This window comes from Podarcis melisellensis, assembly GCF_964234715.1.
Source record: "Podarcis melisellensis genome assembly, chromosome: 16".
Taxonomy (NCBI): domain Eukaryota; kingdom Metazoa; phylum Chordata; class Lepidosauria; order Squamata; family Lacertidae; genus Podarcis; species Podarcis melisellensis.
In genome coordinates, this window is record NC_138533.1 from 28,494,731 (window position 1) to 28,738,987 (window position 244,257).

General features: G+C 46.3%; 1 protein-coding gene and 1 long non-coding RNA gene across 4 annotated transcripts; one reads left to right on the plus strand and one right to left on the minus strand.

Annotated features, from left to right (window-relative positions):
* Positions 1–13,962: 13,962 nt before the first annotated feature.
* HIC2 (HIC ZBTB transcriptional repressor 2) lies at positions 13,963–166,387 on the minus strand. 3 transcript variants are annotated; one of them, XR_014163854.1, is made up of 5 exons: positions 166,180–166,387; positions 71,041–71,089; positions 46,897–47,044; positions 32,129–35,050; positions 13,963–14,321 (listed from the first exon to the last, which is right to left on the minus strand). XR_014163854.1 is itself a non-coding variant. In XM_081893371.1 (4 exons), exon 4 carries the CDS (start codon positions 35,011–35,013, stop codon positions 33,292–33,294), a length of 1,722 nt encoding a protein of 573 aa, XP_081749497.1. In that variant the 5' UTR covers positions 35,014–35,050; positions 46,897–47,044; positions 71,041–71,089; positions 166,180–166,319; the 3' UTR covers positions 32,106–33,291. The 3 variants fall into 3 exon arrangements, 2 of the variants coding, with proteins under 2 accessions (XP_081749497.1, XP_081749498.1); XM_081893371.1 differs by lacking the exon at positions 13,963–14,321 and having other exon boundaries at positions 32,106–35,050; positions 166,180–166,319; XM_081893372.1 differs by lacking the exons at positions 13,963–14,321; positions 46,897–47,044 and having other exon boundaries at positions 32,106–35,050; positions 166,180–166,320.
* LOC309359640 lies at positions 22,824–28,384 on the plus strand. The gene is made up of 2 exons (XR_014163884.1): positions 22,824–27,929; positions 28,285–28,384. It is a non-coding gene; the product is annotated as an uncharacterized lncRNA (long non-coding RNA).
* Positions 166,388–244,257: the final 77,870 nt, after the last annotated feature.

Genomic DNA, 244,257 nt, shown 5'->3' on the forward strand with positions numbered 1-244,257 from the left:
GGCACCCTGACTGGTAAATGCTGTCCAGGGTCTCAGGTAGAGAGGCTTCTCACCTGACCTTTTTCAGATGGAGATACCTGGGACTTTCTGTATGTAAAGCATGTGCTCTACCAGTGAAAGCATACCCTCCAGCATTCCTCAGATGAAAACAGGGACATTTTGTACCCTCCCCCCAACTGACTGACCTCAACCCCTAATATTTTGAGGGGATCCCCTGCCACCTCAGAACATTTCCTATCAGGTGTTACTACCACTGCACCTGTGGGACACAGCACACACGGCCTCCCCCTGTCCTGAGAAAACCCCTTCTCTTAACACTGATTTTATTTTATTTTATTTTGGAATTTTTACAAATAGAAAAGCACATGCCCTCAGAACCAGCACGTGACAAGAGGCTGGGCCTCAGCGCTGGCAGCCTCTATTTCAGGCTTCCTCAACCTCGGCCCTCCAGATGTTTTTGGCCTACAACTCCCATGATCCCTAGCTAGCAGGACCAGTGGCCAGGGATGATGGGAATTGTAGTCTCAAAACATCTGGAGGGCCGAGGTTGAGGAAGCCTGCTCTACTCCTTCTGGCCCACTTTCAGCAGCTGCTATGAGCTCCCCGAGGGAGGCAGCCGGCAGCGGCAGCCACGGATAGGCAACAAAATGCTCCCTCACAGCCAAAGTTGTGGCCACCATTGTTGTCACTCAGGACAAGTGCCGGCTCCCCAAGCTTGGCACTGGTATAATAATAATAATAATAATAATAATAATAATAATAATAATAATAATTTATTATTTGTACTCCGCCCATCTGGCTGGGTTTCCCCAGCCACTCTGGGCGGCTTCCAACAGAAATTAAAAATACATTAAAATGTCACACATTAAAAACTTCCCTGAACAGGGCTGCCTTCAGATGTCTTCTAAATTTCAGGTAGTTGTTTATCTCTTTGACATTTGATGGGAGGGCGTTCCACAAGGTGGGTGCCACTACCAAGAAGGCCCTCTGCCTGGTTTCCTGTAGTTTTGCTTATCGCAATGAGGGAACCGCCAGAAGGCCCTCGGTGCTGGACCTCAGCATCCGGGCAGAACGATGGGGGTGGAGACGCTCCTTCAGGTATACTGGACCGAGGCCACCACCAACTTTGAATTGTGCTCAGAAACGTACTGGGAGCCAATGTAGGTCTTTCAAGACCGGTGTTATGTGGTCTCGGCGGCCGCCCCCAGTCACCAGTCTACCTGCCGCATTCTGGATTAGTTGTAGTTTCCGGGTCACCTTCAAAGGTAGCCCCACATAGAGTGCAGTGCAGCAGTCCAAGCGGGAGATAACCAGAGCAGTGGCGAGATAGTCTGCGGGCAGGCAGGGTCTCATCCTGCGTACCAGGTGGTAGCACCATTGGCGGAAATAGGGACATTCCAGGATCAAACCAGAAGCTGGTTTGCCTTTCATAATTCTGGGACCGTCCCTGGAAAATCAGGACACTTGGAGGGTATGAGATATTTCTTGATCTTGGCATAAGTTTGGACCTTGAAGTGGGGGGGGGGGAGGGAATGGCACGACACTTCTCTTTCTGGAGTGAAATTAACTCTGCCCATGCTCAGAAGAGCACAAGCCCAGGATGCTCAGTTAAAAAAAGTGGGCAGGGATCAGTGCTGGATTTATGTATAAGCTAAACAAGCTATAGCTTAGGGCCCCACTCTCTTGGGGCCCCCAAAAAAATTTAAAGGAAAAAACCACAGGATGTACATTTCCACAATATAAGATAAAAAAATGAATAAAATAAAATCTACATACAGCAACAGTGTTTTGTGTTGTGTAGGCTCCTATGATGTAAGTATTGGGCCCCGCCTGCTAGCCTGCTCCCTAAAATACCACTGGTTTGCTCATTTCTATATATAGGGTAACTCCATTCTCCATGTGCAAATGGCTTTAGATACCTATTAGCTCCATAAATGACCATATAGCATATATTCAACACAAAAAACAGCAACCATTTGTTGCTGACAAAGGACAGCTGGACATATAAAGGGCCCCATTACCTTCAGTAGCTTAGGGCTTCCTCAAACCTAAACTGGCCCTGGCAGGGGCAATACAGTGGTACCTCAGGTTACATACGCTTCAGGTTACAGACTCTGCTAACCCAGAAATAGTGCTTTAGGTTAAGAACTTTGCTTCAGGATGAGAACAGAAATCGTGCTCCAGTGGCATGGTGGCAGCAGGAGGCCCCATTAGCTAAAGTGGTGCTTCAGATTAAGAACCGTTTCAGGTTTAAAAATGGACCTCCGGAACGAATTAAGTACTTAACCCGAGGTACCACTGTAAATAGGATGTGGGTGGCGCTGTGGGTTAAACCACAGACCCTAGGGACTTGCCGATCAGAAGGTCGGTGGTTTGAATCCCCGCGGCGGGGTGCGCTCCCATTGCTCTGTCTCTGCTCCTGCCCACCTAGCAGTTCGAAAGCATGTCAAAGTGCAAGTAGATAAATAGGTACCAATCTGGCTGGAAGGTAAACAGCATTTCCGTGCACTGCTCTGGTTCGCCAGAAGCGGCTTAGTCATGCTGACCACATGACCCGGAAGCTGTACGCTGGCTCCCTCGGCCAATAAACCGAGATGAGCGCCGCAACCCCAGAGTCGTCCACGACTGGACCTAATGGTCAGGGGTCCCTTTACCTTTACCTTTTACTACTGTAAACAGCAATCCTATCTTTCCTGCTGCCTGCCGGCTGAAATGCCCAGCTCTGCATGGACTACTAAGGGTTAAGAAGCTTGAGACGGGTGGGGAAAGGTTTCGGAGAAACCCCTACACCCACCCCTCCCCAAAACGCTATTTGGTCTCCTTGGCTCAGCACCGATTTCCCACCCCACCCTGCTGAGAGCTATGGTGGGGGTACCTAACCAAGGTGTGTATACCTGGGAAAGGTTGTGTGAACAGGTGTGAAGCCTGCAGCAGGGAGAGGCCCCGGGAGCTGGGCAGGGGGGTGGGTGGAGCGGCAGTGCCAAGCGCTCGCTTTTTCTCTCACGCAAGCACAGCTCTGTGATCTGCAACTGCCATCCCTCCCTCTTGACAAGGGAACGAGTGGGGAAAGGCCCTCTGGGATTAACGCTTCCCAAGCCCTGATATATTAAAAAAAGAAAAAGGGAAAGAAAGAAAAAAAAAACCCTTGCCAATTGCTGAGAGATGAGCTGAGAGAGACGAGTTCTCGCAATTCTGCAAGCAGTTAAAAAAACAAAAAACAAAAGCCTTTTCTTGCTTACTAGCAGTTAAGAGCCTGTCCTCCCAGCAGGAAAAGTTCTTAACCTGAGGTACTATTTCTGGGTTAGTGGAGTCTGTAACCTGAAGCATCTGTAACCTGAAGCGTATGTAACCCGAGGTACCACTGTATTGTTTGCAAGACAGGGTAGGAATTCAACTGAGTTTGCAACGAAAGGCAAACCTGCCTCATTCACACCTTCTAAAACATTACGAGGAAGGAAACAGAGCCAACTGGAAAAATCCAAACATTCTTTAAATTTAGGCAATGCATCATGCCAGTCAAGTAATGTGTCCAAAAGTGCATATTCCAGGGTAAAAAATATGCATATATTAGTGAAACTAACACAAAAGGCAATATTACTCTGCAAAGATGTGTATTTTAGGCAAAATACAAGACAAATAAGTATATATTAGGATACATCCGATGAATTTTCATGAGGACTCTTCCCCCACCCCAAAAAATGTAATTTGCAGAGAACTGAACTTAGAGTTGGAAAAACGAGAAACCAAAGAGAAACTGAAATTAACAGATTTGCCCAGTTCAGTCCCTCACCTGGTTTTCTACCCTGCCTGCAACAGCCAGTGAGCATTCTGTGGTCACTGAGCATGCACAGTCCTCACTGGACTGGTTTTGGGCTTTTCTCTCCCTGTTTCGCCCCCACCTCTACCCCCCACACTGCTCAAACTTTGTACTTCTGCAAAGCTTGGGGTCCCTTCGATGACTACCAATATGTATGCATGGATGCGGTTATTTTGGCTGCCCACGATTCTTCCAGAACACCTATTTCTTGAGCATCATTCATCTTGATCTGCTTACACAAACCGCACCCAGAAGATACACACCTCTCTAGTCTTTATTTCGGTCCGATTTGTTTGGTTACACCCTCCATGAACCCCGATTCTATTGTGTGCCATTATACGTCTTCCCATTAATTAAGCCATTGATGCCCTATGCTGTCTTTGACATCTCCAGTTAAAGGACCTCAAGCAGTCGGTTTTGGGAGAGTCTCCCCTTTAAACCATTTCATGGATGATTGATGCCAGGGACTGGTATAAAGAGAAGAGACTTCCTGGACCAGACCAAGGGACCTTCCAGATGCTAGGAGCATAGGAAACTGTCTTCTAAAGAGGCGGACAATTGCTCCATCTAGCTCGGTATTGTCTACATGTAAAAAAGAAGAAGAAGAAGAAGGTAAAGGAGCCTTGACGGTTAAGTCCAGTTGCAGACGACTCTGGGGTTGTGGTGCTCATCTTGCTTTATGGGCCAAGGGAGCCGGTGTTTGTCTGCAGACAGTTTTTCCAGGTCATGTGGCCAGTATAACTAAGCCGCTTCAGGTACAACGGAAAACCGAAACCAGAGCAGTGCACAGAAACCCCATTTACCTTCCCGCCGGAGTGGTACCTATTTATCTACTTGCACTTTGATGTGCTTTCAAACTGCTAGGTTGGCAGGAGCAGGGACCGAGCAACGGGAGCTCATCCCATCGCGGGGATTCGAACCGCCAACCTTCTGATCGGCAAGCCCAAGAGGCTCCATGGTTTAGACCACAGCGCCACCCGCGTCTACACGGACTGGCAGCAACTCCCCAAGGTTTCAAGAATTGAGTCTTTGCCTAGCTCTAATGCCAGGACTTGAACCTGGGGCCTCCTGAATACAGATAAGATGCCCTGCCATTGAGCAACATCCTTTCCCCATGCTGTTGTGCTCCAACTCCCATCAGCACCAGCAAGCGTGGATAATAGTCAGGGATGATGGGAATTGTAGTCCAAGAGGTTCTGCAGGGCCACTCTGGTTCCCCATCTCTGGGTTGCTGTATTGGCCCTCAGATCCTGGCAGGCTTCCCCCATCCAACAAGGAATAACTAATTGCCTCCTTAAAGGTTTACAATCCGCTTTTCTTCTGTTCTGGTTTCTTTTGACTCTTCTACATTTCTCCTTCTTTTCTTTTTAATTAACGTCAGTCGTGCCCCAACACATCATCTTGGCTGAGCCGGAGCGTTTGCCCTGCCAGATTTTTGCATTCCTGAAATACACAGCCCGCCAGCGCTGCAGCGATCCAGCTTCGAGGCAGAGACACCGCAGAAACTGGGCAGCTCTCCCGGAACCCGAGAGACTTCCAGGAAACTGTTGTCAAAGAGGGTCTGCTCTGGCTTCTCTCTCGTCCGCTCTGCAATCTGCCGGAGTTGCAGAAATGCCCGGTGCATTTAAAATAATAGTAATAATAAAGCATTTGCCATGAGATTTGATAGCTGGCATGAAGTGTCCCCTGCAGTATTTTGCAAGCAAGGCCTTGTCTTCAGTCAGCACCGGGGCCAAAATTGACAGCTAAAGATGCCTTAAAAGTGCTGATTTTCAAAAATGAAGAGCATCAGCTGGGGAGTCGGGGGTGTGCGTGTGTTTGCAGAGAAATTCAGTTTGGATTTTAATGTGAGCTGCATAATTCACAATTTTTGAAATGATATGCAAACCGAAACGTAGGTTTGATTCCAAATTTACCTTCCGTCGAATTTTGCGATGTAGTTCTCCAAACAATTACCGTATTTTTCGCTCTATAAGACTCACTTTCCCCCCTCCTAAAAAGTAAGGGGAAATAAGTGTGCGTCTTATGGAGCAAATACAGGCTGCGCAGCTATCCCAGAAGCCAGGACAGCAAGAGGGATTGCTGCTTTCACTACACAGCGATCCCTCTTGCTGTTCTGGATTCTGAGATTCAGAATTATTATTTTTTCTTGTCTTCCTCCTCCAAAAACTTGGTGCGTCTTGTGGTCTGGTGTGAAAAATACGATAAGTGTATCAGAATGTGCATATTTGAGGAAGGAATGAATCAAAATGCACCATGTTCATGAAAATAAGCACGTGAAAATGCTATTATGGGATGGGATGTCACTTTGCAAAAACAGGTCTCTCGGGCAAAATCAAATGCAAAATATATAAAATGCACTAGAATGCCAAAAAAATTTCACAAGGGCTTTTGCATACATTTTCATATACATTGCTTGGCTGGAGAAGTGCATTACAAAAAAAGGGTGGAGGAGGATACTGGTGCGGTTCATGTATGGCTTCAGAAAGTGTGGATTAGGCAAGCTTGCCTTTAAATGCAAACAGAATCAAGTTCCCACCCACCATCTCTACCAAAGACATGAAGCCCCTCTGTCACCCATCCTTATTTTGTTTGACTCCCCCAATCTGTCCATTGCAGGCAGGTGTCAAAACAAGGGGGTATCTGGAACCAGTCAATGCAGATCCAGGTGCAGCCATTCCAATTGGCCAGCTAGGTAAAGATAACTCCATGAGACAATCTGTACCAGGGATGGGGAACTGGTGGCCCTCCAGATTCTGTTGCACTACGATTCCCATCATCCTTCCCTATTGGCCTTGCTTGCTGGGAGCAATGGGACCAGTCAGCAGTGGCTGCTGCCCATTGGGACTGGAAGTGCCGAAGGCAGGAGGCCAACAGTAGATGGAGCCAGAGTCAATGACCATGGGAGATGGTCTACATGGAGCTACCTTTGAAGGTGACCCGGAAACTGCAACTAATCCAGAATGTGACAGGTAGACTGGTGACTGGGAGTGGCTGCTGAGACCATATAACACCTGTCCTGAAAGACCTACATTGGTTTCCAGTACGTTTCCGAGCACAATTCAAAGTGTTGTATGTTTACATTGCTCTGATTTAACATTACAATTTTGTGGAAAGACATCAGCATCACTGTGCTATTGGACAGGCATCCAGTGGGATGCTTTTCTGAACATTTACAATATTCTTCAACAGAATCTTTAACAAAAAATATGTTTTTAAAAGAAATTGACGGATTTGTTATTTACTTTACAATATTATAATGACAGCACGTTGTTATGAATAACAGAAAAGAATGAGTATGTTTCTGAGCACAATTCAAAATGTTGGTGCTGACCTTTCAAGCCCTAAACGGCCTTGGCCCAGTATACCTGAAGGAGCGTCTCCCCCCAATCATTCAGCTCAGACATTGAGGTCCAGCTCCAAGGGCCTTCTGGTGGTTCCCTCACTGCAAGAAGCCAAGTTACAGGGAACCAGGCAGATGGCCTTCTCGGTAGTGGCACCCGCCCTGTGGAATGCCCTCCCATCAGATGTCAAGGAAATAAACGACTACCAGACTTTTAGAAGAATCTGAAGGCAGCCCTGTTTAGGGATATTTGATGGATTACTGTATTTTAATATTTTGTTGGAAGCCGCCCAGAGTGGCTGGGGAAACCCAGCCACATGGCCAGGGTATGAATAAATAATAATAATAATAATAATAATAATAATAATAATAATAATAATAATTATATAAGAAAGGAGTAGTAGGGCAAAAGCCCAAGAGTTCTCCAGTAACAGAAGGCGCATGAGATGTGTTGATATAGACAGTTGTGTTTCCTTAAAGCTTTGATTAGACTTGTGTGTAAAAAAAATTCAGCTGTATGCTTGCTGTTCATTAATCAAACCTTTGGTCCTCACTCCTAAGTGTGCTTATTGCCTCCAAATCTATAACAGAACCACACCCCTGGGCAAAACAACTAGCATTGGTGGATGAGAGTGTCAACAAACAAAGTTTATAGTCTCTGGTTTAAATAAAGGCTGTGTACACATGCCCATGTACTCTGAATCCAGGGCTCTCCACAACTAGTTTGGGAAGTGATGTATGCATGGCATTAGCTCCCATCTGAATCGGTCCTTTATCTATCCTGTCGTTTCTTATGAAATGTCGCATTTGGATGTGTGTTTTCTCCAAACCATCTTGGATCCGAAATGCGGTTTTAAGCTTAGCCAAAGTTAGCTTTGAGTCCCAAATGGCGAAAGATGAAGATGGCATTGCACTGTATTGCAATAACCTGCAGTGTTATAAGAGTATATATTTAAAGAAGACGAATAAATGAGCAAATTAAGTTAATTTGGATATGCAGAAAATATTAAAAATAAATTTAAGGAACTGCAGAAAGAAGGGAAAGGAAGTCAGGTTTTGAAATGTTCAAATGATTGTAAAATTAGTGAAATGCATAAACCTGAAAAGCATTAATAATAATAATAATAATAATAATAATAATAATAATAATAATAATAATAAAAGACTTTCTGGTCCAGTTGCTCAGTTTTCAGGTACATTTTTATTGTCCCACTCTCTTTGGGTTTTCTTGCTTTAGAAATGCAAATTATTAAGCTGTATAGAAATGCCACAAATATACGTATGAATAATGGAGAGAGATCTGCAGTTGCCACAGTCAACCATCACGTCATCTTTCCTTCTTCCCTCCCTAGAAATAGGTCCGTCTGGGAGAGCAGTAAAGCCAGAAAAACGAGTGGAAAGGCGGGGTAAGCAAGCCTTTCAGTTTGACAGCAAAAGAAAAAAAGAAGAGGAGAGAATTCACCTCCGGGCTGGAGGCTTGGCAAAGAAAAGATGTGCTCAGGTGCGGATTGAAAAGAATAGTCAGTTCCACCTGAGAGACATGATGGGATTGCACAGCTGCAAAGATCTGGTGACCCACAAATGTCTCCTTGTGGCCACGCTCCACAGACACTTCTCCCTCCCCCCAAAAGCGAGGCAGGGATGTTTTCTTCCCCCTTGCCCAATGAATTGCACACCTGCTTGCGCAGCAGACAATTTTGTCCACACAGCTGCCTTTTAAAGGCTTTGCTTGCAGTTGGGGTTGTGCCGAAAGGTTTTGCTTTGCGGCAAAATTCTGCATCTCAGCATGCATCCGGATCAGGCCCACTGTTGGTCAACCAGATGCCTGTTTGGAAGCAATAATAATAATAATAATAATAATAATAATAATAATAATAATAATAATAATAATAATAATTTATTATTTATACCCTGCCCATCTGGCTGGGCTTCCCCAGCCACTCTGGGCGGCTTCCAAAAATTTTTTAAAATATTGCAATACATCAAACATTAAAAGATTCCCTAAACAGGGCTGCCTTCAGATGTCTTCTAAAAGTCTGGTAGTTATTGTTCTCTTTGACATCCGTGGGAGGGCGTTCCACAGGGTGGGTACCATTACCGAGAAGGCCCTCTGCCTGGTTCCCTGTAACTTGGCTTCTCGCAGTGAGGGAACCGCCAGAAGGCCCTCAGCGCTGGACCTCAGTGTCCGGGTAGAACAATGGGGGTGGAGACGCTCCTTCAGATATACTGGACCAAGGCCATTTAGGTCTTTAAAGGTCAGCACCAACACTTTGAATTGTGCTCGGAAACGTACTTGGAGCCAAAGCAGATCTCCCAGGACTGGTGTTATATGGTCTCGGCGGCCACTCCCAGTCCCCAGTCTAGCTGCCGCATTCTGGATTAGTTGTAGTTTCCGGGTCACCTTCAAAGGTAGCCCCACGTAGATCGCATTGCAGTAGTCCAAGCGGGAGATAACCAGAGCATGCACCACTCTGGCGAGGCAGTCCGCAGGCAGGTAGGGTCTCAGCCTGCGTACCAGATGGAGCTGGTAAACAGCTGCCCTGGGCACAGATTTGACCTGTGCCTCCATGGACAGCTGTGAGTCCAAAATGACTCCCAGGCTGCGCACCTGGTCCTTCAGGGGCACAGTTACCCCATTCAGGACCAGGGAATCCTCCACACCTGCCCGCCTCCTGTCCCCCCAAAACAGCACTCTGATAATTGCGGGAGGGCAGGGGCTGGAATAGAGTTTCCTGGGAAAGGGAAGAATTGGTTAGAATCCCAGAACAGAAGCAGTCTGCACTACAACATTTGCTTGCAGGTCCAGCTGGTTTGAGCACTGTTTGCTAAAACGGCTTGCAGCCCAGTCCAATGGGTATTTCTAAACGCATTGAAATGAAAAACCCAAACAAAACACAGGTGCGCAAATGAGCAATGCTTGCATTTATTTCCCTCCGGGTTAGGTGAGATCCCCCCGGAGGGTGCATTAGGAAACGTCTCTCCTTCCATCAAAGCATGAAACAAGAATTAAGTAATCTGTCATGTTTCCACCCTGGCTGGTTTTCCGGAGGCGAGGGAGCCCGCGTTTCATCCAGCATAATGCTCCAGGAGGAAGCATCCTGTTTTTGCTACCCCTTCACGGCCTCCCAAAAGCCACATCCACTCCGGTGAAGAAACGAGCCTTGGGTCTTGCTCAAACGTTCAAAAGCTCTTCTCCGTCAATGGAGAGGTTTAGCAACAATGCCCGACTTCCTTCGAGGGAAGGGAAGAGGCGAGGGTATCGACTGAGGTTGCATCCACATCGTATATTTGAAGAACATTTCCTTGCACTTCCCAAAGAATCGTGAGAACTGGAGCCGCAGTTCCCAGAGCCCTTAACAAACGACAGCTCCCAGGATCCTTTGCGAGGGAAGGGAGAAGACATGTGCTTTAAATGCACATCAAAACTCTCTTGAGTGTATTGTGTGGACATAGCCTCTTCCTTCATCATTTTTCAAGGCAAAGAAACTGCAGAGAAGTCAGACCTGGTGCCAGGTTTGAGGGACAGATTGATGATTTTCTCAGTTTCCTGGGGACATTATGGCAATACCGGTCAGCCTTACCCAACCTGGTACCCTCCAGCTGCTTTGGAATACAACTCCCATCAGGCTCAGCCTGTACAGCCAACAGCCAGGGATTCTGGGAGTTGTAGTCCAGCATCAGCTGAAGTCACAAGTTCTCAGTTCCTAGTTTAGAAGGCCCAAAGGCATAAACATGGAAGCAAGTAGGTTGTGGTGAACAATTGCGGTTAGGTAATTTTAAACTCCCCCTTCATGGATGGAGGCAGTGAGAGATTTTATTTTCTTGGGCTTGGATCACTGCAGATGGTGACAGCAGTCACGAAATTAAAAGACACCTGCTTCTTGGGAGAAAAGCAATGACAAACCTAGACAGCATCTTAAAAAGCAGAGACATCACCTTGCCAACAAAGGTCCGTATAGTTAAAGCTATACAGTACATCACAGTAGTGATGTATGGAAGTGAGAGCTGAACCATAAAGAAGGCTGATCACCGAAGAATTGATGCTTTTGAATTCTGGTGCTGGAGGAGACTCTTGAGAGTCCCATGGACTGCAAGAAGATCAAATTCTTAAGGAAATCAGCCCTGAGTGCTCACTGGAAGGACAGATCGTGAAGCTGAGGCTCCAATACTTTGGCCACCTCATGAGAAGAGAAGACTCCCTGGAAAAGACCCTGACGTTGGGGAAGATGGAGGGCACAAGGAGAAGGGGACGACAGAGGACGAGATGGCTGGACAGTGTTCTTGAAGCTACCAGCATGAATCTGACCAAACTGCGGGAGGCAGTGGAAGACAGGAGTGCCTGGCATGCTCTGGTCCATGGGCTCACGAATAGTCGGACACGACTAAACAACAATAAATTTTAAACTCTGGACGAAGGGTGGGGGAAGAAATTAAATTCTGTTCATGTTTGATGACGAATCTACCACATTGGCACCATACGGGGTGGGGGCGGGATACACAAATCAGAAAGTACCCATCCTTTGAAAATTGTCCTCCAAATTTTTCAGTGCTGTTCCCCAGCCACGTAATGGGTACAAAAATGCATCTAATAAGGTAAAATATGCAGATACATCCATGAAGATAACATACAAAGACCCATTGCATTTCTGAAAGCTGTTTTTGCATAAATGTGTATATTGGGCAAAACTGCATATAAAATGTGTACAGAGAATGGACATTGCACAAAAATACTCCTGGGTTTTCAGAAGCAGCCTTTTCTTTTTAAGGCTGCAAACTGACATGGAAATGTGGAGAGTTGAACCAGACGAGAAAAGTGAGAAACTGAAAGAAACTAACATGGATATATTTGCCCATCCCTTAACAGACTTTGGGGGCCATGGGTGTGTGTTCAGATTACAATCTGTATTACTTCATTTACCATGTTTTGAAGTAAGCTATCCCTACTGTCTTATCTCGATGGCACCACCGACTTGTGGTGTGTCTAGTAAGCAGACATCTCCGTTTACCATGCACCTCATTGCTCAAGACCATTTCTTCACCACTTCCCTAGATCACAAAGGCTTGGAGGAATCGCTAGCCACACCAAAGTATGCACAGAAGCAATACTAGGACTCCCACGAAAGGTTGATCCAGCTTTGGAAATCGCCTTGTTTGTACAAAATGGGTGTGTGGATAGTGCCATCCTAGGGTATAGTCACTAGGTGGCGCTGTACTTTGTTGTAGCTGGGTGGAGTGTCCAGTGTCTGTTTTGATCTTATTGGAAACAGACAATAAAACTATTCAAAAAGTAAACAGCAGTTGTGTTGTCCAACAAGAAAAGAATAGGCAAAATCCACCTTAAGCCAACCAAAATGTCACAACATTGTGTGTGAGCTTTAAATCTATAACAGAACATGGGCTTGGAAAAGACCCAATATGGAAGCCTACTGGCCAAAATATTGGGAACTGTTAGAAAAAGACGGTGATAATTGGAAATTGCAGAGTATGGAGAAAATGAAGGATAAAGTGCGAGACTGGTTACACTACGCTCAGATTAAGGAAATTTTTAAAAGTGACAAAAAGTTAGGATTCCAGGTGGAGAAATCGAAGTTGGAAACAGAACTGTTAGAACCTAAGACTAAGGTACTTTCAAGAATGTATAATTTGCTGCTGAAATGGAATACACAAGACGAAATGGTTAAGTCGGCTATGATAAAATGGGCACAGGACATTGGGCATAACATTATGTTTGAGGACTGGGAAAGGTTGTGGACCACTGGGTTGAATTTTACTGCATGTAATGCTTTGAAAGAAAATGTAATGAAAATGATATACAGATGGTACATGACCCCAGTTAAACTTGCCAAAATATACCATTCGTCTGATAATAAATGTTGGAAATGTAAAGAAAATGAAGGAACATTCTTCCACCTCTGGTGGACTTGCCCCAAAGTGAAGGCCTTCTGGGAAATGATATATAACGAGCTGAAAAAGGTATTTAAGTATACCTTTACTAAGAAACCAGAGGCCTTTCTTCTGGGCATTGTCGACCAGAAGGTGTTAAAGAAAGATAGAACATTTTTCATGTATGCAACAACAGCAGCAAGGATACTACTTGCTAAGAACTGGAAAATTCAAGATCTACCCACACTGGAAGAATGGCAGATGCAACTGATGGACTATATGCAACTGGCGGAGATGACTGGCAGAATCCGAGACCTGGGAGAAGAAAGGATTGAAGAAGATTGGAAGAAATTCAAGATTTACCTGCAGAAATATTGTGATTTAGTGGAATGTTAAGAAGGATGCTTGGTTACAAATAATTGGCCATCACTAAAATAGATCAAGAATTGATGATAAGAGAGATTAAGAGAAACAAATTTGCAGGAGAATTATTTTATTGTATTTAAGTAAGTGGTTATAGATTTGGAAATAAGATGATAATTTGCTTGACAAAAATTTATTAATGATGTAAATGGGAGCGGGAGACATGAGGAAGTTCAAGGATATTATGAAATTTTGTTAAAACAAAGCAATAATGTTTATTACCATTGTATTCTTTTTTCTAAAAACTCTAATAAATATTTATAAAAATAAATAAATAAATCTATAACAGAACATGGTATACAAAGCAAGCTGGATTGCAGTGGGCTGGGAGGTGTAGGGGTGCAATGTCTGATCATGAAACTATGAAGTCTGCATGTGGGCAGAGTACCAAGATAGGGAATAGGGGATATGGGAAGGGAGAAATAGGTATTGAAATTCACTTGCAAAAGTGTGCGGATCAGTCAAAACCACATGCAAAAAAATGTGTTTATTTGAAAAAAAGCCACACTAAAATACTGGCAAACGTTCTTGAGTATTTTAAGAATATAATTGATTGGAGAACTCAAGTTAATATTAGAAAATTGAGAAATTGAATTCAGAAAAGTATTGTGGAGCAGGCCAATGGCCCGTCTCATTCAGGATCTTATTCTTGCAGGGGCCAGGCAGATGACTGTGGGAAACCAGCAAGCAGGATTTAACCCCAGATTTGTGTGGTTTTCAGCAACTGGGATCCAGAAGCATTGCTGCGTCCAGCTGTGCATCATGGTTAGTAGCCTTTGACAGACATCTCCTCCATGAATTTGTCATGGCCATCTCTGCCTCCTGTGGGAGTCAGTTCCGTGGTTTAACTATGCTCTGAAATAAATGTACCAACCAAGCACGTACATAGATATGTGGACCACATGTCTGGAGCAGCACAGGAAGACCGCCCTGAAACCATTTTGAATCCCAAACTGACCAAATGTTTTCTCTGCAAGGAGGGAGGGGGTGAGGGAACCTTCCCATTGTCTCAGGAGTTGGGAAATCACCATCTCAAAGGAATGGCCAGACTACCAGGACAGGCAATCAGATAAGGCATTATCAGATAACCTGACCGATAGGAAAAACAACAGCATTCAAATTTCTGTTGTAGACCACCTTTTCTGTGATGTAGGTATGATGTTTGTGGGGGGTGGTCTTGAGCTCCAGGGAAGGCAATTTAAAATGTCTATGTAAGGGCAGGCAAAGCATAAAGAAGGCTGATCACCGAAGAATTGATGCTTTTGAATTCTGGTGCTGCAGGAGACTCTTGAGAGTCCCATGGACTACAAGAAGATCAAACCTCTCCATTCTGAAGGAAATCAGCCCTGAGTGCTCACTGGAAGGAAGATCGTGAAGCTGAGACTCCAATACTTTGGCCACCTCATAAGAGAAGACTCCCTGGAAAAGACCCTGATGTTGGGAAAGATGGAGGGCACAAGGAGAAGGAGACGACAGAGGACGAGATGGCTGGATACTGTTCTCGAAGCTACCAGCATGAGCTTGACTAAACTGCGGGAGGCAGTGGAAGACAGACGTGCCTGGTGTGCTCTGGTCCATGGGGTCACGAAGAGTCGGACACGACTAAACAACAACAACAAGGGCAGGCATACCTTGGTTCTGGGTCCTCCTCCTTTTCCTGCATGTGAAGGAGGCACCCTGTTGCAACAGTTCAATAAAGATCAGGCTTACTAGATGCTTTGCTTCTCAATATTCTCTGGTTGGCCTCTGCTATTTTCTCCTACCGATGGAGAACCTACAACGGCATCTATAAGGGCTCTTGTGTCCCCCATAAGGGAATAAGGGCAGATTTTGTTTATTACAGCTCTGTGTGAATAAGTCCTTTAAAAAAATCTCTCCTGAATCTTCTGACCTTCCATTGACAGACTCTCTCACACATACACACCCTACACAGCCTAGACCCAGCTTGACAACCTCTCTGGAGGAAGAAGTCCAGATGGGCAAGGCCTTTGCAGATAGCGCAAGTGCTTACGTCTTGCCTTGAGTTCTTGTCCTTCCCACAGAGTTTTACAGCTTGGGAAAGTTTGGGGGAAGAGGGGAAGGAGAGAGAAAACGCACACCATTTGCTCGACTCGAGATGGGATGCTGTCGAAAGATAGCTTGGAGGGGAAACAGCAGGGAGAAGGTGGACGCCTGCATGCCATCGGCCTTCCAGCATCCTAACAGACCGCTGCTCTGCACCAGAGCTTTTGTGACCTCTGGCTCACCTGCCTCTATCCGCAGAGGCAGCCCCTTGGCATCATCGCCTCCAGGAACCTAAAGTTATTTCGCAGCTACTTCCTTGTGGCATAGACTGGCCCCGCTGCACCCCGCCAATCTCCCCACCCCCCAACATCCTGGATGAGATTTTTCTCATAAAGCGGGACCCAAGAGGCACAAAACAGAGGGAGAGAGGGGTTTTATTTTTAAAAAAGGAAAGAAAAAAGATGTATGTTTCCTGAACATAGATGGAAAACAGCTGTACGGAGGAGAAAAGGGGGAAAGGGGAGGGGGAGGAGGAAGACTGTTTTGCCAGGCAAAAAACAGTGGAAAATACAGATCAAGTTTGTGTTGTGCAATTCCTCCGTGTTGGCCTCTGGCTGCGGGGGTGGAGAAGGGGAGCAGCTGCCTCTGGCCACCAGCCACTGCCAGTCAAACAAAACAATTGGATTCGGCACAGAGCCTCCGGTGACCACAAACGTCTCGGGAAACGGTTCCTAATTTCCAAAACAAGAGGCGATGGTGATGGGGGCAAGAAATGTGTGCATACCTGGAAAAGCGCTCTCTGACCTGAAAGCCTCTTCCGCTGCTCACCGACCTAACCCTCTCCCATGGCCAACTCGAGATGCGGTGAGGGAATGCAACCTCCTTGCTGTGTTTTAAATTATCTATCATGATGTCTGTTAGAGCGGAGCGATGTATGGCCTTCAACACTGGGATATACCCACAACTAAACATCATGATATATCAATGTATCACGATGTCTGAAATAAGGGTGTAACTATGTAGAAGTGAATGGGGTAATGCCCCGGAACCTGCTACTTAGGGGTCTAAAACTGATACGATTTTACTTACCTATAACATTTTGTTACAGATGTTATTTTATAGTACAGAGGCAGAAGGAATAATGAGAGGAGAGGTAACTGGCTTCATGGTTTCCCCCATATCACAAATTTTTTACACATGCATACATCATGATTCGTGATATATTGCCATGTTCAAAGTGCTGGTTTTCCTCTATAAAGCCTTAAACCACTCAGGACCATATGAACCTACCCGGACCCTGAGATCATCTTCTGAGCCCCTTCTTCATGTGCCTCCTCCTTGAAAGGTCGGGGGGGTGTCGCAACATGAAAACAGGGCCTTCTCTGCAGTGGCTCCCTGTCTGTGGAATGCTCTCCCCAGGGAAGTTTGCCTGGCAGCTTCATTATACACCTTTAGGTGCCAAGCAAAAATGTTCCTTTTTAACCAGGCCTTTGGTTGACCTGATTTACATCCTATGCCCTTTAAAATGTGCCTCCTTTTTGTGTGTGTGTGTGTGTGTGGGGTGTTATTGGATTGTTGCTTTTATTTTGATTATCTATATTGTAGTGTTTTATGTTGATCTTGTTCTGTGAAACACCCCAAGACCTCCAGGTATAAGGCGGTATAATAATAATGTTGAATATTATGAAACCTTTACCATGATGGGGACTTCCTGCAGCCAATCAGAAGCCGCATTTTGGAAGTCAAACGTTCTGGAAGTTGAACGGATTTCTGGAACGGATTCTGATCGACTTCCAAGGTACGACTGTATTGCCCAGGCTTGAAAACCTGAGGAGCTGCTGCTGATCTGTGTAGACAATTCTGAGGCAGATGGCCCCATCACCTGACTCTGTAAGGAAGCTTGCACCCACACGAGGAGTTGCAGAATTGTAGCTTGGGGTATTATTGGGCTCTGGGTTGGCAGAGTTCTCTTTGGCAGATCCCTGAAACACTTCTAGACAGGAAGCGCGAGAAAAGGCTTTCTGTTTGGGATGGGACATCACCGGAAAACAGCACCCTTCCGGGCTCTGACGCATTTCTTGCCTCTGTCCCACTGGCACAACTCTTGGCTCCATTCTGACACTCATTTAAACCACCAGCTCAGCCAAATTCCATATTATCTCCCTTTGGATGTTCTCTGCCACGCCCAAGACCCATCACAGGGGCCTATTGCTCTTCCTGTCCCCCTCCTGCCGATTCGAACAGTGGAATGTCGATAAGGCTCCATCTGCGGCCTTAATCCCCAAAGAGGAACCCGTTCCAAAAAGCATCTTTGAAGACATCGTGTGACACCCGCGAGCCAACCGTGACCTCATGCCGATGCCGGGAACTGGCGGGCGGGCAAGTGGGACGCAGAAGCATATACCAAAGAGGATTGTAAAATGTGGATTGTAAAAAGATGTGACTGTGAGGAGGAGGAGGAGGAGAAGTCACTGGACGTTGCTCAACAGGAAAGGAAAAATACCAGCAAGGCCAAGCCCAGGAGCCTTGGGGGAAGAGAGATTTATCTGATATGGGCTGGTGGAGGGGAGGGGGTCCATCAAAGGATGGAGGGCAAGAATGCCACACTTCATACGCACACAGGCTAGACACATTGAAACTAAACAGGTCTAGGAAGAAAGCAAGCCCCGGTGTGCTATAGATCACAGGAAAAACGGGGCTGGGGAAGAGAGAAAAAAGGTCTGGGATGAAATGGCAAGGGTAGTAAATAGGCTCTCTTTAAAACAGCTGACATTCCAATGCCAAGTGACTGGCGCGCTTTAGCCCTTTGTGAAATGCTTACGCAGTAAAAGACAATGAAAAAAAGAAAAACCAGGAACAGAGGCGTAAGGAGAAGAAGGTTCTGCAAACGACAGCGCCATTCTAACGTCTAGAAAAGGGGGGCGGGAATTGCCGTGTTACGTGGCCTTTGAGGCTGGAACCACGTACCAGGGTGCAGAGAGCTTTTGAAGAAGCCTCCAGACTGTCTGTATTTTGCAAGAGTGATCCACACACATGCTGAGAAGTCTAGGTCTGCAGATAGGAAAGGGATGGGGGGAAATGCACTGAAAATTGCAGAATGTGTGAGTGATTATCGCGAAGGCATATAAACACCCCACAAGTAAACCAAGCAGAATGTTCATTCTCATATAACCTCCCCACAAACAATTTCGAATGAGTGTTCAATAGGGACCAGGTGCAATCTAACCAATAAATAGTAGGTCTGGAGGCGCCTGTAGTAAGGATTTGTTCCCTTGACTAGGTCAGAGTAAAACCTCCCCAAGTAATAAAGGACCCGGTGCATCTTAGGGAACCTACCCACTCCTATTGATCTTCAGCATATTTATTTCTGATTTTCATAAGAATTCAATTTTCAAGAACATAAGAAGAGCCTGCTGCCCATCTAGTCTAGCATCCTGTTCTCACAGCGGCCAACCAGATGTCTGTGGGAAGCATGCAAGCAGGATCTGAGCATCAGAGCACTCTCCCCTCGCAGTGGCATAGCATGGGACACATGCCCTGGACACAAAATTCTTAGGGGCACACAATTTCTACACCTGGTGCTGCCTCAGTACAGCTGTGCGATTCCATTGCCGGACTCTGTCGAAAACGGCTTTTCCATGCGAACCAGGAAGTGACAAATGGAACGACTCTTCTTTTCATATCTCTGCAGCTGCGATCGCTTGGGTGACGTGGACGCCATTAGGCAGTTGAATGCGCATGCGTACTCCATCCGTTTCCCTCCCTCTCATCCCCACTGGATACAGCCCCCATTGAAGCAATGCCAAAGTGAAGGCAAAAGATGCAGGTAAATGCACAGGAAGGAGAAAGGGTGGTCGTGTGAGCGCACCGCAGTTTGTGAGAGCAGCGGCTGTGAGGTCTATTAGGCAGAGCAGCCCTGCCTGTGAGGCAGTTTCTCGGGGGGTGGAGAGGCGGCCCCTGGCCGCTCCTATTAGCTCCTTCCATGGGGCAAGCGCAGAACACAGTTCACAGGTCAGGGGGTGCAATACCCGCCTTGCCCCGGTCACTGTCAACCCATGCTATGCCACTGCCCCCTGTTGGGGTTTCCAGCAACTGGCATTCAGGAGCATTGTGGCCTCTGACCATGGATGCAGAGCACAGCCATCAAGGCTAGCAGCACACAGTGGAAGGTTTGCAGCCTTCTTATTTTTTTGATGGTTATCATTTGTGTGAGAAGAGTGCCTTGCCTGCAAGGACGCTCCGAGGTCTAGAAAGGCGGGGGGGAGGGGCAAGCCATGGGTGACCTCCATTGCCATTCATAATCAGAGCAGTCCCATTGAAAGAAACCTGAGTAGATGAAGTGAATAGATAGAAAAATCCCGAGTAGATGAAGTGCATAGATTTCCATGGGTCTACTCATAGCAGGATTCAATCAATACAGCACCCTAGGTATCCCAGTGAAACAGTCAGGTAATTTTAGACCGGGGGTGTATGTGTTAGCGGATTTCTGTTTTCATTGTGTGGCTTTGTGTATAGTAGTTGTATAAGAACATAAGGCCAGTGGCCCATTTTGTCCAGCATCCTGTTCTCACAGTGCCCAACCAGACGCCTGTGGGAATATGCTTAGCTTCAGGGAGCTGAACAAAAGAGGAATCTTCTTTCCCCTGTGGATTCCAGCAACTGGTACTTTGGAAGCATTGCCATTTCAGGCCATAAACCACTCTGGTATCTTTTATGAATACAGTGGTACCTCTGGTTATGTACTTAATTCGTTCCAGAGGTCCATTCTTAACCTGAAACTGTTCTTAACCTGAAGCACCACTTTAGCTAATGGGGCCTCCCGCCGCCGCACGATTTCTGTTCTCATCCTGAAGCAAAGTTCTTAACCCGAGGTACTATTTCTGGGTTAGCGGAGTCTGTAACCTGAAGCGTATGTAACCCGAGGTACCACTATAGTGGTATATGACTATTATTATAAATCAAAACAAAACAAAACAAACGAATACATGCAGAGACACCTACGGAGGGGGAACCAGGGTGCCTGTCCTCAGCCAAACACCTTCCTTCTCCCTTCCCCAACAGCTTTTCATCCCTCTCCCCTCTCTGCCCCATTCCTCACTGTCCTTCTCTTTAACCTTGTTGGGTGAAGCACATCTCCAAGGACATATAAAGTTGATTTTCTAAACCAGGGCTGCTGACTTTGCAACCTGCCAGGAAGGGGGGTGGGCAGCGGCGACGGCGAAACGGACTAAATTCAAAGCTCCTGCAGTCGGTCACTTTAAAATATAGTCAGCCTTGCAGATGCTTTGGAGGGAGCAGATGGGGGAGGGGGGAGGAAGGGAAGCGGATGAATTTAAAGAGGCAGGGGGATGCATGGCAGCATGTCAAGGATTGTTACACACAGCTGGGCTGGAAGTGAAGCGGGGAGGGGGGGGGAATGCATCTAACCAGCATTACAACACAGGAAACCATCTCTAAATATTAGGCTTGGATCTTATGCCCTTTTAGGGAATGTAAGTGGGGAATATATGACGGGAGCTGCTCTGGTTTGGAAAGCAGCAAACCCAGTGGAGATAGTTGGTTGGTTGGGGGGGGGGCATTATCCCTGGAAACAGTGAAGCAAGGTGTAGTTAGATGCTCAGTAGACACAGAAACCCACAGCAGAATGGGCAGGAGGGCTCTGACAAGCTCCAAGGCTGACCTGCCACATTTTAAAGGAAGAGTCCTCCCCGCCACTGTAAGACCATTAAGTGGGATCATCCAAGTGTCCCTATTTTCCAGGGATAGTCTCAGATTTAAAGAAGCTGTCCCGGTTTCTGATTTGATCCTAGAATGTTGTGCTTTTCCTTAGGACGTTCCTGTTTTCATGAGCAAATGTGGGAGGCATGGTTAAAGGTAAAGGTAAAGGTACCCCTGACCATTAGGTCCAGTTGTGGCTGACTCTCAGGTTGCGGCGATCATCTCGCTTTATTGGCCGAGGGAGCCGGCGTACAGCTTCCAGGTCATGTGGCCAGCATGACTAAGCCGCTTCTGGCAAACCAGAGCAGCGCATGGAAACGCCGTTTACCTTCCCGCCAGAGCGGTACCTATTTATCTACTTGCACTTTAACGTGCTTTCGAGCTGCTAGGTTGGCAGGAGCAGGGACCGAGCAACGGGAGCTCACCCCATCGCGGGGATTCTGATCGGTAAGTCCTAGGCTCTGTGGTTTAACCCACAGCGCCATCCGCTTCCCTTTTAGGGTACGGTTAGGACATCCCTATTTTAATCAGAGAAATGTTGGAGAGTATGAGCAGTGGTAAGCAAAGCTTCGGGAACAATTTATTGATTTGGAGTGTTTCTACCCCACCTACAAACTGAAGTTCTTGAGGCAGCTGGCGATGTCTTTTAAATACAGTACTAGGGGAAATGGGGAAAAGGGGTATATAAAGTGTGTCCCCATCTCCAGTTCTTCGATGATCCAGACTGGGGTTGGATCACCATGGGCCTGACTTGACCTGATTTAGGCCCTAAATCAGGGATGTTGCACAGACCTAGGGTCCAACAGTGGTGGGAAGACAATGCAGGAAAGACTCTTTGCCTCCATCTTCCCCCATAATGGACGTCACATTTAATGTCTCCAGGTCACTTTAGTGAAAAGGAATCCAGAGCTGCCTTGACCTGCTCAGTATACAACCTGGGGTGGAACTACACACATTGGAAAAAACACTAAGTCAGAAATTGGATCGTTGTAACAAAAGATTGGGGGGGAACCCCTATGGAAAATCACATACAAAAATATTCTGCTCTCTGGCGCCACCTAGTGTTGCATGTTTATAACACATTCAATTTGTTGTTTTTTGACTAATGTAGCAGAGTCCCTGAATTGTTCCAATTAAGTTTGGGATCTTTACTTTGTCCAGACAGGATGATCAACATATTACATAATCTACTATGTTCCCTCTTAGCTACCTTCCCCCCTCCCCCCCAAAAAGCTTTGAATCACTTTAGCCTTCCATTGAATTGTGGTATCTCATCTCTGCATTTGGGGGGGGTATCTGGATTTGAAATACATTCCAGAATGTGGCTTCCCACCAGCTTTTTCATCGGAAGGAAAAGTCTAAACACTTTTATAAGTGTTCACATGTTAGCATTCAGTGAGCCTACAATCCGCGTACCTGTGTACAGTGGTACCTCGGGTTAAATACTTAATTCATTCCGGAGGTCCATTCTTAACCTGAAACTGTTCTTAACCTGAAGCACCACTTTAGCTAAAGGGGCCTCCTGCCGCTGGAGCAGGATTTCTGTTCTTATCCTGAAGCAAAGTTCTTAACCTGAAGCACTATTTCTGGGTTGGTGGAGTCTGTAACCTGAAGCGTATGTAACCCAAGGTACCACTGTACACAAATGTGTCGTACACTTGGGGCTACTTTCACGTAACATTCAACGAGTGCAGAGTCTGCGTACACAATACTTGATCTGTACAAAGTGTGTGTTCTTTCACACAAGATCATCTCCTTCCCTACAGACCCTTCTCAGGTGTAAGATTAGGAGGTGGGGGCCTCTTGGTAGTTTCTCCACTCTGAGAAGTTCGGGGTGGTCCAGGTTGATGGCATTCTCTGTGGCAGCCGTAAGTTGTGGAATTCCCTTCTCACAAAAGTACATCTTGCACCCTTCTTGTTTTTGCCGTTTGCTGAGCAAACACTTCACCCAAGTCTGTGACACACACAAACGCACAAAATTTAGAAAACCCCCGATTCTTGTGACTGCATTTGGCTTTAAAATGTTTTTTAATGTTGCATTTTACATTGTTGAGACCCACCCGGTGACTTCATGCTGGAATTAACAGAACTAATAACAAAATAAATAACAACAATATAAATGCAAACATGCCGAGACTAAAAGAGGAATGAGATTATAATTTTCAATCAACCTTTTAATGAAAAGTTCATAAAATAACAGTTTCTCATCACTGTACATTAAGACTGCAAATTTCTGAATGCTGAGATCATATTATAATTTCTGTTTTTTTTATTTTTATTTTCCCCAATATGACACTTGAGTTGGAGCCACAGCACCCTGCAACTCTGACCTGAATTCAAGCTCTTGAAGGAAATCAACAGAACATTGCAAGAGGAACATCAGCCGTGCTGAGGGAAACATCTGGGTTTTTTGGTCTGGCAGAGAGTTAAGGCTTAAACAAGGCAGGGGAGGGGGACGCACCACTGCTTTTCCCAGCTGAACTTTAAATAATAATAATTAAAAAACAACCCACTAAAGCTTGGCTCTTCCTCTCCCCCTCCCCAAGGGAAGGGAAAAATCTGAATAATCCAAAACTTGGTTTATTAATTTACGACCATTATCTTGCAACTGATAAAAAGTTGTGTGTACATCCAGAATGCAAGACATATATTCCCGTTTGCTGGTAAGAGCAAAACCTATGAACTGTCTCGTTCATGCCTTGCGCTAACCTAAGCACCTTACATTATCCTGTTTGTGATATAAGACATGGCAGTCAGTGCACCCAAACCACATGTTCAACACAGGTAGCAGAGAGAGTATGGGGCGGGGCAGAGAGAATGAGTGGGACACTTTAAAAAAAAGAAGTTCCCATCTTCCAAATCCTTTCCGAGATTTCTAAAAGACAGTTAAGAGAAAAGAAAAGAAAAGTATTGCAACATCCACTGGAGGTATGAGTGAGGTAGAAAAACGGGGAAACCATTCCCCATTAACACATGAAGCTCGGAAAGGAAGTCCGGCACAGCACGGAAATCTCACTCCGGATCCTAGGAGCGTCTCCCATTGAAAGGAAAATAATCCGTTTGGAAAGCATTTCAGGAGTTGTGCGTGAGAAGCCAGCCCCCACCCACTCACCCGAACTGAACGCTTACAAGTACATGGGAGTGAAGGCCAGCAGGAGGGACTGAAGGACTGGGACAAAAACTCAGCGTTGCATCGAGCGAGAGGTTTAGCTAGTAGTAGTTAGGCAGCCTTCCCCATCTAGGTGCCCTCCCAAGTGCTTGGGCCTGCAGATGGGAGTTGGTAGTCCGAAAAACCTGGAAGGCCGCAGGTTGGAAAAGCAGCTTGTTCAATGAGTCAGTGGCTGTAAGGTTTTTGTGGCCTTCATTTTAATGTCACTGCGTATTGAATATATCTAGTTGATAGGGTTTTATTTCCTAGATGCCTGTGCAACGTATGCCTGTAAGGGTGGAAAACAGCACCCAAGGCAGTGAAATGCCGAGAGCCCGATTTCTTGGGGGGGGGGGGTTTGCAATCTTACTGCCTTAAGATCCCGCAAAAAGGTTTGCTTTTTAAGACTCCAGGTTCAAAAGGAGTTTTACATGGCGGTGGTAGCTGGCACGTAACATTATCTCAACAGCCACGTGGGTGGACAGGCCCTCGGAAGAAAGAGGGGGTGCTTAATGCTTCACCCCACCAGCTGTTTCTTCCTCAGCAGGTACACATCTGGAACACTGCACAGGACGGAGGGGAATTTGGAGTAGGAAAAAAGCAGGCAGGCAAAGACTAGACAGTCCTTGTACATTTCTAATGCTGGGCACCCATCGGGATGAAACACAGCGCACTTGTATGATCCAAGTTGGCCCTCCAGATGTGCCTTCCCTGCCCTTTTAATTAAGGGGCATCCCAGTAATGGGCGGTATCCAATGCCCTTGTTCTGGCGCTACTTTGGACACATGCCATGTTATCTGTGCACTGCGTCTCTGATGTCTTCATAGGTCTTTAGACCTAGCAGCACTTGACTGAAAAGGTCCATCTTGGCCCTTAAACTGCCACTTCCCCATTTCACTGAGACCCTACTTGTCCTACTTAGAACGGCAGGGCTCTCAGAGGCGGTTTGTGATCATTTCTCAGGCTCAGCATCCTTGCGCTGCCTAATGCTTTTGCCCTGCGGAAGGAATGACAACTCTCGTCTTGAAGGCATGATGCAAGCAGGAAAAGACTGGTTGCAACTGGAATTTGTTGGGACGTGGCAGGAGACTCCCCAGTGCCTGAGCTTTAATGCAATAGCTGTGGTCCCTTTTGGCGAAAGGTTGGGCAGGTGCTATGAAATGATGGGAACGGTCCCAGTTAACAAGAAATGTTTGAGCATGTGGTAGTATGGGAACACTGCGGCCGCATCACGTCAAAACCATCCACAAGCATGGTGCATAATCAATTTTCCCCCTTTGTTAACCTATTCCCCCCACCCTTTTGCTAACCTCATCTCTATGCCAAAATATTTGACCATTATTGCTTGCACTGTAAACACTGAGGAAAAGGGAAAGACATTGGAATGGGCTGGGACATTTTCCTATCCAAGCACCAGCATGGAACATGGCTCACACTGCCTGCACCTATCTCTTTTTCTTTCTTGCCATGATAATCAAACCCTGACCATGTCCCACACCACTGCTCCACTTCAGATCATAGGTTTTGTCAGCTATCACCAAATGCCCCAGGTGTTTCCTTTTCAGGCCTGACGTTCCTGCGTTTTAGAACAGAAGTGACATGGTAAAAAATAAAAATACTGCTAACCCAGACTTTGACCTGCACTGTTCAAAATCAGTGCTTGACATCCTTGCTCACACACACACGCACGTGTATACATCTGCACACGCACACATGCGCACACGCACACACACAAACATGAGAGAGAAAAAAAAGAGGACAGGAAATCGTATAAGAATGACATTGTAACTGGAAACATTTAAATACAGCAAAACAAATCCGTCTTCTATGCAAAAAAGCTACAAAAGTCCAGTCTTTGTATTGTCTTCACAGGCTATGGTTTATGGCTATGCTGAGAGTCTCTGAGATTCTTTTTTGTTTTTTTAAGTTTTAAAACTTTTTAATACATTTTTTATTTTATTTTTACTCTTTGAAATCCTGTAGCAAAGACCCTGCGGACACATCTTTTCATCTTTTGCAAATGCTCTGAGTTTCTTTTTTTCCTTGCAAAACTGTGCATACAGAATTTTGAGAAATAAATACATTCATTACTGCACATACATATTGATACAAAAAACAACACTGTCAAATAGTGTTTGCACCATCTTTGTTAGATATTCAAGACCAGGCAAAATTAATTTGTTTGTTTTCCATCAGGCTTCTCCTGCCTCTTCTCACCCCAAAGTAGGTTTTTCTTCCCTCTCTCCGAAAAATAATAATAATGAGGTGGCTTTGGCGTTAAGTGGAAAAACAGCACTAAATTAAACAAAAAATGCCAAGTGGAGAAGTGTGTAAAATTTTGGAAGGTGGGAGCTTCATAATTATAAATGTTCTTCAGTGATCATTCTCATTCTTATCTAAGATGCAAAACTAAGCATGCCCTTTTTAAAACATGGAAATACTTTTGTATGTCTTGCATTGCCTTTCTCTTTCCTCCTTTGGAAAAAACAAGAATATACAAAGAGCACTTCCAATCGTGAGCACTACAACTTGGGATCTAGCCTACCCAGGTCACAGTCTGGCCAAACCACCAGAGAGGGAATGGAAACACAAGGTCCGTAAACAGGACAAGAAATGGCTTCTCTTCTATGTTGTACATTGGGTAGCCCAGAGGCCCATGGCATTTAACACACCCCGCTGAGATTAAAAAGTGGTGTGCTTCCTCTACAGTGCCCACCAGACTGCGAACTGGGTCAGGCAGACTTGCTGATTTGGAGACTTGCATGTCAACTCCCCATCCCTGCCCAAGCCTCATTGGAGTGAATTAATCCAAATCGTCAAAAGAAGGAAGAAAAAAACCAGAAAGTGGTAGGAATCTAAGCAATTTTGGCATATGCACCCATGCATCTGAACCCAGGGAGGGCACATACCAGATAAGACTACCTCTCAAAGGTTGCCCAAGGCTGGTCTTTTAATACCTGTGGACATTTCGGTACAGGACCAGCTAAGGCCCTTTCTGAGGCTAATCCCCTAAGATAAAGCTACTTGTCAGAAGCTCTTTGGTGTCTTCTGAAAACATTGTGGCTCTTCAGAGTAGCCCACGGCTGGAATAAAGATATACATATATATAAATATTATATTTGGCAATTTCCCATTAGCAGGGGCTAAAAAGAACAGCAGCCCAGCTTCTCGGCTAACGTTAGGCGTCTGTTTGCCCTCATCCAAAAGGCAGTGTCTCCCTGGTTTTCTCCACCATCTGCTGCTCCCACCATCCCCACTCAGATATGTGATTGCTGGAGGACATATCCATCCACATCCTTTATCTCCCTCTTTCCCTTTCTTACAAAACCCTTCAAATCCAGCACCATATGTATTAACCACCAATGGATGCCATTGCTTCCTATGCAATGCAGATTTAACAGGTGGAAGCCCGCCTCTCTGAAATTCCCTGCTTCCTCGACGTGATCCTGTCTGTCCCTGAATTGCTTTGAATGGAAATCTCTTTCCTGTTTTCAGGGTATCAGCTAGTGAGGCCTATGTGACTCTTTCCCCCTCCGACACCTGATGCATCCGAAATATGTGGTGGAATGCAGATTACTTCCTAAACAGAGTTGGTGAGAAATACGTATATATTTAATTTAATGCCCCCCCATTAAACAAAATTGTGTTAAGCCATTTGACAGCTAAACCAATGGAAAAAGCAAAAATTAATTTTGACTGGCCCCTAGATCTGTTGAGGTCTGTAACTGTAGAAGTTTATGTAAACAATGAGATAAATATATTAATTTTTTTTTCTGAGCCAAGCGAGGTTCCATACTCATTTCAAAATGTGCTTTGGTTTAAAAAATAGTTTTGTGGATTTGGGTATGAGCTATCTTTTCTTTTATTTTTAATACAACTTCTTCTACTTTATTCTTTATTTTCCTCTCCTGTTATTCCGAAAACATTCTGGATCTAAACTGACTAAAGCATATCATCAAGCTGCCAGGCCCCTGCACTTCAAAAGAAAGAAAGAAAATCCTCAGGAGGCTCGTTCTGTATCTCCAAAAAAACAAAACAAAAAACAGAACCAAAAAAATGTAGTTCCTTCCCCACCCCACCCAACAAACTCTTAAAATCTTAAATATGAAACTAGTGTTTTGCTTTTTCATTAAAATACAGAAAATGCTTGATACAATACTATGTCGTACAAATGCAGTTGAGTGTTCAGACCCTCTAAATGAGCCCTGAACAGTCCCTGAAGTTTTGAGTATTATTCGGTTTTCTTTTTTCATTATTATTGTCACAATTTGGAAAGAAGTCATCATTCGGTATTATATGGAACACAACTCTATACAACTACTTTCGAAAAAAAGGGGGGATGAAGGGGGGGGGAAGAAAAAGGAGAAACTCCCCCTCCCCATTTTTGTACAATACTCACGCTGTACACAGACTTTTTGTCATGTTAAGTGCTGAGGGGAAGAAATAAAAAATAAAATAAAAAGGAGGCTCTTTTAACAATAATTAATGAACAAGAGGAGGGGACACACACCCAACAACAAATGGGTCCTGAAACTTCCAAGATTCCAAAATTTCAAACCATTACCAAAAGGAAACCCAAATCAAGCCTAACACCTCTACCCTCGCCCACCCCCAACTACTACTGGATGAAATAATTTTTTTTGAGGGATATCATAGGATAGTTTGCTCTCCACAACTCTTGAGCTCCTCTTTGGATAACTACAGGAGGACATTTAATAACCAAAGAGCAACTTGCTATGTATACAACCAGACAAAAGATGCAATTCCCTGCAGCACCTGCCTCCCAGAAAGAATACTTTTAAGCGCACATCTTGGCTGTCGGAAAGGGGGGGGGAAGGAGTGGTAAAAAATGTCACAAAGTGGGAATGGGTGCTACAAAGGACTTGGTTAAGGAGCCGCTCGTAATTCACTTGCTCCTTTGGCTCAGCAAAAAAGTCTGTCGCGCCTCGGACGGGTCTTGACCACCAGGGCGATGCCTTGGCCGCACTAATGCAATTTTTAATCGTGGTCACTGCCAGTTGAAAGGAAAGTGCGCTGGGCGGGGAAGAGGAAAACCTTCGCACAAACTGCGGCATGGAATGGAGAGAACCGCTGTTGCTTTGTAACTGCAACAGGAAAAGCAGGGTGTGTGTGGCGAGAAAGAGTTAGGCATTCTGCTTTCTTTTCTTTTTTTTTTGGAGGGTGAGGTAGGAATAAAAAGCAGAGTGAATCTCAACTCTTGGCTTCAGATACCAGATTACTGGCTCAGGACTTGGTTCCAAAGGCATCTCAAGAGTAGAAAGGATGGGGAAAGGGGTCTGGATAATGTGAGAAGGAAGCTGACGGGGAAGACCCGAGCCTTGTTGGTTTGCACTGTTCAAAAATAAAATAAAATAAAAATCAACACCTGTGCCCTTTGGCTCCTGGGTGGGGGGACAACCCCGGCAATCGAGGCCTTACGTCCTTCAAAGTATGAATTCACAGGTGCTGGTTTAGTTTTTATCTGACTTTGGCAAGGCATGTGCACCAAATCCACCATGGATATCTCTACGTGAACGTCTAAGGTGGCTGTGCAGTACAGATCTCATATAATCTAACACCTGCAATACAACTGGGTCTGGTCTATTACATAGGAGCACTGCAATCCATTAACCTCTAGCGGGTCTTTATTATGGAGCTCCACAGTCAGCAAGGACCTTCCTTTTAATTTCATGTTATGTGTGTGAGCAGCTTGGAGCACACAAAAGGATGTAAAAAAAAAGAGTGGGAAAGCCTCTCCCCGCTCTGAACTCCCAAGTTGCCTACAGGGTTGAAGGTGAAGATTTACAGGCTACATTATTTTATTTTTTTCATCGCCTCCCACAAAGCAGACTGCAGATTGAATCCAGACTTAGTCCTACTGAGGTCAGTAGGCCCATATGACTTAAGTCTGTATCCAACTCAACGGTAGTGTTTTGTTTTTTAATAGAAAAAAAAGGAAAAGAAATGCATCTTATGATTTTTTGGGGGGTGGTGGTCTTAAACGAATCATTCCACATCAGTGCTCTGTTAGCATCTCACAAAACCTACATGAAAATCAAAATGGCGACACTAGAACAAGGGAATTAGAAAGTAGCCCGACATTGCGTGAGGCAAAGTTATACGGAATGGGGAAGGAACCTTTTCTTGTAACGCGACAAGACAAAATATGGTTGCGTTTAATCTGTGGCCCTCCAAATTATTTCCAGACTACACCTCCCATCACCCAATATTATTGACCTTGCTGGCTGGGAGTTGAGAGTTTAGGGATATCTGGAAGCCTTTCCTGCATGGAGGTCTGAGTGACCCAAAACACTGTTTACGGTCTATTTCTTAAGAGGAAAAAAAGTGTTTTCTTTTGGGGGGGGAGAGGAGGGAGAAAAATAATAATGAAAGCTTATCTTTGTTTTTTATTTGAATACGCTCAACTTTTTTTCTTTTTTTTTGGTCTAAACTTAAAAAGACACAAGATTTTTTTCCTTTTCTGAAGAAAAAAAAAGACATAGGGCTTTGGTGAACCCTACCAATAATAATATTAATAATATTAATAATAATAATTATAATAATAATAATAAAGAGAACAATGGTTTTGAGCAAGAAAGTTAAAGCGGAAAAAAAATGTAAACCTTACTCAATTTTAGACAGGATGATTCTAAAGGGACTGCAAAAAATGTTTTACCACCGCACTCCCCACCCCAACACACTGGGGAGCAATGGTGGTGGTGGTGGGGAAGCCATCGCTTTTCACAAAAAGTCACGCCAACAAAGTCAAGGGGCCACAAAATGGCGGGCGATATACTTGTCCGCTCCTCTAAAACCTATAGCAGCTGTTGGCTGTGAAGTCTTCTACAGAGGCTGTTGGAAACGTTTGCTCTTCCGAACTTTCCAACTCGTGTGTGGCGTGCGTTTTAAGATTTCCTTGACGACTGCCATCGCCGCCATCATGAAAGGAGCAGGGGGAAAAATACCACACACCCCGCCATCTCCCTCACCACCACCCCCTCAACAAAAAGGGAGGATATGAAACACTTTGGTTGGGCTTCCCACACACTCTTATTGCACTCTGGATCCTAGGAAAACGCCGCCTGCTACAACGCCGTTCCCTTATCCTGTCAGATGGTCACCTTTTTTGCTAATCCAGATGTGTTAAGGAAAGCAACGGACAGTAGACATTCTTTCCCCCACGAAAAAACAGCATCCAGGTGCAATAAAAACAAAGCTGGAAAGAGCCCAGAAGCTCTTAAAGAAAAGAAAAAAAGTTTCCTCACGGACAGAAAAATCAGTAATTTTGGTGAAAAGCCAGGGGCCCCCTACAGCACTATTCACTCGGGCTTCTGGCTTGCAATCTACCTATTGTCTTTGGCCAAGGTTTGCTTCAAAATGCTCATTTTAAATGGACTTCTTGAGGGTAGGATGAGGTGGCAAAAAAAATCCCTTAAACGTTTTAATTTAGTTTCTACTTTGTACACTTACTTACAGGGGGCGGGGAGAGGAAGAGGGGCAGGGGGACAAAAACGCCACACCTAATATTTCACTAACCATCTTATTGTTCTCATGAATTCAAGAGGTAGCAAAGGGAACGGGCCGAACCCGTTCTTTAGTGAGGGAGAAAAAAGCTAAACACACACACACACACACACAAAATAAAGATGTACCTAAAGGAACTTGTAGCAATTCCAGCCTATTATCAAACCCACTCCCTGCGCCCGCTCTTATGTTAAGAGTTACCTCAAAACCTTCCAGTTCCAACAATTACATAAACGTTTTAACAATTTTCTCTTAATAAAACAAGTACCTCTAAGCAAAGAATATCCATACGAACTATTGGGGCTTTTTGGGGTGGGGGGAGAAACATAAAAGACGACCCCTGCTCAGCTGAAGTAAATTCCCCAGGGGCACCCGACTCCCATTCAGTCATGGATAAGGTTGAAGTAAATTTAAGTAAGGTATAGGACAAAAACATGGAGGTGAAGAGGTACATGTTTGGTGTGCAACGGCTAAGTAGGCCGAACTCCATCGCTGAAAAATAATGGTGGGGTGGGGAAAAGAAAAATATGCCACCTTTCATAGACTGAAAGCATGCAAAAACTATTGAGGATTCATTAAGACTCTCCCCCATGTGAGAGACGGTCAACTGACTGGGCCACCAACAAAATTTTCCCAATAAAAGAAATTCTGAGGCGTTTTCTGAGAAAAGAAAAAATAACGATAATAACAACAAAATGAATTGGATTCTGTGGCAAGAAATGCTCCCACCGGTAGCTTTTAGGGGCAACAACCAATGTCAATGGTTAGGAGAGCAAGGGGTGGGAGGAAATTAAGGCCCATGGCTAGGAAAAACAGCCACAGGAACCGGAAAAGTCTGTGCGCAACATCCATCTCCATTGGTGGGGGGGGGGGGAGAGGAATAATACTTGGGTCAAGTTTTAGAAACGGAAATCCAAAGTGCTAAGAAAGGAAAGTGAGGGATGTGAAGCAGCTTACGGCCTGTCTTTCCTCCCCACCCCAATCGCAAGGATCGGCCCCTTAGGGCCGCCATTTCCAATTAGCATCAACTGGGAAGGAATTTCTTCCACCTCACCCCCCCTTTTCTCTCCACACCTGGGCTTATAGTTAAGCTAGATGTCCCCACAACCTTAAGCAGAGTAGTGGCATTTCTTGACCTAAACGGCAAAGAAAAAAAAGAGGGGTTGGTGGGTGGCATGGGGGAGAAAAACGCAAATGGGAGACAGCAGCTTCATTGTGGGCTGGCTTTTCTTTGTATATTTGGAGTTTGGGGGACGGGGAAGAGAAAGAAATAAAGCTCTGCTTGTTTGAGGCCCCCCCCATGACTGAACAGGGACGGGAACGGCCCTTATTTGTTTCTTTCTTTTTCTTTCTTTTTTTAAAGCAGCAAGTCTAGGGAAAGGTATATGTTTATGGCGGGTGGGCTCAGAGCTCATTGCAGAGTCTTTGGCTTTATGTAGGAGAGGTATGCATTCGCAGGTGGCTGATGAGATTGCGCTGCTGGGTGAACTTCCCGCCACACAGCTGACATTCGTAGGGCTTTTCCCCTGAGTGGACGCGCATATGCTCTGTCAGTCGGTACTGCCGGGTAAAGCGCATCCCGCACTCCTCGCAAGCAAAGGGCTTGAGGCCCAAGTGGCTGCGCATGTGACGCGTCATGGTGCCCCGCTGCGTGAACATCTTGCCGCAGATATTGCATGGGAAAGGCCGCGTCAGCCAGTGAGTCTTCTCGTGCTGCCGGAGAGTGGCCGGGTCTTTGTAGCTCTTCTCGCACACAGAGCATTTGAAGGGCCGCGACTCCGTGGTGTAGGGCTGGTTGGGGTTGGACAGATCCTCCGCTTCCTCCTCTTTGTCGTCGTACGTCCCTTCTTCCTTGATGTACAGGTCTTCCTCGGTGTGTTTCTCCACGTGGGCGTTCAGCTGCTCGGAACTGGGGAAGCCCTTCCCGCACGGGATGCAGACGTAAAGGTTGTCCCCAAAGGCCACCGGCTCGTAGCCTTCCTGCCGGTAGACGTAGTTGGCGCTAGTGTGCCCGCCACTCTCGCTCTCGCTCTGCCCGCTGTCGTCGCTGTTCTCCTTCCCGTTCTCGACATCCTCTTTGCAGGTGAACGGCAGCTCCGACCCGTAGGCGCCCAGGCCGAGGCTCCGCTCCGCCGACTTGCTCAAGGGGCCCATCAGGATCCCGTTGGGCAGTCCCTCGCTCTCCTCGCCGCCTTTGCCGCCCTCTTTCCTGTCGAAGGCGCTCTCTTTCTTGAGCCACTCCTTCTTGCGCGACGAATGGCGCAGGCTTTTCCTCTGGCTGCCTTCCGGGAGGGACTGGCGGTCTTCGCTCAAGTCCATTTCCATCGGTTCGCAGTTGTCGGGGAGGTTGGGCGCGGCTCCGGCGGCGGACTCGTCAAACGATGAGGCACTGTTGGCTGCAGGGGCTGAGGCAGGTCGGGGGGAGCCACGCTGGCTTTCGCCGTGCGGCGTGTCGTCCTGGGAGGGTGCCGGGGGAAGGGAGGGACTTTTCTTGGACAGGTCGAGGCCCAGCTCCTGGTCCCCGCTGCTCCCGTTCGCACTGCTGCTGCTCCCGTCTCCGCCGTTCTTGCCGATCCCCCTACTCAAGGCATGCGAGTTCTCTTGGTTGGAGCTGCTGATGAAGACCTCGTCGTCCGAGATCTTCCCCTTTGGCATCTCCTTCAAGTGAGAGCCCTTCGGCCCCTCGGCTGACCCTGAATAACGAGTGATGACTGAAGCAGTGGAAAGTCTCTGACTCCGAGGGGGTCTCCCGACGCTGGGGGCGCCGCCGGCCCTGCCAGCGAAGGACCTCCCGTTGCGTTTCAGCTTCTTCCTGCAGAGGGCAGCTAGGTCGGGTAGCTGGAGGTAGCTTGCGGCCGTGAGGAGAGCATTGAAGTTCTGTTCACCAGGCTGGTCGGTCATTAAGAGCTTCCCAGTATAAATAAAGTCCAAGATTTGCCGGAACACTGTGGGGTTGACCATGTCGGTATCTAGGTTGATCAGGTTGTCGTGCAGGACGAGGGATTTGAAGTACATGCTGCTGGCTGCGAGGATATTCTTGTGGGCACGGAAGAGGGCATTTTCCACGACAATGATCACATCACAGAGGAAACCTTTGGCTCGTTGCTGGTTTAGTTGCAGCAGCAGTTGTTTGGCATGATTTGGCAGTTCCATCTCCACCTTCTCTTCCTTTCCACGTTTACTTTATTACCTGCAAAGAAGAGAGAAGCAAACAGAACGAAACAGTGAGCCCATTGGCCACTTGCACCAGCATCTCTTACCTCAAGGAACCTGTGGCCCTCCAGATGTTGCTGGATTAAAACTGCTCTCATCCCTGGCCACAGTGGCTGGTAGGGATGATGGAAACATCTGGAAGGCCACAGGTTTCCCATCCCTGTGCTACATGCATTTCAAACACTGCCCAGATTTTATTTATCTATTTAAATACATAATTAGGTGATTTTAGGGTCCCAGTATAGAACACTGCATGTCTTGAGGGTCTCCCATCCCTGTAAGTAGTTCTCTTGCTAGTGTATTTATTTCATTTCTACCCCTCCTCTCCTCTAAGGAGCTCAAAAGAGCATACATGGTAGGCCTGGGTGATACACTGCCCAGAGCCAGAGCATGGTGGTGCTTTCACCTGGCATTATATCGCGGGCAGGACTTGTCTGCGCCCAACTCCCTCTTCTAATGCACAGACCTATGGTCTTCTGCATGTCTAGAGGACTCAGAATGTATAAACTGCAACTATTTCAGAAAGGTTCCATTTTGCTTCCTGTGTGACAGGAAGTCAACCAGCTGAGTTTGCTATTAGAAGGCATAGCTGCTGCAACTGAAAACACATTTATCAGCGTTTACTACCTGAAGAGACAGTGATGCCAGGTGGAAGGAAAGCAGTGGGCAGCCATTTTACATCCATATGAATGAATCTAAGTGAGTGCATGTTACCATCAAGATGCAGTTGGTCCACAGCTCAGAGATTTATCCTTAACAGACATAACAATATCCCCTGTGCAAGACCAAACACCGACAGTGATTTACTAGAGAAAGTTACCAGAACATAGCGGGAAATTGGCCTGCTTATAAATGCTGAGGCTAATGAACACTAACAAACAAATCCAACCCTAATGAACCGGTTTAATTCTGAACCATCTTTGGGGCCCTGGAAAGGCAGCATCATAAAATGTAATCAAAACCAAACCATCCAAGAATGAAACCAAACCAAGCCTTGGAGAGCCAGAATTAAGGTGCTGCAGAGAGAGGGAACTGCATTTTGCAAGACCTTTACGATGGGTTATAAAAGGTGCTTCCCAGCCCACTGAAACAAAGCAGGATGAAACCTCTTGTGAAACATACACAGTACTTCTGTATCTTCAAGTCTGCCAGCCCCCTCCCCAAGGAACGCCGCCAGGACTGCAGTATGGCAGAGTCCTGATATTAAAAATTGAAAAGATCTGCATTGATACCTAGTCAAAACCTGGGAGTTGCATATCAGAACAGCGCTCTGCAATGAACCAAAGTGAATCGTCATTACATGAACAGCATGGAAGTGTTGTGGGAGCTGGACTTCCGATCATTTCTGTCTTAGAAAAATGCCTGGGTATCATTACCAAGAGTGCTGTAGAACGACAGACCCTGCCTTTGTTCTTCCTTTACTCGCTGGAAGAAAAGGTGGGACAAACCGCCCACCCCACTCCCAAGTGAGGTGCAGAGAGAAACACATGAAAAGGGAGAATATTAACGGGGATAGCCCTCCCACAAAGGATGCTCAAGGAATTTCTCATGGGGGTGAATGCAACATTTGTGGCAGGGAAGGCAGAACAGAGGTGTGCATTTTTTTGCTGAAAGAAAGAGAAAAATGAAATGAATCAGCCCCATCTGTTTCAGTCTCTGTGGTGAACTGGGGTGGGGGGCACCCAGAAATCCCCCACCCCACAATGCCTCAACTGTGGAATTCTCCCCCTGAAGAGGCCCATCTGGCACATATGCTAGTACATTTTAGGCACCAGCATTTAAAAATAATGTACACTCTTTCATTGTAACATTAATAATTTGCTTGTTTTTCTCTCTCCCGCCTCCCTTTTTCCTGTTGTGCTGTGGCTGGCAGTGGGGCCTATGCAGCTTTTTATTGCTCTATAAGCTGAAGAGAAGGGCAGAAATGCTTTAAAACAAGCCTGTTGCCGGTTGTTCTTAAAAGCATTTGATGCTGCCATGATTACTTAGTTCTGTTGATTTATTCTGCAACTGTACTTTTACTGACATTTTGTGAAGGGAGGGCCGACTTTGTGGTGGCTCCACATTTCTGGATCTGCCTTTTAACACCCATTTGTCCAGGCCTTGGGGGAAGGGCAAGATGCACTGTGATTTGTTTTAACCTTGCTGTGCTTTTCTCTGGCTGTTGCTGATGAGAATTTAGGATTGTTTTGCTTTGCTCTTGTATAATTATTGTGATTTCAAAACATTTGGTTGCACCTTGCCTCAAGACTGCTCAGGTGAAGAGCGGCCCATAAATATGTGAGATGAATTAACATGTGAAATACATTGATGTAAAATTTTAGAAATTAAAGGACAGAATAGAGCAGAGTAAAAACAAAACAAAAATAGATTTGCCACAAAACTCCAAAGGCTCTGGGGCCTGGTTTACACAACACAGTACACCCAACTACTGGAACAGCACAAACATGTGAACTCCTAAAGAGGAGTTTGCAGATTTTTTCTTCCTTCACGGTCCTGTTTTTCCATCGCCAAGCCAAGCCAAGCCAAGCCAAAGTTTGACTTATTCTGTCATCCAGACTGGGATTCCTGGTTAACATTCTTTCCTAACTAGCCACAAGCTGTATCCACGGGGAGTGAGGGAAGGAGAGAACACAATGGCAAGTTATAATCAACTGGATAGCTCAGTTGGTAGAGCACGAGACTCTTACTCTTAGGGTTGTGAGTTCTAGGCCCATGTTGGGCAAACTATTCCTGCATTGCAGGGTTTTGGACTAGATGACACTTGTGGTCCCTTCTCCATTCTATGATTCTAAAACACCACTCAGTCCATGCTGTGCAGCAGTAAAAAAGAAAAAAGGCACAGGTAAGAAGAAACCAACAGCAAGCTCCTTTCCAGGAGCCCATGTCTTTGTGCTGTCCCAGTAAGGCAGGCGTAGAGAACCTTCAGCCCTCCAGCTGCTCATGAACTGCAACTCCCATCATCCTTAGCTACTGGCCATGTTTGCTGGGGCTGATGGGAGATGTAGTTCAGCCACAACTGGAAGGCCAAAGGTTCCCCACTCTTGCAGTCAGTCAGTTTGGCGTACTATGTTGTCCAAAGCAGGCTCTAGAAAGCACCTGAGTGCCGGAAGGACGGCAGTGAATGAGCAATGCAGCTCTACTGAAGAAGGGAGTTCCATAGTTTGGTCCACACTGCCGCAAAGGCCTTAACCCAAGGAGTTGCCCAAGCATGGCACATGGGGTGGGGCCTCTGAGGAAGACCGTAATAAGCGGGCTGGTCCTTGCTCCATACAGTGCTAGTTTGCAACAACCCTTCAACGTAGGGTTAAAAGAGAGAGAGGTGCAAAAAAATATGTAAAGACAATACAAGAGAATCAACCTGCAGTAGGAGTATACAGGTTATAAACGGCGCTATTCAATCAGATAGGTTGGAAACAGGGAGCTAATATATACAGTTGGGCTGCCCACTGCATTACTGGTCCTACAGGAATTGCTGCATTCGCATTAGACACATGCCAAAGCATTGGCCGCTGGCCAAAATTTCAACGCACAATTAAAGGATGAAAAGAAGCAGATAGAGGTCTTAGCATAAGCTGCCCAGCCCCGAAAGGAAATGCCATTGCCAAATAGAAAAAAGGACGGCAAAGCCAGATCTTTTTTTTAATTTTAAAACCAGAATTGTACTTCCATCAGCCGGCAGGAGAGCTTCCACGGATGTGAAACTTGAAGGCAAACCTGCAAATTCAGGGCCTCCAAAGCAAAGATGGAAGGCACATAACACAGAAACGCTGCTGGAGGATGGGCCTGGACAGGAGAACCCCATGGGAACCCCATGCAAGCACTTCTTAAGCTCCAAAATGGAAGGAGGGCAGGTTGCACCTTTCACCAACCAAACCAACAACGCAGAGGAAGTGTAACCATGACTCTTAAGGCTACATCCACACCATCTACTTAAAGCACTACTGTGCCACTTTAAGTAGTCATGGCTTCTCCCAAAGACTCCCGGGAACTGTAGTTCATGAAGAGTGTTGAGAGTTGTTGTTAAGAGACCATCATTCCCATAGGTAGGCAAACTAAGGCCTGGGGGCTGGATCCGGCTCAATCGCCTTCTAAATCTGGCCTGCGGACGGTCCGGGAATCAGGGTGTTTTTACATGCGTAGAATGTATCCTTTTATTTAAAATGCATCTCTGGGTTATTTGTGGGGCCTGCCTGGTGTTTTTACATGAGTAGAATGTGTGCTTTTATTTAAAATGCGTCTGGCTGTTAACCGTAAGGCTGGTAGTTAGGGAGCCCACCCAGTGATGGCTGTAGGCAGAGTTCCTGCATTGCAGGGGGTTGAACCAGATTCCTTCCAAGTCTACAATTCTATGAAAGATGAGCATTCTGTTTACAGGTACAGTTACCAGAGTAACCTGGGAAGAGGATCTGATTGTTAAAGCACTCTGGGAATTGTACCTCTTGGAGGAGAATAGGGGTCATGTGTGCTGACATTTATTTATTTATTCACTTTTCTTCCTGTTATATTTGCAATTTAAAAAACCAGTAAGAAAAGAAGAAGCGGAGATGCAGAATATCACACATAATCCTGGCCATATTCCTTCAACTTAAACCCACATTGTATTCGTCTCAAGAGTTCCCCCAACCCCTGTCCTTTCCTGTTCCAAACTCCTTAAAAGGTTTTTTTAATACCTAATGTCTAATAAGGGACGCGGGTGGCACTGTGGGTAAAACCTCAGTGCCTAGGACTTGCCGATCGTATGGTCGGCGGTTCGAATCCCCGCAGCGGGGTGAGCTCCCGTCTTTCGGTCCCAGCTCCTGCCCACCTAGCAGTTTGAAAGCACCCCTAAGTGCAAGTAGATAAATAGGTACCGCTTTATAGTGGGAAGGTAAACGGCGTTTCTGTGTGCTGTGCTGGTGTTGGCTTGCCAGAGCAGCTTCGTCACGCTGGCCACGTGACCCGGAAGTGTCTCCGGACAGCGGTGGCCCCCAGCCTCTTAAGTGAGATGGGCGCACAACCCTAGAGTCGGACAAGACTGGCCGACTCTACAGGTACAGGCAGGGGTACCTTTACCTTTAATGTCTAATAAACCATAGAAAACAATGCCCCAAAGATCAGCATGTTTCCACACCTGCTACTTACATTCAAAGCACTGGGTATTTCCCCAACATATGCACGTTTTTAGGGTTTGGGGGGAAAGATGGGCTCTGCATGTCCCATTAGGTGCCAGAGATATACGCTTTGGACGTTTTCTTGGGCAGGGTGGGAGATTAAGTCTAGGCGTTGCGTCAAGAGGCGCTTGAGTGAAGCAAGCTGACATAGGGCAGTGGAGCAGAGCTGCCAGTTTCACTTAGGAAAGCCTGACTGTGGGTGGGAGAAATGGATACAGATGCTGAGAAACTCCATCCCAAGCTGGCTCCGCTCAAGATAAATATCTTAACATGCAAAGAGAGAAAGCTACATCAACAACCCAGAGGAGAGGCGATTAAGCTCCACGCAAACAGGAAGCGAGGGGAAAGAGTGGCACGTTGCTTACAGAAACCTTCACAATCCCACGTTCAGCCTCCGGTTTAGATGGGTCAGCCAGAGGTAAGGGATGGGCAAATCTGTTAAACTTCAGTGTCTCCTTTTTCCCAGTCCAAAATTCAGTTTTCCACATTTCCACACCAGTTTAAGGTTTTTCTTTTTTAAAAAAATCAGAAGGGAAGACACACCTCCTTACCCTGGCTTTTGACACGTCAGATGTCAAAAACCCACCTTATTTTTGTAATTGCAAGCTGTTTAAAACTTTTTAATAGTGTGCTTTAAAGTTGTAACCTGCCCTGGGATCTTAAGGTGAAGGACAGGTAATTGATAATAATTTTGCCTTTTTTATACATTTTCATAACAGCCTACTTAACAGCCACTAATAAATGCAGGGTTGTCTCCAATTAAGTTCTACTAATATAAAACCATCTGAATAAACCTAAGTTCCACACTCACCTTTGCTTTCAGCTCTCTAGGCACAGGTTTGGGCTTTCCAGGTTCATGTCCTAACGGTCCCCCCGTACCCCACCCAGTGCATTTCCTGGGAAAGCCCCCGTTTTACTGCTGAATTGGAGCAAAAAACAATCTGTGGAAAATGCTGTCTGCTCCAATTTATTGCTAAAATGTGGGTTTCCCCAGGGAAAAAGCACTGGGACAATAACAAAGGACAAACAAACAAAACACACTTGGACACAGGCCTGGGAAGCCCAGACCTGTGGCACATAAGGAAGGGAGGATAACGCCTTAGTCATGTCCATTAACGTCCATGGGCCTAATTCTGAGAAGAGCTGGTTGCAGCTCAGAGACTCTAATTTACAATGCTAGGGGGCAGTGGCAGACACGGTGGGCTATTCTCCTTAGGCCCTGCTTGGGGGCTTCCCAGAGGATTCTGCTTCCACCGTGGGGAAGATGGGCCTTTTCTTCTGATCCAGCAAGGCGGCACTGTGTGATCTTGGCACTCTTCAAAAGGTTCCTGGTGCCTCCTCTCCCAGGGCCCTGATCTGACAGCAAAGGCGAAGTAATTAACAGAACAGAGAAGCCAGCAGAAGCATCCATAGCCTTGCTGCTGACGTTGCTATAGCAAAGCAGAGTTTCTTCTGCAAGCACAGGCAAAATGCTGGACCTCAAGGCAGAGTCGGAGAATGCTCGTCTATTAAGATTACAGCAGAGCAGATAGAAGCCAGAGTTTGCGTAGAGTTAGAGACTGCGAGTTGGGAGGGGGCGCACATCAGCCAGGTGTTTTCAGTGCTGGGGCTGCACTCCAAAAAGGGCTTTCTTCTTTTCAGAAAGTTATCTCATGCTTCTCTATCGCAGCACACAACCCTACTGCTGCACAACAAATCATGCAACACTCATAAAATCACCACCCACGCACTTGCATGTACTCAAAAACAATCCCCCTCTCTAATGGTGAGTGCCAAAATAGGGCCACCGAGGCGACTTCCAAGGTTTGAAGAAGTGCAAGAAAATAAAACAATCCCCAAAATTCAATCCAACGAGAACTTGACAGGTTGGAATGCTGAGTGTCAGAACAGAAAGTTGAAACTAGGAGAGATGGAATGAATTCTCTTGGGAGAGGTCCAAGACTGGTTGGCTGCAACTCCCAACTGAACCATTCCTGCTGGGAGGTGAGGACACACTGCAAAATTTTGTTGCAGAACACATCTGACAATCCCCTCTGCAAGCATTTCACAGAGCTAAAATTTTAGTGTTCGTTTACACTGGGGATGGGGAAACTTTGGCCAGAACTGGGGAAGGTGCAATAGCTCTGTGTTAGTGTCTGCTTTTCATGCAGAAGGTCCCAGCATCTGCATGGAGGGCTGGGAGAGTGCCCTGCCTGAAATCCTGGAGAGTGGCTGTCAATCAGTGTAGACAACACTGAGCTAGATGGAGTCAGATCTAACTTGGAATAAGGCAGAGAAGAGTGACCAAGTTGACCCAGAGTGAAACCAAATCTTATGAGGAACGGTTGAGGTATGTTTTAACTTGGGGGAGGAGAGGTGATATGACAGCCATCTTCAAATATCTGAAGGGGTGCCACAGGGACAATGCAGCAAGCTTGTGTTCTGCTGCTCCAGAGGCAAGGACCTGAACCAATGGATTCAAATGACAAGAAAGGTGATTCTGCCTAAACATCAGGAACAGCTTTCTGACAAAAAAAATTCCTTCCAGTAGCACCTTAAAGACCAACTAAGTTAGTTCTTGGTATGAGCTTTCGTGTGCATGCACACTTCTTCTTATCTGAAGAAGTGTGCATGCACACGAAAGCTCATACCAAGAAAGCTCATACCAAGAACTAACGTAGTTGGTCTTTAAGGTGCTACTGGAAGGATTTTGTTTTGTTTTGACTATGGCAGACCACATTGAGCCGCATGAAATGGAAGTCCATCAACCTCACCAAGAAACTTGCACATGTACAGACTGATATCTTCTTTCTTGGTATCTGAAGAAGTGTGCATGCACATGAAAGCTCATACCAAGAACTAACTTAGTTGGTCTTTAAGGTGCTACTGGAAGGAATTTTTTTTGTTTTGACTATGGCAGACCAACACGGCTACCTATCTGTAACTGGAACTTTCTGACAGGAAGAGCTCTTTGACACTGGAACAGACTACCTGTGAAGGCGATGGACTCTCCCTCATTGGAGGTTTTTAGACAGAAGTTGGGTGGCCACCTGTCAGGGTTTTTCCAGCTGTGATTCCTGCATTGCAGGAGGTTGGGGTTGTTGACCCGTAAGAGTCCCTTTCCAAAGCTACAATTCCATGATTCTGCATTCCAGGCACAAAAGTCGTCCCTCAATCTTTGCACAGCAAAACACCAAACAGCGACGCCGAAGCAACGCCACGCAGCATGCCCAGGGTGAGCGAAGCCCGGCAGCAACCCTCATTTTCAGAAGCAGGGGAAGGCTGAAGTGGCCGCCTGCCATGCAATTTGCTGACTAAAGAAAAAAAGACTGTGCCCACTATTTCTCTGCCAAATTCTTTTGGCTCCGCTTCCCATTCCCTGCATCCTCTTCTCCCTCCTGGAAAAGGAGAGTCACGTTGCGCTTACAGTGGTGCCCAGAACATTACAAAGATCAAGGCAAGGAATATGTGCCCAGAAGAAGGAGGGAGTGGAATAGAAAGAGATTCTGGTGCTTTGATGCCTGCAATGTTAAGCTGCATGCCTGTGCCCAGCAACTGAAGCAAACCCTCCAAAATGTGTCTGTTGTGCAGTCCCGTAGGGGAAAGGGGTGCAGCTCAGCGGCAGAGCATCTGCTGTGCATGCAGAAGGTGCTATGCTCAATCTTCAATGGCATGTCCAGCTGATGGAAGACCTCTGTCAGAAACCTTGGAGAGCCACTGCTGGTCAATGTAGACTATTCTGAGATGGATGGACCAGTGATCTGACCTGGTATAAGGCAGACTCTAGATGAAGATAAAGAAGAGTCTGCTGGATCAGGCCAATGGCCCTTCTAGTCCAGCATCCTGTTCTCACAGTGGCCACCAGATGCCTGTGGGAAACCTCCAAGCAGGATCCTAGCACTCTCCCTTTCTGTGGTCTCCAGCCACTGGGATTCAGAAGCACAACTGCCTCCGACCATGGAGGCAGAGTATAACCATCATGGCTAAAGGTAAAGGGACCCCAGACCATTAGGTCCAGTCGTGGCCGACTCTGGGGTTGCGGCGCTCATCTCGTTTTACTGGCCGAGGGAGCTGGCGTACAGCTTCTGGGTCATGTGGCCAGCATGACTAAGCCGCTTCTGGCAAACCAGAGCAGCGCACGGAAACACCATTTACCTTCCCGCTGGAGCAGTACCTATTTATCTACTTGCACTTTGATGTGCTTTTGAACTGCTAGGTTGGCAGGAGCAGGGACCGAGCAATGGGAGCTCACCTGTTGCGGGGATTCGAACCGCCGACCTTATGATCAGGAAGACCTAGGCTCTGTGGTTTAACCCACAGCGCCACCCGCGTCCCTACTATCATGGCTAGTGTCCATCAATAGCCCTCTCCTCCTCAAGCCAGTGGGTCCACCTAGCCTGGCATCCTGTTCTCACCCTGGCCAACCAGATGCCCCCCTTCGAAGCCTGAAAGTAGGACATGAGCATAACAGCGCTCTCCCCACTTGCATTTCCCAGAAAATGACGTTCAGAGGCATAATGTGTAAATCTTAAGAGCTGAAGTATACGTCAGGCATATTTTAAAAACAACAACAACAGTCATTTATGCTTTTCTCTTTTTTTCAGAAAAAGCAGCTGTGTAAGGACTTGGATGAGGGCTTGCAAGGAGGGCATTTTGCTTCTTAGCTCTTTTCTTCCTGCACCATTTCCCCGTCAACAATCCTCTATCCTCCTCGAAGCTGCTATTCCTGCCACCACCACCACCACTCCCCAGTTGCTGCCAAGAGGACCTTCAGAGTGTGAGTCTCAGCGGGAAGAGATAACTTTCTCTGTGCGTTATGAATCCAACCCAGACTAGGACCTCTATACCAATCTCCTTTTCTGCCAAAACAATTTTGGGAAAGATCGTTGCCCGTGTGCTTTCAAAAATGCACGCTGAAAATTGACATGCAGTTTGGCCCTCTTGAATGATTAGGTCAGCTATCATTGTTAAGCAGCCAGGAGGTCAACAGCTCCTTTCTTCTCGTGGAAGGAATTGCAACAGATTCTCTTCCATTGAGGACCCTTTTTGTGTGTGCTAAAAATGCAATGGGATTAAGAGACATGCTGGCCCAGTTTGCACATTGCAAAGCCTAGTTAATGGTTTAGCCTGAACATGCTGATCTGGGCTGCTTTATTCTGAGTAGACCCATTGAAAATAATGAACATGGCTAAGGCCCACATCCAGATTTAAGACCTTTAGAGCCCCTATGCACTGAAAGGATTATAATGCCCCCTCAAATAATTTGAAATAACAACAATACTAACCCATAAAATAAAATTGTGTAGTGGAAGTCTAAAAATACTTCTGATTTTCCCCATGAAGACTATTTTGATTTCTGAAACAACAAATGTCAAATCCTTAAAAATATGTATTAAAAAACCTTTCTTTTGTGCCCGTGCTTTGCTGGTGTCCTGAGCACTTGCTTAATCTTGCTCATTGGGTAATCCAGTGCCGCTAAGGGCCTTTTTCATACCACTTTGCACAGTCGCGGCTTCCTGCAAAAATTCTGGGAGCTGTAGTTTGCTAAGGGTGCCGAGAGTTGCTAGGAGATCCCTATTCCCCTCACAAAAGCTACAATTCTCACGAGTGGATTAATAATCCCCTTCAATGGGAACTCTGTGAATTGTAGCTCTGTGAGGGAAATAGGGGTCTCCTAGCAACTCTCAGCATGTTTAACAAACTACAGCTCCCAGAATTCTTCCCTCACTAGCTCTGCTTCACAGCCCCCTTGAGCTTTTGTGGGGTGACTGGAGTGTGCTCTTGGAACTGTGGCATTTTTTGCTTGTCTGGATGGGGGTTTTGAGCTCTAAGGCCAACTCTACGGCAAGTTTCTTCTCTATAACCAACCCTTAGCATTTGTTTTTAGCCTCTCTTCCATTTTATTTCTTAACTCCTTTTAGTGCTTCGTTTTGTTGTTTTAATTTATTGTTTTATCTCATTGTTTTATTGTTCTAACTCCCCTAAACTGTGAGACTGCATGAAGCTAGGCTGCTCTGAGCACTCTGGATGTGGGATAGAGAGGGGTGTGTTAGAGGGTGCAGAACAGTGTTTCTCAAACTTGGGATCCCCGGCTCCTGGTGGACTACAACTTCCATCATCCCTGACCACAGGTCCTGCTAGCTAGGGATGATGGGCGTTGTAGTCCAACAATAGCCGGGGACCCAGGTTTGAGAAACACTGGTGTAGAAACTATCCTCCTGCACAGAGGTAAAACAGATGCTCACTTTTGCCCTGGCCCCGTTCACCACAGGCAATGTGGGCCTTGGAAGGCTGCTCAGAAGGGAACGCGCCCCCCTCGGGCTGGAAAAAAAAAGGTTTCCCCATCCCACTCTGAACAGACGAACAGCAAGCCAACGAGACATGGAAGCGCTATGCAAATGGAACAAAGGAACATCTCAATGGAAGGAGGCCCTGCGACACATGGGGAGCTCAGGGAGGGCAGACAGAAGCTCCACAAAGCCTTGAGACCTTTGCTCAGGTGAAGCAAGGGCATGCCAAGGGGAAAGAGAGGAAGAAGCAGGGCTAATTGGTGCAAAAGCTGCGTCAAAGAAGCGGGGTGTGGGGTGGAGGGAGAGAGAGAGAGGAAGAAGGAAGGCGGCCCCCTTGCTGCGTGAGTCGAGCCCCCGAGCATTTAAGAATAGCAGGCAAACCCTGCTTTGTTGCCGCTTACCATGCCAGGTACATTGGGCTAAAAGGCACCTCCTTCCAATGGTGCCCGTCGTGCCAGGTCCCTCCCAGGATGTTCCATTGAAATCACAACAGGCCATCAATAGAACGTAGCTGGTAGAGATGCTGAAGGAAGAACCAGCGGGGGATCACTGTTAAATGCAATTAAAAAATTGCAATCAAAATCGAAACGTCCATTAAAAAAAAAAGTAAGAGAAGAAAAGAGAGAGACAGAGAGAAATAAAAGAAGACTGTCTAAGAAACCAGTCCAATATTGCTATAAAATCAGCAAAATAACCCATATTGAGTCTCAGGGAAGGAAAAAGATCTGGGAGGTGGAGCAAGGGGCAATTATCTCCCTTACCAAACCTATTTCAATGTGGTCCTCGATGCAGCATATTCTCCAAGGCCTGCATTTTGAGGGGATTATAGGAATGTGCTGCTGAGGGAGAAGCTGTAGGCATGTGCTACCTTGACGTATCACTGAAGGGGCTGTGGAACTTGGGTTTGTATGCACAAATCAGGATTTTGTGCCGCTGACGTTATGGTTCTCTCATACACTAAACAAGGCCTTGGATCGGCCATCATCCCCCAAAATCTTCTGCTTCAACTCCTCTGCCTCTCCCCTCTCCCCTACCCCAACACCAATTTATCTCCCCTTAGCCCTAATTCTGCAGACTCTTCAGGATTTTTCAGTTATAAGAGCAACATCCACCGTTTCAAGAGTTCCTTGCAAACATTTGCCATTTCTTGAGTTAACAAGGACTGAACTTAGGGCCCAGAAAACTGGCACAGCCATCTTTACCAGCCTGGGCCCCCTTCCAGATGTTTGGGACCACAGCTGGCCATTATATTTAAAACATCTGAAGGACATCGATTTTGCAAAAGCTCCCCTGTGTTATTTTTAAATGAACCAAAGTGTGCGACCCCCCCCCCCCCGCTTCTCACTCTCACACACATTCTGAACTCTCTCTGCCTAGTGATTTTGTACCGAATAATAATTCCGGGAGCAAAAGTCTCTTAAGGGTGCTGAAAGTTGTCAGCAGACCCCTATTCCACACACAGAGCTGCAATTTCCAGAATTCCCGGTGAAGAGGGATTGATTGCTAAAAGAACTCTGGAAAATCTATCTCTGTGATGGGAGGAATGGTCTTCTAGCAACCCTTAACAGACTACATCTCCCAGCATTCATTGGGAGACGCCATGACTGTTTAAAGTGATACTGCTTTAAATGCATGGTGTCCCTAAGGCATTTTGCTACCCGAGACAAAGGATTTCCCATCACTTACATGGAAGCTGACCTTACTGGTCCTTGTGAGTTTATAGGCCCAGCCACACTTACCTTATGCCCCACTTTTTCTAGGCATGGGTCCATGTTTTAAAACTCTGAGGTGTTCCCCACCCCACTTTCCTCAGGAAAACCTGCTCTTTAACGCTGAATTGGAACTAGGGCTTGGCAATATCTAGTTTTCAACATCGGTATATACCACCAGGTAAACATCACAATATACTGATATATCACGATGTCTGAAATAAGGATGGAGCTATGTAGAGGCATTGTCTGGCTTCATGGTTTTTCCCACATTGCGATTTTTTGCACAGCACAGCATGGTGCGCGCGCGCACACAAACACACACACACCATGATTGGTGATAAATTGCCAGGTCAAAAATTATGAAACCGGTATCACAATATGAACTTCAAACTGGTTTTAGGATGATACACTGGAACAAATGGCAATTCGGGTTTTCTGGGGACTGCTATTTGCTCTGATTTAGCAGTAAAGAGCAGTTTTAGCAGTAAAGAGCGTCTAATAAATTATACATATCCCGTTTATCCATCTACTACTATCTTTCAGAAAGTTATTTATTTCTTTGCTATGCATTTGGACACCTCTTAAGATTTCAGAAATTTAGCACAATGTTCCCTGGGAACAAGTCTATGTTTGGATGCAGCCGGATGCCATTTTGAATAAAGATTGTGAATCTTTCAGAACTGTACTGATTTTAACCGCTGGTTTCAAAGCTGGGTTTTTTTGTTTTTTGTGGCTTCTTAGAATTCCCAAGCAACCCCAGGGACAAAGCTGCTAGTAATAGTTAGTGTGAATTATTAAATCCCAAGGAACAATACTCCCCATCCCCCTTTTATGGCTCCCTGTCCCAGCTTCCAAAAATCTCATTAGCCACTGAAGACAGCACTAGAGAGAGGTTATAATGAACACCTTTGTAGCTAGCAAGGCACTGGATTAAGTGGGTGAAAAGCAGTGCTAATGTAAACGTGCCACAAGTCTCTCCAGACTTGGGTAACTTGCTAGACTCATAAAACCTGTACAGAGTCAACGGACGGTGTTTTTATTGGACTGTTTGTGAAACCATCACCCACTTGCCAAAACCAAACACCAGCAACGTGCTCTCAGTAGGTGAGAGATTAAGAGAAATCCTGCTTGAAGACCTTCCTTCCCTTCCCAAAGAGAGTCTGGCAAGAGAGAACCCCGAAAGCTGAAAAAAAGACCATCAGTTAAAAATGGGTACCAGATTTAGGGCAGGAGACATATACTGGCTCGAGGGTTGGGGAAGATGTGTGCATTGCATAGTTCCCCACTAAGTTAAGCCATCCTTTGTTTTCAGTCTGCAGGCCACAACAGCATCATGTTTAACATCTAGGTATATATGCATGACATCACCTTGCCAACAAAGGTCCCTATAGTTAAAGCTATGGTTTTCCCAGTAGTGATGTATGGAAATGAGAGCTGGACCTTAAAGAAGGCTGATCACTGAAGAATGGATGCTTTTGAATTCTGGTGCTGGAGGAGACTCTTGAGAGTCCCATGGACTGCAAGAAGATCAAACCTATCCATTCTGAAGGAAATCAGCCCTGAGTGCTCACTGGAAGGACAGATCCTGAAGCTGAGGCTCCAATACTTTGGCCACCTCATGAGAAGAGAAGACTCCCTGGAAAAGACTCTGATGTTGGGAAAGATGGAGGGCACAAGGAGAAGGGGACGACAGAGGACGAGATGGTTGGACAGTGTTCTTGAAGCTACCAGCATGAGTTTGACCAAACTGGGGGAGGCAGTGGAAGACAGGAGTGCCTGGTGTGCTCTGGTCCAGGGGGTCATGAAGAGTCGGACACGACTAAACAACAACATATATGCATGAATGGGCAGCATTTGCTGAAAGTATCCAGATATTATGGGGAAAGGGCTGTAGCTCAATGGAAAAGGCAGCTGCTTTACAAGTAGAGCTCTGTTCCCAGGTTCAATCCCCAGCAACTCCAGATACGGCTGGGAGAGACCCTTGTTTGAAACCGTGGAACGGTCTGATTCCATATAAGCCAGCATCCTATATGATCTCTCTGCCACTGGAAGGATTTGGGTTTTCAAAAACAGCTGCATATTAAAAATGACGAGGTTAGTGCCAGGATTCCTAATTATGCTTCTTAAAATTCTGGAGGAAGCAAAAGCATGATTAGCGTAAATACTCCTAAGGACAGAGTGTGTCTTCCTGGTAAGAGGGAATGGATTAGAAATGCGCTTCTGTTTAATGGCAATTAAACGCTTCTGTTTTGCAACCCAAGGAGAATCTAATCAGTAAATGAGATTTCCACCATGGTGCCTCCCTCCTTGAAATCCATGCTTGGTTTTCCAAGCTTTTCTGAGTTGCTTTTTAATATATCTGCAGTCCCAAAAGTGCATGCCAACCTTGTTGTGACTACCCCTTTCTTTATCTGCTGCAAAAGCTGAACTACTTATGAAGCAGCCTGGAGATGATCTACTAGAGCAGTGTTTCCCAACCGGTGTTCCGCGGCACAGTAGTGTGCCGCGAGATGTTGCCTAGTGTGCCGCTCCGGCGGCTCCTCTGCGGCGGCGGCTACAGCGGCAACCTCGGGCGGCTCCTGAGGCGGCGAAGGCGGCCCAGCGGCCGGAGGCGAAGACGGTTGCGGCTGCTCCCGACGCTCACCAGCGGCCTCCTCTTCCTCGCCACTGCTGCTTCGCGGCTTCTCCTCCTCCGCCTCCTCCTTCTCCTCGCCGCCGCCTTTTTCGGGCTCCGGCTCCTTCTTCCCCTCAGGCTCCTCCGCGGAAGGCCCGTCCGGCAGCTCGGCCTCCGAGTCGCCGCTGCTGCTGCCGCCGCCGCCTCTTTCTCCTCCGCTACCGCCGCCGGGCTCTCCTCCTCCTCCTCCGGGCCCCTCGTCCTGGGCGGGCAGAGCGGCGGGGGTCTTGGCGGCCGCTGGGCTCTCCTGGGTCTCCTGCATGGGGGGCTACGCGGCCTTCCCGCTCGCCTCACACGCGCGGCGCACGAACAGGCAAGGCGGCGCGCTGGGCCGAAAAGGGGGAGGGAGGGGGCACAGTGCGCGCAGGCGCGCGCTCAGGCGCGCGCGCAGAGGAGGCGCCCTCTCGCCGGGCTATGTGCGCGAGAGCGGACCCGGCGGCGAGTCTCACAAGAGGGGCAGGGACCAACTTGGCAGACGAGAGGGGGAAGGAACGGATTCCAAAACCGGTGTCTTGCCGCGTTGTATATGTTAATTTCCTATGTTAATGGGCTAGGACAGGGTTTGCGATCGGTTAACGCCCAGTTATGCTTTCCCCCTAGGAATTAGGCGTTTCGGTCTTGAGGTACGCTCGCTTCACACCCCACTTGGAGGTTCCCCGGCAAGGGGGAGGGAAAAAAATTGAAAGTTACACTTTCGTGCGTCCCTCCCGGCGTGACGCTGCGCGCTGACGTCACGGGGCTGTAATGGTGGTGTGCCTCCAGATTTTTTTCATCAAACAAGTGTGCCTTTGCCAAAAAAAGGTTGGGAAACACTGTACTAGAGAGACTCCTGCACTGCAGGGTCTTGGCCTAGATGACCATCAGGGTCTCTTTCAGACCCTGAAAGCAAAACTACATTTCCTTGCAGCTTCATTCTACAAGGAAGGACTTGAGCATCTCTGACAACATAATCTCCTCCTCGTCCTCCTCTCTATCTGGGACCTTCAGCATAAGAACATAAGATGAGCGCTGCTGGATGAGGCAAATGGCCCATCTAAATCCAGCCTTCTGTTCTCACAGTGACCAACCATATGCTTATGGGAAGCCCACAACAGGATATGAGCGCAGCAACACTCTTGCCCCTGCTGTTTTCCAGCAACTGGAATTCAGAAGCACTCCTGTCCGGATAGAGGAGGTAGGACAAACCCACTGGTGAGCAACTATTGATGGGCTTATCTCCAATGAGGTTGTCTCGCCCTCTTGGCTAATTGGTTAAGGAGTACAACAAGGCTGTTCAGTGGTACCTCGGGTTACAGACGCTTCAGGTTACAGACTCCGCTAACCCAGAAATAGTACTCGGGTTAAGAACTTGCTTCAGGATGAGAACAGAAATCGCGCAGCAGTGGTGCGGCGGCAATGGGAGGCCCCATTAGCTAAAGTGGTGCTTCAGGTTAAGAACAGTTTCAGGTTAAGAACTGACTTCCGGAACGAATTAAGTTCTTAACCCAAGGTACCACTGTATATTGTCTCCCTGCTTATTTAACTTACATGCAGAATTCATCATGTGAAAGGCTGGACTGGATAAATCCCAATCCGGAATTAAGATTGCCAGAAGAAATATCAACAACCTCAGATATGCAGATGACACAACTTTGATGGCAGAAAGTGAGGAGGAATTAAAGAACCTCTTAATGAGGGTGAAAGAGGAGAGCGTAAAATATGATCTGAAGCTCAACATCAAAAAAACTAAGATCATGGTGACTGCTTCCATCACCTTCTGGCAAATAGAAGGGGAAGAAATGGAGGCAGTGAGAGATTTTACTTTTTTCTTGGGCTTGGATCACTGCGGATGGTGACAGAAATTACAAAATTGAAAGAAACCTGTTTCTTGGGAGAAAAGCAATGACAAACCTAGAGAGCATCTTAAAAAGCAGATATATCACCTTGCTGACAAAGGTCCATATAGTGAAAGCTATGGTTCTCCCAGTAGTGATGTATGGAAGTGAGAGCTGGACCATAAAGAAGGCTGATCGCCAAAGAATTGTTGCTTTTGAATTATGGTGCTGGAGGAGACTCTTGAGAGTCCCATGGACTTCAAGAAGATCAAACCTATCCATTCTGAAGGAAATCAGCCCTGAGTGCTCACTGGAAGGACAGATCCTGAAGCTGAGGCTCCAATACTTTGGCCACCTCATGAGAAGAGAAGACTCCCTGGAAAAGACCCTGATGTTGGGAAAGATGGAGGGCACAAGGAGAAGGGGACGACAGAGGACAAGATAGTTGGACAGTGTTCTCAAAGCTACCAACATGAGTTTGACCAAACTGTGGGAGGCAGTGGAAGACAGGAGTGCCTGGCGTGCTCTGGTCCATGGGGTCACAAAGAGTTGGACACGACTAAACAACAACAACCCTCTTGGTATAGCCATCGAAGTTGATGTCTCTTTTGGTTGCAGATTCCATATTTTAACTGTGCACCAAGAAACACTTTCTTTATCCGCATCTCCAAAAAAGATACCTTTGACACGATCTGGTCTTCCTTTTTCTCTTTGTTGACAAGCCAACAAATCACCAAAAAGCAAACAAAGAGAAAAGGGGGTTGATGTGGTATATGCTGTGCCAGGACAATTAAGATTTACGTACTTGTGGAAACATTCTCAAACACACAAACACATATATGAAAACATGAAATATAAATGTAACTTTATAATGTCATGTATCCATATACAAAAGTCAACTATGTCTTAAAGAACATTATATACACAGTAGGTGCCCATGGTTACTATTATAATTTAAGCAGAATGTCAAATTGTATGAGTGAAGATAAAATGTAAGGTTGAAGATCGTCTCGGAATCTTACATTCCAATAATTAACCTCATTTTGCAATCAATCTGTTTGGTCCGCAGCGTTCAATATCTGTTATAATATGAAGGCTTTGTCAACAGTGCTATGGGTTTTCATTTCTTTTTTCTTGCTATGACTGGTCTGGTTGCAGACCAGCCTATTGCAAATTCCAAATCTTCCCCTGTTTACTATGCCTGTCAGGTATTTCTCTCTCTCTCTCTCTCTCTCTCTCTCTCTCTCTCTCTCTCTCTCTCTCACACACACACACACACACACACACACACAGTGCCTTCAGCTGCCTGGTGGTAGTTGTTGTTTTTAGAAACCAAGTCAAATTGTGTTTCTTAAATGGGTAGCATAATTTGTGAGTTTGGACAACATCATGCCAAAAATTGGGTGAAGTCAAATTGTCACATTTCAGTCTTCCATCTTGATTCAATGAAGAGCGTTGCTCCTACCTCAGGGATTCTCGTGCCAGGTTTGGCAACAATAATCCATAAGGTGTTCAAATGTACAGATAACCAACGGCCAGAATGACAGAAAAACCACTTTCCAAAATATATATCCATCATTATGGATTCAAGGACCGTTTTCAACCATTAAAACACCAATTAAATTTGGATAAAATTGGGAGGAGTTCAGCGGTTGTAGATTTCGTTAAGCGTCACCCCAAAACTTCCCCACCCTCCCAATTCGAGCTCTGGTGACTTGGAAAGTCAAAGACGCAAGCTTCATCAAAAGCCATGTTCTCTTTAAGTCATTTTCTGGATCTATTTTTACATGCATTTTCAAAACCCAAGGAGAGAAATGGAATATCCAAAGAGGAACTTCAGGTTCTCTCTTCAGACCATTGAAAAACAACAATATTCAAAACACCCAGTGGGTCTTATTTCAACATTCACACCATTGCTCAACTGAGCAATGCATTTCAGAAAAGGGTGGTAGCAGTTTCTGGTTGGTAAAAAGAACACACAAAAAACTACCTTGGAGGACACAATCTTTTTTTAAAAAAAAAAGTTATGTCATGGCATTTTGCGAACTCTTGTCTTAAAACATGTCAGGACGCTTCCTTATTTAATTCTCCTGCTAAGACCCAAACACAAACTAAAAACTAAGAAAACCAGCTGCTTCAGTATGGCTCCATGCAGCTACTGTGACTTCACATAAGCAAGCCACAAATGTGTACAGTGGTAACTCCGAAGTCGAACAGAATCTACTCCGGAAGTCCGTATGACTTCCAAAACGTTTGGAAACCAAGATGCGGCTTCCGATTGGCTGCAGGAAGCCCCTGCAGCCAATCGGAAGCCGGAGAAGTCGTGTCGGACGTTCGGGTTCCAAAGAACGTTCGCAAACTGGGACAACCACTTCCGGTTTCTGATCGTCGGGGAGCCTAAATGTACGACTCCCAAGGCGTTTGACAAACCAAGGTACAACTGAAATGGCTAAAAATATTTGGCTTCAGATCTTTGCCAAACGGGCAGAGGTTGGGGAGGAGGATTAAGTACTTAACCCGAGGTACCACTGTACTGCCTTGAGTTCCTAAGCAGAAGTGGCTGTTGAGGGTCTGGACTGCAGGCCCTGATGGTTGGGGAGGTTTCTCTGAGCCGTCCTGGTCCAACAAGCTCTGACACAATGGTCTCACTTATCTTTCACAGCCTGCTCCCAGCCCTGAACCCTCAACCGGCTGACCCTGTAGCCTCCGGTTTGGGCCTGCTAGATTCAGGGGGTCATGACTAGGGATAATGAGAGAATTCGGTTCTTTCGCAGGCCAAAAGATGTAAAAAGCATACTTGGTATTCAAAGATCAGACCACAAAAGAAAGAAAGAAAACAACTGTTAGAATAAACTCTCGTTTTCCATCGCAAGGAGGGAAGAGGTATTGCCGAAATATAGGCGGCTTTTTAGATAAGAGGTCGCAGGTTTTGATAAAAAGCCCCAGCCCCAGTTGGGATGGTATCAGATCCAGCTATTTAATTAACCTCTCTTAAAAACAGGAGCATATTTTGCTACAGGAAGCAGAGGAAAGCAAATAAGGAGAGGGAAATAAAAGAACTCAAGGGAGACCTTTCATTATACCACAAAGTTTTCCCTGCTCTGATATGTATTATTCACTGATTCCATCCTGCCGCTTTGTTTAAACAAAGTGCAATCTCAGGAAACCCAGCTTAAAAAGGCTTAGCAAACATTGTGCCCCCCTCAAAAAAGAAGTAGTTATAATTACACTGAAATAATTAGAATATTCACAAAAACCTCTCACTGAATACAACTCAGCATGTGGCAGTTGAGGATTAAGTATTCACAAAGTTTTCAATCTTGCGCAGAGATATCAAAGCACCTTTGCTACGAAATCGCTAAATGTTTCTTACAGGACTTGCGCAACAGGAGGCAATGTATGGATCTGAATACACAAGACGCCGCTTTGAAAAGCGTTTTGGAGCAAGTGAGTTTGCTCTGCAGCAAGTGCCATGTCCGTGAAAATGGAGGGCTTGCAGTGGAAGCAGGCCACCGGCATCTGCTGCCATTATTCAAAACCCTATTGAAGGCTCCTAGAACCCCAGCTTCCGTAAAGTCGACATATGCAAGCTTGTAGTCCTCATGGTTTGTATAGTTAAAGCTATGGTTTTCCCAGTAGTGATGTATGGAAGTGAGAGCTGGACCATAAAGAAGGCTGATCGCCGAAGAATTGATGCTTTTGAATTCTGGTGCTGGAGGAGACTCTTGAGAGTCCCATGGACTGCAAGAAGATCAAACCTCTCTATTCTGAAGGAAATCAGCCCCGAGTGCTCACTGGAAGGACAGATTGTGAAGCTGAGGCTCCAGTACTTTGGCCACCTCATGAGAAGAGAAGACTCCCTGGAGAAGACCCTGATGTTGGGAAAGATGGAGGGCACAAGCAGAAGGGGGCGACAGAGGACGAGATGGTTGGATAGTGTTTTCGAGGTTACCAGCATGAGTTTGACCAAACTGTGGGAGGCAGTGGAGGACAGAGGTGCCTGGCGTTCTCTGGTCCATGGGGTCACAAAGAGTCGGACACGACTAAACGACTAAACAACAACAACAACAGTCCTCATGGTGGCATCAGACTTTTTTAAACACACACACACACACACACACACACACACACACAGAGAGAGAGAGAGAGAGAGAGAGAGAGAGAGAGAGAGAGACTCAAAAATACTTTAAGAAGTGGGAAAATAGAGCTTCTTTTTTTAAGCACAACTGAATCCTGTTTCTCAACTTGTCAAGAGTTTGTAAATTCAGAAATTAAGAAGTTCCACAAGTTAGCACACCCCTTAAGAGAGGGCAACATAAGGTTCTTATAAAAAGCGCCAAATCATGTGTAACACACAATTCAGTCTTTTCTTTTAAAAGCTAAGCAATTGCAGGAATATGAAGAATCGGCTCAAGGCAGGAGCCTTATGGGAAAGCTGTTTTAAGGTATCTATTTTGTGCTTGTTCTCCCCGCACCAAGCCCCAATGCAATTAGTGACCTGGAAGAGGGATCGTTTTGATAGAGACAATAACACAGGAGGAAAGGATTAAAAACACCCACCACCCTAATCCCCATCCCACAGCTGTTTCTAAGCTTACACACATACACCCTTCATGGATCTTATAGGTCAGGCATTATCCGACTCCAAGTGAACATTTTCATCAATTAGAGCTTGGCATCTGCCGCAAGGTAAAGAGAATATGCAAGTTAGTTACCCACACCTAAGATAAAAGGCTACGTAAATGAGCCTCGTTAACCATGGTCAATCTTAACCACGGTTTAGGGCAGGGATAGCCAAAGTGCTGCCTTCTGAGTATTGTGCACTACGACTCCCAAGAAATCTGAAGTCAATGGACAGGGATGATGTGAGTTGTAGTTCCAACAGCATCTGGGGAGCACCAGGTTGACTACCCCTGGTTTCTGGAAACAGGCCAGCTTCAGAATATCATGGTTTTCTGAACCATGGCTTTCTCATTTCGCTAAACCAGGGTGAGAAACCTGTGGCCTTCCAGATGCAATTCGTGAGGTCCTTGGGAAACATCTCTGGACCCAGGAGATGGGATGACTTGGTGCGGACGCAACGCTGTAAGGTCTTACGAGACTTGGGACCCCAAAACCTCGTAGCCTGCCTCTGCCCATATAAGCTGCCCCCGGACCTTGCAAGCAACACCTGAGGACTTTCTTCATGTGTCCCTTCCTCCAGGGGTCTGGAGGGTGGAAACACAAGACGGGTCCTTTTGTGTGGTGGCTCCCCACTTGTGGAATGCTCTCCCGTACGGAGGCTCGCCTCGCACCATCATTACATAGCGTTAGGCATGAGGCAAAAACATTTCTTTTTCATTGGGTTTTGGGCTTTTGAGTGGGTGGGACGTTTTAGCCCTGCCCATCAAAAATAGGAATGTGTTTTTAGATTTTTCTATGCTTTGTTCTGTGCTAGTTTTAATGTATGTGTTCACTTCTTCTGAGTTAACCTTGGTCTTAAAAATAAACGACTGATAAATTTGACGAACAAACTAGGGTTTTAGTGTTACATCTGGTGTGCAACTCCCATCAAGGGGACATGGTGCCTGGGGAAGTTGATAATAGAAGACCACTGGGCCCACAGAATCACCTACAAAACGCAGCTCAGATTGACCTCAGCAAAGCACAAGGTACCGTATTTTTCGCCCTATAGGGCGCACTTTTTTTGGGGGGGAAATAAAGAAAAAAAAATTTCCCCCCCCTGAGCTTGCCGGGCTGGGGGCGGGGGAGGCCCGAGCTTCCCCCAACCCCAACCCCAAGAACGGGTCCGGGAATGATGGCGAGGGTTCAAAGGGGGGTTCACAGAAAAGATCAACATAAAAACAACAATATATATAATCAAAATTTTAAAAACCCAGTAACACCCCCCCAAAAGAGAGCCACATTTTTAAAAGGGCACAGGACAGTTTTACTGATTTTTATCTCCCATTTCCCCAACATTTATTGTCTTCGTGCTGCATTTTTGCACGTTGCTTAGCTATCTTGAAATATTAAGCAGTTTAAAAGCATTTCTAGATAAAATAAATATTCAGTCATGCACGGAAGCGCTCTGCAACCTAGACAGATACGGTTGGACTACAACTCCCATCATCCCTGACCACTGGGAATAGCTGGCTATGGATGATGGGAGTTGTAGTCCAACACTATCTGGGTACTCAAGATGGACGAATGTTGCTGTAACACGGTGACTTGAAATGGCATTGAGGGCAAGATTTGAGGCTGGAGCAGCTACAGAATTTTGTCAAAAGGGGACTTACCCCCCCCCCCGACGGTTGTGCCATTTTCAGGGTTGCTGCTGGCAGGCCAAACTGGTTTGGCCGCTGTGACAAAGTAGGAACGAGCTTACAGATGGCATTTAAGTTTCTATGAAGGTATTTAGGAGTTGACTTTGGGGGGCTTTTCAGTCCCGTGATCACAGTAAACACACCAGTTAAGCTGATTACATCAAAACTGATTCGTTAGCCCATTGTAGGCTTAGAAAAATAAAATAAAATAAACCCAACAGCTCTAGACTCTCAAGAATGTGCCAAAAGTTGACAACACTATTAAAGCAAATAGAAACTGTGACTGATCTCCATTACGTCTGGGTAGGGTAGGGCAGGAGTGTTGGCAAAACACAATAAAAATCAAAGGGTAGTAAGAATATAAAGAAGGTTGTAATTGCACGAGGAGTGGTATGCTAAAAATGAAATGTTAGTGCTTACAGGAAATAAAAGTGTATGCGATATACTTGGTGTGATACTACTTTGTTGTATATTATAGGACATTACTATCAAGTTCTGTGTAGGATTGGTGTGTACATGTGTGTATATATAGAGGACCCCTGGACGGTTAAGTTCAGTCAAAGGCGACTATGGGGTTGTGGCGCTCATCTCGCTTTCAGGCCAAGGGAGCCGGCGTTTGTCCACAGACAGATTTCCAGGTCATGTGGCCAGCAGGACTAAACAGCTTCTGGTGCAACAGAACACCATGACGGAAACCAGAGCGCATGGAAACGCTGTTTACCTTCCCGCTGCAGTGGTACCTATTTATCTACTTGTACTGGCATGTTTTCGAACTGCTAGGTTGGCAGGAGCTGAGTCAGAGCAACAGGAGCTCACTCCGTCACGGGGATTCGAACCACCAACCTTCTGATCAGCAAGCCCAAGAGGTTCAGTGGTTTAGACCACGGTGCCACCTGTGTCTCCATATATACAGAATCACAGAGTATATGCAGAATCATGGAGTTGGAAGGGACCACAAGGCCCAGCCACTGCAAGGCAGGAATCACACCTAAAGAATCCCTGACAGGTGCCATTCAACCAAAAACCTCCAATGAAGGAAATAAATGTGTGTGTGTGCATATGCGCGTGTACAGTGGTACCTCGGGTTAAGAACTTAATTTGTTCCGGAGGTCCGTTCTTAACCTGAAACTGCCGTCGTGCCGCCAGAGCACGATATCTGTTCTCATCCTGAAGCAAAGTTCTTAACCCGAAGCACTATTTCTGGGTTAGCAGAGTCTGTAACCTGAAGTGTCTGTAACCTGAAGCATATGTAACCTGAGGTACCACTGTATATATATACACAGAAGCACATGCACTTATCTATCAGATTTCTCCCCAACCTTTCCCATAATGATCCAGAGCAGATCACAACAATTTAGCATACAGTTATAAAATAAGCAAAACAGCAGCAACCATAAAAAAAGGTTATCACCACAGCAGGTGCGCAACAAAGCATTTCCTGGAGCTGAAGTCATAGCTGCCTGATATCGTTTTCCACTAAAAAGTGGAGAATAAATCTGACAAGTGGCATTAATGTACAATAACATGAGAACAGCATATTGGATTAGGCCAATGGTCCGTTTAGTCCAGCATCCTGTTCTCACAGTGGCAACCAGATATGCTCCGGAAGCCTGAAAGCAGGACCTAAATACTTATCTAGTCCTGCAGTTTCCAGTAAATGCGATTCAGAAGAATCTAGTCCAATTTCCTGTTCCTGCAGGGGCCAACCAGATGTTTAGGGAGCCTCCGAAAGCAGAATCCGAACGCAACTGCACTGCCCCCACTTCCAGTTCCCATCAACTGGCCTTCAGAGGCATACTGCCTCCAGCAGTGAAAGCAGAACGTTATAATCTGAACCTGTTTTAACGCCAGAGATGTTCTACGGCTACAGGAGAGACACCAAATTATTTCCTGACCGCGCCACGCCCTGCTGGGAATTGCAGTTTGGAGTTGTCTTGAAGGAAGGAAGCAGCTCTGCGCTGGGTCAAACACCATTTTGAGAATTTCTGGTGTCGAAATTCACGGCACGGATAAATCAGAGGTGCCCAACTTTTCCACTGAGGAACCAGAGCTGGGCTATAACCACACGGGAGGGGGGGGAATGGCCAAGAAACTCTCTGGGAACCTTTCATCCCTTCTTGAGGCGCTCCCCAAACTATTACCACTGCTGCTATTATTCTCAATAAAGTGGTTTGGTAGCTACAAGCCAACCCTCACCTCCAAAACTCCCAAGCTCAGCTTCTTCACCTGGCAAATGGGAAAACCGGGGGGGGGGGCTGCTTTTTTGTCAGCCCTATGAGAAGCAGAAATATCAACAACCTCAGATATGCAGACGACACAACCTTGATGGCAGAAAGTGAGGAGGAATTAAAGAACCTTATATTGAGGGTGAAAGAGGAGAGCGCAAAATATGGTCTGAAGCGCAACATCAAAAAAACTAAGATCATGGCCACTGGTCCCATCACCTCCTGGCAAATAGAAGGAGAAGAAATGAAGGCAGTGAGAGACTTTACTTTCTTGGGCTCCATGATCACTGCAGATGGTGACAGCAGCCACGAAATTAAGAGATGCCTGCTTCTTGGGAGAAAAGCAATGACAAACCTAGACAGCATCTTAAAAAGTAGAGACATCACCTTGCCAACAAAGGTCCGTATAGTAAAAGCTATGGTTTTCCCGGTAGTGATGTATGGAAGTGAGAGCTGGACCATAAAGAAGGCTGATTGACGAAGAATTGATGCTTTTGAATTGAGAGTCCCATGGACTGCAAGAAGATCAAACCTATCCATTCTGAAGGAAATCAGCCCTGATTGCTCACTGGAAGGACAGATCCTGAAGCTGAGGCTCCAATACTTTGGCCACCTCATGAGAAGAGAAGACTTCCTGGAAAAGACCCTGATGTTGGGAAAGATGGAGGGCACAAGGAGAAGGGGACAACAGAGGACGAGATGGTTGGACAGTGTTCTCGAAGCTACCAGCATGAGTCTGACCAAACTGCGGGAGGCAGTGGAAGACAGGAGTGCCTGGCGTGCTCCGGTCCATGGGGTCACAATGAGTCAGACACGACTAAACGACTAAACAACAACAAGAAGCAGAAAGGAAGGGCAGGAGAAACACATAAGGGGCGAAAGGGAGCAACTCCTTTATGCTTCCCCGAATCAAATTCCTTGGTTCCCAAGGCATCCAGCAGCCACAACCCAACAGGTGCTGCTCCATGAAATATATCGAGGCACAATTGCATCCTGTGGACTCCGTAGGAAGGATTAGGTTAGGACCCTGGCACACCAGCTGTAGGCTCACCCCACAGGGGTATCTGATAACTGCCCTCAAAAGGGAAGTTATTTTCAAAAGCCTACACTGGCCTGAGGCTTTGGAAATGTTTCAGGCAGAGAACATTTGTGCTCCAGCAGCCTCTCTCTTTCTCTCTCACACACCAACACAGCCATGAAGAAGCAAATGTTTGTCTCTGTGGGAGCCAACTGTGGGGTGTGATAAGAAAAGAAAGGATTTAATGCAGAAAGCTATCTAAGGCCATTGCTTGCAATGCACCAGCCTGGTTTAATAAAGTTCCCTGAATTAGTTTTTTTGAAAATATCTGAACTACCCCTTGGAAGCAGTTCCCGTAATTGCTGAGTGAACGACATGTGAATTAAGTTCATTCCGGGGTATTTTTCAGTTCATCTTCTAACTTCTTACATTTTTTTAAAAATTAAACTCTTTGGGTCTTGAAGCTTAGCCATCTTAATTGCAGGGGGGTCAAAACCATTCACAACCCCCTGTGTTTGCGTGTTTTGATGTCTTCTTTATGTGTATTTTATACTTCAGCACAGTGTGCATGTAACGTTTGGAAAAGTGCTGGGAAAAGGATTGCTGAGCGTCATTTGGATAAACGTGAACTGAACGTAAACCAAGCGTGTCTGTTGAACTGGAATCAGATCCCAATTTTGGGACATACTGAACTGGAATGAGATTCTTTTTAAAAACGAACTTTCTAAGCCCTGCCAAAGACAAAACAAGAGTTCTTTACAAGAGTTCACTAGGACAAAAAGGAGGGGGCCTGCATTCACACAACCATTTATTCCATTTCCCCCAACATTTCCTTAATGGTTAATTTCCACATTACATTTGAGCTCTCACACGACGTAGAAGCCACTTCTGGAAAACTAATGAAACATAGCCCATGTTTGATGCTCAATGTTATTTGATTCCAGGAAAAAAATCTGTTCCCCCTCAACCCAGAAAATGGTGAAAGTAACTGACAAACATTGGGGTGGTACAGTTCTTTCCTGTGGTTTTCAATGGGGGGGGGGAGAATCATGTGTGGAAATAGGGGGCGAGAAGCAACATCGCCCAGTGACTTTCGTTGTTGTGTTATGCCGCGTCCACCGGTGTGCAAGAAATTTAGAATGACATGCCAGTATAGCGGTCAAAAAGCCTTTGCCATCACAACAACAGGAACCGCACTGCGTAGGCGTCATTAGAAAAAGAGACATAAGCACTAGAATCACGATAAAAAAAACCTAGTGCAATATTCCCCACCTCTGAAGGTACCCAAGAGAGAAATGAAAACCTTGGGAGTTGAGTAGCAGCTTTCCCAGAACGTTTCCGAGCACAATTCAAAGTGTTGGTGCTGACCTTTAAAGCCCTAAACGGCCTCGGTCCAGTATACCTGAAGGAGCGTCTCCACCCCCATCGTTCTGCCCGGACAATGGGGTCCAGCGCCGAGGGCCTTCTGGCGGTTCCCTCGCTGCGAGAAGTGAGGTTACAGGGAACCAGGCAGAGGACCTTCTCGGTAGTGGCACCCGCTCTTCAGTTGTCAAGGAAATAAACAACTATCTGACTTTTAGAAGACATCTGAAAGCAGCCCTATTTAGGGTAGCTTTTAATGTTTGATATTTTGTTGCTTTATTATTATTGTTATTCTGTTGGGAGCTGCCCAGATAGGTGGGGTATAAATAATAAATTATTATTATTATTATTATTATTATTATTATTATTATTATTATTATTATTATTTATTAATGTGCTGTGCTAGATGCTGTGAGGGCCTTCTTAGTAGTGGCGCCTGCCCTGTGGAACGCCCTCCCTTCAGATGTGAAGGAAATAAGCTGCTATCTTCTCTTTAAAAGACATCTGAAGGCAGCCCTGTTCAGGGAAGTGTTTAATATTTAATGCTGTGTTGTTTTTAACACTTTGTTGTTTTTAACACTTAATTGGAAGCCGCCCAGAGTGGCTGGGGAACCTCAGCCAGATGGGTTGGGTATAAATAATAATTTATTATTATTATTATTATTATTATTATTATTATTATTATTATTATTACAAGAAAGCAGATTCCGACTAAACCTCAGGAAGAACTTTCTGGCGGTAAGAGCTGTTTAATAGTAGAATGCTGTGTTGTTTTTAACACTTAATTGGAAGCCGCTCAGAGTGGCTGGGGAAACTCAGCCAGATGGGTGTAAATATTATTATCATCATCATCATCATCATCATCATCACCACCACCATCATCATCATCATTATCCCTCCGTGCCGAACAAGAATGAGCAGCTGAGAAACGGTGCTGCTTTGGTCCGCGGTGCCCATTTCCAGACGGAAATGCTGATTGCGTTGGAAGGCCAATAGGGTGCACTGCATGAAGCATCCAAGGGAGAAGGGGGGTGGGGTCTGGGGGTCTGGAAAGCAGGACACGAAGTCGATGAAGCCAAGGGTCTGGCTCCACACAGAGCCTCTTTGGAAGAGATTGCGGGGCGTGACGTGAGAAGGAAACCTCAGCATCTAGAGCGCCGATGCCAAAACGAATATTTTCGAAAGGAAGAGGAGCAAACCTAGCACGGCACCAATCGGAGGAATGTTATGGATAAACAGAAAAACGGTTTGGAAATGCTGGACGCCAAGAGGTGTTTATGCTGCCCAGAGCTCTAAAGTTTCGGGAACAGGTGCTCAACGGGAAACAAAGTAATAAAAAGGAAGCAGGTACAGTGGTACCTCGGGTTACATACGCTTCAGGTTACAGACTCCACTAACCCAGAAATATTACCTCAGGTTAAGAACTTTGCTTCAGGATGAGAACAGAAATCTTGCTCCGCCGGCACGGCAGCAGAGGGAAGTCCCATTAGCTAAAGTGGTGCTTCAGGTTAAGAACGGTTTCAGGTTAAGAACAGACCTCTGGAACGAATTAAGTACCGGTACATAACCCGAGGTACCACTGTAAATGTTCACATTTTCTGTGGCTGAAGGTTTGCCAAGTCTACTCACGGCTCATTATAATGGCTTTATTGCAGAGATGGGGGAGGGGAGGAAGTGTTCCAGAAGATAATGGACACCAGCTCCCTTCAGTCCCAGCGAACATAGAATCATAGAAATGTAGAGCTGGGAGGGACTGAGAAGGTCATCGAAGCCAAACTCCTGCAATGCAGGAATCCTTGCCACAGCCGTCCCTGGGTGGGAAGACACTTATTTCTGGAGGTAACTTACATGGTCCTGCCAAGAATATAATTTAAGAATGCCAAGGCTGGGAACCCTTTTTTGCAGCCAGAAGACCACATTTGTGGCATTTTCACTTTATAGTGACAGGCGTGGCTAGAGGGCGGAGAAACAAATTTGATTCTCTCTCTCACTTTTGCAGGGACGCGGGTGGCGCTGTGGGTTAAACCACAGAGCCTAGGACTTGCCGATCAGAAGGTTGGTGGTTTGAATCCCCACGATGGGGTGAGCTCCCGTTCCTCGGTCCCTGCTCCTGCCAACCTAGCAGTTCGAAAGCACCTCAAAGTGCAAGTAGATAAATAGGTACCACTCTGGTGGGAAGGTAAACAGCGTTTCCGTGCGCTGCTCTGGTTCGCCAGAAGCGGCTTAGTCATGCTGGCCACATGAACCGGAAGCTGTACGCCGGCTCCCTCGGCCAGTAAAGCGAGATGAGTGCTGCAACCCCAGAGTCGGCCATGACTGGACCTAATGGTCAGGGGTCCCTTTACCTTTTTACCTCACCTTTGCACATAGCCTGCATTGCAGCCAGGCGGTCCTATACGCACGTTAATATATGCTCACCTCTCCATCCTGCCATCCCAATAAGCAAGAGCATTATCATACTTCCAAGGCGCATTTCCACTTGAGGATGTGGCGCAGAGTTGGCAAAGGGCGTGGTCTGGGGGAGGGAGGAGCCTACGGAGAGTCCCAAGGGTCAAACAGGAACGCCACACTTGCTCCCCAGCCCTGTGACACCCCTCCGCCCTTTTTCTACAGTCACACACCATTGTGGTTCTTAAAGGTAAAGGTAAAGGGACCCCTGACCTTTACCTTTGGGGTTGTGGTGCTCATCTCGCTTTATTGGCCGAGGGAGCTGGCGTACAGCTTCCGGGTCATGTGGCCAGCAGGACTAAGCCGCTTCTGGCGAACCAGAGCAGCGCACGGAAACGCTGTTTACCTTCCCGCCGGAGCGGTACCTATTTATCTACTTGCACTTTGACGTGCTTTCGAACTGCTAGGTTGGCAGGAGCAGGGACTCAGCAATGGGAGCTCACCCCGTAGCGGGGATTCGAACCGCCGACCTTCTGATCAGCAAGTCCTGGGCTCTGTGGTTTAACCCACAGCGCCACCCGCATCCCACTGTGGTTCTTAAAGGTAAAGGGACCCTTGACCATTAGGTTCAGTCGTGACCAACTCTGGGGTTGCGGCACTCATCTCGCTTTATTGGTTGAGGGAGCCGGCGTACAGCGCCACCCGCATCCCTATTGTGGTTCTTACTGGGGTCTAAAACTGAACTGGTTCCCCACTCTTGGTTCCAAATACAGTCGTACCTCGAAAGTCGAACAGAATCCGTTCCGGAAGTCCATTCGACTTTCAAAACATCCGGAAACCAAAGTGCGGCTTCTGACTGGCTGCAGGAAGCTCCTTCAGCCAATCGGAAGCCGCGTCGGACGTTTGGCTTTCAAAAAAAAAGTTCGGAAACCGGAACACTCACTTCTGGTTTTCGATCTTTGGGGAGCTGAAATGTTCGCCAAATAAGCCATTCGAGATCCAAGGTACGACTGTACGAAGAACATAGGAGTTTGACGACCGTGTTGATGGGTGATAAGAGAACCACCCTCTGAGAATCACAGGAAATGTTTGTCTCCAATCTCTCCCGGAAGCCCAAATCTGGAAATCACCCTACCCATTTTCTGGACACTTTGGCGCAGATCAGATGGAAGATGCTACAAGCGGGTTTTTGCTTTGCATTCCCCTCAAGCCGCCGACAGCAGCTGTCAAAACTGAAATGCAGAAGTCCTTTGGGGGTAGGCGCTCCTAACCTTTGCGAGGGGGCCATCGTAATTTCCCTCCCCTTTACCCAGAGTCATCCGCTAATGAAGTCTGTCGTGTTAAAAGCTCGAGAGGAGGGAAACCGCCCAAACGGTCGACGCAACCATCTCGCGAGCCTGGTAGGAAACTTCCTTGGAACCCGGCTTTCCCCTCCAACAATAGTTTATGGTTCCAAGGAATACTGCACATATGTGTGTGCAAACACACACACACACACGCACAGCCCAGAGAGCATGGGGGAAGGGGAGAGGGCAGAGCCACACAGAATTTTTTCCGTTTTGTGTAAGTAATCGCAATCAAGGGAGAAGACGCAGTCCCATCTTGCATTTCCTTCCCTCAGCCAAAAGGGTCAGGAAGAGGTTATGGGAAAATATGAAACATGTGTCTCTTGGATAGAAAGATCTAACACATGCTCCCTTGCAGGAAATGTACAGGAAAGAACCCAAGAGGACGGGTGCGCGCTCGCCAAAGCATTCCCATAGAAACAAACGCTAAATAACATCTCGGTTATGGATTTCGCATGTGTGTTCATCACCTGAACTGCTGGCCCCGGAATCAACTCCAAGGTTCTCTCTCCCCATCACCGCCCCACCTTCTTAAATATTTTTCTTCTCCAATGTTCTCACTGGCTGTAAATGCTTTCTGTCTAAAACAGTAACACAGAAAGGCTGATCACCTTCCATTCCTTCCTCTCTTTGGGGCGTCTGGTAAAAACATTTCTGTTCAGACAAGCCTACCCAGATACCTAGGATGTTGTTTTGCGTTTTAATTCATTTACTGTATAGTTTGTTGTTGATTTCAACTTTTTAAAATGTTTTCAATCAGTGGTTCCCTAAATTTTCAGGCCACCCCCCCACTTGGTTCCAGAAACTCATCCCCATTGTCCCCTGCCCAATTCGGAACAGTACGAATGACGCATCTGTTCAAAAGTTAATTGAAATTATTGAGTTTAATGAATTCAACAAAGCTAATGAACTTGATACAGTGATACTAAAGATAAAGATAAAGGGGACCCCTGACCATTAGGTCCAGTCGTGGCCGACTCTGGGGTTGTGGTGCTCATCTTGCTTTATTGGCCGAGGGAGCTGGCGTACAGCTTCCGGGTCATGTGGCCAGCATGACTAAGCCACTTCTGGCGAACCAGAGCAGCGCACGGAAACACCGTTTACCTTCCCACCGGGGCGGTACCTATTTATCTACTTGCACTTTGATGTGCTTTCGAACTGCTAGGCTGGCAGGAGCAGGGACCGAGCAACGGGAGCTGGATACCACCCACTTTAGGAACCACTGCTTTAAATTATGGCTGTTGATTGTTTTATCAATAATTTGATTGTTTTATCTTTTTGTAAACCACACTTGGGGGAGGGGTTGCATATATATATTTTTACACAATCAAGTGGTGCATAACTCTCATGAAATAAATAAGAGTGTGTGTATTTGGTAGGATGTGCCACTTAATTAAATCTTCAGCTGATTAATCACGTAGGTGCATTAAGCTGGTGAAACTGGCATGTGGATAAACCAATTGTTTATCCTATACCCTTTCTAAAAATGCTGGCTCTTTGGGGGTTTTTTATTGGGTTGTTGGCTTTGTTTTGGTTTTATGTATTTGATATTTTATGTGAACCGCCCTGAGACCTTCAGGTGTAGGGCGGCAAAGAAATTAAATAATAATAATAATATCAGCGGAAGAAGATTGGAAAAAATTTAAGGACTATTTAAAGAACTATTGCAAAATTAATGAGTGCTAAAATGATGTTGGATTAGAAAATACGTAAGCAGTTATTAGCGGTAAAGGATAAGTTAAAGAGAATAAGTAAAGATTAAATTTAAGATTAAAATAAGGGAAGGATTTGTTGAATAATTGATTAGAAATTGGAATACAGAAAGGGAAAGTATGAGGAAGTCGGGGAAGTAAATTACAAGAAAATAAGATTTTGAAATTGTACTTGTTTTTTGTTTGTTGTGTCTAATGTATTGTTTTATTTTGTCTTTGTTGTTATAAAAATTATGGAAACCTTAATAAAAAAATTATATATATAAAAAAAGAAATTAAATTAATAATAATAATAATAATAATAATAATAATAATAATTGTTCAAAAGGGGCACAGGACACTCTCCTTTTATATATCAGGGTTGCAGAATCTGAAGCGCCCTGGCCCAATGTTGTAGGCTCTACAACTCCCCCTTGTCCAGTTATCAGGGCATGATTCAGCAATACTGGGGTGTGTGTATGTGTCCCACGGAGAGCGCAAAATATGGTTTGAAGCTCAACATCAAAAAAACAAAAATCATGGCCACTGGTCCCATCACCTCCTGGCAGATAGAAGGGGAAGAAATGGAGGCAGCGAGAGACTTTACTTTCTTGGGCTCCATGATCACTGCAGATGGTGACAGCAGGCACGAAATTAAAAGACGCCTGCTTCTTGGGAGAAAAGCAGTGACAAACCTAGACAGCATCTTAAAAAGCAGAGACATCACCTTGCCAACAAAGGTCTGTATAGTTAAAGCTATGGTTCTCCCAGTAGTAATGTATGGAAGTGAGAGCTGGACCATAAAGAAGGCTGATTGCCAAAGAATGGATGCTTTTGAATTATGGTGCTGGAGGAGACTCTTGAGAGTCCCATGGACTGCAAGAAGATCAAACCTATCCATTCTGAAGGAAATCAGTCCTGAGTGCTCACTAGAAGGACAGATCGTGAAGCTGAGGCTCCAATAATTTGGCCACTTCATTAGAAGAGAAGACTCCCTGGAAAAGACCCTGATGTTGGGAAAGATGGAGGGCACAAGGAGAAGGGGACGACAGAGGACGAGATGGTTGGACAGTGTTCTTGAAGCTACCAGCATGAGTTTGACCAAACTGCGGGAGGCAGTGGGAGACAGAAGTGCCTGGCGTGCTCTGGTCCATGGGGTCACGAAGAGTCGGACATGACTAAACGACTAAACAACATGTGTCCCACCGGTCTCTTCTATCCCTGGTGCATGCACTTCTTTTATTAACAACCTAGCATTTCCCATCACTAGGGACTCTCAGAGCAAAGGCCCTCAACTATACATTTCGGCAGATTCTAATGGGTGCCTAATGCAGAACCGCAACACCTTTTTTTCGGATAAACCCCTCTGGAATAACCACCAGACCAGTCCCCCTCTTCACAGGGTGCGCAGGCCTGCACTGAAAAGCGATGATGCGACCCCTCTTCTTTCCCAACTACCCTGATCTGAGTAGTACAAGCAGCCATGGATGGACAAATCTGTCAGTTTTGGGTTCTCCCAGTTTCTCAATTTACCGCTCTTAAATTCAGTTCGCCATCATTTCTGCATCACCTGTAAGATTTAACGCTCACATTTTTGAGTGGACTTTTACCCTGAACGCACACTTCCTGGAATCACTTTCCTGCATTTTTTTTTAACGTCACTCTTACACATTCATGCGTTCTCAGGCACATTTCCCCCTAATATATGCATTTTATGGTTTTAAGAGAACCGCCCTGCAAAACGTGGAGAGCTTCGGCTCTCATATGAGTCGAAGGAGGTGCATTTAAGCTCTGTGTGTTGTTTCAGGAAGGGCAAATCAGGTAGATTAACTTTGAAATGAGAAACAAACCACATTTCTCCTCTATCCCTGGTGGGAAAGCACAATGAGACTTAACTAATCAGTGTAACTCTTGGATACAACACAGCACTTCCATTTCTGGACAGCATAAGAAGCTAAGAGCATTTTAAATATATATTTGTGTTTGTGTGGGTGTGGGTGTTTTTCTTACCTCAGCTACCAACAGGGGGAGTTCGCCCTGGGGCAACAGGCAACATTACCTGTGGGAAAGAGAGAGAAAGAGGTCAGTGGTCAATTGGTTTTGATCAGGGGTAAATAGCATGAATAAGTAAACCCTTCCTCTCCATCATTTACCCCTCTACCCTGCTCTGCTAAAATGGGGGAGGGGGGGAGAGACTTGGGAACCCAGGGCCACAAATGGCCCTCAGTTTAATTTCATGCAGGTGAAGTGGGGGGGAGGGGGTCGAATTCTGAAAGGAAGGAAGTTTTTTTGGGGGGGATGCTGAAAAAGTAATGGAGGGGGAGAGAGAAACAGAGAGGGGGTTGAAAGAGAGAAAAGGGTGGAGAGACAGGGAGTTGCCGAAGAGAAAGGTGGGGTCCCATCTCCTCATTCTTGGTTCTGGCTCTCTACTGTACAGTGGTACCTCGGGTTAAGTACTTAATTCGTTCTGGAGGTCCGTTCTTAACCTGAAACTGTTCTTAACCTGAAGCACCACTTTAGTTAATGGGGCCTCCTGCTGCCGCCGCGCCGCCCGAGCACAATTTCTGTTCTCATCCTGAAGCAAAGTTCTTAACCCAAGGTAATATTTCTGCGTTAGCAGAGTCTGTAACCTGAAGCGTATATAACCCGAGGTACCACTGTGTAGTGGTACCTTGGTTCTCAAACTTAATCCGTTCCAGAAGTCCGTTCCAAAACCAAAGCGTTCCAAAACCAAGGCGCGCTTTCCCATAGAAAGCAATGCAAAATGGATTAATCCATGCCAGACTTTTAAAAACAACCCCTAAAACAGCAATTTAGCATGAGTTTTACTATCCAACAAGACCATTAACTGAAAGCAATAAAGAATGTACTGCAGTCACACAATCAATCGGTAGCTGAACTGGGGTTCCACACAGTCACGAAAACAAAACAAAACTGCAAAATAAATAGCAAAAACAGACAGACCTCAATGTAACACTCAAATCGAAAGCATAACACTCATAACGGAGCATGTTCGGTTTCTGAAAAAAGTTCGCAAACCGGAACAATTACTTCTGGGTTTGCCGTGTTTGGGTGCCAAGGTGTTTGATTACCAAGGCGTTTGAGAACCAAGGTACCACTCTATTGGCTTCTGCTGAAAGCATGAGCGCCCCACTCACCACCAACAGATTATGCCTGGGGCAATGCAACCAACATTAAAAAAGATCCCCTTCCTCTATCCTAAAAGAAACGCCTATGGAGAAAACCAGCCCCCTTTTGCCTTCCATAGGGGCAACCCAGACAACAGGAGGACAGTATGCAGAGGGATATGGATAGAGGCATACACACAGGATGGGCACTAAATCACAGTCCATCCCTCGTCCATCAATTTGCTCAACTAGTGCGGTAACTGGGAATGTAAAAAGGTGAAACGCTTCTGGGAGATGATTTATAATGAGTTGAAAAAATGTTGAAATATGCATTTATAAAGAAACCAGACGCATTTCTCTTGGGTATTGTTGGAAATGATATAAATAGAAAGGAATGTAAGCTTTTTTCGTATGCGGTAACAGCCGCAAGAATATTATTGGCCCAAAAATGGAAGCAAGAAGAATTACCAACGATGGAAGAATGGAGGATCAAACTAATGGACTATGCAGAACAGGACAAACTAACAGGAAGGACCCGAAACCAGCAGGACCAGAAGTTTACCGAAGACTGGAGTAAATTTACAGATTATTTGAAAAGTATTTGTGATGATCAGACGACGTCTGTAGGTTTGCAAGAAGTTATTTGAGGAGTATTGGAAATATTGTGAAAGAGATGATATGTTAAAAGATGTAAAGGAAATATTAAGTTAAGAAATGCATAAGAAGTGATTAAGACGGAGGATTATCAGAGGTGCTGATGGAAGTCCAATAAGATTGTATTTGTGATAAATTGTGTGGTACGTTTTATAATTTTGTATGCTAAAAATTAATAAAAATATTTATTAAAACACACACACACACAGCGCGGCAACATATCTCCCTGCTTCCCCAACCTCTGATAGAGAGATCTGACTCAGAGCTTGTTGTGGCTGTTTCGTTTGCTAGCTTTGTCAGGTAATGGTGGTCATCCCTATCCAACCACAGTTCTAGAATAACAGGTTCTCAATATGCCTTGCCAGGTGTTTTTTTAAAAAAATGAGTTGGGTAGGCTGGAAAGTTTTCCACTCCTGAATGCTTTTAGACCCAACCCAAGGCAAATTAAGGCCCAGAGATTTTGATATATATATTTTTAAGCACCTAAAAACCTTTGACAAACAGCAGAGTTGTCTGCTAAGCAAGCATGTTGAAATTCAATTTCGCTAACGTGTCACTGGGACGTGGGTGGCGCTGTGGGTTAAACAGAGCCTAGGACTTGCCGATCAGAAAGTCGACGGTTCAAATCCCCGCGACGGGGTGAGCTCCCGTTGCTCGGTCCCAGCTCCTGCCCACCTAGCAGTTCGAAAGCACATCAAAGTGCAAGTAGATAAATAGGTACCACTCCGGCGGGAAGGTAAACAGTGTTTCCGTGCGCTGCTCTGGTTCGCCAGAAGTGGCTTAGCCATGCTGGCCACATGACCCGGAAGCTGTATACCAGCTCCCTCGGCCAGTAAAGTGAGATGAGCGCCGCAACCCCAGAGTTGGTCATGACTGGACCTAATGGTCAGGGGTCCCTTTATCTTTACCATGTCACTAACCAACGCAACCCCTGCCCTTCTGCAAACCATTTCAGGCATCAAATGCAACTCTTCCCAGACACACACAAAACCCAACAACCGCAGTTTCAGGACCACACCATTCATTCTATTTTGCAAGCTGGAACAGATACTCTAAGTGTGAATGGCTCAGGCATCCAGCGAATGACATTCATTAAAGCCACCGCTTTCGACTACAGATACGCAGGCATGATAACCAGGTTAAGGTTCGGGGCCTTGCCAGTGTGCGTTCTGCAGATGGCAGCTGTGATTTACACAAAGGTTTGGCACAAAACCAAACCACATTTATTTCCTGACCGTCCTCAGGGGAGTTTGGAGTGGCACAAATAGGGGTCATATCCTTGCTGTGCTTCCGCTGGCAAGCCGAAGACCATTTTCCTCCAACAGGCTTTCGGGAACTGATTGTTTTCAAGGAAACGGCTTTTAATAGTGCTGCTGTTTTTACTATCTATATATTAACATACAGTGGTACCTTGGTTCTCAAACGCCTTGGTACTCAAACAACTTAGAACCCAAATACTGCAAACCGGGAAGTAAGGGTTCCGGTTTGCGAAGATTTTTCGGAAGCCAAACGTGCTTCATTTTGAGTGCCACACTTCCATTTTGAGTGTTATGCTGAGGTCTGTCTGTTTTTGCTATTTATTTTGCGTTTTTGTTTTTGCGGCTAAATTGTTTTTGTAACTATGTGGACCCAGTTCAGCTACTGATTGACAGAAGTACATTGTTTAGTGCTTTCATTTTATGGATCAATGGTCTCTTTAAATAGTAAAATTCATGTTGAATCGCTGTTTTAGGGGTTGTTTTTAAAAGTCCGGAACGGATTAATCCATTTTGCATTACTTTCTATGGGAAAGCGTGCCTTGGTTTTGGAACGCTTTGGTTTTGGAACAGACTTCCGGAATGGATTAAGTTTGAAAACCAAGGTACGCTGTACATGTTCTCTTACTGTTTTAATTCTATTATAGTTTTATTACTTTTTTTTACTATTATCTTTTATTTGTTTTTCCGTGTACTACTTTTTGTAAGTTGCCTTGAGTCCCCAAGTAGGGGAAAGGTGGGATATTAATCATAATAATAAAAATAATCCCACAAAAGATGTTTTAACTATCTACGTACGCAACAACAGCAGCCAGAATCCTGTACGTGCAGAAATGGAAAGAAGGAGAAGTACCAACTAAGGAGGAATGGCTTTGAAAGTTAATGGACTATGCGGAAATGGCGAAATTGACAGCAAATGTAAGAGATAAAAGGGACTAACTGTTTATGGAAGAGTGGAGACTCTTTCCGGACTATTTGAAGAACTGTTAAACGAAAACGTGGGCAGGGTACAAATTATGAGCTGCGGAATGAAAACGGTGATAAGTGACATAGAGGATAATTGTATTAGATTTAAGTATGCTGTATAAAGCAGTAGGTATAAAGTGGGAATAAAAACATCATGGAAGTAAGGGTGGGAAATAAAAATATCAAGAAAAATATATATTGAAAAGCATATAGAGTCGTACCTCGGATCCCGAACGCCCTGGAACGTGGACGTTTTGGTTCCTGAACGGAACCAAACCCGGCAAGTGTGAATTGGTTTTTGAATGTTTTGGAAGCCGAACGGATTTCCGGAATGGATTCCATTTGACTTCCAAGGTATGACTGTACTGTGCAAATAAAAATATGTAGTAGTAGTAGTAGTAATAATAATAATAATAATAATAATAATAATAATAATAATAAATATTCTAGTAATGATGTGGAAGGAAGATTAAGCAGAGAGGCTGCCCTGAGTTTAACAGTCCAAGCTGTCTGCACTGCACTGTGATAACTTAAGAGGTTTGTGGTCAGTTATCAACGAAAAACAAGCATGTCGATGCCTTAGGACCTTAACTGGTTCATTTCAATCAATCAAATCATCATAACCAACAGAGCAAAATTAAAAAGCACACAGTACCCAAGAATCTAAGAGGAAAACAGATTGCAGGGTACAACATATGAAAAATCATACAGTTGGTCCCTGAAGAGAAGTCCTTTCAGTTTCAGGTGGTGAGCTGTTCTCTTGCTTACACTGCTACTGAGAGAAATTTAACATGGATAGTGGTGAGTTTTTATCTTCCATTAGATGTTCAACATAAAACTTAACTGACTGTTCTGGTAGTTTGGTCAGCTAAGCATGCGCCGTATGCTGCTGAACTCCCAACGCCAAAATTTCAGAACAGAAGGACGTGATCCATAGAACTAGAAAAGCAACATCTAAATCCGGCAACGGTATAATTCGAATTTTGAACTTTTCCAAATGTCATTACTGAAATCCAACTGTGAGATACTTCAGAATGAATAACAAAACCACTCAAAATTAATCCAAAAGACTAGAGAGATTCAACCAAACCATGATTCACCAGAAATTTACCAATTTCTAATTCAACAATTAAACTCTGCCATGATGAAAAAGGAAACCAAGTCCCCTTCTTTTCTACCCCTTCCACAGACAGTCCACCAATTGAAATTGAAATACTTTATTGTCACTTGTACAACTTTAATACATTGAAATAGTATGAATATGAAATAATATGAAACACATTTAGGTAGACAGACCAGAAGAATATGAACATCTAAATATATTTTGCCAGACCAATGCATATTTTTGATGGGACCACAATTCCCCCTCACATCCCTTTCAGCTCTAATTAATCTCTGGTCATGGTGATATACTGAAAAGCAATGGTTTTATGGTTCAGACACCTGTTGCGCCAATGATAAATGGTATTCCTTCATTAACAGCAGCAACACATATATAAAAGGCACCAGTAATAACTGGGGCATAATAAATGGAGCTCTGTAGCTCCAGAGATGGTAACTTCCATTAATAAAAATAAAGCTGCAAGGAGCTTTAAGTGCTCACTCAACAATAGGAAACATAAGAACATATCAGAGGAGCCTTGCTGGATGAAGCTAGTGGCCCAACTATGAGGAGGATGAATTACCGTATTTTTTGCTCTATAAGACTCACTTTTTCCCTCCTAAAAAGTAAGGGGAAATGTGTGTGCGTCTTATGGAGCAAATGCCGGCTGCGCAGCTATCCCAGAAGCCAGAACAGCAAGAGGGATTGCTGCTTTCACTGTGCAGCGATCCCTCTTGCTGTTCTGGCTTCTGAGATTCAGAATATTTTCCCCCCTTGTTTCCTCCTCCAAAAACTAGGTGCGTCTTGTGGTCTGGTGCATCTTATAGAGCGAATACGGTAAATTTGTATACCACTCTTCATCCGCAGATCTCAGGGCAGTCCAAACCATAAAATTACAATATAAAAAACACAAATTCTAATGCAGCGTCCTCTTCTCATAGTGGCCAACCAGTTAACTATGGGAAGCCTCGCATTCTGCGGCCACAGAGGCGGAATATAGCTTTATCCTCCAATTGCTCCTACTCTCTTACAACAGAAAAATCTGTGACGGGCTCAACGTAAAATAAATGAGTGTGAGTGAGCGAGCACGTTTGTGTGCATACATATGTGTGTGTGCATGTGAGAGAGAACAGAATCCTTAATAACTGCTCCCAACCCCCAGGCTCCTTGCCTATTGGTTTCAATGGGTACCCCAAAGTACTGCTGCTATTATTATTATTATTATTATTATTATTATTATTATTATTATTATCCACTCATCTGACTGGGTTGCCCCAGCCACTCTGGGTGGCTCCCAACAAAATATAAAAAGATACTAGTATCAAAATGATTGTAACCTTGTAAATAAGCGCCCCTCCTACCCCCTGCAAATTGGCAAGCCTTCTGGGAGGGGCGCTGGCAGAGAAGTACAATGGTACTTCGGAAGTTGAACGGAATCCGTTCTGGACATCTGTTCGACTTCCAAAATGTTCAGAAACCAAGGCGTGGCTTCTGATTGGCTGCAGGAAGCTCCTGCAGCCAATGGGAAGCTGCGTCGGATGTTCAGGTTCCAAAGAACGTTCACAAACCAGAACACTCACGTCCAGGTTTGTGGCATTTGGAAGCCAAAACGTCCGGGTCACAAGGCATTCGTCAACCAAGGTAGGACTGTAACTCCATGTTGTATTTCTACACTGGGACAGGAAGAGAAACTGCTGTCTGAAATCCTGAAGGGCTGCTGCCAGTCAGTGTAGACAACACTGAGCTGCATTGATCTGACTGGGCATAAGGCAGTTTTCTATATCTGTCTTTGTCTCTCAGTCATTATCTGTACCAGACGAAGGACTATTTTTCTAGAAAAAGAGGTGGCAGAATTTGCCATAAATGGTGCCCACCTGAGAGGTGCTGCAACTGAGTTCCGGCTGAAAAAAAAGTTCTGGCCAGACAGGAAATGGTTTCTATATAAGATTGGGGTTTTCTTAACACCATTACAAAAATAAAATAATACAGGAAGTTTTTAGCTGTTACATCGCCCTGAAAGTTTTCACAGGAAATGAATCAGAAATGAATAGGTACCTGGGATAGCTCAGTCGGTAAAGCACGACTCTTAAGCTTAGCGTTGTGGGTTCGAATCACACACGGGGGAAAAGATTGCTGCCTTGCAGGGAGCTCGACTAGATGACCCTCGTGGGCCCTTCTCAACTCTACAATTTTGCTATGATTCCATGAAAGAAAAAACATGTTTCGCAATGTTCCCCCCCCACAATCACCCACTGTGCACAAACTCACATTCAGTGGGCTGGGAGGAAAATGCCTACACACACAAACAAACACACCCCGTTATCTGGGACTGCGCAGAGACCAAGAGAAAGATAATCCCATAAGAACAAAATAAAGCCAAGAATGTAGGACAGTAAAAAAAGAAAAATGCAGCGGATATATACAGCAGTTGCAGTAATATTAAAGCAAATGAGCAACTATCAGCCGAAACGGACTTAGTACAGTCGTACCTTCCATCCCGAAAGCCCTGTGAGTTGAACGTTTTGACTCCTGAACGCCGCAAACCGGGAAGTGTCTGTTCCGGTTTGCGAACGTTCTTTGGAACTTGAACGTCCAACGTGGGTCTCGTGGCTTCCGATTGGCTGCAGGAGCTACCTGCAGCCAATCGGAAGCTGCGCCTTGGTTTCCGAATGTTTTGGAAGTCGAACGTTTTGGAAGTCGGACTGTACAATACAAGCCCCAGTTTGATTTTGTGTGTGTTTTAGTTAGGGATAAAGGCTCCCTTATACAGTCATACCTCGGGTTACAGCCACTTCAGGTTGTGTTTTTTCGGGTTGCGGACCACCGAAACCCAGAAGTACCGGAACAGGTTACTCCCGGGTTTCAGCAGTCACACATGTAGAGAAGGGGACGACAGAGGACAAGATGGTTGGACAGTGTTATCAAAGCTACCAACATGAGTTTGACCAAACTGTGGGAGGCAGTGGAAGACAGGAGTGCCTGGCGTGCTCTGGTCCAGGGGGTCAAGAAGAGTCGGACACAACTAAACGACTAAACAACAACAATAAATTTAATTAACAGCAGCAACAACAGCCCAATACTGCGTTCCTTGACTGGCAGCATGGCTCTCCATGGTTTCAGGGAAGAACCTTTCCCAGTCGTGCCTGGGGGTGCCCTTAGGGACTGAACGCAGAGTATGCAAAGCGGTGCTCCCACCACTGAGCAACACAGCCCTTCCCCTCCACTCAAGACCACAAGACATTTTGCAGAACAGGAAAAGGGGCAGAGACATCCTGTTGCGTTGAACCCTCATCACCTGTTGCCAAATGCCGATTCAGCTCAAGAACCAGAGAGGTAGAGAAAGAGGAGGGGGGGTTAAGTGTGTGTGAAGGGGGTGTAAAGAGAGAAAAAGGAAAGGAAAAAAAAATTCCAGGATTGAGGACTCAGGATGGGGTGAGAGCAGGGCAGGAAGAACCCGAGTGAGCATCTAAGATCACAGTGTACAATTTCTTGGCTCCTCTCCAGCAGCTGGAAAGCATTCTATGGACTCAGGCCAAAATGTTAAGTTATTATATTCAAAAGACCATCTGAATCTCCCCCCCACCCCCCAGAGCTCAAGTGAGGCTGGCTTGCGGCTCTCGTTTATGCTGTATATCAACTGAATATCAAACCACATTTTCCGCCTCCTGAATAATAAAAGCTTGGTAGTTTAGGCCTCCCATATGGTCTATTGTTAACATTATTTCCAAACACCCGGGCTGGTGCTCTGTTTCTGAGGGCTCCACACGGCATTCCAGGAGTATTGCTTAAATCTCTTTCTTAAGGGCACAAAACACGCAAACACACACAGAAACCGGCATTACGAAAACCAAGACAAAGAGTTAAAAGCAAAAGCAGAAACAAACTGAATTACACCCCAACACTGATGGTGTTTTGAGTGCTCGTTGAAGTCAAGATACCTCAGATGGAACTGAAAGTGATTTGATACACGCAATTGCTGTCTTTTCAAAATGATTTTATGTGCAACTGCTTCAAAACCGAAATTCATATATGCAATTGTTTCAACTGCTTTTTTTTTTTACATGTGCACATTACTGCGCAGCACGTTTCTTTGAGGTGCCTAATGAGAAGGGATTAATAAATGAAGAACAGGTAGATCTATATGTAACTGTTATAACATTACAGTGTTTGTTTGCGTGCGTAAAATCTATATGCAATTGATATTTACAGTATTTGCAAAAGCTTTGAGAGGTCCCATTGAAATGAATAACCAGAGGTGGATATCTAATCTTTTAGAGCCCCTTACCCTCTTCTCTCTGCTCTGATTTGGGTCTTCTTAAGCCCATTGTAACATGCAAACTGTTTTCTGCAAGAGGCAGGCAGGGGCAGCTGGCAACACCATCCTTTGCCTCCCTAATCAGGAGGTGAGCGACGCCATAAAACCAACCTAACAAAAGGAGACCACACAGAATCAAGCCCAGCTCACAAAGAGGAGCCCGGCTGATTATGCTGCTATTATGGGGTGGGGGGAGAGAGAGAAGGCCTGTGAATTTAAACCAGGAATTCAAACCGCACCCATACAGAGACATCACCTTGCTTAGCCAGGGCAGGGAGGATCCCTTCATAAAAATGGGGGGGAAACCCAGGGTGTTTGCATCGATATGCAAACCATGCAAATATCCAATTATTTGCAACAAGCAAATACGAAAGCCACGCGTCAATATCTGCACTTGAGGATCACGAAACATCATAGCCGGAATCAGAACTCAAGGAAAACTTGGGGAGGGGGAAAAAACAACCCAGAGGTCTGTGAAACTTTCCCGAACCTAATTCAGAGCCTGTGCGTGTAAAATAGGCATTTTAAACCCATTCATTCCGTATTTTAAATCTCCGAGCAGAGCTATAATTATAAAGGTTTATCCTGCTGTCAAATTTGCTTGCATTTTTTTAAACGGTTGTTTTGATTTGGTCTATTTTCGGAGTTTGTTTTGAGCTCCGCGTATTGTGGCGCTTGCTTCCTCGGGAAGGTATCTGCTCTGAAAGCCAGCCTAAGAATAATACATCAATGAATGGGTGAACGGATGAATGAATGAATGACAGCTCAGTTGGTTAGAGCACAGTGCTGATCATGTCAAGGTTGCAAGTTCGATCCCTGTATGGAACAGATGCGTGTTCCTGCACTGCGGGGGGCTGGACCAGATGATCCTAAGGGTCCCAACTCTCCAGTTCTATGAATGAATAACTACCGATACCATGCACATACATGGCTGAGCAATATGAGCAAAAGCAAATTTACAGGATCCATGGGGTGCACAGACCTGTCTAACTGGGACTTTGTGCTTTGCTTGCAGATTTGTTGTTGTTTAGTCGTTTAGTCGTGTCCGACTCTTCGTGACCCCATGGACCAGAGAACGGCAGGCACCTCTGTCCTCCACTGCCTCCCGCAGTTTGGTCAAACTCATGCTGGTAACCTCGAAAACACTATCCAACCATCTCGTCCTCTGCCGTCCCCTTCTCCTTGTACCCTCCATCTTTCCCAACATCAGGGTCTTCTCCAGGGAGTCTTCTCTTCTCATGAGGTGGCCAAAGTACTGGAGCCTCAGCTTCACAATCTGTCCTTCCAGTGAGCACTCAGGGTTGATTTCCTTCAGTATGGAGAGGTTTGATCTTCTTGCAGTCCATGGGACTCTCAAGAGTCTCCTCCAGCACCATAATTCAAAAGCATCAATTCTTCGGCGATCAGCCTTCTTTATGGTCCAGCTCTCACTTCCTTGCAGAAGGTCCCTGCAAATCCCTGACACCTCCAGTTTAACTGATCAGGTAGTTAGTAGGTGATGGAAAGGACTCCCTCTCTCCATGAGCCACCGGAGGACGGCTGCCAACCACAGCTGACAATACTGGGGTCTATGGCCAAGCCTTTTCAGACAAGGGGGGAAACAGCTGGTGAAAACAGGACTCTTGATCCCAAGAAGACAACACAGGAAGGTGCAACACCGAAAGCTGACTTTACGCACGGGTTAACGCAAGAAGCTGCCGTATACATAGTCAGACCATTGGGTCCATTTAGATCAGTACCCTCTGCACTGACTGGCAGCAGCTCTCCAGGGGTCTCCCTATGTGGTGACGCCGGGGATTGAACATGGGACCTTCTGCACGGAAACGGGGCGCTCAGCCTTATTTAGTCCAAATTTAGTACTAAATGTGTAAATTATTTGAAGGACAATTGTAGTCAAACAAACGTGTTGGTAGGATTGCAAGAAGCTTTGTAAGGAAAGGTATAAAAATCACTGCAGAGAAGAATAAGAAAATAGGATGCTTTGATGTTCTTGATTTGAAAGCAATGGTGAAGTAGTGAAAATGCAGAAATTTGAAATGAAAGATAGAAAATCATAAGGAAGGTTTGAAGGAAGTCATGGCCCTAAAAAGCCAAATTGTATCATATAAGAGGAGAGATTGTAATGGAAAGCATTGTTGTAAAATTAATAAAAATGATTGTGGCAAAGAAAGAAACTTCAACTGGCATCTCAAACAGAGGAAAACTGCAGGCTGGCAGTGAGGGAGCAGAAGGGCAAGAACTTCTGCCACCCATCAGCTGCGCTTCGGTGCCAAACATGCAAGTGGCAGGCCACTTCCTGCCCACGCTGCGAGAGGCAAAGTGGAGCTGGTGGGAGAGGCAGGAGGTGCTCCATTCAACCTCTGCCTGGCTGCTAAGTTTCCACCCCATGGGTAGGCAAACTAAGACCCAGGGGCCAGATGCGGCCCAATCACCTTCTCAATCCGGCCCGCAGATGGTCCGGGAATCAGCGTGTTTTTACATGAGTAGAATGTGTGCTTTTATTTAAAATGCATCTCTGGGTTATTTGCGGGGCATAGGAATTCCTTCATATATATTTTTCCAAAATACAGTGGTACCTCTGGATGCGAACAGGATCCGTTCCAGAGCCCCGTTCGCATCCAGAAGTGAACGCAACCCGTGTCTGCGCATGTCTGACCTCACCTGGAGTACTGTGTCCAGTTCTGGGCACCACAGTTCAAGAGGGACACTGACAAACTGGAACGTGTCCAGAGGAGGGCAACCAAAATGAACGTGTCCAGAGGAGGGCAACCAAAATGGTCAAAGGCCTGGAAATGATGCCTTATGAGGAACGGCTAAGGGAGCTGGGCATGTTTAGCCTGGAGAAGAGGAGGTTAAGGGGTGATATGATAGCCATGTTCAAATATATAAAAGGATGTCACATAGAGGAGGGAGAAAGGTTGTTTTCTGCTGCTCCAGAGAAGCGGACACGGAGCAATGGATCCAAACTACAAGAAAGAAGATTCCACCTAAACATTAGGAAGAACTTCCTGACAGTAAGAGCTGTTGGACAGTGGAATTTGCTGCCAAGGAGTGTGGTGGAGTCTCCTTCTTTGGAGGTCTTTAAGCAGAGGCTTGACAACCATATGTCAGGAGTGCTCTGATGGTGTTTCCTGCTTGGCAGGGGGTTGGACTCGATGGCCCTTGTGGTCTCTTCCAACTCTATGATTCTATGTCGTGATTCGCCGCTTCCGCGCATGACCTCATTTTGACCGTCTGCGCATGCACGAGCGGCGAAACCCGGAAGTAACGCGCTCTGTTACTTCCGGGTTGCCTCAGCACGCAACCCGAAAATACTTATCCCGAAGCTACTTCAACCTGAGGTATGACTATATAGTCTGCCCCCCCCCACAAGGTCTGAGGGACAGTGGACTGCCCCCCTGCTGAAAAGGTTTGCTGACCCCTGTGAATCCAGCCTGTAAAGATTTTAGCAGAAAAAGGGGTGAAGTATCCCAGCTACCCTCTACCAGCCCCTGCTATGAGTTAAAAAGCAGGCAAGTAAAAAGTTTTTGGGATTTTTTTAAGTTATTAAAATTTGGGTGGGTAATTTACAAGACAAACCCTCCTCTTCCGACACGCCTTCTGAGTGGAGAACGCTATCCATATTGAGTATATCCATATACAGGATTTGAAATTGATTATTTCACTTTGAGCCAGCCTCAGATTTTTCGGTTGTAAGGGAGCAGGAGCAATTGGAGAATAAAGCTATACAGTTGATGAATGGAATCTGTTCGACTTGCAAAACATTCGAAAACCAAAGCGCGGCTTCTGTGGGAGTCTCCCACAGCCAATCAGAAGCCCCGTTGGACGTTCAGCTTCCAAAAATAGTTCGCAAACCAGAACAGTCACTTCCAGGTTTGTGGTGTTCAGGAGCCAAAACGTTCGGGAACTAAGCTGTTAAAAAACCAAGGTACGACTGTGTTTTATATCTAAGCATTGTTGTCTTCACTGCTGTATACTGCAGCTTTCCCCCCAGATTTTGTTTTTACATTGTTTTCGTATGTGCAATTGTTTCCACTGTTTTTATGAAGCTAATGGAGCCTCCCGCTGCTGCCGCCGCGCGATTTCTGTTCTCATCCTGAAGCAAATTTCTTAGCCCGAGGTATTATTTCTGGATTAGCAGAGTCTGTAACCTGAAGCGTATGTAACCCGAGGTACCACTGTATATGAATCTGAAGGTGGAAGGGGCAGGTTCAAAGACATGCTTTTAGACACCGGGGCCTCCAAACCCACAGCCAATCCCGACCGACAGAGGAAGGAGGCACAATGCACCTAGTGTTGGATTGCTAAGCCTTCTGAAGCTGACTGAATGCCACTTAAAAGACCTCACCCAAAATTCCTGAAAAAGCATAACCATCTCACACCTCACCTCCCCAGGGATCCTCGCGCATTCTGGACACTGTGTCTGCTCAAAACGTTTATTAGAAGGGAAGTTTCCGCCAGGTTCGAATCACAGGCCGGTTCACCTGAACACCTGAGCCGCCGCCACCCACCCAGTAATTATTGACAAGGAAATTTGTTGGCGTTTCGTGTAGAGGCAGAAACACTGGATGAACCTGCTCTTGTGTGTGGGGGGGTGTAACTCAGGCCCATCTTCTCCACATACCGATCTCTTTAATCAGCGACCTAGCCCCCTGGCCCTGCCCCTGAGGAGGGCCTGACGGATTGGGGCAAAGCACCAGGTTTGGTATATAAATAGAAAATCTCAGGAAACATTAAAACAAGAGAGGCAGTGTGTAATTGTCAACAACAAAGATGACAGGCAGGCATGCAGAGAATAGTCGCACCCTGGAAGTCGGACGGAATCCGTTCCGCAAGTCCGTCCGACTTCCAAAACGTTCGGAAACCAAAGCGCGGCTTCTGATTGGCTGCAGGAAACTCCTGCAGCCAAATGGGAGCTGCGGAAGCTGTGGTGGGACGTTTGGGTTCCAAAAATAGTTTGCAAACCGGAACACTCATTTCTGGGTTTGCAGCATCTGGGAGCCAAAACGTCTGAGAACTAACCTGTTCTAAAACCAAGGTGTGACTGTATCATGTAAAAATAAATGAATACTAGGCATCGCCATCTACATGAATGATACAGAGTGCCATGGAAGGTGAGGTATAGGGCGGTATATAAATTAAATATATAACAATAAATTTGATTGCGCGAAGTGCAGGCATATAACATTCTTAGGTGAAAATCCTACAGGGAATACCAACTACGTCCTACTCAGAGTAGACCCACTGCAATTAATGCACCTAAGCTAGTCGTGCCTTAACTTCACTGGGTGAACTCAGGAGTAGGATTCACCTTGGTTACAAGCCCCCTAAGGATCCAGGACTGGCGAGATGGGGAAACTGAGACCCTCCAGGTGTGGTTGAATTTCCTTCTCCTGTATGAAGAGCCCTGCTGGCAGTGTTTGAAATTCCCTGCTTTTCACTACTGGCATGGGTCCAATTGCAAACTTTGTGGCGATTTCTGGGCACTGGGTTGGCAGCTGACATCTCCATCGAGCCGGTTTAAAAACCTGTGCCTGAGTCCGTAGTTAATTCCGTTCCTATTTCCAGTGTGTGTGTGTGTGTGTGTTTCTCCTTCTTGTGTCCTGGGAATTGTTGTGAGCACAAGCTACCGTCAAGCAATGAGATCATGGAATCGTAACACCGGAAGGGACCCTCGAGGGTCATCTAGCCCAACCCCCTGGCGAATATAGACATCCCATTGTGGTGACCCAAATTCAGGTCTAAGGTGCAATTGGCGCCTAGCTTATATATGTGAGTTGCTAACCCTAAAGGTAAAGGACCCCTGAAAGTCATGTCCAGTCGCAAACGACTCTGGGGTTGCGGCGCTCATCTTGCTTTACTGGCCGAGGGAGCTGATGTTTGTCCGTAGACAGTTTTTCCATGTCATGTCGCCAGCATGACTAAGCAGCTTCTGGCAAAACCAGAGCAGCGCAAGGAAACACCATTTACTTTCCTGCCGCAGCGGTACCTATTTATCTACTTGCGCTGGTGTGCTTTCGAATGAACGAATTCCTATGCCCCACAAATAACCCAGAGATGCATTTAAATACAGTGGTACCTTGGGTTACAGATGCTTCAGGTTACAGACGCTTCAGCTTACAGACTCCACTAACCCAGAAGTAGTACCTCGGGTTAACAACTTTGCTTCAGGATGAAAATAGAAATCGTACTGCGGCAACAGTGGGAGACCCCATTAGGTAAAGTGGTACCTCAGGTTAAGAACAGTTTCAGGTTAAGAACGGACCTCCAGAACGAATTAAGTTCTTAACCTGAGGTACCATTGTAAAAGCACACATTCTACTCCTGTAAAAACACCAGGCAGGCCCCACAAATAACCCAGAGATGCATTTTAAATAAAAAGGCACATTCTACTCATGTAAAAACATGCAGGCCGGATTTAGAAGGCGATTGGGCCGGATTCGGCCCCCGGGCCTTAGTTTGCCTACCCATGGTCTATCTCACTGTCAAAACAGCTCTTACCGCCGTGCTAAAAGTAGTTAGTAGTTCCCTATTACACTCTTGGTCCATAAGCTTTCAGAGACTGGAAACCATCATAAACCTCCCTTCTTAAACCTCACCACCTTTTGACTGCTTTATAGGTTTAAAGAGAATAGTAACTAGGAAAAGGCTTACCCTCCACCACCAGCCTGCCCTCGCAACATAAAAATCCCTGAAATCTAGCAATCAAAAGCTAAGGAATAAAGTCTCTGCAGAAAGGGGATTATCTCGCTCTAAGGCGTGCAACTAAGGCGTGTTCAAAAAGTCAGAGTAGCCCAGGAGAAATTTTATTTTTTCAAAAAAGAAAAGTAAGTTATTTTCTCACCAAGGAAGCACCTTTGCGTTGCTCAATTACAACATGCGAAAAAGTAGGTGTGAATAAGTCAGATGTAGGCCATCATAGAGGAGGGCTAGAAAAAGCACTTGCCCCCTCTTAAATTATATTCCTGAAGTGTGCAGACGAACAGATGGACAACAAAAGCGGGTTCTGGGAGCACTTACGATGGCTAAGCGACTTTTACTGCCAGGCTAGAAGAACAAACATCTTGTTGCCCAGTGGACTGAAGATCTCACTGCTTTGCTGGTGTTTGAAATGAATGGATTACAGTCCTCAATTTCATTTAGATTGTCTCTATTACTGTTTACGTTTTAAATCAGGATTGACAGAATATTCTTTACTGTTGATGTCAGACGGCAATGGGTTTTGTTGTTTCATTACTACTTTTAAATTATATTCATAAACAAGAAAAATTAGGAGGCGGGGAAGCGTTGGCAAGAAAGTACAGTGGTACCTTGGGTTACATACGCTTCAGGTTACATACGCTTCAGGTTACAGACTCCGCTAACCCAGAAATAGTGCTTCAGGTTAAGAACTTTGCCTCAGGATGAGAACAGAAATCGTGCTCCAGTGGCGTGGCAGCAGCAGGAGGCCCCATTAGCTAAAGTGGTGCTTCAGGTTAAGAACAGTTTCAGCTTAAGAACAGATCTCCGGAACGAATTAAGTACTTAACCTGAGGTACCACTGTACAATCCTGTGCATGCCAAAATTTGTATTAAGGAACTTTTTTTCTAAATATTTGCTTCCACACGGCCACTTCGCCTGAGCATTCTGGGCTATTGATGCTGAATTCAGCAATTCATCCTGATTTCCTTGCACACAGCCAATGCGGAAGTTAGACCATGTCCAGCTTACACCAAGCATTTGTTCCAATTTGCTTGCAGAGAGGTTACACAACAATGCGCATTCATCCTGGTATTTCTTGCAAGCTGTTGATACCCCTTCCTTTTGGCTGGCCCACACTTTTCGATGCATTTCTCCATCCCTTTATAAACTATAAACAAGTCGTTAAAAACCAAAATGTGGAGCGATCTGTTGTGCTTGGGTGACAAAGTGCTTTAATTTACTTTTAATGTGGGGGCCTAAAGCCCTGTTTGACTCTCTCCTGGAGAAATCTGATAGTCTGGAGCAGGGGTCAGCAAACCTTTCCAGCAGGGGGCTGTCCCTCAGACCTTATGAGGGGCCGGACTATTTTTTTTTGGGGGGGGGGGTTAACGAATTCCTATGCCCCACAAATAACCCAGAGATGCATTTTAAATAAAAGGACACATTCTACTCATGCAAAAACACGGTGATTCCTGGACCGTCCATGGGTGGGACTGAGAAGGCGATTGGGCTGGATCCGGTCCCCGGGCCTTAGTTTGCCTACCCATGGTCTGGATGCACCCTTAGGCTCTCGTTGAGCATGGCAGCCTACAAGTGATAGCTGCATTTCACAGAAATCCTGGAGGCAAGGCATAACAACACAGAGGGGTGGCCGTACAGCAAAAAAAAAAGGGGGGGGTGGCTGATGCCACTAGTAGAGGCTCCTCCTTGCGAATGGTAGAGTGGAAGACAGGAAGGCTAACAGTAGGCGGAGCCAGAACTAGTTATAGGCGGAGCCAACTAATTCCAGTTTTGTTCCCATCCTCCTCCCTGCTGAATTCCTAAGAAGCAAACATTGAGACAAAAAGGAGGAGGAAGAGGAATTTGACAGTCAGTGGTTTAATCTAGACACATATTAAAATGCTTTTTTAAAAAAAAGTTTAAAAATATATATTGAATTTGCCATAAGCTCACCATCACTAGTGACATGTCTGTATAACATTGATGCCAAAATCCAGCATCGCCTGAGCTCGACAAGTGCATCTTTCTCCCAACTGAAGTGCAGAGTGTTTGAGGACCAGGATATTCAAAGGGAAACCAAAATGCTTGTTTACAAAGCTATTGTACTACCAACTTTACTGTATGCTTGTGAAAGATGGACCACTTATAAACGCCATCTCCAGCTCCTCAAAAGATTCCATCAATGGTGTCTCTGAAAATTTTTACACATCACTTGGGAAGACAGGCGAACTCATGACAGCGTACTGGAAGAAGCAAAGATCACCAGTGTTGAAGCAACGATTCTTCAACATCAACCTCGTTGGACGGGTCATCTTGTGCAGATGCCTGATTATTGTCTTCCAAAGCAACTACTCTATTCAGAACTTAAAGATGGAAAGCATAATGCTGGTGGCCAACAAAAGAGGTCTAAAGACTCTCTCAAAACAATTCTAAAAAATGTAAAATAGGCACCGACAACTGGGAAACACTGCCCTGCGAGCGCTCCAATTGGAGAACAGCCTTTACCAAAGGTGTTATGGACTTTGAAGATGCTCAAACTCAGGACAAAAGGGAGAAACTTGCTAAGAAGAAGGCACATTTGGCAAACCCTCACAGTGACCAACTCCTGCCCAGAAACCTATGTCCCCACTGTGATAGGATGTATGGATCCAGAATTGGCCTCCACAGTCACTTACAGACTCACGGTTAAGACAGTGTTCATGGAAGACAATCATATTCGGCTATGAGGGATTGCAAAGTATGCACTTAAAAATATACAGTGGACACTTGGGTTGCGAACGTGATCCATGCAGGAGGCACATTTGTAACCTTCAATGTTTGCAACCCGCAACGTGCACATCTGTGTATGCGCGGGTTGCAATTCAGCGCTTCTGTGCATGTGCCGAAACCCAGAAGTAACCCGTTCCGGCACTTCCAGGTTCGGCGTAATGCGCAACCCGAAGCGTCTGTAACCCGAGGTATGATGGTACTTAAAACGTTTTATTTGCAACTGTATAGCTGAGTCCAGTGTCATCCCTCGGACTGGCTGTACATAAGCAGATAGGCAGGTGAGAACAGTTCTGAGAGCAGTCTGTACTTGGGACAGGGGCAAAACTAGGCTCTATTTCACCGGGGTCAAAGACCCAGTCTGGGAATCCACCCCCCATCTGCGTACACACAAATACAGGCCAGAAGCCTCAATGGCACCCCTTGGGGCAAAAGAACCAGCTAGCCCCCCTATGGCTTGCCCTAGGTAATGGACCCACTGGACATAGAAGGATGATGGAAGACACCAGCTGGGGAACCGCTAAGGGGAGATGGCTCTGAGTCAAGGGTTTGGTGGTGGGACGACGATGGTGAGTGGTCAGAGAGAGAAGGAGGTGGCAGAAGCTGAAGAGGTAACAGTGTTTAGTGGGCAGGGAGAGTCTATGGTAGAAAGAAGTCAAGAATCAGAGGTAGAAGCTGAAGCAGGAGAGGAGGGAGGTGAAGAGGCAGAGAGGAGTCAGTCTGGTGAAGAAGCCAGAGTGTCTCCCCGTTCTGCTGCACCAAGCTCCCCAACCCACTGGTCTCCCAGGACTAGAAGAGGTGTGAAGAGGGAGGAGCAGAGGCAGGCATGTCAGCATAGCCTCAGATCGCTTGGGAAGGACCTGGAAGAGGAGGAGACTTAAGTCAGCTATGGGAAGGTGGGGACCTTCAATTTCCACAACTGCCTCATGGGAGGCAAGCCCTACCAAGAAGCGTTGCTGTGCTCATTAGGCCTGGCAGCCCTGAACAGGCCTTGTTTCTTATTCACTTATTCCATGTGATTTACTGCTGGCTGGCTCCCGGGCACCCAAATGGACATCAGATGCCACAAGATTCCTTGTCATATCCATGGCAGGGGTGGGTGATCCAATTTTCTCAGCATTCCTATGTTTACTGGAGCGCTTGGCCTCCCCCCCGGAGATTAAGACAGTAGGCGTGTATCGATGGCTGCCAATATCACCATCACATTGAAGGTCAGCTCAGACAAGGCGCAAAACCACTTGCCGGGCGTTAGGTAAACCAGCCCTATCCCTGCGCAAACGCCCCTCCTGATCAGCGACATGCAGGTTACCGACAAACTGTCTTGTGGTCAGTACATCTGAGCTCAGTGAGACAAGGGGCTGGGTGGGAAGGCAAACCAGGAGGAAACAGATAAGAGGTTGATTGAGCCAACGCATGTGGTGAAAGAGAGGAGAGAAGTCCCCCCCCCCAATAATCCTAGAACTCAGAGGTGTTCCAGTAAAGCGACCTTTTTTATATATACAGTGGTACCTCGGGTTACATACTTAATTCGTTCCGGGGGTCTGTTCTTAACCTGAAACTATTCTTAACCTGAAGCACCACTTTAGCTAATGGGGCCCCCTGCTGCCGCCGTGCCGCAGCGGTGCAATTTCTGTTCTCATCCTGAAGCAAAGTTCTTAACCTGAGGTACTATTTCTGAGTTAGCGGAGTCTGTAACCTGAAGCGTCTGTAACCTGAGGTACCACTGTAAAGTCATACCTCGGGTTAAATGTGCTGCAGGTTGAGCGTTTTGAGGTTACACTCCGCGGCGACCCAGAAGTAACAGAGCACGTTACTTCCGGGTTTCGCCGCTCGCACAGACGCTCAAAATGACATCACACACATGCGCTGAAGCGGCGAAATGCGACCTGCGCACGTGCACTTGGGTTGCGTTCGCTTTAGGATGCGAACGGGGCTCCGGAACAGATCCCGTTCTCATCCAGAGGTACCACTGTATATATATAAAAGTTATTTGAACTACAGTCGTACCTTGGATCCCCAACGCCTTGCGAGTCGAAATTTTTGGCTCCTGAACGTCGCAAACCCGGAAGCGATTGTTCCGGTTTGTGAACGTTCTTTGGAACCCAAACATCTGACGCGGCTTCCAATTGGCTGAAGGAGCTTCCTGCAGCCAATCAGAAGCCGCGCTTTGCTTTCCGAACGTTTTGGAAGTGGAACGGAATTCCGGAACAGATTCCATTTGACTTCCAAGGTACGAGTGTATTGTTGTTTATGCCTCCTTGGTTTTTATCACTACGATGGTTGTAAATGGTTAAGAACAGAAGAACAGCCTGCTGCATTATGCCAACGTCCAAGCATGTGCCCGTGGGAAAAACCTGCAAGCGGGATCCGAGCACAAGAGCACATTCCCTTCTTGGAGTTTCCAGCAACTAGTATCCAGAAGCTGCCTCCAATTATAAAAACAGAGCACAGATGATGTGACTGATAGCCATCAATAGCCCTCTCCTCCATGGAACTGTTTAATCCTCTTTTTAAAGCCATACAGCCTCCGGTGGAAGAGAGTTCCATGGGTTAACTATTCAATGCACGAATAGCTCCTTTCTTTTATTCGCCTTGAGTCTTCCTACACTCAGTTTCATTGGATGTCCATGGCTTCTGGTATCACGAGATAAGGAGAAAAACTACGCATTAATGTTATGCACTGGTTGGAGTGATGAACTAGCACCCGCCGAGAGAGCAGGATTCGAGTCCACACTTTCCCCTGAAGCTCACTGGGTGAGCTGGGGCCAGTCACTGCCTCTCAGCCTAATCTACCTCACAGGGTTGTCGTGGGGATTCAATGAGGAGAGGAAAGTCTATGTACCCAACCTAGAGCTGCTTGGAGGAAAAGTTGGGACATAAATCCCGACGGCCTCGGCCCAGTATACCTGAAGGAGCGTCTCCACCCCCATCATTCTGCCTGGACGCTGAGGTCCAGCGCCGAGGGCCTTCTGGCGGTTCCCTCCTTCCGAGAAGCAAAGCTACAGGGAACCAGGCAGAGGGCCTTCTCGGTAGTGGCGCCCGCCCTGTGGAACGCCCTTCCAGCAGATGTCAAAGTGATAAACAACTACCTGACATTCAGAAGACATCTTAAGGCAGCCCTGTTCAGGGAAGTTTTTAACGTGTGATATTTTACTGTATTTTTGGTTACTATGGAAGCCGCCCAGAGTGGCTGGGGAGGCCCAGCCAGATGGGCGGGGTATAAATAATAAATTATTATTATTATTATTATTATTATTATTATTATTATTATTATTATTACAATCGAACAGAACAGAATAGTGTATAATAAGAGAAAATTGCTTTGCAAAAATGTGTATACAGTCATACCACTGGTTAAAGTCGCTTCAGGTTGAGCATTTTCAAGTTACGTTCCGCGGCAACCCGGAAGTAATGGAACACATTACTTCCGGGTTTCACCGCTTGCGCAGATGCTCAAAATGATGTCATGTGCATGCGCAGAAGCGGCGAATCACAACCCGCAGACGCGGGTTGCGTTCTGCTCTGGGGTTCTGGAACGGATCCCGTTTGCATCCAGAGGTACCACTGTATTAGGGAAAATTGCATTTTTTTTAAAAAATGTATTTTTAGGAGAAACCCATGGATCAATCTTGAGGAGGGAGGACTGGTTTTTTTAAAAAAAATTGCACACCAGTGTGGAAATGTAGAGAACCGAACTGAAGATTGGGGGGGAACGAGAAAGCAACAGATTTGCCCATCCTTAGTGACTGGGGGGAGGTGCGGAAGACACCTCCCAACCCCCCCCCTCCGAAATCCAGGTGGTAGACGCTGTCTGTGCTCAGACCACCTCGCAGAAGGCAGGCAGGAGTCCACATTTTTGCCTGATTGCATAGCTGTCTCTGCTGCCCATTTAATCTACTTAGAAAACTGGTTCTGAAGGATATGGCTCAGACATACTCTAGCCACGTTTTTGGGGTGGGGGAGAAGGGAGGAGGGGGAAGGGAAGACAGTCTCTGTGCAGCTGCAAGAGATAAAAGGCAGAGAAGCAATTTCTCAACGGTTGCAACACCTCACTGCTCTCTTTCCCCCACAACACCCCCCCTTGAGGGTGGGTACCAGGCAGATTCTCCAGAGTCAGCAAGAAGGCCATGGCAAGGAGTGGGAGTCTTTTCCCCATGGGGGGGGGGACCCCACACCTCTAAGCAGGGGCAAGACACAAAAGCCAGAGTCTGCAGAACGGGAGGGGAGGGGCGCTCAAAGGAAGGTTTCAGGAGGAAACAGAAATTCCATTGCGAGGTCATTTCGGCATTGTCACTGCATTTAAGACACCTGGACTTTTTTCCCCCCTTTGCTGGGGCAGGAGAGGAGAGCGAGAAAAACAGAGTCCTAGATTTTAATCTCCAGACACTGGTGCGGCTCGCATGTTTCGACGCATGCTGCTTTTAACAAGGGGTTGGTCGGCTCGTTTTGCAACGGCAACCCCTTTGCCAGTTTCAACAACCCTATCGCTTTGAGTGGCTCGACGTGCCCCCTGACCACCCCCACTCTCATCCAAAACCCCGTAACTTCTTCAGACACAGCGCAACTGCATCTTGCTCAGTTCCAAGAGTTCCACATACACCCCGAAAATTGTGTACCGTGCTACTTTGGTTGCCGAACGGCTTGGCTCCCGAACAAATCGGCTCCCGAACGCCGCAAACCTGGAAGTAAAGTGTTCCGGTTTGCGAACGTATTTTGGAAGCTGAATGTCCAATGTGGCTTCTGATCGAGTGCAGGAAGCTCCTGCAGCCAATCAGAAGCCGCGCCTTGGTTTTTGAATGGTTCCAGGAGTCAAACAGACTCCCGGAATGGATTAAGTTTGACAACCAAGGTACCACTGTATATCCAAATGCTTGGAAATGGCCCTTAACTAGAAGGGGAAGGGGAGAGATTGATCAAGCCATAGCATTCTCAAAGCTGAGGTCTTGTCCAGGAAAATCATGTCAGGCAGCTTAAAAAGCTCTTTTCGTGTTGGGTAAAAAGAGCTTTTAAGTTTCGGCCATGAATAACTTCTGAAAAGGGTAATCTGGAAGTTATTTTCAGTACAATAAAAAGAAGAGAAGGCTAAGAGATGATAACTTTAAAGGTACCCCTGACCATTAGGTCCAGTCGTGGCCAACTCTGGGGTTGCGGTGCTCATCTCGCTTTACTGGCCGAGGGAGCTGGCGTACAGCTTCCGGGTCATGTGGCCAGCATGACTAAGCCGCTTCTGGCGAACCAGAGCAGCGCACGGAAACGACGTTTACCTTCCTGCTGGAGTGGTACCTATTTATCTACTTGCACTTTGACGTGCTTTCGAACTGCTAGGTTGGCAGGAGCAGGGACCGAGCAACGAGAGCTCACCCCGTCGCGGGGATCCGAACCGCCGACCTTCTGGTCGGCAAGTCCTAGGCTCTGTGGTTTAACCCACAGCGCCACCTGCGTCCCTCTTCAAATATCTGATGGGTTGCCACATGGAAGATGGGAGCACATTTTTGTTTCCTGCTGACCTGGATGTGAGAACCACCCAAACCAACCAATGCATTCAAATTACAAACATATTCAGATTCTGACGAAACATCAAAAATAATTTACCAAGGGGACAAGCCGTTCCAACAGCAAAATGGACTACCTCGAAAGGTGATGAGCTTTCCCTCATTGCAGGTATTTAAAACAGAGGTTGGATGGTCATCTGTCAGGGATTATTTAGCTGCAATTCCTGCATTGCATTTTTCCACCTCAACAATTCTACGATTCTATTATTCTCTCTGCCTTGCTTGTCGGTTAAATCTCTTTAAGCATAACAGCTCTGGAAGCCTAGGGATATTTGTGCAAGATCTCACAACAATACCCCAGAACCGACGTGCTGAGTGGGCCTTGCCCCCAGCCCCCACCAGGCCGAAGAGCTTAAAAATTATTTCCCGGCAAGGAAACCCCAAGCAGACCTGGAGACAGTACAGCTTTTTAGCTCTCCACCTTTGCACAATTTTCAACCAACCTCCCTTCAGTTGCGCAAGGCCGAAATCACGCAAGTAAAATGTTCGTTAAGATGCAATAGTGCTGTACCGCTTGATCACTTATCGGCTCCAAGGAGCGCAGAAGGAACTCAATACAATGCAAGCGTTTTAAGGAACCAGTTCAAACCTTGAGCGTCGGAATTCAGTCTAAATGCCTGATGGGCTGGAGAAATGAAAGAAAAATAAAAACCTGTAGACCTCTGGAAAACTATCAACAGAACTGTACGGAACAACCTTACATTTACAGAGCAAAATATCCTCTTGAATTATATACCCAGCGCATGGAATCTTACAAAAAGACAACACAAGTGGACTCTCTGTGCCCTTAAAGGTAAAGGTAAAGGTACCCCTGCCCGTACGGGCCAGTCTTGACAGACTCTGGGGTTGTGCGCCCATCTCACTCAAGAGGCCAGGGGCCAGCGCTGTCCGGAGACACTTCCGGGTCACGTGGCCAGCGTGACATCGCTGCTCTGGCGAGCCAGAGCCGCACACGGAAACGCCGTTTACCTTCCCGCTGGTAAGCTGTCCCTATTTATCTACTTGCACCCGGAGGTGCTTTCGAACTGCTAGGTTGGCAGGCGCTGGGACCGAGCAGCGGGAGCGCACCCCGCCGCAGGGATTCGAACCGCCGACCTTTCGATCAGCAAGTCCTAGGCGCTGAGGCTTTAACCCACAGCGCCACCTGTGTCCCCTCTGTGCCCTTACCACAGCAAAAAGACTGATACTGATGAATCGGAAAAATAAAAATGCGGCTCCCTTCTGCAATTGAAGACTTATACAAACTCACAACATATGAACAACTTGCATATAAACGCAGATTTGCCTTGGACAAATTCAATAATATTTGGAATCCATTCTTACAAATACTGTAATAGGTCAAGATCTGGTGAAGTACAATAACAACTTTGTAAAATACACAGTTTTGGGTTTTCCTCCCTCCCTTAATTTTCTCTTCCACACAAGTGCTGTTTCTCTTTTTCTCTCTTTTATTTACATCTCATCATGTTTAGTGCACATATGATTATGTGTTTTTTGAATTTTCAATAAAAGAGTTTAACACAAAAAGAGCACACCAGAGTCATCCCAAAGAAACAAAAGCCCATGGTGCAGTTCTTGTGTCCTCTGAGAGCCTTCACTTCCTTGACATGTCAGGCATTTTATGCTTCAGGTCACTTCAGATACACCATCGTCTGAGCTCCCCACCCCCAAAGGCAAACCATGGTTTCTAGGTTCCCTGCCATGTCAGATTCATCAGGCTTACATCCTTCATGATAAGACAGCAACGGTTGAGCAATAACTGTTAATTGTAAGACTTAACACATAATGCAAAAAAAAGGCCTCATGCTATTACATACAAAGATCTGGCAAACCATCGTTTCCGATTCTGTTGCTGACTGTAAACCATGGTTTGCCGATTCAGATATCAGGCCAAACCATGGCAAAGCCCCCTTAACTATAAGTCTCGTGTTGGGGCTGAATGAAGCTTTCCTTTCTTTGAAGATCAAAACTGAAAACCGCTCTATTTGGAAAAGAGATGCTGCTAAGCTTAGTCTGTAGCTCTGAGCCGTTTCCAGAAGTAAATGGCAATGCCGGCGTTACATTATTATCAGCCACACTCGCTGCACAGAACAAGCGGGGGAAAGCTGCCTAGCCCACGAAGCGTTCCAAACTATTATAGCAGCCTCCTCACTGCAATTGGGAAAGTGCAGAAATGGCGAGGTTGGAGCAACTCCTCCGGGAGGAGAGGTTATAATATTCAGACTTAGAAAGCGACGAGTCATTGGGCACATGACAGAGGTATATAAGATTATTCACAGTGCGGAGGAAGTGAAACGTTTTTCTACCTCTTGTATGATGCTAGATCTCAGGGTCATACAACAAGGCTGAGTGACTGGCGATTCAGGACAGAGAAAAAGATGCATTATTTCAGCAAGACGCAGCGATGACCACCAACTTGGGGATCATCTGCACTGTATGCTTAAAGCAGTCATGCCTTCCCCGCAAAGACTTCTAGGGGCTGTAGTTTGCTAAGGGCGCTGAATGCTGTTAGGAGAACCCTATTCCCTTCGCAAAGTTCCCTGGAAAGTGGGGTGTGACTGTTAAACCACTCTAAAGAATTGCAGTTCAGGCAACAGGGTCTCCACATCCTTAAACTACAGCCCCTAGGAGTCTTTAGGCCATGGGTAGGCAAACTAAGGCCTGGGGGCAGGATCCGGCCCAATCGCCTTCTAAATCCGGCCCGCAGACGGTCTAGGAATCAGTGTGTTTTTACATAAGTAGAATGTGTCCTTTCATTTAAAATGCATCTCTGGGTTATTTGTGGGGTATAGGAATTCGTTCATTCCCCCCCCCCAAAAAAATATATAGTCCAGCTCCCCACAAGGTCTGAGGGACAGTGGACCGGGCCCCCTGCTGAAGAAGTTTGCTGACCCCTGCTTTAGGAGAAGCCCTGTCTGTTTAAAGTGGGAATGAGACTGCTTTAAATGTAGAAGTGCGTCTTTGGGCCCCAAACAGCATTAAAAGGGGGTTAATGAGCATTAATGAGGAGGGTCTGATCCAGCATGGACCTTTTGGTCCTTGCGAGGATCGCACAGAACTCTTAGTCATCCTCCAATAAAAATAAAATACAAGTACAGGAAAAGAGACAAGGATCCAAGCCTAAACTGGAGTCAAAACCTTTTACCAGTGAAGCCCCAGTAGTAGTGGGAGGAGGGTTAATTAGATAACAAACCAGCTCCTGTTGCTGGAGGGGTAATGAGCACACCCACCCCACCGAAAGTAAATCTTCTAGGTTTAACATCAGCCAGGGCATTAAAAGAGTAACTTATTTCGACTCCGGAGGTTTCGTTCCCGTGCTAAAAGTGTGCTTCCAGCATTCTGAACTCTAGCAGATCTAATAAAAAAGTTCATTACCCCACTTGCTCCAGGTAGTTTCGCGTTTTTTTGGTTTTTTTTTTTGCATTACAGACAAAACATTGAAACAAACCAATTATCAAACAATCAAAGATCACAAGGAGCAAGGTGGGGGGAGATACATAAAGGATCCCTGTGTCCTCATTACTTTGGAAAGAAGGTATCTATAAACGGCCAAATGTACGATTAAAACAGCAGACTTGCAACGTTAACAACAATCTTCTTTAAAACTTGGGAGTCGGTGACACAGTAACTGAATAAGGAAAATCCACAATATCGAGATGAATCTCTGGAAAACATAAATCTCCACGTAGAATAGTGAACATAATATGGTCTAGGTTCTTCCGGTGTTAAATAAATTAAAGCAAGGAAGGGGGAGCAGGTATCCTAAATATCTTCTCTGGTTGAGCCAAGTCTTGACTACCCTGTAAATTTTGTTAGTTTGTCTACACAAGCACAACCTTCCAAGCTCTCATACCAGTTTTGAATAGTTAACAAACAATCACTTCTCCACAGGAATGCAACTGCCACCTGGGATGCTACCAGGAAACAGATTGTTAATGGCTTAAGCAAAATACAGTTATTTGCTCCTCAAAAATAACGAAAGTGTGGCCAAGCCTGGGTCTTTAAGCACTGCAATAGGATTTTATAAATCCCGTAGTGTTGCATTTGTTAAGGACCAAGAAATCTCCCTGCAAAGATGTCTTTAGCAACATTTGAGTCTTCTTTTAGAATAAAAAAAAGAAGTCATGTCATTTTTAAGAAGTGAAGGAAGGAAAAAAGTCAAGAGAAAGGCACCCTCACAACACCTAGGGCTAACAACTCTCCTTTCGACAAACTTTTGCTAAGAAAGAAAGCAGATAGGGATGTGGTCCAATTAAGAGACATTCCAGCTGATCAGTCCTATCCATTTTAGTCAATAGCTAGATCAATAAAGTCTGCATGAGGCTAAAACCTCAAGGTGTTTGTAAGCAAAAGGCATGTGATGTCTATAGAGTGAGCATGCCTGTGTCATAATGGCAGCATATGAGGGTACATTCAGAGGTGGGGAATATGGCATTAGTTTTCCTGATTATAACATCCCATTTTCTAATGTCCCATGCACACTGCAGTACCTGTTGTGTTTTGGAACTGTGGTTCTTTGATCAGTACAGTGGTACCTCGGATTAAGTACTTAATTCGTTCCAGAGGTCAGTTCTTAACCTGAAACTGTTCTTAACTTGAAGCACCACTTTAGCTAAGGAGGCCTCCTGCTGCTGCCACGCCACCGGAGCACGATTTCTGTTCTCATCCTAAAGCAAAGTTCTTAACTCAAGGTACTATTTCTGGGTTAGCGGAGTCTGTAACCTGAAGCGTATGTAACCCGAGGTACCACTGTACACTGGCATAAAAAGGTAAAGGGACCCCTGACCTAATGGTCCAGTCGTGGCTGACTCTGGGGCTGCGGCGCTCATCTCGCTTTATTGGCCGTACAGCTTCCGGGTCATGTGGCCAGCATGACTAAGCCGCTTCTGGCGAACCAGAGCAGCGCATGGAAACGCCGTTTACCTCCCCTCCGGAGTGGTACCTATTTATCTACTTGCACTTTGACGTGCTTTTAAACTGCTAGGTTGGCAGGAGCAGGGACCGAGCAACGGGAGCTCACCCCGTCACGGGGATTCGAGCCACCGACCTTCTGATCGGCAAGTCCTAGGCTCTGTGGTTTAACCCACAGCGCCACCCGCGTCCCTATAGTACACTGGCATATGTCATACTAAATTTCATTCTCAACTCATCAGACAAGGTTACTAATCCCATCCCCTCTTCCCACCAACTCATGATTCCTCCCCTAAAAACGAAAGGGAAGAACTGAATGCCTTAAAATTGCCCAAGACTCCATCACTGTACTTCCACAATTTCCAGGATTAATGTTGCAAACAAAATAGGAGGCAAGGTAGAAAATCCAACTGCTATTCACGCAACAACATCAAGGAAAAAATAATCAGAACAGCAAAAAAACAACAATGCAAAACTAGCAGACGCAGCAAGGCAATTGGAGTTCAGTGTAAAGCCATATTGGAAAAAAAGCCAATTGTGAGGTCTTGCAAAACAAACCCACTGACTCCAAAGATCCAACTTTTCCCAACAAGTGTGGGAGGAAAATGCCCTGAAAATAGTTGGTTTGACACTTGCTTTGACATCGTCTAACCTCCCCGCTGGGACGCGGGTGGCGCTGTGGGTTAAACCACAGAGCCTAGGACTTGCCCATCAGAAGATCGGCGGTTCGAATCCCCGCGACGGGGTGAGCTCCCGTTGCTCGGTCCCTGCTCCTGCCAACCTAGCAGTTCGAAAGCACGTCAAAGTGCAAGTAGATAAATAGGTACCACTCCGGCGGGAAGGTAAACGGTGTTTCCGTGTGCTGCTCTGGTTCAGCAGAAGCGGCTTAGTCATGCTGGCCACATGACCCAGAAGCTGTACGCCGGCTCCCTCGGCCAATAAAGCGAGATGAGCGCCGGAACCCCGGAGTTCGCCATGACTGGACCTAATGGTCAGGGGTCCCTTTACCTTTACCTTTAACCTCCACGCCAACCAAATCGGTATGATTGTGCATTAAATAGCCATCATTGCCTAACCCGTCAGGACCAATGCTCAACAAACAAGGTTACTGAGAAAAGCCATCCACTATTTGGTTGCCATTCTTAGCCATGTTCGAAATTCCCCAGGCGCGTTTTGAATGTGTTGTAGACCACTTTTGAGATTTTTCTCTTTAAAACATAAAGCAATATAGAAATGGAATTATCATTAACATTATCACTTGGTCAAAACAAAAAAAAATCCTTCCAGTAGCACCTTAAAGACCAACTAAGTTAGTTCTTGGTATGAGCTTTCGTGTGCATGCAAAAGATACACAGAAGTATCTGAAGAAGTGTGCATGCACACGAAAGCTCATACCAAGAACTAACTTAGTTGGTCTTTAAGGTGCTACTGGAAGGAATTTTTTTGTTTTGGCTATGGCAGACCAACACGGCTACCTATCTGTAATTATCACTTGGTGTGTCACTTGGCAATAACTTAGATACCTGAGTTTCTAACACTGATTCAGCTATCCATATTAACAGTTTCTTGAGCAAGGCTTTTTGCAACCCTCCTTCGTCAGCCACAAATATTGAGGTTATGACAGGCTTTCGAGCCAGTTCGTTTTACAGAGGGAAGGGTGACACTTAATGTGGCGCCGTGCCCAATGTCACGCAGGAAGGAACTAGCAAAACTGGACAGAGAAGCCAGACACCGGCCTCACCCACTCTGCCGCTCAAAGCTCCACATCTGGGCTTCAAAACACCCCGTCTTTTTCTTGATCCGCATTGTTCTGTTGAACTGTCGGCCTTATTGGGATCATGCAAAATATTAACAACTTTAGGGGAGGGTGAAGCAAAGCGCGCACACATACACCACTGAACTGCTAAGGTACAACTGGCAATTTAAAAATGTGAATACCATTGGGAAATGCCAATTTATGCACTCTCATGTAGGCAGTAAGCCTTAAGCCATAGGGGTCAGCAAACTTTTTCAGCAGGGGGCCGGTCCACTGTCCCTCACACCTTGTGAGGGGCCACACTGTATTTTGAAAAAAATCTATGAACAAATTCCTATGCCCTGCAAATAACCCAGAGATGCATTTTGCTGCTGGTGTTTTTCTGCAGACAGCTTTCTCGGTCATGTAGCCAGCAGGACTAAACCACTTCTGGAGCAATGGAACACCATGACGGAAACCAGTGCACACGGAAACACTGTTTACCTTCCTGCTGCAATGGTACCTATTTATCTACTTGCAGTGGTGTGCTTTCAAATTGCTAGGTTGGCAGGAGCTAGGAAAGAGAAACAGGAGCTCACTCCATTGCAGGGATTTGAACCGCCGACCTTCTGGTCGGCAAGTCCAAGAGGCTCCGTGGTTTAGACCACAGCGCCAGCCGTATCCCTGCAAAGCTGAGCTGGTGAGGAATATGGCTGTCGAGTGGGTGTGAAGATGGGAGTATCCTGAGGGCCAGAGAGAAGCCACAAGGTTTTACTAAAACAAGCCATTTGGACATAAAATACAAGCATAAATCAGTATACAGCAAGGGACAACGATCCAGCAGATGCACAAAATCAGCCGCTCTCGTCCAAAGGAACGCCCTTTGCCCAAAGGAACAAATACGTCTTACCCCATCACTAGGTGTAAGGCAATGGTGATAATTCCAGGGAGAGGTAATTTGAAATCCAGGGTGCCACAACACGGAAGGCCCTGAAACCCCAGAGATCCACTTCCAGTTAGTATACTGGAGCTCCCGGTGTAATGATCAAAAACTGCACAAGCTGAAATACATTAACATAGGCAAGTCAAAGGCCTTTTCCCATCGTGACCCCAGAAGGGACAACAGCAACCCCACTGCGGCCATATAGTGGCAAAATACAGGTTGAGGAGGACTGTTCTCAACAATAAGCCCTATGATCAAAAGGGGGGAAAAGCTGCTGAAGAATCAACATCTGTTTTTCCGCTGATGTTGCATCAATGTGGCAAGCAGCTGGCGTGACCCAACCTAGGTCTTGTTGCGCTACGGCAGATCTAAGGATGATCTGATCGCCAGATTAAGTTTCGCAACGAACAGCTCACGTACTAGATCAGGGGTAGCCGATGGGGTGTGGCCTCCAGATGTTGCCAGACCACAACTTCCGCCATCCCTGACCATTGGGCAGGCTGGCTGGGGCTGGAGTCTAGCAACATAGAGAGGGCTCCACCTTGGCTGTCAAAGTCCTAGATTAGGCACGTCCAACAGGTAGATCACTGGACGTCTGTGGCTCCCCACAACCTGAACTCCCCCCAAAACAGGGCTTTCCTTCCTAAAAAAGCTCAACCCCCAAAAAGGGGGTAGATCACTGCCAGTTTTTAACTTTGTGAGTAGACCACAGTCTCTTGGGAGTTGGCCACCCCTGTCCTAGATGGCTCAAATGAGTGATGCCATCCAATTTATGAAGGAACTTAAGCCAACTGCAACGCAGTCCTAACCATGCCTACTCAGATTTAAGTCCTAATGAACTTCATGGGGCTTAGTCCCAGGTAAGCGGAGTTAGGATTGCAGTTGTAATCAATTAAATCTGCATATTGCGGGGCGGGAAGCAAAAGTTCCAGAGAAGAAAAGGCATCTACTCCCAGCTTTTAGGTCACACCATCATTTATCTCTGGTGATACCACCTTAATAGAGGAATTTCCCCTTCTCTCACACATGGGGAAGAACGCCTCTTAAGATAGTCATAGAATCACAGAATTGTAAAGTTGGAGGGGGTCTCCCGGGTCGTCTAGCCGAACCCCCCTGCAATGGAGGAATCTCAACTGGATCATACATGACATATGGCCATCCAACTTCTGTTGTAATACCTTCAAGGAAGGAGAGTCCACCACCTCTCGTGGGAGTCCGGTCCACTGTTGAACAGCTCTTACTGTCAGAAACGACCTTCCTGATGTTTAGTTGGAATCTCCTGTCTTGTAACTTGAAGCCATTGGTTTGGGTCCAACCCTCCAGAGCAGAAGAAAACAAGCTTGCCCCATTCTCCATGTGACAGCCCTTTAGACAGCTGAAGATGGCTATCATTATCTCCTCTCACGTCTCCTCTTTACCAGGCTACTATCGACAGGGATTTCTTTTTTTTTTTAAAGGACTTGCATTTTAAAAATAATATATATTTTTAAAGTAAATTTGCTGATTCATCTGGGGCACCATTTTGGTTTATCATTGTTTTTTTCCAGGCCAGCCACCCTCTAAGTAGGGACGCAGGTGGCGCTGTGGGTTAAACCACAGAGCCTAGGACTTGCCGAACAGAAGGTCGGCGGTTCGAATCCCCACAATGGGGTGAGCTCCCGTTGCTCAGTCCCTGCTCCTGCCAACCTAGCAGTTAGAAAGCAGTCAAAAGTGCAAGTAGATAAATAGGGACCGCTCCGGTGGGAAGGCAAACGGCGTTTCCGTGCGCTGCTCTGGTTCGCCAGAAGCGGCTTAGTCCTGCTGGTCACATGCCCTGGAGGCTGTACGCCAGCTCCCTCAGCCAATAAAGCGAGATGAGCGCCACAACCCCAGTCAGCCACAACTGGACCTTTACCTTTACCCTCTAAGTGCTACCCACTCCAGACATTTGAAGACTATAACTCACATCAGCTCCACCATTTGGAGGGCAACCAGGCTGAACAAAGGCTGAACAAAGCCAACTAGCCAATTACCTGGACAATACGGATCTTACCTCCAATGTTATGCCCGTTTCAGGGGCAAGAGTAAAAAACAGGGTTTGTTTTCAAATTCATCCATTACCGATGATCCACTGCAACCCAAACCAGGGTTTTCCAAACTTGGTTCTCCAGCTGTTTGGGAACTATAACTCCCACCATCCCTGACCACTGGTGCTGCTAGCCCTGAACTCTCCAAAGAATCTTGTAAACTGGCTTATTACAATCAAGCAGTTCTACAATTCCATGATCCTAAGTCGACCTTTCTCAGTGAGCATACAAACAGGTCCCTTGTTTCTCATGGAAGGCACCTATGCCAGACTTGCGTAGAAAGAGTACAACACGCCTTGCATTTTCAGCACAGAAACCCAACAGAACCCCTTGAACCTTGAGCTATTTACCCTGCAAAGAGGTCCACTAACGCCTATTGCAGAATGCCAGGTTCCTTCTGAAACTTACCTGGGACATTCATCCTCAGACCAGCAAGCCCATCAACTTAATCCCAGGTGTGTGGAGCATTAAGACTTCTAGAGCTTTGAAGGGGACCAGCGTGTAAGGAAGTCCAAAAGGGGAGAGGAGCAAATGGCCAAACCGATCGCCATCTCCCCTCACACCAAGGTGGCTGGGTCAGGAGGACGGAGGGGGGGGGTATTTGCTTCCGGAGCAAATTCCTTTTATCGCGGACCAACGCCCCATTCAGAGAATTCATCTGGTGTCTCTTTTGCCACTGAAAGGCAACCCAGTGCCCACAGGGCAACTCCTCAAGGTCGCTGACAGAGGGCGAGGCCATAAATACCAGGAGAAAACAAAAAAACCTCCCAAATGACTAGGCATCGCTTCCTACAACCCCTCCGGCCATGATCAGGCAGCTGACCACTTATCCATCTCAATCTCTCTGCCAACTATTGCGCATACTCACACCCCTAACTCTGCCCTGTTTTCCATTGTGGTGTGTTTGTGTGTGTGTGCACAAAACAGGCATGTTCCTCTGTTAAATAGGATATTTAAATCTTAACGCCGGAGAGCATTGGGATAGGGGTTTTGTTTTTTTACAAATTTTACAACAAGCAGATAGGAAGTTTGGGAGGGGGGAGGAAGTTAGATTCCAGGACCGAACAGCAGATGTAAGTTGCCTAGAGGGCAAGTGTGGGGAAGGGGGCACATTGCTCGATCAGATAGTTGGGTGTAATGTCCACCTCAGTGTTTTGTGACTCAGGGCAGGTCTCATGGCCTCCGATTGAGTTTCCACAACAACAGCAGAAAGGTTGGGGGGGGGGAGAGAGAGAGCCTACGAAGACAAGGATCAAAGTTTTCAGCCCATTGTGAAATCTGGGTGTTTGAAAAGCAAACAAGTCCACAACTGTGCCAGAGAGCCATGTCTTTTCCTTTATCTCTCACCCACCTTCCTCTGCCTTGCGAAATGCGAATTTTTTTTTTTTTTTGGAGGGGGAAGAGCAGAGAGATAATAAGCAAAGTCTGGCTTATTGCAGTGGTCATCTGCTCTTGCTTCAGAGATTAGAGGTGGCATTTCAGGGAAGATTTGCATAACAGCCTCTCCCTTGGAAAGAAAAACTTTGCCAAGAGGTTTTGGGGGGGGTTTTCCTCTCTCGCTTTCCGCAACAGCTTTTTTTTTATAAAAACAACAACACTCCAGCAACAGGGAGAGCTAGAAATACACACACACACACACACACACACACACACACGTCAGCCCTTGGGTCACAAAAGCACAGAATCAAGTTTCCCAGTCGAGGACGGGCATTTTTCTACATTGGGCAAAATATAGAAATGGATGCCTGGGAATGTTTATGGAACGCGGATATAAAATTTACAGCGAGTTATCGTTTAAGGGAAAATTGTATGAAAATGTTATATAGATGGTACCGAACGCCTAGTAGATCAGCAAAAATGTATAAATCCGAATCGATTATGTGCTGCTGGAAACCATTTTTCATATGTGGTGAAAAAAGGCAGCCTTTTCATATGTGGTGGGTGGTCTTGTAATATAAGGTTAAAGCTTACTGGGAAATGATATATAATGGACTGAAAAAAGATGTTTAAGGTAACATTTATTTTTAAAAAGCCAGCAGCTTTTATTTTGGGAAATTTGGAGTCAGAACTACCTGAACAGTATAGAAATTTATTTATGTATGCAACTACAGCTGCAAGAATGTTATCTGCCCCAAAATGGAAGGAATAAGAGGTCCCAATGAGAGAAGAATGGATACAGAGGTTAATGGAGGACGCAGAAATGCCAAAACTTACCGGGAGAATAAGAAATCAAGATAACAATTTTTAAAGAAAGGAATGGAAATGGCTTATCGAGTATTTACAAACTGCAAACAGATTAAGACATTGGCAGGATTAATGAAAAAACCTGCAGTTTCAAAATGTATATGGGATAAATACGGAAAAAGACATATAAAAAAGAGTATGCTGAGATAATCTGGAGTATGTAGGAAGATGAAAAGAAATGTAAAGAACCACAGCAAGAAGAGGAAGGGAGTCAGGAGTTTGAAACGTTAAAATTATGATTGAACAATTGTTGTAAAACATGTGTGTGTGTGTGTGTGTGTGTGTGTGTGTGTGAGAGAGAGAGAGAGAGAGAGAGAGAGAGAGAGAGAGAGAGAGAGAGAATTATAAATAATTTTTTTAAAGAGAGGGAGACAGAATGGGCATCTTCTTTGGATGGCTTTAGAAGAGGGCTGCACAAAGTCGTGGAGGATTAAGGCTATTGGTAAATGTAAAAGGTAAAGGATCCCTGGATGGTTAAGTCCAGTCAACGGTGACTATGGGGTTGCGGCGCTCATCTCGCTTTCAGGCCGAGGGAGCCAGCGTTTGTCCACAGGCGGCTTTCCAGGTCATGTGGCCAGTATGGCTAAACCGCAACAGGACACCATGACGGAAAGCAGAGCACACGGAAACGCTGTTTACCTTCCCGCCAGAACGGTACCTATTTATCTACTTGCACTGGCATGCTTTCGAGCTGCTAGGCTGGCAAGACCTGGGACAAAGCAACAGGAGCTGGGACAGAACCACCTTCTGGGCTGAGAACCTACCACTCAATCCCACCTGTGTGAAGATGGTTACTAGTATTTAAAAGTAAAGGGAAAATACATTGAACAGGAAATAAATTGCTTTGTTAACGGCTCTTATTTATCAGCAGTAATCATGGCAGCACCAACATGCAAGGCTGTTTTCAGAGTACAACGGTGATGGGTCCCTGCCCCAAGGATATTGCAATTTAACCACTGAAATGGGGGAGGGGGCGCAGAGCAAGGAAAGGAAGAAGGTGGGAAAGTCTGCTTCTTTTTTGCTAGATGCACCTCAGCTTAGGAATAACGTAAGACCGCCTGGCCGCCTGAAAACATTAACAGGAAAGGAGAAGATCTGATGGCTCTTCCTCGCTTCGAAAAAGAAAAGTCAATGAAAATAGAGACACAAGGCTTCCACATTTTGCCCCGGTTTTGAATCGCAAGGCTTGCACTTCCGGAAGCAATGCATAGCTCATGGTTTTCATTTCAAATATGAAAGCAAAACAAAAAGTCGGGAGGCATCGGACCTGTCATTTGTGCTTCATGTTTGGAAACCCAAAAAAGTGAGAGGAACTCAAACTTCCTCCCCTTAGAGTTTGCTTGCTCGAGGTTTTAGTGCAGCTGTGGGGAAACCCTAGCCCTCCAGGTGTTGCTAAACTACAGTTCCCATTGCCCCTGGCCAGCAGCCATGCTTCCTGGGGCTGATGGGGAATGTGGTTCAGCAGCATCTGGAGGGCCAGAGACTCCCCCACAGCTGGTTTAGTGAAACTCATGCATTTATGGTTTGCTTGTTGTAATAATATATATGTTTCTGGGCAATGCTATAGCTGCTCAAACTGATTGATGCAGTATATGGAATATAAGGGGGCAAATGGCAATACTGAGACTGCCAGGGGGAAACACTTGAGGATTTAAAACAAGGCAGGTGAGGGGTAGGGCCTGTGGAGAGGCCGGGGGACCTCAGGTCCAGCCTGCCTACAGTATCAGGTAAAGTTATCTGTCCCTGGAGTCCAGAAGTGTCTGCTTTGAGGGGCAATGGAGCTCCAGGTTCTCAGCCAGGGAAAGGACCTTCCCATTGCCTGAGGGAAGAGTGAATTAAACTATGGAATTTGCCACCAAAAGGGGATTAGATAAATCCATGGAGGAGATCAATGGCTACTAGCCATGTTGGTTTTATCCTACCCTCTGGGACGCGGGTGGTGCTGTGGTCTAAACCACCGAGACTCTTGGGGTTGCCGATCAGAAGGGCAGTGGTTCGAATATCCGCAACAGAGTGAGTTTCTGTTGCTGTCCCAGCTCCTGCCAACGTAGCAGTTGGAAAGCACACCAGCACAAGTAGATAAATAAGTACCGCTGCGGCAGGAAGGTAAACAGGGTTTCCGGACACTCTGGTTTCCATCACGGTGTCCCGCTGCACCAGAAGTGGTTTAGTTCTGCTGGCCACATGACCCGTAAAGCTGTCTGTGGACAAACCCCTGCTCCCTTGGTATGCTAGTGAGATGAGCACCACAACCCCATAGTCACCTTTGACTGGACTTACTGTCCAGGGGTCCTTTACCTTTTTTTATCCTAGCTTCCACTGCAACAGGCAGTAGACCTTGGGGTGACCAGTTGCTGGAAGCTACAGGAAGAGTGAGTTGCTGTTGCAAATCAGCTCCTGCTTGGGGGCTTCCCACAGACATCAGGTTGGCCACTGTGAGAACAGGATGCTGGACTACTAGATGGGCCACTGGCCTGATCCAGATGGCTCCTCTTCTATCTGGGAATGGGGATTGGAAATCTAACTTGTGTTCCTCGAGGAAGGGAGCAAGCCAAAGTTCCCCACAATCCTCAGCTCCTTCTTGACCAATGCGGCAGAGAAGCAGGAAGGGGACGGACACATTCCGTCCAGACGTGTGCAAAACCTCCCACCCAAACACTCCAGTCATTCCGAAGGCCATTCAGCGCAGGATCACGACCCGTTGATGAGGCTGCGGGAACCACAAAGCAGCAGGGAAGGGCTCTATCACTGAGCTACGTGGTCCATAGCTGTCAACGTTTCCCTTTTTCTAAGGGAAATCCCCTTATTCCGAATAGGATTCCTCGCAAGAAAAGGGAAAAGTTGACAGCTATGACGTGGTCCCTGACCACCACCCCCACTTTACAAAAGCCAAAAATCCACACCTTAGGGGATGCCCGGTGACTTCAAAGGCCAGCTACACGCAAGCTGTTCTTCACAGGAGATCAGCATGGTTGGTCATCATGTGGTAATCTAGGCTTCTATTTTTTTAATTTAAAAAAAAAACAAGAAACAACAACGAAAAACATCCCCCCCACCCAAAAAGTCACCGCTAGATGTGCCCCAGAAAAAAGATAGCAGACAGGAAAGAGAAACTGATAGTTTGCATCCAGAGCAAACTGAATTTTAAAGCCTTCTAGCATTCCCCCAGCATAAAACTCCTGCCCACTCCATTTTTTTATTATTATTACTCAGTTTTTAATACCCTGCCTTTTCAGTTAACAAGACACAAGGTGGCTTAATAAAAATGAGAACCGTTAAAACATAGGAAAAACAGTAATTAAAAACAACTAAACAAGTAAAACTACATATACGTATATAAAATCTGTTAAAACCATACACAAAATTACAATAAGAACAGCACGGCACCAGCCCTTTCAATAAAAGTGCATTCCCAAAAGCCTGTTGGAACTAGAATGTCTTCCCCTGCCGGTGAAGGGACAACCAAGGAGGGAGCCAGCCTAGCTTCTCTAGGAACGGACTTCCAAAATCTGGGAGCAACCACCGAGAAGGCCCTTTCTCATGTCCCCAACAAACATGCCGGGGGGGGGGGGAGGGAGGGACCAAGAGAAGGAAAATGTTGAATTCCATAAAGGTCTGTATGAGGGAATTGTCTTTCAGGTGCATGGTTTAGGACCAAGCTATCTCTGACGCCAGGTGAAAATTATTTACAGAGAGCCCCAAATCAATGCCCCTTCATTCCAAAGAGAACCAGTCACTGCCCCGAGGAACCGAACCATCTAAAAACTAACCGCAGAAGAACGGAATGGATGCAGGGGGTATAAAGGCAATAATCAGTTTATCGATTTTAGTTACACACACACGGAAGACCCGGATATAACAGGACGAGCCGATGGGGTGTGGCCTCCAGGTGTTGCCGGACTACAACTCCCATCATCCCTCACAAGCACCCATATTGGCTGAGGCTTATGGGAGTCCAACTTTATGGGCTGGTCTCCATGGGAGCACTTTGGCCGGAACAGAAACTAATAGTCATGGAACGCCACTGTCTCTGGTCTTTTGATGTCGAATTACTTCCCGGTAGATAGGGCAAAACTGAAGGCAGAGGAAACCCAGGTTAAACCGGTTCTTTTCAATCATTTCGGAATGGAAAACACCTCACTGGTTCTTGCAGAAATCGGAACAGGATCAAATTCTCATTAAGCCAGCGATATCTTCAGGCGCATGTGCCTGAGTCCCACAGGTTCAACAGACAGACTTAGGGGGCTGCGTTCAGGACTGTGGAGACCCAGGTTCAAATTCAGCCATAAAGCTCATAGGGGGACCTTAAGCCAGTAGCTCTGTCTCTCTTAGTCCAAACTGTCCTGAGGGTAAAATGGGGTAGGAAATCCTGCCTTGAGCTCTCGGGGTAAGTGGGTGGAATGCAATTGTGCGAATGCACTTGAGTGCAAAGACGCCGGCAGACCTTTTGAGGATTTCGGAAAGACTGCTGAACTGGAGAGTGGCGTAACGAGAAATGCGACTCTCTGCTGTTCCTTGACTTTAAGGGCAGAGGTTTCAAATACTGACTTGGAGTGGGGGTGGGGGGGAAAGATGATCAAGAAATGCAAGTCTTCAAGGAGAGGTTTCTTCATCAAGAGCCTCCCATGCAGAGAGCAATTCAGATCAAACGGTGAAAACAACCCTCTTCCCCTCCCAGGTTCCAGGTGCGGCCCAGAATTGCTCTCGAAGGGAAGGGCACTAGCCCAGTTGTATAGCACTTCCTAGGTCCCAGGGCATAAGAACAGCACCTGGCTGGATCAGGCCAATGGCTCATCAAGTCCAGGATCCCGTCCTCAAAGTGGCCAATCAGACATGCAGGATCTGAGCACAAGAGCCTTCTCTCCTCCTGTGGTTCCAAGACATTCAGAACACATTAATTCCCCCTGCCATGCAGCCAGAGCTTAGCCATGGTGGCCAACAGCCTTATCCTCCAGAAGTCCAGGTAGGACATGTCACCCCCATCTGTCGTTAAAACATTATGGGAAATTCTGGAGCCCCATTCGCATCCAGAGCAGATCGCAACCCACGTCTCCGTGTGCACGGGTCACGATTCGCCGCATCTGCGCATGCGAGAGCAGCAAAACCCGGAAGTAACACATTCTGTTACTTCCGGGTTGCTGCGGAGCGTAACCTAAAAACGCTCAACCTGAAGCGACTTTAACCCGAGGTATGACTGTACAATAAATTGAAACAAATGTTTAAAGTAACGTTTGTCAAAAACACCACCAACCACAACACAGAGGCTTTTTTGTTAGGAATTATAGCTACAGCACTACCAAAACAAAAGATAAAGACTGCTTATGTATGCAATGGCAGCAGCAAGGATGCTCTTAGCCATGGGTAGTCACTAAGGCCTAGGGGCCGGATCCGACCCAATTGCCTTCTAAATGCGGCCCATGGACAGTCCAGGAATCAGTGTGTTTTTACATGAGAAGAATGTGTGTTTTTTATTTAAAATCCATCTCTGGGTTATTTGTGGGGCCTAGGAATTAGTTCATTTTTTTTTTCCAAAATGTAGTCCGGCCCCCCACAAGGTGTGAGGGACAGTGGACCGGCCCCCTGCTGAAAAAGTTTGCTGACCCCTGCTCTTAGCCCAGAGATGGAAAGAAGGAAAAGTACCAACCAGAGAAGAGTGGCAGACCAAGCTGATGGAATATGCTGAAATTTCAAGACTGACAGGAGAGATCAGAAACCAGGAAGACCAAGTATTTGTGAAAGACTGGAATAACTTTTTAACATATCTGAGAGACCACTGTAAACAGTTGAAATCATTGGCAGGAATACGACAACACTTGTAAAGTAAAATGAACTTTGGATATACAATGGTACCTCAGGTTACATACGCTTCAGGTTACATACGCTTCAGGTTACAGACACCACTAACCCAGAAATAGTGCTTCAGGTTAAGAACTTTGCTTCAGGATGAGAACAGAAATCGTGCTCCGGCGGCACGGCAGCAGCAGGAGGCCCCATTAGCTAAAGTGGTGCTTCAGGTTAAGAACAGTTTCAGGTTAAGTACGGACCTCCAGAACGAAGTTCTTAACCTGAGGTACCACTGTAATAGATAGATTACAGTAAAAGATGCAGGAATAAATTTGAGAAATGGAATCCATGGAGGGAAGGAGGGAAGTCTGAAGGTTTGAGAGAACTTTTTCTTTTCCCCCTTTTTTGTATGTATACCTTTTACGTAAAAAGAACAAACAATTATTTAAAAACAACAACAACAGAATGTCACCCCATCTGAAACCTTGAAGAGCTGCTGCCAGGCCGTGAGGACTGAAACAGGGAGCCTCCTCCCTCCAGGCGCTTCTGAACTACAACTCCCAGCAAACATGGCCAATGGCCCAAGGATGATGGGAGTTCCAGTTCCGCAACATTTGGAGAACCAATATGATGGATTTTTCGGAGCTAGCCGACCTGACCGGAAGCGTCCGTGACCAGAAGGAGGAGGATTACCATGAAGAATGGACAAAATTTAAAGAATATTTAGTTAAATATGTCAAGTTAAACTAATTGGAAAAGCTTGCAAATATCAGATAGGCTTAGGATTTAAATATGTAATGTGTTAAATTAATATGTTGAAATGGGGAAGGGGAAAGTAAGAAAGATGTTAAGTGACTAAGTTAATATTATGAGAATATAGGTTTCGGAAAACCTATGATATACACTATATGATATACACTGAAATTCAACCAAGGGGATACGAGGAAGTTGCTTAACAATGTTAATAAGTTTAGTTTTAACAAGATTAGGATGTTTGTTTGTTTTAAAAAATTTTGTAGAAAACTAATAAAAAAATTGTGTGTGGGGGGGGGGACATTTGGAGAACCAAAGGTTCCCCACCCCAACCCTGAGCTAGGCAGACCAACAGTTTGATTCTGTACATAAAGCTGCTTCCTTGAGCTCCCAAAGCCAACTGTCTCAGAAAAGCACAGGTTAGCACAAAATGCTTTTAGGAGGAGATTAGTAGGGCAGTTTATAAAAATTTAAGCATGTTTGGAGACAGAAACAGAGTACAAAGTCGAGAGAATCCTAACGACACAGCAGTTTCGTCCACCCAAGAGTCACAGAAAGTTTTTAAACCTGGACAACTCATCTTTGCCAAGCGTTAAGGTAGGTACAATGAAAATCCCTCTGGCTGCAATTTAGGTATTTAAGGAGAGAGAGACCGGAGACCGTTCTTTGCAGGCTCAATGGTGATTTGACGTCCTACCGCATCTCTTTCTCTGAGTACAAAAAAACAAAAAGCTAAAATATAAGCTGAAACAACACACCAGCTGCTGTCACGCTTCAAAAATGTTAGGATTTTAAAACTTAATTCCACTAGGGTCTAAGAGGGACGTGTGCAGACATTCCTGTCAATCAGCCCCCAGGGGAAAGGAGGAAAGAGGAAGAGAGAGGATGGGTTTCAGAAATGGCATCACTCTTTGGGCCACTTTTGAGAGTCATTGCAGGAGTCCGCAGAAAGGGCACCTCTGTGTCAAAATCTGCAAAAGATAACCTGCAGAAGTAATCAGGTGCAGATGCGTGTTATCTTGCCACATAGAAAACTGCACTGGGAAACTGGAAGGTCCACAATAGACTTTGAGATCAAGGGGTCCCAAGCTGTCATTCATTGGAGCACCTGTGGTCTACTAGCTTTGAATGAAGCTGAATGGGTATCTGCATTAAATATTCCCACTTATTTTAAATTGTACTTTTATGCCGTATTTTGAGTTTGCATTTTATTGCATTAGAATTGGGATTCTACAGGATGAAAAACTGCACCGCACTAATACACACACACACCCATAAAGCATCTAGCACAGCACATTAATAAATAATAATAATAATTTATTATTTATACCCCACCTATCTGGGCAGCTCCCAACAGAATAATAATAATAATGCAACAAAATATCAAACATTAAAAGCTACCCTAAATAGGGCTGCTTTCAGATGTCTTCTAAAAGTCAGATAGTTGTTTATTTCCTTGACATCTGAAGAGCGGGCGCCACTACCAAGAAGGCCCTCTGCCTGGTTCCCTGTAACCTCACTTCTCACAGTGAGGGAACCACTAGAAGGCCCTCGGAGCTGGACCTCAGTGTCTGGGTAGAACAATGGGGGTGGAGACGCTCCTTCAGGTATACTGGGCCGAGGCCGTTTAGCACTTTAAAGGTCAGCACCAACACTTTGAATTGTGTTCGGAAACATACTGGGAGCCAATGTAGGTCTTTCAGGACCGGTGTTATGAGGTCTCGGTGGCCACTCTCACGTCATCAGTCTAGCTGCCGCATTCTGGATTAGTTGTAGTTTCCGGATCACCTTCAAAGGTAGCCCCACGTAGAGCGCATAGCAGTAGTTACAACCGTTGCAAGAGGTGGGGGAAATAATTGTGTGGTCTGCCAATAACTTCACCAATCTTCAAGCCAGTCCATGAGGGGAAAAGATTTGGACTGGGAGCTGAAACCCAACCAACAACTGGAGGACCACAGGCTCCCTGCTCTGAAATGAGACATCAGTGGCTTAAAACTCAAATCTAAGGTAAAGGTAAAGGTACCCCTGCCCGTACGGGCCAGTCTTGACAGACTCTGGGGTTGTGCGCCCATCTCACTTAAGAGGCCAGGGGCCAGCGCTGTCCGGAGACACTTCCGGGTCACGTGGCCAGTGTTACAAAGCTGCATCTGGCGAGCCAGAGCCGCACACGGAAACGCCGTTTACCTTCCCGCTGGTAAGCGGTCCCTATTTATCTACTTGCACCCGGAGGTGCTTTCGAACTGCTAGGTTGGCAGGCGCTGGGACCGAGCAGCGGGAGCGCACCCCGCCGCAGGGATTCGAACCGCCAACCTTTCGATCGGCTAGTCCTAGGCACTGAGGCTTTAACCCACAGCGCCACCTACATACATATAAATAGGAAGTGGTGGAAGGTGGTACAGCTCCATGCAAACCTGGGAAAAATACTAGAGTAGGAAGGATAAGGGCTGCAGCCACTTCAGGTAAGAGGGAAAAGCTTTGCTGGACTGAATGTGAGAAGATGTCTTAAGCCAAGACCAACCACCGATCCATGTATCACCGCACTCTCGCTGGCAGTAGTTCCTTGGGATTTATAGCATTAGGCATATTGGCTGACGGGCAGCGGATTCAATACAGTGGTACCTCAGGTTAAGAACTTAATTCGTTCCGGAGATCCGTTCTTAACCTGAAACTGTTCTTAACCTGAAGCACCACTTTAGCTAATGGGGGCCTCCCGCTGCCACTGCACCACCGCTGCACAATTTCTGTTCTCATCCTGAAGCAAAGTTCTTAACCTGAGGTAATATTACTGGGTTAGTGGAGTCTGTAACCTGAAGCGTATGTAACCTGAAGCGTATGTAACCTGAGGTACCACTGTACAGAAAAAAAATGGTAATTTTTCACACAATATGGGTTTTAATTTATGGAACCAATTGCCCAGATGGTCTGTGGTCATGTCCCCAAACTCCCCCCCCCCCATGTCCCAACAACAGATCACTTGAAAATTACTGATGGCCATGAAGGATCACTTGATCACTGGCCTCTTGTAGCAACTGCAATCTGTTGCACTAGATGCTGTATGGTTTTTAATTGCATTCTTATTGCTTTTTTATTTCTAATATACTGCATTTTATTGTGATACAGTTCACATCCCAGAGAATGCAATTTGTAATAAAACGCAGTGGAAGAAATCGAAGCGGCAATAATAAAAAGAACAATTAAAGACCAATGCAAATGTTTCATGCAGACGTGTCATAGACCACCTGGATGAAGCTCACGGTTCACGTTTTGGCAACGACTGCTTTTGAAGGGGATTAGAATAATTAGTGAAATGGAGATCCATCATTAGCCACAACAGCAGGAAAGGCCTTCCTGTCCTGTGACTGGGCTTCCTAGGGGCATGTGACTGGCTGCTACAAGAACCAGGATGTTGGGAGTGCAATGGACCTTGGTTGTGATCCAGTATGGCTCTACTTATGTTACGACTGTAAGCCAAAGCCTCTGCCATCTCTGCTAGGCGAATCTCCTTTTAACTGGACAACGTCTAAGATTGAATCATGGACACCCTTCATTCAAAACTACAGTGGTACCTCGGGTTAATTACGCTTCAGGTTACAGACTCTGCTAACCCAGAAATAGTGCTTCAGGTGAAGAACTTTGCTTCAGGATGAGAACAGAAATCGTGCAGCAGCAGGAGGTTCCATTAGCTAAAGTGGTGCTTCAGGGTTAAGAAGAGTTTCAGGTTAAGAACGGACCTCTGGAACGAATTAAGTTCTTAACCCGAGGTACCACTCGTGTTTTTTCTTCTTTTTGCTCCTCAATCTTTTTACCCTACAACCACCAACCTGCACTGCAGGAATAAGCCAACAGTAAGCCAGGGTGTGGTGCAACGGTTAGCGCGTCGGATATGTACCAATCCCAGCTCAGTCCTGAAGCTCACTGGGTGCCCTTGGGCCAGTTACTCACCCTCAGCCTGAGAAATAAAATGACGGGCCTGGCTGAACTGGCCGTCATAAGATGTGGTGGCGGCTGCCAACTGGAAAAGGAGATTAGGAAAATTCACAGAGTATAAGGCTTCCAACAGTTAACTACCCACAATGGCTATTTTCTACCAACTGTCAGAGGCAGTATGCCTCTGAATGCCAATTTTTGGGAGTCACAAGTGGGAAGAGCACCGATGCACCCGGGTCCTGTTTGTGGACTTCCCCATTGTGGTATCTGGTTGGCCACTTTTAGGAACAGGAAGCTGGTCAATCCTTCGGTCTCATCCGGCTGACCTTTGGTGATTGTTATTGTTCTCGCACTTTGCCTCTGCCCCACAGTGCATATACAGTGGTACCTCGGGTTACATACGCTTCAGGTTACATATGCTTCAGGTTCCAGACTCCGCTAACCTAGAAATAGTACCTCGGGTTAAGAACTTTGCTTCAGGATGAGAACAGAAATTGTGCTCCGGCAGCACGGTGGCAGCAGGAGGCCCCATTAGCTAAAGTGGTGCTTCAGGTTAAGAAGTTTCAGGTTAAGAACTGACCTCCGGAACGAATTAAGTACTTAACCCCAGGTACCACTGTATTCAAATCCTTGTTAGAACCATTTATTTGCTTAATGGGAACGGATACCTGGGAGGGGAAATTCCATAGAAGTATTTCCTTGATTTTGGACTCTTGGATGTGTAAACGAAGGGACTTTTTATGGAGTAGGCATTACTAACTGGTGGGGTGGGGGGAGTGAGGGGGTTCCATGTAGCTCCAGATGAAAAAAAAATAGAAACTGGATGGGCTAGATGGAAAGAAAGAAAGAAAGAAAGAAAGAAAGAAAGAAAGAAAGAAAGAAAGAAAGGAGTTATGAGAGAGATTTAAGAGCCTCGGATATAAGATCACCGGGTTGATGGTCTTATTTTGAGATTTGTTGGGGACTGAAACCGGGAAGAGGGATGGGTGGAACGAAAAATGGGAATTTAAAGTGTACATAATATAAGTTGCTTTTTTGTTTTTTTTGTGTCTTACTTTTAGGAGAATTGGAAATTCGTGGAAGGGAATTTTCTTTCGACCTTAGAGAAATGTTTTAAGAACAAGTACCGTTATATAGGTTTGGATGAGAGTTAAGTTTGGATAAAGTAAAAAAGTGGTTTTTAAAAATATGGTAAAATTAAGGTTTTTGTTGATAAGATGTTTGAGAAAGGAATTGGATAAGGATTTGCTGAACCAACAATTTGAATCAGAATACAAAAAAGGGAGGTATGAGGAGGTCTGGGAAATAAGTTAATGAAAAATAAGGAACGGAAATTTTATGTGTTTTTAATCATTTTTATTTTTGTATGTATGTTATTTTTTCTTTTTTTCTTATTTTTGTATGTATGTTACTTTTTCTTTTTTTCTCTTTGATTTTTATTGTATTACTATTGGAAACTTTAATAAATATTCTTTAAAAAGAAAGAAAGAAAGAAAGAAAGAAAGAAAGAAAGAAAGAAAGAAAGAAAGAAAGAAAGAAAGAAACTCTTCTCTGAAACCAGGAATGACTAAAGCATTCTGCTGAAGGAGAAGCGGCAGCCAAGATTACAGGCTTATCAGTCAAAATAAACAAGGGATGGGTTTCCAAAAATCTGTGCCCTGTCCACTTATCTGGGATCCTGTTTCTGAGACCAGGAGAAAATGCAAGATCTGCTTAAAGATAGGGACACTTTCCAGGACAAGATTCTGTCTGAAACAGAAGCTGAGGTTTGGATGAGGCGAAAGAAGGGGGGGTATTGGTTTACTTTGCTTCAGAATACTACCTGAGCCTTTGCACTGCGGTAGGCATGAAACCCGGGTCTCTTCCCCCTCTCCCTCACCTAGCATCCAAAGTCTGAACACTGCATTGTTATGAGGTCCATCCGTCCTCTCATCTAGCAGCTCCTCAATCGGCCATTCTGTTCCTTCACTGTTTTGTGATGCGACGGTCACCTCCAGACTGGATTATTGTAACTCGCTCTACGTGGGGCTGCCCTTGAGACTGACCCAGAAACTCCAGCGGGTGCAAAATGCTGCAGCGAGACTCCTTACGGGGTCCTCACTGCAAGATCACATTCACCCAGTGCTATACCAGCTGCACTGGCTCCCGGTGCAGTACTGGATCAGGTTCAAGGTGCTGGTTTCAACCTTTAAAGCCCTATACGACCTAGGACCCTCGTACCTACGGGACCGCCTCTCCTGGTATGTCCCACAGAGGACCTTACGTCCTTCAAACAAAAACATCTTGGAGGTCCCGGGCCACAGTGAGGTTAGACTGGCCTCAACTAGGGCCAGGGCTTTTTCGGCTGTGGCTCCGATCTGGTGGAACGCTCTGTCACAAGAGACTAGGGCCCTGCGGGACTTGACATCTTTCCACAGGGCCTGCAAGACAGAGCTGTTCCGCCAGGCCTTTGGCCAGGGCACAGCCTGACCCCCTCCTTTGGTAATCTTCACAGAACTCTAGCCCAATGGTTGCCATTAATTTGATTTCAACTGATTTTATAATGAATTGATTTCAGAATGCTGTATTATTTTACTGTTGTTAGCCGCTCTGAGCCCGGCTTCGGCTGGGGAGGGCGGGATATAAATAAAATTTATTATTATTATTATTAGTTCACAGGAAACCGCCTTATAGCAAAGTCAGACAATTAATCCATCTAGGCCGCACAACAGAAAAGGAACCTGTGAGCACAGGTAGAGGCAAGGCGAGACAAACACTGAGGATGGGCTCCTAGGGTCACTCTGGTGAAGCCAGGCAGGAAGAACACTGAGGAGGAGATATTCCGTATGCTCCAAAGCATTTCAGCAACACTTGACAACACAAGGGACTTCTGTTTCAAGAGAATGGTGCGCAAGTTCTGTTACGCACACTGCAACTTCAGGGAAAATGCAAGTGTCTCCGAAAAAGGATACTGGAGCACCCCAAATCATCTGCCGTCTACATGCGAAGAAGATAGTGGAGCTAGCTGATAGGCAATACATGGGAGATCTGCACTGATCGCTGCAATGCATTGCTCATCGTTATTATTGTATAATTGTATAATCTTGGCTTTGGCTCACATGTAAGGCCCCTGCACTGCTAAATTAGCCACTGCCCTACTGCCTTGTGGGAGATGTAGTCCAACAAGCTACGAAGGGCAATAGCCCCCTCACTGCACTAAAATATGTGGCAATCAGGGCATGTACAAATGTCCTATTAAAATTTAAGAAATGGGAGGGCCGAGAATTCCTAATGCAGCTGTTCCACAACAGAAATGAAACCAGGCAATTCTGAGCACTCAATTCCAGGGTGAAATTTGGACAGGGGGTATTTCTGAAAGTATCCTTTATCCTAATTAAAGGCCTTGTCTAACTTCTCTAATTAAGCTTCTTGCAAGATTGGCCACCCACGAACTCGAGTCTCAGGCTTTCCTGTCAGCACCTTTGACAAATGTTGATGATTTTGCACAAGGAGGCTACTTGGGTGCAGGATCCGACGTCCTGACAACCTCAGCACTTAATTTGCTATCACTTAAGGCTACAATAATGCACTTGAAAGCACCTGGGCAATGCATGGCGAAATCCCCAGAGCCGGAGGGGGCAGCCGAGGCTTCAACGCAGCACTGCAGAGCGCTTCACTTTGCCTCTCCTCGTGACCAGCAGATATGTCAGATTTGCTGAATTTGCATGCTTGGATTCAGCTGAACAGCTGAGGTGGGGAACAAGGCTGCAAAATTACGACGATTGCTGGTTTGGCATGGCGGCTGTCCGTTTGAGGGCTCTCCAATCCATTTAAAAGGTACTGCTAATTAAGTGGCAATATATATATACACACACACAAAAAAAAAACCAACAACACACATTTAATTAAGCCTATGTCACTGCGCTAGGTTCAAGTTTCTTGTACCCATAAGGCCCTCAACAACATGGGTCCAGGATAATCTTAAGGGCCGTGAGGATGCCAATTTACTACCCACTATAAGGACGCGGGTGGCGCTCCGGTCTAAACCACTGAGCCTAGGACTTGCCAATCAGAAGGTCAGTGGTTCAAATCCTCGTGACGGGGTGAGCTCCCGTTGCTCGGTCCCTGCTCCTGCCAACCTAGCAGTTCGAAAGCACACCAGCGCAAGTAGATAAATAGGTACTGCTCCGGCGGGAAGGTGAATGGCATTTCCGTTCGCTGCTCTGGTTCGCCAGAAGCGGCTTAGTCCTGCTGGCCACATGACCCAGAAGCTGTACGCTGGTTCCCTCGGCCAATAAAGCGAGATGAGCGCCGCAACCCCAGAGTCAGTCACGACTGGACCTAATAGTCAGGGGTCCCTTTACCTTTAAACAACAGAATTGTAGAGCTGGAAGATACCACAAGGATCATCTAGTCCAGGCATCCCCAAACTCGGTCCTCCAGAAGTTTTAGGACTACAAATCCCACCATCCCTGACTACTGGTCCTGTTAGCTAGGGATGATGAGACTTGTAGTCTCAAAACATCTGGAGGGCCAAGTTTGGGAATGCCTGATCTAGTCCAACCCCCTGCAATGCAGGGATCTTTCACCCAAAGTGGGGCTCAAATCGTGGCCCTGAGATTTAGAGTCTAATGCTCTACCAGCTGAGCTTATCCCACTTATGGGTCCTTTTTATTGAGCACTTACGTTATACATGTTGTCAGATGTGGGGCAGATAAGGTCCCAAAGTAATTTGCAGCACCTTCAAAGTCCTGTTCACAGAACTTAACAAGCACAGACCACCAGCTGGTTGGTGCTTTCTCACGCCCTGTTTGCAGCCTTTTCAAACGCAGATGATCTGACATCATTGGCATGTCAAGTGATTGATAGGTGGGCAGCTCCATCTGCTGATCAAACCAAATGTGGCCCAAGGGACATGGGGAAGATAAGGATCTGACAAGATCCAGTGTCTCTCCACCCCACCTGCTTTATACAGTGCAGTTTTAATATGATTTATGATATTTTCATGCATTGCTTTGCTACTTAGGTGAAAAGGGTTTTGTTTTTTTCTTTAGCTGTGGCCTATAGTGGGTAGTGAGGTCCTGGGTGGTGCTGTGAATTAAACCACAGAGCCTAGGGCTTGTCAATCAGAAGGTCGGCAGTTCGAATCCCCATGACGGGGTGAGCTCCCGTTGCTCTGTCCCAGCTCCTGCCAACCTAGCAGTTCGAAAGCATGAAGAGCAAGTAGATAAACAGATACCGCTCCGGCGGGAAGGTAAACAGCATTTCCGTGCACTGCTCTGGTTCGCCAGAAGCGGCTTAGTCATGCTGGCCATATGACCCAAAAGCTGTACGCCAGCTCCTTTTTTATAGGTAAGGGTAAAGGGACCCCTGACCATTAGGTCCAGTCGTGGATGACTCTAGGGTTGCGGCGCTCATCTCGCTTTATTGGCCAAGGGAGCCGGCGTACAGCTTCCGGGTCATGTGGCCAGCATGACTAAGCCGCTTCTGGCGAACCAGAGCAGCGAACAGAAACGCTATTCACCTTCCCGCCGCAGCGGTACCTATTTATCTACTTGTGCTGGTGTGCTTTCGAACTGCTAGGTTGGCAGGAGCAGGGACCGAGCAACGGGAGCTCACCCCGTTGCGGGGATTTGAACCACTGACCTTCTGATCGGCAAGTCCTAGGCTCAGTGGTTTAGACCGCAGCGCCACCCGCGTCCTTATAGTGGGTAGTAAATTGGCATCCCCATGGCCCTTAAGATTATCCTGGACCCATGTTGTTAAGGGTCTTGTGGATACAAGTCAGCCAACTGCTTAAAAGGCAAATGGGCAACTAAAGAAAATGTTACTGGGCAACAGCATCAGTTTTCATCAATTGAGTAATCGCATAACCGAGGTGTGGGGAACCTCTGGCGCTCCAGAAATTGCTGAACTACAACTCCCATCAACCCTGACCACTGGCCATGCTTACCGGGGATAAAGGGAGTTGTAGGTCAACAAGCTCTGGAGGGACAAATGTCCCCCCCACACCTGGTACAAACAGACAAGAGAGAGAATCAAACTCATATTCAGAACAAAAACAAAACCCCAAACGGTAGTGTAAAAGGTCTTGCCTTCTTTTTGCCATCCAAACAAAGATCAGGGCACCTTCTCCACCCATAACTTTGAGGCTAGAAATCTTGCTCCTCTGTGTGTGTGAGGCAATTTTCCTTAGCGCTCCAAGAACCAGCAAGGAACCCCCTCTTTTTTGAGAGAAAAGAAAGCTTCTCCCACCCACACCACTGGCCTGATGCACCTCATCTATTCGTCTTAAAAACTTAGGTGAATCAAAAGACATTGTTTCATGTGTCAAGGTACCAGCAAGAAATACAGGATCCTGGGCAGCCGAGCCACTGGGAATTTTCCTGCCTTGCACAAACAGATGGTTGCAAAAAAAAGAAGAAAGAAGCTCACACTGCTGTTTTCCTTGTAACTGCTTTGCAATCACTCTTCACGAGGAGATCTACACAAAACCCTCTTCTGTTGCAGGGACCACTAACAGGCTATGAAATATATAGAGACATGCTGAATCCATCTACTTCCCAGTCCTAAACACTTCTGCACATTTTTTACCCATAATTCCATTCCGTTCCTGTATTCGATTGGCAATTCTTTTTAACCCTCTCAAAATGCATATGCTGATTTCTATTTAAATATGCGTTTTCTCACGACACCCGCTTAAAGTGCATGCAGCGGACCCGCATCTTACGTAAGAGTTCAGTTCCAAGGGGAACGTGTGTACGCAAAAATTGTGTATTGCCAAAATCACATCAAGTCTTGTGGCAAGCCGGTATTCCTTCTACAGTGGTACCTCTGGATGTGAACTGGATCCGTTCACATCCTGAGCAGAATGCAACCCGCGTCTGCACGTGTTGCGATTTGCTGCTTCTGCACATGCGCATGACGTCATTTTGAGCATCTGCGCATGCGGCAAAACCCGGAAGTAACCCATTCTGTTACTTCCGGGTCGCCGTGGAACACAACCTGAAAACGCTCAACCTGAATCATATTTAACCCAAGGTATGGGTGGCGTTGTGGATTAAACCACAGAGCCTAGGACTTGCTGATCAGAAGGTCGGTGGTTCGAATCCCCGCAATGGGGTGGGCTCCCGTTGCTCGATCCCTGCTCCTGCCAACCTAGCACTTCGAAAGCACATCAAAGTGGAAGTAGATAAATAGGTACCGCTCCGGCGGGAAGGTAAACGGCGTTTCTGTGCGCTGCTCTGGTTTGCCAGAAGCGGCTTAGTCATGCTGGCCACATGACCCGGAAGCTGTACGCCGGCTCCCTCGGCCAGTAAAGCGAGATGAGCGCCGCAACCCCAGAGTCAGCCACGACTGGACCTAATGGTCAGGGGTCCCTTTACAGCAAGAAAACCAATGGGGACTTTGGGGATTAAAAAAAAAAAAGACGCAGAACTTAAAGTTGCAGACTAATTGCTCCACTCGCAGGAGAAATCAAAGAGGGATAAGCAGGCACTAGCAGATCTAAAGGGGAGTCAGTTTATCACAGGCCCTTGGTGTCTCTCTCTCTCTCTCTCTCTCTCTCTCTCTGTGTGCTTCTGGCCAACCCAAATTTGAAGCTGAATATTCTGCATAAAACAAAACTGCAGCACATGTGACCAAGGTCATGTTTCCTTATGATAGGCGCATACCAGCCATAACACAATGAAAAAGTTCTCAAAACTGGATGGGTGTAGGAGACAGAAGAACACGCACACAGAGAACATTGCTCACTCGTCCCAAACAATTTTGCATGAAATTCCAAACAGAGATTCTTTCAGAGGGAGCCAGATATTGGCATCAGCCAAATCACTGATGCCCTCTTCACTGACAGAAAAAGAAAGAGCATTTTTAAATCGGGGGGAGGGGTGTCTTTTCCCGAAGACAAATGAATGCAAGTCATGAGTGCCGATAGCACCCGTAATCTGCTGACCAACTCCTGGTCTGAGCTACTTAAGGGAGAATGAAGAGCGGCAAACATTGGATAAACCAGAACTTCTACGGGGAAATGCAGTGAATGCTGGTCCATCAGAGCCAATACCCCATTAACCTCCATCTCTCTGAACCCGCCCCCACCTGCCTGCAGTCTTACCTACGGCCAATCAGAGGGTGGCACAGCCTGTGACTGGCTCTGGCTCCACCTACCAACGGGCTGCTTACCATCCACCCTACCAGTTCCAATGGGAATCAGTTACCACAGCTGACCAGGGGTTATACTGGGTCTATACTGGAGAGCCAGTGTAGTGTAGTGGTTAAGAGCGGTAGACTCGTAATCTGGTGAACCAGGTTCGCTTCTCCGCTCCTCCACATGCAGCTGCTGGGTGACCTTGCGCTAGTCACACTTCTCTAAAGTCTCTCAGCCCCACTCACCTCACAGAGTGTTTGTTGTGGGGGAGGAAGGGAAAGGAGAATGTTAGCCGCTTTGAGACTCCTTAGGGTACTGATAAAGCGGGATATCAAATACAAACTCTTCTTCTACTCTTCTTCTTCTTCCACAGGTGTGCGGGGTAAGGTCCACAAACTGGTCGTTTACTGAGAGAAGGGTGAAGCAGCACCACTACAGTGGTAGCTCAGGTTACAGACGCTTCAGGTTACAGACGCTTCAGGTTACAGACTCCGCTAACCCAGAAATAGTGCTTCAGGTTAAGAACTTTGCTTCAGGATGAGAACAGAAATCGTGCTCTGGCGGTGCAGTAGCAGCGGGAGGCCCTATTAGCTAAAGTGGTGCTTCAGGTTAAGAACAGTTTCAGGTTAAGAACAGACCTCTGGAACGAATTAAGTACCACTGTATTTTCATTTTCTTTAGCTTGTTTTTTTTAAGAAAAGTGGTAGGTTCACACCTCAGAAAGGGGAAACCAAAATGATGAAGGGGTGGGAGCATCTCCTCTAAATGAAAAAAGGTTGCAGCGTTTGGGAGTCTTTAGTTTAGAGGGAAAGCAAGTTAAGAGGTGACATGATAGGTGTTTATAAAATTATTCATGGCATGGAAAAAGTGGATAAGAGTGAGGGGAAAAGGATAAAAAAAAAAATAATAGAGAAAAGTTTTTCTCCTTCTCGTAACAGTAGAACTCATGAACATCCAATGAGTGGGGGAGAAGAACTGAAAATAAGGGCAATATATTTCGCATATGGAAACCAATGCACCCTTTTTGTTTCAGATAGTACACAGGACACAAATTTTCACAGCCCTCTAGAAGCTACGGTGCCTCATTTACCAGAAGTAATGTATTTAGTGTTGATTCTGGAGGTGTATACTAGATTCTGATCAAACTAAGCCTCCTGGAGCACAATATACATCAGGGGGCTTAGTTTGGTCAGAATCAAGTAGAGTTGTACCTTGGAAGTCGAACAGAATCCGTTCCGGAAGTCCATTCGACTTCCACAACGTTCGGAAGGTCCTGCAGCCAATCGGAAGCCGAGCCAGACGTTCGGGTTCCAAAGAACGTTCACAAACCAGAACACTCACTTCCGGGTTTGCGGCGTTCGGGAGCCAAAACGATCGACTCACAAGGCGTTCCTGAACCAAGTTACAAATCAATTTCAGAATTGGTGCTAAATACATCACTTCTCGTAAGTGAGGCACCACAGCCGTGAAAATTAGAGTCCCGGGTTTTTTAGATTTGTCTACCCCATGTGCTATCTGAAACCACAAGAGGCGTGATGGTTGCCAGATGCAATCCCCCCCCCTAAATTAAGCTGAATGCTGGAAGATTTGGGAAAGATAAGAGGATGTACTTCTGCACAGCTAAAACTGTGGAACTCGCTGTTGGAAGAGGCAGTAATGGCCACACACACACACACACACACACACACACCTGATGGCTTTGAAAGAGGATTGGACAAATTCCTATTTGCCTCTGAATACCAACTGCACTAGGGGCACGGGTGGCGCTGTGGGTTAAACCACAGAGCCTAGGACTTGCCGATCAGAAGGTCAGAGGTTCGAATCCCCGCGATGGGGTGAGCTCCCATTGCTCGGTCCCAGCTCCTGCCAACGTGCAAGTAGATAAATAGGTACCGTTCCGGCGGGAAGGTAAACGACATTTCCATGCGCTGCTCTGGTTCGCCAGAAGCGGCTTAGTCATGCTGGTCACATGACCCGGAAGCTGTACGCCGGCTCCCTCGGCCAATAAAGCGAGATGAGTGCTGCAACCCCAGAGTCTGCCACAACTGGACCTAATGGTCAGGGGTCCCTATTACCTTTACCAGCTGCACTGGGATCCTGCCTGCAGGTTTCCCCATTGGGACATCCAGTCAGCCAATGTGAGGACAGGATGCTTCCTTCCTCCAGGATTGTTTAAGGCCGTTTCTTCTCATCTGAAGGTGACACAGCCGTGCCTATATTAGGGCCACCCACACTTATGCAGTCCCCAAGAAAGAAACATTTGCCTTCAAAAAACACAAAGAAAAGAGGGAGATAGAAGCCTGCCTTATCTTGTCACACAAGATGTCAGATCATAGTCCCCGGGCAGAGAGCCTGCCTGAAGGGAACAGATTGGCGCCGGGTATATTTACAGCTTGGTAGTTGTAGCGATAATTCCTTCCCCCCCTGCCACCCCAAAAAGCTAGGAAAATGCTTGTTACAGCTGCCCTCAACTCATCCACCCCTATATTACCCTCCTTCAGAAAAACATTCCTAAGCAAATGTCTTTCTTTTATTTCAAAAAGTTTCTGGTTTGAACAACCACAGGAACAACCACCCTGAGAAGGCTCTGAAAGCAGAAAAGGACGCCGTGCGGTACAGCGGTTAGAGTGCTGGACTTAAAAGTCTGGGAACTGGAGGCACGAGTTCAAATCCACACTTACCCAGGAAGTTCACTGGCTGGCCTTGTTCTCTCAGCCTAACCTACCTCACAGGGTTGGTTGTGCAAGGATAAAGTGGGGGATACCTAAGCCACTGATCTTCTGGGTTTCTCATAAGCATCTGGTTAGCTACTGTGAGAATAGAACACAGGAGCAGAGAGATCTTTGGTCTAATCCAACAGAGTCATGGCTTCCCCACAAAGAATTCTGGGAGCTGTAGTCTGTTAAGGATGCTGTGAGGCAGCGGTTCTCAACCTGTGGGTCCCCAGATGTTGTTGGACTACAACTCCCATCATCCCTGAGCTCTGGCCTTGCTAGCTAGGGGTGATGGGAGTTGTAGCTCAACAACATCTGGGGACCCACAGGTTAAGAAATGCTGCTGTGAGGTGTTTAGAGAGACCCCTCTATTCTAGGGTTGCCATATTTCGAACAGTGAAAATCTGGACAGAAAAGTTGTTGAGCTTTTTTGGCAAAATCGCAAAAAAAGACGTTCTGGAGCTAGTTTAATGGAAAATCAGCAAAGGAACAGCACTGCCGTCATGGGCTGCCATCCATCCCTGGGCATTTCGGCCAATTTCTGCCCGGGCACTGCTGCCAACAACAGTGTTCCAGGTACGTCCGTGAAATTATGGACGTATGGCAACCCTGTTTTAACAGTGATCAGTAAACTGATTTCCCTCTCCCACCTCAGTGTCTCTTATCAGTCCTCAGTTTTATGAGAAACAATTAGATTTTAAAAGGCGTAGGGACTAGGCCCGATTCAGGATTGGTGCAAATGGTTTACTGTTAAAAGGCCGCTTGCAACTCTCCTCTTCCTTCAGATATAAAACCTTACAGCGTCAACGAAAACCAGATCTCCACGATTAGAAAAGCCCTCACTGCCAAAAACGTTAACACACAAGTACATACACAAAACTGCGGAAACAAACAGGCGTAATAAAAAGGGTTTCGATAGCAACATCGCATGAGAGCAACACAACAGGAGAGGAAAACGAATTGCCCATGCCAATAAGTTACGCCTTAGCATCTGGACAGGTCCTGTGAATTTTGCAAGAGCTCTGATCCAGCAGAAGTAGGCTCAGAATTACCGTATTTTTCGCTCTATAAGACGCACTTTTCGCCTCCTAAAAAGTAAGGGGAAATGTGTGTGCGTCTTATGGAGCGAATACAGGCAGGAGGTTCTGCTCAGTGCTCTCTTTAAAGAGCCGCATGGGGGGCTTTTCAGTGAGGAGGGAGAAGGGCTATCCCATAAGCCAGGACAGCAAGAGGGATCGCTGCGCAGGGATCCCGCTTGCTGTCCTGGCTTCTGGCTTCCGGGCAGGGGGAGCCTTCATCCCGCTGCCCGGGAAAGGCTGCGCGCAGCTATCCCATAAGCCAGGACAGCAAGAAACTATCCCAGAAGCCAGATCCCTCTTGCTGTTCTGGCTTCTGGGATTCAAAAATATTTTTTTTTCTTGTTTTCCTCCTCCAAAAACTAGGTGCGTCTTATGGTCTGGTGTGTCTTATAGAGCGAAAAATACAGTACTTCCATCACTCTCCAGCTCGCAGAGGATGACAGGGACGGAACTAGGATACTCGCCTCTATGGGCGCATCCAGGATTTTGGTTAGTGAGAGCAGGACACTGACCTACCATCATCCTCTGTCTAGAGGATTTGGAACAACATGTCTCAATAACAGTGGTTTGAAATTACTTTCTTTTGAACCCTCAGCGCTCGGAAAAATCTGTCAAACCTTCAGGCATTTGAAAACTAGGAAGCCAACTAAAAATTACAAAGGACGTGCCTTTTTTCACCTTCTTTTTTTTAAAAAAAAAATTCTGAGCCAAAACAAGTGTGCTGAAAACCTTTTCAACGCTTCCTTCTCTAATTCCTCCTTTTTTCCCAGTGGGTTTTTCTGTCAAATATTCTTCTAATTTTGAATTTTACTATTTATTTACTGGATTTGGGGAGTGCAGCTGCCACCCCTTCCTCCCTGGCTACACCCATGCTCTCCTCCACAGCCCCCCCAATCACATTTCGAACTCCAAACTCCTAACAGCAGTGCTTTTCTTCTAGGGAAAAAAGGTACTCACCACGAAGTTGTGACAGTCAGTGCCACACCTTTAACAAGCCTACCTATGTGATGCTGTTTTCTGTGGGGCGACCTCGTTTTAAATAGTTGCATATGGTTGTGACTGGCAGGAGGTGCAAGTCTGAAACATCTAGGTTGGTCTAAGGCAGGGATGGGGAGGGAAAAGTTTTCCCTCCTAGGAGGGAAAATGTTCTTCAACCTTGGCTCAAGGACTGCACTGCCCTAAAGAGAGCCAGGAAAACTTTAAACACACTCAAAGTATCTCACCCTCTTTGTCGTCTTTAGTTTCACAAAAGGGACCCGCCGGACTGAAACTATACAGACCACTGCATCATAAAAACACACAGGCAAGGGGCAGAAGAGGGGTTGTTATATCAGTATTTCTCAAGCTTGGGTCTCCAGCTGTTGTTGGACTACAACTCCCATCGTCCCTAGCTAGCAGGACCAGTGGTCAGGGATGATGGGAGTTGTAGTGAAGCAACAGTCGGAGGTGCGAGTTTGAGAAACACCCAAGTTAAATGAATCTGAAGCTATGCAGTGAAAAAGGAAGTCCAAACTAACCCAACCACCAAGGAAAGTCTTTATAGATTAAGTAAAGCATATCTCCCGCTCCTGCAGTTATGACGGGAGATTTGGCAGACACACACGCCGGAGGAGTCTCCATGTCTGATTTGGAGAATCTGTTAGGGGAGCTGTTTACTGAGTAAGCGCAGCAGTTTGGGCCAGGCGGGGTCATTTATTTCCTGCAAACCATGGAAACGGTTAAGATGTAAGAGATCCCCAAAACATTAGAGCCTTAAAAGCTGTGCATTTGCGCTGGTGGGAATGGGAGGGATTTGGGTTGACTTGGCTGGTGTTTAAGCAAAACTGCTGATATTGAAGCGGGGGAGGCGGGGGATTGGTTAAAAAAAGAAAGAAATCGATTATACACAAAACAAAAATCAATTGATCAGTGGGACACTTCTGAGGCCGTATTTGGAGGACTGAACTGAAAGAGTACTAAATGAACATGAAAGGAGCCCTGATTATACATACACTCATCCGTAGGAATCTGATAGACGATATTGCAATGTGTATGTCTGTGTTTGTACACACATACACACAGATATATCTCCACATGTCCTAAGTAACTAGGGCACAAGGAACTTGGGATCCCCCCCCAAAAAAAGATTAAATAAGTGTACAGCACAACAACTGAGTACGAACATATTGCCCGATTATGTGGACTGCAGGATTTTTACAATATATTTTAATTTTATTTATTGGACGGTATGCATCAAAAAGGGACACGGGTTCCTCGGTCCCTGCTCCTGCCAAGCTAGCAGTTCGAAAGTACGTCAAAGTGCAAGTAGATAAATAGGTACCACTCCGGTACGTTTCCGTGCACTGCTCTGGTTCGCCAGAAGTGGCTTAGTCATGCTGGCCTGCCAGCTCCCTTGCCCAGTAAAGCGAGATGAGCGCTGCAACCCCTGAGTCGGCCATGACTGGACCTAATGGTCAGGGGTCCCTTTACCTTTACCTTTATGCATCAAAAATATCAATCTTTTAGTACCCATGCTTTGGAACTGACTGCACTCTTTTGGGTGCTTGTTTAAGCCAGCCTACCCAGAAACGTAGAATGATGATATATGTTTCAGCTTATTGTTGATTTTTGAATGTTTAAAATAGTTTTTAAACAATTTTAGTTTCTACTGATAATTTCATTGTTTTATTCTTTTTGTAAACCACTTTGAGGCATTTACAATCCAGTAGTCTATACATTTTATAAAACAACAATAATATATTTTTGTATTTTTTCCAAAGAGGGCTATCGGGACTCCTCCTTGCAAACAGTAAACAGGCATACTGAATCAGCAGCTATGGAATAAATACATTCCCTTCCCTCCACTTTCTCTCCAGCTCTTCTGCACCAAATTTTAAATTGCAAGACCCGTGCAGCTTCATATACACCACTGGTTCTCAAAGGGGGCAGTGAGATTACTATGACGAAAGAGGGGCAGCAGAAGATGTAAATGACTACTAAACTTTGAAAAAGCTGTTCTCAATGGATGAAATTCATCAGTTTTGTTGAGCTAAATAAACGAAATAAGAAGAACAGCCTAGAACTCAGATGTGCTAGCATTTAGAAATGCACTCCCTTCTCTCATTTACCCATCTGAAATTGGTTCAGTCCAGGAATGGCTATACCATGGGTAGGCAAACTAAGGCCCCGAAAGCCGGATCCGGCCCAATGGCCTTCTCAATCCGGCCCGCGGACGGTCCAGGAACCAGCACGTATTTACATGTGTAGAATGTGTGCTTTTATTTAAAATGCATCTCTGGGTTATTTGTGGGGCACAGGAATTCGTTCCTTTCCCCCCCAAAATATAGTCCGGCCCCCCACAAGGTCTGAGGGACAGTGGACCGGCCCCCTGCTGAAAAAGTTTGCTGACCCCTGGGCTATACCATGCACAAATTCCATTCTCTACACCCTTGAAATAAATAAATAAAATTAAAAAAATTATCCAGTAGCACCTTCTTCAGATACGAAGAAGTGTGCATGCACACGAAAGCTTTTACCCAAAACAAACTTCGTTGGTCTCCAAGGTGCTATAGGAGAATTTTTTAATTTTTTAAAAAAATTTCGGCTACATCAGACCAACACGGCTACCTACCTACACCTTCTCAGGACCCTTGAGGCTTCTTACTTAGAATTATACAAATAAACGGTTGGACGGCTTCCAATCGGCCATTATGTCCAACCTTTTTGTCCTGAAGCTGATTCATCTTCTACGCAACACATCCCAGACAGACACATGTCTAACCTTGTCTTGAAGGCATCCAAGAAATGAGATTCCACAACCCGTCATAAGCAGCCTGGAGACTTTGAACCATATTTGACTCAAATTCACATCGCTGTGTTTCTAAAAACCATTGCTCCTTTCCCCGCTCTTAAGAAAAAAGGATTTGGGGGGCAAGAATCTCCTTCTAGTTCTGAAAACCAATTTCCCCGTTTAATTTCCCCCCAACCTCCCCCAGTTCCGACAAACCCAGTGCCTTGATCCCTTATGTAATCTCAACATTACTAACAGAGAGGAAATTCAACTTTATTTTCCTTATTTATATATCAACTTCCCTCCCAAAAGGAGCCCAGGATGGCACACAACACAAGCAATAAAAACAAGCAAGACATATATTTTTAAAAAAATCTAAAATCAATTCCAATACAGATGCAAGTTTTTTGCAAAATTCCAATAGGAATGGGCCTAATCTGTACCTTCCAACACTTATGTGTAGCTCAACTTCAGTTATCCACAGGCTCAAGAACCTACAATTGGAAGCAGGCGAAATAAACTGCTTATTTATTTATTTAGACACAGGCCTTTTGGCCCATAAGCCAACTTGCAAACATGTTGAAGTTAAGTTTCAACTGGTTTCGTTGTCATGCTTTACCTGCCTTGTTCTTAATCTTGAATTTTAATTGCCCTTTTATTGTGTTTTATTGTATTTGCAATTATTGACGCAACCGCACCTTGGGCACTACTTGGTGGAAAAGCAAAGAACACATTTTGACAAATGAAATAGTTCTGAGGGAGAAAGTCTGTTTTAAAAGATGGATTTAAATATGAATTTTCAAGTGTTTTTAAATAATAATAAAAACCCAGAGCTAAATGAGGAAAAGAGATGGAACAGGCTCAAAGGTGCTCCATCCCTTTCAGTCATAGGAATTCCTAATCAGCCAACACAGGGATTACCGGCTAGTAATCACATATTCCTCCTCTCTTTATGCCTTCCTCGGTTTCCCTTCTGCCAGAGTTTTGATGGCCTCCTTGAGACAGAAGCACCGTTCCGGGTTGCGTACACACCATGGAATTAAAACATGTCTCCCTCCCCCTGCACAAAAAATACATATATAAGGGGTGGGGGGATGTTTTTTGTTTTGCTGGGAATTGTAGCGCTTTGAGGGGTAAAGTATGCTCCCAGAATCCTTTGGTGAAGCCACGTGCATTAAATGTGCTCTTAATCTTCTTTACAGTCATTGACATAGATGGTGGAAGAAGTTGGTGAGGCTCATTTGACAAGAAAACGAGCTTTTATAGCGTCGTCGGCCCAGTCCTGTGGAACAACCTGCCACTAGAGATTCAGCGGGCTATTCTGCCAGGCCTATGAGGGCAATTATTTCACTGCACTTGGTTCAACCGCTTGACTGTAAAAAAAACAAGCAAACCCCAAGCGTTTTGTAAACAAAGACAAAGGGGGCTGGACTTGATGAACCTTGGATCCCTTCTATGATAACACTGTCAATAAAAAAATTAACAATAAAATGTTCAAAAAGGTCAAACAGTAGACTAAAAAGCAGATTATAACTTCCATTAACTTATTAAACAAGAAATCTTCCCTCAATTGTAAATAGATGTCTGATTTTAACTTCCAATATGGTTTTTCATTATATGGCTTTATGTACTTTTGCTGTAAATAGCTTTTTTCAAAAAAATGAAACAGCAGCATATAAATATTTTTATGAATATTAAACGTAAATAACAAACAACATTGCATGCAAACACATGATTAATTTAAAAGCTAGTGGGTGTTCGGTTTACACCAGTTTTGTTTGATCAGGTATACTCAGCATCCCTGAGAGGTTTTGCTTTTCCCAAACAGCAGATGGAAGAATTTGGGCTGCTCTGAGAACTTCCACCCGTTCGTTCCTGCCACTCTACGCTTTTGTTTCCCCACTCTTTCATCAACACAAATCCCTTATTTTGGCACAGCGAGCCAAGAAATCTCTCAGTTGCCCTTGTTCTTAGAAAGCAAACAAGCATTGCTAAATCTGGAACTGAAGCACCAAACTCCTCTAAAACTTGCAAAAATGTACAAAGGCAGATCGCCAATATGTTGGAGATGTAAAAAAGATACAGGATCATATTTCCATATGTGGTGGAACTGCGAAGTTATCTGCGAATTTTGGAACAACGTTTATAACATTTATAGTGAATTTTAAAAACTACATTTCTAAAAAGACCAGAAATTTTTCTATTAGGTATATTACCAATGGAAATATATTTAAAAAAGTAAGACCATTGTTTATGTACGCAATTACGGCAGCCAGAATAATACAGTGGTACCTCAGGTTAAGTACTTAATTCATTCCGGAGGTCCGTACTTAACCTGAAACTGTTGTTAACCTGAAGCACCACTTTAGTGAAAGGGGCCTCCCACTGCAGGGAAGCGCTTCCCGCTATCCCGGACGGCTTTTGAAGGCAGGCGGGGGGGAGCAAAGACTTTCGCCCCCGCCGGCCTTCAGAAGAGGTCCTGGGGGCGAAAGTCTTTGCTCCCCCCCGCCTGCCTTCCCGGGGGCTTTAAAATCGCCCCGGGACAGTCCTCCGCTGTCCCATGGCGATTTTAAAATGCTGGCAGGCGGTAGCGCTGCCGCCCGCCAGCATTTTAAGATCGCCCGGGACAGCGGAGAAGTCTCCGCTGTCCCGGGAAGGCAGGCGAGGTGGAAGCAAAGACTTTCGCCCCCCGCCGGCCTTCAGAAGAGGTCGGGGGACAGACTGTCCCCGGACCTGGTCTGAAGGCGGTTTCCATAGGTACGCATTGATTGATTTTTAATGCATTCCTATGGGAAAACGTGCTTCACAAGACGAAAAACTCGCAAGACGAAAGGACTTGCGGAACGAATTAATTTCGTCTTGCGAGGCACCACTGTACTTAAAAACGTACTATACGAACAATAAGATACTTGCAGAAACAGAGTGATACTGGTAACCAAGAATTACATAAAATATAATAGTGGATACACACACACAAAAAAACCACTCCACAAAATAATATGAATCTGTGCAAGGAATATAGATAATATAAGTAGTATAATGAGAATTATTGGAAGTTATATCTTTTAATCTGCCATGTAAGTGTAATAAATTGTGTTGTTTCTTTATCTTTTCTTATTACATTGTTTCTATTCATTTGTATCGTTTTCCGTTTTACATGTTCTGTAACCCGCATATATTTGTCTACGTGAAAATTAATAAAAAAAGAAGCTGGAACGGAGAAGAGGCGAACTTGTTTCATGTACTGCTGAGTCAGCAGAGAGGCAGGTGGAAAATGGATATTCCCGGGCCCATTCACACCTCAGCTTCATGGGGACTGTGAAGCCCCTAGTCCCTTGTTCTTCTCCAACTCCTGCTCTCCCACCCTTTCTCCTGCAAAAGGTTCCCAATGCTTTTAAAACCCCAATAGGGGAGCTACATCAATTGCATAGGGCACCTTTTCCATGGCATAAAGTATTAAAGCGTCAACCAAGGCGTGGGACTCGATGACTACAATCTCTCCCCCAAATCTATACAGTGGTACCTTGCTACTCAAAACGCCTTGGTTCCCAAACACCAAAAACACGGAAGTACATGTCCCGGTTTTCAAACGTTTTTCGGAAGTTGAACATCCAATATGGCTGTCGGCTATTGTTTCCGGGTCATCTGCACCAATCAATAGCTGTGCCTTGGTTTTCAAACATTTCGGAAGTCAAACGGACTTCCAGAACGGATTATGTTTGGCGCTTCTGTTTTTGCTATTTATTTTGTGTTTTTGAGGCATTTTTGGTTAATTTGTTTTTGTGACTGTCTGGAACCCAGTTCAGCTACTAACCGATTGACTGACTGAGGAAATGGATAAAAGCCCTCCATCCGAACAATGACTATCAGTGCAGGTAAGGAAAAAAATTATTTTAATTTTTATCATCTACAATACTGTCTTATTTATTTTATAGTACAGTACATTGATTATTGCTTTCATTTTATGAATCAATGGCCTCGTTAGATAATAAAATTCATGTTAGATAGTAAAATTCATGTTAAATTGCTGTTTTTAGGGGTTGTTTTTAAAAGTCTGGAACGGATTACAGTGGTACCTCTGGTTATGTACTTAATTAGTTCCGGGAGTCCGTTCTCAACCTGAAACTGTTCTTAACTGTTCTTTTTTTTACTGAATTCTGATTTTATATTTTTAGCTGATTTTTGTTTTTATTGTGCTGTGGTTTTTGTACACCACTTAGAGACCATTGCAGTTAAGCAGTGAAAATTGATAATAGCATCTGGGGGGTTGAGTAAGCCTGGCGAACAAAACTAGGTCTGGTGATCAAGGAGTCCGACTAGCTATGAAGAAGCTTCTCCCTGGGTTCCGCCCCTGGACTGTGGTTAGTGTGGAGGTGTGTTCCACGACTATAAAGCTGTTACCACGACTCTTTGCCACTGCCAAGTTTTAGCTGCAATAACGATGATAAAATATTTGCAGACTCTGCGGTTTTTTTGAAGAACTTGGCACCTAGAGAGCTTTGCATGTCAAAGGAAGAGACAAATACACCTGCTTGATTTGAGCTTTTCTGTTTTCGTCAGACCTGAATACCCGGGATGTGTGTTTTCTGGACCTTTTGGGATTGGATTCCACCAGCCCTAAAAGGAATGGGATCTCTTTTAATGTTTATAAGAGGTAGCTGAAACTCATATTGGTATGGTGCTTTTGTTTTTGTTTTTTAAAAGAAGTCAAAATTATTTGAAGGAGGAAATTGAACACATTCCAGAAAATAATCAAAAGTACATTGCTTCTTATTAAGTGTTGACGGGAGACGGTGGTTGGACAAGGAATCTGATTTCCACAGTCTTAACTGCTGCATAGCACCAACTCGTGTGGTGCTCATGCCACATAAACTTGGACCACTTATAAACACCATCTCCAACTCCTCGAAAGATTCCATCAACGGTGTCTCCAAAAGATTTTACACATCACTTGGGAAGGCAGGCGAACTAATGCCAGTGTACTGGAAGAAGCAAAGATCACCAGTGTCGAAGCAATGATTCTTCAACATCAACTTCGTTGGACTGGTCATGTTGTGCCGATGCCTGATTATCGTCTTCCAAAGCAACTACTCTATTACAAACTTAGAAATGGAAAGCGTAATGCTGGCGGTCAACAAAAGAGGACTAAAGACTCTTCTCTTAAGGCCAAATCTTTGAAAATGTAGTATAAACACTGACATCTGGGAAACACCGGCCTGCGAGCGCTCCAATTGGAGAACAACCTTTACCAAAAGTGTTGTGGACTTTGGAGACGCTCGAACTCAGGACAAAAGGGAGAAACATGCTAAGAGGAAGGCACACTTGGCAAATCCACACCGTGATCTACTCCAGCCTGGAAACCAATGTCCCCAATGTGGAAGGACGTGTGGATCCAGAATTGGCCTCCACAGTCACTTATGGACTCGCTGCTAAAACTGTGTTCATGGAAGACAATCTTACTCAACTATGAGTGATCGCCGAAGAAGAAGAAACCCATGCCACTTCTTAATAGTTTGTAGGACGCAGGAGGAAAGTAGGCTGCTTTTGTATGATGGTTCTTCAAAAATACATAAACCATTGTCTTCCTCCTGTGTCTATATCAGGGAGGCTAACATTTTGCACTCCAGATGGTTGTGGACTTCAAATCCCATCAGCCCCAACCAGCATGGCCAATGATTGGGAATGATGCTATCTGTAGTCCAGGAACATCTGGCGGGACACAGGTAAACTACGGATGCTCTCCTTAGCTGACAATCAACTGGGTGTTTTATTATGCTGAAATACCTATTACAGTGGTACCTTGGTACTCCAACTTAATCTGTTCTGGAAGTCCGTTCCAAAACCAAAGCGTTCCAAAACCAATAGAAAGCAATGCAAAACAGATTACAGTGGTACCTCAGGTTACATAAGCTTCAGGTTACAGACTCTGCTAACTCAGAAATATTACCTCAGGTTAAGAACTTTGCTTCAGGATGAGAACAGAAATCGTGCGGCGGCGGCGGCAGCACAGCAGCAGGAGGCCCCATTAGCTAAAGTGGTGCTTCAGGTTAAGAACAAACCTCCAGAACGAATTAAGTTCTTAACCCGGGCTACCACTGTAGTTTTATTCTGGATTGGGTTACAGTGGTACCTTGGTTCTCAAACTTAATCCACACTGGGAGTCTGTTCGACTCCCGAAACAGTTCGAAAACCAAGGCGCAGCTTCCGATTGGCTGAAGGAGCTTCCTGCACTCGATTGGAAGCCGTGTAAGATGTTCGGCTTTCGGGAAATGTTCGCAAAGCGGAACACTTACTTCCAAGTTTGCAGCGTTCAGGAGCCGTTTTGTTCAAGAACTAAGCTGTTCATGAACCAAGGTACCACTGTATTTGATGTTTAAATGTGTTGTTTAAATGTGTTGCTGCTTTTTGTTGTAAACACTGCTGGTTTTCCCAGTAGTGATATATGGAAGTGAGAGCTGGACCATAAAGAAGGCTGATCGCCAAAGAATTGATGCTTTTGAATTATGGTGCTGGAGGAGACTCTTGAGAGTCCCATGGACTGCAAGAAGATCAAATCTATCCATTCTGAAGGAAATCAGCCCTGATTGCTCACTGGAAGGACAGATCCTGAAGCTGAGGCTCCAATACTTTGGCCCCCTCATGAGAAGAGAAGACTCCCTGGAGAACACCCTGATGTTGGGAAAGATGGAGGGCACAAGGAGAAGGGGACAGCAGAGGACGAGATGGTTGGATAGTGTTCTCGAAGCTACCAGCATGAGTTTGACTAAACTGCGGGAGGCAGTGGAAGACAGGAGTGCCTGGCGTGCTCTGGTCCATGGGGTCACAAAGAGTCAGACACGACTAAACGACTAAGCAACAACAACGAACTGCTTTGAGATTTGTTTTTTAAAATACAAATTGGTACAGAAATGGAATGAAGAAGAATTTCCAGGGGGGCGGGGAATGGCGCCTAAAGATTCCATTATGGCAGCCCAGGTTTAAGGTGCCATTTGGCGATTAGATGATATATCTGAGTTTCTAATACTGCTGAGGTTTAGGATCAGAGTTTTCCTTCTCCTTGATGGGCTGCTTTCCGGGGTTTATGATGCCCATCTGCCCCTCACTTCCCTCTTCAGAACATGCAGAAACCACCTTCTTGACCGTTGAACTCACTATTGGTCTGGTCCACTCAATCCACCATCAGCTACCCTCACCTGGTTGAGCCTGCCAGTCAAAGGCATTCCTGGGGTGGGGCCACCATCACATGTTTACAGCTTGTAGGAGCCACAGGTGAAATGTGAGTGCAGGCTGGGGACGAAAGGTGGGCAAACTGCCCCAGAAGGAGCACCACGGGACCCCCACCAAGGGAACTGCTCCACCCATACACCCCACTGAAATCAATGGACAAGACCAACTGAGGTCTGTCAATTTCAATGGTTGTACTTCAAATAATATTTAGTTGGATACAACCCCAAATCAGCAAGCAGCAGTCTGAATATATTAGCCAAAACGGTGCCCTCTAAATGTTGCTAAAGCCCAACTCGCATCAGCTCTAGCCATAGCTGTCAACCGTCCCTTATTTGGCGGGAAACTCCCTTATCCCAGCGCCGTGTCCCCCTGCTGTCCCGGATTGATGATATCCCGTAAATTTCCCAGGTTTCAAAGAAAGCAACTCCTCTCCCTCCCTCCCTGCCGGCCAGGGAGGAGGGAGGTTCTAACTGTGTTGCTTGGCTGCGTTGTTCAACCAATAAGGAGTCTAAGAACGACTGGGGGGTGGAGCTTGCATGCCTTGTGCCGATCAAATCGGACACGTTGCCTGGGGACTCGCCTTTGCTCAGCGCTTCCCAGCAGAGAGGTGACGGTGGTTTTCCTTGCTGCATCCCCTTTGCCGGGTTGCTGCGCTGTGGGAACCACCGCTTGAGGCTTTGTTTGGCTGCTGGCTGGGCTTTCTGCCTTTCTGCCTTTGGCTCGGAGGGGCTCAGAAGTTGAACATACCTGTTCTTGGAATCGGATAGATACGTCATCGACGGCCCACTCACCCTTGCCGGGGAAAAGGTCTGTCTGGAGCGGGGGCACATGGCGAACGAAAGGAAATCCCTTATTTTGGCTGCTGATCCCTTATTTTTGAGGCTGCAGGTCCCTTATTTTCAAATATGTAAGCAGACAGCTACAGTGGTGCCCCGCAAGACGAACGCCTCGCAAGATGGAAAACCCGCTAGACGAAAGGGTTTTCCGTTTTGGAGGCGCTTCGCAAAACGAATTTTTTTATGGGCTTGCTTCGCAAGACGAAATGTCTTGAGAGTTCCTGCGGGGTTATTTTCCCTTTCCCCCCCCCCTTTCCCTAAGCCGCTAAGCCACTTATCAGCTGATCCGCTGATAAGCCGCTTAACAGCTGATCGCTAAAAGCCGCTAAACCGCTAATAGCGCTAATCCGCTAAGCTGTCAATGGGCTTGCTTCGCAAGACGAAAAAACCGCTATACGAAGAGCCTCACGGAACGGATTAATTTCGTCTTGCGAGGCACCACTGTATGGCTCTAGCAAGCATGGCCAGGGGGTCAGAGATTCTGGAATTTGCTGCCCAAACGATATCTGGCAGGCACCATGTTGATTACTCTGAAATAGTACCAGGACTGGCTCAACCAGCTCCCAGATAGGAAGCATGAAACACTTTGGGGAGCATTGCTTTGGATGCAAACCAAAAGAATGAGGCCTTGCAAGGGAGCAGATCTCAGAAGGAGTTTTTGCCTGCCTTCTCTCAGCCTCTTTCCTCATGCACAACCTATGGTGGGGTCCAGTATTCAGCCACAATTGTGCATGCAGCAGGTTGAGCAAAAGGAGCCATTCCTCTCCCCGGTTGCATTAACTGATCGGTCACACGGCCTCCGGAAGCCATGTCATTAACTTCCATGGGCCAATGTTTCCATCTCTGCACACGTAAAACAGGGATGACAGGATGGACAACTGCCTGCAGGTGTTTACAAAGCACATTGATGTTTTATTTCGACAGCTTCCTAAGACTTCCAGTGGTGCTTACGTTCTCAAGGGAACCTTCCTATCCAATATAACTGAGGTTGCAAACATGGCACCTGTGTCTGAACATGAGTCTCCACAGAGGAACTTCCTCTGGACCAAGTTAAAGGTGGCCATCCAAACATCTATCTACCCCTCGAGACTCAGCCCTGGCTTAGTCATTTATTTAGTAAAAATAAATAAATCCAGCATTTATTATGACACTTCTCCCAAGTGCTTAAAAGTATTCTATGTATTATTTAATATAATTTTAGTCCGAAGAGTTGACAGTATAACTTGACTACAGTGGTACCTCGAGTTAAGTACTTAATTCGTTCCAGATGTCCGTACTTAACCTAAAACTGTTCTTAACCTGAAGCGCCACTTTAGCTAATGGGGCCTCCTGCTGCTGCCACGCCACCGGAGCACGATTTCTGTTCTCATCCTGAAGCAAAGTTCTTAACCTGAAGCACTATTTCTGGGTTAGCGGAGTCTGTAACCTGAAGCGTATGTAACCCGAGGTACCACTGTACACAGAAGGGCTCTATCAGCAATTAACTTTGGGTCTTCAGGACCAGCCCAAATAGTACGTGGTAACCAACTGCACAAAAAACCTACCGAGCTCTTGTCAAATCTGCTTACGGGTCATGAACAAGCACCGCAATCTACATGTTTCAAATCTTTCACACCAAACCACCTGCTTTCACTCGATCCGTTGCAAACCTTTTCACACCAAAATGTCGTTCTCATTCTCTCTCTGTTTTAGCTCTGCAACCTTGAAGCAGTCTTCTTCAACCTTGAGTCCCCAGATGTGGACGGACTACAGCTCCCATCATCCTCAACCACTGGGGCTAAGATGGCTGTGGATAGTGGGGATTGTAGTCCATCCACATCTGGGGAGCCGAGATTGAAGAAACACTGCCTTTAAAACAACAAACGTCACGTGACAGGGAGACTTCAAGCTTAACGCACACCCATGAAAAACATCTTGGAATTTAAAGACCAAGAACTCATAATACGGAAAAAGACAAACAAAAACCAGACCCCCAAAGGAGATTTTCCACATGAGATCAAGCAAAGGGACGGAAAGGCATGGACCTTGCAGTGGGTTTTGCTAAAAGAATCAATTCTTTACACAAGGGATAATTTAACCTGTGCAAACTCACGGAGAAGGATGTTATTACGATGGCTGCTGGCCATTTTTAGAAGATCAGATAATTACATGGAGAGTTTCAAGGGTCCACCACCGGCCCGTGAGAGCCGTCGTACAAGAAGCTTAGTTTTAAACTCCTTCAGTCACGAACCTCAGTGGGTGGCTTCTACAAACAGCTGTCATCTCCACAACAGTGCCTGTGCAGAAGGGAGTCTAAGCACGGTCTGCAAGAAAACCCAAGTATTTGGAACAGGGTGTGGAGGAAGAAGTGATGTACCACAAATGCAGCCACCCAACCTCTTTATCTGGCCCATGGAAATTTCCCCATCCTCATCGGCCCTGCATTGCACCTTCCTTGAGTCTTTTTGCCTGGCTGGAATGTATGCCTTGGAACTCAAGAGAGGTAGGTGAATGTAGTCTCCACCCTGGAAGAATTGGATTTTTTAGTCCACAATGTGCCAGGGGAACCAAGAACACCTGAGTTTGGAAATAGGAATGCAGGAAGCTGCCTCATACAGTCAGTGCATTGGTCCACCTAGCTCAGTACAGTGGTACCCCAGGTTACAGATGCTTCAGGTTACAGACTCCGCTAACCCAGAAATAGTACCTCAGGTTAAGAACTTTGCCCCAGAATGAGAACAAAAAATGCACGGCGGCAGCGCAAGGCCCCATTAGCTAAAGTGGTGTCTCAGGTTAAGAACAGTTTCAGATTAAGAACGGACCTCCAGAACGAATTAAGTTCTTAACCTGAGGTACGACTGTACAGCATTTGAAATTTGCCAGGAGCATTTTATACCTGGCTATCAACCATTTGCGACCAAGTGAAGATGTCCGGGTGCCAAGATAGCACATGATGTCTCCACCATCTGGAGGTGCATGCCTGGGGATCATTGGATCAGGGCTGTTTTCACACATTAATTGTTGTAGCTTGTATTCTTCACTTACTTCACCCCACTGCTCTGCTCACAGCTGTGAAGAATATTCTTACGTTATGAATGGTCCATGCCACCGTTAAGAAAAAGACGTTGGGATAGGCCAATGGACTGTCCCTGGATCAAGAGACTTTTCTTCTTCAAGTTCTCAAAGCTCTTAACCCAGCTCAAGGTTGTCATCTGAACTAGCCAGATGTTTAACTGAGAATCAATCACACTCAGCCCATCATTTGAAAAATAAGACTTTAGAGCTCTCTTGCCCCCAAATGGCAGCTAGACACCCAATTTGGCGACTGTAACTTTGGTTTTAGGAGCCATTTGGCCCCTAGTTTATATATCCGAGTTTCTAACACTGGTGGGACCTAAGCAAAATGAAGAGTAACAGGGGGGGAAACAACTCTGGGTAGGTTTACTTTGCATTAGCTAAAGCTTCTGAACAGTCTTCAAGGGCAGACCCTCGTGGAACACATGGCAGTACAGTGGTACCTCAGGTTACATACGCTTCAGGTTACAGACTCCGCTAACCCAGAAATAGTGCTTCAGGTTAAGAACTTTGCTCCAGGAGGAGAACAGAAATCGTGCTCCGGCAGTGTGGCAGCAGCGGGAGGCCCTATTAGCTAAAATGGTGCTTCAGGTTAAGAACAGTTTCAGGTTAAGTACGGACCTCCGGAACGAATTAAGTACTTAACCTGAGGTACCACTGTAATCCAGATGGGAGATTGCCGGAGCGTAAGTGACAAGACAGTGCTTGTGCAGGAGAAGATCCACTGCCAGTGAACCATCTTGGCCTCTAGAACTGCATGCTGCAATCTTGCTCCTTTAGGATGACGCATACAGAACCGGTTTAAACGCAGGAATGAAGCTGGAGGGTTAAGTCCTCAGGGGAACAACCTCATCCCCTTTGACAAACATATCCAAGCACCTCCACAGCTCAGAAGGGCTTGCGGCAGGAATGAGGGCTTTCCCCCCCTGAGAGTTCCCTGGATCCAGTTGGCAGGAACAGCAGGCCGCGATTTGCTGCCAATGCGATTTTGACCTAGAGCAAACGGAAGTTCCTTTTCCAAGAATTTCTGAAGCTGTTGAGTCACATTGGAAGTTGGCAACAGACCACGTAACCCAACCGGGAGGAGGTTTGGGGGGAGAACATAAACAAGGAACAAATAGGACACACCCCACAAAGGTTCAAAAAAGGGGCAGATGCCAGAGGCGGCCATTTCCAGGAAAAGTGGGAAGCATATATTAGCCTCTTTCCCAAAAGATCGAGCCGGAGGGCAATGGAGTTTTAACGATGGGAAGTCGTTATTACAATGCAAAATAGTAAGAGGAAAGCAGCTCAATCTTATTTCCAGGGAATGTTCATTCACAAGTCTGTTTCATCTCGTAGCCGCATCAATCCTCCTTTTTAAAAATCTGAACAAAAACTCCTATTTACAGTGGTACCTCGGGTTAAGTACTTAATTCGTTCCGGAGGTCCGTTCTTAACCTGAAACTGTTCTTAACCTGAAGCACCACTTTAGCTAATGGGCCTCCTGCTGCTGCCGCGCCGCCAGAGCACAATTTCTGTTCTCATCCTGAAGCAAAGTTCATAACCTGAAGCACTATTTCTGGGTTAGCGGAGTCTGTAACCTGAAGCGTATGTAACCCGAGGTACTATTGTATTTGGTTTTTATTTAAAGGATTTATACCCTTTCAGCAAACCATGGCTTTAAATGCCTGGGTGTCTTTCAAAGGATGGGTTTCCAAAACAGATTGTTATCATAAAATGTGTGTGAGAGGAGGGGTTAAGCTGAGAAAAGGTAAAGGTAAAGGTACCCCTGCCCATACGGGCCAGTCTTGACAGACTCTGGGGTTGTGCGCCCATCTCACTTCAGAGGCCAGGGGCCAGCGCTGTCCGGAGACACTTCCGGGTCACGTGGCCAGCGTGACATCGCTGCTCTGGCGAGCCTTAGCTGCACACGGAAACGCCGTTTACCTTCCCGCTGGTAAGCGGTCCCTATTTATCTACTTGCACCCGGAGGTGCTTTCGAACTGCTAGGTTGGCAGGCGCTGGGACTGAGCAGCGGGAGCGCACCCCGCCGCAGGGATTCGAACCGCCGACCTTTCAATCAGCAAGTCCTAGGCGCTGAGGCTTTAACCCACAGCGCCACCTGTGTCCCTATGAGTGCAAGTGTGAGAACATCACCACAAAATTTGGAGAAGCATGATGTCAAGAGCAGTGGTCCCCAAACATCCCCCCACCACCGCCATGGACCATTTGAAGATTTAGGAAGGACTTTGCAAACCACTTTTACGCTTGTTGTAAGGTGCAATTCTAAGGTGCTGTGCTAGATCCTGTGGGATTTTGAATTGCATTTTTACAGATGTGCTGCAGGCCATCTGAATGAAATCTGTGGACCCACCAACCACAGTTGGGGAACCCCCAGTCTAGAGCTGTTCTCTTCAACCTTAGATACCCAGATTTGGACAGATTACAAGTCCCATCATCCTTGACCACTGGGGCTAAGTTGGCTGTGGATGATGGCAATTGTAGTCCACCCACATTTAAGGACTCAAGGTTGAAGAAGGTAGCAGTTTGACTTCACCCCCAGAGGGGCACTCCATTGTCTCGAGGCTTCAGTTACATGCCCGCCCCGCCCCCCAGGATGACACAAATGAGGTATTATCTGTTCTACAATAAGCAATTTGCAAATCTGCCTTAAGTCTATAGCAACCCGTATTTCGTCTCTCCCCAGAACCATTCTGGAGATGCTCCCCCCCTGCCCTGCCCAGGTGGTAACCCAGAATGCACTGCTCAGTTTATCAAAATGGCAGCCACCCTCCTTGTTGCTGTTTTCCAGTTCCGTAAACCTAACAACAGACACCCTGAAGAACGGTCCAGTCAACAGCCTTTCCTTGCACTCATAGGAACATAGGAAACTGCCTCATACAGTGTTGGCCCATATGACGCAGTACTGCCCACACTGACTGGCAGCATTCCGCCAAAATTTCAAACAAGCGTATCTCCTGGCCCCACCTGGAAATGCCAGGGTTTGAACCTAGGACCTTCTGCTACTCTGGGCTTTTAGGAAAGGAAGGGAGAGGTATAAATTCAATAAAATAATAACAATAAATATTTCTACATGCAAAACGGATGCTCTACAATCAAGTCACAGCCCTTCCCATGCTCCCCACATAAAATTCATTCACAAAACCACATATGAGGGGACAAGCCTGTTTCTGGACTGCACCACTTCTGGCTCCAGGGAGATTTGGGGGGGGGGTGTCGCCTGACAAAATGTGCTCCATACAAAAATAAATGTCAAATATTTACGGAGAGATTCCTTGGGCCACAAGGTCAGTCATTTAACATACTAGTTTCCTATATACACAGAGGGGGCGTTTCATTTTGTATTTTAAATACAAATTACAGCCACCTCGGCATCGAAGTGGTGCAGATGAGCATTTGTGTCTGCTTTTTTGCTAGAACTAAGTTGTGGCTGTTTGCATTTACATGCTGGGGGACTCCCAGGCACACAAAGATTTGATGCCAGTGCACTTCAAAGCTCCAAAATATGTATGCCACCCTTTCCAACTTGCACACAACTGACATGATAACCACGATTCTACAGAGCAATCCTCACCTCTCAGTAAAGGCCCTTCTGTGCTGGTGTCCCAGTTTTATACAGGGATGGACAGACAGACACATACACATACACACTAATCTTAAAGGTAAAGAGACCCCTGACCATTAGGTCCAGTTGTGGCCGACTCTGGGGTTGCGGAGCTCATCTCACTTTATTGGCTGAGGGAGCCGGCATACAGCTTCCGGGTCATGTGACCAGCAGGACTAAGCCGCTTCTGGCGAACCAGAGCAGCACACAGAAATACCGTTTACCTTCCCACTGAAGTGGTACCTATTTATCTACTTGCACTTTGACATGCTTTTGAACTGCTAGGTTGGCAGGAGCAGGGACCGAGCAACGGGAGGTCACCCCATCACGGGGATTCGAACCGCCGACCTTCTGATCGGCAAGTCCTAGGCTCTGTGGTTTAACCCACAGCGCCACCCGCGTCCCCTACACTGATCTTACAATTGCATAAAACGAGAGGCACAAGCCTAGGCTGAGATCGCACAGGTCCTGCTCCCATCAAACAACTCGCCCTTCCTCCCCCATCTGCCTCATACATTCAGGCCACTGGTCCAACCACCTCAGTACTGTCTGCTCTGACTGGAGGCCCTTTTCTGAGATTTTAAGAGAGGGAACATTTCCTGGAGATTGAACCCAGGGTCCTTCTGCATGGAATGCAGATGCTACGAGAGACTCCTGCCAGTTTCACATACGGAAAATTCTATTCCGGCAGATTCAAAGACAAATCTCCTTGTAATTTTTGCCTACTGCTGGCTTCAGTGAAACTGGAAAGTCCATCAATGGCTAGCCAGCTTCATGCTCCATGGAAGAGGTGGGGGAAAGAAATACAGTGGTACCTTGGGTTACATACGCTTCAGGTTACAGACTCCGCTAACCCAGAAATAGTGCTTCAGGTTAAGAACTTTGCTTCAGGATAAGAACAGAAATCGTGCTCCGGTGGTGCAGCGGCAGCAGAAGGCCCCATTAGCTAAAGTGGTGCTTTAGGTTCAGAACAGTTTCAGGTTAAAAACAGACCTCCAGAACGAATTAAGTTCTTAACCCGAGGTACCACTGTACACTAGATGAAATCTGAGGTGAATTTTGCTGAAATGGACAAAGACTGTCCCTCAAAATTGAGGAGGAGCGTCTCCACCCCCATCGTTCAGCCCAGGTCCAGCTCTGAGGGCCTTCTGGTGGTTCCCTCACCAGGGCTATCTTAAGCATATGAGACCCTGGGGTGCAAAGATCCACCCGGCACCCCACCCCAAGTTTCCCAGTCCCAGGCGCGCAGGATGGTGGAAATGGCAGACCGCCTCAGTGTCTCGCTGGCTCAGTCGCCCCCAAACTCATGGCACAGAGCCGCCCGCAGAAGAGCCCGCCGTGGCGCTCTGACTGACAGACGGGCTCTTCGCCGGACTCAACCCTCGGGCCACGGACTCTTGGCCTGGCGCCCCTGAGAGCCCGGTGCCCGGGTGCCCCGCACCCCTAGCACCTATGGGTAACACGGCCCTGTCCCTCACTGCAAGAAGTGAGGTTACAGGGAACCAAGCAGAGGGCCTTCTCGGTAGTAGCGCCCTCCCATCAGATGCCAAGGAAATAAACACCTACCTGACTTTTAGAAGACATCTGAAAGCAGCCCTGTTTAGGGAAGTTTTTAATGTGTAGTGTTTTATCATATTCTGTTGGGAGCTGCCCAACGTGGCTGGGAAAACCCAGCCAGATGGGCGGGGTATAAATAACAAAAAAACCTATTATTATTATTTCCATGCCGTTTTCATGGGACGTGGTGGAAGGTGATGGCTCAGTGATAAGAGCCGGTGAAGGAAGCGGTGGTTACCCTAAAGTCAGGGAAGTGGAGGAAGAATTGGGCAAGACCGAGCCATGCCTATTAAAAGTGATCAGCGAGGTTGAGTATGTGCCATGCAATTAAAAGTGGCTTCCTTCAAAGGCCCTGGGAAATTAAGTTTACACCTCCCAGATCTGCAATGGCCAACAGCTCCCAGAATTCTTTGGGAGAAGTCACGTGCTTTACATGGCTGGTGTGTACAAGACAAATGCGTCAATGCATTATTTTATTTTGTAAAGGTCTACAGCAAAATAAAAATAAAATAAAAAATGACTAGCTTCAGACAAGAGCGCTAAAACCACAGGAATCGTGGGACGTACCTTCCATCAAATCGGAAGCCTAACACAAAAACATATCTGCAAACTCTATTCCTGTCTTTAACGCATGTTCACTGACCTCGGGTTAAGTACTTAATTCGTTCCGGAGGTCCGTATTTAACCTGAAACTGTTCTTAACCTGAAGCACCACTTTTAGCTAATGGGGCCTCCTGCTGCTGCTGCGCTGCCAGAGCACAATTTCTGTTCTCATCCTGAAGCAAAGTTCTTAACCTGAAGCACTATTTCTGGGTTAGCGGAATCTGTATCCTGAAGCGTATATAATCTGAAGTGTATGTAACCTGAAGCGTATGTAACCCGAGGTACCACTGTATGGTGCACGTCAAACATGTCTTTCAGTCCGTCACATCACAAGAAACCCAAGGCTAGAACCGAAGGAAATGAAAGCAACGAACGACACAGCCACAAGTTTTGCATAGCCATCAGCTTTGCCCCAAATCTCAGGCGACGGAGACATGGAGAGGGCAGAGTTAAGGAAAACAAAACAAAAAAACCCGCCGCCCTATCCCTTCTACATGCAACCTGCTCAGGCATTAAGGTAAAGGGACCCCTGACCATTAGGTCCAGTCGTGGCCGACTCTAGGGTTGCGGCGTGCATCTCGCTTTATTGGCCAAGGGAGCTGGCGTCCAGCTTCCGGGTCATGTGGCCAGCATGACTAAGCCGCTTCTGGCGAACCAGAGCAGCGCACGGAAATGCCGTTTACCTTTCTGCCGGAGCGGTCCCTATTTATCTACTTGCACTTTGACGTGCTTTCGAACTGCAAGGTTGGCAGGAGCAGGGACCGAGCAACGGGAGCTCAACCCGTCACAGGGATTCGAACTGCTGACCTTCTGATCAGCAAGTCCTAGGCTCTGTGGTTTAACCCACAGCGCCACCTGCGTCCCTGCTCAGGCATTAATATACCACTAATTAATGCTTTAGTTGCAGAAGTGGCAACAACAACAGGCTCGATAGTACAACAAAGAGCAACAGAGAACACAAAGATGTTTGCCACTGAGCTATTTCCAGCATTAGAAACTCAGATATGTAAGCTAGGCACCAAATGGCTCTTCAAACCAAGGTTGTGGTCGCCAAAAGGGAGGCAATTTTGGGGCAAGACAGCTCCAAGGTCTTATTTTTCGAATGACTGATTCTCAGTTAAACATCTGGCCAGTTCAGATGACAACCTTGAGCTAAGAACTTTGAGAGCTTAAAGAAGAAAAGTGAATTTATCTGAGGAAACTCCACATATATTTTGGTTTATTCCTAACTTTTTTTCTTAATAATGATGTAGACCGTTCATATCATAAGAATATTCTTCACAACTGTGAGCGGAGCAGTGAGGCGCAGTAACAGAGGAATACAAGCTACAACAATTTAACTGTAATGTTGTTCACTGCTCCTGCTCAAGCAAAACGGGGGGGGGGGAGCATTTTGGTTCCAGAAATTACCATATTTTTCCATGTATAAGACACCCCCATGTAAGATTAGGGTGTTGTTTTTTTTACAAAAAAAAGGTTTAAAATTGGGGCTCATCTTATACATAGGTAGTGCTAAGGGGTATTTTCTTAATTTGGAGTCCTCCCAAAATAGGGGACGTCTTATACACGGGAAAATATGGTAATTCCGATTGTTCGAATAAAATATAATGGATAGAATTCTACAGGATGTGGTATAAGTGTGTGAAAATAGCCCAGATCCAATGATCCCCAGGCATGTACCTCCAGATGGTGGAGATGTCAGGTGCCATCCTGGCACCCGGGAATCTTCACTTGGTCACAAGTGGTCAATAAAGGTAAAGGTAAAGGGACCCCTGACCATTAGGTCCAGTCGTGGCCGACTCTGGGGTTGCGGCGCTCATCTTGCTTTACTGGCCAAGGGAGCCGGTGTACAGCTTCCAGGTCATGTGGCCAGCATGACTAAGCCGCTTCTGGCGAACCAGAGCAGCGCATGGAAACACCATTTACCTTCCCGCCAGAGTGATACCTATTTATCTACTTGCACTTTGATGTGCTTTCAAACTGCTAGGCTGGCAGGAGCTGGAACCAAGCCAACTCTGGGAATTGTAGTTCTCTGTGGGGAATACGGGCTTCCTAACAACTCTCAGCCCCCTTAACAAACTACAATTTCCAGGATTCGTTGGGGGAAAGCCACGGCTGTACAAAGCGACAGGATTCCGATTTAAACATCGTGCAGGTGGGGGCTTCGATTTCAGAAGGGTCGTTTTCTTGCTGCTGTTGTTAAACAAAAGGGAGTCAGAAATGCTTGCGGGATCTCCTGCAAACCAGCCAGGGATCAACCAGCAGATCCAGACCTACAAGAACCAGCCCCAGGTGTTTCGCTGCCTGAAGCCGGCGGCAAGATTGTAACCCCACCCCACTGAAACCTAGCAATTGAATCTTCTTTTCAGCAACAGCAAAGTTTTTTTAAAAAATATGCAAAATGATTTCTCCCTTTTGGAGCTGCACCTTCAGTACCATTGTTTTTCTGCTTTTTAAATAGCACCGCGCTCCATTTCTCTAGGCTGGATTACTGCAATGCCCTCTACGTGGGGCTGCCCTTGAAGGCAATTCAGCTGGTTCAAAATGCGGATTACTGACTTGGGTTCCCTTCAGGTGTCATATAACCCTTGTTTGGAAGCAACTGCACTGGTTGCTATCATTCATTCTCAGGCCCAATTCAAGGTGCTCATATTTAATGCCCCCCAGCGACTCAGGTGCCAAATACCTGTAAGACCGCCTCCTTCCTTACAGACTCTCTCAGGGACTGACATCAGTGGAGGGTACCATCTTGGTTGTTCCATCACCCTCAGAAGCAGGGGGGGGAGTGGCTTGGGAGAGGGCCTCCTCTGTGGTGGCCCCTAAATTATGGAAGCCCCCCCCACCAGAGGTGCACCTGAAACCTTCCTCGTACAGCTGTCATTGAATGCTGAAGACGCACCTCATTACACTTGAGTTGTGCATTTTTTAAGGATCCCCCTTATTTCTGTAACTAAGTTGCTCTTAAACTGATTTTAATATCGTGCTTTAATTGTTGTAACCCACCCTGGGACTTTGAAGTGAAGGGCAGGTAATTACCGTATTTTTTGCACCATAACACTCACTTTTTTCCTCCTAGAAAGGGGAAATGTCTGTGTGTGTTATGGAGCGAATGCCTGCGGGTGGCGGGGGGGATCTGCTGCAGTCGTGAGCAGAGGATCCATGGTTCCCCTTCCTTCCCTCCTCCGTGGTTACAAAGAATGGATCCACATGGATCCTCAGGATTTTTGCATTGGGCTACTCCAAACTCACTGTCAGATCACATGTCTGTGGCCACAGCATGAACCACAAAAATCATATATCCACTATTTTGTTTAGAATATTTTTTTTTTCTTGTTTTCCTACTCTATAAACTATGTGCGTGTTATGGTCTGGTGCGTGTTATAGAGCGAAAAATACGGTAATTGTAATGTTATTGTTGTTATTGCTTTATTAAGCCATTCTCAGGTTGTGGTTTCTTACCACCAGCTTTTAAATGGACCTCTGGGCATCTTTTTATATGTTTTACTTAGCTATAGGTACATGGCTGTATTGGCTTGCTCTTTTCTTTTTCTGAGCACAATTCAAAGTGTTGGTGCTGACCTTTAAAGGCCTAAGCGGCCTCAGTCCAGTATACCTGAAGGAGCGTCTCCACCTCCATCATTCTGCCTGGACACTGAGGTCCAGCACCAAGGGCCTTCTGGCGGTTCCCTCCCTGCGAGAAGCCAAGTTACAGGGAACCAGGCAGAGGGCCTTCTCGGTAGTGGCACCCGCCCTGGGGAACACCCTCCCACCAGATGTCAAAGAGAAGAACAACTACCAGACTTTTAGAAGACATCTGAAAGCAGCCCTGTTTAGGGAAGCTTTTAATGTTTAATAGATTATTGTATTTTAGTGTTTTGTTGGAAGCCACCCAGAGTGGCTGGGGAAACCCAGCCAGATAGACAGGGTATAAATAATAAATTATTATATTATTTTTTGTAACTAGCCTGGTTAATTAGGGTGGTGAAAAAGCAGTATACACAAGTGATTTAAAATAAATAAAAGGAGGCATTAACGTCGTCCTCTGCACCAAAGGGAAGCTTGGGGAATGCAGGAAGGACGGCATGACACACACAGAACCTGCCACCTGAGGCATGGATCTCATTCTGCCCAACAGTAGCACCGGTGCAGAGATCAATGCGCTGCTTCCATGAGAAGTGGCGACGGCCACCAACCTGGACAGCTTCAAAACAGTGTACAGTGGTGCCCCGCAAGACGAATGCCTCACTAAACGAAAAACCCGCAAGACGAAAGGGTTTTCCGATTTTTAGCGGCTTCGCAAGACGGATTTTCCTATGGGCTTGCTTCGCAAGACGAAAGCCAATAGGGAAATCTCCAGGGACAGCGGGGAAGCGCAGCGCGCCTTCTCCTCTGTTCCCGGACCTGTCCTAAGGCTTGCGGTGGGAGGTCCGGGAACAGAGGACAAGGCGCAAAGGGCTTCTCCTCTGTTCCCGGGGTTTGCGGTGGGAGGAGGGTTTTTCCTCCCCACCGCCAACATTCAGAACAGCATTCTGAATGCCTTCAGGACAGGTCCAGGAACAGAGGGGAAGGTGCGCAGCGCTGCCGCCCACCAGCATTTTAAAATCGCCCTGGGACAGCGGAGAAGTCTCCGCTGTCCCGGGAAGGCAGGCGGGGTGGAAGCAAAGACTTTCGCCCCCCGCCGGCCTTCAGAAGAGGTCGGGGGACAGACTGTCCCCGGACCTGGTCTGAAGGCGGTTTCCATAGGAACGCATTGATTGATTTTCAATGCATTCCTATGGGAAACCGTGCTTCGCAAGACGAAAAACTCGCAAGACGAAAAGACTTGCGGAACGAATTAATTTCGTCTTGCGAGGCACCACTGTATCAGGTGTGTTTTGAAATTGGTGTGTGTCCAATTATGACCACATGGAGATGTCTGGAAGCCAGGTTATCAACTAACGTCTCCATCCGACTGGCCCCTCCAGCTTCCTTAAGCAGGTAAGCACAAGAGCTTATTTACTGCATTTAAATCTCACCTTTTTCTCCAAGAAGTACATGGTTCACATAGCCCTCCCTCAGATAACCCCTACAACGACCCTGTGAGGTAGGCTAAGAGGCTGTGACTGACTCCAAGGCCACATAGTGAGAGCTTCATGACCGAGTGGGGATTTGAACCCTGCTCCCCAGGTCCGAGTCCGACACTAACCACTACACCACACTGCCTTGCTAGAGTTCTTCTGCTATGGGGCAGCTATATTAATTTAGTAGGTAAATGAGGAAAGCAAACTGTCACTGAGAGAAGGATCTGAAATATTCTCCTTGAAGCTTGGGTTTTATTCTGGATTATTTCATGTGCCGTAGACTGCTTTGAGATTTCCTCTTTAAAATGTAAAGCGGTAAAGAAATGAACTGAACAACAACAAAAATAAATTTCATTGTAAAAAGAAAAATGGCGCCTAGACGTTCCATTGCGGGGTTAGACCGGATCATCCTTAGGGTCCCTTCTAACTCTACAATTCTATGATCTGGGAGTTTCTAACACTGCAAAAGAGGATTAGCTGAATTCACGAAATGTTGCTAGCTGCAACAGCTATGACCTAAAGCAGGTACCCCCAAACTCGGCCCTCCAGCTGTTTTGGGACTACAACTCCCATAATCCCTAGTTAACAGGTCCAGTAGTCAGGGATGATGGGAATTGTAGTCCCAAAACAGCTGGAGGGCAGAATCTGGGGGTGCCTGTCCTAAAGCCACGGCTGAATCCCAGCAGCTGCAAACCGTAAGGGATGAGAACGCTGTTGTACCCAGGGCCTGCTTGCAGGATTCCCTATATATGTTGCTGGGCTAGATGTATACTGCACCAAGGTAGGGCAGACCTGTGTTTGCTCCACCCCCTTTTGCCTATGGCCCCACCCACCGCTGGCCCTTGCCCCCCCCATTGGGCAAGCAGTAATTACAGCCTTATCTGGCGCAACTCAGGAGCACAAACACACAGAGAGACATTCTTTTGCTAATAAAAGTTAATCCTATAACAGGCTCTCTCTCTTTCTCTTTCTCTCTCTCTCTCTCTCCCTACCCCCTTCCCACAATGGTCTCAAAAAGGGGGCGCAGCTGGGGTAGGGCTCTTGCAGGAAAACACGCATGCAGGCAGATGGTCAAGGGCCGGGAGTGTTTTTTCCCCGAAGGGAGAATTGCAACACCAACAGAAATGCAGAACGGAGGAGTGCGGAGAGCGAGGAGTGCGGAGAGCGCTCGTCCGCCACAAGGTGAAACAGAGAGAGGAATGTAGGAGACGCAGAACTCGTGTCTTTATGTAGGAGAGCCGGGCTGAGGGCGGCACATGGGCAAGGAGGAGGAATGGAAGTTTTGGGCAGCCCTCGCCGAAAGGAAGTTTTGAGTGGGCAGTTGCTAAGGCCAGGGGAGGCGAGAGGGGATCCACAGTCTCCTTGGAGGGTCAAAGCTTCAACCCCCCAGCATCTCTACCTGCAAAGAGTGAGGGGACCCTGTGACACCCTGGCTACCATCCAACGTCAGTGCTCTCATTAAATTCGCCCGGAATGGCCAACAGTTCAGGAATTGTTCCAAACACATGGGGAGAGCTCTTTATCTGGCTCTTTATCCCCTAGGAATGACAGCTAAAGAATCCCTGACCGATAGCTACAGGGCTCTCTTTTTCCCCCTCAATATATTTTTATTGAGTTCTTTTAACCAAACAGAAACAAAACAAAAACATAAAAAACGTACAAAGAAAGCAAAACAGCACATACAAAAAGAAAACAAACAAACACTAATTCATAACGTAACACTAATTGACTTCCCTCCATCTCGGGTTTGGACTATATAACCAAGTTTTCTTTCTGCAGTTTCAATTTACAACATCTATACATCGCAGGATTTATGTTACGCCTACTGTGATTTTAATATTTCCTAAGTTTGCTTCAATGTATGTTATAAATTTATTCCAATTGTTAATAAACTTTGTACCTTTTTGATGTCTGATTTTTTGTGTCATCTTTGCTAATTCTATATACTCAAATAATTTAATTTGCCAGTCTTTAACAGTTGGGATATTAGGGGTTTTCCAATTTTCTGCTAACAATATCCTGGCGGCTACCTTTGCGTATTGAAACAATGTTTGGTCTTCTTTCTTAATCTGCTCTCCAATCATTCCCAAGAGGAAAGCTTCGGGTTTGGGGGGGAAGGTGTATTTCAATATTTTTTTTAATTCATCATATGAGTCCCCAAAACCTTTTAACTTCTTCACAGGTCCACCACATGTGGTGGAAATTACCCTCTTTAGTTTTGCATTTCCAACATGTTTTGTCTCCAATCTTATACATATTTTTTTCCAATTTCACAAGTGTGATGTACCATCGGTACATCATTTTTTCCATATTTTCTCTAAGTCCAACATATGCTGTGAATTTCATACCTATGTTCCAAAGTTTCACCCAGCTGTCGTACTCTAGATTTTATCCAATACAAGCTACAGGGCTCTCTTAAGCATATTCGGTGCCGGGGTGCAAAGATCACCTGGTGCCCGTCCCAGGTTGCCCAGTCCCAGGGGCACAGCAGGGCGGAGCCAGCCAGCTGCCTCAGCATCTCGCTGGCTCGGTCACCCTGAATTCGCGGCACAGAGCCGCCCACAGCAGAAGAGCCCATTGTGGCACTCCGACCGATGGGCGGGCTCTTCCCCGGACTCAACTCTCGGGCCCCGGACTCTCGGCCTGGCACCCCTGAGAGCCCGGTGCCCCGCACCCCTAGCGCCTATGTGTAAGACGGCCCCGTATGGCTACCCAACCTGTTTCACAAGCTCCAATGAAGGAGCCTCTGCCACCTTCCAAGGGAGTCCGTTCCACTGCCAAACAGCTCCTACTGCCAGAAAGTTCTTCCTAACGTTTAGTCAAAATTCCCTCTCTCGCAATTTGAATCCACTGGTTTGGGTTCTACCATCCAGAGCAGGAGAAAACAAGCTTGCTCTTGTCTTCCATGTGACAGTCCTTCAGATATGTGAAGATGGCTATCGTATCCCTTGCCTGGTCTTCCTTTTTTCCCCCCAGGCTAAACACACCCAATTCCCTCAACCGTTCCTCATAAGGCTTGGTTTCCAGACCTTCAGTCATCTTGGTTGCCCTTCTCTGCACACCTTCCAGCATGTCAATACCCGTCTGAAACTGTGGTGTCCGGAAATGGCCACAATAGTAACACCAGGTGTGTTAAGTTTGTGGTCTAATTCACTCCGCCTAAAAACACGGACAGCAGTTCTACAGGCCTCACTTCACAAAGCGTCCTGTTAAGATCACCATGGACAGGATGCTTGATCATAAACAATTTGGCACCATTAAACTTGATGAAGTGAAGTAGGAAGATAAGTTAAAATGCAAGAAAAAACAATTTTTCTTTTGGATAATTATTTGGCTAAATTTAATTGATAATCAGACAGTAAGGTGATAATTTGTTGGATTAATTTTTTAATATGGAAAGTAGGGGCGGGAGATGTGAGGAGGTCACAAGAAGATGAGAAAATATGTTTATGTTATGTTATAACTTTCTTTGTTTGGCATATTGTAACTTAAAAACTTTAATAAATATTTATATATAAAAAAAAATCACCCATGGACAAAATGTGCTCCGAATACTTCGCAAGTGCTTAAAATAAAATAAAATAAAATGCTTTTTCTGAATGCACGTTTTGGGGAAGCAGAGACCTATTCAGTTAAGAAGGGAGACGGGGTGCAAATTCATAACATTCAGTACTTCCTCTCTGGTCTTTTCTCTCAATTTCTCATTCTTCCCAAGAGGGTGAGGCTGTTCTCAAGTACAGCGTCAGCAGGACAAAGGAGGAAAAGCTGAACATTTCCCCCACCCCAAGAAAAAAAACCCTGGGCATCAGAATCAAACTGTTTGGTGTTTGTTTGTTTGTTAACTCAAATGATAGGACATCAAGAATTCTTTCCCAGGACCACTTTTGAGGTGCATCCTTTTAAATGTCTCCCCTTCGTGCAGTCAGAACCTCTTCCTTCCTCCCTCCCCCACGACGGCAAAATAAAATAAAACAAACTAGAACACCTGAATCAAACCCTCCCAACAAGTTGAGTTCCTAGCTCAAGACCTCCCTGATGCAAATATCATCCAAGTCCTCCTCAGGTCAAGAAAATATGAGGCCTAGGACAGGCCTGAGAGCAGTCATCTCAATAATGCAAAGGGGGGGAAGCCCCCTCCTCCCAGAGCGACTTCTGCTTCTCCAAACAGCTGACTGCAAGTGCACGGCTGGGCGCTGTTTATTAACAAAATGAGAAATCTGATATATGGAAAGAAAACACTGGGTGAGGATTAATCCTGGATTGCAGTTTGTAGCCAACTATGGGCCTCTGTCCAAACGGAGGCAAAGCAGCACGGATGCTTATTCCACCTGTCACCGCAGGTACAGCTATCAAGGCGTGTGGTGGAGGGGGGCGCGGATTTCTCTCTCGCTTTTTAAAGTAAAAATAAATTGACAGGACTTTTAAAGAGCCGAGTCTTGCTGGCCTTTGCTCGTGTTCCTTTTCCTTCCTCTTTCTAACAGAGCCCAGCAGTGAGGAAAGAGGCGGCCGTGTCTCCTTGCAGGGTGTGTGTGTGATCTAATACGTGGTTAATTCTCACAAGTTTTAATGTGCCAAGATGCCCATTGTAAGGTAAAGGTAAAGGGACCCCTGACCATTAGGTCCAGTCGTGGCCGACTCTGGGGTTGCAGCACTCATCTCGCTTTATTGGCCGAGGGAGCCGGCGTACAGCTTCCGGGTCATGTGGCCAACAAGACTAAGCAGCTTCTGGCAAAGCAGAGCAGCACACGGAAATGCAGTTTACCTTCCCGCCAGAGTGGTACCTATTTATCTACTTGCACTTTGACGTGCTTTTGAACTGCTAAGTTGGCAGGAGCAGGGACCGAGCAACGGGAGCTCACCCTGTCACGGGGATTTGAACCGCCAACTTTCTGATTGGCAAGTCCTTGGCTCTGTGGTTTAACCCACAGCGCCCCCCCCTGCATCAAAAAGCATCCCGAAGATGCCATGTCGATTATAAGGTTCGATGAAGGGCGGCTTTCGCAGGGAAGACCGAATAGGTTCTGGAAACCTCTTGGAAGTTTGTAAGCACAGAGAAGAGAGAAGAAAAAGTGGGGGAGAAAGAGAAGGGAGTATGGAGGTATATTTAATGGTGCCCATTTCAAGACTTTCTTTACCACAGTAACTGTGGTACAATGACATGAAATATCTGCGTTATAGGAGAAATTGTGGAATAGCAGGCGTATCAGCTCACGGAACGAAAGTGGGTCTTCAAGCCCACATGGACAAAAGTGGACCAGGCCTGAAGCCCACCTAGCATAGCATCCTCTTCTCAAAGTGACCAATGGGAAGCCAGCAATCAGGACCCATCTGCAGTATCCCTCTCACTCACCTGAGATTCTCAGCGAACAGTATTCCGATGCACAAAGCAGAACAGAACTTTGGTCCTCTGTGAATCTGTCTAATCCCCTTTTAAAGCCGTCCCAATTGGTGGCCATTGCTGCCTCTCGCCACAGCCAATTCCACCGGTTTAAACTACGGCCTGAGTAAAGGAGAGGCTCTCTTTTGTTTGCCCGGAAAGCTCCCATCGGCTGCAGCGTGCAAGGCCCAATGGTGGGGCATGATGGGAGTTGTAGTCTGACAACATCTGGAGAGACATAGGTGTCCCTGCTCATGACACTCGGGGAAGCTAACTAATAAACCGCGCAGGCAATTTGCTACTATTTTAGAATGCTGGTATCAGAAGAAGCCCGTCCGGGGTGGGGGGGAGGTCCTAGGTCCAGTTAGGGCAGGATTTGGCCACAGAAACTGCCACACAGGTATAAACAGCAGCCGCTTCCAATCAGCCTGCAGAGTCTCCTACATCCAAGTTGTGAAGACACAATATCCAGTATTCTTCCGACGCTTTTGGGGCCTGTGGGCACATTTGCAAAACAGGGGGGATGTTGTGCAGAAAAGCTCCACCAGATTGCAAAATCGCATGTGCTGTGCGTTAAAACCGCTCACATGCTAAGCTGCCCCCAAGAAGGCGGGCACTGGGCCAAATGCCACTATCTGCAAAAAATCTGGCTGGGTTGACTCAATCCATGCTTTCTTATTACAACACACTGGGCTTTATCAAAGCGCCAACAGGCAATCCTTAAACCTCTCTTTGAGCAACCTTAGTGGTACCGACTGCCACTTTTCTCCTTTAGCCGAGTCAAGCCCTGGAAAGGGTTTTGCATACGATTACGATTTAAAAATTCCCCGGTTTTATAGCCAGGCTTGGATTTCTCCGTAAGCAATTCAACAGCTGAGCCCTGTTAATTTTTTCGCCGCAGAGCCCAACGGAGGCAGCATGTCCAGCGATGGTGAAATGCAAGACCCCCCCTCCCCCCACTTCTTCAGACCCCATTGAGCTTAGACTGTCACAGCCTGCATAATGGCTGAATCACAAATGCAATGCGTTTCCGCCTCTCCCCCCCCCCTTTAAAAAAAAAAACTTTCCAAGACAACATCTGCTGTAGAGTTGTTGAAACCAACTCACCCTAAGGAGGCGAGGGGTCTTAAGCTGTGAGGAAACCAGAATCACTAGCCTTAAGAAAGCAGGAGATTCCTGATTAACACAACAAGCAAATTAAAGGGGCGAAGTCAGACCCAACTGTAGAAAAAGAAATGCACGTGGGTTTGCCTTACAATAAAAAATAAAACTCTCTTCTGAAATGGCAAACCCCTACTAAAGAGATGTCCCATTAACATGCCACGGCTTTCAAAGGAGCCATCTGCCGAGGCAAAATTGGGATTTCATTTTGCAACAGCGAAAAGGAAAATAAAGACCATCCATAGGATCAAATGTCTTGGTTTTTTCCCATGCCAGTGATCAGAACAATGCTGTTTGCGCGCTGCCCCTTAAGAAAACCGGTAATAGGCCATTTCTGTTTTTTCAGAGAGTTTACCACCAGCTTCCTCAAATTGCCTCACCTTGCTGGCCTTTTTGTTTGTTTTCCTCAAAAAAAAACCACACCAAAAAAACCTTCAGCAGCATTGTAGGGAAATTTTTGGAACTGCAGCACCCAGGGTTAGGTGTAAATCCATTTCAGCTTTCCACCCCCACCCATCTAAAACCCTGGCCAAACAATTACAGAGCACCCATCCACCTTCCAGGACTGAGGCTTCCCTTATCAAACAGTTGCTTCTGCTAAACTATCCAGGGCTGACAGACAGGATGGAGCTTTATCACATGATAGCTTAAAACTTCAGGCATCTATATAACACACTTTTCAGGTATCTATAACAAGTTTCCCAGTCCGAGTCATTCAGCAAAGCAGCAGCAGACTACACAAATTAAGAACTTGGTGCTGTTTCTTTTACCTAGGTGCTATTCTCTACGGAGAGTTCCTTTTAAAAAAGAGAGAGAACTAAAAATGTATTTGGATGTTTACGTCTTGGGAAGTTTGAAAAAGGCATGCGAGATCCAGATCTCTTCCAACCCACAGAAGTTGCTGCTTCTGGGTTTTGTGTTGTGTTTTTTTTAAGAAGTAGGTGCATGAACATCTGAAAAGGTGAGCTACCACATAGGAAGAATGACTTGCACCCCCCTTAAGGACTGTCAAGATTAAAAACTCGCCCTCTTTTTTGACGCACGTCACTTTTCCGAAACAGCATGACAGCACAACTTCAAACATGTATTTCGTTGCACCGGTCCCACTTAAGAGAATGCATTTCTGGTGCATGTGTGCGGAATGAATTTGGATCCCAATGGAACGAGAGATTTATGCCCTGGAGAGAACATATGAACAAATGTAAAGGGGTTTATTCTCAAATTTATTTTGGATCCCCAGTTGGTGAGATGACATGACGGAAGCAGGTGGTGGCACTGCTGGGATTTTTTTTAAAAGAAAAGAGAAACTCCAACTTCTGCACCCACTTAATACCTTCTGTAGACCCCAGTGAAATCAACTTGATTTAGGTTCAGCTATCTTAAAAAAAAATAATTTATTTTTTTAAAGGATAACCACTATGTATTCTGTTTCCAAACTCAGAAGTTTCTTTTTTTAAAAAAAGGAATTCAACCTAAGCACTGTCGCAATTCAAGACTGGGTAGAAAGCATCAAAGTAGCGACCAGCAGTTATGGAAATAAGTCAATTTCCCCTCATGTCACTGACCGCATGTGGAATTGCAACAGCACAATCCTAAAGAGCCAATTATGACGCCTGACGAAAAGATGGAAGTTTGGCTCTGGGGGAAAAAACAACCCAAACCTTTTGTTTGAAATAAGCCCTTTCCTTTCCACCACTCGATTATTCACGCAACTATCTCCCCACTCTTAATGAAAACGTGTTTTATCTTCCGTAAAAACACAAAAAAACAAGAAATGCTTGGGGGTCAAAACAAGAGTTCTGTGTTTCCAAAGGGCTTCCCCCACCACCTTAACTTTCTCCCCCCCCCACTCCCCAACCCACCCACCTGCCTTCAAACCAACATCACCTTTTGCCACGCATCTCTCAGTGTACAAATTTTTAAGGCTGAATTCGCTATGCAAAATAATGCACCCTTCCTTCCAATGTCCAAACACAATTCACAGAGTGGCCTAAGTGACGCGACAGTCCCAGGAAACATTTTTATTTCCTTTCAAGCGGGGGGGGGGGGGTTTATAAGAATTTTTAATAGCTGGGGTTTTCTTTTCCAAAAATCTTAAGGGCAAAGTTCAAAACACCTCCCCAACCAATGACACAACAGTCATCCTGAGTAAAATGACTAGAAGAGAAGGAACCAGCTGGTATCTCTGATAAAGGGAAAAAACTGTAGTGTGTTGGAGGGGGGGGGCAACTAAGGCCCCCCTGGTGCACCCATGTCAACCTGGGAGAAATTAAAAACAGGAGGTCTTTGAGCCTCTTCCCTTCCATAAATTCACATTTAAAGGGTCCCTAAACCAAGATTCTCAGCAAGATCCAAATGGGCGACTTTCATTTGCAAATATCAGCCATCCAGTTAGAGAGGGAGAGAGCCTTTTTCCATGCAGAGAGAAACACACATTTCATTCATCAATAGCATCAAAAGTGACTAAAACTGCGCGCACACACACAGAGAGAGAAATGCCATTTCTCCACCAGCAGCAAACTCAGGGAAAGCTTTCTGGTTGAAAATCCACAAACTTCGGGTTTCCTTTTTGCCTTTTGAAATACACATCACGCATATATACTGAAGTCCTTACTTAAGACTATTCCTCAATTGTTTCTTTTTCCCGGGGTGGGGGGGTTAGAAGAGAGGCTATTCAGTCCGGGGAGGGGAAAGGGCAAGCCTGACTCCCGGGCAGCATGAAAGTAACGCATTGCTGAAACGTGTGCGTCTTTCAGAGAGAGTATTCTTAAAGCAGCACATTTCAGAAAAAGGAAAATCTATATAGATTCCAGAAAGGGATTCGAGGCTGCAAGGCTGGCAGCGGCGGCGCTGCTGCGGGAACCCCGAGAGTCCGCCCGGGGAAGGCAACCCTCCGGTTTCTAGTCCCTTTGAATTTCGCAGCAGCAGCAACAAAAGCCCCCAGATCTTAACAACGCCCCACAGCGCCTGTGTCTCTTTCGCTCTCAATGGAGATGGAGGGGAAAGGAAGGAGGGGGGGGAGGCGCAAGCGATGTGGCAAAAGTTCAAACGCAGCTTGAAAGAGGGGCTCGGCCCGAGGGGGAAGAAAGGGAGGTCGCGGGGATGGGATCACCTTTCCGTCGCCATCGAGGGGGGCTCCGCGGATCGCTTCGGCGAGGAGACCGGAGGGGTGGAGGAAGGGTCCAGCCCGAGCCACGGCCATGCCACGCCGGGTCTCTCCAGCGCCCCCCTCCGCAAGCCTTTCCCCGAGCCTGCCGGGTCCCCCCCCCCTCCAAACCAACCAACCTCCCCCCACCCCGGCTGCAGGAGGAAAGGCTCGCTCCTGCCACAAACGCAAGCCTATGCAAAATGCAACGCCCCCCTGGCGCTCGCTTTTTCCATGTGCGCCCCCCACCCTCGCACACCCACCCACACCCCTCTCTCAAAATAATTGCTTAGCTGCACCCACCTCCAAGAGTGGGAATCAATGAGGGGGGAGGGGAGAGCCGTCCATCAGGGGCCCCCACCCCTTCGCCCAGGGCTTGTCCAACGCGGAGGCAGCGGCGGCAGCTGCAGCAGCTTGGCTAATGCCCCTTCCTTCCCTCCCTCCCTCCCTCTCTCTTCTACCCCGCCCCCTCCTCCTCCTCCTCCTCCCCCTCCCCCCGGGAGGCATGGGCTCAGCCATAGGGCAGAGCAATGCAAAACACCCCACACACACACACAAAGAGGGAAGGAAGAGGAGAGGGAGCCAGGCAAAGTTTGCAAAGCGAGCGGCCACGACGAGTTGCGAGGGCTCTCCTTTCCAATAGCGCACTTTGCAAAAATTAAAAGGGAAGGGGGGGCAGAATAATGCACACAAAAAAGGAGGCACGTTAATATTCTATATATATGTGTATGTGTGTATTGCACACGCCGGGGTTCTGTTGTTGGGCTGCACGCCGGCGGTGCAATTGAGCCGCCGCTGCAAAATGCCACCGCGGCTCCTCTCCGGCGCGCACGGCGCGCTGCGCGGAGTCCGCTCGCCCTTCCTTTGTGTGGGCTCCCCGCGCGGACTTGGGGGGCGGGCTCTGCATGCAGCGCCAGGCAAACCTGGGCAACGGCGGCGGCGGTCCGGCCAGCGCCGCACACGTGTGCGCGCATCCGCACGGGCATGCATACACACCCCCTGCCGGGAGCGCGGCGGAGCCCCGGAGTCCCCCGCTCGGGCGGCCGCTTACCTTTTCGCCGGCATGCTTGGGGCCAGGGGGTTTTCCCGGGAGGGTCCCCCGTCGCAGCCACCTCTTCCACCGCCTTCTCCGCCGCCGCCTCCTCGCTCCTCGCCTGTCCTCCCGGCTTATAGCAGCCCGTTCCTTATCTCACAGCCTTCCTCTCAGCGCCATCTTGTAAGCTGGTGACGTTGGGAGCCGCTCACCCCTGACCCACATTTGAATATAAGCCAAAATGGGCAAGGGAGGAGGGAAAAAAAAGGGAGAGAGAGAAGGGGAAGGGGTGTGCGCGGAGGGGAAACGTGGAATGGGGGGAAGGAAGGCGCAAGAGCCGCTAGAGGAGGAGAAAGGAACGAGCCTTTCCACGGCTCTTCCCCTTCTGCAACTTCGGGGGGTCAGCGTTTGCATTTGTTTATTGCTATCATTTTTGCTATTTGGGGGCGATGCGTCTTGCAAAAGCTGGAAGGGGCTGCGCGAGCCGGGGGAGGTCCCCTCTCACCTTTTGAACGCGCCCAGAAACGCGCGCACACCCTCGCCGCCCGCTTCCCACCACACCCCCTTGCCAATTGCGCGCCGGCATCTGGAGAGCGGAGCGGAGAGCGCGGCTGGCCAAGCGGGCGCGCGTGTCTTCCCCGCGCGCGGAGGGAAAGTGGGGCTCCTCGGTCAGTCATTCATTCATTCCTTTTTCATTCGAACTCTCCCCTCGCCCCCAACTTCCCATATATATTCTGCCTGTGGGAGATGGAATGCAAAAGGAAGGCGCGCCATCGTTGCGCGAGCGAACCTTTTGGCTCGTGCGTTTTTTTGGATGCAAGTTTTCTTTTGGAGAGGGTGGGCGTCTTGGAAGCACCCACACCCGTGTATAAGGAGTGGGGGAAGCCCGATTGTGGGTTGCCCGCTGTGTTTTTGGAGCTTCGTATGTGTTTATACATCTTGGCAGATGTTGCGGGTTTGGGGTATATTTGCGCACCCGTGTAAATGCACGCGCAACGATTGGTTTTTGACGCGCGCAAGTTCTGGAGGACAAGGAGGGCACGGCCCTGAAAGCACTTAAGGGCAGCGACGCTCCTGTGGATTATGGGGGCGGGGGGGGGGAGGGATGAGCTTCGTTTAAAATTGTTCCGATATAAGGTCCTCTTTTCTCTCTGTTTCCCGAGAGTGAACCAGCGCAGGGGAATTGTGTGCCTGTCTACTGGGAAGTAAATCCAATGGCGGTTGCTTTCAGTGAGACTTGCTCTCGGGTAAAAGTGGAGAGGCTGGCCGCCTAAGCACTTTCAATCGCCTATGAAAAGCGAAGATGTGTTGGTCCATAAGGAAACTAGAAACTAATAAGGCTGCAAGCCTAGCCGCACTTACTTGGGAGTCAGCCCCGTTGAATTCAGTGGGGCATGTCTCAGAGTAGACCTGGTGAGGGCTTGCAGACAAGCCTTGATGATCATCCAAAATGCCAAGCTGGCAAGTTCTCCAGAACTCTTTTGTGCTGAATCGGGAAGAAATATAGCACCAAAGCCCTGCAGAATTCAATAAAATTCACATTTTACTAAATTCCATATACTGTTTGGTAGGATAGGGGAGCGCAGAGAAGTAACCTCTTTTGTGGAATGGCTGTGCTGGCTGGGTCTGGTGAAGTTTCCAGCTTCTGGAGAGAAAAAAACTAGATTGCTTCCATAGAACGTGCCATGTTTTGAGTCATCCATACATAGGATTTGTGCCACTGTTGTGGCAGAACCTTTTGGGGGACCCCTTCACATACATGAAGTACTGCCCTCGGTGGACAGATACCCGCACAGGGGCTTTATCAAATTTACTAATAGGGAGCTAACTCATCCCAAGTGGGTATGTAACCAAAACCTCATCTGTGCACGAGAGGGGTGTTATTAGCAGGTCTGGGGGAACCCCAAGATTTGCAAACTTACAGCAAACAGACACACCTTAATCATAAGGGAGGGGCAACAAAGCACAGCTGAATGAGGATTGAGTATGTTGCATGACCACTGAATACGGGGAGGGAGTGGCAGAAAAGCAGGGGAAGGGATGGAATGGAGTGTTCCTGAAAAGGGCATGCCTTTTTTCATATGGGGGTGGAAGGATCTGGCCATTTGTTGTTCTCTGTTCCTCAAACTTCTTCTATCTCCACTCGCCTCGGGGCAAGATGGTCCTTCAGGTAGAAGCATCATTCACGGTATGGTGGTGCTAAGCCAAAACATTGACCGATATGCTACTGTCATGCTGCTGACCTACACCTGACAGATGCTTTACTAGCTGTATTTGCTCAGAAATAGGTGTTGAGTTTAATGGGACTTTTCTCCCCTTCCTGCAAGTGCATTTAAGGTAAAGGTAAAGGGACCCCTGACCATTAGGTCCAGTCGTGGCCGACTCTGGGGTTGTGGCACTCATCTCGCTTTATTGGCCGAGGGAGCCGGCGTACAGCTTCCGGGTCATGTGGCCAGCATGACTCAGCCACTTCTGGTGAACCAGAGCAGCACACGGAAACGCTGTTTACCTTCCCGCCACAGTGGTACCTATTTATCTACTTGTACTTTGAGGTGCTTTCGAACTGCTAGGTTGGCAGGAGCAGGGACCGAGCAACGGGAGCTCACCCCGTTGCAGGGATTCAAACCGCTGACCTTCCAATAGGCAAGTCCTAGGCACTGTGGTTTAACCCACAGCGCCACCTGCGTCCCACAAGTGCACTTAGAGGAAGCAATATAGCCTAGTGGGTAGGGTGTCTGCTTTGAATGCCAAAGTTCCCAGGTTCACTCAGTGGCACCTCCCACTTGCTTGCCTGAAACCCTGGAGAGATGCTGCTCAGCTAGACAAGACTGAGCTAGATGGACCGGTTTGTTCATCACTGGTTTCCAAGGACGACATCGCAGTGTTTTGTAGCCAATCACGTTTGTCTACGTGGTGACATCACTGAGGGCAAACAAGCAAGGGCAGTGGCTATCCCAAGGTGGACTGTCCCAAATACCTTGGAAACACACAGCAGCTGGGATGACATCATGACGCGACACAGCCAATCAGATTTGGCAATGGGCCAACATCCCAGGTAGCAATGGTTAAGTTATTCAGGATGAAGCCCGTTTCTCCCAGACAGGTGAAAGCATTCAGAAGCAATTGCAGAAGGCCCTCTACAGGGTGGTATTTTTTCAACACCTCACCCCACTTTATCTCAGCTGTAGTTTTAATTGTTCTATTTTGCTGGTGCTTATTTTTTTTAAGTATTTATAATTTGTAGCCTGCCTCCTCCTCCTCACTATGACCTCTTAGAAGGGTTATAAATTTTTTAAAAATAGTAATGTCTGGCCAGCTCAGTTAACCTTGTCTGCCAGTAACTTTGCTTTGATTGTTAACTTAAGAGTTAAGAGTTCAAAGTTTTAGACTCAGAGGTCTCTCATTCCAATCCAAAGGGCTTGGCCAGAGAAATAAAGATAAGAGAGACCCAGAAAAGTGTCAGAAGAGACCCGACCTTTCGTCCTCTTCCCTGCTCACAAAAAGAGAAGGAGACTGCAGATATGGCAGCAATGGTCAAGCAGAGCCTGTATTCACACAAACGTTTATTCCATTTCCTCGACGTTTCTCTAACTGTGCATCTCCATGTTATATTTGAGCTTTCACACTTGGGACAAAAGCCACTTCCTAAAAACCAAGGGAATATAGGGCATGTTTTGCTCTCGCCTCTGAGTTATTTGATTCCAGGGGTGGGGAGCAATTTGCAGCCCCCCCCTCAAGCCAAAAAATTGTGGGAGTAAAGTGACAAAATTTGGGCATACAGTTCTTTCCTGCTCTTATCATTGGGGAATAGGAACCTTCATGTGTGGAAAGGCAGCGGAAGCCCAGAGGAAGTAGCAACATTGTCCAATGATTTCTGTTGTTGTGTCACAACACGGCCACCGATGTGAATGAAATTTAGCGCATCATGCTGGTATATCGGTCAAAAAGCCACAGTTCCATAATGCAACAGGCTCTGCGGTGTGAAAGGAATGTTAGGAAACGAGACAGAAGCAGTAACATTATAATCCAGAAAAGGATTGCAATATTCCCCATATCTGGAGACATCCTGAGAATACAAAAGGCAGGGAAATAATAGAAAGGGGTTGATCCAAATTGTTTGCCCACATTCCCAGCGATTGCTGAATGAAAATTCAATACTCTTTGCCAGGCGTAGGCAAACTCAGCCCTCCAGATGTTCTGGGACTACAACTCCCATCATCCCTAGCTAACAGGACCAGTGGTCAGGGACGATGGGAGTTGTAGTCCCAAAACATCTGGAGGGCCGAGTTTGCCTATGCCTGCTCTTTGCTGTGTATAGATGGGAGAATCTGGCCCTGCCTGCGCGATACATGTAAAAGGACTGCTGTGCTACTTTAAACAGCCATGGCTGCCCCCAAAGCATCCTAGGAACTGTAATTCGTTGCGGTTGCTGGGAGTCGTTAAGGGAACCATTTTCAAAGAGCTCGGGAAGAGGGATTGATTGCTGTAAACCACTTGGGGAAGTTTGGGCCATGGTTGCGTTTTCTGTCCTAGGAAAGGCTTGGCCTGTTGGATTTCTGCCTGCCACGCCACTGTTAAAAGGCAAAAGAACCCTTTTGTCGTCATCCCCCCCCAGTGGCAAGTCCAAACCATGGAAAGAACACACATTTTGTAAGTTGCAAGCAAATTACCGTATTTTTTGCTCCGTAAGACTCACTTTTTCCCTCCTAAAAAGTAAGGGGAAATGTGTGTGCGTCTTATGGAGCGAATGCAGACTGTGCAGCTATCCCAGAAGCCAGGACAGCAAGAGGGATTGCTGCTTTCACTGCGCAGCGATCCCTCTTGCTGTTCTGGCTTCTGAGATTCAGAATATTTTTTTTCTTGTTTTCCTCCTCCAAAAACTAGCTGCGTCTTATGGCCTGGCGCGTCTTATAGAGCGAAAAATACGGTACAGTATGTTACTTGAGCTCATTCCTCAATTGGTCTTAGGCAGGGAATACTACATACAGTGCATGGCCAGGGGGTGTGGAATGTCAAATGGTGGTGTGTTTGTGTAACAAAAGAGCTTTAAGGTTTACAGCAGGGTTTTCCAAACTTGGGTCTACAGCTGTTTTTGGACTAAAACTCCTATCATCCCTGACTACTGATTCTGCTAGCTAGAGATTGTTGTTGTTATCATTATCATTATTATCATTATTGTCAGGGTTTCTGGGAGAGAGGAGGAGATGACAGAGGAGACGGAGAGCGAGTGGGAGGAGGGGCAGAAGGATGAGGAAGAAGATGACGGAATTCTGAGGGAATCCACGAGTCTGAGCAGCGAGTCAGAGGATTCTCAAAAGGGGGTTACCTTAATCAAGCAAAAGGGAGGAGAAGGGAGAAGCGGAGAGGAGCCCAGTGGAAGACAGACGCAGCAAGAGGCGTCTCAGCCGGAACGGAGAAAAGGGGGTGGAGTCGTCAGCCTCTCGGAGGGAGCAGGATTAGGAGAGAACAGAGAAAGGGGGTTGGAGCAAGGTGTTCAGCCGGAAAGGGTGGAGAGCAGAACAAGGGGTGGTGTAGCGGTCGAAAGAAAGGTCAGCAGCAACGTACGCGCGCCAAGTTCAAACGTAGAGGCGCGCGGAAGTGGAGAGAGCTCAGGGGAGGAGCCCGGCCCTAAAGCCAGAAGGAGGGGGGAAGAGGCGGCAGAGGATTCAGCCTCAGGCGAGTCACGGAGAGAGGGAACCCAGGGGGGCAGGAAGACCCTGCGGAAAAGAAAGGAGAGGAAGAGGTGGTCTAGAGCCAGGCTATTAAGTTGGTGTGGAAGAGGGGAGGAGTCAGAGGGGACTTCAGCGGTCTAACGTGACAGACGTACGGCCACAATGCTGAACTGTACGAGAAGCAGAAATCTTCAATAAACTTTTCCTGTAAATAAACTGCAACGGAGTGAGGTCTCTGGTGAGCTGGGACCCGTCCTGGGTGGCCGTGACAGTAAGTCCCCTCTCAGAAAGCAAAAAATTTTTTTTTGCGAAGCTCACGAACGGGAGCAGCCATGAGCGCTGAGGAGCAGCTGGTTGCACTGCGGGATCAGGTTACCGCTCTCACATCGGCAGTCATTGCTTCGCAGAAGAAGAATGACGACTTGGAGAAGACGTGCCAGGATTTGCAGGCAAGGTGGGAACACGCGGACAGGGCGGGGGCCCCAGGTTCCAGAGCGGAGGGCATTGCGCTTGGACGGAGGGGGGGTGCCCTGGTTCCGCATTTTAATGGCAACTTGCAAGACTATCCCAATTTCAGAGCGGACGTCGTATATGCACTGCATTTACTCCGTCACGATTTTAAAGATGAGGAGGAGAAAGTGGGGTTCATTGTTTCGCACCTGCATGGGGAGGCCAGGGCTTGGCTACGCAATCTGTGGCGCGAAGATGGACCGGCCCGTCGCAATTCAACTGCGTTCATCAAAGCGATGGATTCTTGTTTTCAATCCTCTGTGGATGTGGACATTGCGCGCCGTCAAATGCACGGGCTGAGGCAGGGGAAAGCGACTGTGCGCCAATACCACTCTAAATTTTTTGCATTGCTCACCGCCTTAGATTGGCCAAAGGACAGTAAGCCGGTCAGAGATCTTTTTTGGGAGGGATTGAGCCCCCCCATCAAGGATGAGATCGCTAGGGGGGACAGACCCCAGACCCTAGAAGACGTGGTGCAACGGGCTTTAGCTATTGGAATTCGACATGAGGGACGTCCGTGGCACGAGGAGGACGGGTCCCAAGCGCGTGCGCAAGCGAGGACTCTCCCTTTTGTGCACAGGGATTTCAGCCGTGCGCACCCCTCGCCAATGGGGAAGGACAGCGAGGAGCCAATGGAGATTGGTGGTGCTAGGGCTCAGAAGCCATCCCAGAGCCCTGTCCCTGGTGCAGCCAAAGCGAAGCCTCCTAGAGGAACCAGGAAGTGTTACATCTGTGACAGTGCGCACCATATGGCGAAAGAGTGCCCCCAGAGGCTCCAGAAGCACACTGCAGCACTGGCAACTGTAACAGCAGAGGTGCAACCAGGGGAGCAGCTTCAGGGAAACGACAGTGCCTGGCTGGAAGCAGAGCTACTGGGGCTCAGCCAGGCGGATCTGTAGACAAGCCCCCAGCATCACTGCAGAGCGTGGACCCTTTGCCTCCCAGACCGGCAGTTCTGCTCACAGCAACACTCCAGTTGCCTGATGGGAGACTCCTCGAGGTTCCAATAACGATCGATTCGGGAAGCAACGCCGACTTCGTGGGACTGCAGTTCGTTAAGCAGCACAACATGGCGCTCCTGCCTGCAACGACGCCTCTAAACGTGGTCACGGTAGACGGCAGGAAGTTGCTGGGGGGGCAAGTGGTGCAGCAAACCCCTCCCATGATGATGCAGATTGGCAACCATCGAGAACTTATTAGTTTCAATGTCACCCACTTATCGGACACACCCATCGTGTTAGGCATGAGTTGGCTGGAGAGGCACAGTCCCGCGGTTGCGTGGTACCAGCGGCAGATCACCTTTTGTTCATCGTATTGTGCTCAGCATTGCTTTCAGACCGATCAGGGAGGAGAAGCCGAGCAGCAGTTGCATCTGGGTATGGTGCAAACAGTGCCTCACAAGTACCAGGACTTCTTGGAGGTTTTCTGTGAGAAGGAAGCTGACAAGTTGCCGCCTCACAGACCTTACGACTGCGCGATTGATTTAGTGCCAGGGGCGCAACTGCCTGCTGCCAAGCTGTACTCCATGTCGGAAGACGAGATGCAAGAGCTTCGGGAGTTCATAGACCATAACCTCAAGCGAGGTTTCATCCAGGAATCTAAAGCAGCGGGTGGCAGCCCTGTGTTCTTTGTGAAGAAGAAAAACACGCCCCAAAAAAGGCTTATAGTGGATTACAGGTTCATAAACAGCTTGACTAAGCCCAAAGCTTTCCCCATGCCCAAGATTGACGACCTTTTAGCGACCGTCAGGAGGGGCAAGATTTTCACCAAGCTGGACCTACGTGGAGCTTACAATCTCATCCGCATCCGGAAAGGAGATGAGTGGAAGACCGCCATGTTCACCCCTCTGGGCACATACGAATACAGAGTCATGCCTTTCGGTCTCCAAAATGGCAGCCACGTTTTTCAAGCATTTATGCACCACGTGCTAGCAGGTCTCCTCTACAAGAAGTGTGTCTGCTTTCTCGACGATATCCTGATTTTCTCGGAATCGTCGGAGGATCACGATAAGGACGTGAGGGAGGTCCTGCAGAGGCTGAAGGACCACAGGCTGTACGCCAAGTTGGAAAAATGCCAGTTTGATGTCAGAGAGGTTGATTTCCTTGGCTACAAGTTGTCCGACGAGGGACTGGCCATGGACAGGGCTAAGGTTCAAGCGCTGTTGGACTGGAAAAGCCCTCGAAATCGGAAAGAGGTCCAGAGGTTCATCGGCTTTGCCAATTTTTACCGCAAGTTTATTAAAGGTTTTGCGAACGCGACGGCGGCTATCACTGACACCCTCAGTTCCAAGAAGAAGAAGTTCGTCTGGACCGAACAAGCGGAGCGGTCCTTCCGGACGCTTAAAGGTCTTTTCGCCTCCGAAGAGCAGCTGCTCCACGTGAATCCCGGCAGACCCATGCGGGTAGAGACCGATGCGTCAGACAGAGCGGTTGGGGCCGTTCTTTTGCAAGAGGATTCGCAAGGCAACTGGAGACCGGGTGCGTTCTACTCCCGGAAGCTCAGCAAGACGGAGCGCAATTATACCATATGGGACAGGGAGTTGTTGGCCATTCATGCAGCTTTCAAAGCGTGGCGACACTTCTTAATAGGAGCCAAGCACACGGTGCAAGTCCGCACGGATCACAAGAACTTAGAGTATTGGCGGACGGCTAAGTTACAGACCCAGCGACACATGCGCTGGGCGGAGTTCTTTGCGGATTTCGACTTCAAAATAGAATACATCCCAGGAGACTCCAATGTTATTGCAGACGCGCTGTCCCGAAAGCCGCAATACTTGGAGGAAGCAGCTCCAATCGCAGCAAAGCACATTTTCGCACCGCAGGCGTGGACGTGCGCTACCATCGCAGTCGACCTGGACGCGGTGCGACGCGCGTTGCAAAGGGATCAGTTTGCACAGTCCAAGATGGAGGAGCTACGCGGAGGGTCGCGAGACAACGATGAGTTCCAATTGCAAGATGGACTTTTGACTCGTAAGGGTGCCCTTTACGTGCCCACCGACGATCTTCGAGCCAAGGTTCTGCAACAATTGCATGACGCCCCTAGTGCAGGCCATTTCGGCAAAGAGAAGACGATGGAGTTGGTGGCTAGAGACTTTTGGTGGCCCCAGATGAGAGGAGAGGTGGCGGACTACGTCGCCAGGTGTGATATCTGCCAGAGGTCCAAACCAGTGCACCAGAAGCAGGCGGGATTGCTAGAACCGCTGGAGACACCGCAGCAACCGTGGGAGAGGGTAGCGTTGGACTTTGTTACGGACCTGCCCAGCTCCAGAGGTAAGACGGCGGTGTTAGTGGTGGTGGACTTGTTCACCAAGATGGCGCATTTCATCCCTTGTGCCAAGGTGGCGACGGCAGAACAGACCGCAAAGCTCTTCATCGATCACGTCTTCAGAGTGCATGGACTTCCGCAGTCCGTCTTGTCCGACAGGGGGCGCCAGTTTGTTTCCACTTTCTGGCGAAAGCTTCTGGGCATCTTGCACGTCAAAATCAACCTGACATCGGCGAGACATCCACAAACCAACGGTCAAGCGGAGAGGGTCAACGCGATCATGCAGCAGTACCTGCGGTGCTACGCCAACCAGCGACCTGCGGCGTGGGTGGACTATCTGCCGATGGCTGAATTCGCCTACAACAACACGAAACACGCATCCACCGGGGTGACGCCTTTCTTCGCGAACAATGGCCGTCATCCCAGAACCTTCCCGAGATTTGCGGCACCAGGAGGGGGGGGGCCTCAAGATGCCGACCAGTTTGCAGCGGAGTTGCAAGAGGTGCACGAGGAGCTGCGGAGACATTTGGAGCTGGCAAAACAGGCGTATAAGGTGCAGGCCGATAAGCACAGGAGGGCGGGAGAGGACATCCAGATTGGGGACTGGGTGTGGTTAGCAGCCCACGCGATGCCGGCCAGGTCATTGGCCAAGAAGAAGTTAGGACACAGGCAGCTAGGGCCATATCAAGTTGAGGCTAAGATCAATCCGGTGGCTTTTCGTCTAGCCCTTCCGGAGGGTTCCAGGGTGCACCCGGTCTTTCATAGGTCGGTGCTCACTCCCTACAAAACCCCACACAGGTTTCAAGAGTCAGGAGCACTCCCAGAGCCACGTAGGAGGGCGCCTGAGGGGGGGGAATCGCCAAGACCAGAACCTCTTAACGAGGTCACAGAGATACTGGACTCGAGATGGGGGGAGGAGGGAGTTGAATATTTTCTGGCCAGGGAAGGCACTCCGGCCTCTGCCAATAGCTGGGTGCCGGGTTACGCGTTGGACGAACCCCTGTTGAAGGAGGAGTTCCATGCACTTTTTCCGCACAAGCCCATGCCCGAGGAGTATTTTGATGATTGGCTTTTCACGCCCACTTTGTCAGACAGCACGTTCGAGGGTTTCTCCTCACCCGAGGGCCATACGCCCGAAACAAGCCCGGCCAGGGATCCGAGACTGGGGGGGGAGGAGACAGGCCCTTGTTGGTGGGTGGATCAGCCAAGGGAGGCATGGAGTCAGAGATGGATGGTAGGTCCTTGGCAGGCAGCGCCAGGAGAAGCAGTGATGGAGGAAGAGACTGTGAGGTCTGTGGGTGGGGAACCCGAGTTCGAACACACATATACGGAGATGACAGAGGAGAACGTTGAAGTGGACAACTTGTATCCTGAACCGACCCCGGAAGAACCACGTTTTCCTCAACCTGCACCCGGCGAGCGGGAGGGGGGAAGGGGGGGCTTCGAGGGGGGGATGGATGTCAGGGTTTCTGGGAGAGAGGAGGAGATGACAGAGGAGACGGAGAGCGAGTGGGAGGAGGGGCAGAAGGATGAGGAAGAAGATGACGGAATTCTGAGGGAATCCACGAGTCTGAGCAGCGAGTCAGAGGATTCTCAAAAGGGGGTTACCTTAATCAAGCAAAAGGGAGGAGAAGGGAGAAGCGGAGAGGAGCCCAGTGGAAGACAGACGCAGCAAGAGGCGTCTCAGCCGGAACGGAGAAAAGGGGGTGGAGTCGTCAGCCTCTCGGAGGGAGCAGGATTAGGAGAGAACAGAGAAAGGGGGTTGGAGCAAGGTGTTCAGCCGGAAAGGGTGGAGAGCAGAACAAGGGGTGGTGTAGCGGTCGAAAGAAAGGTCAGCAGCAACGTACGCGCGCCAAGTTCAAACGTAGAGGCGCGCGGAAGTGGAGAGAGCTCAGGGGAGGAGCCCGGCCCTAAAGCCAGAAGGAGGGGGGAAGAGGCGGCAGAGGATTCAGCCTCAGGCGAGTCACGGAGAGAGGGAACCCAGGGGGGCAGGAAGACCCTGCGGAAAAGAAAGGAGAGGAAGAGGTGGTCTAGAGCCAGGCTATTAAGTTGGTGTGGAAGAGGGGAGGAGTCAGAGGGGACTTCAGCGGTCTAACGTGACAGACGTACGGCCACAATGCTGAACTGTACGAGAAGCAGAAATCTTCAATAAACTTTTCCTGTAAATAAACTGCAACGGAGTGAGGTCTCTGGTGAGCTGGGACCCGTCCTGGGTGGCCGTGACAATTATCATTATTACAATTGTTGTTGTTATTTATTGAATTTATATACTGCCCCAAACCTGGAGGTCTGAGGGCGGTTCACAGAACAAAAACAAAATATAAAACCACAAAATATAAAACCAAAATAAAAACAACAACCCAATAACACCCCCCCAAAAAAACACACACACACATTTTAAAAGGGCATAGGATGTCAATAAAATCAGCCTAAGACCTGGTTAAAAAGGAATGTTTTTGCCTGGCGCCTAAAGGTGTATAATGAAGACGCCAGGTGAACTTCCCTGGGGAGAGCATTCCACAGATGGGGAGCCACTGCAAAGAAGGCCCTGTTCTTGTGTTGCCACCCTCCAGACCTCTCGAGGAGGAGGCAGATGAAGAAAGGCCTCAGAAGATGGTCTCAAGGTCTCTAGACAATTCAAGAATAAATGAACACTTCTGACGTGGGTTGTCATGCGTCCGGGTTTATCCAGACATTTAAAACCGATTTTACAAATTCCACCCGGACTCAGTTTTGGACGGGTGAATCCCAGCTAAGTCTGGGAAATTCCGGACCTATGGCAGCCCTAATGCATGGTGTGGATGCGACATTTAAAATGCCAGTTAGAAATAAGATGTTAACAAGCTCACTGGGGGCAGCAGGAGACCTTTGCATGCGTAAGAGTTGGCAGCTAAGTCTTAGCTGGGCTCATGCCAGACACTTCACTGGACTTCGCTGCAAGATTTGGGTTCTCAGTACACCCAAGCTTCTTGCAGATTTTCTTTTTTATTATTGTTATTTGGGCCAGTCCGAGCGGCTCGAGATTGCGAGTCGAAAGCCCAGTTCCCCGCCTGCTCCGCCGATGCATCGCAGATGTCGAAAAATCACCGATCCCGGCGATAGTGTCTTGACAAAGGGAGGTGTGATTTATCGGAGTCAAGGCTGCCAACAGCTTGCCAGTTTGGTGCCCGGGTAGAATTTAATTTCAGGAACGCCTCTCTCGTCACTTTGAGAATTGCCTGCCTTGCAAGGATTCCGAGGTTGCTCCCCAGCCAAGACAGCCTAAAGCTAAGGAAGGAATGGAATTTATCCCAGAAGAGCTATAAAAAGAGAGTGCTGGCACAAGCCGTGTGTGCGCGCATGTGAGTGTGTGCATATGCATGCACTGCGTTCAATTGCTGCTCTAATAAGGTCCCAAAGGGCTGCTGCAGTTGTCCAGCAATGCAGTAATAGACCCAGGAAGTGTGGGCAGGCTTGATCAGCTCAAAAAGTTAGCCAGATTAGGGTGGCCGAGCAACGTAATTACAAACAGATGACCCACTCTGGTGGGACCCAGCTGCAACGAGCAATCTTGCAGCAAGCCCTTTGCAGTACGATTAAAGCGAATTCTCCAGTATTTGCCCTAGCTGTGGCATCTCTCTTCAAAGCCACACAGTCATGGTTTCTGCTACGTTTTTCATAGGGTTGCCTTACGCAGAGTTTGTCCCACCCAAGCTGGCAGCTGCTCTCCAGGCTTCTGGGGAGAGAGTTTGCCACCCATCGCTGCACCAGTTCTCTTAATGCAGAGGTACTCTTTGGACTAAGGAACGAGGGTGGCGTTGTGGTCTAAATCACAGAGCCTAGGGCTTGCCGATCGGAAAGTCGGCGGTTCGAATCCCCGCAACGGGGTGAGCTCCCGTTGTTCGGTCCCACTCCTGCCCACTTTGCAGTTTGAAAGCACGCCAGCGCAAGTAAATAACTAGGTACCACTGCAGCGGGAAGGTAAATAGTGTTTCCATGCACTCTGGTTTCACCAGAAGCGGCTTAGCCATGCTGGCCACATGACCAGGAAGCTGTACGCCGGCTCCCTCGGCCAGTAAAGCGAGATGAGCGCCGCAACCCTAGAGTCATCTGCAACTGGACCTAATAGGCAAGGGGTCCTTTTACCTTTACCTTACTCTTTGGACTGCCACACATGTACCCATTTTACAGATGGAAAAAGAGGATCTCTAGGTCCAGTTCTGGGCTGGGCATCTTAAGAAGGACAGGGGCAAACTGGAGCCTATCCAGAGGAAGGCAATCAGACCAGTAAGGGTTTGGGAAACCAAGTTCCTATGAAGAATCGTCAAAACTCAGGCAAAAGTGTTCCTCTTCAACCAGACCTTTCGCCTTTTAGAAGCAGGTGGGATGTTTGTAAAGTATTTCTCTGTCCTCCTGAGTTTAATGCATCTATATAGTGCTTATTGTCTGCTTGTTTGCTTGTAAGTCGCTCTGGGTCTCCCAAGATAAAGCAATTGCCAAATTTAATAAATAATAAATAAAATAACTTCCCAACAGGCTGGGCCTCTGGGCACCATTGTGGCATCCATGGAGAGTCATTCCTGAAACTCGGAGCGATTGAAAACTCAAGGACGAATCAGGCCGGCGGGTGAACAATACGGTTCACAGGCACCACGAGGCTGCGGTTTTAGCCATCTTCTGCATTGAACAGTCATCGTAGCCAAAAGCACACCATTTCACACCGTGTAATGCAGGGTGACAACAGAGCAAAAGACAAAAGGGTTCAAGGGTTGACGATTCTTCAGCTGCAGATAGAGGCCTGGTTATGGGGCTTGGAAGGAGTTCAACCATTTTACTTGGTGGTATTTGGGGAGCCTTTGCTTTCCGAGATCTGCCAATGGCTACATTTTTTTAGCCTCCATTCCTGCCTTCCCCATTTTTAAAACACAAAAGGGCACCCAGCCTGACCCTCACGAGACATAGTTACAGTAATTGGGGGAAAAGCTACCAGTCAACTGCTGGCGAACACACAAGACAGATTACTGTACAAAGGAAACAAAAATTGACCTGAGTGAAATGCAATCTGCATTATTATTATTATTATTATTATTATTATTATTACCCCGCCCATCTGGCTGGGTTTCCCCAGCCACTCTGGGCAGCTTCCAACAAAATATTAAAATAGTCTATTAAACATTAAAAGCTTCCCTAAACAGGGCTGCCTTCAGATGTCTTCTAAAAGTCTGGTGGTAGTTTTTCTCTGATATCTGGTGGGAGGGCATTCCACAAGGCGGGTGCCACTACCGAGAAGGCTCTCTTGGTTCCCTGTAACTTGGCTTCTCGCAGTGAGGGAACCGCCAGAAGGCCCTCGGTGCTGGACCTCAGTGTCCGGGTAGAACGATGGGGGTGGAGACGCTCCTTCAGGTATACTGGACCGAGGCCGTTTAGGGCTTTAAAGGTCAGTAGCACCACTTTGAATTGTGCCCGGAAATGTACCGGGAGCCAATGTAGGTCTTTCAAGACTGGTGTTATGTGGTTTCGGTGGCTGCCCCCAGTCACCAGTCTAGCTGCCGCATTCTGGATTAGTTGTAGTTTCCAGCTCACCTTCAAAGGTAGCTCCACGTAGAGCGCATTGCAGTAGCATCAACAGAAGTATAGTGCCCAGTTTGAGGGAAGTCATAGTACCACTCCATCCTGCCTTGTTCAGATCACACTTGGAATACTATGTCCAGTTCTGGGCAACACAGTTTAAGAAGGACATTGACAAGCTGGAATGTGCAGAGAGGAGGGTGACCAAGACGATCAAGATGTCTCCATACTCTTTGCCATTTTATGCAACCTACACGTGTTTCCCCCACAGAATTCCTTGGGAAGAGGGATTGATTATTCTTCAACCGCTCTGGGAAATGCAGCTCTGTGAAGGGAACAGAGGAGTTTTCCTGGCAAATTTCAGCACCAGTTCCCAGGATTCTTGAGCGCAATGTAAGCTGCAACCATTTAAAGTGGTATGGGTTAAACCACAGAGCCTGGGACTTGCCGATCAGAAGGCTGGCAGTTCGAATCCCTGTGATGGGGTGAGCTCCCATTGCTCAGTCCCTGCTCCTGCCAACCTAGCAGTTCAAAAGCACGTCAAAGTGCATGTAGATAAATAGGTACCGCTCCGGCGGGAAGGTAAACAGCGTTTCCATGCGCTGCTCTGCTTCGCCAGAAGCGGCTTAGTCATGCTGGCCACATGACCTGGAAGCTGTACGCCGGCTCCCTCACCCAGTAAAGTGAGATGAGCGCCGCAACCCCAGAGTTGGTCTCGACTGGACCTAATGGTCAGGGATCCCTTTACCTTTTTTATCCATTTTAAAATAAAAAAGACAAAGAACCTTCCCCCCACCTACAGGTTTGGCTGAAATGTCTATGTTCCTAGCATCTGCAGGAGCTTAAAATATGCAAACGCCTCTCCTATTTTTGTTTTTTGTTTAACAAAAAGAAAAACAAGAAAGAGATGAGGCACGGAGCAAGCCATCTGAATGGACCATTAGCACCAAACTCTAAAGATGTAAAGTCAAATAGGATAGAAAAGCTCCATAAATTTTTACAACTCCTTGGAGGGAAACACTGATTATTAAAACATGAAACCTTGGCTTTTCTAAAATGCTTAAAAGATTAATATAGAAAATGTAATACCAGGGGCTGCTTGAGGGATTTATTCGTAATGGGAATGTTAGAAGTTGTTTTAATGTAAAGCAAACATAACCACTAAGGAAAGATCAAAAGTGGAACCGACGAGAAGCTATTTTCTTGCAGGGAGACGAGGGCTGTCTAGAAACCATCGCAATTGGTGATGAGAATGAACCATTTCCCAATAAAGAACGTGCATAACAGGCACAGACACAAGCTTTCCCACTTGGACTACTGCAGTGGTTATCTAGTTTGTTTGCCAGAGTGGTGCATGCTCTGGTTATCTCCCGCTTGGACTACTGCAATGCGCTCTATGTGGGGCTACCTTTGAAGGTGACCCGGAAACTACAACTAATCCAGAATGCGGCAGCTAGACTGGTGACTGGGAGTGACCGCCAAGACTACATAACACCGGTCCTGAAAGACCTACATTGGCTCCCAGTACATTTCCGAGCACAATTCAAAGTGGTGCTGCTGACCTTTAAAGCCCTAAATGGCCTCGGCCCAGTATACCTGAAGAAGCGTCTCCACCCCCATCGTTCTACCCAGACACTGAAGTCCAGCACCAAGGGCCTTCTGGCGGTTCCCTCACTTCGAGAAACCAAGTTACAGGGAACCAGGCAGAGGGCCTTCTCAGTAGTGGCACCCGCCCTGTGGAATGCCCTCCCACCAGATGTCAAAGAGCACAACAACTACCAGACTTTTAGAAGGCATCTGAAGGCAGCCCTTTTTAGGGAAGCTTTTAATGTTTGATGTATTACAGTATTTTAATATTTTTTGGGAAGCTGCCCACAGTGGGCGGGATATAAATAATATATTATTAGTAGTATTAGTATTAGTATTAGTACTGCTTCAGGAACAAGGGACCTGTGGCCCTCCAGTTGTTGCTGTTGGACTACAACTCCCATAACCCCTGACCATCAGCCATGCTGGCTGCGAATGATGGGCGTTGGAATCCCAACAACATCTAGAGGGCAGCCTATTGGCTACCCAGGAATTAAGAAAGCAGCAGTAGCCAGGAAGATGACAGCAGTAATGTACTAAAACACTATCAAAAGATCGCAAGAGCAACAGTTCACAATTTTTTAATTTAAAAAAGGCTTTGCATGCCACCAAAAGACAGCGAGGCAATTCCCCCAGAAGGGAAATGTAAAGAAATAGAGGGTACATTCTGTCATATGTGGTGGAAATGTAAGGTAGTTTTTTTAAAAATTGGGGAATGATTTAGAATGAAATGAAAAAAGTGTTTAGAGGAACCGTTAAAAAAACCCAGAAGCCTTTTTATTAGGTACTGTAGAAGCAGAGATTCCAAAAGACCAGATGAAATTGTTTATGTATGCTACGACGGCCGCCCGGATATTGTTAGCCCAAAGGTGGAAAGTGGAAGCAGTCCTGACCAAAGAAGATTGGCAAACCAAGTTAGTGGACTATGCAGAAATGGCGAAATTAGCTGGAAGGCTCAGAAATCAAGACGACAAGAAATTTTTAAAAGAATGGGAAATGTTTGTTACGTATCTGCAAAAGAATTGTAAACAGGTTAATACATTGGCAGGAGTTTAAGGACACTTGTAATTTTAGAGATAGTGTAGGGAATTTGAGGTAAAATATAATTTGGAGTAGAAAGGATATGCAGTTGAAAAAATTTAAGGGGGGAGGGGGGGAAGTCAAGGGATTTGGAGAATCCCATTTTATGGATTTGATCTTGTTTTTGTGTACATTTTTCTTTACTTCTTGTTGTTCTGTTTGTTATTGTTTGTTTTTATTTTTGTTACTTTTGTAGAAAATCTAATATAAATATTTTTAAAAAGAAATAAAGAATCTCCAGAAGGCACTGTCTCTCATGCCCACCTGCTTCATCAGTATACATTTAAAGTGATATCCTATTACTTTTTTTTATTGAAATCCTTAAATATCATACACGATCTTAAATACACATACAAAAGAGAAATAATAATAATATTAATTATTATTATTATAACAACGATAACCTTAAATAATTTTGCCATTATCTGTTAATTTAAACTTGAGCTTATACGTGCCCTTTCCTTGTATTTCCTAACTAGCCAAAGAAACAAAAACAATAACCTAAATAAAATCAAATAAACCAAACTATATTAACGTAGACTTCCCGTCGTATCCCGATGTACATTGCATTTGAAGTGTTGAATGTACTCAGAGTTATTACCTTACCCTTAATATATTTTCTAATACTTTCATATAACATATCGTACCGTTTTCCCTTTTTTAAATAAATATTTACTAAAGTCTTGTTACTTTATTTATTAAGTTTCTATATGGCCCTTCATCCGAAGATTGCAGGGTGGTTTTACAGCATGAAAATGCAAAATGAAAGCGATACATACATAGAATAACAACAACAACACCCCCCAAACATATGTAAAAGGCCATAGATCTTTTAATCAGTCGGAGGCCTGGTTATATAGAAACACTTTTGCCTGGCGCCTGTAGTGAAGGCACCAGGCAAGCCTCCCTGGGGAGAGCATTCCACAAGTGGGGGGCCACTGCAGAAAAGACCAGGTCTTGTGTTGCCACCCTCAGGACCTTTCCTGAGGCGCATAAAGAACAGCCTCAGATGACGATCGCAGGGCCGTGGCTTCCTGCACAGAATCCTGGGAACCCTGTGTTGTTTTGGAAGCCTCTATTCCCCTCACAGCATCTTAAAAAGCAGAGACATCACCTTGCCAACAAAGGTCCGTATAGTTAAAACTATGGTTTTCCCAGTAGTGATGTATGGAAGTGAGAGCTGAACCGTAAAGAAGGCTAATCACCGAAGAATTGATGCTTTTGAATTATGGTGCTGGAGGAGACTCTTGAGAGTCCCATGGACTGCAAGAAGATCAAACATGTCCATTCTGAAGGAAATCAGCCCTGAGTGCTCACTGTAAGGACAGATCCTGAAGCTGCGGCTCCAATACTTTGGCCACCTCATGAGAAGAGAAGACTCCCTGGAAAAGACCCTGATGTTGGGAAAGATGGAGGGCACAAGGAGAAGGGGACGACAGAGGACGAGATGGTTGGACAGTGTTCTCGAAGCTACCAGCATGAGTTTGACCAAACTGCGGGAGGCAGTGGAAATCTTTTTGGACTTCCATCAGCACCTCTAATGATCCACCATTTTTATCATTTCTTCTGCTTTTCTTAAATTCCTATTGCCTTTAATGATCTTAACTCACAATCCACCTCTTTATCCATTTTTGCAACAATTCAAATAATTTACCTCACAAAACGTCTTGCAAACCTACAAACGTAATCTGGTCATCACAATTACTTTTCAAATAGTCCGTAAATTTACACCAGTCTTCTGTGAGTCTCTGGTCTCTGGATGTCTGTTCTTAACCTGAAACTGTTCTTAACCTGAAGCACCACTTTAGCTAATGGGGCCTCCCGTTGGTGCCGCGCCGCCGCTGCACGATTTCTGTTCTCATCCTGAAGCAAAGTTCTTAACCCGAGGTAATATTTCTGGGTTAGCGGAGTCTGTAACCTGAAGCGTATGTAACCTGAAGCATATGTAACCCAAGGTACCACTGTATTTCCAAACACCAATTGTTTGGAATTTCAAATGGGGCGAGCGCTGTTACCAGAAGGCTTTTGTTTGGCCGCTGTGAGAACAGGATGTTGGACTAGATGGGACATTGGTAGCATCAGGCTGCTCTTAGCAGTCTTGGTACTCTTTGCCATTTACCGTATTTTTTGCTGGATAAGACTCACTTTTCCCCTCCTAAAAAGTAAGGGGAAATGTGTGTGTCTTATGGAGAAAATGCAGGCTGCGCAGCTATCCCAGAAGCCAGAACAGCAAGAGGGATTGCTGCTTTCGCTGCACAGCGATCTCTCTTGCAGTTCTGGCTTCTGGGATTCAAAATATTTTTTTTTCTTGTTTTCCTCATTCAAAAACTAGGTGCGTCTTGTGGTCTGGTGCATCTTATAGAGCGAAAAATACGGTAATTCAAAATAGATGTGCACCATACCTCCTTTGCGTTCTCCCTCACACTATAAGCCTGCCAGATATTACTGTTTGTGTGGAATCATTTAGATGTGCATCATTTCGCCCACCGTAGAATAGAAGGAAGCCTGTGAGCCAACATTTGTTCTCTTGACAAGGGTCTAAAATGCCACCTGGAAAATCCACTCTGGTTTCCTGGCTCCTGATCCTCTTGGCCCAAACTGCTTGTGACACTAATGAGCTTTCCTTCCCTCTCTTTCCTTTCTTTCTTTCAGTTCTGGCTCAGCTCAGAATTTTGCTCTTTTTATTATTGCTTCCCTGTGTGAAGAAGTGGGCATAAAGCTGTACTTGGCACAGGGAGTATTGCTGCAACGTTTAAACCAATACTTCTACTACTATTATTATTATTATCATCTTCAGTTTGCAGGATTTAATTTTTCTTTATTGCCACGTAATTTTCACGGTGGGCATTACAGCAGAGAGACACCTTGTTCGGCGCAAGGCTGCCAATCTGAGAACAGTAAATTGGCTTGCAAATTGCATTGGCATCACTGTACTCTTACACACACACACACACATACACAGCTAACCATAGGAGAGAGAACTGCAGATCTAGGATACCATTCTCCTGCTCCACTCAGTGGGGCTGTGAGGAAACTTGAGGTTCTGGACTTGGCTTCCTGTTTCCGGCGGTGGAAAATGGCGGATCCCACACGATCGGACCTCAGCCGTTCCGATAATTCAGGGCTGATATGGGGGTAACTAGCCCTGGCAGCCTCCCCAGGACAGGTGAGGACTGTCTCGATGACCCGCGGTTTGCCCCAGATTGCCGATGTGGCAGACGGCAGGGGCACTGGGTCACGGAGGAAGGGACAGAGGTTCTGGACTTAATGGTCTTACAGCAGGGAACCTTTCCCAGCCCAAGGGCCACATCCCTTCTGGGTGACTTTCCGAGGGCCACAATAATTGTGTTGTTTTTATTATGTTTGTATAACCATGTTTTGTTTTGTTTTGTTTGCACTGTACATTGGCTCCCAGTACGTTTCCGAGCACAATTCAAAGTGGTGGTGCTGACCTTTAAAGCCCTAAACGGCCTTGGTCCAGTATACCTGAAGGAGCGTCTCCACCCCCATCATTCTGCCCGGACACTGAGGTCCAGCGCTGAGGGCCTTCTGGCGGTTCCCTTGCTGCGAGAAGCCAAGTTACAGGGAACCAGGCAGAGGGCCTTCTCGGTAATGGCGCCCACCCTGTGGAACGCCGTCCCACCAGATGTCAAAGAGAAGAACAACTACCAGACTTTTAGAAGACATCTGAAGGCAGCCCTCTTTAGGGAAGCTTTTAATGTTTAACAGACCACTGTATTTTAATACTTTGTTGGAAGCTGCCCAGAGTGGCTGGGGAAACCCAGCCAGATGAGTGGGGTATAAATAATAAATTCTATTCAAATTCTATTCTGTCTGAATTTCAAAATGAATTCCTGCTTTCTTTGATGTAAGCCGCTTTGAGCATAATGGTTGTGTGTGGAAAAGTGGCATACAAGTAAAATTATGGCTGAATGAATGAAATGTGTTTCAGATGCAGTGCTTTTTTCGGCGGGGCGGGACACATACCCCTAAACATTTTGTGAATTTAAGTTTGGCCTCTCTGAGTGGCAGTATTTCAATATGAGTAGGATAACGAGAGTACCCAGTGCTGGATTTTCGTATAAGCTAAACAAGCTATAGCTTAGGGCCCCACTCTCTTGGGGGCCGCAAAAAATTTAAAGGAAAAAACAATTGGATGTACATTTCCAAAATATAAGATAAAAAAACAAATAAAATAAAACCTACATACAGCAACAGTGTTTTGTGTTGTGTAGGCTCCTATGATGTGAGTAATGGGCCCCGCCTGCTAGCCTGCTCCCTAAAATATCACTGGTTTGCTCATTTCTATATATAGGGTGCCTACATTCTGCATGGATTGGTTGCATGGCAACATAAATGACCATATAGCATATATCCAACACAAAAAACAGCGACAATTTGTTGTTGACAAAGGGCAGCTGGACATATAAGGGGCCCCATTACCTTCAGTAGCTTAGGGCCTCATCAAACGTAAATCCTGCCCTGAGAGTACCCCTAAACATTTTTTTAGGGGGGAGAAAAGCACTGTTCAGATGTATGGTGCTTACGCAGTCAGAGACTCCTCACTCTGAAGAGAAGAGTCCCTACGATGGAGCCCAGGCTTAGCTCAAAGAAAGTACTCTCCCAGGAGCATAAGAGGGGCGTGTCTACATTGCTAGAGTGGAGGAATGCAATTAACAGACACATTAAAAGGACTAATAAACCAAGCTCCTGGTGGGTAACACAGAGCCGCAATAAATGGTTGCCCCTTTATTGAGCATTCGTCCTGATCAGTTTGCACAAAGTTTGTGGAAAGGTTCAGTGGCGTAGCGTGGGGGGTGCAGGGGGGGCCGGCCGCACCGGGCGCAACATCGGGGGGGGGCGCGCTCGCACTAACTAATCTAGTGGAAGAGACTCGAGTGCTAAAATCCACGGGTTAGGGGGCGCAAATTACTTGCCTTGCCCTGGGTGCTGACAACCCACGCTACGCCACTGGAGAAGTTAGACGCCTTCCTCTATTTAATGAGCGTTCATTCCGATTTGTTTGTGGGGAGGTTATAAGACAATCAGATCCACAGTGTACATTTAAAGCATATTCTGTGGACATTTAAGACACATGACTTCTCCCAAAGAACTCCACAGAGAACACATTGGTGAAGCAGCACCCAGCAAGATGGGACGCAGGGTCTCTGTCTTCCCCCACCTGCCTCTTGATCACATTTAATTAGGGCTTAAAAGCCTAATTAAACATAAAAACCCTAATTCAGGGCCTGGATCCACGTCAGGTTGACCCTGAATCTCCTGGATCGGATTAGGTGGGCTGTGTACAATCCTAAATGCTGAGCTCTGGTTACAGGCAGAGTTACAATAGTATGGTGCAAGAACTGGGTATTTATTTAGCAAATTTATAGGCAGCTTGATCAAAAAAGTTCCCCAAGCAGCATATAAATAACATTTAAGGAGTCGTGCTACCAAAGGCTGCCTGGAAAAAGTAGGTTTTTGAGAGGGTACCTGAAAAAAAAAAGGATTTGGATGAAGTAAATGGCATGCGTTTTTGTAAATAACGGTGTTTCTGTGCGCTGCTTTGGTTACGCCAGAAGTGGCTTAGTCATGCTGGCCACATGACCTGGAAAAACTGTCTGCGGACAAACGTCAGCTCCCTCAGCCAGTAAAGCGAGATAAGCGCCGCAACCGCAGAGTCGTTCGCGACTGGACCTCACTGTCAGGGGTCCTTTACCTTCACCTTTAAATAGCATGCCTGCCCCTCAATAATTTTGTGGCAACTTTATAGCTCAAGCCCATATGCATCTACTGAAACGTAAATGCCAATGAGTTCATTGGTGCTTACTCCCGAGGAACCAGGCATAGGATTGCAGCCTGAGTCCAGATGTTGTGAGATTGTGTTGCTTATAGGTTACATACGCTTTAGGTTACAGACTCCGCTAACCCAGAAATATTACCTCAGGTTAAGAACTTTGCTTCAGGATGAGAACAGAAATCGTGCGGCAGCAGCAGGAGGCCCCATTAGCTAAAGAGGTGCTTCAGGTTAAGAACAGTTTCAGGTTAAGAACAGACCTCCAGAACGAATTAAGTTCTTAACCCAAGGTACCACTGTACATTTAAAGCATATCCGGGGAATTGTAGTTTGTTGAAGGTGCTGGGAATTGTAGTTCTTTGAGTAAACTGCAAGTTCCAAGGGTTCTTTGGAGGGGGTGTGTACTTTTAATGTATGGCATGTATGCAGACACACACTCTGAGAGATTATTAGTAGGGCAAAAAGTCTCATTTCCTCACCATGGTCTGACTGAGGAAGTGATCACAGCAACCTCCTGACATCTTGTGGTTTCCCTTCACAGTACAGATAACCTTTCCCTGCCCCCCATACCATTTCCTACCCACCCCACCTAAAAGCACAAGCGTCAGCTGACAAAATGACCTTGGCATAAACAGCAGGCACAGGAAGGTCCTAATATAGACATGGCCTTGTTCCTTCCTCGAAGACTGGGGTGACTGCTTTGTTTAAGGAACCTACACATTGTTGGGTTTCCTTGCATCTTCCAAGGAGTTCAGATGTTGGTCCGCATGCTAGAATTGGCAAAGAAAGATCATAGAGAGCCCCAAAGCATCATCGCAGGTTGAAAAGCACAAACCCTTTAAAGCTAGTTCACGGCCAGAGCAGATTCTCTGCTATGTCAAAGATCCATAAAAGGTATCCAGATCATAGCTGTCAACCGTCCCTTATTTGGCGGGAAACTCCCTTATCCCAGCACCGTGTCCCGCTGCTGTCCCTTACTGATGATGTCCCTTAAATTCCCCGGGTGAAAGTCTCCCTCCCTCTAATTTTTATTAGTTTTTTAACATATATATATATAAAAATCGGGTTAAAACAGAGTGAGGGTCACCCACATTCCCAGACCCAGGGGCGCCAACTATAGGGGGCGGAAGGGGCTTCAGCCCTCTCAATATTTGTGGGGAAGGGGTTGAGGCCCCCCCAATATTGAGGGGTCCCCACCACATCCCCTGCACCGGACAGGAGGCACAGAGGTTCTTCTTCACCCTCCATGTTTCCCATTGCCTGCCGCCAAAGGGTGAACAATGGGGATCTCTCGGGGGGGCGCCTGGTTGGCAACCCAATTGCGCATAACGTCAATATGACGTGGGGGGCAGGTCGGTGCCCCTGCCTGTACCTTTGCCTATCAGCTTACTTCTCTTAAGGTAAAGGTAAAGGTACCCCTGCCCGTACGGGCCAGTCTTGACAGACTCTGGGGTTGTGCGCCCATCTCACTTAAGAGGCCAGGGGCCAGCGCTGTCCGGAGACACTTCCGGGTCACGTGGCCAGCGTGACAAGCTGCATCTGGCGAGCCAGAGCCGCACACGGAAACGCCGTTTACCTTCCCGCTGGTAAGCGGTCCCTATTTATCTACTTGCACCCGGACGTGCTTCCGAACTGCTAGGTTGGCAGGCGCTGGGACCGAGCAGCGGGAGCGCACCCCGCCGCAGGGATTCGAACCGCCAACCTTTCGATCGGCAAGTCCTAGGCGCTGAGGCTTTAACCCACAGCACCACCTGCGTCCCCTTACTTCTCTTACCTAATAGTAGTTATTATTTATTTATTTATTTATTTATTTATTTATTTATTTATTTATACCCCGCCCATCTGGCTGGGTTTCCCCAGCCACTCTGGGCGGCTTCCAACAGAACACTAAAATACAATAACCTATTCAACATTAAAAGCTTCCCTAAACAGGGCTGCCTTCAGATGTCTTCTAAAAGTTTGGTAGTTATTTTTCTTGTTTTCCTTGTTGTTTAGACCACTACCTCTCAGGTTGCACCCTGCTTACAACTTGCTCCTCCCTCCCACTTTTCAGACCTCAATACCGGACGTCATCTTTATCCTTTGAGAGAACGAAGGAGCAAGCATGGCGTCCTATTTCTCCTCTAGACTGGATAGGCTGGAATGAGAATTTTTCTCTATCCTACAATAAACAGCTAAATTACTTTGTTACCAGCAAGCACACGTATGTGTTTATCTGTGATTCCAACAAGAAAAGTCTACTCTCTAAGCAAGATTTGCTAGTTTAGATGCCGAAGGTTTTGGTCAGAACTCGTTGCCCTTCAGATGCTGTTGCACGACATCTCCCACCATTCCTGTCCGTTGGAGTGGAAGCCAACAAATATCTGAACGACCCTGACCCCAAACATGCACAATATTGACTTTTGAATTAGCAGAACTCAAGGTATTGCAGAGGAATGGCTTGAGACAGCCAATGTGATTCAAGTGCTGGAATTGGACCTGGGAGACCAGAATTCAATTTCCCCACTGAGGCATGAAGCTGACTGGGTGACCTTGGTCCAGCCTACCCTGCAGCCTTACCTACACTGCAGAGTTGTTGTGAGGATAAAATGAGGATAAAGTGGGGAAAACCATACAGTGGTACCTCAGGTTGAGTGCTTAATTCGTTCCAGAGGTCCATTCTTAACCTGACACGGTTCTTAGCCTGAAGCACCACTTTAGCTAATGGGGCCTCCTGCTGCCGCTGCTCCATCGGAGCACGATTTCTGTTCTCATCCTGAAGCAAAGTTCTTAACCCGAGGTATTATTTCTGGGTTAACGGAGTCTATAACCTGAAGCGTTTGTAACCTGAAGCGTTTGTAACATGAAGCGTATGTAACCCAAGGTACCACTGTACACAGAATATTGAGCTCCTTGCTGCAGAGGTGGGATAGACATGCAACAGAATTGATTTTAGAATGAACTGATTTTAGAATGTCTTTCAATTAATTGATTGTGATTTTATGTAAACTGTGTTACTTTTACCGTTGTTAGCTGCTCTGAGCCCGGCTTCGGCTGGGGAGGGCAGGATATAAATAAATGATGATGATGATGTCAGAAAAATATGCTGAATCTCTAGCCACCTCTTCGTTCGGAATCGGCTACCGAAGTCATTTTTCTTTAAGATGCGACTTATAAGATGCCTACTACTACTACTACTACTACTACTACTACTACTACTAATAATGATTTATTATTTATACCCCGTCCATCTGGCTGGGTCCCCCCAGCCACTCTGGGTGGCTTCCAACAAAACACTAAAATAACCTATTAAACATTAAAAGCTTCCCTAAACAGGGCTGCCTTCAGATGTCTTCTAAAATTCTGGTAGTTGTTTTTCTCTTTGACATCTTATGGGAGGGCGTTCCACAGGGCTGGTGCCACTACTGAGAAGGCCCTCTGCCTGGTTCCCTGTAACTTGGCTTCTCGCAGTGAGGGAACCGCCAGAAGGCCCTCAGTGCTGGACCTCAGTGTCCAGGCAGAACGATGGGGGTGGAGACGCTCCTTCAGATATACAGAACCGAGGCCATTTAGGGCTTTAAAAGTCAGCACCAACACTTTGAATTGTGCTCGGAAACGTACTGGGAGCCAGTGTAGGTCTTTCAAGACCGGTGTTATATGGTCTCGGCGGCCGCTCCCAGTCACCAGTCTAGCTGCTGCATTCTGGATTAATTGTAGTTTCCGGCTCACCTTCAAAGGTAGCCCCACTGAACCACAGACCAATGGCAGCAGACAATAATTTTGGGCAAGTCTGAGAAAAAAACTGGAACTGACCCATCCAAACACATCTGGACACATGGACATCTATTCATTGCCACCCCTGAAAAATGGCATAGGCCATAGAAGAGGAAGAAGCAAGCTGGGGAGCTTATGGGTTGACGTTTTCATTTCTCCCCCCGCCAATTCTCTCCCTCCTTGCCGCCACCCCACCCCACCCGGTTCTGCTTGGCTTCTCGACTTTCAATGGGACTCAAGGTCAGGCTCCTATTTGTTGCTAGGCCGCAGCGGCCGGCCTCACAATGTCGCTATCATCTCCCCATCAGAGCAACCAGAGAGGCTCATGCTCTGGCAGTGTTGCTAAGGTGGTTGCTAGGTTCGATTGATGTCACAATGTAGGGTTATAAATTGCCTTCACCCTGTCGGCCCGCTCCTTGGGCCCCCGTCGCACAATGACCTTACGAGATGGCACGGGAAGCCTTCGCGCAGCCGTACCCGTGAGCCGAGCGGGAAGGCTGAAAGGACCCTGAACTTGGCAGCTGATACATGTCGGGTCGCTTGAAACAAACAAACAAAAAAGCCGCTTGTCGTGCAAAGAGGACACTTTTTTTTAGACTTGGAGAGGAAAATAAGGGCGAGGAAGTAGAGTACCACCCCCCCCAATGCTAGGTACACTTAAAAAACAAACAAACAGTAGGAGACAAATATTTGCCTTTGCATTTTTCCAAAACAAAGTCTTGTCTCTTTCTATATTGGCCTGTGTGCACCACCACACGGGAAATTACTGTTCATTAGTTATTTGGATTAATGAATGGATGGGATTAAAACAGTTATCTTCATTGTCTCCAGTGCCCAAATGATTGTGTGTGGTGATCTGGTTAAAATGGCACACCCCTCCAAGGGTCCCTGTTTTCCAGGGACAGTCCTGGATTTTATAGAAGCTGTCCTGGTTTCTGATTTGATCCCAGAATGGTCCCATTTTTCCTCAGGACATCCTTATTTTCATCCAAGAAATGTTGAAGGGGATGGAGTTATGTGGCAGCCACACACCGACCCACCCCTCTGGTGATGGATCTCTGAAAAGCTGTTATCACTGGATCAAGTTCATCAATTTTGTTGAATTAAACTAGTTTTAACTGGATTTGAATAAATGCGCAACTCATTGCTTCAGTTTTCAATGGGTGGGTTGTGCAAACCACTGTTCTGAATAATGCTTTTTATCGGATAGGGGGCTCTGGGAATGAATTTATGGAACCAAGGTGGAGAGGATGGCCTGAAAATGTTTGGGAACCTCTGCTGTAATGCCTCTTAATTGTACATCTGAACTCTGAACTCTGATCTGTTGCTGTCAATCTATGTGCAAAAGCAATATTTTCTACATATACCTGCAAACACACACTTATACATACATTGAGGTTCCTTACACCCCACACATCTAAAGCGCATGACCTCCCGCAAAGGATTCTGGGAACTGTAGTTCACCCCTCGCAGCGCTACAATTCCCACCAACCTTAACCAACTGTTCCCAGGATTCTCCGGGGGGGAAATGTCACACTTCAAATGTGTTTGAAGTGTATGGTGTGTATAATGCAGATACCCGAAACATTTCAGTGTTCCTGTATAAATGCCAGATTGCAAAGACCAGAGTCAAATCCTTTACAGTGGTAACTCAGGTTAAGTACTTAATTTTTTCCCGAGGTTCGTACTTAACCTGAAACTGTTCTTAACCTGAAACACCACTTTAGCTAATGGGGCCTCCTGCTGCTGTCGCGCTGCCGGAGCACGATTTCTGTTCTCATCCTGAAGCAAAGTTCTTAACCTGAAGCACTATTTCTGGGTTAGCGGAGTCTTTAACCTGAAGCGTACGTAACCTGAAGCGTACCACTGTATTTTGCAGGATGTGAAGGGATGAGCTCCCCGATTTCATTCCACAGGGAGCTGTGGAAGAATCGTACGCGAAAGCAGAGCAAGTACAGGCCTGCGTGCAGATTCTGGAAACTGCTCGTAAAGGGAAGAAGGAATAATGCACTCTTCTTACAGCGAGGGGGAAACATGGGGGGGGGAGAGATAGAAGTGAATAATGTAGAATTGAGAAGGCGGCTGCAGCTTGCCTAAGGAATAGCAGCAGCTTCAGAAGAAGCACCGAACCTGGGCTCCTCCCTTTGCTTCAGCCACCTTTCAGCAAGCTGTCACTCACCCATCAGCCTGAGGGAGTTCTGCACCAAGGAAACAAACCTGGTGACTTTATCCTCCTCGCCAGCACTCTTCTTCCTACACAGGGAAACTTAACATGCTACCTGCCCTAGAAGCCAGCTTTTAATTGCTGCTCTAGTTATAACTGTGTCAACATTTCTAGCATCAGCTGCTCTTGTCAGGGATCCAGATATAGATATATAGTTGGGATAGACAAATCTGTCAGTTTCGGTTTCTCTCAGTTTCTAATTTTTTCCCCAATCCGAAGTACAGTTCTCCAGGTTTCCACAGCAGTTTGCTATCCATCTATATCTCTATCTATCATCTATCTATCTATCTATCTATCTATCTATCTATCTATCTATCTATCTATCATCTTCCTATTAAAATGTCCTTAAGAATATTCACCAGCATTTTAGCACAAATATCTCCTAATAGACACATTTGTAGGCTGGTTGTTTCCTAATATACAAATTTCTGCAAAGCAATTTCACCTACTGCAATACGTTTTCGTGTGCTGTTGATGCCCTGATATTAGACTTGCCTTTTACGAACATATGTGAAGAAGCAAACAGCCACCCCTTTTCAGTGATTGATAGGTATTCACCAGGATTTGATTGGTTCCCTCACTGTGCAAAGTGAAGTTACAGGGAACCAGGCAGAGGGCCTTCTTGGTATTGGCACCTGCCCTGTGGAACTCCCTCCCATCAGATGTCAAGGAAATAAACAACTATCTGACTTATAAAAGACAGCTGAAGGCAGCCCTGTATAGGGAAATTTTTATAATGTTTTACCGTGTTTGATGTTTTAATTTGTTGGAAGCTGCCCAGAGTGGCTGGGGCAACCCAGTGATATGAGTGGCATATACGGTAAATATATTAGTAGTAGTAGTATGAGTTTTATCAGGGACAAGGGTGGCACTGTGGTCTAAACCACTGAGCCTCTTGGGCTTGCCGATCGGAAGGTTGGTGGTTCAAATCCCACCAACACCAAGGGGTGAGCTCCCGTTGCTCTGTCCCAGCTCCTGCCAACCTAATAATAATAATAATAATAATAATAATAATAATTTATTTATATCCTGCCCTCCCCAGCCGAAGCCGGGCTCAGGGCGGCTAACGACACTAAAACAGTACAACAATACACCACAACAACAACACTCTAAAATCATTCATTATAAAATTAATTCAAATCAAACCAATGGCAACCATTGGGCCAGAGCTCCACGAAGATTGCCAAAGGAGGGAGTCAGGCTGTGCCCTGGCCAAAGGCCTGGCGGAACAGCTCTGTCTTGCAGGCCCTGTGGAAAGATGTCAAGTCCCGCAGGGCCCTAGTCTCTTGTGACAGAGCGTTCCACCAGATCGGAGCCACAGCCGAAAAAGCCCTGGCTCTCGTTGAGGCCAGCCTAACCTCTCTGTGGCCTGGGACCTTCAAGATGTTTTTATTTGAAGACCGTAAGTTTCTCTGTGGGACATACCAGGAGAGGCGGTCCCGTAGGTACGAGGGTCCTAGGCCGTATAGGGCTTTAAAGGTTAAAACCAGCACCTTAAACCTGATCCTGTACTCCACCGGGAGCCAGTGCAGCTGGTATAGCACCGGGTGAATGTGATCCCGCAGTGAAGACCCCATAAGGAGTCTCGCTGCAGCATTCTGCACCCACTGGAGTTTCTGGGTCAGTCTCAAGGGCAGTTTCAAACCTGGCAGTTTGAAAGCACACCAGTGCAAGTAGATAAATAGGTACCACTGCAGTGGGAAGGTAAATGGTGTTTCCGTGTGCTCTGGTTTCCATCACGGTGTTCCATTGCACCAGAAGCGGTTTAGTCCTGCTGGCCACATGACCCAGAAAGCTGTCTGAGTGCAAACGCCGGCTCCCTCAGCCTGAAAGCGAGATGAGCGCCACACCCCATAGTCGCCTTTGACTGGACTTAACCGTCCAGGGGTCCTTTACCTTTTTTTTAATCAGGATGTTTTTTTATAGCGAGAACTCACAATCCCAGCACCTCTCAAGTAGGTGCCATTGCCATTCTAAGAGAACAAGGGAGGTGTTCATGGTGAGTTCCGACACTTCTTTTTCTAGAAAATTAGCAATTGTTGTTGTCGTTGTTGTAATCCAACAATGTCTGGGGACCCAAGGTTGAAGAATGCGACCTTGCACCATCCAGAGATCTGAATGGAAGGGACAGGCCAACAGTATAAACAAGACTTTATTAGAATTCAGCAGTTAACAGCGGCGCAACCGGAGGAGTCCTTTAACACACACATTATGGAGTTGAATGAGACTAAATAAATGAGAGCGTGGAGAGCGAAACAAGGATTATTTAGCCAACTGTGAGTAAACAACCTTTCACAGTCAGGCTCCTCATACAAAACACATTAGTGGGGGGGGGGTGGAAATTAGAACACACACAATCACCCTCTTTAAAAGTAACAGCCCATTTGGCCTTGTTCTGGCGGAGATGAAAATACACATTAAGGATGTTTTTTTATTGAAACACGGCATTTAGAGACTTCATGATTTGCCTTGTAAATACCCATTAAAGGCACCATAAGCCGCTGAGTCACTGCGGCTGCCATTAAGCGCTTGCCAAAGTCGCCGTCATGGAATATGGCGTGTTCTGCCAGTGTTTGCGACTGGGTGTTTTCAGCGTTATGAGGAGATGAGAACAACTTGCTGGATCAGGCCCCCATCTAGCCCACCATCCTGTTCTCACAGGGCCCAGGAAGATGTCTGTAGGAAACCCACAAGCAGGATCGGAGCACAAGACCCCTTTATCCTCCTGAGGGTTTCAGCAACAGCTTTCCAGAAGCATTTGCTGCCTCCAATCCTCTTTTAAAGCCGTCCAAGTCGATAGTCATCACTGTCTCTTGTGGCAGCGAGTTCCACAGTTTTAACTATGCGCTGAGTGAATACTGAATTTTCCAGCATTCAGCTTTGTGGGATGTCCATGACTTCTGGAGTTATGAGAGGAGGAGGAAAAACTCCCCTTTTTTCCATGCCATGCGTAATTTTATAAACTTCTAATCATAGCTGTCAACTTACAGATTTGAAAATAAGGGACTAGCAGCCTTGAAAATAAGGGACTAGCAGCCAAAATAAGGGATTTAGTCAACCAGCTGAAATACGAAGTTAAAAGGGACCAGATAATTTTGGAGAGCAGCGCCGGTTTTTAGCCCTTCGTTTCCAGAGGTTGCTGCTCAAGACACCAGCTGATGAAACACTGCAATTAAATAACTACAAGCAGCAACCACTTTTCGCTCAAAACGAAGTCCAAGCTATGAAGATGCTGCTGCAGTTCTGTATCTTTTCTCTCGTGCTCCATCTGCAGCTTTCAGTTCCATCAGGCGGGGCGGGAGGAAGGGGGGGGGGGGAATAGCGCCTGAAGTAAACCTGCAGATCAGACCATCTATGCTAGTCTACCACTACAAATTTATGGGAGAAGCGCTTGGGGTCCTTCCTCCGCTTTCCCCCTCTGTGGTTAGCCTTTGGAACACCTGCCCACGCCTCCACCTCCTCTCTCTGAACTGCTTTCTCTATGGTTGCCCTCACTCTCCTCTCAAGGCTCCTCAGCAATTCATAGGGCGTGCCAGGCTGCCCATCTCATCCGGATCCTTCAGCAGCGCAGCCGCAGTACGGCCTAGCGGGAGCAGGAGCGGCGGCAACGGGCAGAGGGGAGGCCCCAGGCAGAGACGCTCAGTTCGGCGGCCGCAAGGAGGCGGCGGAAGGGTCAGAGGCTCCTACCAGTCCCGGTGGGAAGGGGCTCCCGGGGGCTGAGGCTGGTGAGAGGAGGCTGGAGGGGGGCGGGCCGGACAGCTAAGCAACACAGTTGGAACCTCCCTCCTCCCTGGCCAGCAGGGAGGGAGGGAGAGGAGCTGCTTCCTTTGAAACCCGAGAAATTTAAGGGACATCATCAATAAGGGACAGCAGCGGGACACGGCTTTGGGATAAGGGAGTTTCCCGCCAAATAAGGGACGGTTGACAGCTATGCTTCTAATATGTGCCTTACATGCCTTTTCTCTAAATTAAAATGTCCCAAACGCTACACAGTCTTTCCATACCCTCCAACATTTCTCTGATGGAAATTGGGACATCCTATTCCAAACCCTCCAACATTTATCCGATGAAAATAGAGATGTCCAGGCGACGGCCATAGGACTCTTCTTGGAAATTGAAAACTCAGACAGCTTAGGAAATAATTTGGGTGCGGATTGAACCAACATTTGCTGCTTCCCATTGGCAATCATGAGCCATATTTCATTCTATACATAGTTCTGCTGAGATCACACATAACCAAGGATTATGTGAAATAGTGGGTACTGTTGGCACTTGAATAAAATATATGGGGGGACAGGTAAGCTCTGCCCCACATAATTGAACACAAGATTGCACACACAATTTGAATGGCTATGCCTATCAACTTTGGGGTGGTTGACCCCCTCAAATATTTTATTAGGGGGGGTCGAAGGGATCTCGGCCCCTAGGAGTTGGTATCTGTGGAACTCAGACACACTCTTACCATACATTGAAAGTGCTGTGATACCACTTTAAACAGTCATGGCTCCCTCCCAGTGCTGGATTTACGTGTTATCTAAACAAGCTATAGCTTAGGGCCCCACTCTCTTGGCCCCCCCCAAAAAAAATTAAAAGAAAACAACAACTGGGTGTACATTTCCAAAATATAAGATAAAAAACAAATAAAATAAAACCTACATATGGCAACAGTGTTTTGTGTTGTGTAGGTTCCTATAATATAAGTAAAGGGCCCTGCCTGCTAGCCTGCTCCCTAAGATATCACTGGTTTGCTCATTTCTGTATATAGGATGCCTACATTCTGCATATACAAATGGGTCCATAAATAGCATATATTCAACACAAAAAACAGTGACGATTTGTTGTTGACAAAGGACAGCTGGACATATAAAGGGCCTCATTACCTTCAGTAGCTTAGGGCCTCATCAAACCTAAATCCGGCCCTGCTTCCTCCAAAGAATTATGAGTGCTGTATAGTTTGTTGAGGGTGTTGAGAGTTGTTAAGAAGCCCCTCTTCTCCTCATGCTGCTACAATTCCCAGTTGTTTTAGCAATCCATCCCTGGGAATTGCAGCTCTGTGAGGGGACTAGAGGTCCCCCTAACAACCGTGCAAGGAGGAGATCCTGGGTGAAGTGACTCCAGCTGAGCGTGGGAAGGGTTTGGTGGTAGTTTTGAGAGAGAGAATTGTGAGCATCTTGTGGGCTGGAGGAGATAGGGGCTCTTTGAGGGGGGATAACAGATCTGGTGGCCATATGTGACCTTAGCATCAACTTCTTAGAATAAAGAAAAGAAATTTAAAGATCCCCACCCCCCAAATGCAACCAAGTCTTTAGTCTCCTTAATAGATATTCTCATATTGCCAAGAATGTTCATTATTGCATAAGCCTCTGGGCAATATGCAGGAGTTTGTTACTGTACATAGCCCCAGGCCATGTTAAAATTCAGAAATGAGGGGAATAAGGCTGGTCAGCGAAGTAATGTGCAGCATCTTCTGTCTCTTCAAATGACAGTTCTTAAGAGGTCACACTATATATTTAAAGCGCAATGATACCAGTTTAAACAGTCATGGCTTTCCCCAGAGCATCCTGGGATCTGTAGTTCATTGTGGGTGTGGAGTGATGTTGTTGTCATTTAGGCATGTCCGACTCTTTGTGACCCCATGGACCAGAGCACACCAGGCACTCCTGTCTTCCACTGGTCAAAGTAGCTTCAAGAACACTGTCCAACCATCTCATCCTCTGTTGTCCCCTTCTCCTTGTGCCCTCCATCTTTCCCAACATCAGGGTCTTTTCCAGGGAGTCTTCTCTTCTCATGAGGTGGCCAAAGTATTGGAGCCTCTGCTTCAGGATCTGTCCTTCCAGTGAGCACTCAGGGCTGATTTCCTTCAGAATGGATAGGTTTGATCTTCTTGCAGTCCATGGGACTCTCAAGAGTCTCCTCCAGCACCAGAATTCAAAAGCATCAATTCTTCGGCGATCAGCCTTCTTTATGGTCCAGCTCTCACTCCCATACATCACTACTGGGAAAACCATAGCTTTAAACTATATGGACCTTTGTTGGCAAGGTGATGTCTCTGCTTTTTAAGATGCTGTCTAGGTTTGTCATCGCTTTTCTCCCAAGAAGCAGGCATCTTTTAATTTCGTGACTGCTGTCACCATCTGAAGTGATCGTGGAGCCCAAGAAAGTAAAATCTCTCACTGCCTCCCCTTCTATTTGCCAGGAGTTGATGGGACCAGTGGCCATGATCTTAGGGTTTTTTTATGTTGGGCTTCAGACTATATTTTGTGCTCTCCTCTTTCACCCTCATTAAGAGGTTCTTTAATTCCTCCACACTTTCTGCCCTCAAAGTTGTGTCATCTGCATATCTGAGGCTGTTGATATTTCTTCCGGCAATCTTAATTCCGGTTTGGGATTCATCCAGTCCAGCCTTTCGCTATTCATGTTCTTATGCTAATGCTTCTGGCCATTGCTACATCAGGCACACCGTGGGTCTGGTGCCGATTGGGCCTGGTAGGTCAGAAGGCAGGGAGGCCAACAGTAGGTGGCGCCAGAGCCAGGTGGAGCCAACTCACTCTGGTTTTGATCCCAGTCCTCTTTCTGCAATGGCAACGCTGAGACTGAGGAGGATGAAGCTGATGGGAGAGTGCCACCCACTGCGCTGTTTGTAAGTAAGAAGGCAGGCAGGTGGGGGCTGGCTGAAGTTGGTGGGGCAGACCCCCTTCTGCCCAAACAGACCACCCTCCACTGCCTTTTTCTGTGCACGAAGGGCACACAGGTACCCATGGATGGGTGCTGAGCCAACGAGCAGCAACTGGATAAAGAACTGACTCTCTCTTTTCTAAACCTCTCAGGAACTGAGCCCCCACTCCCAGGAGTCCTGAATAGCAAATTCCGAGTGGAAGGGTGGAATCCTTGCACTGACATTGCTGTCTGTATTTTTTAATTGTTATCACTTGACCTTTTGGCCCAATCTTGTTCAAGGCAGGCTTTAAAAAAAGAAGGAGGAGGAAAAATTAACAACTCAGGGCACTCTGTGCCAGAACTTGAGTATGCCCTAATTTAATTTTAATTAGTGCCGACTTCTACTTCCCTTGCTAATGAAACAGGGCTCATTAGGAAGTGTAATTGAAGACCCCTAGAGGGGAGGGTAGCCTGGAGACCTCATTGTGTAGACCCCAGGCATCCTGCCCAATAAAATCCCACCCCCAACCCAAAGCTACTTCATGATTAATTCATGCTGCGGTGAAGGGGGGGCTGCCTGTGTAGTGTTTTCCAAGATGAACCCGATTGTGGGCAAAGACGAAAGCAGAGTTCATTTTCTGCAAGGAAATGGCTCTTTTGTCTGACGGTTGCAATACTCTGTGGCACGCAGTCTTTCATTCTCATCAAGTATACCTCGTTACTGAATCTCATTTATTCTCTCTTTAATCGACGGCTGAGCCCTCTCTTCCCTGAACTGCGTACCCCAGCCCTGAAAAAGCCCTCTCTCCCATTTCAAGAGCACTCAAAGGGGCAGAAAAACAAAGCCAGAAAAGTTATCCCATTCCGGGTGAGGGCAAGAAGCACTGGCCTCACTCTGAGCAGGCTTTCTGATGTCATCGGAGAGCCAGATCAGATTTGGTACGGTGGGGCTGTGATATCATCGCAGTGCGCCACATGATTCCTGACTGGCCGGATGACATAGCCAACAAGTGAAACTTCTTTCTGAAAGGGACAAAAAACACCCCCCACATACAGTAACTCTGTGGGCTGGGGATTCCCCAGATCCGATCTACACAACATTGTGGGGCAGGAAGCAATCGCCCCTGTAAATGTGTCCAAAAAGCGGAACGGCTCAGAAAACAAATTAAGCAGTTTATTGAAGTATAGAAAAGGGGAAGAAACAGTGTACAAAAGTACAAATTTCCCTAGGCACAAAGGGAAAATAAACAACGAAACCAGAATATTGGTTGTAACCCTATACTAGGCAAACTAACAGAGCAAAATTCCCTCACTTCCATTTCTATTTCCCATGTTTTCCATTTCTGGCCAGTACAGTGGTACCTTGGGTTACATATGCTTCAGGTTACAGACTCCGCAAACCCAGAAAAATTACCTCAGGTTAAGAACTTTGCTTCAGGATGAGAACAGAAATCGTGCTCTGGCAGCACAGCAGCAGCAGGAGGCCCCATTAGCTTAAATGGTGCTTCAGGTTAAGAACAGTTTCAGGTTAAGAACGGACCTCCGGAACGAATTAAGTACTTAACCTGAGGTACCACCGTATTCCAAACCCACTGAGGAGGCTCACTCCTCAGGGACTTATTACCATCTCCACACTTTTTGGGGGTCTGTGAGTGTGTCCTTTTTTCTCTCTTTCCATATTTCTGCCAGTCTTCCGGTTTCTCCTGCTACCTCTCCCCTGTGCATGGGTGGCGCCATTTTGGCGCCATACAGATATACGTGAAGAGAATGTGTTTGCTGCTCAGGGTAGGCTACCTGATTCTTAAGGGGGAACCGTGCTGCAGCTAAATCAGTCTAATTGCCTATGGAAGTGTGGGGGACTCATTTTGAGCCTGAGGGCTGCATTTGTTTTTGAGTAACCTGCATGTTGGCCGTGCCACATGGAGAGGGCCAAAATCAAGGGCTGACTTTACCCGGGGGTGCTATTAGAATTGAAGGACAAATAATGGAGGTTTACAAGCTGGATAGGAAAATTGGTTTCCAGGTGGAGAAGTCAAAATTGGAAACAGAACTGTTAGAATCCAATACTAAGAATTTGTCAAAAATGTATAACTTGCTGTTGAAATGGAATACGCAAGATGAAATGGTCAAATCAGCTATGATTAAGTGGGCGCAAGATATTGGTCATAACATTATGTTTGCGGACTGGGAAAGGTTGTGGACCACCGGTATGAAATTTACGGCATGTAATGCCTTGAGAGAGAATATTATGAAAATGATTTATAGGTGGTACATGACCCCAGTCAAGCTTGCAAAAATTTACCACTTATCAGATAATAAATGTTGGAAATGTAAAGAAAATGAAGGTACATTCTTTCACCTCTGGTGGACATGCCCGAGGATCAAGGCTTTCTGGGAAATGATATATAATGAAATGAAAAAGGTATTTAAATATACCTTCTTGAAGAAACCAGAGGCCTTTCTCCTGGGTATGGTTAGCCATGTGGTGTTAAAGAAGGATAGAACTTTGTTTCTGTATGCCACAATAGCAGCAAGGATCCTTATTGCAAAGTATTGGAAGACACCAGATCTACCTACCTTGGAAGAATGGCAGATGAAAATGACAGACTATATGGGACTGGCGGAGATGACGGGCAGAATCCGCGACCAGGAGAAGGAGACAGTGGAAGAAGATTGGAAGTAATTTAAAGACTATCTTAATAAATACTATAAGATTAATGAATGTTAGATAGACAGGGGTCTTACAAATAATGTGGTTTTTCAGAGACCTTGATTAAGAAAAGGAATGGAATTAGCGAAAATTTTTGGGAAATATGGGAATGGATTTGCTGACAGGATAATGAAATTAGAATACAAAACGGGGAGGTATGAGGAAGTCGGGAAAAATAGGTTGAGAAAATAAGATTTGAAATTATACTTCTTGTTTGGTTTTTTGTTTGTTCTGTTTTTTTATTGTTGTTGTCTGTATTGATATTTGTATGCTTTTACTGGAAATTTTAATAAATATCATTAAAAAAAAAAGACTTTACCCGGGGGTGCAAGGGGTGCGGGGCACCCAGGCGCCAAATTCTGGGGGGCACCAAATGTATCCCGGTCCCTTTTGATTGGCGGCAATGAAAAGCGATGTCGCTCTGTTACTACGTAGCGTCAAATATTCCAGACGAGTTAGGAAGCAAAAGCAGTGATTCCCCCCACAAAATAACCCCCAACAACTTTGAGTTTGCCCCGCAAAAAGGTCAGCAACCCCTCCCCCAAAAAGCTCAATAAAAGTTAATTTGGGGGCAGCTAAACTAAATTGGGGCCCTGGGCAGATCTTTGCACCCCGGCGGCGCATTTGCTAGACAGCCCTGTCAAAAGCCACCAGTCAACAACTCTCTCTGCCAGTGGCGTAGCGTGGGGGGTGCAGGGGGGGCCGGCCGCACCGGGCACAACATCTGGGGGTTAGGGTTAGGGGGCGCAAATCCACGGGTTAGGGGGTGCTAATTACTTGCCTTGCCCCGGGTGCTGACAACCCACACTACGCCACTGCTCTCTGCCCCTCCATATTCACACACAAACGTCCTTACACCCCACCATTCTCCTTTTAAGAAGTCACCATTATGAAGCCCTTTTCAGAAACGGCTGCTGGAAATAAACGGATCACTTGAATATATAGATATAGGTATTGCAGTTTGCACTGATAGGCACAAAACTCTCCAGCTGCTTCCCTCCAGATCCCTCTTCTCCTGGCTTAGGCAACCCTTTCCCCTGGGATCGCTGAGCACTTGGATTTTTACACTGAAGAAACAGCTGGAAAATCAGTTTGTGTCTCCAGGGTGCCAAAGAAAGAGAAGCACAAAAAAACATAAGTCAGCAAAGGAGGAATTGGCAGAGTGGATGGATTTTTTTGTCTCAGCAAGCCACTCCAGACATGTAGACAATGATGGGTTTTAATCTTTTCTACTGTTAACTTTAATCACCTTTCGTTGTTTTTATTGATAATTTTAATACTTCTCGTAAAGCTTACAGGTTTTGCAACAATCCCTCAATCTATACATTTTGTTGTATGCAAAAAAAAATTAAAATTAAAATTGTGGAGGTGTCATGGGCAGGTTCAGAAGTCTCTGTGGGTCTGTTGTGACTCATGGGTTGGCCAATCGCCACTTTGTTATATTTCCCTCCCTGGAGCAAACAGAAAGAATCAGCAAGGTCTTTCTGTCTCGAAAGCAGGAATCTTCTAGTTGGCTTTAATAAATGTGGGTTGCTCGGTTTTTTCTTTCTTTCCTGGATGCATCCGTCTCAGCGAAGGATACAATGGAGGCTGTGGGTTCTTCTTTGAACGTGCAGATCAAATGGTTTGAATGACAGGTAGAAAAAATGAAACTGAGTCGTCCCCCTGTTTTGCGGCAGGCCTTTTTTTCTCTTTCTCGTCTTCTTTTCTTCTGCTGGAGAAGATGTGATCGACGGCTCCAAGGAGACTGGATTTAATCTTCCCTTCGTGAAAGGGAGGAAAAAATGCAAAATGGATTTGGGGACCCATCTACTCTCACTTTGCAACTTAATGAGATTTGGGGAATGCCAAAGGCTGAAAGCCCCGTTCCGAATTTTTTGTATTAGTGCGTCCAGCATGTTCAGTGTCCTTGAAGAGCTGTTGACTTATCTAATGGTTGCATTGACACAGAGGCGGGGAAACATCATAGCCCCCTAGTGGAATTTGGCCCTCCAGGCTACTTTTTCTGGCCCTTGGGACTCTCACTGGGTCTTGCCCCTCATTGGCCCTCCTCCTCAGTTGCTTTTTGCCTGGCTGCAAGGTGCCAACCTAGCAGTTCAAAAGCACGTCACAAGTACAAGTAGATAAATAGGTACCACTGTGGCGGGAAGGTAAACAGCGTTTCCGTGTGCTGCTCTGGTTCACCAGAAGCGGCTTAGTCATGCTGGCCACATGACCCGGAAGCTGTACGCTGGCTCCCTCAGCCAATAAAGCAAGATGAATGCCGCAACCCCAGAGTCGGCCACGACTGGACCTAATGGCCAGGGGTCCCTTTACCTTTAAGGTGTCCTTCAATTCTAATAATGACCCTTTCTTGTCTCAATGGAGGCTAGAGGGGTGGAGTGGGAAGAAACTAGCCTGTTGTCCAAAGGTATAACTTGCATTCATTGTTCCACCCACTTTTGACCCTGGTGATCTTCAGGGCTGAGCCAACCTTTGAATCCTGGTCCAAAACAAAAATTGCCTATCACATCTCATTGGTAAAAATGTTCCCCTTGCCTTGAATGCAGCCGTTTGCAGAGAGGAACATTGAGTAGGGTGACGCTTTGCATCAGAAAACCCCCTTCCTGTCTGCACCAGTGGAAAGATGGATCTTATTAGAAGGGAATCACCAGACTATTCCCACAATAGTTATTATTATCCCATCCTCTCTCTTCCAAGTCCTCTGACTAGGAAAATATCTTCCACCATGCCCACACCGTTAAATATACCCATCTCTTCAATCAATCGCCTCACCATAATGTGCTAATGATTAACCTTCTTCCTCTTCCTCTGTTCTTCCTGTCCCTCTCCCCCCTTCACTCAAACAAATGAACCCCCCCAGCACTGTCAATAGTAATTGTCTTTTCATCCTAAGCATCACCACAATCCAACCATAAACGGACAACTCTGGCAATAATTCAATCTTGGCTTTACCCTGTGACGTTTGTTAAACCAAATATTAACTTCAGAACATCCAACCACTAAATTATACCCTGATATCCTTACAGGAATTGGAGATGATTCACTGGGGAACAGCTGTAATGCTCCTGGAGATGAAATAATAATCCGTTTTTCAAACCCAAGCACTAGATCCCGTTGACACACGATTCCATCATCTCATCATCACTCATGTTACCTATTAGTAAGTGGCAAAGATTACGCCTTCCTCTTCCAACTTTTTGTGCCTTAGTTCTTCTTAGGGGCAGACAACATGGTCTCATGTAAGGGGGAATCAGAGCCACTCCAAACAGGAAGTTAGGCACCTGAAACTTCACAAGCTATCTGTCTGTCTGTCTATCTATCATCTACTTACCTACCTTAAACAGCTCAGGACCGCAATACCTCATATGAACCTAACCAGGCCCTGAGATCATCTTCTAAGGCCCTCCTTCGTGTGCCTCCTCCTTGAGAGGTCTGGAGGGTGGCAACACAAGAACAGAGCCTTCTCTGCAGTGGCTCCCCGCCTGTGGAATGCTCTCTCCATGGAAGTTTGCCTGGCCCCTTCATTATACAGCGTTAGGTGCCAGGCAAAAACGTTCCTTTTGAACCAGGCATTTGGTTGACCTGATTGACATCCTATGCCCTTTTTAAATGTAGCTCTTTTGGTGGGGGATATTATTGGGTTACTGGTTTTATATATTTTGATCTTCTTTGTGAACCGCCCTGAGACCTCATGTTACATTTGCTTGAAGTTGTGTCCTGCGGCGACCCGGAAGTACCAGAAAGGGTTACTTCCGGGTTTCACTGCTTGCGCATGTGCAGAAGCGCAAAATGACATCACGCGCATGCGCAGAAGCAGCAAATCATGACCCATGAACATGCAGACGCAGGTTGCGTTCTGCTCATGTTGCAAATGGGCCTCCGGAACGGATCCCGTTCACAACCAGAGGTACCACTGTATATAAATTCAATAAATAATAATAATCTATCTATCTATCTACAGATAGGTAGCCGTGTTGGTCTGCCATAGTCAAAACAAAAAATATTCCTTCCAGTAGCACCTTAAAGACCAACTAAGTTAGTTCTTGGTATGAGCTTTCGTGTGCATGCACACTTCTTCAGATACCCTTCAGTGGTGCTCTTGGTATCTGAAGAAGTGTGCATGCACACGAAAGCTCATACCAAGAACTAACTTAGTTGGTCTTTAAGGTCAACTGGAAGGAATATTTTTTGTTTTGACTATCTATCTATCATTATCTATCTATCATCTATCTATCTATCTATCTATCTATCATCTATCTATCATCTATCATCTATCTATCTATCATTATCTATCTATCTATCTATCTATCTATCTATCTATCTATCATCTATCTATCTATCTATCTATCTATCTATCTATCTATCATCTATCTATCTATCTATCTATCTATCTATCTATCTATCATCTATCATTATCTATCTATCTATCTATCTATCTATCTATCTATCTATCTATCTATCTATCATCTATCTATCTATCATCTATCTATCATTATCTATCTATCATCTATCTATCATTATCTATCTATCTATCTATCTATCTATCATCTATCTATCTATCTATATCTATCTATCTATCTATCTATCATCTATCTATCTATCTATCATTATCTATCTATCTATCTATCTATCATCTATCTATCTATCTATCTATCTATCTATCTATCTATCTATCTATCTATCTATCTATCTATCATCTATCATTATCTATCTATCTATCTATCTATCTATCTATCTATCTATCTATCATCTATCTATCTATCTATCTATCTATCTATCTATCTATCTATCATCTATCATTATCTATCTATCTATCTATCTATCTATCTATCTATCTATCTATCATCTATCTATCTATCATCTATCTATCTATCTATCTATCTATCTATCTATCATCTATCATTATCTATCTATCTATCTATCTATCTATCTATCTATCTATCTATCTATCTATCATCTATCATTATCTATCATCTATCTATCTATCTATCTATCTATCTATCTATCTATCTATCTATCTATCTATCTATCTATCATCTATCTATCTATCATCTATCATTATCTATCTATCTATCTATCTATATCTATCTATCTATCTATCATCTATCTATCTATCATCTATCTATCTATCTATCTATCTATCTATATCTATCTATCTATCTATCTATCTATCTATCTATCTATATCTATCATCTATCTATCTATCTATCTATCATCTATCTATCTATCTATCTATCTATCTATCTATCATCTATCTATCTATCTATCTATCATCTATCTATCTATCTATCTATCTATCTATCATCTATCTATCTATATCTATCTATCTATCTATCTATCTATCTATCTATCTATCTATATCTATCATCTATCTATCTATCTATCTATCATCTATCTATCTATCATCTATCTATCTATCTATCTATCTATCTATCTATATCTATCATCTATCTATCTATCTATCTATCATCTATCTATCTATCTATCTATCTATCATCTATCTATCTATCTATCTATCTATCATCTATCTATCTATCTATCTATCTATCTATCTATCTATCTATCTATCTATATCTATCATCTATCTATCTATCTGTAATGCATCCATCAGATTTAACAGGACTACAGCTTCCATCATCCCTGACCATTGAGCATGCTGACTGAGGCTGATGGGAGATTGAGTCCATCAACATACGGCGCACCACACATTCCTCAGCCCTGCATCAGAGCAACCAGCGGGAATAGCTGGTTACTGCCCCATGTGGTGGAAGTGCACAACTGCAGCTCCCGCGTAAAGAACTTTCTAGGCTCTGATCTGGCTCCGCCCAGCAGGCTGCCCATGAGCTCAGCTCAAGCAGGAAGGAGTATAAGAGGTTTTCCCGTCTCAGTGGTGCTTTGCTTGAGTATGAAAGTCTGCCGGAAGGGTGGTTTGGCTCTACAGTTCTGCCACCATAATTGCATGTGGATCCTGCGTTTGCTGCCCTGGGCTTCTCTGGGAGGAAGGCCAGGGTAAAAGTTTAGCAGCATCAAGATCTGGAGGGCACCAGGTTGAGAAGAGATGTTTTAAGGGAAACATTGCGAAACTCATCCAAGAGGCATTTGTTGTTGTTGTTTAGTCGTATAGTCATCTCCGACTCTTCGTGACCCCATGGACCAGAGCACGCCAGGCACTCCTGTCTTCCACTGCCTCCCGCAGTTTGGTCAAACTCATGCTGGTAGCTTCAAGAACACTGTCCAACCATCTCGTCCTCTGTCGTCCCCTTCTCCTTGTGCCCTCAATCTTTCCCAACATCAGGGTCTTTTCCAGAGAGTCTTCTCTTCTCATGAGGTGGCCAAAGTATTAGAGTCTCAGCTTCACGATCTGTCCTTCCAGTGAGCACTCAGGGCTGATTTCCTTCAGAATGGAGAGGTTTGACCTTCTTGCAGTCCATGGGACTCTCAAGAGTCTCCTCCAGCACCAGAATTCAAAAGCATCAATTCTTCGGTGATCAGCCTTCTTTATGGTCCAGCTCTCACTTCCATACATGTGTACATAATTAGCAATTTTTGGATCTGCAGCGAGTCACCATAGATTCTTCACCCTTTCCTTCAGGGCAGATTTGAGGGTAAACCATACACAGCATGGGTCTGTCCTTGTGGCTCGTTGGAAGTTGAAACTGCTTCACATGTACTATTATGTTGTCGTCTTTATGAGGATATACGTTTGACTTTTATCACACCTGTTTTGCAAAAGTCCAGGAAATAATCGGAATACCATAGTTTAAAACTACTGCTAGAGGACAAGAATCCCAAGACTACATTAAATGTAGCTAAATCCTGTGCGTCTGCAATCAATCGAAGGAAGCAAGTGGTATCCCATAATGTTCAAACCCCTAAATGTTAATTACAGGGGACACGCCAACAATTAATTTTAATTTTTATATTTAAAGCCTTGTTATATTCATATTGTCCCTTGTATTTCTGATTTTTTTTATGATCTGTGATATTGTGTGTGTTGATGCTGGTCTGTGACCGTATTAATAAATTCATTCATTCATTCACCCTTTCCATGACAAACGCACATCACATGAAAGTAGCAAACAGGGTTTCCCCCCCTTACAGATGTTCAAAGTCCTACCCAAAGCATTGTGTCTGCAGTCTTGGCCCTGATACTGTTTTTTGTAGGGGTAAATTCCACCCACCCACCCTGATCTCTACATCATCACGCTTTTCCCTCCTTAAAACCTTGGCCTGACGAATACCATGTGCCTGATATTAATTACATGTCCGGGCCCCGTGAAAAAAGTCATTGAAATTTAATGAGAGCAGGGGCAAGCCCGCCCCAGCCAATGGCATTCATTACGGGTTGCCATGGGGATCGCTCTGCCAGGCCTGACCCACATTAAAGGAGACAAAGGCCAAGAGGGCAGGAAGGACAGGAGCCTCTGTGCCAAGGGAGGGGGGCAGGAATAGGCAGGGTGAAAGTGTTCTGCGCATCAGAGATCCAAATATTATGGTTAATTATTGTTCTTCTCGGCAAGAATTGGAGGTGCCATGCAGGCACCCCATAATACGCCTTATTCCCCCAGCATCTCAAAAAGATTTTAAAAAATGCATTTATTATATTTCATGCCATACTTATATGCCACGTATTAGATAGACTGTCTTCCCCCCGGATGACCAATCAGCGGAGGCTGTTGCTCAATGGTGGGGCATGGCTTTGGCTTCAAAGGGTCCCAGGTTCAGTAAGAACACAAGGAGAGCCTCGCAGGATCACACCCCAAGCTCACCTGGTCCAACTTCCTCTTACCAGAGTGGTCAAGGCACCTGGCAGAATCCGTCCCATAAGGATGGCATAGCACAGTCTGTACAGCATGAGTCTCTTAATCTCGGGGGTCTTGGATTTGAGCTCTACATTGGGCAAAAGATTCCTGCATCATCATCATCATCATCATCATCATCATCATTCTTAATTAATTTTTTATACATCCAACCAGGGGGGTTGGATTAGATGATCCTCTAATCCAGGGTTTCCAAAACTTGAGTCTCCAGCTGTTTTTGGACTACAAACCCATCATCCTTAGCTAGCAGCACTAGCGGTCAGGGATGATAGGCACTGTGGTCCAGAAGTAGCTGGAGACCTAAAGTTTGGGAAACCCTAATCCAGGCATAGGGCCCTCCGGATGTTTGGAACTACAGTTCCCGTCATCCCTAGCTAACAGGACCAGTGGTCAGGGATGATGGGAATTGTAGTTCCAAACTCCTGGAGGGCTGGAGTTTGCCTATGTCTGCAGCCTAATCCATTTGATTCTGTGATTCTAAGGCACCTGCAGTGGGAGAAATGGAGAACAGGGCTTTGTTGAAACACCCACTCCGTCAGGCACCATTGACCCTTAAACTGTTTCTCTGCCAACTGGACATAGGAGCTACTATTTGAGAAAGGGTGCTCAACCTTGCTTCCCCCACCCCACTCTTCCCACCCTACCCCTTTTTTGCATGGTGTGTCTTTTAGATGGTAAAAGACTTCCTCGTTTTAATTGATTGTTTGCAAGCCGCTCGGAGAGCCTTTATGGCACAAACGCTGCAAATAAGTAATTTTTTTAAGCCCACCAACAAACCTCTCCATTCTGAAGGAAATCAGCCCTGAGTGCTCACTGGAAGGACAGATCCTGAAGCTGAGGCTCCAATACTTTGTCCACCTCAGGAGAAGAGAAGACTCCCTGGAAGAGACCCTGATGTTGGGAAAGATGGAGGGCACAAGGAGAAGGGGACAACAGAGGACGAGATGGCTGGACAGAGTTCTCGAAGCTACCAGCATGAGTTTGACCAGACTGCGGGAGGCAGTGGAAGACAGGAGTGCCTGATGTGCTCTGGTCCATGGGGTCACGAAAAGTCGGACATGACTAAACGACTAAACAACAACAAAGCCCACCGGCAGGACTTTAGCCTAGCAGCACTCTCCCTGCTTGCACTTTCCATTAACTGTCATTCAGAGGCACACGTATTCCAATTGTGGAGGAAGGACCACATGGGCATAGAAGCTGCTAGCCCCCGATTGCCTTATCCTCCGTGAATTTATGTAAGTAAAAGGAGCGGAACCTCCTCTCCACCAGTTTTCTCAAACGAATGGCCAACCTCACTGAATCCCTCGCTGGCTTAGCTGCCAAAGATAACTTGGCACCCATACAAACAAGGTCCTTCGTAACTGAAGCCAACACTTGACCCCTTCTGTTTACTTTCACAGATTTGTCTGCCATTGACCAGTTTGGTTGCAAACCTTTGGCCATCCACAGGCAACATGGTGCTATGAGATAGTTTGTGTCAAGGAACCCTGGGCATTAGGATTGATCCATGCATATATATTGGCTAGTCACGGGACTATTCCAGAAAATGGTCTCCATACCTCAGAAGACATGAAAAACTAATGCAATATAAGTGTGTTACATCATGAGTCCAAATTGTTCAGCTCTTCAGAAATGTATCTGTATAAATGGCATGGTGGCATGGATCAAATATTCCTGGAATCTTCACTGCCAGAACTTATACATTAAATGATTCCCCCCCCCCAAAGGACTTGGGAGAAAGGACCTTTTTAAGAGTGAACCGACAGGGACTTATGAATCTGTCTTATATTCAGGCAGACCATTGGTAGAAGAAGAAGAGTTTGGATTTGATATCCCGCTTTATCACTACCCGATGGAGTCTCAAAGCGGCTAACATTCTCCTTTCCCTTCCTCCCCCACAACAAACACTCTGTGAGGTGAGTGGGGCTGAGAGACTTCAGAGAAGTGTGACTGGCCCAAGGTCACCCAGCAGCTGCATGTGGAGGAGCAGAGAAGCGAACCCGGTTCCCCAGATTACGAGTCTACCGCTCTTAACCACTACACCATACTGGCTCCCTTGGTCCCTTTAACTCAGAGCTGACCGACAGCAGCTCTCCAATGTCTCTGTCCTACCTTGAGATGCATGGCTGGTCCTCTCTTCTTCTTCTTCTTCTTCTTCTTCTTCTTCTTCTTCTTCTTCTTCCTCTCATCATCATCATCATCATCATCATCACAACAACCCTGTGAGGTAGGTTAAGCTGAGAGTTGGTCACCCAGTGGGCTTCATAGCTGAGTGGGGATTTGAGCCCTGGTCTCCCAAGTCATAGTCTGACCCTCTAATCACTACACAAGGAATGTCCAACTTGTTGACTGCGATCAACTGGTCAATCCCCGGTAGCTCATGATCGATCTTGGTCAATCATTGGCTCCATTTTCTCCTGGAGCATCCAAGGAAGCTGAACTGCGTGGAAGTTCAAGACAGGCCAAAGGAAGCAACTTTCTACCGAGCACTCGGTTCAATGGTTGAAAATTCATTTCCACAAGATGATGGCTTTAAAAGGAGATGAGGCACATTCAAGGATGTCAAGGACTTCTATATACCTGAAGGAGCATCTCCACCCCCATCATTCTGCCCGGACACTGAGGTCCAGCTCTGGGGGCCTTCTGTTGGTTCCCTCATTGCGACAAGTGATGTTCCAGAGAACCAGCAGAGGGCCTTCTTGGTAGTGGCACCCGCCCTGTGGAATGCCCACCCCCCCTCAGATGTCAAGGAGATAAAGAAGTACACAACTTCTAGAAGACATCTGAAGGCAGCCCTGTACAGTGGTACCTCGGGTTAAGTACTTAACCCGTTCTGGAGTTCTGTTCTTAACCTGAAACTGTTCTTAACCTGAAGCACCACTTTAGCTAATGGGGCCTCCTGCAGCCAGAGCACGATTTCTGTTCTCATCCTGAAGCAAAGTTCTTAACCCGAGGTAATATTTCTGGGTTAGCGGAGGCTATAACCTGAAGCGTATGTAACCTGAAGTGTATGTAACCTGAGGTACCACTATATAGGGAAGTTTTAATGTTTGACATTTTATTATGTTTTTATATGTGCTGGAAGCCACCCAGAGTGGCTGGGGCAACCCAGCCAGATGGATGGAGTATTATTATTATTATTATTATTATTATTATTATTACTACCATCATTTTCAGGGGGAACTCACAGGAACTCAGTTCCAGCACCTCTCAGGCGAGTGCCATTGCCATTTTAAGAGAATGAGGGAGGTGTTCATGGTGAGTTCTGGCACCTCTTTTTCCAGAAAAATAGGATGGATTATTCTATTACCTCCAGGGGCACTCTGCATTTCAATGCCAGTCACTAGGTGTGCTGGGCCCAGGGGTTAACCCGAGCAACGCGGTCCAGGTCCAGTCCCGAATCCAAGGATTCCACGAGGAGTCAGTCCTACAGGGCCAAGGCAGGAAACCAGGCTAGGTCAGGCACAGGGCAACAGGCAGGTTCCAGCAAGCAGCAATGTTGCTCCCACAACCTGGGGCGGGGTCCTGCAGCCTTTTATCTCTGATGGGGTAACGGCCGGTCCTGATCCCCCGGTGACTCACCTCCCTGTCTCGCCCGAAGGCGAGCACTCCTCCTGTGAGTACTCAGGTCTCTCCTTCTCTCAGACCTGAGTCTCTGCAGCTCAGGAGATGTAGGTGGGTTACTAGACCCAGAGGCTGCCTCAGCCTCTCCTGACCCAACCGGTAGTGGAGCAGCTGTAAGTGATTGCCCAGCTGGAGGCAACGAGGTCATCCCCACATCTGGAGCCTGGGCAGGCTCAGGCCCCTGACTCGGCCCAGCTGGTGCTTGTTGCAGGGGAACCTGTGCACACTGGGGCTCTTCAGGATCAGGCCCCAGATTTGGTTCAGATGCCGCCTGAGGCAGAGGATCCGGTGCGGACTGAGACTCTTCCGGTTCCGAGTCCGAGCCCAAGTGTTATGTACTGAAGTTCTCACCCTGGGCCAGCAGGGGGATACTATAGATAGTTTTCACTCATATGCAAATAAGGAATTGAAAGTGATGTTCAGTGATTGGATAGTTACAGAAAGTTGTTACTATTGCCTTGTAAGGTGAAGGTAAAGGGACCCCTGACCATTCGGTCCAGTCGTAACCGACTCTGGGGTTGCGGCGCTCATCTCGCTTTATTGGCCGAGGGAGCCGGTGCACAGCTTCCGGGTCATGTGGCCAGCATGACTAAGCTGCTTCTGGCGAACCAGAGCAGCGCACAGAAACGCCGTTTACTTTCCCGCTGGAGTGGTACCCATTTATCTACTTGCACTTTGACGTGCTTTTAAACTGCTAGGTTGGCAGGAGCAGGGACCGAGCAACGGGAGCTCACCCCGTTGTGGGGATTCAAACCACCAACCTTCTGATCGGCAAGTCCTAGGCTCTGTGGTTTAACCCACAGTGCCACCCACGTCCCTCACTCAGGTACACATATGCAAATAAGGAATTGAAAGTGACGTTCAGTGATTGGATAGTTACAGAAAGTTGCTACTGTTGCCTTGTAGTTGAGCTCTATATAAGCAGGCTGGCTGAACCCTTCAGCTCAGTTCCGTTCTGGCCTGTGAATAAACAAGAGCTGTTTGAAGAATTGCTGTGTCGTCTGATATGTTCACCCACAACTTAACACCAAGTCCCAGGCCATCACACTAGGCAGCAACAGCGAGTGAGAGAGCTCCTGTGCTCATGCCCTGCTTGCTGTCTTTCCTGAGGCATCCAGTTGGCCACCGAATGGGAAACAGAATGATGAATCATAAAATCAAGGGGTCCTGAGGATCATCTAGTCCAACTCCTTACAATGGCGGGAACCGCCCCTCACGGGGATCAAACCTGCAGCCTTGATGCTACCAGCATCACGCTTTAGATAGGCCTTTGGCCTGATCCAGTCCGGCATTTTATGTTCTCAGCACATGGCACTGAGAAAACGTCAGCGCTGTCCTGACAGCAAAACAAACTGACTTTTCTTGCTTAAGGGTAAGCCCTGACCTCGCCACTGTGATCCACACGACGGTCACCTCCAGACTGGATTATTGTAACTCACTCTACGTGGGGCTGCCCTTGAGACTGACCCAGAAACTCCAGCGGGTGCAAAATGCTGCAGCGAGACTCCTTACGGGGTCCTCACTGCAAGATCACATTCACCCGGTGCTATACCAGCTGCACTGGCTCCCGGTGGAGTACTGGATCAGGTTCAAGGTGCTGGTTTCAACCTTTAAAGCCCTATACGACCTAGGACCCTCGTACCTACGGGACCGCCTCTCCTGGTATGTCCCACAGAGGACCTTACGGCCTTCAAACAAAAACATCTTGGAGGTCCCAGGCCACAGAGAGGTTAGGCTGGCCTCAACGAGAGCCAGGGCTTTTTCGGCTGTGGCTCCGATCTGGTGGAACGCTCTGCCACAAGAGACTAGGGCCCTGCGGGACTTGACATCTTTCCGCAGGGCCTGCAAGACAGAGCTGTTCCACCAGGCCTTTGGCCAGGGCACAGCCTGACTCCCTCCTTCGGCAATCTTTGTGGAGCTCTGGCCCAATGGTTGCCATTGGTTTGATTTGAATTAATTTTATAATGAATGATTGTAGAGTGTTGTTGTGGTGGTGTACTGTTTTATTGTTGTTAGCCGCCCTGAGCCCGGCTTCGGCTGGGAAGGGCGGGATATAAATAAAATTTATTATTATTATTATTATTATTAATCAGCATTTTCACCGGTCTGGTTTTTATTTTTTTATTTATTTGCACCCTGTCTTTCACACGCTGCAAGGAAACTGAATTCTGGATAAGCTTCAAGGGAGGGGGTTGGTTAAAGCAGCGGCTCCCCTGCCGCCCGCTTGAAACTGCCCCCCTCCCCAATTACAATAAAGTCTTTTTGATCTCTTTTTTCCTGCAGTATTATGACGACTCCGATGGATTGCTATGGCAACCAGCCTACCAGGCCTGCATACTAAGCGGGGATGGCAGGAGCAAGGTAGCAGAAAGTGTTAATAATGTAAGTGCATACATACAATGCACATTCTGTGTGGTACTGATGGAGTAAAGGGGCTTTTTGCCGTGAGCGTGCATCTGATGGAAAGGAGGGGCGGGCGTGGAAGAGAGCAAAGTATCAAGTGTAAAATCGTAGCCAGCAATATTTCATGGGCTGGGGGCCTGGGAGGAGGGGACAGACATACCCTCCAACATTTCTCCGATGAAAATAGGGACATCCGACTCCACAACAACAACAAATTTATTATTTATACCCTGCCTATCTGACTGTGTTGCCCCAGCCACTTTGTGCGGCTTCCAACAGATATAAAAACATAATAAAACATTAAACATTTAAAAAGTTCCCTATACAGTCGTACCTTGGTTCTCGAACACCTTGGTACTCGGACACACTTACGCATTTACGTATAAGCTAAACAAGCTATAGTTTAGGGCCCCACTCTCTTGGGGGCCCCGCAAAAAATTAAAGGGGAAAAAAAACCCCTGGATGTACATTTCCAAAATATAAGATAAAAAGCAAATAAAATAAAGCAAGTTTCTAGAGACTAGATTATGAGTCTTTGTAAATTGTGTTTCTAAAGGAACTTTTGTTATTGCCAAATGCCAATATGTTTGCATTATTAAGTTTGTTATGAATAAAAAAATCATTTTAAGTTAGAGCTTAATAATTATTTCCTTCTTATGTGTATTTCAGTCCAACAATTACTATGATGAAATACATATTTTGTTATCTGCAAATGGCTTTAGATACCTATTAGGTCCATAAATTACCATATAGCACATATCCAACACAAAAAACAGCAACCATTTGTTGTTGACAAAGGACAGCTGGACATATTAAGGGCCCCATTACCTTCAGTAGCTTAGGGCCTCATCAAACCTAAATCTGGCTCTGCTTGGACGTTTTGGCTCCCGAACGCCACAAACCCGGAAGTGAGTGTTCCGGTTTGCGAACATTTTTCAGAAGCCAAACATCCTACGCGGCTTCCGTGGCTTCCGATTGAGTGCAGGAAGCTCCTGCAGCCAATCGGAAGCAGTGCCTTAGTTTTTGAACCAAAGGGACTCCTGGAATGGATTACGTTTGACAACCAAGGTATGACCGTACAGGGCTGCTTTCAGATGTCTTCTGTATTGTTATGTACTGAAGTTCTCAACCTGGGCCACCAGGGGGATACTGTAGATAGTTTTCACTCAGGTCCACATATGCAAATAAAGAATTGAAAGTGACGTTCAGTGATTGGATAGTTGCAGAAAGTTGTTACTGTTGCGTTGTAGTGGAGCTCTATATAAGCAGGCTGGCTGAACCCTTCAGTTCACTTCTGTTCTGGCCTATGAATAAACAAGAGCTGTCTGAAGAATCACTGTGTCGCCTGATATGTTCACCCACAACTTAACATGTATAGTTACTTATATCCCTGGCTTGGGGGTTGCATAATGCCGTACCCTCCAACATTTCTTGAATGAAAACAGGGACGTTCCAAGGGGAAGCGAGACATTCTGGGATCAAATCAGAAACCAAGATAGCTTTGGTAAATACAGGAATATCCCTGGAAAATAGGGACAGTTGGAGGGTCTGTGTGTAACGTCGGCGCTTTCCCATTGGGCTTCTTGGGGGCACCCTAAAACAAGAGCTTAGGTAGACTTCAAGATACCTGCATGGTGCCAGCTTTGCACGAGGCACAGGAAGCACATCCCTGTGTTCTTCATGTTTGTTCCCAACACACACCTGGTTTCGTTGGGAACTGCACTTTCCATAAAACCTAGACTCCGATGAGCAATTGTTCAGGAGGCTGGAACGGCAGTGAAATCTATCTCGGAAAGGGCTCTATATATAATGCCCAATTGCCATCCAATTAAGACTCTAGCACATACATAATTTACGGGGGATCATTAGTAAGTCAACGTCTGGCAGGCCTTCCGTGAGATAGATCCGTCCTTCTTGCATACACTCCCTCAACGGGAATGAAACACACTCCGGGGGTGTTGGGGAGGGGACCCTATACAACCCCGACAAGCCTGCAACAACACAAACGCCATCAAGGAGAATCACGACAACCATCAGTGTGCACTGATAAAACATAACGCTTCAGGTTACAGACTCCGCTGTCTTATAGAGCGAAAAATACGGTAATCTGATAGGTTAAAGGTACTGGGATCCTATGGAAACATGGATGTCCATCTTTACTGTCTTCTTTAACCCCATGAAAACTCCTCTTCTGCAAGCTAAGTTGCACCCAAACTTCCAATATCCTTGAGCACTGCTTAGAAATGATTGTAGCTAAGTGGTATACCAATTGTTTAAATCAATAAATAGTATGCAATTCTCGAATCAAACTGAAATGCAGCTGTCTTTTGAAATGTGCACTTCTCTGAATTTTGCTTGCAGGAATCTGTGTATTAGCCAGAACTGCATTTTTATTTTTATTTTTAAAAAGTGTGTCTTGGGATAAACTGACACTGAAATGCTGATGAATTTTCATGAGGACTTAGCCGGAAAATTGCAAGCTGCTGCAGAAATAAATTTAAGAATGCAGGGAAAGAGAAACAGGGAGAAGCCAGAATATAAAGATTTGCACATCCCAAAATGCTACCTGATGGTTCTTTTTAGTAGCCCACGTTGCTTATTGGTTAATTGCACCCCCCAACTTTTTTCTGCAAGGAGCTCAAGGTGGCGACAACCCTGTGAGGTGGGTCATGCTGAGAAGCCATGACTGGCCTAAGGCTGTTCAGTCGGCTGTAGAGATTTGAACCCTGGTTTCCCAGGTCTTACTCTGATGCTGTCACGACTGTGCCACGCTGTCTTTTGCCAAGCCACTTTGCCCAAAATGGCCAGGTGTATATTACATGCATTTCCAATACCTACAATACGCGAGCACACGTACAAAGTGTGGTCCTCTGCCCATCTCCCACAGCTATAAATGGGAGAGCTTGCAAGGCCCCATAGCTCAATGGAGAAGCATCTGTTGTGTTTGAAGAAGCTGGCAGTTTCGATCCCCAATGGCTGCCTGGATCCCTGGAGAGGTGCTGCCAGTCAGTGCAGACCACACTGAAGGAGGTGGGCCAATGTTCTAACTCTGCACAAGACAGCCTCCAAAGCCCGATGTCTCTACAAGGGTACCTGCGTGCCTTGATTTCCAGTAATCAAAAGCTCCTCTTCTGTTATGTACAGTGGTACCTCAGGTTAAGTACTTAACCTGAAACTGTTCTTAACCTGAAGCACCACTTTAGCTAATGGGGCCTCCTGCTGCCGCCGCACCACCGGAGCACAATTTCTGTTCTCATCCTGAAGCAAAGTTCTTAACCTGAAGCACCATTTCTGGGTTAGCGGAGTCTGTAACCTTAAGCGTATGTAACTTGAAGCGTATGTAACCCGAGGTACCACTGTACTGAGTTGAATAGGATCCAAAAGGCAGTAGTCTGATTGGTCCTAGAACAATAGGATTCAGAATGCAGCAGTCTGATTGGTCCTAGAATAATAGGGCCCAGAATGCAGCAGTCTGATTGGTCCACAGGAGCCACCCAATCCAGCTCCATGTGGAAGTGAATCCGCAACCTGATTGGCCTACAGGTGAATCCCGGAATTAGCCAATCACGTGGGGCCCTTTGTGTAAATAATGTATATAAAGGAGACATTCTGGAGGAAATTCCGTTCCTCCTCCCCACTATGAGCTGAATAAAGAGCATGAAATCCACTCTTGACTCCTAGTATATTTCATCTTCCTTTCCCCCTTCTTCTTTTTAAAGCTTTGGACACGACTGAATAAGCAACCTTTGCCTGGGCCCGGTGCCTGGCGGGTTAAGAAGCGGCGTAGCTATTAAGGGCTCCCCGGTGGTTGCGGTGCAGCCACGTGACTCGGGGAGCACCATGTTGTTGCCTGTTCCCTGACCCCAGGCATGTAAACACAACCGCATTCTGGCAAGATGCTGAATGTCCCTGATTATGTAGAAGTTCTGGGCCAGCTGCCAGCCGGGAAGACCCTGGGCTTCTGCTTCCCTTGGCAAGGCGCCCAGGTCTGCGCTAACACGCCCGAGGTGGCAGGGGAGACGCGCAGCAGGGGCAACAGCAGAGCCCTGTAAGGGATTCCTCCCGCCTCCCCTCCCTCTCCAGTCCCAGCAGGCAGGAGCAGCAGACGTGTAAAAGCCGCCGGTCTCTGCATCCCTGCAAAGGATGGAGCGCTGCATGGCCTTGTCCCCAGAGGCTGCCACATTCCAGCACGAAACTGAGACGCAGCCAGGAACGGAGGCTGTGCCCCCACCGGTCAAGCAGGTCCGGCGCATTCCAAGCAACTTTCCTTCCTTTTAAGAACGGGGAGCCACAGAACGGCCCCAAGCACATCTGCAGATACAGTGGTACCTCGGGTTAAGTACTTAATTCGTTCCGGAGGTCCGTACTTAACCTGAAACTGTTCTTAACCTGAAGCACCACTTTAGCTAACGGGGCCTCCTGCTGCTACTGCCCCCTGGGGCACGATTTCTGTTCTCATCCTGAAGCAAAGTACTTAACCCGAGGTAATATTTCTGGGTTAGCAGAGTCTGTAACCTGAAGCGTCTGTAACCTGAGGTACCACTCTACGTCTTTCTGTTTTGACCTGCCGGGCAACGTCCAAGCAGGTATTGTGAATGGGCAGCAGATGGTCAAGTTTTTCAGGCCACATTTAAAGCGTGGCAATGCCATATGAACACTCACGGCTTCCCCTAAAGAATTATTGCTACTTGTTAAGCTTACTAGTCGCTTTTCCTTTTTCTTTTTGGCACGGCAACTCAAAGTGACTTGCAATATTTCGCAACAGGTTTATTTGCTCCTGTGTTTTGTGGACTCTATCTGAACTTCCTCTCAAAGGAGCTCAAAGTGGCTGCTGTGCATTGCAGACCCTCCAAGTTTCTATATTTTTGAGGGATGTCCCAGAGAGTGGCTGAGGAAACCCAGCCAGATTGGCGGGGTATAAATAATAAATTATGATTATGATTTAGAGAAGCCATCCTGGTTTCTGATTTGATCCTGGAATGCCCCACTTTCCCTTAAAGGTAAAGGTAAAGGGACCCCTGACCATTAGGTCCAGTCGCAGATGACTCTGGGGTTGCGGCACTCATCTCGCTTTACTGGCTGAGGGAGCCGGCGTACAGCTTCCAGGTCATGTGGCCAGCAGGACTAAGCTGCTTCTGGCGAACCAGAGCAGTGCACGGAAACACCGTTTACCTTCCCACCGGAGCGGTACCTATTTATCTACTTGCACTTTGTGCTTTCGAACTGCTAGGTTGGGAGAAGCAGGGACTGAGCAACGGGAGCTCATCCTGTCATGGGGATTCGACCCGCTAACCTTCTGATTGGCAAGCCCTAGGCTCTGTGGTTTAACCCACAGCACCACCCGCGCCCCTCACTTTTCCTTAGGATGTCCCTATTTTCACACGAGAAATGTTGGAGGGTATGGAGTTATCCATCCCCCGAGCCATCTGAAGGCAATCCTGTATAGGGAAGTTTTAAAAAAAATCTAATGTTTTATTATGTTTTTATATATGTTGGAAGCTGCCCCAAGTGGCTGAGGTAACCCAGTCAGATATGTGGGGTATAAATAGTAAAATTATCAGTATGGAATGGGGCGTTTCTTAATTGGAGAAATGTTGGAGGGTATGACATGGTTCTCCCTGTTCCTTCTTTAATCCCCACAACAAGCCCTTAGACTAGCTCTACTTTTTTTGGTTAAAAGGTTAAAGGTCAAAAACTATTTTTAAGCATGTGTCAGAATCCCTCATGACAATTTTGGAAGACGTGACCCCAAACACATGGAAACATGAAATGCAATCTGCCGGCTTGAGGTTGGGACTCTCTGCCTCCTTCCTTGTGACGCAGGGTTTAGAGAGAGCTAAAGAATTAATATTCCAAAGGTTTAATTAAAGACACCGAGATGCAATCACAAACTGCTGATATCAAGACCTGCCAATTGAACAAATTGTATGGTTGTTTTTTAATTCCATTGCATCCATCCCTGCCAAGATATCTGGTAGATTTGCCAAATGTTAAAATGAGGGTAGCTTTTACTCAGGCAAGGCTAAATGTCCTTCTGTTAGAGGCCTGGGCCGGCCGGGTCGTCCTCTTATATACCTGCTGGGATTGACAAGGCATGTGACCCTCACCTGAATCTCATAGCTCTCCTGACAAGTGCTTTGGTCCCCTTCTCAACTAAGTAATCAATTTAGAATTTAAATTCTCAAAACTTTCTTATTTGTTAATTCGAGCAAGTAAACTACTGCTCTCACTTCATTACAAACAGTATTTCTACCTGCAACACACTTGTAATTATGTGACCAACTAGAAGGATTACTTTTAATAGCACCAGTTTTCCTATAACTATATTGCTGGATAGTTTTGATGAACTGCAAAAGCATTTTTAGTTTGCTTTCTGTTGCCATCCTGAAACTTTTCTTTGTTTTGAACGATTCCTTGCAAATGAAGGAAAACAACTTTTCTGCTTGTATATGTTGATAATATAATTTTGGCTACTGAGGACAAACAAGATTGTACAAAAACAAGATTGGGTGCAGGCCTGGCCAGGACATAGGCGTCCTGACTGTGACAAAGGTGACCTGTGTGCTTGCTTGATTAACAGCTGTTGAGAACTTCAAGGTCCCTGCTCTCCTTTCTTATGGCCTTTGTACTGGACCTGGAGACTCCAATAGAGAGCATTCCATGTCAAGAAGGAGGGCAAATGGGCACCCTATCAAATGACAGGGCAGGAGCCACAAGGAGCAGGGTCTTTTCACTGGTGGTGCACATTGTATGCCTTGCTCTTCCTAGACCTGCTCTCTTTTGGCCTGTATTTTGGAGCTTTAAAATTTAGGAAGACTTTGGAAGAACTGGTTGACAAGTCTTATCAGTCGCTGACGTATGAGCGGATTTTATTTGCTGCTATTCTGGGCTTCTGGTCACCAAGGCTTTCACCAGTGTAATAGAGTTGGCCAGGATGCCAGAAGGGATACAATTTACAAGTTTTCTCCATTATCTGCACAGCAGGGGGTGTTGAGTCAACAGTGCAAAGGCTGAGCTGAAGCAATCCTTGCTGGTTACCTGCTTTCAGCAATAGGGGTTGCTGTCAGTTGGTTAGCTGTCAGATTCTAGAGCTCCCTATTGGTGGCTCTTAGGTAATTCACAAAATACAGAGTCCATTCATAAAACACAGTGTTAATTCATAAAGCAGTAACATAAATCTCCATTGTTACATATTGGGTATATATTTCAGCGGTTCAATGTACAGGTTTATGGTCATGCTGTAGTGTAGTGCTTATGCGACTGTGAATAAAAGGTGGCTGGGCTCATTGTCTTGGGGTTTGGGGGTGACAAAACTGATTTCCAATAAGTGCCCCCCCATTTCTTAACAAGTTCTTGAGTCTGTACTTTGAATACTGACACCGGGGACCTAGAAGTGGCAGGGCTTGTCAGTCCAACCCCTGCACAGTCTCATCAGGGCTGACCTTAAGGCAAGCTAGATGGATTTTATTTATATCTATAAGATTTTGCAGAGTTTGACTGTGAACTGGGGCCCTACAAAAAAAATCAATTTGCACCCCACTGCTTCAAATTGGCCCCACTGGCTAGCCCTGAGTCTCATAGTTGCTGGGCCTGAGTTGCCCTGCCCTCGCATGAAGTCTTGGGTTTGCAATTTTGGGAGAGGGGAGACTGAGGCACTAGGGAGCAGGCGGGCTGGCAAGGCCCCCTAGATATAGAGGCCCTAGGCTTCAGCTTACTTAGCCTATACATAAATCCAGCACTGTGGGTGATAAGGGATTCAAATCCTGGTCTCACAAGCACTAGTTTGACACACCAACCACTTTGCCACACTGGCTTATTAAGACCAGTGTTGTTGTTTTTTAAGACAATCTAAAAGAGACTTCTATTTTAATTATACCTCAGTAAGAAGTAATGGTTTCCCCCAAAGAATCTTGGGAACTGTAGTTTGCTAAGGGTTCTGAGTGTTGGTAGGAGACCCCCCTTATTCTCCTCAGGGACCTACAATTCCCAGAGTTCCCTGGGAAAAGGGATTGACTCTTATACCACCCTGAGAGCTGTAGCTCTGTGAGGGGAATAGTTGGTCTCCTAACAACTCTCAGCACCCTCAACCAACTACAGTTCCCAGGATTCTTTGGGGTGGCTTAAAGCCGTATCATAGTGCTTTAGATGTATGGTGCCTCCGTTTTGACCACCATATTAGAGTGGGTGGTTTCCCAAAAGGTTTCTGACTGTCTGTGGCTGAAGGCCAGGGGTGGGTGGGTGGGGTGGAATTATTAATGGCATTTATTTATTTTTAACAGGAGAAATTTGTTGTTGATATGGGTTGCATATGTTGGAGATACAGCCCAATATTATTTCCCCACACAGAAAAAGCCACTGAGATCAGAGCAGCAAAACAGAACGGAAGCACATACAGTGGTACCTCGGATTGCAGATGCTTCAGGTTACAGACTCCGCTAACCCATAAATAGTACCTGAGGGTTAAGAACTTTGCTTCAGGATGAGAACAGAAATCACACGGCAGCAGCGGGAGACCCCATTAGCTAAAGTGGTACTTCAAGTTAAGAACAGTTTCAGGTTAGGAAAGTTCTTAACCCGAGGTACCACTGTATTCTTAATCTCTCTGGTGTCTGCGGGTAGAAATGCTGCACTTTTGGTGCTGAATGAAGGAAAATCTGGTTGCTCTGCAGCTGAATCAAAGAGGAACTTTGCTGTGGACTCCGGGGAAAGTACAGTAGATGAATTATAGAGGTGTGGGAAGCTGCCTTATTCCAGGTCAGACTTTTTGTCTGGTGAGCGCAGTAGCAGAAATCTATGTGGAGATGGAGTTTATATGGCATTAGAACATTGTCCTTTGTTTCTTTCTCTTTGCTGTCTGATGAGAAAGAGGACGGAGCTGAGGCAGAATGCTCCAAGTGTTTTATATGTAAATAAAAGTAAAAAGGTAAAGGGACCCCTGACCATTAGGTCCAGTCATGACTGACTCTGGGGTTGTGGCACTCATCTCGCTTTATTGGCCGAGGGAGCCGGCGTACAGCTTCAGGGTCATGTGGCCAGAGCAGCGCACGGAAACCCCGTTTACCTTCCCACCAGAGCAGTACCTATTTATCTACTTGCTCTGGTGTGCTTTCGAACTGCTAGGTTGGCAGGAGCTGGGACCGAGCAATGGGAGCTCACCCCGTTGCGGGGATTTGAACCGCCAACCTTCTGATCGGCAAGTCCTAGGCTCTGTGGTTTAACTCACAGCGCCACCCGCGTCCCTTAAATAAAAGTAGATTAGCCAAAATGCTGAGCTACTGAGTTCTGTTATGTGAAGCACTAATACTTTGCTGTTCCGCAAGTGTGCTGATGCTTCTTGGTATCAGTTGCTGTGATGTTTGGGCTGGAGAAATCTTTTGAAGCTCCCGAACAATCGACCAGGAGGGAGAGAACATGTCAGCCCGTCATGTGTCTTTACCAAGGTCCTACTTGCAAGTAGGACGATCTTAACAATGGGGCCCATTCTGTATCCTGGGATCCTTGGCCAGTGCCTGAGTTCAGACATGAAGTCATGGTTTGTAAACCTACTTCAAACTACGGGGTTCTTTAAAGTTTGTCTTAGCTAGGTGATACCAAACCATGGTTTGCCAGCTCAGACATGATGCTGAGCCATAAGTAAGCCTCCTACAACCATGGTTTGCTGTGAGGTTTGAATTGGGCTGGAATAGTTGAAGGGAAAGTCATTTGAATACTGAATACTTTCGAACCTTCCTCCAGCCGTGGGTTTCCTGCTGAACTGTAGTGGTTTCCTTTGGAATGGAAAACATTGAAATCCTGAATGTCGCTGTTGGAAACCACCACTAACAAAAGAGCACCAAACTATCTCTCTAAAAACTAGGGTGGGTACCAGAAAAGAAGGGGTTTTCCTTGGTAAATCAGGAAGGTTGGTGCATCCCAGATGAGATGCCATTTCCAGACAGCTTTCAACTTCCCACTAAAATACCCCTCCAAGTCCTGGATTCCCTCTGCCACAAAATGTAACTCCTTCCGTAAACTCCAAGTGCTAATTTCCTTTCCACCATTCTCTCTTCTCGCTGGACAAACACCTTTTTTTGTATATTCTTGAGTAAGAGAGAGAGGTTTCAGCTTTTACAGAAGAACTGTCCCATAAATATACCTAGTGTATAATTACATATATTTTAGATTTCTTGCTTTATTTCAACAGCTGTCATTAAAGCATGTAATTGCACTATTTAAAAAGAGAGGGGAAATTACAGCCCCATTTTATGCCCTCCATAAATGAAACAAGATCTGGAACACCCTCGTCCTTGCATCCTTTTAACATCAGTGGCGGGGAGCCTTAGCTGGGGGGGGGGCTAAATGCAGCTGTTCCAGCCAACCCCCTCCTCTGACTCTCCCCCAAGCCACACCCTTCATAGGCCCTACTTTGCACCCTCCTTGAGTGGTTTTGCCTAGCTGGAAGGCGCCCTTCAACACTGGCCATGCCTCTTGCTTGTCTGAATGGAGGATGGAGAAGGGTATGTGAAATGTATTTCTTTGTATTTGTATTTGACTTATGAAAAATGAGGACCCTGGTGGCGCTGTGGTCTAAATCACAGAGCCTCTTGGGCTTGCCGATCGGAAAGTCGGCTGTTCGAATCTCTGCAACGGGGTGAGCTCCTGTTGCTCAGTCCCTGCTCTTGCCAAAGCACACCAGAGCAAGTAGATAAATAGGTACCACTGTGGTGGGAAAGTAAACAACATTTCCTTGCATTCTGGTTTCTGTTACAGTGTCCTGTTGTGCCAGAAGCGGTTTAGTCCTACTGGCCACATGACCCGGAAAGCTGTCTGTGGACAAAGGCCAGCTCCCTTGAACTGAAAGCAAGATGAGCACCGCAACCCCATAGTTGCCTTTGACTGAACTACCATATATATATATATATATATATATATATATATATATATATATATATATGAATGAGAAAGGTGTGTCAGTGTGGTGCAGAATTTATCTTGTTTTTATATAATAGTTTTTATTTGGTTTTACAAGTTAAAGTTTACATTCAAAGTCATAATTAATACAAAGGTAAATAAATAAAGATTAACCCGAATCTCTGGACTTTCCCCCACCCTTCCATGGGTTCCATCTCTAGTCCTTTCCCGCTGCATATTTTAAGTCATTCCCATTCTTTTTTTAAGCATCCCATATGTTCCTAGTTCTTGTTACACTACAAGTGTTATTCAGATCCTGCTAATTGTTTACAGTGGTTGATCTGGGCCATTAATCAACCCCCTCCCCCTGTTCAGATAGGTACGTTACTATTTATTGTTAACTTATTTGCATATTTAATGATTGCTTGTTGCATTTGCGTGCCTTTCCGCTTGCATTTTCCCTGTTGCCTCTTCAGCTTCCAACGCCTCCTTCTCCTCCCAGTTTTCTCTCTTTTCTGCCTCTGGCCACTCATCAAAATCCCACCACCAATCCCCTGGCTCAGAGTGTCTTCCCCTGGGGGTTCCCTAGGGGCTTCCCTGGCTGGTATCTCCCACCACTCCTCTGCCTCCAGCTGGTCCAGGGCAGCTGACTGGAAACTTACTTAACACTTCATTGGATGCAAACCACAAGGCATAGTTCCCTTTGAGTTGTATTCACACAAGTCATATTCTGAGTAGACACCACTGAAAGCATAGGCGCCGACTCCATGGGGCCTGAGGGGGCCCGAGCCCCCTCAAAAATTTGTTTGGGGGGGCTCTGCCCCCCCAATAATTTAAGAAAATTATTACCATAAATTTCGCTCTGTGCGTGTTATTGAGCGAATGTGTGGTCCCTGGAGCTGACTCGCCGGAGCGCAGGGGCTTTCCTGCATTCTGCCTCAGGGTCTTACTGCCCACCCGCTTCTGTTGCTGCGTTTGCTCAAACTCAACAAAGAGCAGGGAATCCCCTGCCCTCCTGGCAAGCAGAGGGTTAAGGAAAGGATCGAGTCCTTCTTTCTAATTCTTTCCTAGTCACACTGCGTGCAGGCTCCAGGTGGGAGAGAGAGAGAGAGAGGGCTGGCTTGGGGGGGGGACTTTTGCCTTCCTTTCCTCCCCCCCACCCCGTTAAACTCCTCGCCTGCATTCTTAGCCAGCTGCTTCTCCGCACACCCCTCTTGTGCTTCTTGTCCCTTCTGTGTTTTTCCTTCCCTCCCAATTTAAAACGTGGTGACAAAGCACGGATCCACATGGATCCTCAGGATTTTTGCATTGGGTCACCCCAAATTCACCATCAGATCACATAGCATGTCCATGGCTACATCTTGCACCAAAAAAATCACGCACCCACTGTTGCCTAGGGTCACAGTGGTGCAAAAACGTGGTTACAAAGCATGGATCCACATGGATCCTCAGGATTTTTGCATTGGGCTACTCCAAACTCACTGTCAGATATTAAAAATCTTTATAAAATAGAGAATTAAATACATACAGAATGTTAAATTTTCAGTTTCAAAATATTAGTACTAGTTTAGTACTGTATTTCTATATTACTATAGTACTGTATTAGTTATTTTCAAATACTTAAATATTTTTAGGGTGTAAGACCCAATTAAAGCCCGTTATTTACATACAGTATTACAGTATTTACATACAGTATTAGGCATACTGTATTAACTTTATTAACTGTATTAAAGCATTAACTTTGAGATATTATTTTTATTTAATGAACCCTCAGCCTTATTCAAAGTAAGCTTAAATTAGCTATTTCACTTATTAATCAAAGCGCTATTACTGTGCGACAGCAATATTTTATGTTTTATTCTTTTAATGATAGTTTAGGATTTATTTAAATATCATTTCAGTCTTTTCAGAGCTATAAATTCACTGCTCTGTAATAGTCTATAAGCATAATTGTTACTGTAAATTAAATTAGCTTTTTACGAAAATACCGTGCGTGTTTATGTTTTGTTTCTTTTTTCAAAGCCAAAAAGTGTTTCAGGCTTGTCGAGTTTCCCGGAGTGTGGAGTTATAGAGAGTCGAGTTTTCGGGGTTCTAATGTTGATCATATGACTCTAAAATACTTTAAAAAAACTTTAAAACTCACTAATTTTCATCTAAAATTTAGAAAACTTCCCGGGGCAGGACCCCGGCATGGGCCCCCCCAATATTTTTTATAAGTCGGCGCCCCTGACTGAAAGTAATGTACAATAATAACAACAACAACAATCTTTATTACGGTCCAGAGACCCAACAAATCGTTACAAGCAAGACACAATTCATACAGCCTACCTCCATGTTAAACAAGCATCTTTTTCCAGAATATAGGGATCATTGGTTCTTGCAACCACTGATAAAAACTTTGCCACTGCTAATGTTCTAGCATTTGTCCGGTCTTCCAGTAGGAACCTGACATAGTGAGCCTCTGATTTTCCCAGGAAAGATACCAGCAATGGTAGTATCAGTTCAGCCCCGGCTTGCTCATATTTTTCACAGTGAAACAAAATATGCTTTATGGAATCGATGTCTTGAGCACACGAGCAAAGTCTGTCCTGGTAGGGAATTCCTCTCAACCTGCCATCCAACACCACAGAAGGGAAGACGTTAGTCTGGCTTTAGTGAAAAGCCTTCAATAGTTTGGTACTGTCAGGTTTTTAATGTAAGATGTTAACTTAAAGACATGCCCATATTGTACTCCTGCTGCCAGCGGACTACAGACTGTGTGTGATCGAGATTGCAAGTCACTGTGTGCATTATCCCATAATCTTTGCTTTAATATCTTTTGGGTGCCTTCATAACCCAGGTAATACAGTTGGGGGGGGGGTGACAGACCAATAAAGGTGGCTTTTTTAGCCATGGTTTTCTGCTATTTGCTGACAAATTCCTCATTGGTCAGGTGTTGGTACAAACCCTTCCCTATGGATAATAATAATAATAATAATAATAATAATAATAGTAGTAATAAAATAATAATAATAATAATAATAATAATAATAATAATAATAATAATAATAATAATAATAATAAATAAATAAATTAAATAAAATTTATACCCCGCCCTTCCCGGTTCAAAAACCGGGCTCGGGCGGCTAACAACAAATTTTAAACACTTAATTGTAAAAGCAGCATAAAATACAGTATAAAAACATGAGTAACAATAAAATTCAAAGTTCAGAAATCAATTTAGGGGAAACCCATCTAATAAGCATTAGATAGTCACCAGGGCTAGCTGGCTGAATTGGTCCTACTTGGGCCAGCGAAGAGGCCAGGGGAGAATTAGCTGTGGGGTCTCAGAGCTGGTGATCTTCATAAAAGGGGAGGGGGAGGGAAGAGAAGGGAAATAAAAGATCAGGCCATAGCTGCCAACCTTCTCTTTTTTTGCGAGAAATTCCCTTATTCCAGCGCCGTTTCCCGCTGCTATCCCGGATTGTTAGATATCCCGTAGACTGTCCCCGGGACAGGTGAGGCTGCTGATCCCTTATTTTCGAGGCTGCTGATCCCTTATTTTCAAATCTGAAAGTTGACAACTATGGATCAGGCTGAATTCAAATTAAAGGCCAGGCGGAATCAGTGGCGTAGCATGGGTTGTCAGCACCCGGGGCAAGGCAAGTAATTTGCGCCCCCTAACCCGTGGATTTGCGCCCCCTAACCCTAACCCCCAGATGTTGCGCCCGGTGCGGCCAGCCCCCCCTGCACCCCCCACGCTACGCCACTGGGTGGAATAGCTCTGTCTTACAGGCCCGACGGAAGGAGGTTAAATCCTGAAGGGCCCTGGTCTCATGGGACAGAGCATTCCACTAGGTCGGAGCCATCACTGAAAAGGCCCTGGCCCTGGTGGAGGATAGCTTGAGTTCCTTAGGGCCCGGGACCTCTAAACTACGGTTATTCATGGACCTTAAGGTCCTCTGCGGGGCATACCAGGGGAGGCGGTTCCATAGATACGAGGGCCCTAGTTAGTTGTGTTCCCTGTTTTCACGTGCACGCATCGTCTTGGAGGAGAAAAGAGGAGAGGTAACTCTTCTAGAACAGTGCTCACTGACTGCCATTTTTGAAAGTAATTGTGCTAAAAACAATAAAGCTATCAAATATCTCTTCAAATTAATCAATTTGATTCCCATTTGAGCCATTTAATCCGAGCGATTGATCAACTAAATGACCGTTCCCTCTAATACGGAACGCGGATGGTGCGTGCCGACAGGATTTGAGCAAAAATGGGGCCAATGAGCAACAGGAAGGAGGTATCGGCACGCTCAGGGAAATTGTGTACAAAAGTTAAAAAAAATTAAAACCTGAAGGGTTAATGCCCCGCCCCCTCCAAAAAAACTCAGCGAGGACTGAGCGTGGTCAGTGGTCACAGAATGTCAGGGGATAATGAAGACAGAAAATCAGGGAGAGGAGATGGAAGGGCCTGCTTGAGGAAGCTGAAATATAAGCAGCCCTAATAGGAAACAGGATATATGCTGCAACATTTTGTTACAGTTGTACAGTCCTAATTCCCTCCCCATGAAAGCTACCAATGAGGAGAAAATTAGGCAGGGATTCTTTCCTCATTTTTCTTAAAGGGAAACATAAAAGGGAAACACAGTTATACAGACACATGTTGCGTAGGCATTTAAGACATATTCCCTGACCATGAAGAATCCTTGAAACTGTAGTTTACCCTTCACAGTACTACAATTCCCAGCACCCTTGACAAACTACAGTTCCCATGATTCTTTGAGTGGGTTTTTTAAATGTGTGGTGGGCATGCAGAGGTGGTTATACATCAGCAGGCGGCCTTAGCTTGTGGTGATCTCTAATAATGTGCAGGAGCGAGAGCTAAACCGAGGATAATGGCATGGGGCCAGGCATAGCAGAAAAGGAATTTCACTAGGAAAGGTCCACAGTGCATTGCATATTAAGAGCTAAACAAGGAGAAGGGGACGGCAGAGGACGAGATGGTTGGACAGTGTTCTCGAAGCTACCAGCATGAGTTTGACCAAACTGCGGGAGGCAGTGGAAGACAGGAGTGCTCTGGTCCATGGGGTCACGAAGAGTCGGACACGGCTAAATGACTACGGCGGTGCATATCTCCAGACACGCCACCACTGGAAACCAGCTATAATTAAATATAATTGTCACAGATGTGCCAGTGGACTGTTCTACCTAGGTTAGACTGGCAGCGTGAAGTTTGTTTAGATGGATTCCTTTGGTTTTACCGCCATCTAGTGGTGTACTCCAGCATTGCTTAAAGAAATAAATAAGTTATTAAACACCACTTCTTATGAAGAGTGTGAGATTGTAGTTGGGGAGGGGGGAGGTATTTCGACCAACAATTAAATCAAACAAATTTATGTGCACACTTAAATCTCATAATCCAGCAGACAAAGGGACCTGATCTGACCAAGCAGGCTGTTCCCCAAGGATCACTATTCATGGATCGCAAACTAGGACGCATTTATGCAGTGGCTCAAAACGAGTCCCTAAATATAGAATTAGTGGACAGAAAGGGCGGCTTAGTACATGATCTTGCAGCCTGCAACATCCCTGGCAGATGGTCACCCGTTGGTGATATGTGATATACCATAATTTTCCGTGTATAAGACTAGGTTTATCCCCTCAAAAAACATGTAAAAAAATAGGTCTTGTCTTATACATGAGTGCTTACAGCGAGTGGGCAGACGATTGCGGGCTTTGCCAATCACGCATCTCAGTCTGGCGGGTAATTTTTGATTTGCAATCCCTCCCTCCAAAGCTCAACAACTCTGGGAAATTTCCCCCCATTTTCTTTAATTCAAGTCCCCCCAAAATAGGGGGCATGTTAAAAACAAAAAATATATGGTAAATGTAAAGCAGTATTATACTGCTTTTTAAAGCCCTGGGTTCCTCTCAAAGAATCCTGGGAACTGTAGTTTGTTAAGGGTGCTAATAATAATAATAATAATAATAATAATAATAATAATAATAATAATAAAATAATATAATTATTATTATTATTATTATTATTATTATTATTATTATTATTAGTATCCCACCCATCTGGCTGGGTTTCCCCAGCCACTCTGGGCGGCTTCCAATAAAACACTAAAATACAATAGCCTATTAAACATTAAAAGCTTCCCTAAACAGGGCTGCCTTCAGATGTCTTCTAAAAGTTTGGTAGTTATTTTCTGTGAGAATTGTTAGGAAACCCCTCCCAGCAATTCCGCTAGCAGCATTCCTTAGAAAGATGGGTTGTTACTCTGGGAACCATAGCTTCATAATGGGACTTAGGTAGGGTTGCCATACATCCAGAATCTCCCAGACATACCTGGAATACCGCAGTCAGAAGCCGTGTCTGGGAGGAAATCGGCAAAATGTCAGGGGAAATCCAGATTTATGGTCACCCATGTTGTTGATTATTCTTAAAAAATAGCTCAAAAACGTTAAGGGGGGCCATTTTGGGCAAAACTAAAAAAAGCTCAACTTTGGCCAAAAAAAGAAAGCAAGCTCAACTTTTGTGTCCGAATTTTCACTTTTTGAAATATGCCGACCCTAAATTAGGTAAAGGTAAAGGGACCCCTGAACATTAGGTCCAGTCGTGACCCACTCTGGCGTACAGCTTCTGGGTCATGTGGCCAGCGAAACAGAGCAGCGCACGGAAATGCCGTTTACCTTCCCGCCAGAGCGGTACCTATTTATCTACTTGCACTGGTGTGCTTTCAAACTACTAGGTTGGCAGGAGCAGGGACCGAGCAGCGGGAGCTCACCCTGTCGCAGGGATTCGAACCACCGACCTTCTGAGGCAAGTCCTAGGCTCTGTGGTTTAACCCACAGCACCACCCGCGTTCGAAAGCTCGTCAAAGTGCAAGTAGATAAATAGGTACCGCTCTGGTGGGAAGATAAAGGACGTTTCCGTGCGCTGCTCTGGTTCATCAGAAGTGGATTAGTCATGCTGGCCACATGACCCAGAAGCTGTACGCCGGCTCCCTCGGCCAGTAAAGCGAGATGAGCGCCACAACCCCAGGGTCAGCCACAACTGAACCTAATGGTCAGGAGTCCCTTTACCTTTAAGGTACAATGGTACCTCGGGTTACATATGCTTCAGGTTACATACACTTCAGGTTACAGACTCCGCTAACCCAGAAATAGTACCTCAGGTTAAGAACTTTGCTTCAGGATGAGAACAGAAATTGTGCTCCGGCGGTGTGGCAGCAGGAGGAGGCCCCATTAGCTAAAGTGGTGCTTCAGGATAAGAACAGTTTCAGGTTAAGAACGGACCTCCGGAACGAATTAAGTACTTAACCTGAGGCACCACTGTATTGTGAAGCATATATGTGCTGCTGTTGCTGTCAGTGGTGGTTCGTGTGGAAGCTCAGACTCGATGACCTTGGTCGTAGACAGAGAGCATTAAAAAAATACAACAAGTGGTCAATGCAGCATTGCACATTTTGGATATGTCACGTGAAAGCTCAGATACAATGTGGAACTGAACAGTTGGGGAAAGTTGTACAAAAATGGAGTAAACTGCAATATGAATACAGCGTGTCCTTTGGCCACGGCAGCAGAGACCTGGATTTTGGATCTGGTTGGCCACTGTGAGAACAGGATGCTAGATAATATGACTTCTGAAAAGAAAATGTTAATGTATAAGAAACAGAGGGACGCGGGTGGTGCTGTGGGTTAAACCACAGAGCCTAGGACTTGCCGATCAGTAAATCGGCGGTTCGAATCCCCGCAATGGGGTGAGCTCCCGTTGCTTGGTCCCTGCTCCTGCCCACCTAGCAGTTCGACAGCACGTCAAAGTGCAAGTAGATAAATAGGTACCGCTCCAGCGGGAAGGTAAACAGCGTTCCCGTGCGCTGCTCTGGTTCGCCAGAAGCAGCTTAGTCATGCTGGCTACATGACCAGAAACTGTACGCCGGCTCCCTCAGCCAATAAAGCGAGATGAGCACCGCAACCCCAGAGTCGGTCACGACTGGACCTAATGGTCAGGGGTCCCTTTACCTTTACCTTTATAACAAACAGAAACACACCCCTTGACTCTTTTCTACAGATAGCACCCGAGATAGAAAGCAACCAGAATGCTAAAATACACACAAATGTTACTAAAACCGTATAATAATAAGATTTTTTTTAAGTGTACATGAAAAGCAACAGTGATCAAACGCCAAACAGTGGCCCCGCGATCAATTCATATATAAGTTGTGCTTTAAAAAATCAGGGTGAGACTGCACAACGATTCTCTTCACGTTAGCCTTTCATGATTCTCTTCACATCCTGTTCAAAACCTAATTTGAATCCGGTGCCACTCAAACCACTTCCCCTTTCTCTCACTTTCCAGATAAGCTGGCTTTATGAAATGCAGTTATTTTCTGTGTGCATTTAAATCTGCATGAATTAAAGATAACCAGCAGAGGGCACCGCTTCCAGTGGGTGACAAACCAATGCTAATTTTCAGCAATTGATTTTGAAATACTAAACAGCTGAATCAACATTCTCTCAAGTGTGTTGAACACATTTTCTAGTTATCTGAATTAATATTCTTTAGCCCATTCCATCCCCAGGATGCGTCATGTCACAGCGTAAGTTTGAACCCCTTGGAATGCCCTCCAACTTAGATAAATAAGAAAAATCCAATTTCAAAGGGGCACTGTTGTCGTCGTATTTGTTATTAATAAAATTGTTGTTGTTGATACTAATATCACAAGGACTAAAACACAACCCCTGCCTTCAAGCTTGCAATCAGGCAAAGCACAAAAGGCGGGGGGGGGGATGACTGGTATTGGATGGTGACGTTTTATCTCCATGCTGAATATTTGTGGCCCCAAAGTTGCAAAGGATGAAATAACGGTGTCAGACCTGAGTTAAAAAGAAAGTTCCGCATGCAACAGGTTCTTCATCTCTAAATTAAAGCTTACCAGTGAATTTGATGTATAGGTTTTCATTGCAATTCCTAATAAATAAATAATATCCCAACCCATGGTAAAGGTAAAGGGACCCCTGACCGTTAGGTCCAGTTGTGGCCGATTCTGGGGTTGCGGCGCTCATCTCGCTTTATTGACCGAGGGAGCCGGCGTACAGCTTCCGGGTCATGTGGCCAGCAGGACTAAGCCGCTTCTGGCGAACCAGAGCAGCGCATGGAAACGCCGTTTACCTTCCCGCTAGAGCGGTACCTATTTATCTACTTGCACTTTGATGTGCTTTCAAACTGCTAGGTTGGCAGGAGCAGGGACCAAGCAACGGACCGTTGTGGGGATTCGAACTGCCAACCTTCTGATAGGTAAGTCCTAGGCTCTGTGGTTTAACCCACAGCGCCACCAGCATCCCACGGTACATATGTTCAAAAGAGTGCAACCTCCATTTCTCCTTTTTCTCAAAGAAGCTTTGGGTGCCCTGCGTTCCTCACTTCAGAAAGTGGTGTGTGCTTTTTATTTAATACTATAAATACTAGCATTTATTTAATACTATTTGCACAAATCTGTAAACTGCTTAACATTAAAATAAATAAATACCCAAAAGGGCAAAGAATATAAAATCACGGAAATGCCACTAAATGCAAAACAACAACATCAGAATAATAAGTTAAAATATCTATGGTACATGTTTGGGTCAGAGTTCAGGTGAAGCCTGCTTAAACACAAAACTTTTTCAGCTTTGAAAACTTTTCACTGTTGATTGTAACAAAACTTTATTTTTGAATGAATGAATCTTTATTTGTGTCAGCCATAGGCCATAGCAATAAAACAACAATATGATATGCAAGAATAGAAATTAAAAGTCAATTATATAAAATACATTTTAGGAATTTGAATCAGTAGTCAAATAATGGATCTTATTCTAATTGCCCCAGCTATAAACCTTGCAACCTTTGCTGTCACCTGCTCATCTTGATCTACCAAGAGAAAGGACACTGTGACAGTGGCTGGGCGACCCGGAATGGACACTAAAAGAGGGGTGATAACTTCACTCCTCAAGTCTTTATAAAGAGTGCAAGCCATTGATTTGGTACTGCCATCTCCACAGGGACATAAGCATTTTTTTGTGTGGAATCTGTTGGAATCATCCCTCAAGTACAGCCGAGGGCAATACATTCAATCTCGAGAGAGTAAAAGTGTGTCTATATTTTGGAATTGCTAGGTGATGCGGAGAGGGTGCCAGAGAGTCGAAATGGGAAGGTGGAAAATAGTCATACCATGGCCAAAATTTCCTTATTATGGCCAAGTTGTTCAGATGCTCGATACCATTTAGACATGGGCAAATTAGACTGTTTGCTTTACTAAAACCCAAAGTGAGTAGCTGTAGTGGTGATAAACCACAAGAGTGAAGTTTTTGATAGACGGTTTTAGTCCAGGCGCTCTTGTGACAATCTTGCAGCACTAGGGATATTAGACCGGGGGGACTGGAGCTTAGGCGAAGCCAATAGTTAAGTGTCCTAACATAGCCACCATGTGCATTGTCCATGGGATGCTGGACCAGATAGGCCAGTGGTCTGATCCTGCTGGGCTCTTCTTATGTTCTTATGACACCGTCCTAATATTGAAAGGGAGGGAAATCCAGAGGGTATGTATCAGCCTGAAGCCAAGAGCATCTTCATCCCCACCCCAATTTCAAGCCCTGCTGCTGCCCCCCTCCTTCCCAACTAGACATGTCCATAACAGCAGTAGAGCACATCCTTTTCCCCACAACAGGAGCAATGAGATCTTCTGTTGAACTGTTTTGCCAGTCCGTTAAGCTTTCAGGGCAGTCAGAGGATGGTTTTGGCTTGGCGCATGATCCATCCCCTTTGTTCACTAGGCTAGGTTTGGTGGCACTGTGGCCTAAACCACCGAGCCTTTGGGCTTGCCAATCAGAAGGTCGGTGGTTCGAATCCCCGCGATGGAGTAAGCTCCTGTTGTTCTGTCCCAGCTCCTGCCAACCTAGCAGTTCAAAAGCACACCAGTGCAAGTAGATAAATAGATACCCCTACGACGGGAAGGTAAAACGGCGTTTCTGTGCACTCTGGTTTCCGTTACAGTGTTCTGTTGTACCAGAAGTGGTTTAGTTATGATGGCCACATGACCCAGAAAACTGTCTGTGGCCTGAAAGCAGGATGAGCGCCGCAACCCCATAGTTGCCTTCAGCTGGACTTAGCTGTCTAGGGGTCATTTACTTTTTTATTTTATTTTTTAAGCAAGTAAAGGTCACCTAGTGAACATAATAGCTGGTCAGGAGCCCAAGCCCAATTTGCCAGCTCCCTATGAAGTGGTTCATTATTAAGCTATGTACAGTGGTACCTCGGGTTACAAACGCTTCGGGTTACAAATTCTGCTAATCCGGTAGTACCTTGGGCTGAGAACTTTGCCCCAGGATGTGAATGGAAATTGCGCGGTGGCAGCAGGAGGCCCCATTAGCGAAAGCACGCCTCAGGTTAAGAACGGTTTCGGGTTAAGAATGGACCTCTGGAACGAATTAAGTTTGTAACCTGAGGTACTACTGTACTGCTACATGTGAGGTACACCTGTGCTTCTTTCTACTGCAAACAGAGAGAGCCTGTGGCCCTCCAGGTATACTGGACTGTTTCCCATCATCCCTCACCACTGGCCATGATGATTGGCCCTAATGGGATCTGAAGTCCATCAATATCTGGAAAGCAAAGGGCTCCCCAGCCCTGATTCTATTGAATCATCACAGCTGCCTGCACTTTTGGACTTCCCTTGGTGACATGACTATGGGTGCCGTCACTTCGATATTGATCACTCTACCGTGGGCTTAACTGTTTTCCCCTCAGAGGAGCTTTGAAGCTCACACAAAGAGGAGTCACAAAGGGGTGGGTGGGTGTGATGTTTGTGTGAAGGAGCCAGAATCGCTTTCACCACATTCCATTCCAAGGGCTGCTGAGGTACACATCATTAGAACATTAGGATGCTGTCCTGTCTTGAGTCAGGCCGCTGGTCCATCTGGTTCAGTATTGTCCACACTGACTGGCAGCAGCTCTCCAAGGTCTCTAGGGGTTGACCATCTGCGTGCAAAGTGGATGTTCTGCCACTGAGCTAGGACCCTTTACCTAGAAGACTGCAGCCTCAGCTCCCCACTCTTCCTCAGAAGAGCTTTGGGAACCTCAAGAAGTCACAAAGGCTGGTGTTTGCTGGCGTTGTATATTGATAGGGAACCAGAAGCATGTTCCGCAGCTTATGTATATCTGTGTGTGTGTTGGTGTGTACCCAGAAGTATATTCACCACTGTATGGGTATTTGCATATGAAGAGAAGAAGAAGAGTTTGGATTTGATATCCCGCTTTATCACCAACTGAAGGAGTCTCAAAGCGGCTAACATTCTCCTTTCCCTTCCTCCCCCACAACAAACACTCTGTGAGGTGAGTGGGGCTGAGAGACTTCAGAGAAGTGTGACTGGCCCAAGGTCACCCAGCAGCTGCATGTGGAGGAACAGGGAAGTGAACCCGGTTCCCCAGATTACGAGTCTACCGCTCCTAACCACTACACCACACTGGCTCTCTATATTGGTTGCTAACCTCACCACTCTCTCTCTCTCTGTGCATATCTTTTATATGTACAGTCATACCTCGTGTTACATCTGCTTCATGTTACATTCTTTCAGGCTACGTCCCGCGACGACCCGGAAGTACCAGAAAGGGTTACTTCCGGGTTTCGCCGCTTGTGCAGGAGCAGGAGCGGCGAATCAAAACCTGCGCGTGCGCAGATGCGCTGCTGTGGGCTGCGTTCCTTTCATGTTGCGAACGGGCCTCCTTAACGGATCGCGTTCGCAACCAGAGGTACCACTGTATACAGTAAGCCCACAGCTTCTGTGCATTTAACTTATGTGCCTACAGCTTTACACATGGCAAAAAATGGGGGGAAAATAAAAAAGGTGGTAGGCATCCAGGAAAAAAAGACTTTAACACTTGCCATCGGCTCCACTATGTTTTGACTGTACATGATTTTGGCTTTAGGTGCGATCCCAGAACGTAACCCCCACATAAGTTGTGGGCTTACTGTATTTTTGTGTTACAGATAGGTAGCCGTGTTGGTCTGCCATAGTCAAAACAAAAAAAATCCTTCCAGTAGCACATTAAAGACCAACTAAGTTAGTTCTTGGTATGAGCTTTCGTGTGCATGCACACTTCTTCAGATACACTGAAACAGAAGTTACCAGACCCTTCTATATAGTGAGAAGGTGGGGAGGGGTATTACTCAGAAGGGTGGTGGGAATGGGTGATTGGCAGATAGCTGTGATGAGCCTGTTGACGACTCTTAACGACTGCAATAGGTCTTACAGGAAAAAGCAAGGGGTGAGAAGGTGAAAAATGGCTTTGTCATGTATGAGATAAGAATCCAATGTCTTTGTTCAGACCAGGTCTCTCCATGGTTTTAAGTTTGGTGATAAGTTGCAATTCAGCAGCTTCTTTTTCCAACAGGGGTGCCAACTTGAATAAAATATGGGGGGGGGGGAGTAATCTGAGCCGTGCATAATTTATCAAAAGACACGGCACACACACACCATGTGAATGGCAACACTGCCAACTTTGGGGGTGCCTGACCCCCTCACATATTTTATTGGGGTTGGCTCCTATACCGTCGTACCTCGGTTCTCGAACACCCTGGAACTCGTACGTTTCTGTTCCCAGACAATTGAAAACAGGAAGTGAGAGTTCCAGTTTTCGAACGTTCTTTTGGAAGCCAAACGTCCGATGGGGCTTCTGATTGGCTGCAGGAGTTTCCTGCAGCCAATCAGAAGCCACGCTTTGGAAGTCGAACATTTTGGAAGTCGAATGGACTTTCGGAATGGATTCCGTTTGACTTCCAAAGTACAACTGTACAGTATTTATTTGCTCAATAAAATGTCTACACTGCTTGATTGTTAAAAAAAGGAAATCCTCAAAAGCGGTTTACGAAAACGGCGAAACCTGAGAGGGGGGGGGGAATAAAAAATTATAGCAGCCATGCTTTGAAACATACAAAAAGTTTTGGGAATTATAGGGACAGAACTACCCAAAGTGTATAGAAATCTATTCATGTATGCTACTACAGTGGCAAGAATGTTACTTGCTCAAAAATGGAAGAAGTCCCAACAAAAGAAGAACAGATACCAAAACTTATGGAATATGCAGAAATGGCGAAACTTACCGGGGGGGGGGGGAAGAAACCAATATAACTTTTTTTATGAATAAAAGAATGGAAACCGTTTACTGAATATTTACAAACTGTAAACAGATAAGAACATCGGCAGGATTGTTGCAATAACCTGCAGTTTTATAAGAGCATACATCTAAAATAGATGAATCCCTGAGCAAATTAAGTTAATCTGGAATCTGCAGGAAAATATATAAAAAATAATAATTAAGGAGCTGCAGGAAGGAGTTCTGAAAGGTTAAAAGGACTGTAAAATTTGTGATGTCAAATGGTATGTTGTTAGTGTTACGAGGGTATGGTATTGGTCTGTGTGGCGGTTTTTTATGCAGTATGTTTTTTATGTAGTATGTAAATTGTTCTGCAAGAAGCTTTAATAATTTTTGGAAAAAACACGACCGTAAAATTATGGAAACGTATAAAATTGAAAATCAA

Coding starts and splice junctions, on each gene's coding strand:
- HIC2 (XM_081893372.1), bottom strand. CDS start 35,013: ATGGAACTGCCAAATCATGCCAAACAACTGCTGCTGCAACTAAACCAG.